At 41.6% G+C, this 288,358-nt stretch overlaps 2 protein-coding genes and 2 pseudogenes across 3 annotated transcripts; 3 read left to right on the top strand and 1 right to left on the bottom strand.

Annotated features, from left to right (window-relative positions):
* The first annotated feature begins 2,252 nt into the window (after positions 1–2,252).
* Positions 2,253–2,719, top strand: LOC123456651 (annotated as a pseudogene).
* A 47,319-nt stretch (positions 2,720–50,038) lies between these two features.
* Positions 50,039–171,470, top strand: Wwc3 (WWC family member 3). Its single transcript, XM_004663693.3, has 23 exons — positions 50,039–50,322; positions 91,384–91,493; positions 95,373–95,576; positions 106,615–106,691; positions 108,323–108,402; positions 120,412–120,541; positions 123,219–123,368; positions 126,461–126,534; positions 137,106–137,348; positions 144,735–144,824; positions 145,826–146,388; positions 152,155–152,275; positions 153,588–153,659; positions 154,493–154,579; positions 156,386–156,578; positions 157,426–157,593; positions 157,925–158,076; positions 159,450–159,615; positions 161,298–161,462; positions 163,100–163,192; positions 165,475–165,702; positions 165,951–166,078; positions 168,972–171,470. Exons 1-23 carry the CDS (start codon positions 50,039–50,041, stop codon positions 169,036–169,038), a joined length of 3,645 nt encoding a protein of 1,214 aa, XP_004663750.2. The 3' UTR covers positions 169,039–171,470.
* A 5,585-nt stretch (positions 171,471–177,055) lies between these two features.
* LOC101604489 lies at positions 177,056–178,517 on the bottom strand (annotated as a pseudogene).
* Positions 178,518–203,995: 25,478 nt separating this feature from the next.
* Clcn4 (chloride voltage-gated channel 4) lies at positions 203,996–286,849 on the top strand. Of its 2 annotated transcripts, XM_045140029.1 has the most exons (14): positions 203,996–204,137; positions 205,356–205,539; positions 240,051–240,205; positions 242,985–243,084; positions 247,528–247,715; positions 249,136–249,258; positions 258,808–259,014; positions 259,120–259,200; positions 260,507–261,052; positions 264,251–264,437; positions 265,332–265,730; positions 273,276–273,492; positions 282,360–282,487; positions 283,749–286,849. In XM_045140029.1, the coding sequence occupies exons 3-14, from the start codon at positions 240,062–240,064 to the stop codon at positions 283,784–283,786; spliced, it is 2,358 nt and encodes a 785-aa protein (XP_044995964.1). In that variant the 5' UTR covers positions 203,996–204,137; positions 205,356–205,539; positions 240,051–240,061; the 3' UTR covers positions 283,787–286,849. The 2 variants fall into 2 exon arrangements, with proteins under 2 accessions (XP_044995964.1, XP_004663751.1); XM_004663694.3 differs by lacking the exon at positions 282,360–282,487.
* The last annotated feature ends 1,509 nt before the right edge of the window (positions 286,850–288,358 follow it).

Genomic DNA, 288,358 nt, shown 5'->3' with positions numbered 1-288,358 from the left:
TATAAAAATATTGATGCTTTAATGTGACCTCAATAATGAAATTATAACTCAATAATTTTATATTATTGTACAATACTGTTTGTTTTCCCTTTCAGTTGCTCACTCATATAATTCTCCGGCTTTTATTTTTTATTTTTTAACAACTTGCTTGTTAAGTTACTAAATTCAATTCTGTGAGCCAGCAAATTTCAAGGTAATCCTATCAACAATTGTAGCATTTATTTTTAGGTTTTAAGATTTTCAGAACCACTGGTTGAGATCTTTGTACTTATATACAATTTCTGAACTACAGTGACCTAATTTATAAGTCAAGAGGTTAGATGGATTTAAATGTTTTGCTCCATATGCTTTTCCTGGAACATAGTCTTTTAATAATACTCTATTGAGTAAACTTTACGCTACTGGAAAATTCTTCCTTTAAGTTTAGTTGCTGTGGGTATACTTTTTTTTGTTTTTATTTATTTTTTATTTGAGAGAAGGAAAGAGGCAGAGAGAGAGAGAGAGAGAGAGAGAGAGAGAGAGAGAGAGAGAGGGAGAATGGGTGTGCCAGGGCTTCCAGCCACTGTTAATGAACTCCAGATGCATGCGTCACATTGTGCATCTGGCTTATGTCGGTCCTGGGGAATCACACCCAGGTCCTTTGGCTTTACAGGCAAGTGCCTTAGCTGATAAGCCATCTCTCCAGCCCGAATTTTGTTGTTTTAAAGCTCAGGGTATAAAATACAATTTGCAAAATGAAAAGTACTGTGTGGGAGGTTTTCAATATAGTGATCAGGGAAGGGCTAGTCTCCATAGACTGCAATGTGCCAGAATATTGAGTGCAATTTGCATTTTTATCAGGGGCTTGAAAATATTCAAGTTTAATACTATTCCTCATAAAATAGGAGGTGAAATTCAATGCTAATTTTAAATACACTTGCTTTTCCATCTCATATTTGCCTTTCATTTCTAAAGGAATGGTGGTCTTCCTCCTAAATCACCTAAGTAACTGGTCCCTACACTGAAGTCTGTCCAACCCCAAAACTGTGTAACTGTGCTTCACTCTTCTACTTCAGGTATTCACTCACTACTTACCTCGTCCTTCCTTATGATCATTTCTCTCTATGCTTTCAGGTATGCACAAGTTTTCTCATATTTTTGAAAATGAGAGCTAAAATTTTATCTGGATCTGTTCCTACTTTTAGAACTCTCCTGTATGATCAAAAATTACAGATGAAAGTAAATGAAATGCTTCATTTCTTTTGTAACAACCAAAATATTCTCTGTTTTCTCTCAGTATAAACAACGAACAAAGTATAATTCTCTTTTCATATAAAATATATTATATATGTATTTATATATATGTACATATATGCATGTGCATTCATATGTATATAGGCAGAGATTCATAAATTTATCTTACTATCCAAAATTAATGTCCTTTTCTTATTCTTCACTTTGTACTTTTCTTAAATGTGTCATCCAGTCACCTATTCTAAGCAGAGATAATTATTTAGGGTATGTAATAAAAACAAGTTAAATAATATTGCAGTTGGCACAAACTACAAAGTATTAATGTCTTGAATTAATATGTATGTTTCCCTCTTATGAAATAAAGCCATTGAAAGATAATTAGAGGTCTGGGAAGGAAGATATAACTAACCATCAAAACTCAGAATACCAAAATGGACAAACAGCAACTATTATCTGTAGGACCACTTAACAAAGCTGATGAAAGGACTATGAATTGTTTCATACTAGCTTTTAATTATGCCACTATATAAGTGGCCAATGTCAAGTCTATTTGTACATTATAGGTCAAAATTATATGAGCAGGGCTGGTCGTGGTGGCGCACGCCTTTAATCCCAGCACTTGGGAGGCAGAGGTAGGAGGATTGCCATGAGTTTGAGGCCACCCTGAGAATACATAGTGAATTCCAGGTCAGCCTGGGCTAGAGTGAGACCCTACCTCAAAAAAACTATATATATGTGTGTGTGTGTGTGTGTGTGTGTGTGTGTGTGTGTGTGTATATATATACATATATATATATATATATATATATATATATATATACATATATACATATATATGTATGTATGTATATATATATAGGCAAACATTCCCTACATAATCTGAGAAACAAAATCTTCCATGTGTTTAGAAAGTAAATAGCCATGGTTTGGAGAGATGTCTCAGCAGTTAAGGCACTTGCAAGCAAAGCCTGATGACCCAGGCTCAGTTCTCCAGTACCTATAAAAAAAGTAGCCATGAAATGCGACGGCCCGATGAGCACCGGCCATGGAGCGGCAGGAAGAAGGTGCCGACGCTCCGGGATGCCGTCGCTCGGTCGCCGGGGGCCTCGATGCCTCCGCGGCTCGATGAAGAAGAGCGGCCGGAGGGCGGCGCGTCGCTAGAAGCCGACGGCGCGGGAGCGGACGGGCTGTGGGAGCTGCCCGTGGAGCACGCCGAGCGCAGGCCCGAATGCAGCCGCTGCAGACTTTGCTTCATCCTCTTCAAGCTCTGTGCTCTTTCCAGCTTCAGCACGGTGCTCAGATTCGCCTCAGCAAGGAGTATCTCCTGAAGAATGGGTTGTATCCGAAGCCAATGCCCAAAAACAAGCGCAAACTCAGGAAGATGGAACTGCTAATGAACAGCGTTAAAATTTAGTACAGTGCTTCTCCCGGTGCTAGTTTACCCGTTACCTTTTCAGCCAGCTTAGGCCTGAGGAGCTTGGACTCCAAAGGATGGCTGCCAGCAATCTTGCGCTGAAGGGGGAAGGAAACCAAACAGCCATAAAACTACAAGAAACAATTTCAGTGATTATGAAAAGTGAAATTTCATACTGTGTTGGTTTTGAAAATGTGCCTCTAATACATATTTTCATGTTTATTATTTACAAATATGATTAGGTATTGGGCTACACTTACTTACAAAACGAAGAAAATCGTGCCTGGTTGGACCAGTGTTGCTTCAGTGAATATTTATAGATGACTACACATGGGTCAGTGAATGATAAAATGAATCCTGCACCAGTTTGCAGCCTTGTGTGTGAACTTTAGAATTTGAAATAAGTTGTAACACAAAATAATGATAGTCACATGTTGAGATTGAATTATTTATTTCACAAGATAATATAAAGGAATGAAGAACTATTGTTTACGGGCTAAACTTAATGTCAGCAAATGTAATACATGGTTTCTGTTAATTGCCCAAATTCTTAACGAGTGCATTTAATTTTGAAATGGCATACATTTTCATTTGGGATTGCTTTGGACAAGTTTTTTTATTGTTTATTGAACAGGTTTATTGGTTGTGGTAAACTGATTTTTAATGAAGTTTCCATATGGAAATAACTGAAGTAGAATATAACACAACTATTATTTTGAGAACATATTTCTCTAAGTTGCTCTATTTAAATATTTTTATAGAGGACAAAAACTTTCACTATAAAAAAGTAAATTCCTCAACCCTGTTAAGAAAATATTTAGTGAGGATTTTCATGTAGAATAATAGAAATTTAAGTGAAGTGTGTTTGCATCCAAATTTACTCCAGTGAGGTTCATGTTTTGACAAGAAGCAGGGGCTTTGTTTTGACCTTCATTCATGATGGCTAGAGTTACCTGTATCAAATGTTAAAGTGGAAGAAAAAAAGTACTATGCAGCTTAAAGGTGAGCTTGATAAGTAAGTGTGTAGATGTACATGAACATATACTAATGGCAGTTTCTAACAGTTTTTCATGCTCATTTATTTGATTAATTTTTCACTTTTACTAAGAGCTGTAATGCTGGTCACACTTATAGTGCTAACAAAAATGTAGGGAAATTATGCAGAAACTATTTAACAATACTAAAATTTAGCTGGGTGTGGTGGTGCACGTCTTTAATCCCAGCACTCAGGATCACTGTGAGTTCGAGGCCACCCTGAGAACACAGAGTGAATTTCAGGTCAGCCTGGACTAGGGTGAGACCCTACCTTGAAAAATCAAAAATAAAAAAACCTAAAATTTAGATTTCTGTCTTGTTGACCATTTGCATTTAAAAACAAGTTAGCTCTTTATACTCTGAATGCCTAATACCAAATAATTGTATTATAATAAAGAAGTAGTATTGTGTATAATGGTTTTTTTTTAAAAAAAAAAAAAGTAGCCATGCATCTAGAGTTCATTTAGAGTGGCTAAAGGCCCTAGCTCAACCAGTTTTCTCTCTCTCCTCTATCTGATTGTAAATATCAAATTAATTTTTTTTTAAAGTAACTAGCTGGGCATGGTGGGGCACACCTTTAATCCCAGAACTTGGGAATCAGAGGTAGGAGGATAGCTGTGAATTCAAAGCTACTCTGAGACTACATAATGAATTCCAGGTCAGCCTGGGCTAGAGTGAGACCCTATTTTGAGAAACAATAAATAAATAAATAAAAAGTAAATAGCCAAAAATATTTGTGAAGTACCATAATTAATCCTATCCTTTTTTTTAACGTATTTTCTTTCTTTGGTTCATGTAATATTTAATTCATATGGTATCCCCTTTCTATTTTCTTGGAAATTTCTTCCTGCTTACACAGCTGCCTAATTCTTTTATTTTATTCTTTCTGTGCAACCACTCATATTGTGCTCACCAGCGTTCATCTACTTACTTATCTCTTCTATTTGGATGACTACTTAATTCATATTTTCAGATCTCCCTTCTACTACTTCTATTCTGCAATAGACAGAAAGAACATGTGAAGTAGTGGTAGGAACTTGTTGTGCTTTATCATGGACTCAAAAGAAGCTGCTTATGACAGGGTCATAAGTTCAATAAGCAGATCTGAGAACAAGAGCTCCTCAGTGAGAACATAATGTAAATATACTTGCAAGAGATCATACTCTAGAACTTTTCAAATATACTGTACTGTGAGCCAGGAAGATTTTATTCAAATACAGAAAATACACTTTAACCTAACTTGTGTGCCAGACTTTGTGTAAGGAATGTTGTACATGTTGTTTCATTATCATGGCAACAAAATAATCTAGCTGTGCATGATGACCCCTCCTTACCATCCCACAACTCACAAGTCTGAGGCAAGAGGATTACTATCAGTTTGAGGCCAGCCTAGACTACCTGGTAAGGATTCAGTCAGCCATGACTACATAAAAAGACACTATCTCAAAATACCAAGAAGAAATCTAGTGATTTAAGAGTATAGGGATTGGATATTAAAGTAATAAAAAAATCTTAGAAAAATATTTCAAAACTCTCAATCTCATTTATACTGATGCATGTGAAAATTATTATGGTTGTAGACATTCCATAGCTGATTGATGTCTTTGATCTTATTCAACAATACTAATAATATAGCAAAAGAATTTTGGAAATTGCTATTTAAGGTTTTAAACACAAATATATACTTCATGAAATATTTAGGGATTTTTCTCTTTCTTTCTTTTATTACTTTTGTTTGGATACAGGATCTCACAATATAACCAGAGTTTGCCTGCAACTCACTGTGTAGCATATACTGGCCTTAATCTCACTATATAGCTTAAGCAGGCCTGAAACTTTTCTGCCTCAGTTTCCTAAGTTGTATGATTATAGGCATGGACCATCACATAGGCCTTTAAGCATTTCTAGTTTTTCCTTATGATTTTCTTTTTTAAAAAATATTATTTATTTATTTGACAGAGAAAGAGGGAGAGAGAGAGAGAGAAAGAGAATGGGCACGCCAGGGCCTCCAGTCACTGCAAACAAACTCAAGACGTATGTCCTCCTTGGGCATCTGGCTAATATGGATCCTGGGGAATTGAACCTGTGTCATTTGGCTTTGCAGGCAAATGCCTTAACCGCTAAGCCATCCTTCCAGGCCCCTTATGATTTTCTTCATCCCACATCTTTTCAAGTTACATGGAAATTCATTGCATATGTATGTTATACTTCCAATAACTTGGAGAAGGGTCTTCACTTCAACACAGTAACACTTATTTATATACTATTCCATACTTCCACACAAAATAATGTCACTTGTTACATAACAGCATAGCTTCAGTATAATTAAAACCTCCATTATTTTAATATTTTTCTTTACCCACATGGCTTAAATAGTAATCTTGTAAATCACAGAAGTTTTTAGAAAGAGACAAAGTGACAGCTAATAAACCAAAAATCAATGGAAATCTATCTGTACCAAGGGCCAAATAAAACTTTATGTCTGTCACCTACCCATTACTTTACTTTCCTGCAAATTCAGAGATGAATATAGGATTCAATCTAAGAAATGAGCATCCTATACCCAGATGTTGTGGCCCTCCTATTGTGCCTTTAATCTATTTCATCACCATTTTCATAATTAATTTATCCAAGCATTATTCTGCTATCTGTACTCTCAGATCTTCTTGCAACAGCTCCAAGAAGCAGCCTAGAGTTGATTTAAGGAATCATGAAGATTATGATTCTTTTGGTTTGTTTAAATTTCACATTCTCCTTATTATATTTCTTTGATTTTTTTCCAATTAGCATGCATTAATTAATCTCTGTGCCACGTACAGTGAGAGAACTGAAGCAAAATACGTGCTTACATTCTAAGTTGTCCTTTGAACATATGACTATATTTTTCCAGGAAAACTTCACAAAATTCTAGATTTTTGACTTTAGACTGTACATTGTATCAGTTCCTTTCTTGTTGCTAGGTGAAAACACCTGGCCAGTTCATGCAAATAAAAAGGTTTAATTTGCCTTATAGTTTCAGAAAGTAGAGCCCATTATGGTGGGAAAAGCATGAAAGCTAGTGTCACATAGTCATATCAGCAGGGAGCCCATCGAGCACCAAGCAGGATAGAAGGCCCATTCCTAATGATACATATCTGCTACCAAGTATCTACTTCCTAAAGATAAACTTCCAGGAGAATAACAGCATCAGGAGATTGTGTATTCAAGCACATGAGCCTTTGATGGATAGTTTACATTTAAACCATGAAGCACCAATGCAATTATTGGTGCAATATTCATAAGGACAAAACTAAAGAATGTGGGGGTTTTTGCATGTTGAGGTCTACAGACAGGGATTTTTCAACCAGAATGCATGATGGATTTTCTTACTTCCTCCTTTGTTCCATGATAGATTATGCATACTTCGTATGCCAAGGATCCTCTTTTCTAACAACTAATTTTTATTATGTAACTTTCCTCCACCATGACAGTACTTTTATATCTTCAAGCTTTTGACTTTTGGCTATTTCCCCAAACATCTGTTATTTTCTCTCTTATATGTTGTATAATTACCATGGTTGAGTGTATCATTAGTATTAAACTTGTTTAAAATGTCTGAAACAGGGGCTGGAGAGATGACTTGGCAGTTAGGGTATTTGTCTATGAAGCCAAAGAACCCAGATTCTATTCCCTAAGACCCACATAAGCCAGATGCACAAGGTTGCGCATGTGTCTGGAGTTCGTTTACAATGGCTGAAGGCTCTGGCATGCCCATTCTTTCTCCCCCATTCTCTCTTTCTCTATCTGCCACTTTTTCTCTCTCAAATATATGAAGTAAATAAATATATTTTTATTTTTAATTTATTTTTTATTAGTTTTCTATTCAGCAAATACAGGTAGTTTGTTACCACTATTAGGCTCATCCATGACCTACCCCTGCCCCATTGGCTCATCCCTGTTGAAGCATATGGGTCATGCCTTGTGGAGTTAGCCCCAGTTATTGGTATGATACTTTTAAATGTCTGAAACATAGTGGCTTATATGGAGTTCAAAGAGAGTTCCATTTAACAAATTCAATTTTGTGTGTGAAAAGTCATATTAGACTTCCTTCAATGTTTTCTCTTCCTAATGCTGATATGCTTGAATATGTCTATAAACATGATATAATACTGTTCTCTCTCATTAGTGGTTCCTAACTGAGAACAGCTTGAGTTGCAGGCATACCTGACAAGCAACTTGAGGACCAGATAATAAGGATGGAAGGGTGTGAGGCAAGGGTATGAGAGGGAGGAAATATACACAAAACTAAATCCAAAATGAATTGGTCCCATAGAAACCTTCCTCTTGGGTAGCAGACTAAAATATATAACCCTCAACAGGAGTATGGAGAAACCATCTGGTAAAAAGGGCCCTGGAGATGCTGAGATGAAGCCTAACCTTAAAACATTTGGATCTGGCTTGTAACTCCCAATACCAGAAATTGGCTACAATCCACATTGAGCTATCAATCAGAGAGACCTGCAAGAGCCCCAAAACAACACAGGCTTCTGTCAAAGCACTTGGTAACCAGCTGAGGTAAAAGAAAAGTCTGTATTGCTGAATAAACCACATGCTGCTGATACAGAACATTTAGAGATCTGGCCAGAATTCAGAAGGGAGCCAGTGCCCACATAGTTAGTGCATATAGTGCTGGAAAGAGAAGTGGCCAACAACACTGTGATCAAGCAGGGAACACTGTTATATAAAAACAACCAGCCCGAAAAGATGTACACACCTGCACAATAGTGGCACATGGCCTAGGTAGGAAACTCATGGCTCTTTGATTGGCTAAGAGATCTGCTCAGTGGAAAGAAACCCATAGCTGGAACTGAAAACTGAGTCAGAATCCTATTCGCACCAAGATTACAGATCCCAATGTGAAGCTCCCACTAGTTTTTGGCCAAAAGAGGGGCTACACCCATCAAAATCTGTCTTAGTTAACCAATGCCTATCTGCTTTATTCTATGCTGATCTCATTCTCCATTGAAGAATCTGTTTTTTTCTTTTTCAGAAGGCTGTGAGAACCAAGGGCAACCAAATTCTACCAACAAGACAAGAATAGATAGCTGACCCCTGGCAGGAGATGAACCCGCCCTAGCAGAGCAGCTAGAGTGCAAGTGAAACCACACAGGAACTGGCAAAATGAGCAAGAGGGCTGCATCTATGGTGAACCTGACAAGTTGTGTCAGTGTGATGGAGACGGATGCTGAGAATACTCAAAAGTACCAAAGCAGAAACCCAGAAGCTGCTAAAGAGCTCAACACTAATGTGGACTTACTACACACCCACTGTGGCTCAAGGAATTTTGTGGAAAAGTGAGCAGAAAGATTGTAAGAGCCACAGAGTTGGAGGGAATATCCAGAGGCATTGCTCACCTTCACAATGACTTACTGATGCTCTCATAACTCATAACCCACAACCCATGGTAAATACCAGCAATCCCACTGAGTAGAGCCCTCAGTGGAGTCGAGGCAGGGAGGAGGGAAATGATGGTACCAACACATGTTGTGCCCATAAAAAGATTCTACTTAGTAAACATAAAAAATAAAAATAAATTAGAAAAATAAAAAAGAAATATTTTACCTGCCTCCAGCAAGTGTAAATTCAGAATGGAAATTTATCATTCTATATGATTGGTGGTTTTAGGATGAATTTTATTTTCTATAATCTCCATTAATCCTACTCTGAGAAATCCACATGTGAAATGAACCTATTGACTCATACACACTCCAGGTGTACAAGATCACTTTACTCATAATTCACTCAATCTAAAAACAATTTTTGATGCAAAAATTTATCTCAGACCAGTTTTACAACCTTCCTGAGAACTGAGGTTTCTTTTTTTTTACTCTTAAGCCTTGAGAGTTACTTTTACTTCTTGAATCCTAGCCAGCCTTATTTCAGTGAGGAATGTTTCAATACAGAGGAAATAGCTACACTACAGAAAGTGATAAGATACTACATTAGTTTGGTTCATTTCTCTTTACTGTGAACAAATACCTGATCAAAAGCAATTAATGGAAGGAGTTTATTTCAGTTTACCTTTTGTTACCATAAGGTTTGCATTCCTGGGAGAAAACACCCAAACAAGAGCAGCTTGTGGGGAAAAGGGGTTTATTTTTATTTCGGCTTATAGACTCAAGGGGAAGCTCCATGGTGGCAGGGGAAAATGATGGCATGAGTAGAGGATGGGCATCAACTGCTGGACAACACAAATGAACAACAGCATCAGGAGAGTGTGCCAAACACTGCCAGGAGGATGCTGGCTACAATACCCGTAACCCAGCCTCCAACAATACACTGCCTCCAAGAGGCTTTAATTTCCACATTACTATCAGCTGGGGATCTAGCATTCAGAACACCTAAGTTAATGGGGGACACCTGAATCAAAACACACATTTGACCCTTGGCCTCCATAAACTGATAACCAAACATGATATAAAATGCAATGCATTCATCCAACTTTAAAAATCCCCAGAGTTTTTATCAATCCCAATGATGTTCAAACATCTCCATGGTCCAATGTCTTTTAAGTGAGCAGCAATACAAATAATGATAATGATAATAATAATAACACATTCATACTGCAAAAGATGGCATTGGACATAGCAAAGAAAAATTCAACCAATAGAAGATTTAAACAGGCAAAACATTAAACTCTATAGCTCCAAGTTCAACAACTCTAGTCAGTGACAAGTCACCAGGTCAGGATAAATCTAACCAATGACAAGTCTCTGGAGTTCCAATTCCACCACTCCAGCTAGGCTGCTCACAGTCCCAGAAAATTTCATCTGGTGCAAGCAGCTCTCCTTGGAAGCCATCCTATAGTCCTGGCATCTCCATTTGGCCTCCACTGCAACCCACAGTTCATCTTCATGGCTCCACCGTGTCTTCATGCAGATAAACCAACAAGCCTGCTTCATACTGCCACCCTCGGCCATGTCCAAAATACAAAACTCTGTTACAAATTAAATGACAATCTTTTCCCTGAATTTGTTATATTCCATAATACCAGGTGGGTTACCAACCTGTTAAGCCAGGGGAGAATAAAACAGACTTTGAAGAACCAGGCACTCTTTTAGCATTCAGACCCCTTCAAAAGAATCTGCATTTTTCCTATTGTCCCATTGCAGGTCAGCTGGCCCAATATCAATGGTTGTAATCTCTCATGCAATTGAAGATGAACAGGCAGCAGTTTGGGCCCAAAGATTTCACTTTTTCTGTGCTATATTCTTCTGCTCACACCAGTCCATTTCTATGCAATGCAACCCTACACAAGTACTCAGGACATAAGCATAACAGCAAGCCTCTCATACAAACTGCTTGTAGCCCAGTCCAGGCAAAGCTCTTTCTTATCCTCATAATTCAAACCTCACAGTACATCATTCCAACTGAATTCAGGCCTTTCAACTCTGACCAGAAGAGCCCATCAAGCTGTACTTACAGCACTGAAAAGCATTTCTTAGTCCAAAGTTTTGAATCCTTCTACATTCATATCACAAATCAGTTCCAAATGACCAAAGCAATAGAATCAGACTTCTAGCATCAATGACCCCACTGCTCTGGGTACCAATTTTAAATATTGCAGTAAGGTTCTCATTGCTGGCAGAAAACACTCGACCAAGAACAGCTTTGGGGATGAAAGGATTTATTTTAGTTTACAGACTCTAGGGGTAACTCCATGATGGCAGGGGAAAACAACAGCATGAGAAGAGACATCACCTCCTGGACAGCATAAGGTGGACAACAGCAATAGGAGAGTGTGCCAAACACTGGCAAGTGGAAGCTAGCTTGCTATAGCATTCATAAGCCCACCCCCAACATTGCACTGCCTCCAGAAGGATCCAATACCCAAATGGCAACCAGCTGGGGACCTAGCATTCAGAACATATAAGTTTATGGGGGACACTTCATTCAAATCACCACAATATGTAAGGCCAGATGCACAAAGTAGAGCATGTGTATGGACATCTAGAATTTGTTTGCAGTGGCAAGAGGCCCTGGAGCCTATTCTCATTCTCTCTCTCTCTCTCCCTCTCACTCTCATTCTCATTCTGTCTCTTTCTCTCTCCCCCTTGAAAATAAATACAAATATTTTAAAATACATAAAAGGAAAATAAAGAGAACTCAATGGAGAAAAGAACCCAATAGAATAAAAGTAAAGTGTCCAGCAGGGTCCAATGCATCATAAATTAACAAGCTCCCTCCCTCATAATAAAATGAATGCATGCCCAAACAGTGACAGGATATATTTTTCTACCAAGAAAATAGGCCAAAGTTAGATGAAAACTTTGTAAGATCCTTGGAGTTGTTCACAGTAGGAATTTAGGAAATAAGTACTCATGTATTGTGGGAAAAGTATAAAGTAATGTGAATTTCTAAAGGGTGATGTGAGGGCTGGAAGAATGGCTTAGCGGGTAAGGGGCTTGATTTGGAAGCCTAAAGACCTATGTTTGATTCCCAGGGACCCACTTAAGCGAGATGCACAAAGTGGCACATGTGTCTTGAGTTCTTTTATAAGGGATAGAGGCCCTGACCCATCCATTCTCTCTCTCTCTCTCTCCCTCCATCTGTCATAAATAAATAAAAATTAAAAAATAACTTAAAAAGAATTAAAGGTGATGTGAAAGTATCTATTAAATTTTAAAATGCATGCTATTGATGAAGGCTTTGTCTGAAATTTACACTATATAAATATTTATAGAATTTCATAAGGCTTATTATTGTGATTTTTTTTATAATAGTAAAAGTTGACAGGTGTTGTGGTACATCACTTTAGTCCCAGCACTCCAGAAACTGAGGTAAGAAGGTTGCAATGAGTTTAAGACCAGCCTGGGGCTACAGAGTGAGTTCTAGATACCCCTGTGCTAGAGTGAGACCCTGACTCAGAAAAAAAAAAAAAAAAAAAATATATATATATATATATATATATATATATATATATATATATATTCTATAAATATTAGAAAAATGTAGGAATAAACAAGGCTTGTTGATGCGATGCATGCCTTTAATTCCAGCACTTGGGAGGCTGAGGTAAGAGGATCAATGTGAGTGTGAATCCAGCCTGTGTCTGATTCCAGGTCAGCCTGGGCTAGAGTGAGACCCTACCTTGAAATACAACTAAAAGTGAAAGAATATGTAACAAAACCATTTTCTACTGCCTTGAGCTGTTATGATGTTTTTGTTGCTTTCAAATGTTTTCTTAAGGACAAGATATGGATGCTGATGAAATATTGAACAGCTTCACAAGTTTCTCTTTTGAATTTCAAGATAGCAACCTTCTGGAAGAGGCTCTAACTGTTACATCTGAAACCCACCCAATTCAGCTTGAAGGAGTTACAAAGCAGTCAATACCCCAGTTTTTCTAACAGTAGTAGAGTTTCTTCTCAATAGGATGGAATGAAGGAGACAGAAGGAACATAGCTTTTTATATATACAGTTTAGATAGGAACAGAGGCCCTAAGAGAGAACCTATCATGACAGATCTAGAACTCATGTCTGATCCCATTTCATCCACAATGGCTGGAGTGCTACCTGCTGCTTTCACAATCTAGAACACTACCTAAGAGGGTTAGCCTTTAGGTCAGCCCCCTGAATCCACCAATCAGCCAAGTATTTCCCCTGCATACCTGTGTCTGACAACAAAAATCCACCCTAATTTGACTATAAAGGCTTGTCCATGCTTACTTCCTCCTCTTATCCCTATGATCTTGTTTGTCTGAATACCCAGACAAAGCCTGAAATAGGCTGCCTCTTCCAGCCTATTTCTCTCCCCCTTGTGTTCCATCCGTGTCATGCTATGGTATAATTTCTCATTTTGAATATATATATATAATATTATACATATATTCAAATATACATATATATATATATATATATATATATATATATATATAGGTTTGCCTTTATAGGTGATTAGGTGCTTTTCTCTTACTGCTTTCAATATCTGTTTGTTTAGTAGTTTAATTATAATATGGCAATGAGAGGTTCTTTTACAGTCTTGTCTGTTTGGTATTCTAAATGCCTCCTGTGTCTATATTGGCATTTTTTCCCTATTTGCCACATCTGGTACCTTAAGCTTCGTCCTGAATATATAACTTCTGATTTACATGTCTAAGAATATGCAGATAGCTAGAAAACCCAAGCTTGGAAATAGCTCAAGATGCAAAAATTTCTATGCAATAATACACGAAACAAAAAAATCAAGACAAAATAATTCCTTCAAAAATTATAAATCTGAGGGAGGGAATTACCATGGGATATATTTTATAATCATGGAAAATGTTAATAAAAATTAAAAAAATTATAAATCCAGGGCTGGAGAGATGGCTTAGCAGTTAAGCGCTTTCCTGTGAATCCTAAGGACCCTGGTTCAAGGCTTGATTCCTCAGGACCCAAGTTAGCCAGATGCACAAGGGGGTGCACACATCTGGAGTTCCTTTACAGTGGCTGCAGGCCCTGGCACACCCATTTTCCCTCTCTCTCTTCCTCTCTCTCTCTCTCTCTCTCTCTCTCTTTCTCTCTATATATGTCACTCTCTAAATAAATAAAAAATAAACAAAATTTAAGTTGTTTTTTAAAAAAATCATGTAAATCCACATTGTGCTATTGATTAGAGAGACCTGTAAAGTCCCCAAAATAAGACAGGCTTCTGTCAAAGCACTTGATTACTTGCCTGAGGTAAAAGATAGGAAAGACCTTTATTCTAAATTCTGCTTATACAGAACATCAAGACATCCACTGGAATCTGGAAGGAAGCTAGTTCCCAGATGTCTGCCTATTTCGCACTGTAAAGCACTGGATGAGCTGCTGGGGCAAAATGGCCAACAACCTTGTGTGCTAGAAGGGGACAGTGCTATATAAAAGCAATCGGCCAGACAAGGGATATACACCTTTACAATAGTAGCACACAGTCTAGGTGGGCAACCAATGTCTTTTGATTAGCTAAGAGAGCCACTCAGTGGAAAGGAACCCTTAGGTGGAACTGGGAACTGAGTCAGATTCCTATGGAGACCAAGATCATGGACTCCAACAAGAAGCTCCCACTAGTCCTTAGATAAAAGAGTGGCTACACGACCTAAATCTCTCTTAATTAATACTGCTTATCCCACTGAACTTATGCTGGCCTCATTGTCCCTTGGAGAATCTGTTTGTTTGTTTTTTTTTTTTCTTTCTCAGAAGGCACCCCTCACACATCAGCCAGGGTACAGGTGAAACCACAAAGGGATTGGAGAAATGAGCAAGGAGAGAATAATGTTTAAATAATAGCTAATTCAATATAGTAACAGAAAAACAGCAAGCACTGCAAAATCAAGAAGAACATCAGTAATAAATATTCATCTTTCAACTCCTGGGCCCAAGGGGCTGTCCATAGACAGACTGCCTCTAGCTAAGGAAAAATGGGGGTTAAATGATCACATGAATGTGGTGGCCTAAGCCCAGCCAGAGCTCATGGCCTCACAAATGGTCCTTTCTGTGTTGCCCAAGTCTGTCTACCTTTCCATGTGACGGCTCTTTCTGGAAGTGTCCTTTCCCATGGCCACAGGCTGCAGCACAGGTACTTCTCGTGGCTCTCTGTGCAGTATGCTATGGACACCCAAGACAGCAGCTGAGCTGTGTGGCTCTGGGCAGGTTACTGTCAGCACCGAAACCGTTTGTTGAGTTCAAGCCCCTTGGAGGGAGAATCAATAAATAGCACCAAAAAATGAAAAAAAAAATATTCATCTTTCAATAATAATGCTTATCATCAATGGTCTCAGTTCTTCAACCAAAACTCACAAATTTGCATACTGGCTTGAAAGACAGGATCCTTCTGTTTGTTGCCTCCAAGAAACTCACCTGTCCATAAGACAGACAATGGGATGAAAGTATGGAAAATGATATTTCAAGCAAATGGGCCTAAGAAAGAAGCAGGTGTTTTATTCCAATATCTGACAAGATAGACTTCAAAACAACATGAAGTAGAAGAGATAAAGAAAGTCACTTTATACTGATTGAGGGAATGTTCCAAGAGGACATTACAATTCTAAACATATATGCACTAAACATGTGTGAAGTGAATTTCATTAAACAAACAGTACTAGATATATGGTCATAGATATTCCCAAACACAATATTAGTAGGCAGCTTCAACACCCCAATCTCACCAACTGACATGTCATCCAAGCAAAAACTAAACAGAGCAGCATCTAGATTATACAAACATCATAGAACAAATGTACCTAACAGTCATCTATAGAATATTCTATCCAAATGCTGCAGAATACTCATTCTTGTAGCAACACCTGGAACACTCTCTAAAATAGACCATATGTTAGGACCCAAAGAAAATCTTACCAAGTATAGAAAAATCAAAATAAGTCTTTATACTCTGCCTGATCACTATGGTATTAAACCAGAAATCAATAGCAAGAAAAACTATAGAACATACACAAATGCAAGGAAATTGAATAATACACTATTGAATGATAAATGGGTCATTTTAGAAATCAAGAAGGTAAGAAAAATTTTCTAGAACCACATGCTAATGAAAACACAACATATCAAAACATATGGGGTGCAATGAAGGCAATCCTAAGAGGGAAGTAACTTTGTATGCTTAAGTGCCTATATGAAAAGATTAGAAGGCCAGGCAAGATGAGCACATCTTTAGTCTCAGCACACAGAAGGCAGAGGTAGGAGGATAGCTGTGAGTTTGAGACCACCCTGAAACTACATAGTAAATTACAGGTCATCCTGGGCTAAAACAAAACCCTACCTCAAAATAAAAAAAAAAAAAAGAAGAAATTAGAGAAGCCAGGTGTGGTGGCCTATGTCTTTAATCCCAACACTTGGAACACTGAAGTAGGAGGATGGCTGTGAGTGGGAGTCCACACTGGAGCTGCATGTTGAGTTCCAGATCATCTGGACTAGACCTTACCTTGAAAACAACAACAACAAATTAGACAGGTCTCAAATAAATAACTTAATGCTATACCATAAGGCCTTAGAAGCCAGGCGTGGTGGTGTGTTCCTTGAATCTCAGCACTCAGGAGACAGAGGTAGGTGGATCACTGTGAGTTCAAAGCTACCCTGAGACCAAAATAAGTAGACAGAAATAAATAATAAAGATTTGGGCAAAACTTCTTGAAACAGACACCAAAACAAACAATACAAAACAGCAATGAAAGAAAGAGTTGGTTCTTTGAAAGGATAAACAACATTGATAAATCCTTAGTGAAACATAACAAAAGAAAGAGAAGAGAACCAAATCAATGAAATTAGAGATGAAAAGGACAACATTATAACAAAAACCAAGGAAATTCAGAAAATCAAAAGGACATACGTTAAGAACATATACTCTACTGAACTGGAAAATCTAAAAGAAATGAATATATGTATATAAATACATTATACACAAGTTAAAGCAAGGTGTGATAAACTGTTTAAATAGACCTATAACAAGTATTAATATCAAAATATTTATTATAAAAACATCTCTCAACTAAAAGTGTCCAAGCCCAGATGGATTCACTAGAGAATTTTATCGGACCTTCACAGAAGAATTAACAACAATGATTCTCAAAGTATTTCATAAAATAGAAAAGGAACAAACCATACCAAAATCCTTTACAAAGCCAGCATTACCTTTATAACAAAACCAGATAAAGATAAAACAAAACAAAACATAAATACAATAAATCTCTATTATGAACACAGATGCAAAAATCCTCAACAAAACACTAGAAAACTGAGTATAGGAGCACATAAAAAAAAATCATTCTTCCTTATCAAGTGGGTTTTATTCCTGAGATACAAAGATGATTCAACATATGCAAAGCAATAAATGGAATATACCATATAAATGGACTCAAGGAAAAAAATCACATGGTCATCTCAATGCAGAAAAGGCATTTCACAAAATCCAACACCCTTTCATGATAAAAGTCCTAAAGAAACTGGGACTATAAGGAATATATCTCAACATAATAAAAGTTATTTATGATAAACCTACAGCCAACATTATACTAAGTGGGGGACCACTCAAAGCACTTACACTAAAATCAGGAACAAGACAAGGGTGACCACTTTCTCCACTCTTATTTAATATAGGACTAGAAGTCTTAGCTATAGCAATAAGACAAAAGGCATAAATAAAAGGAATACAAGTATGAAAGGAAGAAGTCAAATTATCTTTATTTTCAGATGATATAATTCTATATAGAAGTGATCCTAAAGACTACCTTTAACTGTTAGGGCTGATAAATGCTTTCAGCAAAGTAGCATGACACAAAATCAATACACAAAAGGCAACAACCTTCCTATATACCATTAACAAATGTGGTGAGGATGAAATGTTCCCATTTACAATTGCCTCAATAAATAAATAAAGTACCTTGAAATAAGCCTGTGGTGGTTTGATTCAGGTGTCCCCCATAAACTTAGGTGTTCTGAGCGCTAGGTTCCCAGCTGATGGAGATTTGGGAATTAACACCTCCAGAAGGTGGCTGTTGGTGGCAGGATTATGGGTGTTATAGGCAGCTCCCCTTTAATAGTGTTTTGCACACTCCCCTGTTGCTATTTTCCACCTTATGTTGTACAGGGGGGGATGTTCACCCTCTGCTCATGCCATCATTTCCCCTGCCATTATGGAGTTTCTCCTTGAGTCTGTAAGCCAAAATAAACCTTTTTTTTTTTTTTTTCCGCACAAGCTGCTCTTGGTTGGGTGATTTCTACCAGCAATGTGAACCTGACTGTAACACTAGCCAAGGAAGTAAAGGATCTCTACAGTTAAAACTTTAAAATACTCAAGACAGAAATTGAAGACACCAGGAAATGGAAGTGCATCCCATGTTCATGAATTGGAAGTATTAATATTGTGATAATGTCTATCTTTATAAAAGCAATCTACAGATTTAATGCAATCCCCATCAAAATCCCAATGGCTTTCTTCTCTACTGAAGTACAAAAAAAAAAAGTCCTAAAGTTCTTTTGGAAGCACAAAAATATCAAATAGCCAAAGTAATTCTGAGCAAGAAAAATAAGGCTGGCAGTATCACCATACCTGTTTATAAGATATATTTTAGAGCCAGGGTAACAAAAATAGCACAGTACTGGTGCAAAAACAGTCATGTAGACCAATGGAACAGAATAGAAGACCAAGATGTAAATCCATGCGGCTACAGCTGTCTGACTTTTTACAAAAATATGCACTGGTAAAAGGAAAAAAAAAAAAGACAGCCTCTTTAACAACTGGTGCTGGGAAGGCTCATTTTTCTCCATGCATAAGAATCGACTCCAAATAGATCAAAGACCTCAATATCAGACCTGAAACTCCGAAACTGCTAGAGAAAAAGTAGGGCACACACATCAACATAGAGGAATAGGCATGGAGTTTCTGAATAGAATCCCAGTTGCTCAGGGAGTAAAATAACCACTGGAATTGCATGAAAGTAAAAAGCATTTGCACAACAAAGGACACTGAATATAACAAAGTAGTTACCTACAGTATGGGAGAAAATCTTTGCAAGCTGTACATCTGAAAGAGGATTAATTTTGAGGATTTAAAAGGAATTCAAAAAACTAAATAATAAGAAATCAACCAACCCAATCACAAAATGGACCATAGTGCTGGAGAGACAGATCAGCAATTAAAGGTGCTTGCTTGCAAAGACTGATGATTTGTGTTCAATTGCCCAGTACCCACATAAAGCCAAATGCACAAAGTGGTGTATATGTTTGGAGTACAATTCCAGGGGCAAGAGGACTGGTGCCCACATTCTCATTCTCTCCCTTAAATAAATATTTGAAAAATACGGGCTATAGAACTGAATAGAGAATGCTTAAAAGAAGAAATACAAATGGCCAGTAAACATTCAAAAATATGTTCTAGGGCTGGAGAGATGGCTTAGCGTTAAGGCATTTGCCTGAGAAGCATAAGGACCCAGGTTCAATTCTCCATGTCCCACATTAGCCAGATGTACATCTTGGTGCATATATCTGGAGTGCATTTGCAGCAGCTGGAGACCCTGGTATGCCCATCCTCTCTCTCTCTCTCTCTCTCTCTCTCTCTCTCTCTCTCTCTCTCTCTCTCTCCCTCCCTCCCTCCCTCTTTCTCTCTCTCCCTCTGTATCTAATAAATAAATAAATAAATAAAATGATTAAAAGTTGTAAAAAATATGTTCTACACCCTTAGCCTTCAGGGAAATGCAAATTTAAACTACTTTGAGATTCCATCACACTCCTGTCAGAAAGGGTATCACCAAGAAATCACATGACAATAAATGAAGGCAAGAGTGTGGTGAAAGAGGAACCCCTTTCCATTGGTGGTGGGGATGTAAACTGGTATATCCAATATGGAAATCAGTGTGGAGGTTCCTGAGACAGCTAACAATAGATTTAAGATAGGATTCAGCTATACTACTCCTTGGCATATACCCTAAGGTTTCTACTCATTACTACAAAGATACTTGCTCACATCCTTATGGCTGCTCTAGTCACAATAGCTATGAAATGGAACCAGTCTAGATGCTCTTCAATTGATGGATGGATAATGAAGATATGGTATATTTACACAATAGGGTTCTATTTTGCTGTTCCGGAACCTGAAATGATGAAATTTTCAGGGAAATGGATAGGTCTTGAAAAGACTATACTAAGTGAGGTAACCCAGGCCCAGAAATTCAAATACTGCATATTCTCTAACATATGTGAATCCTAGCTTCAAATGTTTAGATCTCCATGTGAATTGAAGTGAATGCTAGTGGTAGAGGCTAGAAAGTTATCACAGGACCATGAGGGATGGAGGAGAGGGGAGGATGTAATAGATATGTAAGTAGTGGGACAGAATACTTGAGATGGAGTAGTCTAAGTAAGGTCAAGGTAGAAGATAGAGGAGAGGAGGGGGTGAGAGGATGGTTAATCAAAATTTATTATGTGTTTACTAAGCCATATGAAAACCTACTTCTTCACTATCTAATACTATGTATGTTTTAAAAGGCAGTTTGTGCTGAAGTATCCTTTAGAGGTGGACAAGGTTATGCTCAGAAGCCACAGATTGTTACTTCACTGCCAGAGATGGGATATCTTCCAATGATATGTTGGCCAGAGAGGGCCCTCATGCTGCCATAATGTTACAGACTATTGCCATGGCTCTGGGTTGTCCACCAGAACTAGCAGGTAAGACCCTACTGCTGAAGACTCTACATGCTTGGCTGCAGGTCACTGAGAAATCAGGTTGGAACTTAGCGGAAAGCCTCCTCCGGGTTCACTAGGTGTCGGGACACTGAAAAGAGCTATGTAGCACAGAGCACAGCTGCATAGCTATGGAGGAGAAAAGTCATCAAGGGTCTGAACCAGTAGTAGACCCTGCAAGCTTTACAGCCAGCCAGCCAGTCTAAATGTGCCCACTGGTGCAATGATGACATGTCTGTTTTGGGAGAAACCAGCTCTGATTGGATTTGAGGCCCACTCCATGGGAGGGAACCACTGCCCGGTACTTAAAACCTGGTCAATAACCTATGGCTGGGGAAGTAGTAAGTCCTTATGGGGGAAACTATTACTGTTTTCTGGCCACATGTATATATTATGTCCACAAAATTCCCCCATAAACACTTATGTTTAGACCCATATATTTATGTCATTCTGACTTTTGGTTAGCAAAGCTTTTCTTTTCAGATGGCAGTGACCACTGAGGTGACTCAAAACTAACAAAATGTTAAGAAGCAGTGGCAACAGAGTGGTCAGCATCAAATTGGACATTTATATTACACCCTCTAAGGCTCAGAAACCATTGCAAAAGATGTGGCAGAGGAATGTAAAAGCCAAAGGAAGGGGAAGACTGCTTACAATGTTGTCACTCAGGCAACAAGTATCCTTGATATTCATAATGTCACAGTGACAGATGCTGCCTAGGCAATACCTGCATAATAGGAGGGGAAAATGATGATATCAAAACAGAAGACAGATTAGTTGAAAAGACGTTGGGATTCAGTGGAGGGGGGACTGGGGAGGGAAAAGGGTGAGTGGGGGAGGGAATTATGATCATGGTATATTGTCTGTATTTATAGAAGTTGTTAATGAAAAGCTTTAAAAGAAAGAATTAAAGGAAATAGATGAAAAGAAAGAAAGTGAGATGGAGGGAGGAAGAAAAGAAAAAATTTTAGGGAAACAAAGAATCAAGTATCATAGCCAATTCCAAAATTAGTGTTCAAATAACAGAAAAACTAACCGTTTATGGAGAAAACTACTATTTCCTTATCTTTATAGTTTCCTGGTCCAGAAGCTCAGAATCTTGAGTTAATGGTCTGGTCAAGTGGAGTTATGTCTGTCTGTCTAGCCTCGACCTTCCCTTCCCTTCTCACTCCCTCCTCTCTCTCTTTCTCGCTTCCCCACCCCTTGCGGCCTTTCTTCCTCTGAGATAGGTTCTTTGCTGTAGCCCAAGCTGATCTCACTCTCCTGTTGCCTTGGGCTAAGATTACAGACACATACCACCAAATCTACTTTTATGAGTGCTATACATTTTATATAATGAGCCTGTATTACTTTTAATAATAAGTTACAGAAAATAACTTCATCAAATAAAAACTTAATTTTTTATCACTTACATTCACAAAGCAGTCTCTCGCTAGTCCACATGATGGCAGTATAAACCCAGGAAATAAGGAGAAGAAAAAATAACTCAGAAATGATGCTGAAAAGTGACAGAGGAGTGCTCCACACTGAAATATCCCTATCACACCTTCCAAGCCTCAGGCTCCATTGCGGAAGAGGTGGTGGAAAGAGCCAAAGGCAAAAAAAAAAAAAAAAAGAAAGCCAAAGGAAGGGTAGGACTCCATACAACATGCTCCCTCCAGACACCAAAGGGCCTGGATATCCATGACCTCACAGTGCCTGACACTACCTACACAAGACCATCATAATAGGAGGAAAAGATGATGACATCACAATAAGAGAGACTGATTGAGAGGGGGAAGGGATATGGTGGAGAATGGAATTTCAAAGGGGAAAATGGGGGAGGGAGGGAATTACCATAGAATATTTTTTACAATCATGGAAGTTGTCAATAAAAAAAGAAAAAATCAGTTATTTTCTGTTTATAATCCTTTCTTTATTTACCCAACATGATGGCAGCATTAGCACACCAAACAGCAGTGCAAAATAATAACTTTAGCGAACCACACTCCACAGGACAATGGCACAAATTCCAAATGCAGTTAGAGCAAAAACAATCTGAGAGTATTTACAGTGACATTGTTAATTGTTCAATTTATTTTGCCATATTACTTTCAAAAGTCATTCATTCAATTTTTCCTCAAAAAAATGACTATATACACATTGTAAACCTGGTGCATAGAATTGAACACAAGTCATCTATCTTGGCAGTACTTGGGTGTAGCCAGTGTTTACAACTTTACATCTATCTTCCTGCTTGTAGACACGTGACGCAATGAAGCTATATATTTCCTTAAAAAATGTGCGCCACGCCACTATTTACTTATGTGTCCTTCCATATCAAATGTATCTTGCCTCTTCTCCCTCAATTTTCTGATATTGTTTACTGTAAAGGGAACAAAGTGTTTATCCTGTAAACTTATGCAACTTGTTTAACTGACTTACCTTGGTCATTTAGGCTTTTTAACTAACATTAAATTACAAACAAAAATTCTCATACAGAAACTATATCGAGAAAAATACTCAATCACTATACAAATTTGATACATGTAAAATTTTGCCATTTCTGCTTCATATGTTTTTAAGAAATAATACATTTCAGGGAGAGCTGAAGGATCTTTGTCCCCAGTTATACATTCATCCCTAAAGGGATTTTCTTTTTAAATCAGTGTTCATCCTTTCTATCCTTGATCTCAATCTTTAACCGCGAAAGTACGTTATTTGCATTTTAAATACATAAATGTTCTTTAGTGCCTTAATATCATGACTGGAGATTTTACCCATGTTGGCATGAGCCAACTACTGTTAAGTGCGCTAAGATGTAATTTATCAGTGTGCATTATTAACACGTTCCCCAGCTGACTACATAGGAATCAGAGCTGTTCTGACGGGCAGGTGTGGGCAAATGGCGCTAGGTGGCGCGCTTAGACAAGAAGGTCAGGAAGGCTGGAATTTGGAGAAGAGGCGAGGCTGATTGATCATTGAAGCCTCTTCATCTTTCCTGGATTCCTTTGACTTGCAACCGAGCTTGCAGTTCCTTCCATCCAGCCACTGTGCTACGAGGCGTGGCTTTTAATGTCTTTGAGCTTCGACGTCTTAGGCTACTTGGCTAGCTAAGTTTTGCCTAGTGAATTTCCTCTCAGCAGCTTTTTCTTTTAACCTTCTCCATGCTACGGTGGGACTGGGCCCAAGCACTCATGTGGAGCTGTACCCCAGCCGCTTTTGTCTTTTTTGTTTTAATTTGGAATTTTTCTGCATTCTTCCTGGAAGCACGTGAACTGCGCAAACTAGATCATTTAAAGAGAATGTATTAAACCATGCCTGTAATCCTAGCACTGGGGACAGGAGGGTTGCTGTGAGTTCGAGTCCAGCCTGGCACAGATAATGAGGCCAAGACCATGTCAAAAAGCCAAACAAAAAGCCAGGTGTGGTGGCGCATGCCTTTAATCCCAGCACTGGGGAGGTAGAGGTAGGAGGATCACTGTGAGTTCCAAGACCACCCTGAGACTAGGTCAGCCTTGGCCAGACTGAAACCCTACCTTGAAAGCCAAAACAAAACAAACAAATAAACAAAAAGCCAAACAAAGCCGGGCGTGGAGGTGCACGCCTTTGATCCCAGCATTTGGGAGGCAGAGGTAGGAGGATCACCACGAGTTCCAGGCCACCCTGAGACTACATCGTGAATTCCAGGTCAGGCTGGGCTAGATCAAGACCCAACCTGAAAAAAAAAAGCCAACAAAAATCGACAGAAGACACGGGGATGGCAATGTGGCATGTGGCTGTGGGAACATAAGCATTACTAAAACTGTGAGAGGATTGGATGCAGCAGGGGAGGAACAGCAGAGGAGAAAATTCTTCCTATAGTTCCCAGCACTCTGCACCACCTAAGTTTTTAGAGCAAAGGGCGCCCAGAAGCATTGTCCCAGGATTATTAGCTGCCTGCATAAGTAACCAACCTAGGGAGTAAGTGATAGCAGCCTCATAAAGATAATGAGCATGTCCCTGGGGGAAGGAGGCATCACCTTGTAGGGTTACTAATCCAGGGAGCCTTTCCCCTCTGGCCTGGAGGCAGGGAATGACATTCCAAGCAGTGAGTTGATTCCCTGTGGGGGTAAAAGGCAGGGTCGCTAGTGGACCTGATAATGTTCAGTGTCCTAATTGAGGGTTCCTGTTCTGTGGTGCAACCTGGGCAGCTGCAGGGAAGCACCTGGCCTTTCCATTGTGGCCTGTGGGAATTGAGATATCAGGCATCATCAGCTTGTGAGATTGCTTGGTATGCTTTTTAAAAAAAAAGCTTTATTTTATTTATATATTTGAGAGAGCAAAAGAGATGATGAGAGACACCCACAGAAGGAGAATGGGAACACCAGGACCTCCAGCCACTGCAAACGACCCCCCATGCATCTGGTTTTATATGGACACTGGGGAATCGACCCCGGGTCCTTAGTATTCGCAGGCAAGCGCATTGACCACTGAGCCGTCTCTCCAGCCCTTGGCATACTTTTGCTTTGAATAGTAAAGCTCTTGTAGCAGATCTCTGACCAGAGCTCTTAGGTTTTCAATCAGGACACAGGAAACTGAGGCATACCATTTCATTAATGGCACCAGGATCAAACCTCATATCCTCCACAATGTATGATTTCCCAAGATGAGCAGAGACATATTTTGGTAGAAGGGCACAGGCAACTCCACACCTATTGTATGAGGACTGCACTTAATACCTTGATACAAAAGACAATGGTAGTGGCTGCATGTGCAGAGGTGTGGGGAGATGTTGGAGGGGTCCAAAGTTTCAGTTAGGCCAGACAAAAGCTTTCTGGAATGCTGGGCATCTAGCTAATTTAAGTGTTCTCACCACAAAGAAAACCAAAGTGGATCAAGTAAGGCGATTAGCCTGATTGTAGTGATTTCACAATGTGTATGAATATCAAAACGTTAACTTCTGCACCATAAATACAATATTGTTTCCTAATTAAAAAAAAAAAAAAACAACAACAATGTTTGGTGGTAGTGATGGTGCATGCCAATAAGCTCAGCATTTGGGAGACTGAAGCAGGAGGATTACTGCAAATTCAAAGCCAGCCAGGCAACAAATACTCTCTAAAATTATATCAAATACTTTTCAAAGAAATTCCACAAATTTTTTCTGGCATTGCCATTAGGGACCTCCATAAGAAAAAATGAAGGCTAGCCTATTGTAAAAAGAAGATTAAAAAAAAAAAAAACATCAAATCCATGGTTTAAAGTACAAAACTCATAAAGCAACTGAAGTGAGATTACTGGGTCCCTTTGCTTGGAAAGGCTGAAATGTTAGGTGTCCCTCATAAACTCGTGTGTTCTGAATGCTTGATCCCCTGCTGATGGCAATTTGGAAGTGGCACCTTGATGGAAAGAGGTGTGTTACCAGAGGTGGACCTTGATAATTTATTAGCCTTAGCTTGCCAGTGTTTTGGCACACTCTCCTTGTACTGTTGTCTACCTGATATTGGCCAGAAGGCGATGTAGAACCTCTATTCATGCCACATTTTTTCCTGCCCTCATGGAGTTTCCCCCTGAGTCTGTAAGCTAAAATAGACCCTTTCTTCCCCCAAGCTGCTTTTGGTCAGGTGCTTTGTAGCACCAACCAGAAGGCAACTTCCACAAAGGCTATTTTGGGATTTGGGTTTTGGGGGAGTTTCATCTTGTTTCTCCTTCCTCCCTTCGAATATGGTCCTTGTCTCTAGATCAATGTAGAGCATCAGTGCATAGGGAACAGCAAGTAAGAAGAGAGAAAAAGGAACAGCCTTGGTGAAGAGACAGTCCCTACCATGAAATTTATCTGTGCTCTGAGTTCTGACAACTAGCAGTGACTTCCTAAGTATCCAGCACAATATTTTCTTAGGTGGCTACAGAGTTTCTCAAACTATTGGCTTTACAACTATTGAATAGTTACATTTTCCTCAGACTGCCACACTATCACTTTATTCTAATTTCAATCTTTCTTGCTTTCTCTCTCTTTCTTTTTTTGATTTTTTGAGGTAGGTTCTCACTCTAGCCCAGGCTAACCTGGAATTCACCTTATGATATAGTCTCAGGGTGGCCTCAAACTCACAGCAATCCTCCTATCTCTGCCTCGCTAGTGCTGGGATTAAAGGTGTGTACCACCACATCCGGAATTTTATTCTAATTTCTTATGCCATGTGCTATTTCAAAATATCTTTTCCACTCATTCAATTTCTACTCATCTATCTGCTTGTTAATTCTTCAGTAATGCACTTTTATGCAAGTATGCTTTCATACTCCATTTTTCTTCTTTGAACTGTTTTCTGACTTTTTGCTTCCTTCTTTTTACATTTACATATTAACTTTGAGACAGTTCACTGGGGTTGGAGAGATGTCTTAGCAGTTAAGGCATTTGCCTGTGAAGCCAAAGGACGTAGAATTGGTTCCCCAGGACCCACATAAGCCAGATGCACAAGGTGGCACATGCATCTGGAGTTTATTTACAATGACTGAAGGCCCTGGTGTGCCCATTCTCTCTTTCTCTCTCTCCTTCATTCTCTCTCTCTCTTTTTCTCTCTATCTCTGCTTCATTCTCTCTCTCTCACTTTCTCTGTCTCTCTCTCAAGTAAATGAAATAAAATAAAAAGTAAAAAAGACAGCTTACCCACTGACAGTCTACCACTTTAGCTGAGCTTTTGTAAATTTTTAAAGGTTAATTTGAAGATTTCTTACTCAAACTCTTTTTTTCTAAGAGTTCTTTGCATCCTGTAGTAATATTTTAAATATTTGAAAAATATGTAATCTATTTAGGGGGAAGGGAATCTCAAGTTTTAATTTTTCAAACTGATTTTTTCTTATAAAGTAATTATTGAATTATTTTGGTTAGCATACAAATAAATGGATTTCATTACAATATTTTCACATCACTCACATGTGTTTCACCATATTTTGTTCTTATTCAGCTCCGTCAATTATACTTGTTTATTAGAAACAGTGAGGAAGGGAGGTAGAAAGACAGAGATAGAGAACGGGTGCATCAGGACTTCTAGCCACCACTACAAACAAACTCCAGACACATGCACCACTTTGTGCATCTGGCTTTATGTGGGTACTGAGGGATGGAACCCAGGCCATCAGGCATTGCAGGCAAGCACCTTACCAGCTGAGCCATCCCTGCAATACCCCCATTTTTTTTTAATTTTTGAATTTATTTTGGTCTTTTGAGATAGGGTCTTGATCTAGCCCGGGCTGACCTAGAATTCATTAAGTAGTCTCAGACTGCCCTTAAAGTCACAGTGATCCTCCTACCTTTGCTTCTTGAGTGCTGGGATTAAAGGCAGGGCATGTTCCACCACATCCAGGTATTTTTAATTTTTTCTCTTTTTTAAAAATTTTTTATTTATTTATTTGAGAGAGACAGACAGAGAGAAAGACAGGTAGAGGGAGAGAAAGAGATGGGCGCACCAGGGCTTCCAGCCTCTGCAAATGAACTCCAGACGCGTGCGCCCCCTTGTGCATCTGGCTAACGTGGGACCTGGGGAACCAAGCCTCAAACCGGGGTCCTTAGGCTTCACAGGCAAGCACTTAACCACTAAGCCATCTCTCCAGCCCTGTTTTGTTTTTTAAAGGCAGGGTTTCACTTCTAGCCCAGGCTGATCTGGAATTCAGTCTGTAGTCTCAGGTTGACATCTAACTCACAGTGATCCTCCAACCTCATCTTCCCAAGTGGTGGAAATTTTTTAAACTTTTTATTGACAACCTCCATATATGTACACAATGTGCCCTGGTCATAATCCCCTCCCACAACTCTCCTTTATCTCCCTCCCTTACTCCCCCTCCACTGTATCCCTGCTTCTTTTCCAACTGGTCAGTCTTCTGTTCTGGTGTCATTTTGGGGGCCTTCATATTATGCAGGTCTTGTGCAAGCAGACAGCAACTGTGAGATCATGAATGCAACCACCATTTACAAATTTGTTTTTCATGTGTGTGTGCATGTAGAGTATGTTTGTCACGTGGTGTGTGTGGCATGTGTATGCAGATGTGTATAAACCCCATGCACTTGTATGTGGGGGCTAGCAGAGAACATTGGGTGCTCTCTTATTGTCCATTCATGTATTTCCTAGAGACCAGGTCTCTCCATTAACTGGGAGCTGCTTTCTATTTGGGGGACTTAGTGAATTTCCTTTCTCCACCTCCCATGGACTAGAGTTATCGATGTGCTCGGCAAGTTCAGCTTTATTTTCCTGTGGCTTCTGGGAGTTTACCTTGGTGATCTCTGTCCAAAGAGGCTCTCATGATTAAGGGGCAAGTGTTCATAACTACTAAGCCACATCTCCAGTCTCCCAAATTGATTTTTATTTATTTACTTTATTTGTATTTGTATGCATTTATTAGATATAGAAAAGAGGGAGGGAGGAGAGAGAGAGGGAGGGAGGAAGACAATGGGAGCCCCAGGGCCTCCAACCACTGCAAATCAAATTGAAATGCTTGTGCCACCTTGTGCAACTCTCTTAGGTAGATCCTAGGAAACTGAACCTGGGTCCTTTGGCTTTACAGGCGAGTGCCTTACAAACTAAGCCATCTATCCCGCCCCCAAATTATTATTATTTTTTCCAAGGTAGTGTCTCCCTCCAGCCCAGTCTGACCTGGAATTCACTCTGCAGTCTCAGGGTGGCCTCAAACTTGTGGCAATCCTCATACCTCTACCTCCCTAGTGCTGGGATTAAAGGCGTGTGCCACCACACCTGGCTCCCAGACTGATTTTTAAATACAGATTTTTTTCCTATTTCTTCTGAGGTTGTTACATAGCCATTTCTCCAAGTACAGAATTTTAAATGATTTTTTTTAAAGATCTTTGAGTGATTCATTTTTCTGCTGCTGGGAGATACTTGTTTATGGTTTGCCTGCTCTTTTTGTGGCTGATGTGATTCCTCTTGCCCAACTAACTGCATAATTTCCTTTTCCAGTGACTTTTCCTTCTGCTGCTCTTCCACGTTTCTCTGGACTTTTGTATTCTGAAGTTTTCATATGATACAAAGAAATGTGGATTTATTTCTTATTTTTTGTTTTTGTTTGTTTTTATTTATTTATTTGAGAGCAACAGACAGAGAGAGAGGGGGAGAGGGAGAGGGAGAGAGAGAGAAAATGGGCATGCCAAGGCCTCCAGCCACTGCAAGTGAACGTGGGTCCTGGGGAATCGAGCCTCGAACCGGAGTCCTTAGGCTTCACAGGCAAGCACCTAACCGCTAAGCCATCTCTCCAGCCCAAGAAATGTGGATTTTTTTTCATCCACTCTGACAATGTGTGTTCTTAATACCCCAAACGTTTTGGTTGCTTTCTCTTCTAATATTGCCACTTCCACACTGTCTCTCTTCTCTGCTCTGGAATGCATTGGCTGTGTGCTGGAACTTCCCATTTTCTCCATCTTAGGCTTTCATTTTGTTCCTGCTTTCAGTCCTTCGTGTGGGACATTCATGGTAACTTTCTCCAATCTATTTTTCTGGCTTACAAGTTTCCTCTTTTGTTCTATAACTCATTTATTACACTTATCTCAAAGACAACTCATGATCCACCTGCCTCTGCTTTTCTAGTACTGGGATTACAGGCAAGTGCTCTGATGTTTGGCTGTAGTCCTAGTTTCTCAGGCTTCAGATCCTCCAAGTTGTGGTGTCTATTGACTCTTCTTGCCTAGTATGTTTCTCTGCTTAGACAAGCTGATTCTTCTTGGGACAGTCCTCCTTTCTTGGTCATGGATGAGCCCTGTCCAGTAGATAGGCTGTTATTTTCTTGTTGTTGTTGTTGTTGTTTGCCAAACCTACCAGGGCTACAGTTACTTTTTCTATGCCACCAGGATAGCTCAGCAATTATCACTCACTAATTGGGTCCAGTAGTCTTGAAGTCTTTCTTTTTTCATGGTATTATTTGCGAGTTCTCTTCTGGAGTGACCGATCACAGAAGATTTCCCACAAAGAGAAAACACATTCATCTTATCCTCCATTTCAAGAAAGAGGTAATGCTGCCTACAGTGTCCCAGGGTGGGTGGTCAGCATCCTATCTTTTATTATTATGCTTGTATTAAAACTCAGCACCTAACAGGGAGTATTATGATGGAGGAAAGTAATCTGGCTTTCTACTACTCTGGGTATTTAATATTTGTATTACATTTTCTGTAGCATGTCTATGTGTTTGAAGAAATATGGGAGACTTGGGATACATTATGTCTATCTGCCCAAGTTGGAGTCTGTTTTCAATTTTTCAATACTATAAATAATTCTATGGTGTATAGCCTTGCCCATTAATCTTTATGCACATCTCTGATTATTTTCTTTGGAAAAATGCCTAGAAATGGTCAAAAGGTATGAGAAATTGAAAGGTGTTTTGCATGTATTTTTCCCATTGCCAGCTTAAAAAATTCATCACTTCACATTCCTTGAGGATTCCTGTTATCCTATGACTTTGCCAACATTTCAAAGGACTAAAACATATTTACCATTTGGTTAGGTAACATAATAGAGTGAAAAATCAATATGTTTTGAACATTTTAACTGGTTAGAAAAAAATCAGAAGAAGAACAAAATTTTGTGACCTGAAAATTCTATGAAATGTATATCTCAGCACCAACACAGTTTTATTGGAACCCAACCATACCCATTTGTTTACATATTATCTATGGCTGCATTCCAACTCCAATGGCAGAGAGGGGTCCTTTAAAGAGATTATGGCCTACCACGTAAAATATTTACTAGCTAACCATTTACTGAAGAAGTGCACTAACTCCACTTTTAGATAAAATAAGCCTAGACACAAATAACTTGGGATATACTATCAATGGAATCCTTACCATCATGGATACCAAGTGTAAAGTGACATAAAGGAATCTCATAAACATAAAGTTGGTTTAAAAAAAAATGCAGGGCTGTAGAGATGGCTTAGTGGTTAAGCGCTTGCCCATGAAGCTTAAGGACCCCAGTCCAAGGTTTGATTCCCCAGGACCTACGTTATCCAGATGCATAAGGGGGCTCACGAGTCTGGAGTTCTTTTCCAGTGGCGGGAAGCCCTGGTGACCTCCTCTCTCTGTGTGTCTCTCTGTCGCTCCCAAATATATAAATAATTTTTAAAAGACATGCAAAGAATAACAGCAAGTGTAGTAGGCATCCTATGGATTTAAGAATAGGGACAGACTGGCTGTGTTGTCACATACCTTTAACCCCGAAACTTATGAGGATAAGGCAGGAGGATGAAGGAGTTTGAGGCTAGCCTAGGCTAAAGAGTGAGATACTGTCTCAGCAAACACCCATTCCCACACCCACATAACAACACACAAGTGCCCTGTGCTGACTCAAGTCGAGAGTTTGGTAATCCTTGGAAGAACAGAGTAATGAGTGGAAGGGGCTCTGGGTATGTCCAAGGCATGCCAATTCAAGAAGAGAGGAAATAGGCTCTTCTCAATAAGATGAACCAAAAACCATCTTTTAAAAAATATTTTATTTTTATTTATTTATTTGACAGAGAAAGAGGGAGAGAGAGGGAAAGAGAATTGGTGCACCAGGGCTTCCAGCCACTGTAAACGAACTTCAGATGCATGCATCCTCTTGGGAATCTGGCTAACGTGGGTCCTGGGGAATTGAACCAGGGCTTTGCAGGGAAAGGCCGTAACCGCTAAGCGATCCCTCCAGCCCCTGAAACCATCTTTCAAAAGCCTTCTTTCATCTACACAGGACTTTCTCTACAAAGACAACTAAGTTGCCTACAATGCCTAGGGTATAGTGGTCCTAGCAAACAACAGCATGGGAGATTTCAGTTGGACCACTAATGGAACATTTGCATTCGCTCACTAACACACACATAATCTAATAATATCTGGGGATAATTTACCAAAGTAATTGAAGTGGAGATTATCAGCTTTTCACTTAAAACAAATACATGCTGCTATTTCTTTTGTTGAGCCTGAAACTTCAAACAGCATCTACTTTTGCCTGAACTCTTACCTAGTTTCTTAAACTTTAATGTGCATGGGACTCACTTGAGGGTCTTAGTGAAAAGTAGAAACTCCTTATTTCTTATGAAGATGCTGGTGGTGTCACTTTTTGGACCACAGTGGTCCATAGGATGGGGTATCCCACATTATTGTTGGGTACCATCAGCACACAGTGAGATTCAACCAATCAGGGCTCACTAATTTCCAAAGCCCATTCTGGATACAGAAGGGGAGATTTGGACCTTCTATGAACACTTTCTTGCTAAATTGGCATAGAGCTAAGCTAGTCCTTTATTAGAAGCATAAATTAATTGGTTAACAGTGAATTGATTTCTTCATTTGACAGTCTCTCTCCCCGCCAAATACATACCTGCACACTCTCAAAGGTTTGTTAATGGAAGTACACGTGACAAGGACAGAAAATTAGATCCATGGTGTGCAAAGACAGAAACACAAGCACCTGAGCAAGACGGCAACTTGTTTTATGCCAGATCTTATCTGCTTTAAGCAGGCTATGGAAAGCTGAACAACATTCTAGGTTTGGGTGGAATTTATCTGGTAAACAATGTGATTATTTGATTGTATTATTGACATAGGGTGGCAAAGATGGATTTTTGAATTAGCTGGAACATCACATAGTACTTCAAAAGCATTGTCCAAACTAGTGTGTGTGTGTGTGTGTGTGTGTGTGTGTGTGTGCACAAAAAAGACTCATTCAGCTTGAACACAGGCCTTGATGAGTTCTTCACCTCAGTTTGTGACTATTAGATCACATACTTTTTATGCAATCCTATTTCTGAGTGGCTGTGCAAGCTTCCTCAAAGATAAGCATGAAATAGTTTGCCTTAGATCTTTGTGTCTTCAATCTGAAAGCTCTTTTGTTGCATGAAGCTATAATCAAATAAATACATTTCTTATGATTTTCTCATAAAAAGTTTTGTTCAACATTATGAATTTAAAAATGCATTTGTTGCCATTTCAAATGCCAAATCTAATATTCTTTCTTTCTCCATGAACCTCCTTCCATCTTCTTCCCTTCTTTCTTTCTTCCTTCCTTTCTTTCTCATTCCCTCTTTCCCCTTACTTTTTCTTTTATTGTTCTATTTTTTCTCTCTCCCTTCTCTTCTCTCTTCCCTTACCTCTCCCTGTCTTCCTTCCCTTCCTGGCTTCCTCCTCCTCCTTCCCTTCCTTTCCCTTCTCCCTCTCTTCTTCCTTCTCTCTCTCTTTCTTTTTCCTTCTCACATTCATGCAGCCCAGATTGGTCTCAAACACCTGATCTCCTTGGCTCCATTTCCAGAGATTGCTAGCATCTTAGCCATTTGATACTACACCTTGTTTGTTTGAGGCAGGGTCTCACTTTAGCCCAGCTGGCCTGAAACGCATTATGTAACATTGGCTGGCCTCAAACTCCCTGGGATCCTCCTGCTTTAACCTCCAAATGCTGTGATGACAGTCATGAGCCACTATGCCCATATATTTTTTCTTCTTTCCATGCAGGATCACATATAATCCAGGCTTGCCTGGAACTCACTATGTAACCCTCGATGACCTCAAATTCAAAGTAACCCCCTATTAGCCACCAGGTGCTGGATTAGACTTGAATCACCCCACTTGGCTCTATAATAACATTTAGATTATTCAGTTATTAATTTCATAGTGGTTCCAAATGCTCAAAAGTTCTTTTTTTTTAATTTTTTTTCTTTAGTTTTCCTTATTTGAGAGTGACAGAGAGAGAGAGAGAGAAAGAGGCAGATAGAGAGAGAGAGAGAGAGAATGGGTGCTCCAGGCCCTCCAGCCACTGCAAACCAAACTCCAGACACATGCTCCCCCTTGTGCATCTGGTTAATGTGGGTACTGGAGAATCGAGCCTCAAACCAGGGTCCTCAGGCCTCACAGGCAAGCACTTAACCACTAAGCTATCTCTCCAGCCCCAAAAGTTCTTTTTAAACTTTAAAAATAATTGGGTATCAGGGCTGGTAAAGTCTCTTACCTGTGGATCCTAAGGACCCAAGTTTGATTCTCCAGGGCCCATGTAAGCCAGATGCACATGGTGGCACATTCTCACTCTCTCTAATAAATAAATAAAAATAAAATCTTTAAAAAGTTAAAAAAAATTGAGTATCAAATGTAGCTAGCATCTGTACTTAATATACATTAACCTTTTTTCTTCATTACTGCTCCCTAAACAATAGTCTTAACAACACTCCACTTACCATTAGTGTATTACTAGATATTATGTCATCTAGAGATAATACAAAGTATATGGAAGCTTATGTGTAGTATATTTGTAAATTCTACTTTATTTTATATGAGTAAATGAGGCATTCTCAGATTTTGATATCACTGAAGGGGTGGTCCTGTGGAGGACAACTGTATGCATATGCTCCTTCTGTATGCCAAAAGGGTGGATCCTATAGCTTTTGATTCTTAAAAGATTTCTGTATTTTTCCTAAATCTTCCTGGAGCTCATAGTATTTACTTTCCTGATATCTCAGCTTGCACCCTCCACCCACGATTTAGACCTAACTCTGAGTAGATTCTTGTTAGTGCCCCTAATGGGATACTTAACTCATTAATAATTGCTGTGTCCATGACACCATAACTCATGAGAGGTCATCCCAAGGCCCCTGACCTTTAGCTTTGAATTATACACATTATCGATTCATCCATGAACACGTGGACATTTGTACGGCCCCCACCATTGATGACCTGATTGGATTTTGCATTCTTTTGGTTCTCAAGATAAGTATTTTTTTCCCCTCTAGCTGTAAAGACCTTTGCACTTAAAGGAATCCTATGATAGATAAGTGTCCTTTCTATCTGCTTCTAAAGACCTTTGGAATCCATGGAATCTTTCTACAAGCTTTGATCAGATTTGGGTTGGGGGTGGGCAGGATTGCCTCATAAGTGATGGTGTTTATTTTCTTCCCTGGAGGGACAGCATGCCTGCTGCCCCTTTCTTTGTGCCATTAGCAGGAACATATATTCTCCTGGATAGTTCAAGTAATTTTCAGTTTTGGATATCTCACATGGCCTTATTTCTGAGCTGTGGTAATTGATTTTCAGGTCATTTTGACCAGAAGGTATGATATAAATGATTAACAAGATCACACTTTATAAGTTTAACAAATATATCTCAATTGCCTTCTCATTGCAGATAGACAGTAAGGAGAGAATATGACATCTGGTCATTGGTTTATGTTGTTACTTACCCAGAACCTCTCAACCTTAGCGTTGCTGACATTTGGGGATGGCTAAATCTTTGTTTTCCAGGGTTGATATGAGGGCTAGCAGTTTCCAACTGGTGGCCTCTACCCACCAGGACCCCGTAACACTGCTTTCTTGATATTTCCAGATAACACTCAATGATGTCCCTGGGAGGCAAAGACACTCTTTAAAAAAAAAAAAAAAAAACTTTATTATTTAATTATTTATTTATTTGACAGAGAAAGAAGGGGGAAGAGAGACAGCAAGAGAACAAATGGGTGTGCCAGGGCCTCCAACCACTGCAAACGAATTCCAGATGCATTCACCACCTTGTGCATCTGGCTAACATGGGTCCTGGGGATCGAACTTGGGTCCTTTGGCTTTGCAGACAAACACCTTAGCCACTAAGCCATCACTCCAGCCTTTTTTATTAAAATACTCTATTTTTATTTGTTTACTTGAAGCAAAGACACTCTTATAATCTAGCTGAGGAAAACAAATATCAACAAATAAGCACAAATACAAATTTCATAAGGGTTATGGAAGGAGGTAATGTGGATGAGATATATTTAAAAGATAAGTTATAGTGTCTTAGTTGATCTGGGCTACTATAATAAAATGTGATACACTTGGAAGCTTAAGATATAGACCTGAATTTTTCACAAATTTGCAGGCTGAATCTGAGATCATGGGCCAAGGTCATGGTTGGGATCTGGTAAGGGCCCTCTCCAATTGCTTACCTCTGGTTGTATCATCATGACATAAAGCTAGTTCTTTGGACCCTTCTTTTTCTTTTTAAGTCAGTGCATTTATTTTTCTCTTTTCTTTCTTTCTTTTTTTTTTGATTTATTCATTTGCAAGCAGAGAGAGAGAGTGTATAAACATATCAGGGCCTCTTGCCACTGCCATTAAAGTCCAGACGCATGTACCACTTTACATATCTGGCTTTGCATGGGTATTGGGAAATCAAGTTGGCAGGCCTTGCAAACAAGCATTTTTAACTACTGAGCTATCTACCCGGCCCTGGAACTTATCACATTCATGAGGGCTCTTCCCCTATGTGATCTATTTACTCCCAAAGGCCTCAGCTCCAAGAAACATCAGATTGTGGATTAGGATTTCTTTTGTGATTTCTGGATGCCATAAATATTTCATCTATAGCACCAGCTGAAGAACAGTGTTTCCACAAAAGCAATTTTCATATTTTGATTTTGAAAAATTTATATAATGTAGTAGTTGGTACATATTTTTCATAAATGGTCAATTGCTCACTATTTTCAGCTTTGAGTTCCATGACTTGTCTATTAAAACTTCTTAACTCCTCCACTATAGTCTGGAATCAGCCATAAACAATATACAAAAGAATGGGCATGAATGTGTTCTAATAAAGCTTTATTTACAAATGCAAGTGACATGTAAAATTTGGTTTCAGGGCCATCTTGAACTAATAGTTCAATGGAAGTCAACCAGACCAAGGGAAATGTGCCATAACTGAGCTTCCTGACTTTGGAAGGATTTCATGGTTGTGCTTCTGCTTATTTGGATTCCCTGGTACTGATTTAGGCAGAATTCTATAGCCTCTCAATCCCTACAAAGAAGTAGCAGGAACCTGAACCTGGGGAAAATTTTCCAGGTGCATTCATTTCCTAGGGCAATTGTAACATACTATTATATACTGGGCAGTTTCAAACAGCATGAATTACTTCTTGCCCAGATCTGGAGGCTAGAATCCAGCTGTCATGGTATGAGCAGGGCCAGGTGCACTCTGAAGGCTCAAGAGAAAGTCTGCTCCATGCCATTTTCTTAGCTTTTTGTGGCTTTCAGCAATCCTTGGCACCCTTTGCCTTGTGGCTGCATCACTCTATTCTCTGCCTCCACTTTCACATTGTTTTCTCCTTGAGTGCCTGTCTTTTCCCTTTTCTTGTCTTTAGCTTTACAAATCCTTTTTATCTGGATGAAACTTTAATTTTACATAATTAAATTAACTTCACAATTTAGTGTGCTATAATATGTAATTAAACAGCATATCAAGATTAAATGCCTACTGCTGTTGTCTCCTTTTGAAATCATGTTGCTGAGTTCCTAAACAAGAAGGAACACACCTGCCTGTCCACTATTATTCCAGAACCAGGGACTGCAGAGCCTCCAGACCTGCTTCTTTCCATTATTTTCATCCCTTTTCTTATATCTAATATCACAGCAGTGATATTAAGATAAGGTCCCATCCTACTGTGCTGTGTCTTCATTTGAATTATCGCTCATAGAAGACCTGGTTTCCGAATAAAGCCACTCCCACAGACATCGGAGTTGAGAATCTCAATATATATATATTTTGAGGTTAGAGGGACAGAACTCAATCATCAGTACCAAATAACTCAGAGAATCAAGACAATGGAGATTCTCTCTGCTAGCAAGGTCATGCTGACCTTAAGGAGGTAACTGGGCTGGTTGAGAAGGTTTGTATAACAAGAGGTTTTGTTTTCAGGGACAGGGATGCTTTTTTCAAAACAATCTCCTCTAGCATCACTGAAAATTGTACCCTTGGAATTTTCAAAGGACACATTGGTCAAATCTCAAAAGGCTGGCTTCATGGGCTGCTACCTGAGTTGTTTTCCAGGGTCTTGTGTTTTGAAGTAATTATGCTTATTTTATTTATTTTTGAGACAGTGTCTTGCTATGTAACTGAGACTGGACTTAAACTCCTGAGACGTCCTCGTTCGAACTCCTGAAGGCTGGGATTATAGGTACACTATTGCCCCAGCTGATACTTATTTTAATGTTATGCTGTTGTCATCTTGAATATTTTCAGATTTCTCTGAACAAGGGCTTAAATGCATTTTCATTTTACATTGCAAAATTTAGACCACAAATTATATAGCAAGTCCTTGGTAAGGAGGGACACCAGGTAAAGCTGATACATTGGGAGAGAAAGGGCAAAAATCAAGCTTTGCTCATAGTCTGGTGGTCAGCAGTTGGCTTTTTATCCAGTTCTACTTCCTGTCTGAGAAGCCAGACTGAATTTCACAGCAACACAGAGTAAAGCTGAGTCACAAACAGATCCAGGCTCTTAAACCTGCTCATCAAGCAGGGCAAGTGTGAAAGTGGCTTTTGATTACACTTCACTTAATGACTGGTGTAGGGCCTGGCATGTCTTAAATGATAAACAAACTCATTGATTATGGGGTGAAGTGAGGAAAACACTACCCAGATGGCTCTTTGAGTCAATATTGTAGTATAATAATGTTATCAAGAATTGCATGCATTTGTAAGGTCTCTCAGCCTTTGGGGAGCAATCGTCATGGGGGCTCTTGCTGCAGTAACTGTAAAATGTGTGGCAGTATCCCTGGCCTTTACCCACTAGTAACAGTAGTACCCCTGTCCCAGCGTGACAAGTAAATGTGTCTTCAGACATCACCAAGTGCCATTACTAAATAACGGCTGCCTTGGGCTGTTGCTTCAGGATCCCACAACATTACTTGTGTTCACAGACTGTTCCAAACAGGCTACAGAAGAGACTAATTTGTAACACTAGTGTCATCGAGTGAAACACACACACACAAGTTACTCCTTTTTGTGTAGGATAAATCCCCCTTCTTGTTTCTGCAGGCAGAGACCTTGAAGCTGTGCAACTTGGCTCACAACCCAGAGGTCGGAAGTTTTTCCAGATACCCAAGGGGCTAACACCATAATCCTAAACAGGAGGGAATCCAGCTAGGAGAAAACATCTTGCACTAGGCTGGCTCGTGGCAGCTGCATTTTCCCAAAATTATGGTTTGCCTTGAAATAAATTTTAAATTGGTCTACTAACATTCTGTTGACCAGAAATCGTGGGAACGAAAGGAAAATAAGTAAAAAATATAGTATGAAGGGGGTGAGAAGAGCTAGAGAGAAAGGAAGTAGAGAATTCCCAGTTTCCCCTCTCCTCTCCTCTTTTCTCTCCTCTTTGCTTTCTCTTTCTCTCTTTCTTTTTCTCTCCAGGGTGTCTTTCTGTAGGTCAGGTTGGCCTCAGACTTTGAATCCTCTTGCATCACCTCCCCAGGGCTGGAATTACAGGCATACACCACCATATTGGGCCTCAATTTTTCTTTCTTTTTTTTGGAATGCATTTTTAAATTTTAGTGTTATCACTGTTTTAATTTTTTTCAAGTTAGGGTCTCACTCTAGCTCGGGCTGACCTGGAATTCACTATGTAGTCTCAGGGTGGCCTTGAACTCATGGAGATCCTCCTACCTCTGTCTCCCAAGTGCTGGGATTAAAGGCATGCGCCACCACCCCTGGCTATTTTACTTTTTTGGAGTGGAAACATTTTATGGACACATCATATGTTGGTACCATCATTTCCCTCCTCCCTGACCCCACTCCAGTGCCAGCCCTCCTTAGTGGAATTGCTGGCATTCAACATAGAGCTGTACATTATTAGTTGTGAGAGCAGCCATCAATCATCGTGGAAGGGGGATAATTCCTCTGGATATCCCCTCCCACCCTGTGGCTGTTACATTCTTTTTGCTCCCTCTTCTGCAAAATTCACTCAGCCTTGGTGGGTGTGACTTAAGTCTGCTTTAGTATTGAGCTCTCAGCAGTTCTGGGTTTCTGCTTACGTGTGTTGTGAGTATCCTCATTGTCTCCATCACCCTGGTGCAGGTTGTCAGGCTCACCATGGAAGTAGCATTCTTGCTCTTCTCACCAATTCCTCTGTGGTTTCACCTAGGCCCTAGCTGCCCTGCTATGGATAGTTCACCTGCTGACATGGAGTCAGTTTTCTGTTCTTGTCTTGTTGGTAGATTTTGGTTGTCCTTGGTTCTGCCTATTTTCTGAAAAAGAAAAGCAGATTTTCCAATTGAGAGTGAGATCAGTATAGGTTAAGAGACAGACATTGTTAATTTAGAGATTTTGATGGGTGAGGCCTGTCTATTGGCCAAAGATTAGTGAGAGTTTCTCACTGGAGTCCATAACCTTGGCCTCCATAAGATTCTGACTTTGCCCCCACTTCCAGCTATGGGTTCCTTTCCACTGAGCAGACCTCTTAGCCAAACAGAGAGCCACTGCTTACTCACCTAGGCTGTGTGCCACTACTGCACAAGTGTGTACATCTTGTCAGGTTGGTTACTTTCCTATAGCAGTGTCCCCTGTTGGCTCACATGTTGTTGGCTGTTTTCCACCAGAAGCTCATGTAGTGCTTTTCAGCACTTATATGGGCTAACCATCTGGGAACTGGCTTCCTTCCAGATTCAGCTGGATCTCTGCACGTTCTGCTTCAGCAGTATGTGGTGTCTTTAGCAATAGGGTCTTGCTTTTTACCTCAAGGGTGTAATCAAGTGCTTTAACAGAAGCCTGTCTTGTTTTGGGGACCTTGTAGGTCTCGATTTAGTCCCTGCCTTGTTGGAGGCTTTATGGAGTTTGGTGCTTTCTTGGACTTTGAAAAGTTTTTGTGCCTGCTCTAGTTTTGGTTCTTCTTCTTCTCCTTTGTTTATTTATTTATTTATTTTAGTTTTGGTTCTTAATGAAAAGGATGTAGTCATCTCCTCTCCCCACCCCAATACTTCTGAGAGTCTTCCTCACTAGGTTTATTGATATCTATCTGTCAGTCTCTGCAGAGGAGTGGGAGGACACAGTGCCTAAGGCTATTCTTTCTACCCCTTCTTCTACTATGTTCCCTGTGCCTTGGTGGTCATGATAGGGATCTGATTTAGTGCTGAGTTCTCTATAGTCCCTGCATCTCTGTTTGATGAGGTTTGAGTAGATATAATGTCTGTTGTCATCTCCCTGGGACTGACTTGTTTTCAGCCTGGCCTTGAGAGCAGTATTTGTATCACCACTTCTTCCTCCATGGCTTCTGGGTCTGGGCCAGTGAACTGGAGGTGCCCTATCTCAGGCAAGCGCCTTAACCACTGAACCATCTCTCCAGCCCTGAGGTGCCCCATCTCATCCTAGTTAGCTAATTTTGATGTATTGATATATCCTGGTTTTCCCCAGTGTTCTCTGGCATCTATACAATAGAACAGATTCTCCAACAAAAAGTGAGAGAAGTTTGAATTAAAGGAGATAAGATAGTTATTAGGAAGAATTATTGGTATGTATGTCCACTCTTCTTAGTTAAAGAACTTTGGGACAGAAGTTGGTCTAAGGTTTTGGTTGTTATTGTTTAATATTTTATTTTTATGTACTTATTTATTTGACAGAGAGAGAGAGAGAGGGAGGGAGAGAATTGGGCGTGCCAGGGCCTCCAGCCACTGCAAACGAACTCCAGATGTGTGTGCCACCTTGTACATCTGGCTAATGTGGGTCCTAGGAAATTGAACCTGGTTCCTTTGGCTTTGCAAGCAAATGCCTTAACTGCTAGGCCACCCTCCAGCCCTGTTTTTTGTTTTTTTAATCTGATTTTTTGTTGCTGTTTTTTTTTTTTTTTCAAGGTAATGTCTCATTCTAGCCCAGGCTGACCTGGACCTCACTCTGTACTCCCAGCCTGGCCTTGAACTCACAGCGATCCTCTTACCTCTGCATCCTAAGTGCTGGGATTAATGGTATGCACCACATGCTCAGTTTAATCAGAATTTTAATAACCTAGGCACATACCTATACTATCTAAAGAAGTCCAGCCTAAGAAAAGTGCTCCCAGCTCCCCACGCACCACACACTAAATCTGTATGACCTTTAAAAATATTTTTTTTTGCCCCCACCACAACTTTCCAGTTTACTGAAAAGCAGTCAGGAGTTTCTTCATCTTTCTAACAACTCCTTCCCTTCCCAATTCCATTCACAGGATTTTAAGGATAACCAGGAGACGGCTCACACAAACATTGTAAATCAGAAAGACTAACAGGGTAGTAAAGGGGTCTTAGTCACCCCATACTGACCTCTTTCTCGCTCAGATCCTTTTAGGAAATGCAATAATCCCACTCCATTTATCTCAGGCAGAGTATTCCATAGTTGTTGGTGAGCAGGCTTGCTGATAAAACTTTCTCAGTGAGGGTCTTTAATCTACCCTCCTTTGCATGATACACCATCCTCCTTTTACCTCTATTAATTGCGGATGAAATGAATGTAGTGTGTGTGTGTGTGTGTGTGTGTATGTGTGTGTGTGTGTGTGTGTGTGTTCACTAAGTGCTTAGACAAGAGCAAGCACTCAGGATACTGTCCATTAGGCTCCCTTGAAACAGCAGCTGGGATGGGCTCTTCTTTGAGTGACTGATTAGGGGCAGGTTTACACAAATGCAGAACACAGGACAATGAAGGAGCTCACACAACTGTGGTTTTGAAGCTAGCCTCAGCCCATTTCCCTGGGCAACTTTGAGTATAGAGGGCCCTTAAGTTTGTCATACTAAGGCAATGTTGGCGGGCAGATGGGCTGCCCAATCCTGAGTCCCATAGGAGAGGGCACACAACCTCTCTGATACCTTTTGTCAATGAATATCCATCCCCATTGTCTTCTCAGCTCATGTCTTAAACTGCATGTGAGAGGTCATGGAAACTTTGGCAACAGTAAATGGTTTCTGAATGTATGCACAGTGACTAAAAATTCAGAAAAAGTCAGATAGGTATCAGCTGGACATGGTGGTGCGTGTTCTGTAATCTCGATACTTGGGAGGTGGAGGCAAGAAGATCAGGAGTTCAATGTCATCCTCTACTACATAGCAAGTTCAAAGCCAGCCTGGGCTACTTGAGACCCTGTCTCAAAACAGCAGCTATGGGCTGGAGAGATGATTTGGTGGTTAAGGCACTTGCTTCAAAGCCAAAGGACCTAGGTTTGATTCCCCAGTACCCATGTAATGCCACATGCACAAGGTGGCTCATGCATTTGGAGTTTGTTTGCAGTGGCTAGAGCCCCTGGCATGCCCATTATCTTTCTTTCTCTCTCTCTCTCTCTCTCTCTCTTTCAAGTAAATAAAATAAAATGAAAGTTCCAGGTTACTTCTTAAAAAAAAAAAAAAAAGCAACAGCTACAACAACAATAACAACCCAACATCAACTGATTAATACATGTACGGTGTTTCTATCAGCATTGAACTGTGTTATATAATATTATGTAACTTCACTGAAATCTCCGTTGTGAATACACAAAACACACTTTGCACATGATGAACATGGCCTTAAACATCTTGGCTTGGATTTGAGACTATTATATGTTATGAGTTGCCATGTTTTTACTGTACATACAAGTTTTCCTGCCCTTGTAGAAATAATGGTTTAATTATAGGAAACAAAGACTTAGTATTTTCCTACCACCATTCCTGAGCATGTAAATATTCAGTTGGTAATATCTTTGGTTTGTATTGTGCTGGAATATTTGATTTTAAAATTGCTGTTTGAGTTGCCAACTTGGATTTCATTTTAAAAAGTCATTTAATGAACTTTTACTTGGGATTAGGACAGAACTTCAAACAATTTCTTAAATGGTCTTGGGCTGGAGAGATGGCTTAGTGGTTAAGTGCTTGCCTGTGAAGCCTAAGGACCCCGGTTCGAGGCTCAGTTCCCCAGGTCCCACGTTAGCCAGATGCACAAGGGGGAGCATGTGTCTGGAGTTCGTTTGCAGTGGCTGGAAGCCCTGGCGCGCCCATTCTCTCTTTCCCTCGACCTGTCTTTCTCTCTGTGTCTGTCACTCTCAAATAAATAAATAAAAAATAGACAAAAAAATTTTAAATGGTCTTAAAGCATACTTCTGTCATTATACCTATGTATGTGCAACAGCATTGTAGCACTGATGATTATTAAATCAAAATACTGATCTGTATCAAATTTTCAGCCAAGATCTAATTCTTTTTTATGTATGCATGCATCTTTGCTTGTGTTTATGAAATGGTGTCTGTGTGTATGTGTGTGTGTGTGTGTGTGTGTGTGTGTGTTTTATAAGCACATGTATGTGTATGTGTCCTTGTGGTATTCCATGATCTGGCTTGTGGCAAGAGGTGCTTGCCTGTGGTGGTCAGATCTGAATGTCTGGTGTCTTGTTCCATCATTCTTCTACCCATTCTGATTTGAGGTGGAGTATCTTACTGATACTAGAATTGCTATTTATTTTCACAAGCCCAGGGGGTTCCCTGGTCTTTGTTCCATTTGGTAGGACTGGGATTACAGGTGAGCATGGCCACTCCCAGATGTTTATGTAGGATCTGGAGATTTGAACTCAGGTGGTTTCAGGGCTCTCAGACTATCATGCTTACACAGGAAGTGCACTTAACTATTAAGCCATTTCTTCAGCCCATGATCTAATGCTTTATATAAAATGAAACAACATATTAGCTTCATTTCTATACAAATTTATACATATTTTATTTATTTGAGAGAGAGAGAGAGAGAGAGGTGTGTGTGTGAGTATGTGTGCATTCGTGCGTGCTTGTGTGTGTTTGTGTGTGTGTGTGTGTGTGTGTGTGTGTGTATACACTCCAGGGCCTCCTGCCACTTCAAATGAGCTCCAGATGGATGTGCTACTTTGTGTATCCAGCTTTATGTGAGTACTGGGAAATGAAACCTGAGCTGGCTGGTTTTGCAAGCAAGTACCTTTAACGGCTGAGCCATCTTCCCAGGCCTAATATGCAAATCTGCTTTTATCTTTCACAATGGTAAAATTGTATGTAAACCAAAGAATTGCTTTAAAATAAATCTGATTTATCATCAGTAAATGTTTGATTTGTATACGTATTTCATATACTTAGACTTGAGATACATGAAATTTTCTTCTATGAAAAGGAGTCTGCACTACAGAAAGGAGCCTGTTTCAGCCATGGTATTCTGGATGGGCCCCTATAACAAATGCTGCACAAATCGACAAGCGTTTGATGACAGAAGTTCATGGATAGAATGGTAAGGGCTCAAATTCCAGGGAACAGCAGGCATGAACTTCCTTTTCCCTACTCATGCCATCTTTCCTCCGGTCTCACCAAAGCTCTCCGGAGCCCTCAAGTTGAGGCTGGTACCCTGACTTCATTTGTGGATAAGTCAACCCTTTTATTATAACTGCCTATTTCTTTGGTCCTTAATAGGTAGAACTGGGGCAACCCCACCCCCAATAGTGTCTGCCATATGTCCTTCTGGTACAGCAAGCAGAGAGTGCCTTTGCCTCAGGGAAGACCAGGAAATACTGAACTCTGAGTTCCTGATTGGATATAGCTCCTTCTGTCCCTTACTCTCTGTGTCTACGTGTGTGTGTGTGTGTGTGTGTGTGTGTGTGTGTGTGTGTGTGTGTAGGTTAGAGGATAACTTCTAATGTCATGCTTCAGGCACCTTCTACCTTCATTGATCCAAGGTCAAGCATTGTCCTAGAGTTTGCCAAGTAGGCTAGATTGGCTAGCTAGTGAGCCCCCGAGATCCACTTTGCTCCACCTTCCCAGCACTGGTATTACAAGCACAGGCCACCATCATGATTTTCTAATTATTATTATTATTATTTATTTGCTTTTTGAGGTATTGTCTCACTCTAGCCCAGGCTGCCTGGCATTCACTGTGCAGTCTCAGGGCTAGAGCTCACGGCACACCACCCTCACTTAAAAAAAATAAAAAAAATATTTTTATATTTATACTTTAAATAACTTTAAATGTTTATTTTTATATTTATATATTTTATATATACATTTTTTATATTTATTTATTTTAGTTGGTACACAGAGGTCTAGGTGTCATTCATTCTGGCACTTTCAAGTAGTTTGTTGGGTTTCCCTCCTCTTCCTGTCCCCCCATCTCTCTGGCTCCTTTTTCTTTTACCACATATATCATTTTGCCCTTCCCTCTCTCCTCTTCTAACTTCATCTATTAATATTCATATTTAGTTACTGTTCTATCTTTACAGGTTTAATTCCTATTGGCTCCCCTATATATACATAATTATGGTAAGACCCGCATATCAGACAGAACATGTGTTTTTTTTGTTTTTTTATAGTTAAACAACTTTATTAACATAGTCAAGCAGTGATTAACATTCACATCTATTATGTCACATCATACAAATGTAAATACAAAATTACTACAGTACAATATATATTCTCAGAACATGTGGTTTTGATCTGAGTTTGAATCACTTCACTTAATGAGTCTTTCCATCTCTATCCATTTCTTGCAAATTTCATAATTTCACTTTCCTGTACTGTTGCATAGAATTCCATTGTGTATGTACAACACATTTTCATTATCTATTCATCTGTCAACGGGCATATTGGCTGATTTGGATTCTGAGGATTGAGCTCAGGTCCTCATGCTTGAAAGGGAAATACATTACCAACAGAGCTGTCCTGCCAGCCCTTCCACACTTAACCTCTTCATCAGATTCTTTCTTTTTCTAGTCTGGCCTTCATATCCCTTCTTGTGTGTGGAGTAGCTGTGCTCCTCCTTTCCACATCTCTCCAGAGACTGGTTTGATACTACTGTGCTGGGGCTTCAAGTGGAGTAGTTTTGAGTGACATCTGTATTCCGATTTGTTGAGATTCTGAAATGACAGTGTACCTGAGAGGACGGAAATGTAGTAGGAACAGCTATGTTGGGAGGGAAAATGACTGCAGGGTGACAGGAAGACAGTAGCAGCTCCAGTGATGATAAATCAGAAGTAATGTAGCCAAGTGGGGATATGTGGACATTCTGCAGAATATGGGACATCACAAAGTACAACTGTCCTTCCATGTCTGCGAAAGATTTGTTCCAGGATCCCTTTTCCTAACCAAATCTTTGGAAGTTTAATTCCCCACATAAAATTTGGTAACTATTGCCTATACCCTACACAATTCCCATGTATATTTTAAATCATCTCTAGGTTACTTATTAGTTGTTTTTTTTTACATAGCTTAGGGAAGCAGTTTGTATGTGTTCAGTACAGAAGCATATGTTGTAGACGTAACCACATGGTACATGCTAGCAGCAATAGGGCATTGTATCTTCCTGGTTATTCAAATCCATTATTGGTGGATCAGGCTGAGTGCATTTTCTTTTATGATCCTTCTCACCTTTTCCTTGGTCACCTAATAGGTTATGGTTCACTGAAAGGATATGCGGGGCGGGGTTTCTTACTTTTTTTTTCTTTCTTGGATTTTCAAGGTAGAGTCTCACTCTAGCTCAGGCTGATCTGGAATTCACTCTGTAGACTCAGGCTGGCCTCGAGCTTACAGCGATCTTCCTAGCTCTGCCTTCTAAGTACTGGGATTAAAGACATGCGCCACCACGCCTGGCTGCAGGGGTTGGATTTCTTTCTTTCTTTTATTTTTATTTATTTGAGAGCGACAGACAGACAGAGAGAGAGAGAGGGAGGGAGGGAGGGAGGGAGAAAGGGAGGGAGGAAGAGTGAAAATGTCAGGGCCTCCAACCGCTGCAAATGATCTCCAGATATATGTGCCACCTTGTGTATCTGGTTTATGTTATGTGGGTCCTGGAGAATCATGCCTCGAACCGGGGTCTTTAGGTTTCACAGGCAAGCGCTTAACCACTAAGCCATCTCTCCAGCCCCGGGGTGGGATTTCTAACAAAACATTTTGGTTGAGGCAGATAGGTACTTAGGGAGGAAGTTGAAATGTTGTGGGAGGAGGTGGGGAAGAGAGACTTTTCATGGTGAGACTCTTGACAATCTATCTTCACATTGTTCTTTTTAGAAACAAATCTTCCCCTTATAAAATAGTCTCAATTCACCAGAAACCTGCAAGGTAGCTTAAGGAAAAGACAAAATAATCGTACGCAAGCAAAACCCCTGTAAATATTAGGGAGTATTTTCTTTGTCTTTTATGCGTATGTGGATTTCAGTTGCCTTTAAGACTTTTTCATAGATGCTTTTGTGTCACTGTTTAAAAACCTCTCTATATGTTCTCACATTTCCCAGTCTAAGGTCTTATGGCTCTGGATCTACAGCATTAAGCACACTGGGGGATTTAGAGTCCGACCCAACTCTCTGGGACCTGGTTTTCCTCACCGGACTAAGTTACTGACTAGGTTTCAAGGTGATCCAGCTATTTTCCTAGCACCGACCTACAAGCTTCTCGGCTCAAACTGCAGGATCCCACACAATGAACGAAGAGCGCAGGGAGAGTGATGATGGGGCTTAGACAGGCAACTCCGTGGGGATCTCCTAGCGGAGTCTCGAGCTGGCTACCAGCCTAGTTGCCCGCTTCTAGTTGGATCTCCCCTGCCCCACCCGAGAGGGCCTTGAGTGTTCCCTCGCCAGCTCCCAAGGCCTTGCCCACTTTTGCGGGCCGTGAGTGGGTAGCCTAGAGACCGGAGGCGCAGCCTCCACCCCCAGGTGCGCAGAGGGGAGGACCCCAGACGTCCTAGGACTTGGGGGCGGGTGAAGTGAGGTGACAGCCCTCTCCAGGAGTCAGTCCTAAATAGGCGGTGGACGTGCAGGAGCATCGTCCTTTCCCTTCTGCGGTGGCCTGGGGGCGGACTGACGTGGCGGAGCCCATCCTGGCCTCGGTGCGGTTTTCCGAGGCCCGGAGAAGGTGGTGGAACGGGAGGGAAGAGGGAGGAGCCTGCGGGACTTGAGAACGCAGGCGGAGGAGGAGCGGTCGGCGGGGGATGATGGTAGGCAGCTGAGAGCTCAGGCGGAGTCCCCGCGGGATATGGAGGAGGAGCCTGAAGGGAAACCCGGAGAAGGGCTAGGCGGAGTCAGGGGCGGGCGAGGTGGAAGCCCAGACCGAGGGCGGAGGAGGAGCCTGGGAGGGAGACTGAAAGAAGAGCAGCGAGGAGGGGCGGAGCATCCGCGAAGTGGGCGGAGCTTGAGCACGCCCCGCCCTCCGGCCCGGGCTGCGAAAAGCGAAGATGGCCGGACGGGCCGCTGGAGTGGAAGAGCCGCAGACAGCGGCGGCTGCTGCTCAGATTCTGGAGCTGTGACTTCGCGCTCAGAAGCGACCTGGGTCACCCCGGCAGAGCGGGCGGCTCAGGTAGCGGCTGCTAAGGCTGGTCGGGCGCCGGAGCTCGGGCGCCCGGTGGAGGATGCGCCGGGTGCGGCGGGCGGCTCCCCGCGGCCGCCCCCGCGCCCCGGGTGCCGGGCCTTAGTGCTGGCGGAGGAGGCGGCGCGCGCGGGGCGGCCGGGCGGCGGCGGCGCCCGAGCCGTCATGCCCTGGTTGAGCGGTGGCCGCCGGAGGCGACGGGGACAGTCGCGGGAGGCCCAGCGGGAGCCGCCGCCTCCCGCTCAGCCCCAGCGGGAGCCGCCGCCGCAGACGTCCCCTGCCGCGGTCCCCGCACCGTCGGTGTCTTCGGTGCCGCAGCAGCCCCGGGCCCGGGAGAGCGCCGAGCTGCCCTTGCCGGCCGGCTGGGAGGAGGCGCGCGACTACGACGGACGCGTCTTCTACATTGATCATAACACACGCCAGACGTCGTGGATTGATCCCCGCGACCGGTAAGGGGGGCTGTGCAGGGGGCGTTCTGCAGGACCGGGTGAGGGTGCCACTACAGGGGATGCACTGGCCACACGCCCAGCCTAGCGCGAGGCCGCCAAGAACTCTCCGGGTGACCCTGTCCGCGGCCCCAGGGTAACCATAGGTGGTACGATTGGGGCGTCCACTGCCAGGGCTAGGACTTCCCTGGAGTCCCCCCCTCCCCAGTTCGGGCGATGATTGTGGCGGCTCCAGCCTTTGGGCCCAGGGAGAGGACGGAGTAGTCCAGAGGCCCTTGGGTAAGGATGAAGTTCTTGCATACCCGAACTGGATGAAGTTCGTGCATCCTGACTCCTCCACCCCTACATCATAAGCTTACTTCTGAAATATTGGCCAAGGATGAAGGCGACAGTGCTTTGGGCCTCAAGGCCCCGGAGCATTGAGCTCCGGCCTCCTCCCGGGCCCCCTGTCGTGGGGCGGACATTGATTCGGTTCCCTCACGTCACCCACTGTCCAAGGCCTGGGAGCCGGGCCCCTGGAATTTCCTCTCCCAAGGCTGACGGATGGACCTCTTTTCCTTTTTCTGTGATGGCCTCGCCCATCCTTACTCCTGGTTTTTATGGCCCGCTGTCCCAGCTCTGGCTGAATAGGCATTCCAGGGTTGGGGAGCAGGAGTGAGATGCACTGTCACCTTCGATCATAAACGTGTGCCCAAGATTCGGGGAGTGGGCTCCTTGCGTGGAAGGCTCAGGCTGGTTTTCATGCAAATCGTAGTGCCAGACGGGCTCTAAAAGGTTTCCCAAGCCATTTAGAGTGACTTGGGGGAGACTGTTCTCAAACTCGTTTGGTGCTCTAGTGCCTTTAAAATCAAGGGAGTTAAAACTGTTTGAAATAGCCTTGTGTACTGTGGCCAGAATGGGATATGATTAGTCCCATATGCTTTTGGAAGAAGTGAAAAACAGGAATTGGAGTTTGAATTTCCTTTTTGTATAAGATGTATATACAGGGCACAAAGTTGTAAAATTCATGCAAACAAATGTGATTAAGTAAAAGTAAACCCTCGGTGTCTTCTACAAGTCCTAATTTAGTTAATTTCATACAATAAAGTTTTCCCTCAACTTTTGTTTGATTGTCTCCTGGTTCCATTAGATCAAGTAGTTTGGGAAAGATGTATTTTTTGTGGAATTGGAAATTCTGTTGACACCAAGTGTTTCCACTGGTGACCTGATATCTTGTCCTCTCTGGAGTAAGTTCTCTCCCCACCCTGACCGGAGTGCCAAAAAGGAAATACTGCAGGCTTCCTAGTGATTTCAAGACTTGAAAAGGCCAGTGTGGTGACATTGTGCCTGCTTCCTCCCACCTACACAGGAAAGGCAGCCTGCATGGCACTGGTGTTTGAAAATAAACTTTTCAGGAGGGAAGCTGCTAACTTTTTTGAAGATTTCTATGGGTTTAAACAGGGAAAAACAAATCTAAACATTCTTGGTTCCTGAACATTCCCTGTAAACTTTGCAGAGCTCTATCCTCAGAAGTGTATGTGAATCTTAACATAATTTTATGGGTTAAAAAGGTGCTTATTTTGAAAAATCAGGTGGCATCGTATAATTTTAATTAAATGTGAGAAGAGCATCATCTGTTTGATTGAACCGTGGATGGTTCTGGAAATGATAGAACTACCTTCTTTTGTACCTTATGTCTGTTAAAAGCCCCAAACAACTGGAAAATGAACCAACTAAATTGTGTTTTGTGCAGGGCATGGTAGCACATGCCTCTAGTCCCTGAGGGGAGTGAAACAGGAGGAACAAGCATTTGAGGCTAGCCTGGGCTACAAAGTGAGAGCCTGTCTCAAAAAAAAGTGTTTTTCTTATAAAATGCTAACCCTTATTTTATGAGAATCATATAAAACAGTTGTAGCCATATTGGAATAGGGATTTATAATGAAAGGTATAAATGTAGGAAGTTTTATTTTAATGGCATAACCGGCGACACAGGTACATGGTCAGACCCTCTGGGAATCAGCTTGTAGGCTCTGTGTTTCTGTGTATTTCATACACGTTTCCTTTATTTCTCTTCCCAGAAATCTGTTTTGTTACCCAATAACATTTTCACTCTTTTTAGACATTACTTAGGTTGCAGGGTTTTTTTTTTTTTTTTGAAGTCTTGTTTCAAGTGCTGAATGTTGATTGAGTGAACAAAAGTGGGCATTTTACATTTTTTTGTAAAGTAAAAACATGTGTGTACTTTTCTGAGACATTGTTTTTATAGTGAGTGAAAATTTAGTTGGGGACAGCTTGAACTTCAGCTCCCATAATACCTTGCCTGAAATATGTATGGAATGTTCAGCAAGCCACAAACATTTCAGTGGAGTCATTCTTCCTCTTTCAAAACACAGGTTTGCCAATTTTTATAGGTGACTGGGAATCCTTTAAGGTTGTAATTAACTTTTATTTTATGGACAGGACTGTATGTCTGAGTGCCTCGTGTTCTCCATGTGCATCTGACAGTCCAAACCTTTTTTGAATCGTGCTTCATTCACAGAACTGGAAAATGGTGTTCACAAAATGAGAACTTTCGGCCAACAGCTTCCAAATAGAGAACTAACAGAAGAAGTGAGAAAAAAGGGGGGATTTAAAGAAAATAAAGCTCTGGAGTGATAAATTTATATAGTAGATTAGGTAAAAGTTGTTGGCTTTAAATATTATTTCATATGTAATTTATTAAAAATGGCAATAACATGAAATATGCTGCTGTAAGCAAAAATAACTGAGGGCCAAGAGATGTAAGCAGTTCTCTTCTAAAAGGTTATAGTAATTCTGTTCAGTGTTATGTTTTATAATATTCGATATGGTCAATTTGCATATTGATAAATTACTGGGGCTCTAGTTTTTAAAATTACAATAATGAGCGTGGAAGCCTAAGGAAACACCTTTACAGATATCACTACAGGTTTTAATTCATTATTTTATAAATTAACACTCCATATATGATTTCCATAGTTACTTTACTGGGAATTGTATCCAAAAAGGTTGTTGCTAAATTATTTTGCCATTTTTATGTCTAGAAACTTCCTTACATAAATCTTGTGTGATTTACATATATTCTGCATTTATTCATTCAGAGTATAATGACTACTTGATAAACAGTTATTTATCATTTGGCAGGAAATATAAGAAGAAAAATTTTGCCTGCTTTGTAAAAATTCCATGTCTTTAGTAGTTATGTGTATATATGCATCCTGAAGGGTTTTCTTGAATTGCCCTGTACAAGGATCCAGTCACAGAAATTGAACATTTAGTTTCCTATAGTTCAGTTAGAGTTAGTTGTATGGTACAGGAAATGCTAGCTCCAGACATCTAAATAATGATGGGGAGGAATCACATTTGATATCAGAGTGTAAATAATCACCATAAGGTTAATAACTACAATTATATAAACAAAAGTATGTACTTTTGACATCCCTTTGTACTGTAGATGAGATTCAACCCTGCACCACTTGGAGGAGTCTGAGGTATATTAAATATCCAATGAAAAGGCCTTTTTTTCTAAAAAAAATTAAACAGGAAAAAGGACACAGAAAATTTATTATATTCCCTAAACATGGGAGTATTTGACTCCAGGCTTTTGCCTTTAGGAGAAAACAGTCCCTGGCTCTGGAATTTGCCATGTTGGAGCCCTGTACAACAACCAGATGACATTGCTACCTTCTTGAAACAATTATTTAGTATTAATTAATAGAAGCTTGACTATATTTACTTCACAGTCAGTTTTCAGGTTAAATGAACTATCTAGATTGAGCTTTGTGACAAACAGCTTAATGAATTTTCCATTTTTTTTTAAAATTTTTATTTATTTATTTGAGAGCGACAGACACAGAGAGAAAGACAGATAGAGGAAGAGAGAGAGAATGGGCGCGCCAGGGCTTCCAGCCTCTGCAAACGAACTCCAGACGCGTGCGCCCCCTTGTGCATCTGGCTAACATGGGACCTGGGGAACCGAGCCTCGAACCGGGGTCCTTAGGCTTCACAAGCAAGCGCTTAACCACTAAGCCATCTCTCCAGCCCATCCATTTTTAATTATTTAACAGTATAGGTATTATTTGTGTGAACATGAGAGAGTTTCTGGCCTTTTGGACAATCAGGGATCAGCCCTGGAAAGAATTTTCTCTTGTTCCCATTTAGATGTCAACTGCTACTTCTTGGTCAAATATTTTTCTTTCTTTTTTTTTTTTCTCCAAGAAAAGTAAATGGAAAAGTCATTGATTTCCAAAAATAGCTTTCGTATGTTTAGAAGTCTCCACATTTCCCTCTCCTTTCACTCTGATGTAGGAAGTGGAAATAATGTGCACCACTGTCTCTGGGAGGTTCGCTTCAGGAAACCATGGGCCTGTTGACTTTTATCCCAGATCTTTCTGCCTTTCCAATAAATTCAATAAAATTAATCTGTTGGAATAAAAGTAAAGTTAAAATCTACAATGCTTAATTATCTCTATTTAACTCACATGAAACAAAGAAATATTTATGAGAGTTTTGGCCTCCTGTGTGCTGGAATGGTATGTAGAGACCAGGTTTGTTCAGCAGATGGGAGGCAAAAATGGTCACAAGGCATGTCAGGATTAATTCAGTTTCTCAGGTGGCAATCAATTCCAAGTAAAGGAGGGAGAGCTCTCGTGATTTTATCTTTGCCCATCAATCTGTTGGGGTGAAGGTATGCTAGTGCTTTTATAGCACTTGAGTGAGATAAAGAAGAGCATGAGAAAAATGCTGGTGATGAAGTGCTGGGTGTGTTCAGAACAAGTGAGGGAATCATTTGATTTCACTGGTTTGTATGTGAGGGACTGAAGACTCCAGCTAGACCATGTCTGACTTAACACTCCCACAACTGTGGGGGCAGAAGAACGAGGAATATCTCATTTGTACTCTTCATACTTGAATGCCCAGCCAAGTGGTGTGTTTTGCTAGTAGTTAGAAGGGCATGGATCAGAGCTGGGTCTTCTGAACTGTGATCCATTACTGATTACAGCATGTACCCTAAGTGTCCAATCCCCACCTGTTTTAAGCATTTTGCCTTGCTGTTCACTTATTCATTTGATAGGGCTTTGTTACATAGCCTCTCAAGTCTTATGATTTCTTCCAGGTTTGGGGACTCTGCTGAAGGACACCAGACATGTTTCTTTCTCTGGCCAGCTTATACTTTCCTTGCTGCACTCACGTCTTTCTCTGTGCAGCCTCACCATACTGTCAAGGTTTTCCCCTGCGGGGATCCTGTGGCTGCCTGTTTTTTTTTTTTTTTGTTTTTCTTTTTGGTGTTGGGGACAGATCCCAGGGCCTTGTACAGACATGCATACTAGGCATGCCCACTACCACTGAGCCCTGGCTCTGTGGATATGGTGGACGTATGCTAAGTGCTTATATGCCAAGCACTAGGGTATATGCTTTCATCAGGAGCCCATCATGGTTGTAGATGGACATGAGGTAAAACTGAGCGTAGAGGAGGTTGACTCAGTGATCTCATTCTCACAAACAGTGAGGAACAGCATCTGTTTGACCATAGAGACAAGTCCTGGTCCACTGCTGGCATGTATGTATGGCTAGTCAGTTATGCCTTTTGTACTGTGCTATACCACCTGGTTATTGTAATCTTACATTCACTGTTGTTATTTATTTTCCCCTGAGATATCGTGGCCCCTTAAAGATATATATCAATATCTTACTCCCTAAAGCCTGTTGATAAGTCACCTTCCATGGCAGAGGAGACTTTGCAGATGTGACTAAGTTAAGGACCCTGTGATAGAGGGATGATCCTGGCTTCTCTGGGTGCGACTGTTTCATCATGAAAGATGGGTGATGAAACTGGAGTGTGAGGGTCAGAGTCAGAGGTGGGGATATGACAATGGAAGTTGGAACCAATTGGCCATAAGCCAAGGAATGCAGGCAATCTTTTAGAAGGTGGAAAAGGCAAGGACAGGGAATTCTCCAGAGCCAGCAGAAAGGGCTTCAGCCCAAAAGACGCATTGACTTTAGCCCAGAGGGACACACACAGATTTATGACTGCCAGACTGCAGGAATACATTCATGTTGTTTGATACCCCTTAGACTGTGGCAGTTTGTCCCAGTGTTAAAATCCGTAGGACAAACTATCACCCTCCTACGCATTGTGTCCTTGGGGAGAATGGAAGCACCTTGCCAGCTTTCTGTCTTTGATGACAATGCCAACAAACTGATTTTGTCACATAAGTCTGTGTTAAGCATTTTACCCTCATTTTCTCCCTGGCTTCTCATAGTCTCACTAGTGGATCTGCATTACTCATGGGTCGGCTATGGAGACTCATGTTGGATCTCACATCAGATGCAGTGCACCAAGTCCTATGTGCTGAGCTAGTTAAGCAGGGGCAGGTTGGATTTCTGATGACAGGAGTAAGCTGGAGATTGGTGGAGGTTTCCTTAAACTGTGATGATTCTGCACTAGAGAAGTCAGGAGCACTGGGGCTAGAAAAGGCAGAGAATGTGTCAGCGAACTTGGGAGGAAAACAAAAAGTACAGGGGGTTTTAGGTAATGTTTATGCTAAGGCCAGTGAAATGAGCAGGGACCAAAAGTTTCTTGTCACCATCTTTGTAGGAACTGAGACACTCCTGACCAATGTGAAGGCTGTTATTGTTGGCATTTGTGTGCTCAATAATGTACTTACATCAGACGCAGGTTGACTCGTTCAGGTTACGATATTGCTGATAATAGTGTCCTTACAGGTATAGAAAATGAGAAAATGTTACTAGACCAGACTTCCTCTACTCAGACAGTCTTGATATTTGGGGCTGAGTGATTCTTTGTTTTGAATCTGTTCTGTTTAGCATAGGATGTTTACCATTGTTCTAGACCTGTATTCAGTAGATATAGATGCCAGCAGCAAACTTTGCCCATATCCAAGTTCTGACAATCAAATGTCTCCAGACATTGCAAAATGCCCTTTAGTGGGCAATAGCCCCTAGATACAATGGTTTACCTTTGGCAGCTGAATTTGATTCAAACAAATGGAAATATTATATGGAATAGCAGATAAGACCACCAAGGCCAGTTTACTGTGTTTCTGTGAAAAACAAAAGTTACCCATATGTATCTGAAAAATCCTGAACCAGCATATGAAACTTTGGGAACATATATTATAGTGTGTTTATTGCTCAGTTCTGAGAATACTCTCAATCGATGACTATGTACATGTACATGTACAGTGGAAGAGAAAGTGAATGTGTTTGCACTATTTGTAGCAACCTCGGAGCTGACATGGTTCCCTGTGTTGAGAGTGTGCATATGTGTGCCTGCACAACTGTGTATGGTATCAGCTGTCTAAGATACCCTCAGTCCTGGAGTCCTCTTTTGGTGTGTGAAGAAGCAGTGAAAGGAATTGCTTTTGCCTTTGTTCTGCAAGTCTAGAAATACAGAGAAAATGGCTTGAGGATATTACTGTGTGGATAGAGCACTTGCCATATACAAGCTTGAATACTTGAGTTCTGATCTCCAAAACCCATGTAAAGGCAAGATATGGTAGGCTTCTGTAATCACAGCACCTGGAGACAAGAGATTTCCCAGAAGCACTTGGATCAGCTAGCCTGGTGAATTACAATGAAAATGAAAGAACCCTACCTCAAACTAGGTGGAAAGCAAGGACCAACCTCTGAATATTGTCCTTTGACCTCCCACATATCTTCTGTGACATAGGCGCACCCACACTCACATGCATGAACACACACATAATACACAACATACACATACATACAGCAAAATTAAAAAAAAAAGTGCAGAACAAGCACATCTCAACAGGTCGCTATAAGCCTGTGTGATCTCCAGTGCTTTCTGTTTGAAAAGTCCCCTTTTTTATTTCTTTGCAGGGAAGGAGGTCAGGGTGAAACTGGGAAGGAGGCAAAAGGAATGTTGATGCTAAGAACAAGGAGTGTAGTGGGGCTGGCCTGCCTACCCCCAGGTGATCAGCACTGCAGTGGTGGTGGGTGTGCCACTGAGGCAGATGCAAGGACACCCCGAGAGGCACCGAAGAACCAGCCTTACTCCTACTGGGAGACAGAACCCCTACCTGTGTTGGGGTATGGTTGATGTTGGGCCACCTAGTGCTCACCCAGGAACCCGGTGGCTATTGCTGCCACTTGGAAGTCTGTGTCTGAGTGTGGGAGGTTCTGGAATGTAAAAACCAAAACTGGTTTTGCTCATTTAAATAATTAGTATGTATATTGGCCAGTTTGTAACATTTGAGGTATATTTCACATACTATAAGATAACCCACTGTGAAAGGTACAACTTGGTATATTTGTAACGTCGTGTAGCCAGTAGTGCTAATTCTCATACTGCACCCCCCCCAAAGAAACTCCATGTTTAGGACTGAAGAGAGGGCTGAGTGGAAAAAGTGCTAGCTGTGCAAATGTGTGGTCCTAGTGCATGTTGGGTGAGAAGGAAGGTAGAAGCAGGAGACTCTCAAAAGCATACCTGGTGAATGCAGTGGTGAATAACGAAACAAGAGACCTTGCTTTAAACAAGATGGAAGGCAAGGACCCACAAACATGTCTTCTCACTTCCACATGTGTGCTATGGCAAACACAGCCTTGCAGTCACACACATGAACACGCATACACAGTACACACAAGTACAAAAAGAAGCCCCATGTTTATTAGCAGGCACTTTCCAGCCACACTTGCTTTTTGTGCCTATTAGCTTACCTCTGGGAAGATTTCGCAGGGACATTCCTGGATAATTTGTAATTCCCTCATGGATTTGTAGTAATCTGAAAAATGAAAAGCTAAAATAAAGAGGAAGTTGGGGGAATGAAGGAACCATGAAGAACTATACCTATTGGTGGTTTTTGTTTATTTGTTTGAAATTATCTCCTTTAACTCATTCAGATTTTATTCTACTTTGTCTACACAGTGCCTGACATATAGGTAGGAGCTCAAAAAGTGTTGGATGCAATTATGCATATGGAAACAGGTTTATACAGTGAGCCTTCTTGTTGCTGGGGCAAAACATACGACCAAAAGCATAAAAGAGAAAAGGATTTAGGCTATTTCAGGCCTACAATTTCAAGCAGAAGCTTTCTCATGGCACATGGTATAAGAAGCTGGTTCACTTCACCATCTGCAGCAGAGAGAAAGAGAAAGAAAAGGGAGAGGAAAGGGAGAGGGGAAGGAGAGAGAGAACACGGAACAGAGGCCAAAGTGAGCTGTCTCCAGTGTACAGTGGGGCTGGACTGATAATCCTCAAGGTCCTTCCTCAGTGACACACCTCCTCTAGCAAGACTCCATCTTCCAAACGCTCCACCTGGCTCCCCACTTCGTCCAACTGGGGGCCAAGTAGGAAAGTTAATCAGAACACTTGAGGCTACAGGAAACATTTTACATTTAACCCACTACAAGGTATAACTGATTTACAGTGAACATTTTATATTTCTGTGTTTCACTGTGTTTTTCTCATTATGTCCTGAGTTTTCAAGAACAGTTCTTCCTTGCAAAGCTGTCAGTGTCCCTATTTGGTTGAGGTGGTCTCCTTTCATGTTGACTCAGGACAGGACCCTTTTTAGCAGCTCTTTGTGAAATCTCAATGTACTAAAAATCACCAAATTGTACATGTAAAACAAGAGGAGTTTGTTATATAGAGTCTATACTTTATTAAAGTTATTTAAAAATATTTTCCTTTTATAGGAATTTATTATACCATTTATTAAAAAACTGCAATAAAAAGTCTAATACATGCTTTAAGACATGCAATAAATTTCTGTGTTATTTTTCCTGAAAAATAAAAGGTCTAGAAGAGAGAAGTTTGAAGTTTCCCAACAATAATAAAATGATTATTTTTGAGGGGATAGAAGTGCTATTTACCCAATTATTTTAATTTATTGACTTTTTAATTAAAAGGTTACATATATAGACACCATCTCTCCTGTCTAAATTCTGCTGAGGGTCTTAAGTAGGGTTATTGGTATTCATTGTGGGGACCAAGAGGCCTCAGTCATTCTTTGCAGGGATGGCAGAAACATGGTGTCTTAGAGGCTATTCCCACCTACCCTGATGCTCTTACAATATTTCTGCCCCATCTTCCACCATGCTCCCTAAGCCTTAATGGGCAAAATAGGGATCTGATATAGTGTTGCTTTCTCTGTAGACTCTGGATCTCTGTTTTTATGAGGTTTGAATGGTCACAGTATCTGTCACATTTTTCCTGGAATTGGTTTTCAGGTTGGCTATGAGAACAGTGTTCTTGTCACAGCTTCCCCTGTAATGACTTCTAGGCCCAGGCAGATGAGGTGGCAGACAGTCAGTGCTCTGTTCATTATGTATTGATATATCCTGCTTCTCCCCAGTATTTTTCTTTCATCTTTAAACTAGAATATATGCTCCAACCAAAAGTGAGAACCGTTTGAATAAAGGGGGATAAAGCTAGTCATTAGGAAGATAAATTGATGTGTATATCCATTGTTCTTAGAGAGTATTGAAGGTTTTGTCTGGATCCTTTTGATTGCAAGAGCCAGCTATGAGTTCACCTTCACTGACCCAGTCTCATGGCCAACGAGCAGTTGGTTACCTATATCTCTGTGTGCCACTATTGCACAAGTGTATACTTCTTGCTCAGCTGGTTGATTTTGTAACTGGAAGGAACTCCTTATTCAATTCGTTGGCAACTGTTGTTCTCTAGAGACTCTCATAGCATTTTCCAGCACTGTGAGAGCTAGCAGGGAGGGAACTGGATTCCCTCTTAGTTCCAGCCTGATCTCACTTGATGTCCTGAGGCTGTAGTTTGTGGTGTCTTCAGCAAAAGCATTCACCCCAATTTTATAATCACACATTATATGCATGAATTGAAATATTACACTACACCCCATAAATATGTACAATTATTATGTAACATTTTTCAGGGTAAGTCATTTTTAAATTCATATAGTTACTTTGACCTTATACTTGGAGAGATCAGACTATATGGATTAGCCTTGGCAGCATCTAACCATGCCAAAGGAGTCTTGGGCTTCTCAAAATGTCCATACAATTGTCAGGGAAATGTGCCAAGAAGCCACATTTTAACATTGCTCAGGAGTTCTGCCAACTGTAAGGGAAGAACAATACCCTGTAATAACCTCACGATCATTAATGCAACTAACTTTTTCACTTTGAGTCATTGATCTTACATGATGACTCATTCATACTTCTGTTTGTTTTAGGAGATTTAAAATGAAACCTGTTTACCTGACAAGATTTGGAGTAGGAGAATTTTATAAACAGAGGACCAATTAATACATGGGCCTTTGAATATTAATATTCCTCCTTTTATATATTCCTAAGAAGAGTCACTGAACATTATATAACACAGCTTTTGCAATGTTGTATTACACAGCTTTTGAAATTTTTTTTTGGTAGGTGGGGTTCATATTGATGACCATAAGGAAGGCTGACATGTCCTAGGTGCTATGGACAGATTTTAGACATAGACAATCTTGAAACACACTCCTGGCTCTGTCACTTGCTATGCACTGCAAGGCTGATTATCTGGGCTCTCTGACCCTCGGATTTCTTGGATGTACACACAGTTTACTTCTAAAAAAAGTATTATTTATTTATTTATTTATTTGAGATATACACAGAGTGAGGTAGAGAGAATGAGCATACCATGGCCTCCAGCCACTGCAAGGGAACTCCAGATACATGTGCCACCACCTTATGCATCTGGCTTACATGGGTTCTGAGGAATTGAACCTGGGTCCTTGGCCTTTGAATGCAAATGCCTTAACCACTAAGCCACTAAGTTCAGCCATGAACTCATTTTTGTCATGAAATGAAGTTTGCTTAACAGTCTGTGTTGGAGGATCTTAGAAAGAAACTGAGTGTGTTCATAGTAGGTGGAGGCAGCTTGTTCATATAGACATCTCTAAAGTCCTTATTCTCATGGTATTTCCATGCTGGTTGTGGGAGGTGGGGAAGTGGGTGAAGCAGGGTTAGAGAGAGGCCGTGGCAGGCAGTGGAGAGTTGAGTTAACTGTAAGCTTGGGAATTTGCCTAGTAACAGTGCCCAAATTGTAAAAGAGCTTCACCTGTAGGTTCACAAATTCCACTAAAATTGTTGGTTCTTAGCCAGAGATAACTGCTCTCTCTAGGGGACATTTGGCAATGGTTGGAAACATTTTTGGCTGTTATAACTTAGTGGGTGGGGAAGAGGTGTGCTAAGGGCATGTAATGTGTTGGAGCCAGCAGTGCTGCTAAGCATCCCATTGTGCTCAGTATGGCTTCTCATGACAAAGAATGAGCCAGCCTCAGTCTCTGCAGGCTTGGGACCAGGACTTGTTCCAGTGGCCCGACAGATAGCCATTCTTGGACAGTCCTTGTCCACATGGGGCTTCCAGTAGAGTAGTGACAAATAGCAAGACTGAAGGGTCAAGTGCAGGTGTCCATTTTTTTTTTTATTTGAGGGTGACAGACACAGAGAGAAAGACAGATAGAGGGAGAGAGAGAATGGGCGCGCCAGGGCTTCCAGCCTCTGCAAACGAACTCCAGACGCGTGCGCCCCCTTGTGCATCTGGCTAACGTGGGACCTGGGGAACCAAGCCTCTAACTGGGGTCCTTAGGCTTCACAGGCAAGCGCTTAACCGCTAAGCCATCTCTCGAGCCCAGGTATCCATTTTTTTTAATCTTTCCTTTTTTTAAAAAAAATATTTATTTATTTATTTGAGAAAGAGCGAGGGAGGGAAGGGAGGTAGGGAGAGAGAGAGAGAGTGAGAATGGGCACACCAGGTCCTCCAGCCACTGCAAACAAACTCCAGATGCATGCGCCCCCCCCCTTGTGTATCTGGCTTACTGGGGTGCTGGGGCCTGTGGCTTTTCAGACATAGGGTCTCACTCTAGCCCAGGCTGACCTGGAATTCACTATGGAGTCTCAGGGTGGCCTCGAACTCATGGCGATCCTCCTACCTCTGCCTCCTGAGTGCTGGGATTAAAGGCGTGCGCCACCACGCCCGGCTCTATCTTTCCTTTTTTATGTTTATTGTTGTTATTATTATTAACAAGATGTTTCATATGGATACATCATGTGTTGGTACACTCTTTTCCCTGATCGCTGCCACCAGTCTGTTGCAGAGGACCATTCATTTATTTATTTATTTATTTATTTATTTATTTATTGGTTTTTGATGTAGGGTCTTGCTCTGACTCAGGCTGACCTGAAATTCACTGTGTAGTCTTAGGGTGGCCTCGAACTCACAGTGATCCTCCTACCTGTGTTTCCCAAGTGCTGGGATTAAAGGTACGTGACAGAACACACAGCAAAGAGTTCCTTTTGATGGCAGCCTTTGAGCTGATTCCTGTAGGACATGGAAGGGAGCCCGAGGCAACTGGTGCAGAGGCTTTCAGGAGAAAGAACCACAGAGACAGAGGTGGAGACCATAGGGGGTGATGTTAGAGGTCATTGGGCAGTTATTGTACTGAAAAGGTAAATAAATTATATATACATATATTTTGAAAGCAGAGAGCATGGGAGTGGGGAATGGGTGCACCAAGGCCTTCTGTCGATGCAGACGAATGTGAGATGCATGCAACACTTTATGCTTCTGGCTTTACGTGGGCACTGAGGAGTCAAACCTGGGCCAACAAGTCTCTGGCATTCCAATTCCACCCCTCCAGCTGGGCTACTCACACCCCTCCAGCTGGGCTACTCACAGTCCTGGAAAACTTCATTGTGGTTGGCAGCTCTCCTTGTCAGCCATCTCATGGTCCTGACATCTCCATTGGGTCTCCACTGCAATCCACAGTTCATCCTCATGGCCCCATGGGGTCTCCATGCAGGCATCCAGCAAACCTGCTTCACACTATCCATGGCTGTTTCCAAAACACATGACCGTGTTGCAAACTCAATGACTCTCTCTTTCATGCATTTTTGTACTCCATAATACCAGGTAGAGTGCCAATTTGTTAATCCGGGGGGGAATAAAGCAGAATTTGAAGAACAAGATGCTCCTTGAGCACTCAGGCCCCTTCAAAAGAGTCTACATTCTTTCTGTTGCCCCAGTGCAGGTCAACTAGCCCAGTCTCAAAGGTTCTAATCTCTCAACTGCAGCTGAATGGGCAACAGTTCCACCAAAGATTTTTATTTCTGTGCCATGTCCCTCTGTTCTCTCCAGTTTGTTTCTATGCAAAGCAACCCTGTACAACATCTCAGGACACAGGAAAAAGAGTAAGATTTTCATACAAATTGCTAGTCCAATCCAAGCAAAGCTCTTTCTCACTCTCATAAGGCAAACCTCACAGTCCATAGTTCTTACTGCATTCAGGACTTTCAATTCTGACCAGAATAGTCCATCAAGCTATACTCTTAGGCCAAGGTTTCAAATCCTTTCACATTCCTCTTGAAAATCAGCTCCAAAAGGCCAAAGCCACACAGTCAGGTGTCTAGCAGCAATCCCACTCCTTGGTACCACTTTACTGTTGCACTCCGGTTCGCATTGCTGTTAGAAATCACCCAACCAAGAGCAGCTTCTGGGAAAAAAGAGATTTATTTTGGCTTACAGGCTCGAGGGGAAGCCCCACGATGGCAGGGGAAAACGATGGCATGAGCAGAGGGTGGACATCACCCCCTGGCCAACATAAGGTAGACTACAGCAACAGGAGGGTGTGCCAAACACTGGCATGGGGAAACTGGCTATAAAGCCCATAAGCCCGCCCCCAACAATACTCTGCCTGCAGGAGGTGCTAATTCCCAGATCTCCGTCAGCTGGGAAGCTAGCATTCAGAACACCTAAGTTTATGGGGGACACCTGACTCAAACCACCACATGGGTGGAGGGTTCTGAGTCCATAGTGGCCACCTCTATTGGCAGCCTTTGAGCTGATTTATTATTATAGTTTATTATATTTCTTTCTTCTGTGAGGACACTGACTTTTCTTCAGAAGTACTATGGTGTTTCATTTGCTATACATATACTGATTCAAAAGGCATTATGGATAAATCATTCTGTGACTGACCTGATCCAGGTTAACACATGATTGTCATCTTGTTAATCTCAGTATTAAAAGCCAAGACACCAGAAGTCAACCTTTCCTTCCTAACCCATATCATAAAACTCCAAAATGTCACCATGTACATGGCATATTGACAAAAATGTCGAGGATTACCAAGAATAGCTTCTTGTATTCATCTGCAGTTACAAGAGAAGGACAGAGTAGCTTTTGCATTTCAAGTACCAGCAATTCTTCCTTGAACAAATCCCAATGCCCAGCTCTACCTTGGGAGGGGGAAGCATTAGAAATATGTACTTTGAAAATTTAAATATGAACACATGTACTTCTTATGCTTCTAAAACTAATGCAAGTCGTTTTGTTATTCCATTTGTCATCCAGCTTCCCTTTCCTATTTTATTATTTGTGTTTGTATGTGTATGTGTAAATGCATGTCACTATGTGTGTCAGAGGACAATCTCAGGGTGTTCTCCTCTCTGTTTTTTGGAGATAGGCTCTCTTTTGCAACACCTTGGGTAGATTCTCCTGACTCTGCCTCCTGTTGCCATAATGTGTGCTGGGATTACAGACACATGTGCCACTTTGGGTCTGCCTTTATATGGCACTGAGTAGGACTGAACTGAGGTTGGTAGTCTTGAAAGTGTCTTTAATCACTGAGCAATCTCCTCCACTTCTCCTTTGAAAAATACAGATGGTGTAAAGTTGTACATAACCTGTGACTGATTTGTCCTGAGTCATTGTCATTGTCTCAGCTCTCAAACTAATGGCAGCTTAGTCAATACTTGATGGACTCCAGAGTCTGTGTTTCTTTCAGATGTGCTCATTTTCTCTTGTATCAAGTGCAGAAACAGCACTTTGTTCCCATCTGTTTAGGAGTGGCTAATGGCAGCACTCTCACTTATTTCAGGGAACCTGATCCCTCTTGGGCACCAGAGAAAGTAACATTTTATTATCTCACCTCGGGGAAAAATGTCACTTGTATCTCATTTTGGAATTCTAAAACCATGTGGATTAATACTGTACAGGTGATGTGGAACAAGACCTAAGCCATGCCTGTGGGTAGCTCCTGGACAACTTAGGTTCCTCAGTTCTGTAGTTAATGGTGAGATTTTCACTGATCACAGAAGAAACACATGTCTCTGTGCCCTCCCTCCCTTCCTTCTTTCCTTCCTTCCTTTCTTTTCACCCTGAAGTCTTTTTATGTCTTACTGGTGTTGGATTGCTTTCCATTTCCACCCTGAGTTAAAGAAGGGGCCTCAGCGTATTCTAAACTACTGAAAGAAATGAAAATTTCCATGAAGCAAACCAATGACATAATGAGTTACTGGAATTGGCTTTGTGAAGCACTTGAGCAGCAATGTTTGCGAAGCTGGGAGGTGTAAGACGCGTACGTGTTTCCTCTGTGTGTTTTCTTACCAAAATTAAGTGCCACGTTAAAGTTCTTCTATTAATTAATGGTTTTCAAAGAAAGTGATGTCGATAAGTTTTTTTTTTCTTCCCTACATCATTTTTCTTAAAAGGTTAAGATGAAACAGAAGTACAACTTTCTAGGCATGTCCAACCTTTTAACAAGTGGCATGATGTTGTTTAAGTTCACATTAGAAAACTGCAAAGGGGAAAGTGGGGGGGGGAGAGGGAATTACTATGGGATATTGTTTACAATCATGGTCATTGTTAATAAAAATAAATAATCATAAAATAAATAAAAGAGAAAATTGCACAATTGTTTTTATTTTTTTTTTAATCTTGTAAGGTTTTAAGTAATTTATTCATCACTATGCTCAGCTGCACGTAGGGCTGGTTATGCCATGAAGTAGGCTATGAGTCATTTTTAATTTTTTTAACAATTAGGTCTTATACACACAGAAATGATGGGGCCAAAGGGCCCACTCTCCAAATGCAAGAAGAAAGGTGCTGGAGAAAACTGTCAATTATAGCCGAGTTTTTAAAGGTGCAAATACTATGCAGAACACTCCCTCATAGTCATCACCCTAGTGAATTTTTTTTTTAATAAAACAGTGTCTCAGATGTTGTTGATCACTATCATTACCACCTGATTTCTGAAATACCTGCAAGAACTACCCACAGTGAAGACAATTGAGACAACATAGGCTTGAAGCCTATTTTGTACTGTGGCTTAAACCTTATAGGAATTTCCTACAGGAATTACAGATTCTCAGAGTATTGGCCCACCATAGCTGGGTCATTCCTATCCAGTGACATCTCTTAACTACTCGAGGTGAGGCTGTGCCAAGTTAGGTTTTCTGTTTTAAATTCCAGTTAGGCTGGCCATGGCTGCAGCTAAAGTTTCACCTACGTACTTCCCTCTGGTTAGTTTTGAGTCCCTTAACCATTTGCCCTTATAATAGTGCTTGTAACAGAGTATACTGAAAATTAATACTGGCTCTCCAGTTTATCTGAACTGTTGATGGGTACAGACTCAACTTTCTCCAGGTCTTTGCATCACCTTGGGGGTATGATTTGCAATATATTCACTGTACTCTGCTGCTCATGAGTGCCCTATGGCTGAGAGTTTGCTATTCCATTTAGTTTATGAATGTTACACATCTATTAAAATGCATAGTTCTTTCTAGAGGAAGGGTAGCTGTATCAAGCTCTGTATCCACGATGAGTACAGCATTAAGTAATACCTTGAGGTGTCTGTTAGTGACAGAAACATTCCATTTATTATCAGTTGGAGGTTGTGTGCACTTCTGGCATTTCAACCTGGTGCTTTTCAATTCTAGCTGCAAGTAAGAGTAACTTTAGTGCTGTATAGTCGTGGATTTTTGCATATAGTTACACACACACACACACACACACACACACTGCCGCATCTCAAAAGATGTCAATCAGTAGGGCCTGGGAAAAACCTGATAACAATATTTTCTCCATCTAAAAATATTAAGGTTAATCTAGCAGGGTGGTGCAGCAGAAACATGCTGGACCCATAAAATATTAAGGTTAAAACATTATGATGACAGTCCTATGAAATTAATCACTAACATTTTAAACTGTATTATTGAGTAACATGTAGGACATGCTCAGTGTTGTGCAATGATCACCTTGATCTTGTTTCAAGGTATTTTCATCAGTACCAAAGGAAGCCCTGTACCTTTGAAGTAGTTACTTTTCATTTCTCTTTACCTCCCACCCTAAGCAGCTAATAATGTACTTAGTGTCTCTGTGGATTGGCTTGTTCTTCATTGCTCATGTGACTAGAATCATAGAATGTGTCCTTTTGCATTGCTTCTTTTGTTGAACAGTCTAATAATCCACTATATGGATAAGTCATGTATTGTCTAGCCATTCATACTGGGATTGTTTCCAAATTTTCACTATTTTGAATAGTGCTACTATGAAAATGCATGTGCAAGTGTTTGGACAGGAAAGCCTTGACCTTGGAAAATGAAAGTGTTGACATTTATAAAAGAGGAAGAAAGTGGAATGGTTATAAAATAGCAGTAGAGGTGGGCAGTGGGGATGGGGATAAGGGTTTGATGTGCTGCTGGCCATAATAACACTTACATTTGTAGTGAACAGCTTGATTCCTGCCGTCAGTGTTCATCATGCTCTGTCTATGCCCTTCCCTAAGGTGAATGTTTAGGCAGTGGGGGTGTGTTATTTATTTGCTCCCTGGTACAGCTGAATTCCTTGAAGTTAAATCTGGGAGCTGGGCATCTCAAATAGCTTTCCTATAGTGAATATTTAAGCAAATGAATAGCACTTTACAGTTTTCGTGGACTTTTTCTGAGGGTGAGGTTTTCTAGAGCTTTCATCCTTGGTCAATGTGACTTGCCTTAGGCTTCTGAGCATCATTCATCTCAGGCATCCTGCATGCCTCACCTGGCAGGAGTTCTTGATATGTGCCATCTGGCTTCCCTGGCTGCTCTCCAGGAAGCCTTCCCACTTCTGCACTCACCTTGCTGGGGTCATTGCACAGTAAGGTGTCCACCAGGGTCAGTCCACAACCAAGTGGCCATATGTCAGGTAACAGAGAGTGGTGGGGTTTTGGCAAGTGAATGAGAGGATGGCCCTTTTCTGCTTGAGCCATTGTCTGTCTTTGGGGGGCTGTCATCTCTGTTCACCACATCTTGTAACTCTTAGGAGTGTTAGCCATTCCAGATTGTGGCAGGAAATCTTCTGAGTTTAAGTGCTAGCAGCCCACCGTGGTCTTGGTAGATCATCCCAAGGACCAATCCAACAAGCCAGACAGAACAAGTCTGTAGGGAGAAATGGCTCCTGGCACTTCTGGAATCATGTGGTTCTAACCAGCTCAGAGGCAGAGAGAAGCAGAACTCAGAAAGAATTCAGTGATAGCCTGCTTGCCCTCAGGGAGCATGAAAAGAAGAGACCAGTTGGATTCTGCATGAACTCTCAACAAATGGCTTCTCTTATTGCCCCATGCATTCCGCTCGCAACAGTTACAGATGCATTTGGGTGTCCTCCCTCAATCTTTTCTTCTTGAAAACAAAACAACCAAAATGTGATCCTATATTAAGTAATTTCTTAGCGAACCTCCCTTCCTGACCATGTGATGAAAACACTCCTACATTATTGCAGTGTCTTAAAAACTATTGGACTGGAGATGTAGCTCAGTTAGTAGTGTGCTTACCTATTGTACACAAAACTCTGGAGTCCATCCCTACCACTGCAAGAAACTAGGCATGATGGCACATGCCTATAATCTCAGCACTCACAAACTAGAGGCAGGGAGATCAGAAGTTCTAGGTTATCCTCATCTACATAGTGAATTTAAGGCCCATCTGGGCTACTTGAGACCCTGTTGAAACAAACAAAAAGTTACAAGACAAAGATAACTGACTCCATGGCAGGAAATGAACCACCCCTTGCACAGCAGCTAGGGCCCAGGTGAAACCACAGAGGAACTGGTGAGATGAGCAAGAGTGCTGCTTCCATGGTGAGCCTGACCACCTGTGCCAGGGTGACAGACACAGACACTGAGGATACTGAAGATACACCAAAGCAGAAATTGAGAAGCTGCTGAGAGCTCAACACCAAGGTAGACTTAAAGCACACCCACCAAGGGTCAGGGAAGTTTGCAGAAGACAGGATGAAAGGGAATATCCAGAGGCATTGGCTCCCTTCCACAATGACTGGCTGCTGCTGTCACAACTCCTAACCCACAACCCTATGGTGAATACCAGCAATCCCACTAAGGAGAGCCCTCAGTGGAGTGGGGGCAGGGAAGAGAGAATTGATGGTACCAACACATGATGTGTCCATAAAAAGTTTCTACTTAATAAAATTTTTAAAAAATCTGAAAATTCAAAAAAAAGAAAGAAAGAAAGAAAGAAAGAAAGAAAGAAAGAAGGGAAGAAAAGAAAAGCTAAGGTGGGAGGATTGAGAGTTCAAGGCCAGTCTGGGCTTCATAGCAAGACCTAATTTGAAAGCAAAACCTCCAGCACCACATAAGCATGGTTTGGCATGTAATAAACTTGTGGATTATTGTAGTGAATAATTTCTCAGGGTATCCGTTTTTCCCCCTCTGTCCATAACATCCCAGCACAAGCTCACATGGAGCTAATATTCAGTGAATAACTTATATTTTTATGACGATTTCTATTTTTTTATGTTTTTGAGACATGGTCTCAAGATTCTCCTGCTTCAGGGTGCTGGCATTAGATGTGTACTACAAAGCTCAGCTACTGATTAGCTATTGAATGATTATTTCCTATCTAATAACTTGTTGAATTATAGCCTTAACATTGAATATTTGGCTTGTTAGCCTTTTCCCGCTGTTGTAAACAGAATTTTGGTACCCTGCTTTTATCTTTTAATGTCATATCTTATGGACATTTTCATAGATGTTACTGTAGGAATTTGGGGTACCAGCATTCTCTGTGGTAGGATCTATCCTATGCATTGGAGATAATTAGCCTTTCTATTCTCTACCCACTAGGTGCCAGGAGCACTGCTTGTCTATTGTGATGGTAACCAAAAATGTCTTTAGAACACGTTCAGTGTCCTTTGAGAAGCACAGTAGACCCTGTGCTAGTCAGATTAATGAATTTAGAGTGTCAGTGTCTTAAGATTTTGGACATTAAAATATATTCTGCTTATGGACAGTATTTCAGTAGCGTGTTGTTCACTGCCTCTGTCTAGCCCCTGTTTTACCTCTCATAACCCTTAGAACTCACAGTTCTCTTCTGTGCCCTGGGTTGCTGCATCAGAGTGCCATTGGCCTGGGGCTTTCCATAGCAGGAGTTTATTTTCTCATAATCCTGGAGGCTAGAAGTCACAGGTGATGTTCAAGCATGATTGGTTTATGGAATGAACTCTTCCTGTTTTGCAAATGGCTACCCTCTTACTGTATCCTTTGCAAAGTGGAGAAAGCAAGCTTGCATCTGATTTCTTGTCCTCTTTTTGTTGTTGTTGTTCAATTGAGACATCTCACTGTGTAGCCTAGGCTGCCCTCCAACTTGTGATCTTATTTCTATAGCCTCTCGTCTCTTTATCATCATGTAGGGACACCAGCCTTATAGGATTAGGTCCCCTACCTCTTGACATCACTTAAATTTATCACACCTTCACAGGCCCTATCATCTCCAAATATTGTTGATATTGGAGGTTAGGTTTTTTGATGTGAGAGTTTTTTTTTTTTTTTTTTTTTTTGGGGGGGAAAGAACAACTTAGTCCATAGCATTCTACAGTTGGCCCTTTAAAATTCATGTCTCACATAAAATAATTTATTATATTTCTACAGCTTCCAAAAATCTTAGCTCATTCCAACATCAACTCTAAACCTGGAATCCAAAGCGGCTTAAAATATTACTTAAATCAGATATGGTTAAGAGTCCTGTGGTTTATTCTGAGGCAAAGTTCCTTTCTAACTGTGAACCTTGTAAAACCAGACAAGTTATGTGCTTCCTAAATACAATGGTGGGACAGGTATACACTACATGGTCCTATTCTAAAAGGAAGACACAAGAAATGAAGGAGATAGCAGGTCCCAAGCAACTCTAATAGCTAGCAAGGCAACTTCTATGAAATCTTAAGGCTGGGGCATAATCTTTGGCTTGATGCCCCACTTTGCAACATCACCCTCATGACTCTGCAAAGGCTCCAACCTTTAGAACCTAGGAAGAAATAACCTCATCCTTGGGCCTGTGGTGAGAGTTGCTGGCAGCTTTGATGGCCTCTGAGTTGCATTCAAGGTAATTCTTAGATTTTCATGAAGACTAGTTCTTGTTCATATCAAAACATCTTTATGGTTATATCCTTTAGGGTCCAAGAAATCTGAGGCCCTTGTTTCACTTCATTCTGATTTCAGTTGTCCCCTGGAATTTAAACTGTCAGTATCTCTGTTAGTCTAATACCATACCTATTCATGGCTGCTTTTGAGGGGGTTGATTTGACATCTCGGGGCAAGTCTTATGCAGTTATTGTCTAACCACACCATTGGCATTCTCTTCACAGAAAGTGCCAGTATTGCCACACCCTTCCATCTGCCCTTTTGTCCATATGGGCCCTCTAGCTAGTGGCCCACCCACTTGTCCTTCCTTTCCCTTCCCTTCCCTACCCTGCCTTATCCTTCCCTTCCTCCATCTCTCCCTCCTTCCCCTCCCTTCCCCTCCCCTCATCTGTTGGGGAATAGTACAGTCTAGGGTCTTTGCTAGGTTCTGGGTTCTTTATGGTGTGCAGTGGGAACATTTGAAGACACTTGTGTTTCAGTAAAGACTCAGAATAGAACAGTGAACCTTGGGATCCAGAACTCCCTTGGTCAGTCGGTGCTAGAGCACTTTCTTAGAAGGGGGGTATGAAGCTGGGGAGATTGCTCAGTGGTTAAGGCACTTGCTTGCAACGCCTGACAACACAGCTTCAATTCTCCAGTACCCATGTAAAGCCAGATGCACAAAGTGGTATATGCATTTGGAGTTCATTTGCAGGGGCAAGAGGCCCTGGCCCTCTCCCCATCCCTGTCTTTTTCTCTGTGTTTGCAAATAAATAAATATTTAAAAAAAGAAAAAGAGGATGTGGATGTCTGCAAGGAGAGGATATTTTGAGATCAAGTCATTTCTGGGATTAGAGCACTGGGCTGGTACTTTGCACGATGCATAGAGAACAGCTCAGGGTCCTTGCAGTCTTATTGTCAAAGTCCAAAGGTAGGCAGGCATGGCTCTTTTGTCTTCCCTGATTCCTGGATCTCAGCATAACTGCTTAGTCTTTTCATGTCCCCTTGGCCATCCTGAGGCAGACCTTGGGCAGTGCCAGCAAAGGAACTCAGTTCTGATAAGCGTTGTTGCAGTGATACACGGAACCAGCCAGTTGGGCACAAGAGCAGATTTGGTTCACCTGACAGTTTCCTTTCGTGATAATGTTGAATTCCTTTTGGAAAGAGCCCAGAATTTTGTCCCCAAGGAAACTAGCTTGAAACCAGTGCATAAAGCCAGACTTGGTTGGTTGGCTGTGGTCTGGTACTTGTGGGCCAGGTTGGGGCCTTGCTGCTACCCCCTGCCCTCACCACGCCTTTGTGCACACTTCACTGCTACTGCTGAAGAGGCTGAGTGTGGATGCTTAATGGCCAGAGTACCAGGGGTATATGGTAATGTGCACTGTTTGGTTCCACCATGTGTAGCTGGGAGTATGGAGTATTTACTTCTTCTTGGTGTGATATTTGCAATTCTAAAGAAGAGTTGCTATCAGGCCACATCATGGAGCTGTTGTGTTCTAGCCTCCAGTGGTATTACCCATGGTCATATTCTGAGGTTTTAAAACAGACCAAACAAACAGAACACAATTCTTGTGGCTTGATACTAAGGAAGCTGACAGTCCCTTTACCAGTGCCCATTATTTTGGGAATGGCTTCTATAGTAAAGAATGCCTAAGTCCAGCCCAGTAACACATGAACTGCTTTACTCATTTGTTTGCATACCTGTGCATTGGGCCCCTGTTTGGGGTACTATGAAACAGGCACCAACCACCTCATTCCTATCTCCTGGGAAAACAGAGCAAGAGAAATCTTCACCTAGATCGTTCTGGCCAGCCAGTATGAGTACAGGTGCAGTGTAGAAGTCACCCTCCATGTCTTTCTGGGACACGTAATAGGAAAGCCAGCAGGGTCAGGCATGAGCATTAAGTAAGCCTAAGTGTCCCAAACTCTTGTCCTGGAGTACAATGGAGGTGATGATGTTCAGCCCATCCTCAGCTAGAGACTTGGTGATTGGCTTCCCAGTGCAGTTTAAAGACCGTGGTCCCACTATTTACTAGATTCCTGTGCTGGCCTTAGCTCAGGCCTTGTTTCCTACCCTGTTGGACTGTCAGCTGGCTGCTGCCTACACCTTCCCTGTCTGCTGTCCACTTTCTCTACAAACCAAGGGTTCCTTTGCAAAGCCCATCTGATGAGGACACACCCTGCTTCTGTGACACCAGTGGCTTCATGCCACCTGTAGAGCATGGCTGGTATTCTGTACCAAGACAGCCCAGGCTTTCTTCAGCAGTCTCCTTTCTAGGGCGGCTCTATCTATGGTGGACTAGCTTGTCAAGGCTCACATGTCAGCCCCTTCTCCCCTGTGCTCCCAGGTGGCTTGGAGGTGGAGCCTTGATCAAGCCTCTGTTAAATTGAGCCCTTCTACCTACTGCTTGGCTTGTTTACCCCCACAGCCTTGCCCCAGGGCAGTGAGCTTTGGAAAGTTGCTTCATGAATCTGGAGTTCTCAGACTAGCAGCATTGTGGGAGCAGGCGCATTTGTCTAGGAAGGAGATCAAAGTTTACCTTCAAGTCCCAAGGAGATCCAGGCCCTAGAAAGAGCCACTGTCCCCGAGAGTAAACTGTTCTGTGTATCCTTTCCTTCCACACAGTTCACATGTCATAGAAGTTTGACATTTCCCTCATCTGGCTTCATTCATAGATTCAGTTGGTAATATATACAAGTATTGATTTAAGTATCTGCTGGGAAGGAGCTTTTGTAGAGAATGATGATTAATGCAGAGAAAGGTGGGTGATAAAATCCTTTTACTTTTCCTCCTAGAAGCCTTTGCCACTGGACTGCACTATGAAGGGGAGAACTTGATCAGCAATCCCTGCAATCCTTCAAGAGTCACCACTGGGATTGTAGAGCCCACGGGACTGTGACTCTGCTACTGCTAGTTGTCTAGGGATGGCTAGGGATGGCTGAGGAGGACCCGCCTGAGTCGCCGCCCTTGTGATGCCATTTCTAAAGAATGTTATTGTTCAGCTTCTTCCCTCTCCTTTGGCCACAGTGGTTTTCCTCTCCCATTTCGATGAATTCACTTCTTCCGCTGATTGTTACTAGTTGTTTCTTTTTTCCCTAAATCCTTCCTTAAAACCTCCCCTTTTAATTTATAATATCTTTTCCTGCCTCTCAAATTCAGGAGGAGTTTAAGAGCCAAATTATTAGTGTTGTAAAGGACTGGGTTAAAACTCTCTCTAGTATTTTGGCAATGTTAAAAGTGCAAGAAAGTGGCCAATAACTTGCTTAATACTCTCACCAAAGTAATCATCCTTAGAAATGCATCCCATTTTATATAAGATACCTGTCAAGAGGGTAAGGGAGATAAGCCAGGATGTGTGGGGCACACCCCGCTTATTCTAAATCACTCTAGTTTGCTTAAAATATATCAGTTTAGCTTGTAGTCTTTGTCCTCATTTGCATTTCCCTCTCACTATGTCTTAGAGATGTATCCCTGATCTCAGTTTCTCCCTGGGTGAGATGGCACTGGAGCCCAGGGCTTTTATGGGTTAGGGATGGCTCTACCACCTCTTAGTGATGTGATGATGAAAGGAGATTCCTCCACTTTGGCTGAGCACAGTGCTGGTCTCCACTGTAGGGGCTGGTGAGTGTGACTTCAGTGTGAAATGAGACTACAAAACGGCAAGGTCTTAATCAGAGAGTGGAAGTGGCTCTGGCCATTGAATGTTTCAGTACTTATATGACTGGATAGATCTATGTACAACCAGCCAGGTATGTGGGTTCTGCATCTGCAGAAACAGTCAACTTTGTGTTACTTTTTTTTTAAAATGCATATGGAATGAACATGTACAGGTTTCTGCGTCTTATTTCTGTTCTCTAAACTAACAAGTATTTGCATAGCATTTGCATTGTTTTGGTACTATAAGTCATCTATATATACTTTAATATGGGAAGATGTGAGTAGGTTCTGTAAGACACTTGAGCTCATGTGTACTTTGGTATCTACAGGGGTCTTAGAGCCAACCTCCTGTGGATGCCAACAATGATTATATCCATATATTCTGCAGTATTACCTTCCAGTTCTGCTGTTACAAAAGTAAGGAGGCTATTTTAAATTACATCATGTGCACAACTGAAAAGGAAGCTCACTACATAGGATGTACTGTACTGCCCATATGAAATGTGATGTTTTCCAGTAGTTTCTTTTGAAAATAAAACAGTACTGGGGGTCTAACTCACTGGAGCCCATTGTTCATTAGTGGGTTAAGAATGCTGATACCTAGTAATGTGATGAATGAATACAAAGGATTACCAGTCAGGGGGTTAGAAGATATTTACAGATAATTAGAACTCATTCTGGATGATCTATCTGCCAAACTCACCAGATGCATCTGACTGTTAAAGCAAATGAAATGACAGTGAAGCTAGATGTAGTATTTCTGCTCTTTTATGTTTTTATTTTCTTCTTTCAAGTGTTTCATAGGACTGGGAATCCTGAAATTATTTCTTTCCACTGCACACGAAATAGTGGGAACCTCCATTTGTGTGTTTATTTTTAAAACAGCTTCAGTGATGGGCTCATTTCCATAAAATTCACACATTTTTGTACATAGCTTGGTTGATTCTAGTCAATTTATGTGTAACCTTAGCCACAACTGCATTTTAGAATACACCCGTGATTCCCACTATCCTATCCGCGCTTCTGTCAGTGACTGCCAGCCTGCTTTTTGAGTTCTTCTCAGAAAAAAAAAAAAAAAAGTGCATTTGAGAAACCAGATTTCCCATGAGTCATCATTTCTCCACCTTCTCTGATGAATGAAGTGCAATGGTTGGATATCTTCCTGATGATCAGCCTGTCTACTTTGAGACCTAGGAAAGAGGACCCACAGAGGGACTCCAGGGGTACCATGGGCTGTTCTTCATATCCATTGGTGGGCTTGGGGCTTGAGAGGCAGATGCTGAATGTAGGTGCAGAGCTGACTGGAGGACTTGTCAGGCCCTCCGGCCTGCTCTGGCTCCTCTCCCTTAGCTCTGTGCATGTAGAATGCCGTTCCTAACTCGACAAGCCTGCATTTCCGATGGTGCTGGTAAGCAGATCCTGAGCACCTGTTGTGCCCAGTCCCCAAAGAGGAAGCCATGCATCTGTCACGTTGTAGCCCATTCTCCCCCTGGTTCAGTCTCTCCAGCCTCAGATCTCTTGAGACCAGCAACATATAAACACAGTGCCAAACCTGCCACAGACAACATCTATCTGGGTGCAGACTGTATTCAGTATTGATCAAGTCAAGTCTGAATCACTGTGTATATGCAATGGCACACCTGTTGGGCAGGCCCAGGAGTTCCAGTGAGTTGAGTCAGCATTAGAGGAGATTCCAGTTTTGCCCTAAAGGCATCAATACCAGGGAAGATGTGACATAAACAAATATCCAGTTTTGCCAACATCACTGAAGAGAGCAAGTGTCCAGGCTAGCCAAAGAAACATACCTTGCTTGGAGGCTGAGTCTGGACAGGAGCGATCTGGACTAAATATTAGGATGCAAACAAGAAGTGTGTACGTGGGACCAAGGCAAAGGAAAAGAACAAGTTTGGGACTAAGGTTTCTAGGGAAACAAATAGACAACAGACCAGGAGAAAGCCAAGCGATTCCTACTTGAGGCTTTTAAAAACTGAATTATTTCTTGGGCGGCAGTGATGGTTCAACAGTTAAAGGTGCTTACTTGCAAAGCCTGACAGCTTGGGTTTGATTCCCCAGTACCCATATAAAGCCATATGCACAAAATGGCACATGTATCTGGAGTTCTTTTGCAGTGGTAGGAAGTCCTGGCATGCTAAGTCAATAAAAACATTTAAAATATTTAATTATTTCTTGACAATTTTACATATATCTATATCTATATCTATATCTATATCTATATCTATATCTGTATCTGTATCTATATCTATATCTATCTGTCTGTCTATCTATCTATCTATCTATCATCTATCTATCTATATATCTATGTAAAATGTGTCACATTCACCCTGTTATCCTGTCATTCTCCTCGCACTCTTGCTGAACCTCTTCTTCCCACTGAATGTAGTTAGGGTTGCTTGAACGAACATGTGTGGGGCAGTTATTTGCTGGAGCATGGGCAACATATCAGTGGCTGCACCACTGAAACAAATGACTTTCCTACTCTGAGCAACCATTAACTTGATGTCTCATGGTTTCCAAAGCCTGGTTCTTTCAAAATTCCCATCAGGGGCTTGCAGAGGCAGCTTCTCTGTCAGGCACTTCTTCAGGCATCCCAGCTATAGCCGCTGGGTATTTGCTGTGATCAGTTGTAGCATCCAACAATTGTGGACCTTGGTGACACTCTACAGCTAAGGTCTTTAGCACAGTAGCCACAGTAATGGACTCCTGAGTGAATGACTTTTGGCAAGTCTAAAAGGAGAAGGGCTCAATGTGTAAATCACATGCTTGATTTCAAAGACTTTACACAAAAACAGAACATAAACAGTCCCAGTTAAAAATTTTATAGTCAGTACATTTGAAATAATAGTATCTTTCAGTATATTGAAATATGCTGCATATTCAATAAGTTTCAATACAGTGAGTTAAGTAAACTATGTTCCTGAAAGTAATTCTACCTATTTTTTACTACTGAGAATAAGACTTTTTTTTTTTTAAATTAAGTGTGTAGCTTTGTCTGTGTCTGCAATGATCAGGACTACCCTAGAGAAGTCATTTAGCCAACTGAGCTGGGTTTTGTCTTTATTTTACTTCAGCTGATGTGTCTCTAGAGCTTAAAGTTGGAGGGGAACACAATGTTTTCATGTCATCTGTGAAGTATGCACTTGATGGGCTTGCTGAGAAATTCTTTTTCTTAGCCCTGCTGGGTGGCTGTGATTGGATTGGTTGGTCCTCATCTGGGTGTGGTTTCCTTTGGGTGGTACACTGGTAGGTTGGTCTGAGGTCAGCGTGCTTTTTAACTGTTTCACTCATATAGTATTATGCTGCTGCTAAATCAGAATAATATTTCTCATTTTTTAAATTTTTTGTTTATTTTTATTTATTTGAAAGTGACAGACAGAGAGAGAGAGAGATAGAGGCAGATAGAGAGAGAGACAGAATGGGCACGCCAGGGCCTCTGGCCACTGCAAACGAACTCCAGATGCGTGTGCCCCCTTGTGCATCTGGCTAACGTGGGTCCTGGAGAATCGAGTCTTGAACCGGGGTCCTTAGGCTTCACAGGCAAGCGCTTAACCACTAAGCCAGGTCTCCAGCCCTATTTCTCAGTTTTTACAGGTGAAAAATAACATGGAACAAAAATAAGCTTTCATGGAATAGGTTCTGAATTCCAGAAACCTAGATAGGGGTTTCTGCCTTTCCATCCTACCACCCCTATAGGAAAGAGGATGAAACTAAGGTGTAGCAAGAGCAATTCATTTGTCTGGGCTCAACAGCATTGGCACATGCTTATGGAGTATAGATCTCTTAACGGTTCAGAAAGTTCCTGTCGCCTATGTCTATTATTCAATAAAATATATGCTGAACAACATTACACTCTTTCAGTTACTAGTTGTTGGTGTTTCCCACATCTCTTGACTTCCATCACACTGGTGCCTGAACATGTTTGAGAACCGGTTGGATCAGATGGCTGTGGGAGTTGAGCCTGGGAAGTTTGGACCTCTTCCCAAATGCTTCCTCTACTGATTTGTCTTGGGACAGTTTATTCTTTGCTGGAGGATAGAACATCTTGCCAAGATCTCACCTCTAGATTGTCTTCCCTGGGCACTTCCTTTCTGGTGGACAGGCCTGTATTCAGGAAACCATGTAATATATCTGAAGTTGGCTTAGTCAGTAGAGTATCAGAATGAAAAAAAAAAAAAGATAGAGGAGGTCTTCACTGACATTTTACCTGGCTCATAGACTGATGAATTGCCTATCTTCTTCCTAAGGACCAATCATTTGAAAAGAAAAAGACAATCATGTGAGACTGACCCTGGCTTTCTGAGTTCTACGTTTCTTATCATTTGAGTCTTGTAACTTCAAATTGCAAATGCCATTTTCATTCTCCATGCGCTCCTCTTTTTTGTATTTTTCTTGACTGTAGGCTGCTTTTGGTCTCCTCCCCCCACCCCCGCCCTGGTTTTTATTTCTGAAATTGATCCAACACTTCAATACAAGCTTGCTATGCTGGGGGCTGTGGCTTAGAAAGGTTGAGTCAGAGGAACAGCACCTTTTTAAAAAATTTTTTTGAGGTAGGGTCTCACTCTAGCCCAGGCTGATATAGAATTCACTATATAGTCTCAGGGTGGCCTTGAACTCATGGTTATCCTCCTATCTCTGCCTCCCAAGTGCTGGGATTAAAGGCATGTGCCACCACACCTGGCTAGCACTCTTTCTTTCAAGGAACTCAAGGACTAATTTAGGAGGTGGTTTCACTTATAACTAAGAAGCTCTAGTGCCTAATAGAAATCTAGACCCTCGTCCTTCTTACTTCTCCATAGAACTCCAAAGGGAGTCTAAAAGAAGTCCAATCCTCTCCACAAGGATATGCTTGGCTGCCTGTTTTGCGAATCACTAAAGACCCTCACAATACCAACTGTGATGAAATTTTTAGACTTGTCATAGATTGCAGTTATTTCCCTCCTTTTTCTGCATCTCCAAGTGAGTAAGGCAGTGAATTGTTCTAGCAAACTGTTCCAGGGTTTGGATTGCTTAGCAGAGTACAAGTTTCTTCCTCACAACAGTTCAGTATGGGTAGTAGAAGGCCTTCTAAGGCCCACTGACCTGCACAGTCTTTCAGGGACTCATGCTTCTTCCATGATGTAAGTTGCTCATCTTTTGAGGTATCATTCCTTTTTACTTCGTCCTTTGCTCTTGGCCAACAGGCAGGGGAAGAGAGAAACATGAACAAAATGCCAGAAGCTTATGGGATAGGCCCAAAAGCAGTATACATTACTCCACATGCCCTTAGTTAAAGCCCAGTCACATGGCTCTACCCAAGCAAGGGAGGCTGGGAAATGTGACTTTTCTGTGGGCCCGAGAAGCATGTAGCACACTTGCTGTTCTATTACGTTGAGTAACAACTATTGACTTACCAGTGGCAGCCTTTAAATACTGACTCAACTGATGGAGCTATGTCATGTTATTGGCTATTGTAAAAAAGGACTTGGCAGACTTCTCACTGGGATTTTGTGATCTGAGTGATACTACTGCTGGGATATTAGTAACATGCATCTTCAAACTCAGGCAAGTGGACTGTGAACAAGTTCCCATGGCTCACGGAGGCTGGCCAGCCTGTTACTATACCAGGAAAGACTGTGCCTTGAAGAACATGCCAGCATGTACCCTTACAGGTAGGGGGTGCAGCAAACCTGCACACCTGATAGGAAGTTGTATTCCTGGAAGGAACACAGTCATTCACAAAAAACTCAGAAAGCTTCACCTGCAGAATAGTTCCATGGCTTGTTGCCACTGAAGCAGTAAGACAGATCTGATGTCTTTGATTTGTGAGACAGAAGACTTTGAGACTGGAGTTGTCTTGCAGATGCGTTGCTGAGCTGCTTGGACAGAGGAGATTACTGCGTCGGTTCTCTCTGGTTATTTGTCTTGGGTTACTACCATTTATGAAACCTGCAAATAGCCTTTTATCCTGAGGTAAGATTCAGGAGCCATTTGCTCTTCAGAGTAGTCTGGGAATTTATCCATGTACTATGATAGTTTTATGATACACACTATGAATAGACTAGCCAGTGCTTTCTTTTGAAAATATTTTTAATATTTTATTTTTTAAGACAGAGACAGAATGAGAGAGGGAGGGAAGGAGGGAGGGACACAGAGAGAGAGAGAGTGTATGGGTACACCAGGGCCTCCTGCCATTGTAATCAAACTCCAGATTCATGTGTCACTTTGTGCATCTGTCTTCATGTGGGTACTGGGGAATTGAACTTGGGCCATCAGGCATTGCAAACCAATACCTTTAATGGCTGAGCCATCTCTCCAGACCCTTATTTTTATAATTTTTGTTCTCAAGAGGGTTAAGTATTTTCATATGAATTTTATAAATCTTATTTAAGAATGATCAGTTCTAATGTTCTGTCACTAACAGGGGCCTTCACAGTTCATTAAAGCATTGAAGGTCAGACTGAGGTCTAGGTTTTAGTACTCCTCATCCTAAATTCTATCAGTAAATGACGAGTGCCAACTCAATTTCTCCACATATTTTAAATAAATACTCAAGGAAAACAGAGATTTAGATGACTATTCTAAAGGCCTTTTCAGAAGTAACGGGGCAGCTTTATGGCACATTCTCTAGTGTTCAGAACTTTGACATTAATCAGGGGGAATTTTTCTAAAGGAGCCTTAAAGCTTCATTCTGGGAGCAGTCAGTGTCCAGGGAATCTGCTGACCTCTGCTCACTGCTAAGTGAGAAGCTTGGCTCGGGGGTGTAAATGTTATGCCACCAAAAGCTTGGAAAAGCAACTAGCACATCACAGAGTTGAATTCACCATCTAAATAACCACAGGCAGATGGTATCCAAGTTCAATGGGCTTTGAACTATACTAGGAGCCAGGTATCTTAGGAAAGGTGAAATAAGTCATTATAATTTCTTCAGGATTGGTTTGGAACAGAAATTGAGATAAATAGTTTCGTCTCTGAATAGAGTATTAAAACATGCATGGATTGCTGGGCATGGTGGTGCATGCCTTTAATCCTAGTACTTGGTAGGCAGAGGTGGGAGGATCACTGTGAGTTCGTGGCCACCCTGAAAGTACATAGTTAATTCCAGGTCAGCATCAGATCCTACCTCAAAAAACAAATAGCAAACAAAAAAATGCATTAATTGAAAATATAAAAACAATTTTGTTTCAGGAACGTGGGAGGTGTAGGTCATGCGCCATGGGATTCCTCCAGCCTCCTGATAACAGACCTGTATACAGAACCAGTGCTTATGCTTTGTTCTGTGCACCTACACCTGCTAATGGTCTCTACTTTTCTACAGTTTGCTATGGTTGCTGTGGAATGGTCCAGTCCCCTGATCCCAGCTTGTCCTGGGCCTCTCGGCCATGCTCTCAGGCCCTGCTATCCCTCCAGTTGCTACCATGTGGTTGGCAGAGCAGTGGCCCACAGGCAGCCATGTCCTAGTTATTGAAACCTATGAGGTTATATGACCTAAGGAGCTTTGTAGATGTCACCCACTTAGGTTATCTTGAGACCTCTGAGAATGGTCAGAAAACAATGAACCAACCAGCTGATGTTAAGCCCCTTGAACTGTAAGAGAGGCCATGTGACTGCTTTAAAGCCACCAATTTTAGTAATGACTTGTTACACTAGTAAAAGTAACCTAATCTAGTCAGAAGCGAGTGTTAGTGCGGTGAGAGGACAGGAACGGGCAGGAAAATGAGTAAGTAGGAATTGGTCTCCACACTGCTGGATCACTGAAGATGCCAAAGCCTGTGGACATGAGGCTTGTCTGGTTACCCCCAGTGTAAAAGGTAGAAAACATGGGCTGGGGATATGGTTCAGTGGTAGAGTGCTTGTTTTGCAAGTGCAAAGCCCTAGTACCAGGGGAAAAATTAAGAAATGAGGCCCAGGGCAAAACTGAGTGGTGTGTCTAAGGTTTCATTCAAGGCAATGCACAACCAGCTTTGAACTGCCACTGAAACAGCCCAAGAGGATGTGACAAATGAAAGGGCATGAAAAGAAGTCTCAGCCTCCATTACTCTCTGCTCTTTAAGAATGATCAGCATACTGCTCTCTTGCTCTGCTCAGGCCAAGAAATGTGATTTTCTCAGGGGAGAGTCTACAATGGCATGATCCCTGGGTTGTGACTGAGGGCAAAGAAGGTGTTTTCTCTATTCTTAGTTCCTCCTGTGTTCTCCCTCCCCTTCATGTTCTGAGAATTCTATTCAGCTCACACCACTGTAGGCCTGTTCCCAGAGGGTAAAGCATGCTCAGGCCAGATGGACTTATTCTGAGCTCTGGAGTATATGTCTTAAAAATATCTCCAGAGAGTGGTGAAAGATCTTGCTCCCTTTGCTTGTGGGTGTGCAAGGTGATGGGAAAGTACTTTGGCAGTGCATTATCAATTGTTTAATAAAGTTCATATCCATTATTGAGCATAAAGAACAGATAATTGGGCATGATTGAGTAAATGACCAGAGGAATCTAGGAAATAAATTGTGGTGGAAGATTGTGGGTCTCAGAAAGTACTGTGAGAGAGCTAAAAAGACAAAGTAGCCAACTGAAAAAAATCAGCATATGATACTATATCTAGTGTGATATCAGCTGTGGGAAAATGTAGGAAAAAAAAAAATAAGAGAGGTCATCAAGCTAAAATGTGAATCCAGGGCTTCTGGATCATGAGTCATACTTTTCTCTTTCTGTAGATTTTACTGCCTGGATTTTTACATTTAAGATATAGGTGATAAAAATAAAAACTTTGTGAGGCCCAGTGTTATGCCACTGTATGAATAAACCATGTTTTATTTATTAGTTGTGGGATACTAATTCAGTTTTTGTGCTGTTGGGAATGATTTTCTTTGTTGAGCATTCAAGTACAAGCTTTTGTGGGAATACATTTTTTTTCATTATTCATGTGTATGCAACTAGGAGAGGAATTTCTGAGCCAGTTGGTAATAAGTTTCACTGAAAAAGTTGCTGAATTGTTTTCTAAAATCTGGACCTATAGGGATGTAACTAGTAGGACAGGACTTAAGTAAATGACATTAATCCTTCAGTGAACAGTTTGTACAAATTTGCAAACGTTATTAAACACCTATTTCATACCCTGTCCAGCATTAGGTCAAAGGTAGTGTAAAATAGAGTAATTGTTTTCAAGGAACTTGAGCTATTCACCTATTCCAGGTGCGAGTTATAAATCACATATGATCAGGGGAACTGAATTCTTATGCTGTGGTGTTGGACTAGCACTGATCATTTTTAGAGATACTCAGTGTATAAGTTAACATGTTACAAAATTAAAAAAATAGATCTATTTCTAAACTTTATGTAATGGAAAGAAAAATGTCCCTTCATTGTGCATAAGGACTGTGGGGTAGCATGTGGGTGGGAATAATTTAGCATCATTGAGTTTTTGGAGAGATGAAAATTCAGGAACCTGAACAGAAATCCCTGTGGGTGAAGATTGAACCTTGGTAAATAGTAGTTTGTGGCCTGCTAGTCTGGATCTCTTCCACCTCCCCTTCTGAGCCACCTGACTCTGATTTCATACCCTCTGCCCAGGCATAGGCCTCCCTGGGCACAAGCAATACCCCACTGTGTAGTTAAGAAGGAGGCTTTTAATATATTTTCAGGAGGAAAAAAAAATGTCTTCCGAGTTTTAAAAGCAATGCTTTTGTAAGAAGACAAAATTGAATTGCTCATTTATTTGCTCACAGAGTGTTATCTAATCTTTTTTCCATAGATTAGAAAGAATTCCAAGATCAGAGCTGAGAAACTGCCCAAACCAGCTAATCTGCTAGCCCTGCTGATTCCAGAATGTTCTACTTTGGGACGCCTTAGACCTTCCCCTGCAAGCCCACTTATCTCCATTTTAAATATGCCTGACCTAGGGAGGTGGGTGGAAATGGTAGAAAGCATGGAGCCAGCATAATTCACCTCTGTGCAAAGGGCAGCAGGAAGAGTCAGTGTGGGGACTCTTGCCATGGCTGAGTGAAACACAACAGAGAAACAAACCTTAGAACACAGTGTCTTTTCTTGTTTAGTTTTTGTTTTATCTTTTGTTTATTTTTAAACTATATGTGTGTGTGTGTGTGTGTGTATGTATGTATGTATATAGAATGAATATTGGCACACCAGGGCCTCTAGCCATTGCAAATCAACTCCAGATGCATGTACCACCATGTGCATCTGGCTTACATGGGTATTGGGGAATTGAACCTGGGTCCTTAGGCTTCACAGGCAAGAGCCTTAACTCCTAAGCCAACTCTCCAACGTAATTTTTAATTTTTTTTTCTTTTCTGGTTTTTGAGACCAAGTACCACTATATAGCGTATCCTGATATCTGCCTCATGATTTTCTTGCTTCCAACTCTCCAGTGCTGTAATTATAAGCATATGCCATCACATTTCCCTCCTTTCCTTCCTTCCTTCCTTTCTTCCTTCCATCCTTCTTCCCTCCTTCCCTCCCTTCCTTCCTTTCTTCATTCCTTCCTCCCTCTTTTTGTTCTCTTCTCTCTTTCTCCAAATCTACTATTATCTGATTCATAGAAAAAGACAGGTAGGGAATGGGTCAGGATAGGTTTGTATACATAGCTCTGTTTACATGTTTTTAACTGTGTGCTCAGCATTTGGACGAGTAAAAGCAAATATAATGAAAATGAATTAAATTTACAAATAAGAGAAAATGATCTACTGCCACACTACCCGGAATCCACCCAATTTCATCTAACCTCAGAAATAAAGCAGGGTTGGGCCTTGGAAGGGAGAAAATGTTTCTCCTAGTAACAATTTAATTATAGGAGTAGAAGTTGCATATCATTTGTAGTACAAAAATGGCTTTAGGAGTTAAAATTAGTCATAAATAAACAAAACAAAAATAAATAAATGAGGTATAAATAAATTCATGATGACCTTTATGAATATGCATTATTGGATAGTGCTATAATACAGGAGGGTCTGAGAGAATCTGAGGTATCTGGATCTTCTTGACATTCTACTAAATGTCTTCAGATTTGGAGGCTCACACTGTTAATCCCAGTACTCGGGAGGCTGAGGTAGAAGGATTGCCATGCGTTCGAGGCCAGCCTTAGGCTACAGAGTGAGTTCCAGGATAGCCTGTGCTAGAGAGTGAGATCCTGCCTCAAAAAACCAAAACCAGGGCTGGAGAGATGGCTTAGCACTTAAGGCGCTTACCTGTGAAGCCTGGGGACACAGATTCATTCCCCAGTACCACAGCAGCCAGATTCACATGGTGGCACATGCATCTGGAATTTGTTTGCAGTGGCTAGAGACCCTGGTGAGCCATTCTCTCAAATAAATGAATACATAAATAAATAAAATACTAAAAAGAAAACCAAGCCAAAACAATACAAAACAAACAAACAACAACAACAAAAACAGATTTGGTGTTTTGAGTTTTGTGTTTTGTTATTTGTAGTTTTCATGTATCTTTCCACTTATTAATAAGCCACTATTTATTCTCTATTATTGATTGTAACAGAACATCCCTTTCTGCTTCTGGTTTTTCCATTCCCTTATATTGTAAAGGAAATTACAGCATTATTATTCCCATTCTTCTGCATGATATATAACTAAGCATGGGAAAGGTGAATGGCTTTAGTGCATTGGGAGAGGTTGGGAAGAGGAACGATCAGTCTGGGAAAACTGAAAAAGATATAAATATGTCCGTTTTTACCTTATCTTTTACAAATAGTCATTGACATATTTCTAACTTTTTGTTGTATTCCACTAAATCTCCCTTTTAGGATTCTGCTGAGTCCGGATGTTATCTAAGGGTTACGCTTTCCACATACTGAGCAGTTTCCGCTTTCCTTTTCACTGCATAAAGTTCATAAACCCCCTCTGCTAGCATTAGCAGTTTTCCCCCCATCTTTTTATTTTGATGGACTAACACAAACATAATGTTTTAAACCACACGCAATCCAAGCTTCTAACCCTCTTTGCTCTTCCTCCTCCTCCTGGTCTATGTTTCTCCTCTGCGGAGGAAGTTCTGCATTTCTTCTACCCATGACAATTTCAAAAGCATGCAGTAAAATATAAAATTTGCCCACTTGGTGCCAGACGGATCTGAAGGTGCCCAAGTCCTTCAAAACAGGATTTCCTGTGGCAAGGAATGCATCATGGTTGACCCATTGGGAAACCCAGAGAATGATTGTGGTTTGAAGGTGGTTAAGGGGTCTGAGCAGTTTAGATCAAAAGGCCTAATATCTAAGTTGTAGTCATGGATGTATATGCTGTAGCGTCACAGAGGCTGTAGCTTTTCAGTGAGAACACAAGGGGCTTCCAGGGAGAAGGTGAATGCAGTTTGTGTTGACTCTATTTCAAAGGCCTCTTTGCCCATCTGAGATTTCTGCCATGTCTGCATAAGGTGATTAAACAGTTAACCCAGTGCACATGGTGGATGGGGGACACATACAAATATAGTAAATGTGATCAAGAAGGGTGTTTTGTGCCCACTGGGCTTGAGATGCAAATGGGAGTGGTTCCCAAGCAGAGGAGATGGAAGGGCATGGGGGAAGTTGACTTTTGCCTGGGGCTGGGGGCTGGGCAAGAGAGGGGAGTAGCCAGGGATAAGACATTGGACTGCAGTGAACATCTTGATTTTTTTTTAGGGGGGGAGCACAAGTGGACATCCTCCTGGAACAGAAGCTATAGGGGTGGGAGTGTATTGAAGCAGAAATAGGTAGAAGCTTTGCATATGCTTGACTTGGGAGAAGCTTATAGTGCCTAATGTGTGTGTCGCATTTGCCACCTTGTGCATCTGCTTATGTGGGTACTGGGGAATTGAACCTGGGTCCAGCAAGCACTTTAACCAGTAAGCCATCTCTCCATCCTTGGGCATTCTTCTCTAGGCTTATATGTATATACTATGTTAGGATGGTTCAGATCTCTTTTTTTTTTTTTTTTTTTTGAGGTTTGGTCTCACTCTGGTCCAGGCTGACCTGGAATTAACTCTGTCATCTCAGGGTGGCCTTGAACTCATGGCAGTCCTCCTACCTCTGCCTCCCGAGTGCTGGGATTAAAGGTGTGCGCCACCACGCCCAGCTAGAACTAATTTTTGTTAAAGTAGTGTTATTTTTGCTATGATTTAGCCTCAAAATGTACAACACCCTGCCACTGTCTGCTTAACGTGGAGCCATAACACCACTACACTAGATAGTAAGCAAATGCTGCTATTGCAGGATAGGACAGGAAGTGTGTAGTAGGTTCATCTTGTGGTTTCCTTTGAATGTACTGTGCTTAGGAGGATATCTGTAGCCTACTTTCACCTTCTCTATATTTCTGTTTTTATACTGACTATAACCTTGAAACCATATCTTTAAAATGATGATTAAAGCTGGAAAGATTGTTCAGTTGATAGAGGCCCTTGCTGTGCAAGCCTGAGGATCTAAGTCCAGATCCTCAGTGCCCTCATACATGCTGGGCATGGTGGTGTGTGCTTGCAATCCCCGTGCTTGGGAGGCACTGACTGGGAATGTTTAGAGCTCACTGGTTAGCTAGCCTAGCCAAATAGGTGAGCTGTAGGTTAAGATTGAGATTCTGCCTCACCGAATAAAGTGGAAGCAGGATATGGTGGCTGACACCTCTGATCCCAGGGTTGGGAGGCTAAGGTATGAGGATCACCTTGAGTTTGAAGCCATCTTGAGCTATAAAGTGAGATCCAGATTAGCTATGGCTACAGTGAAGCCCTACTTAAAAAAAAAAAAAAAAAAAAACACTACAAAAACAAATAAAGTGGAGAGGAAGTTAAGTCAACCTCTAGCCTCCTCCCATGCACCTATACACAGGTGGTCCCACATACATACAAACAAGCATACACACACATCACACCCAACAAAGAAATATAAAAGAAAATAAAATGAATATTGAAGTCAGTGTGTTCTGACAGTGTTGATCAATTTCTCAACCCTACTGGGAGAGATAGCCTTGTTGTCTGACCAGTTTGGGGAAATTACACATTCAAAATTCATACCAGTCTTGTGGGGCTTGGCTAAGGTTGTGATGTCTCACTTTCCTGGGGCCAGGAACTTGAAGAGAAGTGGGAGGGTTGAGCTTGTGAAATTTAGGTTGTCGGATTCCCATGCATGCCAGTCAGTGTGCATTTATAGAGACAACCCAAGAGATAGCTGCCCAGACTCAGACAATTATAGGTGTGTCCCGTTTTATACCACAGCTGCTGTCCTCTAACCAGCTTGTCAATCAACATGATCATGGGGGTGGGGGAGGGGAGAGGTTCAGATTCAAAAGATCCTTGAAAACCCTTTTACTTTGTCTGTCTCTTATTAAGCCTATGGTTTTTTTTCTTTAAAAATATTTTTAATGTTTAATTTTTGTTTACTAGAGAAAGAGTGAGAGAAAGGGACAGAGAGAGAAAGAGAGAGAGAGAGAGAAGAGGGGAGGGGAGGAGAGGAGCGGAGAGAATGAGCATGTCAGGCCCTCCAGTCACTGCAAACAAACTCCAGACATGTGCCACTTTATGCACCTGGCTTAAATGGGTCCTGGAGAATAGAACCTGGGTCCTTTGACTTTATAGGCAAGCACCTTAACCATGACACCATCTCTCCAGCTCAAGCCCAGGGCTCTTTAATCACATTTCTTTCAAGGAAAGCTGTTTGTAGGCATTGTGCTCTGGCTGTTTTTCTCTTAAAAAAAGGATGGGGGCTTTGAAATCTCTGATCCCTACTGTATAAAGAATGCAGGAAGTATTCAGAAGGTATCTCATTGTATTGTTAGGTTTCCTGGCTTTTTGCATTTACTCATTGGTTGATATTTGATGCATTAGCTGGTAGATAACAATATTACAGGTGCCTTGTGCATAGATTTAAGCTGGTGTTCATGCATACTGTATGGAAATGAGAGCAGGTAATGAGAGCAGAGCCAGTTCTCTCCTTTTCTAGAAGAGTTACATTCCATTGTTGTGGCCTCATTAATCCTGCTGTGTGGAAGAAGACACTTGCCTTACTTGTTTTGTGGGTAATTGTCCATATCTGTTTTCACTAGTGTATAAGGTGTGCTTTGAGATAATAATGCTTTTCATTGTACATGCTGTATCTAGTTATGGATTCTTAGGCCAACCTGGTGAATTAGTTTTCTGAACTAGTAGTTGGGGCAAAAGCCATCAATTAAATAACTTGAATGTACAGTTTTGCACTAAAAATCAAACTCTAGATGCAGGAAAGTTATATAAAGCTGACCTGCCTTTGAAATGCATTTTCATTATTTTGTTTTGCAGGATAACAAAGCCATTGACTTTTGCTGATTGTGTTGGGGATGAACTTCCTTTAGGATGGGAAACTGTATATGATAAACAAATTGGAATTTATTATATGGACCACATAAATAGTAAGTAGAATGCCACCATTGTATCCTTATCTGGAAGTGATTTTTTTTAAGATTGAATCTCAAAAATATGGTAAACTCTGTGTGTGTGAGTGTGTGTGTGTGTGTATGTGTGTGTGCACGTGTGTGTGTAAGTACAGGTATGTGTGTGCCATAACACAGGGGTGGAAGTCAGAGTATAGCTTTGGGTGTTGGTCCTTGCTTTCCACCTTCAGGAAGCATCTCTAGTTCACCACTGCATTTGTCAGGCTAGCTGGCTTGAAAGCTTCTGGGAAATTCTGTTTTCTCCTCCCTTCATACTGTAGGTGACCAGGAATTACAGATGCTTGTGCTACAGCATCCAGTTATACACAGGTACTGGGGATCTCAACTCAGGTACCCACACTTATGTAGCAAATTCTTTATCCACTGAGCCATCTCCCTGGCCCATAATCCCTTATTTTGTAAGGCAAAATGAACATGGTTGCCCAATACAACATTGAACGAGGTTTTATGTATGTAATATGAGTTCTCAATGCATGAAGCAGGCATATGGTCATATCTCACTTCTGTGTCCTGCTGAGGACTGTGGTCATATGTTCAATGCAGGGTTTTACTATTTGCTGTAAGGAATAAATTTCACAGACAGTCTGGAAACACAAGTACGTTGCATGTTTATTAGAATTTTTCTCTTGTCTATTTCAGTTAACACCATAACCCCTTTTGCTCAGTGTGTGTGTGTGTGTGTGTGTGTGTGTGTGTGTGTGTGTGTGTGTGTGTTAGCGAAAGAGAGAGGCAAAAGACAAGAGGTCTTTGACCTTGCCAGTGTCCTTTGTTGAACTGCCTGGATCCGTGTTTCTCAAGATGGGTTGATTGTTCTCCAGTGCTCAGTCTTGCTGTTCTGCTTCTTCATCAGCCTTCTTTGATTAGATCTCAACTAGGGCTCCATTTCTCTCTCTCATTTTCATTATGGCTTTTGTCATTTGGCTACCGGGGACATGAAACATGGCTTTTCCTTTTCTTGCTTCCTTGTCTTTAAGTTTCTTTAGGGTGAGTCTATAGATGCATGATGTTCCCTTCCTGAATAGCTGAGGTTCTTTCCTATCTTGGACCTGTGGGTCCAGTTCCTAAGTTTTCAGTTGCCCACATCCTTTCCTGCATGGGAATCTTTGCGTCTCAGATCTTGGGCATTGGAATTTCCCCTGTGTGGCACTGGTCCTTGAGTAGTTGCAGCTGTTTCAAAGACTGGTCCATGGTGATTGGAGATGGGGATAAGGACTATTCTGGCCCTGCTGACCTCCCATGTAGGTATCCAGGCGGCCAGGAGCATCAAGCTAGATTTACCACCTACTAGAAAGGGTGAGGGACCTGCAGAAGAGAGGCTGGGGCCCAGCACATCAGGACTGCTGTGTGCTTAGGTAAATGGGACCACCTAGTCTTACTTTCCCAGCTAATGGCTGAAGGGCCAACTTCTGATGCACAGTTCTATCTTGCTCTTTGCGTCCCCTTGCCCATGGCTCTTGGCACTATGATTTTATCGCTAAGCTTTATTCTTCCCAGGACTAGGTGGTATGGATGCTTGCCACATGGCATAGAAATTGGCCCTACATAGATTTTGGGGGAAGTCTGCCTGTTGCTGTGCCCCAGGACCCACTCTGGTCAGTTTTTTCTCACAAACCCAGTTGACTCATTCTCTAGCATCCCCTTGTTTACCATTGATGTTTCTTGCCTGCTTGCTCACTAAATCCCAGCAAGCATTTCTGGAATTTTTCTATATTGCCCTGATAGTCCAGCCCTGGGAACACAGGAAAGTGAGAGTAGATCTCCATTCCTATGGATTTTATACTCTAGAAGTGGCCATGCACCCAAAGAACAAATAGTCACCAAAGACTTTCTTTTTTAAATTCTTATTTATATATTTGGGAGAAAGAGAGAGAGAGAGGGAGAGAGGTACAGAGTGAGAAAGAATGAGAATTGGCGTGACAGGGTTTCCATCCACTGCAAACGAACTCCAGGTGCATGTACTACCTTGTGCATTTGACTTACATGGGTTCTGGGGAATGGAACTTGGGTTCTTTGACTTTACAGGCAAGCTCCTTAGCCACTAAGCCATCTCTTCAGCCCATTATTTTATTTTATTTTATTTATTCATTTGAGAGAGAGAAAGAGAGAGAGAGAATGGCAAAGACTTTCTTCTAGCCACTAGTGTCATGAAGGATGGGCTATCCTATGGGGCTGGTGGGTGAGGATAGCAGTTTGGGGCAGTGCCACCTCTTCCCTGCAGAGCTTCAGAGAATTCAAACACTTTAAACTCTTTATAGGATAGAATCTGAGAAGTTGACTATTGAAAATGGAACTCTGTGGAACCATGGTGCAGTAAGGGACCAGAGAGGCCTGGGTTTGGGAAACTTCAAGGTTCTCAAAACCCTTGGGGGCACTAGAACAGTGTGAACAATGCTATCACCTGGCCTGGTACAGTGGATCTCACAGCTGAATAAACATCAGGAACATTCGGGCAGTTACAAAAGCCTTGTACCTACCCCACCTCAGGCTGGCTGGTTCTGAACTCCTTTACTAGATTAGGACTCTAATTTCTGGTGTTCTGCTTTGTTATTTCTCTACATAAAAGAGAAAAGGCCTAGGGCTCAGTAGCACTACCAGCAGGAAAGTAGTCAGGGAGAGTGTTTCCAAGGAGGATTTACCTTGGAACATTTTGTAAGTATGTATGTGTAAGTAAAACAAAAACCATATAATATACCTTCCTAACCTCTCCAGGTGAAAGTCACAGGTCATGCAGTTCAGGAGTACGTGGTGCATTTGTGCAACCACCTCTATCTTGTTGCAAAACACTTTTATGATCCCCAAAGGGGAAATCCGCCCCATTAAGCAGTCACTCCACGGGTCCCTTTCCTCCATTTGCACATAGACACAAGGCTGCTTTTGGTCTCTATGGATTTGTCTGATCTGGACATCTCATATCCATAGATTTATACACTGTGTGGCCTTTTGTGCCTGGCTTTCTTCCCTTAGAATCCTGTTTATGAGGCTCCTTCATTTCAGAGTCTGTCCATGTGATACCACCAGTTCTTCATGACCTTCAGGTTGTTAAGGGAGGGAGACTTCAGAGTGGGAATTCTTTGAGGATGGGAATTAGGTTGGATTTATAGCTTGGCTAAGCCAGTGGGTCCAGATGATGTTTCTCAGTGTGTGAGAAAAGGCAGAGGGCAAAGCAGCGTGTGATGCATGTCATTTGGCTTCGTTTTGCTCTTGGTAGTGAAAGAATGATGTGTGAGAATTAGTTATGCTTCAAAAGGACTGGTTCATAATTTTTCTGGGTCTTTCCAGAAGGAGAGGTGACAGGCAGGTAGCTGGGACTCACAGACTGTAAGTAATACCCAAGAAAGGTTATAGTTAGAGATAAGCATGGGCTCTTCCACAGGCTTGCACAGTGGGAAGGCAGAAGTGGGCAATGGCCATGTTGTAGGTGGGAGGCAATCAGGAAGTCAACAGAGAATGAAAAGAGGAGAACAAGACAATTTCAGAGACAGTCGTGTTTCCATCATCCCACAGTGGCAATGAAAAGAACATTATTTTCAATATCCACCACGTTGGCAGTTCTAAGCTCACTTCAGTTTATCTCCTCCAACACTTACTGTCTTATATTGCTTTCCCTTCTTCTATGGAGTCCTTTATCTCTTTAGAGTTTTCTTCTCATCTGAACTGTGGAGACATAAGTAGAAAGTGGTCCATACTTCAGACAGATTTATGATGTAGAATCTTCTGTAGTGTGCATCCTGATAATTGATTTATTCTCATGTAAACTAGCCACAGAACTGCGTGACTATTGGCCAGCCTGCAAAATTGATCCTCCATTCACTCGTGTTCTTGCCCTTTTCATTTCAGAGCTTACCCAGATTGAGGATCCACGAGAGCAGTGGAGGCGAGAGCAGGAACGGATGCTGAAGGAATATTTAATTGTAGCACAGGAGGCTCTCAATGCCAAGAAAGAAATCTATCAAATCAAGCAGCAGCGGTTTGAGCTGGCTCAGGAGGAATACCAGCAGCTCCACAAATTGTGTGAGGACGATGGGCGCTCATATACTAGCTGTGAGTTGACATCTTTCCTTCAATGAACATGTGTTTCTTTAAAAGCCACTCCCCTCTTAGGTTCTCTGAATATGTTGTGCCTTACTCAGGCAATGTAGCTTGGTAAAGACCCCCTTCACATGCTTGTAGGTAATCCATATTTATCAAGTGTCTATGTTGTGCCCAAACACTGGGGTATGGTAGTAAGCAATAAAGAAAGGTTATGTGGGGATCCTCAAAAACAAACATACACACCATTACAATTTTAGGCTGTGACATGAAACAGTCCCTTGTCTCAGGGATTGCCAGATTTAAAGAGGGCCCCACTCAGGGGTTGCTGCAGTTGACACTACCTGTCTGGAATGATCTATTGGGAAACACAGTGGCTTCATTAGTGCTGAGAGAGACATCCAAGAGTCTGCAGGCATGCCAAGCTCCTGTCTTTATGTAGAGGTCTTTCCCGAGTACTAGGCTTCATTGGATAGAACACTGAAAGAAGAGGAATCCAGTGTAACTCAAGGCACTGAGGCTGTATCTCTCTGTTTCTCATATAAAGGCTGTCCCTTGCTGTTCTTAAAGGGTACAATGTTTAAATGCAGAGGCTTCCAGACGTGAACTCTCATTTCATTAGCACTTAGGTGGTATTCAGGTGTGGAAGAAGCTCGGTTCAGTTCTGAATACAGAGCCTTTTATGACATGATTAGTCACTGCTTGAGTCCATTCATTTTGAACCAACAGAGTTATCACATTTAACAGCCCTACATGGGTACTCTTGACCATCACTATTCTGGGTGCCAGTGAGTTCCAAGAGAATATATAAAATTGGTACTTCTAGGTTTTATTTTATTAATACCTAAGCCTAACTGAAACATGTCATGCCTACCTGCTTTATTGCTAGATATTTGGCTCTGGTGACAAAGTTTTGATCGCTAAAGATGTGATTATTGTGTGTGTGTGTGTGTGTGTGTGTGTGTGTGTGTGTGTTTCTGTGTCTGTGTTATGAGTCAGAATGGAATTAAGGATAAAGGACCTTATGTTTTGTGCTCCTTTTTTATTGCAGCTCCTGGTAGAAGTGAAAAAGCATAGAAGCTATGGGAAATGGGGAGGGTTTGGCTCGATAATAGGAATTTAAGATATTTCTATTACCAGTGCCTTGAGGGAATGGAGGAGACTCAGGTATAATGATATGCTTCTTCCAAGTCATCTTATCTCTTGGTCTTCAAATACTGGCTCATGCTAGTTTATTTTTTTAACTTTCCATCAGAAGGTGAGAGGTCAGCTCTGTGCTAAACTTTAGAGTCTGATGTCTTCTTTCCACAATTCTCTTGTCAAGTCTTGCTCTGGTTTTGGAAACAGGGCATTAGTGGCTATATAAGACACACTGGGAAGTGTTCCCTTTTTAATCTGAAAGGGTTTATGTAGGATTGGTATTAATGCTTCCTTAACTGTTTGAGAGCACTCACCAGAAAAGCCACTTGGCCTGGAGTTCTTTGTGGAAACATTCTCGACTGCAGATTCAATATCTTTAATAGATACAGGGCTATTCAGGTTTTGTTTTTCTTGAGTCAGTTTTTATTTTTGTATGTTTCAAAGCATTTACTACATCTAATCCAAAAGTCTTTTTTTTTCTATAAGGGATCAGTTTTAAATATTTTAGACTTTGTAGACTCTACAAGTTATCCTTTCATTGTCTGTAGGCTCTGAGGTGGTGAGTTTTCCTTCATGCCTGATACTCAGAGTATGTGTCTTCTTTGTCAATTTTGTTTTCTTTTGAGACAATATCTCATGTAACTCAGGCTGCTCTTGAACTGAGCTATGTAGCTGAAGATGACCTTGAACTCCTGATCCTCCTGCCTCCACCTCCAAACTGCTGGGATTATAATCATGGGTCACCACTTCTGGTTTCTCTTTTATTCTTTTTTTTTTAAATCATATTTTTATTATTATTTTTATTTGTAAGAACAGAGAGAAAGAAGAGAGAAAATGATGTGTCAGGGCCTCCTGTCATTGCAAATGAACTCCAGATGCATGTACTACTTTCTGCATCTGGTTTACATGAGTACTGGGCAATCGAACCCAGGTTGTTAGGTATTACAGGCAAGTACCTTAACTAGTGAGCCATCTCCCTAGCCCCTTCTCTTTATTCATTTTTTTCTTTCTTTTTTTCTTTTTTGGTTTTCTGAGGTAGGTCTCACTGTAGCACAGGCTGACCTGGAATTCACTATGTAGTCTCTCAGGATGGCCTTGAACTTGCTGGGATTAAAGGCATGTGCCACCACGCTCAGCTTCTCCTTATTCTTAATCAGAATAGCTAAACTTTTGTCAATTGTATTTATCCTTAAAATAAACTGGCTTTTGTGCCCTCCATTCTTTTTATTACCTGTTTTCTAGTTTTGATTTTTCTTCTTTTTAATTCCTTCTTTCTTGAATATTCTAATGTTTACATTTCTCAAAGAATCTGTATATTTCCTCAAGTCTAATTGTTAGCATGCTATAAAGGGTCATAGTACATTTGTCCTTAATTTGTTCTTCCTTTTTTTTACATTTAATAAATTTGTATTTTTATTTATTATCAATTGTTTAACCTTTTATCCCAGAGCTTCCATCCAGCTGCCTCACCAAGGGTATGTTGCCATGCATGCTGCCCTAGGAACCCTTCAAGCTGTCAGGAGAGCGTGCCCACCTGCCAACCTTTGCAGGGAGCCTGCATCGTGCATCAGGGTAGCTGACTAGAACACCTTCACTTAACAGGCCTTGGTGTTCTGGACCCAAGCCAGCCAACCAGATTAAAGCATGTAACCAGCAGCAAATAACCAAAGCTGGTCCCAACAATTCAAACTGCACCATGTTAGCTTCTGCCTTGCTGTCCTCTCACCTACAGTGAATTTCAGACAAAAGACATCTGAAAACAAAGGCAATGATATGCTATATGAAGTTGTTATCATGAAGGCCCCAGAGACATCAGACTCTTCTTCCTTTCTAGCCTCTTAAAGTACAAATGTAGGTCACTGACTTTAGGCTTTTCTTATTTTTTATATTCCCCTTAAGCTCCATTTAGCTTCATCCTTCAGATTTTGGTATGCTGTATATTCATTTTCATGAAGTACAAAATAATTTCTCATTTCTTTTGTGACTTAATTTTGACCCATAGGTTCTTATTTTATTCTATATTTTTCATTGGGATACAGACATTTACATATTATTCATTTTGGTATTTTCATAGGTTCTTAAGAAATTTCTGATACATGAAAAAGACGTTTATCATAGGGCTGCGGAGATAACTCAGTTGGTAAAATGTTTGCCTTGTAAGCATGAGGACTGGAGTTTGATCCTGGTATTTCTTAAAAAAAAAAAAAAAAAAAAAGCCAAGCATGGTGGTCCACTTGCAATCCCAGCACTGGGGAGATAGAGACCAATATTGACACCTGAGGCTCACTGGCCAGCCAATCTAGTCTACTAGGAGAGTTTCAAGGTATTGGAGGCCCTGCCTCAAAAAAGGTGGATGGTTTAGTGGGAAGGAAGTGGGATAAGCACAGATAATTTGAGGGAGAGGATGACATCAGAATATATATATATGTAGGAAAATATAAAAATAAATAGATAAGTGGATGATGCTTGAGAAATGATACTACAGGTTTTCCTCTGGTTCCCACATGCACATGCATGCATATGTACCTGAACATACTTTGCACAGACACAAAATAAATACACAAAAAAGAAAATAAGTAAAAAGATGTCATGTTGCTGCTGATTTCTAATTTAATTCTGTTGCTATCAGCAACTGTAGTAGGTAGGATTTCAATCTTTGCAGATGATTTTTTTTATAGCCCAGTATATGAATCACATAGGATACCAAAACCACAGGATTTAGAACATCAGTGTTACACCTGACTGAGGCATGGGCTGTGTCTAAGGTCATAGAGTTAGTAATTCTTAAGCTTTCAGAAGGCTACTTGGCAGAATCAAAGTTAAAATTTTCATTTTTGTAGCTAAAGAAGGGAGAAGACATTGGTATTACAAAAAAGAAAGAAAGAAAATCAACCTAATAGTATGTTTCTTTCCAGTAGCCGTTAGGTGCCTTAGCCCTTACATGGCTGGGTTTGGTTAGGTTTCCAAAATAAGCTTACAAATCAGCCTTTCAAATACTGGAACAGAAGAAGTGCAAATCAGAAAAACCTTGGAAGTTTTTTTTTTATTTTTTGCCAGTAATTAAAAAGAAAAACCGAGTCAAAAGAATGTGTGCATTATGTTCCAGAGACTACCAGAGAAATTAGGTGAGGTTGCAGTGAACATGGGCACTCTGGAGTACATGCCCTTGAAACTGCAGCTATCCTGAACAGTATCGACTTTGAAGGGGAGCAAGGGAGCACAAGTGCCGAGACTGGGTCAAGGTGATTTAATGGAGCTAGGACACTCACAAGATCAGTTTCTGTATTTCCATGGGCTCTTGAGACCCCTCTGCTGATATTGGGGCAAAGAAGGAATCACATTCAATTACATTTCTTCCTGTGCCCCATGGAATTTTCTTAGCGTCCAGTAAAAATAAATACTTAAGATGTTTGCTTTAAAGAGGCCTCTGTATCTTCAGTAGAGGTGGCTGATAATTCTGTGGGGTGGAGAGTCTAACATGCTCATTGGATTCCATCACCTGACTTTCTAGATGTGTCTATGTAGACACAGTCCCTTCTTCCCCAAAAGTAACCTGTCTTAAAGGCCCGAGTGGGGCCTGCCTGTTTTCAGGAAAGGGCTGGTGGTGCCAGTGGAGTTTCCTGGGGCTCACCAGGGAAAAAGTCAGCTATGAATGGAATCTAGGAGTTAATCCAAGTGGTTTATCAAGTGGCCGTGTCCCTAGGGTTTCCACCAGGCCCTTTCAATCTGCTGTTTAACCTGAGCTACTGATTACAATGAGGAAAGCCCTACTAGTCATGACTCAACTGAATGCTTTCTGGCCACAGGGTAAAGTTCAGTACTGTGATCCTGTTGCTTTGAATGGCTTGTAGCAGAGGTACTGGGTACTGGGCCCATGTTGGGAGTTGCTTGTGGCCAGGTCTGTAGTACACCTGTTCCAGTCAACCAAATGGGATATTTCACTATACCAGTTAGTTATCTCGGGCAAGGGGGTACTTCCTTGTCCTAGCACTGGGAACTGAATGTCACTTGGATTTGGTTCCCATTACTTCCTTTGTTGGTAATAACTCGGAGCAAAAGGAAACAGCATTCAGTAAGCTAATGTTTCATATTCTTGTCATGGCTGCCCACATAATGAAGCACATCTTCATGATTCTCTCAAGAAACTGAACAGTAGAGAGAGTAAGTTACATCTTTAAAGGTGTATACTCAAGGGAAGATACAACTTGGGATAGAACCCAGATCTGTCTGTCTGTGGCCTTCAGTTCTCTGCAGAAGCAGCTCAAAAGCACTGATTGAGTTCTTCGAACACTTGCCCCAGCCTCGCTCCTGTTTCAGATGATCTGCGAAATAACAACTGGCTCTGAAATTGGCAAGTTGTGGAGCAGTTATGCAACAATAGGTGGGCAAATGAAAGGAAGAACACTTTCTACTTCTTGACCTTCTCATGGAACTCCTAAGATCATTCAGCCATTTATTTTTTTTGATAGATATTTCGCACCTGCTGTTGGTATAAACCTAATGATAGCGACACGATTTATCCTTAATGGCTAGTTGTCAGGAAAATGAGGTAACAATGATAAACATAGAAATGAACTACAACAGCCATTTCTCATGTTGGAGAAGAAGGGAGGGGAAGTGCAGTTCATCCACACCCTAAACATATTTGCCCCTGGGCTATGGAATAGCCAGCATAAAGCTCCATTCATTGGAGAGGAAAGATTTGGTCTCACTGTTGTCCATGTGGAATCTAAGAATATCCAAGTCTTGACATTTTTTTGTTCATGATCCAAACAAATTCTGATGCTTTGTTGAGTTAAAGAAAAACATGTCTGTGGGAATGACAGCCTAGCTCTCCTTTATTTATATGAGCTGCCGAGCTCACTGCCTGGTACCTGTTCCTGTTTGACACTTTGCAGGACATGTAATACAGCAGCTGGGCAGTAGGCTCCTTCAGCCCTCCACCTGCTACTTTTCCTCCAGCTCTGTTTTTGCAGCGTTTTCTCATACTTTTTGAGGCAAACATGTTCTGTCTTCCTTTTACTACCGAGTGCATTCTTTATCTCACCAACTTTTTTTTTTTTTCTGGAATTACTTCTTCATTCTTGTCAAACTAGCCTCCGCATGCATTCTGACAAACTATGTGACCATTTACGGAATCTTTTGGAAGAAATTTTTGCCTAAGGTAGTTGCATTATAGTCTGAGCTACAGGTCTGGAAGCTGTGTTAGGAGTGCAGGCTATCAATCAATGCAGGTGTTTTCAAAAACATTTTCAGGAGCACAGCCTTGGTCATTCCCTCACTTATTGACTATAGCATTTGCAACAACAGAATTAAGTATTTGAGACAGATTGTATGGCTTAGAGAGCCAAACACATTTACTGCTAGTGCCTTTACAGAAAACGTTTTCCTCCTGTGGTCTATACCAGCAGTTGGTGTAGGGACAAATTCAAATCTCCCAGAGGAACTTCATGAACTACTACTGCCTGTGGATTGGCTGTGGTGGTGGGGGGGGGCTGAACATTTTTTTAAATTTATTTTTTATTTATTTATTTGAGAGAGAGAGAGAAAGAGAGGAAGATAGAGAATGGGTGTGGCAGGGCCTCTAGCCACTGCAAATGAACTCCGGATGCATGCACCACCTTGTGCATCTAGTATTATGTAGGTCCTGGGGAATTGAACTTGGGTCCGTTGGCTCTGCAGGCTAGTGCCTTAAATGATGAACCATCACTCTAGCCCTGAACATTTTTATTACTTATTTCTATAAAGCTCCCCAGGTGATTTCTGAGTTGAGGTCCACTGGCCTAGATTGGCTGTGACTGTCCTTGCTGTAGCCGGAATGTTACTTTGTTATCATGACTCCAGGAGGGAACTGCCTAGCCAAACAAGTGTCTTTCTGGGTGCCTGAGAAAGAGGCGGCCTTATCTCCGGTGAGAACACTCTGACTCACCCTGCATTCTTTGGTCAGGTGGTGGAGAAGCTTGACTTTATCAGCCATCAGTGCTGCCAACATTCTTTCTGAGGCTCCAAGCCCATCCCACTCAGACTATCTTGTATTAGCGCTCTGCTAAAGGGTTTCTCATCTGCTGTCTGGTTTAAGGTGAGGGTTACAGACAATGCTGTCAACCTTTTGTTTCCCTTCCCACAGGCATGTTGCAGCAGGCGTGAGGAAAATGGATCACATAGCATTTTTCTCACAAATTAGTGAGCAAGCCTCAATCCTAAAGGTTGTAGAAGAAAATCCATGTTTACCAAGGCCTGATCTTCCAGGAGCCCATGTCCTGACCATGACTCCTTCTGGAAATGATGGTGTAGTGTAGGTCAGGTCATTCCTAATGAAGTCTTTTAATCTGTCCAATGTATAATGTGGGAAAACATCATCATCACCAACATCTCCCTTTTACTAAGATTTTAAGAGAATAGGTAAAATGCATGTGAAATATACCCTATGTTATCAAGGCATACTGTTTCCTTTTTATCATCCAGCTAAACTATAAAGTTATTTTTTATATATCCAAAGCAATATTATATGCCTGAGCAGACTTTTGGTCCTAATTGATATTTTATTTATTTATTTATTTATGAGAGAAATAAAGAGGGAGGGAGAGAGGAAGAGAAAGAGAGAGAGAATGGGCACGGCAGGGATTCTAGCCACTGCAAACGAACTCTAGATGCATGTGTCACCACTTGCATCTGGCTTATGTGGGTTCTGGAGAATCAAACCTGAGTCCTTAGGCTTTGCAGGCAAGCACCTTAACTGCTAAGCCATCTCTCCAGCCCTCTAGTGTTATTTAATATCTTCACACACTCAACTTTCAGTAGAGAAGAGCCCCTAGTCTGAAGTCTGGTCTTTATTGTAAACTTGAGATTGGACACATATTTAATATATGAAGAGAGCTCTTTTTATAAGTGTTGTGACATGTATGCTTTAAAAGGGGTATCTTCAAGATATTCTTTGGACTCTATGAATGGTTCTGATGGACTTATTGCCACTGAGGGGTTTATTTATAAGTTGAATTATACTAATCAAGAGTTTTGTCAGTGTCACAACTATTCTTAGCATTTAGAGGTTAATTATATTCTTGGGTGCTTGGATTAACTTTTCTTTCATCCCAAGCTTGGAATCTCCCAAGTTTAGAGACCCATGAAAAGGTAACAGGAATAGTTTCTCTAGTAAAAAAGCTATTATTCCACATGGTTTCAGCTATAAATAATAGATGATTACGGTCATGGGCCTGGATATTTAGGAAATGCATGGACAGCAGAGTTCCCCTAAGGTGGGGTTCCTGTTGGTGGGTGTGGGGGCTCTGTTGTGGTATTCTTGGTCCATTGGGCTCTCCATTTAGGACCAGGTATGTACCAGGACTCTTGGGTAAGATGTGGTTCCTGGTGAATGATATGCTTCTGTTAGGAAGGGGGAACTTGCTGTGTAATATGCTATAGTGGCCTTCACAGATCCTATGTGTTTTTCACATCTTTGCTAATTCTGCACAGGCAAAAAATGTTCAGTGTCCATGATTCCCAGTTACTGTCACCACATTTTAGCATTATTGAACTTAGTTCATGGGTTCAATTTCTAGTGCATGTGGGAAGGATCCCAGGTGCTAACCATTGGCATTATCTGCCTGACTGTTAAGTTAGCAAGTTTAATGAGTGTAAGGGAGGAGACAGCTAGCCTTAGCCTTATTACATGTATTAGGAGGCCTTTAAGCTCAGGTCTGGGAGACTTAAGTCCCAGGAGTTTGATGTGGAGATTTTCTGTTAATGATTTATATCCTTTAAGAACGTTGCTTGAGATGCTGCTTTCATTACTCATCTTAAATAAAACCTGTGAGATGGGAAAGATTTAGAGTTGTACGATTTGGAAATGGGCACTCATCTAAGAAAGAATTTTTACATGTGTGTTGTTTTTACTGTTGTTGGGCTTTGAACATGCTTGGCTAGTTTTCCAGCAATGTGCTATACTCCCAGCCCAAGAATTGTGAATTGTTTTATTTTATTTTATTATTATTATTATTTTTTGAGACAAGGCTTCAATCTGTACCCTGGGCCGTTCTAATATTTATAGGTCTGGGATTAAAGTTACGAGCTGCCATGTTCAGTTAAGAATTGTGTTTTAAGAAATATTTTACTATGTGTCCTTGAACAATCAGAATTCTAAGAAAATTTGAAATGCAACCTGCAAATGATTGTGCTCTTCTAGATGTTTATTTCAATTGTTTGAAATTCTTACTAAATGTAGTAGATTTTCTGTAGTGCTGTTTTTAAAATAGGAGATCTGAACTGCTCAAATTAACTTTGGATGTGGTTCTAATTGAAGTTTTAAATAATCTTACTGTGTAAGGTACTTGATGGTTCTGAGCCATCCTTTCAAATAAAAAGCCAGGAAAGGATATGAATTAAATTCTACCTGTAGGTACTTAAGTTAACTGGGGGATGGCCAGTGTTAGATACTCAAATTAAAGGAGGAAAAGAAAATGCACTGGACAGTCTTCAGGAAGCTGATGATACTGGAAGGAGTTGGCTAGCAGATGAAGACCATGGAGCTAAGAAAAAGGATAAAAGTCAGTTGCCACAGAGCAAACACCAAGAAATGTCAAGGGAAAAGTAGGGTAGAAAGCAGAGTAGCAAGAGAGATGAAAAATAGCCTCTAGCTGCTCCAGTCACTGGAACACCAAAAACAACTGGCAGCTATCTGTACAGATGGCAATCAGTGTGTGTAACTCAGGAGTAGCTCTGTGGGGCCCACTCACCTCAGGTATTGGCCTGTTATATTAATGACATCACTGTCTATAAAAAGTATAAAATTGTTTTCAAGTCACTGTTAAATGAAGCTCTGAGCTTTGTGGTATATTTTAGCCAAACACCAAAGCAACACGTTGTGAGAATAAAATAAGTATGCACACCTCACTTCAGTTTCCAGGGAACAAACAACTTGAAAGCCTGGTTGTCTTTAAGGTAGCCAGAGTTACTCAGTAACTAGATTTTGACACAATTAGAAAGCTACCTCCCTTATTTTATTTATTTATTTTGTGTGTGTGCGTGTGTGTATGTTTTATAAGGTACATGTTATGTGCCCTTGTGCTGCCCTGGTATGCTCTCTTGCTGTGGAGGCTGCTTACCTGGAGTGTTAAGAGTGGAACGTCGGGTGAACCACTCTATTACTCTTCCCCTGGTCTTGGTTTGAGCTGGAGTCTCCTTTTACTAATTCTCGAGCTTGTGGCGTTCCAAAGATCCTTGGGCCTCTGCTCCTATGTGGAACTGGGGTTACAGGTGCACATGGCCACACTCAGAAATTTCACATAGGATCTGGAGATTTGAACTTGGGCAATTTCAGGCCCTTATCCTTGTGTGGGATGTACACTTAACTTCTGAACTCTCTCCAGCAAGCCCATAATTTATTTTTTATTTTTATAAATTCTTATTTTTTTCTCATGACAAAATATCCATCTGGAGACTATAGATGAAAAAACAATAAAGATAAAATTCCTTGACATGAAACCATGCTCCATAACTGCAGATAACTTTTGGGGTCGGTATTTCAGTGTCTTCTGTGTGTTTATATCACAAAAGCAAGTAAAAGTAGGTGCTCATACCACACACATAGTAAGAACCTCTTTCATACCATAATGTTTTCCCTTTTGTGAATGCATAGGTTTTAACCATACTAGATGGGCAGTGTGAATAAAGAGAGTTTGGATTTACCTGCTGTCATATACTTTCTTGTGTGGGATCTTTTAGTAAATCCTGATGTAATAATCAAATGTGAAGAATATGTGAGGTTGTAAAATGGCAATTATTCAAGAACCAGTGCCTATTTATAAATCTAAGACTTCAAAGAAATTATTTAACATAGTCAACAAGGTTTTCATTTTGAGCATTTATTCATTTAATGATTCATTATCAAATAAAACATTTTTCTTCTGTTTAGCTTTCTCTGGATATTCAACAAATACAAAGTATGATCCACATCAAATTAAGGCAGAAATAGCAAGTCGTCGTGATAGGGTGAGTAAAACCAGGGTTTTCACAACTAGAAGCACTGCATGTATTTTAATGTACCATTACTTACCATAGTTCATTTTGTGGTTGTCAGTGTATGCAACATGTAAGTTTTAGTAAGACTTTGATATCATGGATTATTATTACCTTTTCTTTTTCTTTCTACTTGTTTTGCAACAAGAGGTTAAATGTTTCATTTTGACAAAAAACAGTTCAGTATTCCATGTGTGTTTGGCAGGGTGAACACTCACCAATCACTTGGAAAGACGTGGAATGCCAGGGTCCAGCTTCACAGCACTGCTTCCCTATTGTAGCAGAATGCCACTGTTGACCTTGGGCAGCTTCTTTCCTTCCTGGGTGACTACCACAAAGAGCTGGCTCCTATAGCTGGGTTTCACCAGAAACATTCTGATTCTCCTTCCCTTTTTATATTTGCATTGTTCAAGTGATGTCTTGTCTCATTCCATCAGACCTTTATGTACCTGGTCCTTTGAAAAGGGGCACACATGTTGTGTTGGTTTGTGAAAAGGCCAGGAGAAATTTTGGCAATGAGGCCACCTCTTTTCCTGGTGTGTCATTCTCGAAACCAGGTTGTGTGTTTTATTCTCAAATTTGAGCACAGCTAAGAAAACCACCTGGGCACTTGCCTGAAAGTGCTTGCTCTCAGGCCCAAGCCCCCTGGTATTTGGTGAACAGAGTCCTGGAGGGGCCACAATCATTTGAAAGAATCACACCGGGCAACTGAGGTTTAGGTAATTGGAGAACTCAAGTATATTAGGTAGGATCTAAGAGTAGTAAGTACCAGGAAAGATGGCAAAGTATTACACATTTCCTATGTGTGCAGTAGATACATTGTTATCTCAAAAAGCTAATAGCTCACATTGCTACCTTGAATAGGTCCTGTCAGCATTGGAGGTTTTTGAATCTAAGCAAAGCAGTTCTAGAGTGGCTTTTTTTTTTTTTTTTTTGGTTTTTCGAGGTAGGGTCTCACTCTGGTCCAGGCTGACCTGGAATTAACTCTGTCATCTCAGGCTGGCCTTGAACTCATGGCAATCCTCCTACCTCTGCCTCCCGAGTGCTGGGATTAAAGGTGTGCGCCACCACGTCCAGCTTGGAGTGGCTTTTTTTTTAAATATTTTTTTGTTCGTTTTTATTTATTTGAGAGCAACAGACAGAGAGAGAAAGAGGCAGGTAGACAGAGAGAGAGAGAATGGGTGCACCAGGGCTTCCAGCCACTGCAAACGAACTCCAGATGCAAGCGCTCCCTTGTGCATCTGGCTAACATGGGTCCTGCAGAACTGAGCCTTGAACCTGGGTTCTTAGGCTTCACAGGCAAGTGCTTAACCACTAAGCCATCTCTCCAGCCCCCCCCTTTTTTTGTTTTGTTTTTTGAGGTAGAGTCTCACATTAGCTCAGGCTGAGCTGGAATTTACTATGTAGTTTCAGGGTGGCCTTGAATTCATGGAGATCCTCCTACCTCTGCCTCTCGAGTGCTGGGACATGCCCAGCTAAGAGTGGCATTTTTACATATGTGAATGGAATTTCATTGAGTGAGATGATCCATGGAATTGAAAGCAAACAGTTATTGTATAAGTAAGTTTTTTACTACTTGGAAAACAAATAGAATTTGTGTTTAGCTTTCCAGATTAAAACGAGAGCTGACCCAGATGAAGCAGGAGCTACAGTATAAAGAGAAGGGCGTGGAGACCCTGCAAGAGTGAGTTGCCTGCATGTATATACTTTGGAGCATTTTCCTGTGACTTCCTCATGCCCTGACATGTTTAGTACCTGGACATGTGTCAAAAGCCTCATGACCTTGCTTTTATGTTTCATTTTTTAAAAATGCTTACTCCATCTGTGACCTAAACATGTCTTTCTTTACCTTGAAGATATTCCTTGCAATGGAAATACTTGAGAAACACACTTGTTTTTATAGTTTTGTATATTTTATGGCTTTACTGTCCATGACACACATGACCATTTCCATTGAGGTCTTATCAGTTTTTCTGAAATTTATCTGTTCTACAACTTACATTGAAATTAAAAGGCAAAATGGAAAATCATTTCTTTAGGTTCAGTAACCAGATCCGAAGTGTTCAGTTGTCACATGTAGCTAGGGCACATTTTCCCTACCATGCAATAGTGACATTTTGGACCATGTCACTCTTTGTGTGGCTTGTCCTATGTACTGTGGGAAGTTGGCCTGCATCCCTGGCCTCTCCTCACTACCTGCCAATTGCATGGAGTCCTCATCATGTCTCTAGACATTGTCAGGTGTCCCTAATTGAGAAGCATACAGCTAGTAGTTACTCATAGACTGTCATCATTACAGAAGGTGCTGTTGGACAGTGTCATCTGTAGGACTCCTTCTTTTCCACAGCCTCACATTTAGATCTTTATCCATATAAAGGGTTTAAGGAGGAATTTCTTATCATTAGTAAGGTGTATTAAATCAGCATAGTAAGGGAATATAGTTTGGAGTTTACCAACAGTGATCGTATTGGTTTGAAAGAATTAGTTTTCTTAAGAAAGAGTAGTGTCAACTTGATGTCCAAAAATCTTCTCATGACTTAGCTGAATTTGGACTTGTACTTCACGCTTTCTGTGCCTGCATTTTCTCTCCATAGAATAATTGACTTAGTCCATTCTGGCTGCCTTGTGGGTCGAAGAACAGACTGTTGTTCAAAGTGCTAAATGAAAGCTGAAATTCCAATAGTCTGTTTCTAGCAAGGACCCAATTCCTGACTTATGTTCTCACTACATTGGAAGGAGAGAGAGATCATATCTCTCTCTTCTATGATATTGATCTCATCATAGAAGTGTGGAATACCCACCCTCATGACCTCATCTAAGGCTGATAATTCCCAAAGGCCCTGCTTTTAAGTACCATCATACTAGGGTATAGGGAAGGCTTCAATCAAAGAATTAAAGGCCATAAAGTATACAGTGTATTAGCTGTGATGCTTGGGTTCCATTGTTCTGAGGGCAGCACCAGTGCCTGGTACCTAATCAGCTTTCAACAAAGGTGAGGATCCATGACATGGTCAATGTAATTGGTCAAGGTGGGTGGCACCACATACTTTGTATTCTAGATAAACATGCAGTAACACTGTGTCAAGTATGAGTGCAGTGCTGGTCTTCTTGGAGAGATAACAGACAAACGTGTTTGACACATAAAGTTATCTGAGCCTTGTATCAAGGGTAAGATCTGGACATGCCAAACCCTGTTGTTGACTAACTAGGTTGAGACTGACTCCTTAGCCAGAATTGGGTTGGTTCAGTGTTCCTTTGTGTGTCCCTTTCATATTAAGGTCATCTGGGTAACAGGGATGACACAAAAAGAAGGTGAGCTGGGTTTTGCATTGAGAAGCTTGAATTTCTCTGGCCCTCATTCTCAAGGCTACTAAAAAATGATGGTATTGAGAAACACAGGCATGCTCCTAGCAGGTAGACTTGGATAAGCCATTTAACAAAGTGTGATCTGATTCTTTTTTTCTTTTTTTTTTTTTTTTTTTTGGTTTTTTGAGGCAGGGTCTCACTCTGGCTCAGGCTGACCTGTAATTCACTATGTAGTCTCAGGGTGGCCTCGAACTCATGGCGATCCTCCTACCTCTGCCTCCCGAGTGCTGGGATTAAATGATCTGATTCTTTAAAAGCCACTGTTCCTCTTTGCTCTCTGAGACTATCACTCAGCCACATGTCTGCATGCTTCTCCTGTGTTTGGGATCTGCCATCTGAGTTTCCTTTAATGAGCCCTAGGCAGCAGGTGTAGCTGCTTTTGTTTTTGACTTTTTGTCTTAAACACATCAAGCCTCTTCTCCAGTGCTGGCACTGCTACTGATTTTGGTGCTCGGCTGGTCCACTTGTTGCAGCTTCCAGGTATTTGCCCCTCCAATTTAGCCAGCTTCCAGATGCCTCACTGCAGCACTTCTCAGGATGTTTCTGTATGCACTGTGGCTGTGTCTTTCCATGTCCCTCCTGCCAAAGACTTGGAATATGGGTAAGAGTAAGCAAATGATTTGATTTGATAGTTCCCCAAAAGTTGCCCACACTGTCTAGTCCAACGGGCTGATTCCCTGTTTTCCTTGCCCCTTTCTATTACATTGTGTGAGCTGAAGGCTATGGTCCATTGCGTTTTCAGTGGTAAAGGTTCTGAGAAAATGGACTAGGGCTTCGGAAGACTCTGAGCTTGCAAAGCAGCCCTGAGCCTTGCGGGGGGGGGGGCATGCTCTACACTCTTTCCTGCAGGTTGTGGCTTTTGCAGGGGATTGACGGGCTTGGTGTCTGCTCCTTCACCTGACCTGTCATTCATCTCTGCTTCTCTGTTTAAAGACAAAGTTTATATTGCAATATCAGGTGAAGGCTGACTAATTTAGAATATAAAATGTGTTGGGGACTGGGAAACATCCTTCTCCTTGGCCTTGGCAGTAAGTCCATCTGGTGTTATAGTCCTTTGAAGAAAAGGCGATGGACCCTCTTTGTCCCACTGTGTCAATGGGGAAGCAGAAGCCAGCACAGGGAGAGGCTTCACATGATGTGTAAAGCTGACACGAAATATGATTTGGGCTCCTAGAAGACAGAAAGATGGTGTTCATCATTTTTTTTCTATTTCCCTTAGCAAGGCCCCATACTTGGGACCAAGAATTGTAAACTTGCTTCTTGCCATTGGGATGGCTCCTTGTGCTTGCCAGAGCTCATGGGGATACTGGTCTACCCCGAAAGGCCAAGGAGTGTCTAAGACTCCCCAGTTCTGCTCTCCACCAAGGGGAAAGGAGGCCTTTCCACCTACAGTGTGAGAGCCCTGCTTAATCAGCACATTGCTGTTCAACTGGAACCTACATTGTCATTGTGTTAACTGTATTCAGGTGTGACACAGCCTCAAGAAGAGAATACACAGGCACTTCCATCACACTTAAATTCTTTGCAAGTGAAAGACAAACTAATAGCTTTCTGTGAGTTCCATAGGCTTCTCTATGAATTTGTATAGCCTTATTAAGGTTTTTGTTTGTTGGTTGGTTTGTTTAGTTTTTATTTTTTGTTTCTTTTTTCTTAAAGCAGGGTCTCACTATAGTCCTGTCTGACACAGAATTCACTCTAGCCCAGGTAGACCTTGAACTTATGGTGGTCCTTTTTCCTTATCCTCCCAAGTGCTGGAATTAAACATGTGACCTATCACACTAAGCTCCTCATTAAGTTTTCTGATAACTAAAGACTGGAAATTTATTTTGGGACCACATCCTGCAAAGATATATTATTCATTGAGAAAATTTGAAAAAAATTCTAAGGACTCACAATACAATCAGGTCTGTTCCACTGTGAGATCCTCACTGTAGGAACAGAGAGCATTTTGAGTTGTACTGCAATGTGAAGCTGATCTGATTTTCTTACCAGTACTGACTTAAGATAGTAGCCCTGGGTTTCCCTTAAGAAACCATCTGCTCTTCTAGCTTCCCAGAAACTCCAGAGCACTTCAACAGGAGTTTGGCTGCTTATAATGTTTCAAACTCGACTTGTTTATCTTGGGGAATTTCCTGGCTAGCAAGGAAATTCATCATTATGCTAGAGTCCAAGGGAGGAAAAAAGGACCTTTTGTATTACACACACACATCTGTATATATATATACACACACACATACATATGCATACACACACACATACATACATACACACACACACACACACATGTATGTGTATATATATATATATATTTGTGGAGAGGAGCTGGCCTTAGATACATGCTCTAGATTAATGATAGAATTTATCTGTAATATATGGAGGGATATAATCTTTCAATGCTGGAAAAATGTCAAGCATAAAAACGAAGAGAACAGTATGATAAAAGCCTCCTGCAGCCTTCTCCCTGTTTTAAACCCACATTAGCCAGTCTGGGCTCATATGGGGCCCCTGTCTCATCCCTCTTAGTCTCTTATTGAAGCAAATCCCAGCATCATATTTAATTGATAAATCTCTCTCTTAAAGGTGTGAACTCCATTTGGAATGTAATTAAAGTCTAGTACTCTACTTACTAGATATCTCTGGGCAGTGAGCTTTCCTGTTTTCCAGCTGTTAGTGTCAAAATTCCTTTGAAGCCTCTGTGCATTTAGTTAACGTTTCTCTTAAGTGTTTTCATTTCTACTGCCCCTCTTTTTTTTTTTCCTGATAATTTATTTGTTCAAGAAAATAATTTGAAGCTGGGCGTGGTGGTGCACGCCCTTAATCCCAGCACTTGGGGGGCAGAGGTAGTAGGATCACTGTGAGTTTGAGGCCACCCTGAGGCTGCATAGTGAATTCCACATCAGCCTGGGCTAGAGGGAAACCCTACCTCCTCGGGAAAGAAAGAAAAAAAAAAAGAAAATAATTTCCTTATTCTGTAGAATTTCCCTGATGCTGTATTTTAATGCTCACATTCTCAGAATATTACTGAATGTGTTCCTCCATCCTCTTTATTTATTCACACAGGTTAGTTGAAGAGGTTGTTTCTAATTTAAGTTTGATTTCTTTTTTCTTGTCTTTTTTCATTTGTGAGGTTATTTCATAGGTTCATCGGGGGCACATACTCTCTGGTAGCATGTCTGTGCTGTGAAGGTTTGCAGGAGTTTGTTGCAGCTATGCATAATCTCTACCATCAACTTTTCACCTAAAGGATGCCTGTTGTATATCTATCTTTCAGGTTAAGTGTCTGTAAGTGAGGGTGCTGAGTCACAGAGTGAATGTATTTGTCATATACTGGACATTGCCAAATTTTCCTCTCTAGAGGTTGCCTGATTTTGCCTTCTTCCTACTTGGCATGAGTGTTTTTGTTTTCCATGGCTGTGCCAGCAGAATGTTGACAAACTTTGGCATTTTTGCCCATCTTATTGATGAATGATAGCATCTTATCTAGAGTATTCATTCACGTTTCTCTTCCGACCCTCTATAGTCTTCATTACTTTTGAGGCCCTCTCAAAGCATTCATTAATAATGAAGAAAGTCAGCTGGGGTGGTGGTGCACGCCTTTAATCCCAGCACTTGGGAGGCAGAGGTAGGAGTATCACTGAGAGTTCAAGGCCATCCTGAGACTACATAGTTAATTCCAGGTCAGCGTGGAGAAGACTGAGACACTACCATGAACCCTCCCCCCGCTCAAAATAATAATAATAATAATGAAGAAAGTCTTTAGAACTAGTGAGTTTTTTTTTTTCAGTGAAAGATCTAACTAATCTTACCCTCAAATTTCTGAAGCTTAACTTGACACATTACCTTACTGTGACTCATTAGTAGCATCCAGAAGCAGATGTAAGGACTCAGAAACTAGGATGTATACAGTGTTTCCCAAACTGATGATCCACAAGAATGGGCAGGGCATGCCCATAGATGTGGGGCAAGTTCCTTTCTTAGTTTCCTACTAAACATCAGAATCTTGTGCTAGATTGTAAGCTATACTGCAGCCTAGAATCTCATATAATGGGGATTTACCCTAGGTTTCCCGTGTTTATGTGACATGGAAGACTTTTTCTGCCATGTCCTTGAGAGCTAGTGCAATGGCCGGAATGCTTCCCTGACTGCCTGGTTTCCACATCCGTTGTTCATGGTGTAATATTTCCATACCTGGCACCCAGTGCTTCACACAGATTTCACTGTGGCTGGTCTGAGCTGAACAGCTTTATGACTCACCATTCTCATGAGGTAACCACAGATATTCTTTTAAATGTCTCCTCTGCTTGTGACTCTTGTGGGCCTTCTGTCCTGGAATATAAGCCAGTCTCTGGTTGAATTAGCTTCCTGGCCCAGCTTTATTTCCTGCTAGTTTCATCCTCACTTAGGTTTGCCAGCCACCCTGGCCACCCACCCCACTGACTATCCAGCATATAAGGGCATCCTGCCTTCAGTGCAAGCATCTACTATCCTCAGATCCATCTCTCCTTTCCGGGTCTCTAGGTAAATGATCTCTTGTTGAGGTCCCTTATAAGCCATCCTATTTAAAGAGGTTTGCTCCCCATCACACACGGTCTCCAAATCTGCTTTATTTGGTTCAAAACACTGGTCACTGCCTGACCTAATGATTTTTTTTTTAATTGTTCCCTTCAAGTGACATTGCTTGAAGACAAGAGCTTTGCCTTGGTTCCTGCCCCATCTGGAGGACACCGACAGTTCCCAGAACAGGGTGGGGATTAGTATGATGAGTGACCTATAGTACGGGTGCTGCAGAAGGGGCCAATGTCACAGTCTGCTGATAGCTGTCATGTAGTTCATTTCATTCTTGGATGCTAGGACTCTCTGAGCAGTGGTAAGTGATTTTTAGTTAGAAAGTTTTCCTAGGTTGCTAGAATCTGGGGGGTGGTCTTTACAGATTGGCTCAATTACCATCTTACTAACTGCCCAAGCATTTCATTCTCTACTATAATTTGGGCCCTGTGCTTAAGAATTATTGTTACCTTCTACTATTTAAATCACAGAAAGGAGTGTCTACTAAGTGTTCCAAGAACTATTTTCTACCAGCTCCATGCCCATACCCTGGTGAGCCTTTAGCTTCAGCCATTCTCACTGCTGGAGGAACTTCCCTGTCTGCAGGGGCATGTGGATGGAGTTACACCTATTTTTCTCCTTAAAAACGAATGACTGCACACTTGTGAGTATTTGATACCACACAAAGGCACTACTAGATAAGAGAGTTAGCATTTTCTGTCTGAGGGGATTTAGAGATCCAGATAGAGCAGGCTTACATTAATGGTATCCCACTAACATAGCCTGTGTGAAAACCCCAGCAATACTCAGATAACAGTAAGACATACAGAAACAGGGGCAGACACAAAAAGAGCATTGTTCCAAGTTGTGGGATGGGGCCAGAATTCCACACAGGACCTGGTGTTGATAGCACGCTGCCGGAAGCTTCCCGAGGTGCACTCAAGGTCCTTGCCAGAGCCGCTGATGTAAAAGGTAGACATTGTAACAAAACTACCCATTCTTTTGGGTTGTAATCTGTGGTATGAACACAGAATTAGCTCTAGAGGCCTGGCAGCTCCTTTCTCCAAGAAGGTGTTTGCCTTTTCCCTTGTTTTTCACTAGCGCAGTACTCCCAGCATCTTCAATTGATCAACAAAACATAGAAACCTTAGGGCAATAGGAGGTAGAGGTTGTTGATAATCATCTCTGAAATGCTTTTTTTTTTTTTTGCCTGTACACAGGTTCCTTATCTGAACCTGTGTCTCTTCCTCCTTTTCTTTCCCACCCAATATTCTTGTAAGACCCTTAAAGAGTTTGCTTTGAAACAACATTTTGGTTCTGTGAATGGTCTTCAAGTTTGGCACAGAGGGTGTTGGGACTGTCAGTGTATTGCTATCCCAGTGATGAAGAGGATGAGTGCTGACAGGAAGGTCCTTAGCTGAGCTTCTCACTCTACATCTTACTGTCTCTGTGTCCTTTAAGCAAATTACTCAACCCCCCTGCAGCTATGTGCAAAATGTAGAGTGTAGAAAACTAAAGACTTGAATCTAGGCACTGAAGTTTGTCCACACTGTACAATATCTCATGTTCTCGTTAGTACTGTCTTTTATTTCTCCTAAGAAGTGATTACTTTTCTATGATTTCATCTTCAGTATAGCATATAAACATTTATTTGTACTTTTAATTAATTAAAATAAAAATATAATGTAACTATTCTTTGGCAGTCACAGGTATGATTTTCTTTATAAAGTGAAGCATAATTGTATTATATAAAGTACCAAATGATTGGACATATCATCTGAATTTAACTAGAGTTCTATCGATTTTTAATTTGACATGAGATATTACTTGGTAGCACGGACTGGCCTGGAATTCACTATGTAGTCCAGCTTCACTGTGAGCTCAATGCAATCCTTCTGACTCAGCCTCCCCCTCCCCAGGGCTGAGATTAGTGGCATGAGTCACCATTCCCAGCAAGGAATTTCTTTTTAAAGGAGAGGGAACTCTCAATTAAGTAGATTTTGTATGGGGGGGAAGAGTTTTCCTGCCCTTTGAAGTTTTTGTTAGATAATACTAGATTGTGGTTTAAAAATGAAAGCAGCTTGAATCTATGAAACATAACTTGCCTGTTCCCAGTTGTTCCAAAAACAATCCTCAGTGGGGTGATGGATGGATGTCACATTCAGCAGGGAGGAGTGTCATGTCGTCCTGTGATCTTGTACAGGCTTCAGAGGCGGGGAGTGGGAGTTTAAATACCTACCCTGCCATAGCTCCAACTTCTTCATTATAAAGTAGAAGACCATTCTTATCTCATAAGGCTGTTGAGGGCTAAAATGAAGTGCCCAGTGTGAGGCATGCACCAAGATCCTGACATTTACCAGGTGTTTGATATGCTGAACTATTTTTAGACAATATATCATATAACAGTTATACTATATGGTCAAATAACATTTATAGAGTTATTATTCTGTAATATGTAACTATTTCTTGGGTTTTCAAAGACTCTGAGCTTTGTAATTATATCATTGAATGGTTTTCACACCTTTTAACAAGGTTCTATTTTTCCCTTTCCTTCCTGACACATGACTCTTTGTAAAAAATGGGAAAGCTGTTGAGGCAGGGTATAGCCCTGAGCCCCTACCTGGGCTCCTCTCTCTTGCCATGGGACCTGCTACTTCAGAGTGTCGCAAAACTGCCCTAGCTAAATCTTCTTCATTCTTCTCCAGTGCTTCCCAGCCACTTGAGTGAACTTGAGGCCAGACTGACGTCCTTGCCTCAAAGTCCCATACTGATTCTCAAAGGACTTTGTAATGCCTACTGGTGACCTGAATTATATATAGGCCTTTTTTCCCTTCACACTTGGAGCTATTCCAATCCTGCAACCTGGTGTCACAAAAGGCTGCAGGTTTCACTCTTGGGTTTACCAGTGGCCCAACCAGGCAGCCACTGTCTCAAGGTCTGAAATAGGAGTGGATATGGGATTGAAGTCCTCAGTATAATGCATATGGCTATGGATCAACTATTGGCACCTTTCCCAAGTGCTTGGAAAACTGCATTCAGTGTAGTCAAGTTTCTCTTCTCTCTCTGGGGATCTGTGGCAGGGCTTGCTCTGTGTTTCATTCTGGAAGAACCAGAAGACCTGATAGCAGAGGCACTAACTGCTGACAGTTGGAGAGCAGTTAGAGTTTTCTGGTCTCAGGGTCTTGTCTGGAGATGGCAGACTCTTTCCACAGACTTTATCTGCCTTCCGCAGTTGTGGTTTATGGCATTAACACGCACATATGCAAAGCCTTTCATCAGAAGGCTATTTAAATAAGCCTAGATAATCTCCACAAGAGTTGTTTGGTAATTTCTTTAGAAGTTAGTGGTTTCAAATGTATGGCCTTTGATTTATGCTTTGTGTTAGGACTATTGGTTCTCCCCAGAGTATGTCAGGTAGACACACCCTATTTTTACATCATGGGTCTTGGTGTTAAGATGAGCAACTCTCAAGAGACTTTTTTTTGTTGGTGCTGAGGATTAAACCCAGGTCCTCATGTCTGTTAAGCACATACTATATATCTTGGATCCCCAGCACAAGGTGACCATCTTTCCACAGGGGACCTTACTGCTGGCCCCAGTTGTGGAACTGGACACAGGCCAAATGAATCTCATTGCTACTTGGAATAATTTCATGCCAAAAGGCTTCATTGTCACAGAACTCTTTTCTTTTCTTTTCTTTTCTTTTCTTTTCTTTTCTTTTCTTTTCTTTTCTTTTCTTTTCTTTTCTTTTCTTTTCTTTTCTTTTCTCTCCTCCTCCTCCTCCTCCTCTTCCTCCTTCTTCTTCTTCTTCTTTTTTTTTTTTGGTTATTTGAGGTAAGGTCTTGCTGTAGCTCAGGGTGACCTGTAATTCACTATGTAGTCTCAGGGTGGCCTCAAACTCATGGCAATCCTTCTACTTCTGCCTCCCAAGTGCTGGGATTAAAGGTGTGCACCACCACGCCCTGCAACAGAATTGTCAAGTTCTTGGGTTTTATCCTTTTAATGATAACTACTATGTCATGTTTGTGAGTGAATAATGATTAGTGTTAGAAGACATTCCTCTGACCTTGTAGTTCTGGAGGCTGGTTGTTGGATTAACAGACTTCTTAGTCCTACCTGTAGGGGTACACAGATGTCAGGGACCCAAGAATCTGTATTTTGTCTTATGTGGTTTCCATTTCTAGGCTTCTGGTCCCACTCCCCATCACACTGTCAGCTTAACAGCACCCACTGTGAAAACTTTCAATACATTACCTTGTTTGTTATGAAGTTGTGATAGGTAACAATATGGAAGGGGAAACTTTAGTGATGATCCCGTTCAATTTACAAGTCTGGGTAAGAGCAGTGAGTGAGAAAGCTAGCCATTGTGAGAGAAGTAGGGCTGTTTTTTTTTTTTTGTTTGTTTGTTTGTTTTGTTTTGTTTTGAGAAACAACCAAGAGTTTCAAAAATGTACAAGGGACTTCTGTGCCATCATGCCATCTGTTGCCATTTTTGCTCTTGAGTCCTACCTTTTCATAGCCACCAAATGACCAGCTAATACTATGCTAGAAATAATATATATATAAACACATAGTTTTGTTTTAAGACAGGGTCCTGGTATGTACCTGCAGCTGGCCCTGGACTTGTGATCCTCTTGCATTGTTTTTTTCAAAGTAGGGTCTCACTCTTCTTGCAGTTTTTTCTTTAAATCTCATACCTATCCTCTAGAAGAACTATTAGTATTTTCCTCTCCTGAGACACAAGGCAACAGGCCATAAGAAATGAAGTGACTGGCTTAGGGTCCCACAGCTAGTGAGTGACAGAGCTATATTGATTCTTGCAGTATGCCAGGAGGTTTGTGTAGTGGAAAATGAGTCAGGTTCTACTAGCAGTTAATATTCCAGATATCAGGATAACCTGTGGGAAAAATATTACCACCAGAACCTGTGAAATGGTGGGCCTGAAACCTGAAAAGCAAGCTAGCTGCTTTCCAGGGAAGGAATTCATTCCATGCTTGGACCAGTTTCCCAAGCTCCTTGCCCCTGAGGGCTTCTCAGGCTTGAGACTTAGTTATGGGAGACGTGACAGAGGACATGCTCCCAAGGATGTTTTCTCTTGGAAGATAGAGCCAAGTCTGGTCCTGTTTTGTGTTTTACATTCACCAGCTTACCAGGCTGGTATGCATGTGGGTTGGCTGAATGGATGAACCAAGAGAGAGGAGGAGAAAGGGAGGAGGGAAGAAGGAAGGAAATGGAAGAAGTTGGGATGGATGGAGTTTAGATTGAAGGCAGTTATTGAGGAGGTAGGTGGAGGAAAAACGTGGCACAACTTTTGTATAAGGTGCCATTATTGACGCACACTACCTCTTGCTGTTCCTCCTGTACTCTGCTTGCATACAAATCTCATCTAGAGGTTTAGTTAATAAACACATTTGACCACTGACCTGGATAATGCTGGGAATAAATGAAAAGCCCTTGGTTCTACATCCATAGAGGGAAGTGCATGGTCTCATCTATTCCTCAAGCCTAGGATCTCATAGTATATTGCTTTGTTGAGGACAGGAACCTTCTCATCTGCACAGGATACTCCTGGAGTATGTGCAGCCATTTGTGAGCTGGGACTTAGACTTCTGTATTTGACACAAAGAAGAAAGGTTTCATAGGATCTTGACTGGTCTCTGCAAAAACTCTGTTTGTCACTCTTTCCTACCTTTTTAATGAAGATTTTGAGTTTTCATTATTGTTATTTAAAGGAATACTATGACCTTGTGTGGAAGGTCTCTCAATTTTCTTTTTTTAACAGGATTGATAGGAAGATGTCAAGTGCTCACACCAATTACAAACTGGATGAGGCCCAGGCAATAATGAGCGAGCTCCGGACCATCAAGAAAGCCATTTGTACTGGGGAGAAGGAACGGCGAGATCTGATGCAGGTAAGGCCTTAGCTGCCCCCTGCAGAGGCTGCCTGACCAGCTATCTAGCATGTATTTATTACAAATGTTAAATATTTACTGTATATAAATCATATGTAATGTATGTATATTTTAAGCACACATTGTCTGAATAAATGCATTAATTTCCAAGGCTACTATAACACTGTGTCACAATCAAGTGGCTTATAAACAACAGAGATTACTATCTTGTTCAGGAGGCCACAAATCTAAAATCTAGATGGTAGCAAGAGTTATGCTCACCTAAGGCTGTACAGTGGGGCTGGGGTTCTTACTTGCTTTATCTTAGCATCTGTGACCCCAGGTGCTCCTGATCTTCCTAGCTTATACATGCATCACTCCAATCTCTGTCTTCATTGTCACATGGTCCTCTCCCTGTCTCTGTGCCCTAGTTCCCTGTTTTGATCAGGACTCCTGTCATAGGATTAGGGTCCACCTATTCCATATGAGCACGTCCTAGGTTATGTATACACACACACACACACACACACGTGTGTGTGTGTGTGTGTGTGTGTGTGTATATATATATATATCTCAGTGAAGACACTGTTTCCAAATAAGGCCACATTCCTAGGTCCTGGGGATGAAGACTTGAACATGTGTTTTGAGGACACAATTTTACTCACAATAATAAGTGATAACATAATATTGTTAATGCTAAAAGTACTTCAAAAGGTCCACCATATGAATTCTTGCCATTGCTTTCTCATTCCACTTCACATAAGTACTTTTATTCTCTTCTTGCATAACCTTCCTTCATTCATGGAATACAACAGATGTGAAAGCAAATTAAAAGGCTTGCATGCAATGTTATGACCAGGCTGCAGTCTTGTCTGCTGTAGCTTCCACATGTGTAATGCTATACTATACTGTACTGTACTGTACTGTACCATACCGTACCGTACTGTACTAAACTGTACTGTACTATACTAATACCATGCTAATACTATATTAACACTAATAATATTCCCCTGTCTGTTCCCAAGGAGCTTCTTTATTTCTGTTATGGCTACATAGTAGTGTACCACATGCATATATTGAATTATACACCTAGGATCACTGTAGTTTTATACTGTTTTATGTTTTCCCCCATAAATCCCTATAGCTTTCATTACTTTTAGAAAACAAAAATTGAAGCTTTGCAAATGGGCACATGATTTATTGATTTATTTTGCTTGCTGCTGGAATGTATTTCTTGCTTTGTACTAGGGCTTGTATCTTTGGCCTGACACCCTAAGGGAGCAGCTAATGCCCTACAGGCGTTACTTTAGATTCAGTAGCACGTAAGAAGACTCAGAGGACATACTAAGCAAAGTTCAGGCTTACAGGAAATATCTGTAAATGCACAAAACCTACCTTGCTTGGAAGTGTTTCCTCAGGTCAGGGCTATCAGGAACTCATGGAGAGGTCCCGTGGCACTTTGTAAAATGCAGTTTCCCAGACTCCACCAAAGTCCCACTTAGTTAGAATCTCTGGAGATGAGGCCCAGAAATCTGTATTTTCTGTCCAGGTCATGGTGGACAAATGGTTCCTTATTAGAATTTCTTGTTGACATAATGGTAGCATTGAGGACAACTGCTATTTACTGAGGTCTTTGTGTGAAGCATTGAAATTAGATATCCAATGCCCCTTGTCCAGATTGTCCTAGTGACACCCAAGTGTGTTTCATGGCAGGGACCTAGAGAACTTCTCCCTTGAGATCAGGAAGGCTCCCCCCTTACCCTTGTTTCTCTGAAACCACAATGTTCAGCCCTGAGAAAGTCCCCAAGTTGTCTCACTTAGAATCCCCATCAGAGAGTCAAAAGATGGGATTTTTAGAGAAGCTGTAGGCTCCATTCCCTTCTTTGAAATCCCCACCAACTCGCCAACCCAGAGAAGCTTCAGGGAGCGTCATGGGCAAAGTTCTCTTCCATCTTACATCAATTTAAAATGACTGGCCCCTTCCAGGAAGCCTTTGTTTCAGTTTGACCCAGATACATGAATTCTATTGCACTTGAATAGTCTGGTACCCACAGTAATGTCAAAGGTGAATAGGTTCCAAAACCCTAAAAGAAATGGTAAACAATCAGTCGTCGTATTTCTCTAGAACTTCCACACATATGGGTTCCATGTGCCACAATGCATCATTACTGTAACTTTTGGCAAACTAACATGCGCATGAGATTACTTTTGACAATGTAGAATTATGAGTGAAAACTAAGGTTATAAAACTATGTAAGTATGATCTGGGAGCTGTTTTCACCTCCTCTGAATTGTGTATAGAGAATCTCAAGGTGGCATGCATTACTGCCAGACCTATTTACTGGACATTGGGGATAGTAATGCTTTTTTATTCCCTTCCTTCTCCCTCCCTCCTTCCCTTTTCTTTCTTTCAGAAGCAGGAAGGCTTAAAAAATAGTAAGCATGGTACCATAACTGTTCTCTATTTTATTTGTATGCTGATACCAGGAAGACTCATTTTCTCTCTGATTCAAATGATTAAGAGTTCATTTAAATGTGTGTACAGTGAATAGCATGTATTTTAATCAAATGAGAATGGGGAGTCTGGTGGGCTAACACTCAAGTCATGTGCCACAGACAGGAAATGGAGGAAACAGTTGTTTCTAAAAGGAAGGGAAACCTTGTCATTCCACTCAGAACTTGTCTCATTCTCTTCCAGAGCCTGGCCAAGCTTACTGACAGCTTCAAGAATAGCTGTGTCATTACAGACCCTCTGCAAGATTTCTCTCACAGTGCAGGGGCAGTTGGAGACTCTGGCGTTCCTCAGCAGTTTTGTGATGCTGGCTCTCAGACCGACACCATAGGGGAGGTATGCTCACCCAGGGAAGACAAGATGTATGTCCACAGCGGACTCTTGGTTTTGGTGATGCTGCCATACAGTTGGTTTTATTTTCCACTTACTTCAGAAATGTTTTGAGTTTTGTTCCATTATATTTAAAGGAGAAATAGTTTTCCCCACTGTTCAACAGTGATGGTTCAATGGTACATAGGATGCATATTGCCTTATAATTAAGATCCTAAAAAATGACAGAGTTCTTGAGCAGGGGAGATTGCTCACTAGATAAAGGCACTTGCTTGCAAAGTCTGCCATCCAGATGCACAAAGTGGTACATGCATCTGGAGTTTAGTTGCAGTGGCAAGAGATCCTGGCATGCCCATGTTCATTCTCTTAAATAAATAACAAATACATGAATGTTTGTTTTAAATGGCATAATTCTTGTAAACATCGATTTAAAATGTTTTCTAAACAGATATATGACTAAAGAGCATGGATTAGAAAATGTTTTCTGCAAAGGACCAGATAATAAATATTTCAGGCAAGTCATGCAGTCTCTGCCTTTATTGCTGCACTGTCACTGTAGAGCAAAAATAGTTCTAGGTGATATGTGACAGAATGGGCTTGACTGTGTGCCAATAAAACTTTATTTAGCAAAGCAAGCAGTAGGCTAGAATTGGCTGGCTGTGGCACCATAGATGCTAAGCTCTGGTTTAGACCAGTGGTTTCCAAAGGCCCTGTGATTTGCCACCTTGGGTCATACTTTGCTGCCATTTCTTGTTGTTCTAGAAGAATGTCAGCAAACTGAATTGAATTAAAATCATTTTGTTTGAGACTTAAAGTAATTTCAGCATGCTGCTTTTGATAATTAGTAAAGCCTTCACTAGCCACAAAAACAAAGTTGGGGGAAAATCATTTGAAACTGGGTAGCGAATAATCAAAGACATGCTATCATAATGCCATTGAATGAACTTTGAAATTAATTTGCTGCCAAATGGAGAGTGGTTTTTCGAGGGCTTCTTTTTCTAGGGGCTAGTAAGTAAAGATAAAATATTAATGGAATATACAGTGTTGCTCTCATTTGGCTTGCCTTTTATTTAGGCCAGCAAAAAAACATGGATAAAATCTAATTTGTGCAAAATTCAGCTAATTAGCTAAAATTTTAGAATTTTGGCAAATAGTGTCTTTTGTGGGAAATATAGTATAAATTATGATTAATTATTTTTTTTTGTGGTAGGGTCTCACTTTGGTCCAGGCTGACTTGGAATCCACTGTTTAGTCTTAGGGTGGCCTTGAACTCATGGTGATCCTCCTACCTCTGCCTCCTGAGTGTTGGGATTAAAGGTGTGCACCACCACACCTGGCTCTGATTTGTTATGTTTTAAATGTCCTAAAATATCATATTTTCAAGTTTATCTTTACTATTGACAAAATTATATTTGCACATTTCCAACCAATCATCATTGGTTTAAAGAATATGGTCACCATCTGTAATGCACAGAGGAGAGTCCATACGTCAAACACATTGGACATTTTTGCCCAGTGATTTTAGAATGAAGGAAGGAAGCAAATAGAAGACTCATTGCGTTCTGGAAATGACTCCTTGCTGTTTATCATAAAGTTAGATTTAGAATTTACAGCTCTTAATTAGTTAGAGAGGAAAAGATAAGATCAAAGCTCTATAATGATTTCGGTAAGTCATTCTAAAAATGCCAGCTTGGGAGTGGTGGCTGGTTCTGTTGCTCTAGCTGTAAATTGTCATGGTTTATGAGCCCCTGACATTTACTGGGGCCAGCCTTAGGTTGGCAGCTTTATAACTGTTATCTCTGTTTAAATAGTTTCTTGTTTTGTGTAGGATTTTGTTACTCAGCATATCTAATTGGTATGAAAATATTTAAGAATAATTACTGATAGTATCCTGAACATGTAAAGTGTAATTCTAAGGAGATCTTCCCTAATCGCTGGCTCTTTCAGTTGTTGCTTTCTTTCTTTTTACCTGTTCTTTTTATGTCTTGTAACCTTGGTAGGCATCCTTTAACTTCTTCCTCAGGAAACTGCTCTGTCTTACTCAGATCTTGGGCCTTCTGAGTGGGACATCATTGCAGTCATCCCTTGGTATATATGGTACATTTGTTTCAAAACCCTCAAGCTGGGCATGAAGGCACACCCCTTTAATCCCAGCTCTTGGAAGTCAGAGATAAAAGGATCAATGTGAGTTTGAGTCTAGCCTGGGACTACAGAGTGAGTTACAGGTCAGCTCTGTGAGACTACCTTCAAAAAGACAAAACAAAAAAAGGGGACTCTCCTAAAATTATTTCCCTTATGTTAACTGATTTAGTATTTACACATACCCTGCATATTTCCTCCTGTACAATTAAAATCATGCCTAGATGACTTACAATGCCTGGTGCAGTGTAAGTAGCTGTTTTTCTCTGTTTAGGGAACAATAACAGGCAGAAATGTTTGCCCATGTTCAGTACAGCTGTAGCCATTGTGGACCTGACTACATTTTGGGGCCACAGTTGGTTGGATCTACAGATGAGGCATACATATATCTATATTTATCTATGTATCTATGTATCTATCTATCTACATATACATATATACATACACACACACACACACACACACACACACACATATATATATAGAGAGAGAGAGAGAGGGAGAGGGAGAGGGAGGGAGGGGGGGGGAGGGAGGGAGCGCGTGCGCTAGCTAGCTATAGAGCTGACTTCATTTTGTATTTACTGAGGAATTAGCATCTGACACAAAGTGCAGTGACTCTTTTTTCTTTTGTGCCAACTTATTATTCCCCATTTCTTTGAAAAGCTGATTCTCTGTTATTTGGAATGATACAATAAATGAATATATTTCCCATTTAAAAAACAAAAGCAGTTATCAGTTTCAGGAAAGCAAAGGACTTCCCAGCTTGCCTACCAACCTCACAAGCCAGAAGTAGCACAGTATTATTCAGGGATTCCTTCTAGGCCCTTGAAAAATAAATTGAAACATAAATAAATAGTTTTATTGTTACTGGAAGTATAAATTAGTTTTTTTATTTTTAAAACATGCTTTTAATAATGTCTTTCCCTTCTTTTTCTTTTTTGCTTTTATATTCCATAAAGTTCCTCTTTGATGATAAAACAAGACTTGTAGACCGAGTGAGACTTAACTGGCAGTATGAGGAAGCCCGAAAGAGGTAAAAAACAGTTTTACAATATGACCTTCTGCTCACTTCTCCAAAACAATGTCTGACTGTCTGCATTTTACCATAAAGTTGTCTCTGATGGAATGGAACAGAAAGGGTCTTGATTTGTTTGTAGCTTCATAATATACATGTTGAAATTTCAAATGTTCTTAAAATATGAAATTCTCAATATTGAAAGTTATACAGAAGCAAATCAATTAGAGACATTTGCAGCTTTTCCTGTCATGTCAAATGGTTTAGAACTCCCTCGCCACCTCCTCCCTTCCTTTCTACAGACAGCATTCATCCCGTCTTTCTCAAATATGGCTTTACTGCCACAGGATGATGTGGAAAGGCATACACCTCACCACAAAGACCAGTAAGTGATAGGTCAGCAAGTGTTGGTAGTATCTACTCAAGTTCATTTGTTAGAGACAAGTGATGTAATTTTGTTGACTTGCATTGAATCTAATCTGCTTCTTGCAAATAGACATTTATGGGAGTTTGTCCCTTGGAGTTTGCTCTCCTTGCCCCATCCCACCCTTTAGTCTTTCACAATGGGACAATTCTTGCACAGTGTAATGTTTTGGCACCATAATTTTAGTGTGTAAAATTTTTCCTCAAATGATCCAGGTCCCCATTTCTTATATGTGCACCTTTCTCTGGCTTGCCATGACTTCTTTTCAGAGACCTTCCTCTCTATTGTGCCTTCTAGAAGGAGTCTGAAAACCAAATTATTTCAAAATATGTGCTTGATAAAACTATGAAGCATAGATGTTATCTGCTTTACTTTTTTGTATAATGCTGGTCATGGCACTGAGGACCTCATGCATGTTAAGCATGTGCTGTGCCATTGGTCTATATTTCTAGGCTTCTTTTTAGTTTTTATTTTGAGACAAGGTCTCACTAAATTGTTCTTGATGCCCTTAAATTCACTCTATAACCCAGGCAAGCCTTGAACTTGAGATCCTGCTGTATCATCAGCCTGTTGAGTAGTTGGCCCAGCTTGAAGCATAGCTTTAAAAACCCACTCCTTATCTCATTATATTAGGAAAAGGGAGCAGAGCTCTAGGTGGGATGATGGGCTTCTTTCTAGAAGCTTGTCATTTGGGCCACTCAATATTGTATGGAACTCATGAAAATCTGGAAATCTGCTTGTCGGCCTTTTGGAAACTAGGAGTTCAGCAGGAACAAAACATCTAACAGCCTACATTGACACAGCCTGCTTTTTGCTGAGAACTGTTATACCAGTTCTTCCCAGTCTTTTTTTTTTAATTTTCTTTCTTTATTTCTGTTTTTCTCTTCATTTTCATTTATTTTTTTGAGAGCGACAGGCAGAGAGAGAAAGAGGCAGAGAGAGAAAGAGGGAGGGAGGGAGGGAGGGAGGGAGGGAGGGAGGGAGGGAGAGAGAGAGAGAGAGAGAGAGAGAGAGAGAGAGAGAAGGAGGGAGAGAGAGATAGAGAGAGAGGGAGAGAATGGGCGTGCCAGGGCCTCCAGCCACTGCAAATGAACTCCAGACACGTGTGCCCCCTTGTGCATCTGGCTAACGTGGGTCTTGGGGAATCAAGCCTCGAACTGGGGTCCTTAGGCATCATAGGCAAGCGCTTAACTGCTAAGCCATCTCTCTAGCTGCTCCCCAGGCTTTTTAGGTTAGACATGTGATGGGCATTCGCATTTCTAAGTTCATTAGCCAGCGCTGGTTACCCCCTTGGACACATGCTTCATTTCACATGCATTTTTTCTGTAGCTTTGGGTGCTGGTGAGAGCCGTTGTTGCTTCTGAGTGCTCTTCTCTTCTTTTATGCCTGTTTTGAAGTGGGACTGTGGAGTGTGGGTGCTGGAATTTGCTTTGCTGTATTAAACACAGAAAATGGATCATTGCTCTGCTTAGGGCTATCATTGTTATATGTTGCTGTGACCTTTTCCAAACATTGCAAGCAACTTTGTTTTCTAGAAATGGTGTCACTATTTACTAAGTTGTCTTTTAAATGTTACAGCAATTCATTTGGGAGAAAGGATGAGTATTTATGAAATTTTTTCTGAGATAGATACAACATTTTATTATTCTTTTGAGTGAAATTATTATTTCAAGCTTGTTAGAACCTTGTTAGAAAATGTACTGCAACTATAGAATCAGCCCCAGGCACTAGCATGACTACCTTAGATGAGCTTCTCAGAAATGAACTACAAATGGGACTCTGTAGATATAATGAGGTTAAAGATCTTGATATTGGCAGAAGTGATCCTAAATGAGCTGAAGAGGGTCAGTATCAACCCAAGGTCATTGTAAGAGGAAGACAGGAGGGTCAGAATGAGAGAAGGAAATATGATTGTAGAAACAGAAGTCAGAATGCATGACCATGAGCCAAACTGGAAGAGGCAATGAGATGCACAACACATCTGACTGTGGAACCATAGTTGAATGATGATGTTGCTGCAAGCTTGTGTTTTGTTTTTATGGTCATTTGTTATAGTACAAAGAGAAAACCCATACAGTGTCATAGGCCCTGGCTATTCCCAATGCCCAGGAGGGAATGCTCATCCCTAAATGGTCATGTGGATTCTCCCAGTTTGAATCTGAAATGTTCCTTGAATGACCATGTGGTAAACACTTGGTTGGCAGCTTATGAGAGATGGAGAGTAGTTGTCCTGGTCTGTGGGAAATGTGATAGTGCTGTCCCTGGAATTAAAGGAGTTTCCAGAGGCTGATGTTCCAGGTGAGGATTGTGTAGATGGCAGATCATTTTTGTTTGTTTGTTTGTTTGGTGTGTGTGTATGTGTGTGTGTGTTTAGTCTGTGATGTGGTGTGTGTATGTATAACATATTTATGTGTGTGTGCAGATGTACACATGCCCCATGCATACATGTTTGAAGGCCAGAGGAGAATGTCAAGTGTCTTTCTCGATTAATGTTCCCACATTGTTTCCTTGAGACAAAGTCTCTGATTCTGGCTGCTATGTTTGGTTTGTTAACAAGCAAGCCCAGTGATTCTCCTGTTTCTGCCTCCCATAGGATTTGGATTACAGGCATGTATTGCCAAGTCCAGCTTTTTATATGGGTGTCAGAGGTTGTACTCAGGCCCTTTCCAGCCCTCATACTTATATCACAAGCACTTTTTTTTTTTTTTTTTGGTTTTTCGAGGTAGGGTCTCAACTCTAGCCAAGGCTGACCTGGAACTCACTATGTAGTCTCAGGGCAGGCTTGAACTCACGGTGATTCTCCCACCTCTGCCTCCCGAGTACTGGGATTAAAGGCATGAGCCACCATGCCCGGCACAAGCACTCTTAATTCCTGAAGCATTTTTCCAATCTCTAGATGGCAGGTTTTGATAGTTGACAATGAATTTAATGGTTTCTGAAAACTTAGTTGCTTAGACCTATCCTTGTAGTGTTCCTGTCAATGGAGGACTCAGCCAGTCGATCTTACTTCAGAGTCAGTGATTATAATTCCTCCAGGTTCTGGCCCCTGGTCTGAATTGTAAACTATATAGCCATCAGTTATGTACTCCCCAGTGGTGACATAGAGTTCTCTGACAAGGGCTTAAATTGAGAAAAGACTTCAACACATATCCAGTACCCAGGTAGTGAGCACCATCATCAAGGCATGATGACTTTGAGGTACTGTCCATATACCCTTCCTGTTGGTCCCCTTGATTTTACTATAACACATCCCTAATATCCCCATGAACATCACTGGAAAAGGAGTGCTAACATACAGGAAAGCACCAGGTACCTCTGCTTACCTACAAAAGTGTAAGAAAGAATACATGACTTATTGGTTGTGTTAGCAAAGAGCAGTGTGTCCTTCTCTGATTGTTCACTGTGAGGCTAGTGAGCATTTCTTGGCCCTTTCCTCTTGTCCAGCTGAACACCCACCATGTTAGTACTACAGTTTAGCAGTTGACCTTTCCTTTCTGCCAGCTTGCCCTTGGAATCAGTCTTTCAGCTCTTGTTTCTAAACCTCAGGGTCATCTAGAGAAACTGAAGCAGTAGGAGGTTGGGGAAGGGTGATGAGAGGAATTGATTCATGTGATTCCTAGAGGTTGACAAGTCCCACCAGTTGCCATCAACAAGCTAGAAAGCAGTGTGATTAAGTCCATTAGATGATGCTCATTCCCAGTAAGAAAGGCGGGTCTCCTTTAATCTATCAATTCAAATGTTAGTGTCTTCCAGAAATATTCTCAAAGACACTCCCAGAAATCATATTTTACCAGCAACCTGGGCATCACTTAGCCCAGTCAAGTTGACTCATAAAATTCCCCATCATACCCACCCTCTGCAGAACCCCTTTATGTTTCCTCAATTCTGAAAGAGGGAGAATGTTATGCCTCTAGGCATTTTGGAGAAATCTTTACTTGAAGATACAGAGTTGAGAGTTTTAAAATAATTTATTAATTTATTTTTTTGGGGGGGGTAGGGTCTTACTCTACCCAGGCCGACCTGGAGTTCACTATGTACCATCAAGTTAGCCTTGAACTCGTGATGATCCTCCCACCTCTGCCTCAGTGCTCAGATTAAAGGCACATGCCACCATGCCTGGCTATTATTTATTTATTACAGAGAAAGTGAAGCTGGTAGAGAATGGGCATGCCAGGGCCTCCAGCTACTGCAAACAAACTCCAGATGCATGCATCACTTTGTGCATCTAGCTTACTGGATATTGGGAAATCTAACCTGGGTTCTTAGGCTTTGCAGGCGAGCACCTTAAGTACTAAGCCATCTCTCCAGGCCATAAGGTTTTTTTTTTTTAATTTTTTAATTAATTTATTTGAGAGCGACAGAAAGAGAGAAAGACAGATAGAGGGATAGAGAGAGAATGGGCGCGCCAGGGCTTCCAGCCTCTGCAAACAAACTCCAGACGCGTGCGCCCCCTTGTGCATCTGGCTAACGTGGGACCTGGGGAACCGAGCCTCGAACCGGGGTCCTTAGGCTTCACAGGCAAGTGCTTAACCGCTAAGCCATCTCTCCAGCCCCAGGCCATAAGTTTTTAAGAAGGACAAAATTATCAAAATGTAGAGTTCTGGACAATAAAGTATTTCATGTGTGCTCAAATGTAAAGGTAGTATATAGAAGTAGTACTTATAATTTCAACTGCTAGTGTGATTTCTAGAAAATTCTCTAGCCAAACTATTACTGTCATGGTGATCAGTTTTGTGTTTCAACTCTGGATCATGTGAAATATATGAAAAGCACTGCTTGTACTTTTCCTTCCAATAATGTTGTTTTGGGTTCCAAATGCAAACCTTGTGATAGGAATACCTGGTTTAAAATTTTTAGAATTTTTTAAAGACAGAAGAATATATCTTCTTGAATCAATGGTGCAAATGGCTCCTTATTTTTAAACCAAGAGCACTTGTTCCAGAATTTTGCACAGTTTGTAGCTGTTTCCATAGAAACACTTAGCTCAGATAGGAGCAAAACATTTGATACATCCAGTTCTTCTGTCTTCATGTTCATTAGTTGTCAGGAATTAGTGATACTGTGATTTCAGTTACATTTTGTTAGTCACCTGGATTTCCCCTTTATTTCTCAAGTGGCTTTATATACAGGCTTTGAGAAATAAAAAAAAAATCTCTTTAGCCTTGTAGCTTCATCTTCCCCATTGGGGTGAAGATAAGGAGCCAAAAGAGTTTTTAATGATGCTTTTGGTTTTAGGAAGTTGCTCTCTAAAAATCTGGTAATTTGGGGCTGGGGAGATGGCTCAATGGTTAAATTCACTTGCTTGCAAAGCCTGCTGATCCTGGTTTTATTCCCCAGAACCCACCTAAAGCCAAATAAGTAAAGTGGCGCATGCATCTGGAGTTGATTTGCAACAGCAAGAGGCCTTGCCACACCAATACTCCCCCTCCTCTCCAATAAATAAGTACAAATATTTAAATAATAAAAGACCTGTAGTTTCCAAGGGGAGAAAATGTCAGAGGAAATTTGAGGACCAGGTGAGATGCTGTTGTATTGGCCGACGCTTCCTTCACTACATGTTCTAGACACAGGTGTCTTGACTTTCCCATACAGAGGTCAAATGCACAATGACTTACCATTAGGTGCTTCAGTCTGCTGAAATGATGTCATTCATACAACTTAGACCTCAACTGAGATTTTATTTAACCTTGGCTTTCATAAAAGTAGGTATTTATAGGGGCAGGGTAGATGACTGTAGGAAAAGTGCTTGCTCTGCAAGCAAAGCAAGGATACCTGAGTTCAGGTTCTCAGAACCCAGGCAAAGCCAGGTGTGATTATGTAAGTTTCTGTTAACTCAGCATAGGTATGGTGAGATGGGAGGCCGAGATAGGAGAGTGAAATAGCTAGCCTGATGAAAGCAGAAATGAATAAGAGTGCCTTAAACGAAGTGTAAGGTGAGGGCCAACACCTGAAGTTGTCTTTTGGCCTCCACCCATGTACAGTGGCACATGTGTGCCTGTACTCATGAATGAACATGAGCGTGCGCACGCATACACACACACACACACACACACACACTAGATATTTATAAAAAGGAAACTAAGTAGAAGTGTAAAAAGTATCAAATCTGTGTCTAGATTTGAAATCCCTCTAAATTTACACAAGTCCCTAAATTGACACGGCATCTTGGGATGTGCCACTGAGATCTGTCATGACTTGTCACCATCAGATGGGATGATAGGTTGCCTGGAGTTCTGCTTTCTATTCCAAAAGCAGAAGGATTTTAGGAATATGGAGCTCTTAGGTATTGATTCAGATAGTTGCAGATTACTCTGGATGTAACTCAGAAGTTTTTAATATTAAGTGTACTATTCCTAGAAAAGTGCAAAACATTTGGGACTTCCATATGAATTGAGTAGTTTTGCAACATAAATACAGGTTTAGAGGTTTTAATGTGCATGGGTTTTTAGCAGAAAAGTCATTTGGGCAGATATTATAAATAAAAACAAATTATTCATATTTTATATCTGTCTGTATTAGACCTGCTCAGGGAATGGAATTCAGAAATTGCAAAATAAATATGAAACCCTAAGGCTTAATTAAGGGTTTGCTTTAATTTCTTAACTATCAGGGCATGGGGACATATGTTATAAAGGTCTTTAAAGAATTTGTGAAAGAGTATCTATGAAACTATGAAATATTTTACCTGTCAAAATTAGATAGGTGGCTTGTCCAAAAAAAATAATAAATAAATAAATAAAAAGAACTACCTTTACCGATTTTAAGTAGTTTTCATTTCTCTTTGAAAATGAACTAGGAAAAGATTTTTCTTTGCAAACTTTCATCATGACCTTGCTTTGTTTCCAAGCATTTAATTTCATTGAAATGATGTTTCAAAGAAAAACCTTTCTGGAAATGGCTTTTCCTTTAATTCTCAGAATTTGAACGATAGCCCTCATGGTAATGGGGCTCCAGGCAGCGGATCAGCTGTTTGGCATGAATCTACAAGAAGGTGCAGGGAGCCCTGGCACATCTGTGTCCTGCGTTAGGCAGGAAGTCTTAATTCCTCACGAAAAGCTCTTGACTAAGGATGCTCCCTGCAAATGGCTCGGTTCCAGGCCCGTAGCCAGACAGACAAGACATGCTGTTGGAAAGGCCAGGGGAGTGTGTGAGTAGTCAGCTGTGGGAGGAATTCTCTTATCTGGTGCTTTTGGCATTCAGAACACATAGACACAAGGACAAATGAGCCTATCTTGACCTGGCTGAAGGGGGCTCAAATGTCCACATCCATAGTATGGACACAAAGAAGACGATTGCCCATTCCAGTATATGCTAGTGCTCTTCTAGATTCAGAGATAGCTTGAAAATGAGCTTGTAGTCATTGGCATTGTTATGTGATTTTCCTTAACAAAGCTCTGGGCTTAAGTACAGAAATGCTTGCCCGGAGTTCAGCACAAGCCCATACAACTTTTCCAGATGGGTTGCAAGAAATCATCCTCATCCGGATCTTGTTTCTGCTGGGAGGCCACCCCTCCCCATATGTCCTTGCATATGTTTCCGGCAAGCTATGGAAAGCTGCAGTACATGCTTTGACTATAGCTCCTGTACTTTGTCATTGAGCCTGGGGCGGACAGGCTTTTTGAAACTTTCCCAATGCTCCCCTTCTCTCCTAAAATTCCATTTTAACTATTTATTCTTTTTTTTTTTTTCTTGATAATGCACACCACTCAAAAATTTCCTGGAAGGGGTAGAATTATCTGGACCTGGATCTTCTGCCACCCTCAGCAAGTTGAATCCTTGCAGATAGCTGCTAACCTAGAGCTGACCGGCTCAAATGGAATCTTGCTATCTTCTCATTTAAATCCCAGGAAATTTGGACTGGAGATATAGCTTAGTGGTAGAGTACTTGTCTAAGCATGTATAAAGCCCTGGAATCTTTCCCTGGTATCACAAACCATACAGAACAAGAAAACCCCCAGAAAATTGAAAAGGAGTGCTTTTAAGAATATGTTTGTTTGTGCTGGTCATGGTGGCATATGCCTTTAGTTCCAGCACTCTGGAGGCTGAGGTAGGAGAATCAGTGTGAGTTTGAGGGGCTGAAGAAGTGAGTTTCAGGTCAACCTGGGCTAGTGGGAGACCCTACCTTGAGTAAAACAGTAAAGCAAAACATATATAAAAAATGTTTGTTTGTATTCTATGTGTGACAGGCATTGATATCTTTATGGATCAAATAAACTGAAATTTTAAAAAAAGTATGAGGGCATAGTAGATTTTCCCATTGTTGTTCAAGTATTTTATATTTTCCTTTGTCTTATCTTACAATAGAATGCTCTAGAAATTTCACTGGGTATAATGTTTGAGCTTTGACACTGAGTTTTTTATGGCCTGCCCAGAGTGCTTCCTTGGGCTTCAGTTATATGATTGCCATGAATTTTAATTACATTAATTAGACATAGGTGGATGCCTAAGCCTACTTGGATTCCTACTCCTGTTCAGCTACCTCTGTGATTAATTAACTATTTTCAGTGACATTCTTCAACATCATTTTTTGAACACATTTTCAGGAAATTAGTTTGAAGATAGAAAGCAACTTATGGAATTAAGCTAGTGATGTTTAACTGGTTTGTTAACACTCTTGGAGAACTAGGCTTGAGTAAAATGCACATATTTGATCTATAGCCTCTAGGCCCTTTTATTCTGTGACTGTGGGTTTCAGATTGATTCTTGGAGAAGGTATCCTGTCTGATCCTTCAATCTCGTTGACAAGTCCCTGTGCATTTGTCTAGATTAGAGGGAGCCTCACTTGGCACAGGGTTAAGCCACAGGTTTTAACATGTTTGACAACTCCAGTCAATTGGTGGTGTCTGTGTGAAGTTAAGGGTTGAGAAGGATTCTGAAGGCTAGACCCTGCAGGCAGAAAGCCAGACACAGGTGATATCTTCTGTCCTCGGCACAGAATATAAGGAGTCTTATGGCTACTCGCGGCCTGAATTTTAGTGAGACACAGCATCTTGCCTGTTCCTAATAAAAACTCCTAAAACTCTGAGGTCTGTTAGCACCCTCCAGACCAGGTAGGGCTGTAGTGGAGGAAAGTCTGGGAACCCTAGTTATTCAACTTTGCGTGGGTATCTAGAAGCATCCAGAGGGCTTTCCAAGACCCCAGAGCTGCAGGGTCAGAGTCAGCAGATCTGGGCTATGGCCTGGCAGGTTGTCTTTGTAACAATTCCCAGGTGATTGTGAAGCCCCGCTTGTACAAGCTGCTTGCATGCCCTCACAGCTCTCTGCCATCTCAAAGAAGTCTTTGGATTTGAATTTTGGGCATGTGTGCTGAACTTTGTGCTCCACAGCACTGGGGTCAAGTTGGATCTGGCATTTCGAGTTTTATTTATTTATTTTTTTAAGAGTCATTATTGACAACATACTCCCACCTTAAAGGATTCTTTCAAAGCCCAAGCCATTTCTATTTCACTTCATATCAAGTTGACATCACTTCAGGACACAAAAAGAGATGAAGCTTATTTGTCAGGCAAGCATTTAGAAATCCAGGGGCATGGACGTGTTGATGTGCTTGGCTTATGTTGAGTACCTGCCCTCTGTAAGGCACTTTGCAGTAACATCGGGCTGAGGGCTCTGCCATAGGAAGGAGACATGGAGCCTGGAGCTCAAGAGCTATTATCTTTAGAAGCCTGTGTGTGGTGGGTGCATTTCTGTCCTCTTTTCTTCCAAGGATCCTGTTAGTACTAAGGCCCAGCCCAGCAGGCAGAAAGCCTGAGCATCTCTTGGGTGTCCTGAACAGTGTTTACCTACTGATGGTAGAGGTAGGAGAACAGAAATGAGCAGCTTTGTTCCTCTCTGGGATAGCATCAAATAGGAAAGCAGGAATCTGCAACAACACCGAATCTGGGTGTGTTGAGGATGACTAGCCTGTTTGTTAATTCTTTGAAACAAGGACCATGTAATTATTGTCATCTCACATCTCAGATGAGAACAGATTAGGCAAAGAATCTTTGTAGTTTTCATGACCCATCATTTCTAAATGTTATTAAATTTCAGGTTGGTATAATTAACACGCTGTTTATTTAACCAAGGGAGTTTATGGAATCAGTGATAGCACAGAGAATGTGTGAAGAGGAGGTATTCAGTTCATTCCTATCTTCTCCTGCCCCTTTCTCTATCTTTCTCACAGAGTCTCCAACATTCAGCAGCAGTTGGCCCAGTTGTCTAACGAGTCATGGCCGGGCATGGCTGAGGCTGACAGGGACCGGCTGCAGCTCATCAAGGAGAAGGAGGCCCTGCTGCAAGAGCTGCAGCTCATCATTCAGCAGCGGAGGTCGGCAGAAGACGTAGCCCGGCTGGAGGAGGAGAGAAGGCGCCTGGAGGAGGAGATCCAGCGTGCTCGGGCCACGTCTGTACAGGGTGCCACAGAAAGGTGGGTGATTCTCTAGGGCTTCGGGGGCAGGAGAGATGGTGCTTCTGGTGAAGAACCAACTCGACCAGCCAACTGGATGACTTGTATATGCTGTGGGGAAGATGTTCTTAATTGGTGCAGGTTAAGTATTCTTTGTGTGAATTGCATGAGCCCAAGGGTATTTCCAATTTTGAAATTTATAATAAATGAATAATTTATCATAAATTAATAATAAATAAAATTTGTGATAAATTGTTATTATTTTTTTTCTTTCTTTTACATGCTAGGGTGAACCCGCTATCACTAAGCTACAGTCTTAGAACATTTCTTTCTTATACATTTATTGATTTTTCAGATGGGTCTCATGTACCAAGGTTGGCTACCAAATTGCTACATAGCTGAAGCTGGCCTCAGTTTTCTGATCATCCTGCCTCTGCCTCCCAATTGCTAAGATTATAGACATGCTACCACTTGGGGCTGGGGTTACTCAATTTTGAAACATTTACCTAATTTTTATCCATTAAGCATTCCAAATTGGAAAATCTAAAACCTAGAAATACTTCAAAATTCCAAACTTGATTCATCACTTAGGTGATCATGTAGTTTGGGATTCTGCAGCTGTTCAGATTTGGGACTATCAGATCAGGGCCTTCCACCTCTATGGAGAGCATCCACTGCCTGGCATGTTTCCCTGCTATGTACTAGGAAGGCAGGAGCCTTGGTCTTTCATGCCATGGGAGGTTCCAGCTGCTTCTCAGGGCTCTCAAAGTTCCTAGTGCCTGCTCAGAAGTGGGACCTGAAAGCTTGGTGTAGTAGCTAATGTCCATATTCCCAGCACTTGGGAGGCTGAAACAGGAGGATTGCTCCCAACTTGAGGGCAGCCTAGGGTACATAGTGAGTTTCAAGCTAGCCTGAGCTACAGAGTGGGACTGTGCATCCAAAACGAGAAACAAGGAACTGGAGTGCTATCACAGTGATTAAAGGTGCTTGTATGCAAAGCCTAATATTCTGCCTTCCCCGGTACCCATGCAAAGCCAGGTGCACAAAGTGACACATGAGCCTGGAGTTCATTTACAGTGGCAGGAGGTCCTGGCACACACATTCTCATTCATTCTCTCTCTCTCCAAAAAATAATGATATAATAAAATTGGTATTTAAAAAAAAGAGAGGAAAGATGGAAGATGATAGAGATAGATGGGGATAGGGAGCTAGAGAGGACAGGTGACATGCCATCTGTATTGTATCCTTTCTGTCACAGGTGTAGGGACTATTATCTGGCAGTGCCTATGAAGGCCTGGGGGTGCCAGCAAGAAGATGGGGGAGGGCAGGTAGTGCTCTGGCTCCAGAACAGGGAGCCTCTGTTGCTGTGGAGAATTTCTCCTTGTAGCATTCTGGGTGTCTCCCTATTGCTTTTATCTCTGACTTTGATTTCTAGCCAGGGAAGCCTGCTCTTTCTTTTGTAGTAGGAAGTCACAGCTTTTTGTGGGTCCATTTCTGAATGTGTCTCTCTTCAGTTACTCTTGAGACTCTTTCAAACATAGGACACGTGAAGCCAGTGTCTTTTGTCTTCTTCAGTGCCAAGTTGTTGGGCCTTTCATTGCGTGCCATGTCTTCTGGTTTTCATTTGCTGTCTAAGATTGTGGAGTGTGTCAGAGGCTGTGTCTGCTTTCCACATTTAGCAGCTGTCAGTGGTTTATCTGTGGCTATTTACTGTGCTTTGGAGAGTCCACCCCATTTGTTAACACACTGGCTCCCGACAATTCGGCGTATAAACAAGACCCTAAGCTGTACCTCTCTGAGCGTTCTCTACCTGAAGTCTAAGCCACCAGAGTTATGTGATGTGTACAGATGCAAGTGTGACTGATTCAGCATATCTTCTGACTGTTCTCAGTATTGGTTAGGCAATCTTGTTGCTAATGCTTAGGTAGCCAAGTCTGTGCCCTAGCATTCAGGACTCATGACAGCATTGGAAGGAAGTGGAAGGATTTGGAAAATCCAGCTCCTAGGTAAAGGCAGAAGGACATTTTAATTTGCATGAGATGATGGGCATGCCTTTCCATCTCCTTCAAACATAGAGCTGAGTCTGAATCTTAAAAGCAGTCATGCCAATGAAGTTTTCTTTCATGCTTCAGGGCTTGTGGGCTTTTTAAGTTAAACATTCCCTTCTCTTCTGCCTTGGTATTTGATTCTGTATGTTCTGGGGAGGAGGCCCTGGAGTTCCCATTGATCTCATTTCAGTGGGGTAGGTCTGTTCCCACAAAATGCCACCTGGCTTCCCAAGGTTCCCCTACCCATATCCCCTTGACTGTAGTTGTCCTATCCACGTGGAAGTTCAACATGTTTCAGTGCTATGGTCCTAGGGAACACCTACATAGTATTCCGATTAAAAATTCCAAGCTTGAATCGTCACTTAGGTGATCATGTAGTTTGGGATTCTGCAGCTGTTCAGATTTGGGACTATCAGATCAGTGCCTTCCACCTCTATAGAGAGCATCCACTGCCTGGCATGTTTCCCTGCTATGTACTAGGAAGGCAGGAGCCTGAGTATTGATGCCTGAGTTCCAGGCATGAGGCAACAAAGCTAGACTATTACCCAGAAAGGAGCGTCTCTTGTGGGACCAGCCTAGGCAATCAGTTCTGACACAGGGCCCTCAACCAGGGCTCAGTTGAACCAAGTGAATTTTAGAATCTGCTATAAAATGACCTTGGCCATGGGGAGGGGGCTGTGTACATGTGATAAGTACCTTTCTCTCCTGTACTTTGTAACCTCAATCGATTTATGAGATGAGGCTAAAGTCCTCACATCTCTCAACATTTTGTCCACATTTCTCCATGCTGCTTTCCACCAGTGAGGTGGGCCTCTCGGGAGGAGGTTCCCTTCAGCACAGGCTGTGAAGGATTAGGCTCCGGGTAAAGCTGGCACAAAGGGACAGAACCTGGCATCTTTGGGCTGAGTTAAGGTAGCTATATGACCGCAACCCAGTCTTTGCCTGTCTTAGCTCCAGGGCCATTCATCCAGAGAGTTACAGGTCAAAAGCCCACTGAGGGACAAAATTTGAGCTCCCTTTCTTTTAGCATTTTCTATCTTCTAGAAAAAAAAATGAATTAGAGACTGGAACTTGAAGCTGTTCCTGTTGATAGCCTTAGGTAGGAATTTAAGCGTAACAATCTGGGATGAAAGAACGGCCCCTTTCTTGCCAAGCATTAACAACAGCAGCAAGTGGGACAGCAGAGTCTGGGTAAAGTGCCTTTGAACTTGCATAGCCTAGGCCTTGTACTTTCATTCTCTGAATGTCAGTTTCTTCACCTGTAAAATGGGGATAGAATTAGGTGAACAGAAAGACATGAGGTATGGCAAGCAAAGGGACTGACATTCTTTCAAATGTTAATGGAGCATTGAACTTCTTTCTTTACTGCACTCATATGTGTCTTCTGGTATTACATTAAAATCCATCCAAGAGTTTTCTTTTCACAAGCAATAAAATATCTTTCTTAAAATAACAAGTAAGTAGAATCTCATATATTACACTCAGAACAGTTTATTATAGAACTCCTCCAACTTTAGGTCCCAATACCTCCTTCCAGTGTTAAAATTACTAAGAACCCCAAAGAGTTTTTATATGAATATTTATCTGTCATTATTTACTGATTTAGAATTAGAATTGACAAAATTTTATATTATTCTACTTTATAGTAAAGAGAACATCATTATAAATGATTTTTATTATTGATAAAGTTTTTTTTTTTTGTATTTTTGAGATAGAGTCTCACTCTAGCACAGGCTAATCTGGAACTTGCTCTGTAGCACCTGGCTGGCCTTGAACTCATGGTGATCCTTCTTCCTCAGGAAGGGTTCCAGGTGCTGGAAAGAAAGTCATGTGCCACCATGACCATCTCTGATAATGTTTTTGGAGCAAAAACACTATACTGAGAGGGCTGGAGAGATTGCTTAGTGGTTAAGGCATTTGCCTGCAAAGCCAAAGGACCCAGGTTCAGTTCCCCAGGACCCACGTTAGCCAGAAGCACGAGGGGGCGCATGCATCTGGAGTTCTTTTGCAGTGGTTCTAGGCCCTGGGATACCCATTCTCTTTCTCTTTCTCTCTCTCCCTCTTTCTCTATCAAATAAATAAATAATTAATTGATTAATCAGTAAATAAATAAATCATGCTTAGAAAGAGTAGCAATATTTAAATTTTTATTGACTTCCATTATTATAGACAATAAACCACGGTAACCCCCTCACACACATGCTCCCCTCCACAACTCCACTTTCTTTTTTTTTTAATATTTTTTGTTCATTTTTTATTTATTTATTTGAGAGTGACAGACACAGGGAGAAAGACAGATAGACGGAGAGAGAGAGAATGGGCACGCCAGGGCTTCCAGCCACTGCAGACGAACTCCAGACGCGTGCGCCCCCTTGTGCATCTGGCTAACGTGGGACCTGGGGAACCGAGCCTCAAACCGGGGTCCTTAGGCTTCATAGGCAAGCGCTTAACCGCTAGGCCATCTCTCCAGCCCACACAACTCCACTTTCATCATATCCGTTTCCCCTCTCCATCATTCTCTTTTATTTTGATGTCATCATCTTTTCCTCCTATTATGATGGTCTTGTGTAGATAGTGTCAGGCACTGTGAGGTCATGGATATCCAGGCCATTTTGTGTCTGGAGGAGCACATTGAAAGGAGTCCTACCCTTCCTTTGACTGTTACATTCTTTCTGCCACCTCTTCTGCAATGGACCCTGAGCCTTGGAAGATGTGATAGAGATGCCTCAGTGCTGAGCACTCCTCTGTCACTTCTCAACACTATGGTGCCCTCTGAGTCACCCCAAGGTCCCTGCCATCTTAAAAGTGAATATATATATTGCCAGACACCAGTGGGTGTTAAACCCATAGGGCTCATTACTTCACCCATCATAGGTTTTCAGTATCAGGCATGTGCTCCCACCCATGGAGTGGGCCTCCAGTCCAATTAGAGAATGGTTGTTTTCCCCATAACAGACATGCCAATATTGCACCTATTGGCTCATTTTCCCTGGCTGGCAAAATATAAGGTTTGCAGTGTCCACTCTTGGGTATCTTCACTGGTAATTTCTCTCTCTCCCATTGACTGCATGCAGCGTGGCTTTTACCAGCTTTCTGTCAGCTGGTCGACATGGAGGAGGTTTTCAGTTCAGCTGCAGCAGGATTTCTCAGTGACATTACAGCCCAAGTATGTGGAGTCTTCAGTAATACGGTCTTGCCATCTATTCCTGATGGGAAACCAAGAGATTTGGAAAAGGCCTATAATATTTTGGGGGCATTAGGGACCTCCTTGGCCAATAACTCACTGGAAGGTATCCCATTCCTGGCACTGAAAATTTTCTAGTAATAATCTATGGCTTCTGGGTGTGCCATTGTCCAAAAAAGAAGGTTTCCATATGGATTATTCATACCCTCTTAGATTTTGATTAGCCTTTCCCCACCTTTCCTTTATTCATCTCTTCCTAACATTTTTATATAAGCCTTTTTTAGTGTCTGGCTTCTTAGGAGTCAGCTGCTAGAGCATTTGAGTTGTTGTTATGTCATTTGTGGTGAACATATGAAGATCTCACTTATACATACATAGTTGGAAAGAGGAGACATTATAGGACCCCAGACAAGGTCTTGGGGATCCCCCTAGAGTCTGTAGACAATACTTTGAAAGCTATTGGTTTTAATATCTTTTCTTTAGCTTTAAAATTGGTTGTTTGGCAGCACTAGTTATGATGTTTCAGTAAAAAAAAATCTTATGAGGCCTTCTTTATTATAACATCAGTTAAACTTTACATTCTCTTTGCATAGAAGGGAGTTTAGGATGAAGGAATTCAATTTGTTCTATGGAACCCCAGCAGATTAATACATGCTCTATACTGGAACCCAGCATTTAGTGTACTCTCACATTATTCTGCTCTTCTGTCCACCCCCTCTGTCCATGTATACTCACTCGATTCATCCATTCTCATGCCATACACTCACCTACCTACCTACCTGCCCTCCCACTCCATCAACTACTTACCCATCCAGGCATCCACCTGATCACACATCCATGGATGACTTATCTTCCCATTCATGCACTGCCCCATCCACCCACATATCAAGTGTCTGCAATGTGCCATGCTCTTCTCAGAGTGCTAGGGATGTATTTTCCATATAAAACATACAAACACTCTGTTATCATGTCACTTACAATCTAGATGTTTTCAGAATTTAAAATTATTTTAACCTAAATCACGTAAGGGAATTGATAGTTGAATCCCCCCCTTTTTCCCTCCCCTCGCTCCCTCTGTCATTTTTTGGGTGCTAGAGATAGAACCCAGGTTTTATTTATTTATTTGTTTGTTTATTAATGACATATTTTGTACATCACGTGTCGGTACCCTCTTTTTCCTCGTCCCTGCCCCCATTCTGCTGGTGACCCTTCTCAGTGGGGTTGTAGGTATTCTGTATAGGATTGTGGGTTATGCATTGTGGGAGCAGTAATCAGTCAGATTTGGGGGCAGGGAATGCCTCTGGACATGATGTCTCAACCTGTGGCTCTTACAATCTTTCCGCCCCCTTTTCTGCAAAATTTCCTGAGCCATGGTGGGTGAGTTTTAAGTCTACTTCCGGGACAAGTACTTAGGAGCCTCTGGATCTCTGCTTTGGTAGGTATTGAGTATCCTCAGGGTCTGTCTCCTATATCCTGGCACCAATTATTAGGAATAGCATGGAAGCAGCACTCTTGCTCGTCCCTCCAATTCCTCTGTGTTTTCAGCTGGGGCTTGGCTGAAGTGGGAAGGATGGTTTATCTACTCAGGCCTCACTAGCTTGTCAAAAAGAACAGATTATCCATTACAGAGTGAAGTTAGCATAGTTTAAATGGGATATGCATTGTTAATTTAGGGAGAATTTTATGTATGTTGCTCCTCTTTTAGCCAAATACTAGTGAGAGCTTGACACTGGAGAGCATAATCGTTTGTCTCCATAGGATTCTGACCTGGTTCCCAGTTCCAGATAGAGGTTCCTTTACATGGATCAGGTCTCTTAGCCAATCAGAAAGCTATTAGTTACCCACCAAGGCTGTGTGCCACTATTACACTGGCCTGTACATCCTGTCAGGGTGTTTGCTTCTGAGTAGCTTAGACCTTTGGTTGCTTGGACCATTCTTGAGCACTTTCCCTCAGTAGTTCATGTAGTGCTATCCAGTACTAGGCAGGCTAATTGTCTGGGGACTGGCTGTCTTCCAGATTCCAGACAGGTCTCTCCAGGAACCCAGGTTCTTACACAAGCTGAGCAAACATTATACCAGTGAGCTACATTCCCATCCCATATAGCAGACTTTCTTGTTATGAAAGTATTCTCTCTGTCTTTAAAACCTGCCAATTGATTATTTTTGTATAAACAGGATTCTACTTCAGGAAAAAAGAAATTGTCTACTTATGCAGCTGGAAGAAGCTACCCGCCTAACATCCTATCTCCAGTCTCAGTTAAAAAGGTAGGCTACTTTCAAAGGAAAAACTATAGTCAATTATTGTATCGCGGTGACATGTACTATGGTATAGGGTCATGTGGATAAACTGTATAATTTCTTTTTTTGGCATGTGTGTTTGTAGAATGTGTAGTATGATATATGTGCAGATGTGTACACACAATGTGTTTATGCAGAGGCCAAAGAAGAACATTAGGTATTCTCTTTTCTGCCATCCACATATTTCCTTGAGACAAGTACGTCTCTTAATGCAGCAGTTCTCTACTACCCATAGTACTGTTGTTACAGGTGAGTGTGCCCACACCCAGATGTTTATGTGGCTGCTGGTGAATTGAACTCAGGGCAACTCGAGCCTGGAAGGCATGCTTCTGCACTGAGCCATTTCCCCAGCCTTCATATAGGTATATTTTTGGCTTGGATTTCTCTTACTGGAGCTTGGAACCTGAAGTGGGCTTAACCACAGAGTGGAAAAGTGAATATGTCACATTGAAGAGAACCAGATTTGGCTTTACAATAAATAAGTCTGAGCCTCGTGCAGAGGTTGCATGCCTGTTATTTTAGCACTAGGGTGGTTGAGGCAGGAGAATCTTGAGTTTAAGGGTATCAAAGAATGTGTAATTTAACTTATAGCTTCAGAAAGGTTTAGCTATGCGCATTTTAATTCTGGAGTTTTAAAGAAAGTGCATGTGGACATTTTCCAGCAAAATTTGAATGAACAATCATGGCTGTCTTTGTCAAGTCCTTACTGTTTTGTGAAACAGGATGTTAACCGCTTTGTATGAATGACTCTCTCTGTTGCCCCTCCAACTCAAGCAGCAGTCTGCTGATGCTCACTGCCCTCTAGTGTCACTCCAAAGAGATGCCAGGCAAACTCTGCTCAGATGCTCTCCGGCTTAGAGCTGTACTCCTGTTGGCTTTGCTGTTTCCTGGGGTCACAGCCCAGGCTCTGGGTGGTGGGTAGAGGGAACAGCATGCATGTTTCTGAGACCATGACTCTCTTGTTTCAGCCTGTCTGCCAGCACCTTGACCGTGTCCTCTGGAAGCAGCCGTGGGTCCCTGGCCTCCAGTAGGGGCTCATTGGCCTCCAGCCGTGGCTCCCTCAGCTCCATCAGCTTTACAGACATTTATGGCCTTCCACAGTATGAGAAGGCTGATGCTGAGTGCGGCCAGCTTCTGCGCTTCGATCTGATCCCCTTCGACTCCCTGGGGCGTGACGTCTCCTTTGCAGACCCACAGGGCCACTCAGGCTTCCACAAGCAGAGGAGGTCCCTGGATACACCCCAGTCTCTGGCCTCCCTGTCCTCCCGCTCCTCCCTGTCCTCTCTTTCACCCCCCAGCTCACCCTTGGACACGCCCTTCCTCCCAGCTTCCAGGGACTCACCCTTGGCACAGTTGGCAGATGGCTTTGAGGTGCCAGGACTGGGTGCCCTGGACAGACTGCGGGCACAGGCTTCTGCTTTGGGAGATGAAGATTTGCAGGGCACGGCAACATTTCAGCCTCAAGGAATTCCTGGGGATGGGGAGGGACCCCGTGAGCGGGGACCCCAACTAGCTGCAGCCACCAGTGGAAGTAAGTAGTGATGGGAAGCAGGGTCTGAGTTGCCGTGAAGAAATTGTGGGCTGTGACATTGAGGCTGGTGACATTTCAAGTGCTTGGTGAACTGATAGTTCAAGAACATTCGTAGGCCTAGGAAGGGGCCATGTCTGTAATACTCTTTCCTGTCTGTGCTGGGAAAGATTGACACGGACAAAGTAGTCTTTTTCTAGGATTTCACTTGTTTTTAGAATGGGCTTACTTGTTGAAAAATGGTGGTAAGAAGTATATAGTCTTTCACATTCCAAGGCTCGTAAGGACGTAGTAGGGCCTCAGTTTATCTGCCCACCTCAGACCAACATGTGATGGTGTCAGGTATTAGCCCAATGGCTATGTCTTCTTCTTTCACTTTGACTTTATCTTTTTATTTGTATGCCTTTCTTTCCGTAAGGTTGTAACCCTGTCAAACATGGAATGAAAAGTAGTTGTGTGATTTCAAAAGATGTGCCAGTAAGTGTCAGCCATGTTGACAAATTCATCTCTCTGGTGGTCTCCAAAATGGCAGATTCATCCACCCAGTTTTGTTAGTTCAGCTCTTCCTTGGTACCAGGGTGCTGCTTAAGAGACCTTGTGCCTTTTCAGGCCAGCCCCCAACAAATATAACTTTCTTAGTTTTTTTTTGTTTTTTTGTTTTTCCCTCAAGGTCGGGTCTCAATGTAGTCAGGACTAACATGGAAGTCACTGTGTAGTCTCATGGTGGCCGGTGGCCGTGAACTCATGGCGCTCCTCCTACCTCTGCCTCCAGAGGGCTGGGATTATTAAAGGCATTGGCCACCACACCCGACTGTTTCTTAGGTTTTTTTAAAAAATACCAAGAACAGGGTTTCCAGAATATACCAGTGCTCAGCCTATTTAATTAATGTCTCTGTGCACTACAAAAATGCGCTAATACTTTGTTTAGTAAGCCTGAGGTAATTTGCATAGCCCAATGGATCCCTGCCCTTAAGGGAAGTATAGCAATGGCTGAAGACACGTTTGGCTGTCATTCAGAGAGGATACTCCTGGCATCAGTAGGTTGAGGCCAGGGAAGCTGCTAAACAGCTTACAAGAAAGAATGGTCCAGCCCAGAATGTCAGCAGTGCAGTGGCTCAGAAACCCTAGAAGCATACAGAGGGTGAGAAGTACAGTTGAAAAACGGAGTCAGTGTGGTGTGGTAGAAACAGCTTCTGATCAGCAGCCTGAAGGCCAGATTTCTGCTCCCTATCCTGATGAGTGCTAGCTCTGTTACCTTAGGCTCTCCCTTTCCCTGCTTTCCATCAAGGTGATATATATGGTTTTTTTCCATTAGGCACCATTCTCTTACCGAGGGCATAGATTGATGGACAGATAGAAAGATCAGCTGATCTTTACATTGATCTATCTATAAAACAGGAGTCTACTAGCTTTTACATGTGTTTAACTGGAGACTGTGCTGAGTTTCCCCTCGGCTTTTTGACATCTCTGTTATTTTCTTATCTATCCCTGTATTTGTAAACACACTGTCATATTCCCAGATATATTGTTTTTGGAACTAACACATGCAACCTTCATTCCTCCTCCTTCCTCTTCTTCCTCTTCCTTTCACTCCAGCTCAGTGTCAGGGTGTCCTCAAACTCGTGTGATCCTCCTACCCCTGCCTCCTGAGTGCTGGGGTTAAAGGTGTGTGCCACCATGCCTGGCTCCTGTTCTTCTTTAGACTCACAAGTTTGTTGGTCCACACCTGTTTCCTTCAATAAGAAATGAACTAATGGGGATGGGGAAATGCCTTAATGGTTAAAGTGTTTGCCTGAGAAGCCTAAGGACCCCGGTTCGATTCCCCAGGACTCACGTAAGCCAGCTGCACAAGGGGGTGCATGCGTCTGGAGTTTGTTTGCAGTGGCTCGAGGCCCTGGTGTGCCCATTCTCTTTCTTTCTCTCTCTCTCTCAAATAAATAAATAAATAAATAAAATATTTTTTAAAAAAGAAATGAACTAATGGCAGATTGCACTTTCCTTCCTTCTAGACTGTTTCTCCTCTCCTGCCTACTTTGATTGCCTCTTTGATTGGTTGAGATTCAAGGATATTCCTCTAAGTCATGGTGAAAATCCATACAGGGGTCCCTTGTGACAAGGGGAAAGACATAGTAGAAGAGAGCAGAGCTGACCTCATTTCTGATTCCAATCTCCTTACTTTTCCTCCTCAGGCAGACATTGTCATGTTCTAGCAGTTCAGGTTTGGCTTCGGCTACCTTCAGAGACTGCCACTGCCACCTTGTGGTTGATTCCGACATGACACTGTCAGTTGACTTGTGTCCTTAGAGATTTGAAAGAGTTGACCCTAGGTCATACTAGGTGTTTTCAAGTTGCTTGGGGTAACCAGCTTCAGGCCTGGACACAGGGGACACCCTTTACCTTGGGAATGTCTGAGCCAGGGTGGTCATAGCATGTAAACATTCTCATAGGATAATCCTACCCCATCATCCCATTGCTACCCAAGGAGCATGTAGTTCCCTCTATCTTTCAGTATTGCTAGAAACAGTACAGTAAGGTTGGCTACAGGCAACTTTTAGGAAGGTAACATTTTTGTAAGTAAAAATATAAATTGCCCAGCCCATACGGCAGTGATATTTCCATTGTGCTTTCAGTTAATCAGGTGGGTAGATGGCAGGATAGACGAGTGAAAACATAGACTATAATCTTGAACTTTTTTTTTTTACATGTTTACTACAGTTTTGTCTTTCCCGGGTTTTGAAAGATGTATGTGTCATATACATCCACTCATTAGTATTTGTTAATCAGAGTGCAAAAAGATCTTGACTTTGCCTATTTATTGTGCATATTCTGTTTAAAATTGTTGGCTGTAAATCCTGCAGTATTTTACACCATGTGATCTGTTTTCTCTCTCTTTTCTCATGCGGCGTCTCAGAAACGTTCACTGTAAGTGGCCTTGGTATGCTCCTCGCTCTCCTTTGTCGTGCAGGCTGCGGGCACATCTTGTGCAATGACTCCATGTTTTAGGACAGCTGTGGGAGGGGATAGCTTATTGTCATTGTCATTTAAATGTCAATAGTCATATAAGAATTTTTTTAAGCTTCCAGTATTTCTTTCCCATGTGTATTTTTTTTCTTCAGAATTTAATGGCATTCATTATTTTATTATGTTGGCTGGCAGCTTTGACCACAAAATGATCTTCTATTTTATTTACTTCCTTTTTATCAAGCAGTCTTCATATGCAGTTTTTAGTGTCTCTCTGTGTCTTTACTGATGAAAAGGTCAGTTATATCTTTAAAAATGAATGCATAAAAGACTTTCCTATGATCAGCCTTGAAACCCAAGAGTGGACATCTTGGGTATGCAGTATGTACTGTCTCGTCCATGGCAACTGCTTGCAGGCACTTCCTGGTGACTCCTGCTTCTAGTTACTCTGGGAATGCAGTGACTCAGCCCAGCCTCATTGCCCTGTCTCCTCTTTGCATGGACTGCCATTGTAATGATGAGAGACAAATTTGTTTAGTCTTGTACCACAAGATGGGACTATTTCGAAGGAGGATTGTTAACCTGGTGCAGTTTCCTTGAAGGGATCTCAAGTTGTGTGGAGGAGGCATTCCTGTTTGTTGTCAGAGCATGGAATGGAAATAGAGACAGGTTTTATTTGTCAAGGTTCTGTAGTGTGGGGACTCTCACATTAGCGGAGGGTTCCATGCACAGTCAGGTCTGGGGTAATTTTATGTAACAAGGATAGAAACAAAAGCTGGATATTGGAGTCCTGGTTATGATTTGGAAGTTGATATCTCAGGCCATTTAAAGATTGAACGAGCTTCTCTCCTTGGCTGACCAGAGTAGGAGAAGATAGCCCACCAAGGTATTGCATTGCAAATCTTTGGGAGGACAACTTTTGTCTCCAATTAACATAAGAAACTCTCCCATCTGTTTGTTTTGTGTGCCGTTTAATGTTCTCATATCTACTTGACATGAATACTAATTTGGTTGAAAAGAGTGATGATTGTTGTCGAACTAATCATTTCCCTCAATTTAGAAATGTATAGATGTGAAAATTTTTAATGTTTTTCAAATTTTCAAATTTTACAGAGCTTGGGCAGCAAAGAGAAATATAGACTCAACAGTGATACCTGGTTTACTAGCAAGTGGAACTGCTCAATTTGGGGCTTCATCTTTAATTCTGTTTTCTAACCATGTATGCCCTCCAGTAAAACATTAGGTTTCTGCCCATGTAACCACATTCAACATAGACATATTTATGTGTGTATTTCTATTGGGTTTGTGTAAAGGAACTTTTAACAGTGAAGAAAGGGCTAAAAACAGTGAAGAAAATGTCAGAAGGCGAATATTCCAGGATTATTTTTGGTTCTTGATTAAAGTAAGCATAAAAGATTTTTAAAAAATGCCAGGGATGGTAATGTTCTCACCCAGAAAAGCACTTCTGGAAACCAGTTTGGCCCAGGGTGCCTGGGGACAGAACTACAATAAGAATGGCAACTAAGTGTCAGTCCCAGAAGTTACCCGTCTCCCAGGCTGTCTTTTTGTTTTCTTTATTCGTTATGTGTACAGTATGTATACAGCTGTGTTGATACCATCGTTAGCCTCCTCCCTGTCCTCCCTCCTCTGCAAGGACCCTCCTCAGTGGGGATTGTGGGTCATGCATTGTGGGGTTAGCCATCAGTTATGGGGGAGAGGCAATGTCTCTATGCATAATGTTCCAACTTGTGGCTCTAGCAATCCCTCCACCCCCTTTTCCGTGAAGTTCCCTGAGCCATGTTGGGTTCGTTTTAGGTCTACTTCAGTGATAAGGTCTTGGGAGCCTCTGTGTCTCTGGATTGATAGGAATTGAGTGTTCTCTGTGTTTATTTCCTTTACTCTTGTGCTGGCTCCAGGTTCACCAAGGAAGCAGTACTCTTGCTTATTTCCCCAATTACTCTATGGCTTCAGTTAGGGCCCTGGTGAGGTACAATGGGCTGGTTCTCTCCTCAGGATCTGCATCCATCTGAAAAAGAGAAGCAGATTCTCCAATGGAGAGTGAAGTCAGCACCGGATAAATGGGATAACCATTATTAATTTAGAGAGAAGTTAATTGGTGTAGGTCCTCTTGTAGCCCAAGATTGGTGGGAGCTTGATATTGGGGAGCAGACTAGATATTTGGCTGTGGTTCTGACTTGTTTCCCAGTTCAAGCTGTGGGTTCCAGGCTGTGTTTTTAAAGGATGGATCAGTGTTCTTTGATTTGAAGATAATTAAAGTTTATTACTGTTTATTGGGTAATTGAAATTTTTGATTATGAAAGCAATAAGATGCAGACTTTTTTGGTATAAAACATAGGAAATATCAAACAACATAAAGAAGGGAAATGAAAATAGCACCTCCCAGAGTGCATAGCTGCTGTTTTCCGTGAATTGTGAAGTGGCTACCCATCATTATCTTAAGTTTGGTGTGCTCATTTGAGGTAGAAAATGAGAATTATGCATTCAAATGTGTTCCTAGACAGTTGAAGGGTTTTCAAAGAAGTAGCCAAAGTGCATCTCAAGTTTAAGGGGAACCAGAACTACATATTGAGCCCTTGTCAAGAAAAAAAAAAAAAAGAAAGTGCAAGAAGTAACCAGAAGTCTACTGCTTTAATTTTTCAGTATTAAAGACAATTGTGTGCAGTGTCTTTTCTGCATGTACATGCCATGGCTGGTCGCTGGAGCACTTAGGAACTTAGTTGTATTCTGTCCTAGAGGTCTTGGTTTTTCATTCTGTCATTTTCTGACCCCTGTCTCCCCTGTTTGCAGCAGTGACTCTCCGGGAAGACAGCGCAAAGAGGTTGGAGAGAAGAGCACGCCGAGTCTCTGCCTGCTTGTCAGATTACTCGCTTGCCAGTGACAGTGGGGTGTTCGAACCTCTAACCAAAAGGTAGGAGCTGGCCACCTTGTTTCTTCCTTCAAAAGCACACTTGCCACAGTTACTGGAATGCGCACACAAAGGATCTGTATGTAAGCAGTCCTATTTTGAAATTTGTTTTTTTTTTCTTTCTTTTTATTGTTTTCTTATCAAGGTAGGGTCTCACTTTAGCCCAGGCCAACCTGGAACTCACTACATAGTCTCAGGGTGACCTCAAATTCACAGCAATCCTCCTACCTTTGCCACCCGAGTGCTGAGATGAAAGTTATATACCACCATGCCCTGCTTTGAAAGCTGTTTGTATATCCATAGGCAGACTAATTTTCTAGCTTCTTTAAACTTCAGGAGATTGGACCTTAGAACTCTGTGGGTCTCTATGTGCCACTTGGAGGCTGGCTCTCATTACATCGTTACAGGGTGAATTCTTTTTCCCTTGTCTTGGTGAATATAAGGCCTAAAACCAATAAAGCTGAAAATGTAAAATGAGTATGTGCCCAATGCACATGAGAGACTTGTATTTCTAGAGAAGACATTCATTCCCTGGAAATATATTTCCTCCTTCCCTTCTTCCTTTAGCTACTTGAATCCCTTGTGTTGCAAAACCACTTTGGGGATTCTCTGTTTTCTTTTTATATTTTATTGTATTGGATTTTCAAGGGAGGGCCTTGCTGTAGCCCAGGCTGACCTGGATTTCACTATGTAGTCTCATGGTGGCCTTGAACTCACAGCAGTCCTCCTACCTCTGCCTTCCTAGTGCTGGGATTAAAGGTGTGAACCACCATGCCTAGCTTTTATGTTTTACTTTGATTGATGTTATTGTTTCTTTGAAAAGTTATAACTATCAGGTAGGATATTTAAGTCATTGAAAACTTCTTTTAAAGTTTTTTTTTTAGGTGGGATTTTTAAAGTTATATAGTAATTTTTAAAACAATCCCCCTCAAAAAAAAAACAACAACATAAGAATCAGGATGTTAGATATGGTGGCTCACACTTAAATCTCAATAGTCAAGAGGTAGGAGTATTACCATAAGTTCAAGGCCAGCCTGAGTTATATAGTAAGTTCTTCGCCACTCCAGGCTAAGATGGAGGCCCATGTCAAAGAAGAGGGGAAGGGAGAAAAAGAGACATTTGTGGGTAGGTACCCAGTAAATCCTGGCAATCTGTCATTGCTTCTGAGTCCCTCAATGAGGTTATTGACTTGGGTCACAATCTGATAGAACTCTTTTTCAGTATAAGACATCCTAAGTATTATAGAGCTTAGGCATAGCGGCAGTGGCCATTTCCTTCTGGAATAAACCTGGGGTGAATTTCCCATTGTATTCAGGAATGAAGATACTGAAGAATCAGCTTTTGGAGACACATGTTGTAATGACCCCCAGATCTACGTGGGATTTCTGTGAGTACACAAGCCACATTCCCTGTTGCTCCTAAAAATGTCCCTGTGGAATGGGGCCCACCTGGGTGATGCTCCCTACCCTTAATACCTCCAGTCTTCCTTCAGCCTTAAAGTTTCCCTGTAGCTGCAAGTCTGCCTTCTGGTTCCCAGTTGCACACAGCTGAGGAAGGCTGGAGGGAACCATATGACATGGGTTCTTCTTCTCCATTGTTGATATCCACAGTCACACTTTGACTGATCTCCCCTGAGTTGACAAGGGTAGAGGGAAGAGTGGCTGCATGGCTGTCTCTGAGCATTGCTATCCCAGCTGAGGACTGTCACTTTAGTGAGTCGCGAGTCAGAAAGAAGGGGGATTCAAAGTCCCAGCAAAATCCAGCTCTCAAAGACATTGCCCATATATCTGTTCACTGTCACACAGAGTGGGTTATCCAGTGGTCCTGCAGTATGACACTTGTGGATTTCTAATTTGTTTCTATACAGGTAGTAGACACAGTGTTTACACTGGCAGGCCAGGTTGTTCAGGTCTCGGTAGATTCTTTTATTTACTCTTATCATTCTGGTCCAGGATTCTCAGTGTTGGTTCCGTTGACATTTAAAACTAGATTGTTCTTTGCACTAGAGAGCTAATTGTATACCACAGAGGTCCAGCAGCATCCCTGGAATCCACCCACTGGGCACTCCTTTTCATTCCAGCTGTGACAATAAAATGTCTCATGGGGTTAGGATGGGGCAAAATGCCACTCAGGTGACAGCTACTGGTGCAGTTGAATCAAATGATCTTTTCCTTTGCGGGAAGGAATTTGCACTCCACAAGTCTGGGCTTTATTTTCTAGGCATGACAGTACCAATGAATGTCTCCTTGTGCACGTATTCCAACTGAGGAACTTTGCTGGTCTGGTGATGAAGGAAGACTGTAAAATGTAAGCTTCTGGCCTTGGAAACCTTGAGGCTGTGTGCAGTTAGTGATGGTCTCCTTTGGGTACACTTCCACATGACATGGTTCACTGGCCTGTTCTGCCTGGAAGCTGAGGGAGAAAGGAAACCACTTTGGGGGCTGGAGAGATGGCTTAGTGATTAAGGCACTTGTCTGCAAAGCCGAAGGACCTTGGTTCAATTCACCAGGACACACATAAGCCAGATGCACAAGGTGACACATGTGTCTGGAATTCTTTTGCAGAGGCTGTAGGACCTGACATGCTCATTCTCCCTTCCCCCCCCTCCTCTCTCCCCCTCACTCTCTTTCTCTCTCTGTGTCTCTCAAATAAATAAATAAAAATAAAATATAAAAATGCCCAACCTGAGTCTTGAGATGGGCTTCTCTTTTCCTCTTAAAAAAAAAAAAAAGAAAAGAAAAACTATTTTGGCACCTGAATTTACAGTAAAATACCAGAAATTAAAATATAAGCCTGGTGTGGTGGTGCACGCCTTTAATCCCAGCACTTGGGAGGCAGAGGTAGGAGGATCTCTGTGAGTTCAAGGCCACCCTGAGACTCTATAGTGAATTCCAGGTCAGCCTGGGCTAGAGTGAAACCCTATCTCGAAAAAAAAAAAAAGAAAAGAAATTAAAATATAAAAGGGAATAGTAGGAAAGAAGAGAGAGTTTATTGCTGGGGAACAGAGGAGGAGGCTGGTGGGAAGGAATTATCTAATTATTTTAAATAAAGTTTTTAATTATAATTTTATAAAAGAAAGAAAATTAAAAATGTAACCTGTTTACAACCTTTAACCTGTATATTCTAGTTCAGGCAACACATTTAAGACAAATGAAATGTACTCACAAGGAGCTAGTAAGTAAATATGCTGATTGAAAATGCACTTTAAAAAAGAGCCTAGTTTAATTAGTTGAGATACGTGATGTCAATGACCCCAGGTATACATTGTATTAATGCCAAGGAAGAACCTGTCATTGGCTATATTGGGGCTTACCCTCTCCTCCCAGGGATGGTTGGTGATGATGTGGGCCCATTTGGCTCTGTGATCTCATGATTTGTGCCAAGAGGCCTAAGGCTGGGTTCAGGGAGTCCTTGACTGAGCAGAGGAGCAGGAAATGGGTGTTGCTGCCGTTTGGAAGCCATCTAGTGACCTTGGCCCTGATTGCTACCTCTCTGTTCTCCAAGGCGTGTGCACATGCCAAGCTTAGGACTATACCAGTAATGGTCCATTCAGATCCAAAGTGGATCTTCCATCCTTAACTGTTCTTTTTGAACTAGCCTTCTAAGCACATTAGGAGCAATTTGGTATATGTGTCCAAGGATCCACCTGGGAGTGTGACCCATCTTAGTGATACATGTCATGGTGGTCATAAATGTTTGCGGCTTTCCCGCTATATGCCAAGTTCTGGGCTGGGCATGGAAAGCATAGTAATTATGGTGGTATTGCCATGACATGACATGGTATTGGCTGACAAGTGTGCAGGTAGAGTTCTAAGGAGAGTGCCAAAGAGCTCTTGCCAAAACAGGCAATCGAGCAGAGCCTTGGAACCCCCAGTCTTCAGGACCGCTGTCCAGGTCTACCAGCAAGTCACCCCTCCCTCCAAGCTCCAGTGTCACAGCAGTCTTTGTCCCTACTCTTAGTTGAGCAAAGGAACGCTCCCCCTTTCTCCAAAGGACTCTGAAGTTCACTCTGTGAGCATCTTTAGAAGGCAACACACGGAGGGTGGGGAATGCACTAGCAAGCGTCTCAGTCCTTGCTTGTCTGCCAACATGTTTCTTCCCTTGTGCTCCTAGCCACATCCGCGTCTACTTGCCCCCGCTCGACTCTGGCACTCCTAACACCTACTGCTCAAAGTCTTTGGAATTCCAAGCCCCACTGGTGTTTAATGAAGTGTTCAGAATCCCTGTGCATTCCAGCATGGTGACATTGAAGTCACTTCAGTTATACGTGTGTTCAGTGAACCCGCAGCTTCAAGAAGAACTCTTGGTATGGAGCTAGGGCCCCTCCTCCCTCACATGATGTTCTCCATCCCCTCCCCCCCCCCCCCTCCTACCTTCTTTCCCCTCTTCTCTCTGCTTTGTGTTTAAGTCTTCCTTCTATTTTCCTTCCCCCTTCTCTTCTTTCTGACTGCCTTTCATTTCTTTGTTATTCTTTTTCTAGTTTTGGTCTACATTTATCTGTTTACCTTCCTCCCTTCCTTTCTGTTCATTTGTCCCTCTCTCTGCTTTGAAACTCTGATAATAATCTTAAGTGGAATCTGTAGCTGAGAGGAGCAGAAAGGAAAGAGCAAACCAATGATCTTCTCATGCTTGTTATTTCAAGGTATTGTCTCAGGCAACATTTGCAAATCCCCCCAATGAAATAGCTTCTATATTATTCCCATTGTCTGTCAAAAGACACAATATGCTTGATGGATTTAGCAAATAAAAACATAGGATGATCACTTAAAATTTAATTTTAAGTAAATGATAGGAATTATTTAGTATATATAAATCTCAAATACTGCATGGGATGTACTTTTACTAACACCCGCATTCATTTGACATTCAAATTCAAATTATCTGGCTATCCCAAAACTAGGCCTCAAAAGAGATTGGGTTAGTCTTTAGTACTCAGCCAGCCAGTTCCCAAAGTATAGTATAGATGCAGCCAGTCCTCTATCATCTCAGAAATTCCTCTGTGATTCCTTTGGTGACACATGAATTCTTCCAATAGGAATGAACCACTTTTCTATCCTAACACTGAAGAGTGACCTTGATAGTTTTAGGGACTGCAGTTATTAAGTGAAATCATTCAGTGCTGGTTTTAATGTTTCTTGTTAATCCCCATACAGGGCATTTCTCAGATAAACTTGGCTGACTGTGACAGTTCAAGCGACATGCAGCTGCGCTGGTACCCTGTGCAGGTCTTCACTAGCTCTGAGCCGCAAAGGTCGAGAGAGCCCATGCTGGTGGTGGAGAGTGCCACGCGGGATACCATGCATGCTGGCTCGGGGAAGACGGTACTTGGTCCTGGCTCAAAGAGCCAGTCTTTTCACAGCTGCTTTCTTCACGTTCAGACTGACTTTGCTGTGTGTACACTGCAGTGAAGAAGTAGAGGTTCAAGGGAAGGAATTTGAAGTAGATATGTCCACACATATAGCCATATCACGAAAATGTGTCTTTAGTGCAAACATGTTCATGATCAAGAGTGGCATTTTAGTTTGGTTCAGATTTGCTCCCTCAGAGGTGAAGAGTGTGTGGTTGTGAATGGTGGGGTTGGTTCTATTGCATGGCTGAGATCAGGGTCTGCTCACAGTTCCCAGAAGCATCCTTCCTTTTTTCTTCCCGCAGGATGCAGTGACAGTGCTGCTGGCCAGAACCACAGCGCAGCTGCGAGCTGTAGAGAGGGAGCTGGCTGAGGAGCGAGTGAAGCTGGAGTATACTGAAGAGGAGATCCTGGAGATGGAGCGCAAGGAGGAACAGGCCGAGGCTGTGTCTGAGAGGTGAGAACCGGACTTCTCTGCCCCTTTCCGGCTTCAGGAGGGGACAGAAGTCTGTTCAAATCCTTAGGCAAGGTGGACTTCCTGCAGGCAGGCTAGGTAGGCTTTTCAGTGCCTGTCAGCCCCAGCTCTCAGAAGAGACGTTTCTGGGTGCAAGCTGCATTCTTCATCTTTGCCTTTGTGGAATATGTCAGCTGATGCTTCTGCACCATTACTTAGCCCAGAGTCTGGTGGGGGGAATTGATGCTGATGTGGACAAGGGTAATACTCCAAACTCCATATGCCAGCCTTCTTCATTCCAGAATTTCTCTTCAGGAACGGTACTATTGAGTGGCTCTCCTTTGTCAGGAATGAAGAAGACACCCCCTCCTCTTGCATTTTTCATATTTGCTTTTGAAGTAGTGTTCCACTGTGTACCCAGCCACAGATTCTTCTTGAACATTGGGATTAAAGTCATGTGTCACCATGACCAACTCAAAATCCCTTATTATTTTTTTTTTGTGTGTGTGGGGGCAGAGCTGGGACTTGAACCTAAGCAAGTACTTTCTACCATTGCTGCAAATCCCCACTTTGAAAACCCTCCGTATCTCAGTAGTCCACCTGCCATACCGTTCACTCATTTAAAGTGTATGGTTTACTGGTTTCTAGGACCATCACTGTCTGTTGTAAAGAATTTTCATCATGATGAAAAGACCCCTGTCCTATTAGCAGTCACCCCCCATTCCTTGTTCTCTCTTGCCCTATGCAACCCCAAATCTACACTGTCCCTATATACTTGGCCTCTTATGGGCATGTTTCTCAGTGGAGTCATGTAATGGCGTAGTGTTCTTTTACATGGTGCCTTAAGTGGCGCATTGGTGAATCCTTGAATTGACTCTAGAAGCCTACAGGAAGTGGACAAGTAGTTCAAGTAACTCTGGTGAAGTGGTTTGTCTCTCTGTCTTTGGAAGCACACACGTGTTTCATTCTTTTTGTAGTTTTAAATGAAGGGTGTCATGTTTCAAAGCGCCCTGTTTCTTCATACAGCTTTTTCTGAATTTGGTTTGGAGAAGAATTTGCTTTTGGAGTGATAGTATCTAGTCAAGGGAGGGGCATCATTGTCCACACAAGCAGATAGCCAGCCAGGCAGGGTTCTGTGGTGGAGTCTCTGGCACCTTCAGTCGATGTATTTGGGTGTTAAATAAAGATAGACTGTATTAATAAAAGGCATTGAAGTGTTGTGTTCCCCAGAAAGCTTTATAAGAACAGAAGCTCTTTTAGTTATTGGAAAGAAATGGGGTTTTCTAGCTACTTTTGCTAGTCTGCCCCTAAAGGCAGGCGTGAAAGAAGTTGCATCTGATGAGCACACTGTGGGCTTTTGCCATGTCTACCTTTAGGAGTTGGCAGGCCGACTCAGTTGATAGTGGCTGTAGCAACTGCACCCAGACCAGCCCTCCTTACCCAGAGCCCTGTTGCATTGGTATGGACTCCATCCATGGGCACACGCTTGCTGGCCAGGCAGATTCTTACATCCCTGAGGAACTTCGGTCCCTGCCTCTTAAGGTAAGCAGAAAACATCAAAGGGACCTATAAGCATGCAGTGTCAGGACAAACGTGGAAAGAGAGAGAAAGAGTATGAGGTGTGAGGACAGGGGTAGAGGAGAGATACTGTGGAAAGTCAGAGCTTCTAGGCTCACATGCAGGAGTAGAACGTGTATTCAACAGCCATATAGCCTGATGGGTGTTGAGAAAAATGAAGAGGTGTGGTATAGAAGAACAGTGCTCCTGGATTTGGGAGTGATAGCTAAGCAAAGGCTAAGGACTTAGGGCAATAAATTATTGCCTAAGATTTGTAAAGGCTTCACATAGATATAGAAGGTCATAGAGAAAGGTTCAGCACTTATAGATTAAAAGGAGAGGACAGTTGCAACGAAAAACAGGAGCTGTTTTTAAAACCCTTTTTAAATGCCTTTTTTTTTGTGTGGTGACCCATTCCTATCTTCAGAAACAAGTAAGTATGAGGTAGTTTCCTGGGTCCCAAAGGCTTTGAAGGAAGCCATGCTTCTCATTATTCTCTCCCCTTTGTCACAGGAAGAAAATAAAAGTATACTTTTGCCCTTCTGATCATTTCATCCATCACATGTGGTTGACACTGCATCCATACCTTGCTGAAACTTTCTTTCCCTAACGGCTCAGTGCACAAAAACATATTACTGCTATGCTCCTGAAACACAGGGATGAATCCACCTTCTGGAAAACTTCCCACGCTCCAGCCTGGGCAGCAGATTGGCATAGCCATTTGAGATTAGGCCACCAGAAATACATGATGTTCTCCTAGTTATAACCTTGACAGACAGCAGCCTTCAAATGAGTAGCTATTTCAGTGTCTTTTCCCTTCCCTAAGTTTTTACTTCGAAAGCCTTCAGATCTATTGAAAATTTGCTCAGTGTAAACCTGTGAACCACCTGAGGGTTTCCAAAAGTTCTGACTCCCAGTCCCCACCTGTTAAGAGTGATGGAGATCTTGAGGGTGAGACTTGAGTATCATTGTTTAAATCCTCTCAATGTGATTTGCCCTTGAAATGTGTAGAAAAATGCAATGAGTACCCATATTCCTGTCATCTGAGGTCCCCTTCCCTAAATTTACATTCTGTTTTTCTATCTGTATATATAGGATACAGCCAGGAAAAAAAATATTAACAGAAAGTTGCACCCTGGCTGTTGGAACAGCCAATAGAAAGGATAAGCCAGCGTTTTAGATTGTTAAATGGGTCACCAAAGAAGAGGAGAGTCAGGAAGTAGTATTTATATTTGTTGAAATGTTTGCAATTTTAGAAAGGGTTTCCATTTTTGAATATAAATTTGCATTTCCAGTTTCGAAAGGTCAGGATTGTGAGATGATGTGACTGCTGGGGAAAACTGCATGTAGCTCCCTAGAGAGAACGAGAAGTACTGCTGGGCATGATAGTTCAAGCCTGCCATCCCAGTACCCAGTGGCAAGATCACCATGAGTTCATGGCCAGCTTGGACTACAGTGTGAGTTCTAGTACAGCCAAAGCTATATAGCAAGACCTATAGAGAGAGGCAGACATTTCCTGAAACTTTACGGTCCTACAGCGCTGCTTCCATCTGGTGGTAGATATGAAAGGCCAATTACTCTGGCGCTGGGGAACAACCAGAAAGGCAATTGTTCACATAGCAGTTGTTTTGTGGAACAGTCGTAGTAGTAAATGAAATACCACCTAGGTTGACAAGGAGACCACCACAGAAGACCTCTTCCCAGAAGAAGCAGTGAGCATGCGCAAGGAGCGGCCCGGCCGCCGGGCCCGTGGGTCGCCCTTCGTTCGCAGCAGCACCATTGTGCGCTCACAGACCTTCTCACCTGGAGCACGGAGCCAGTATGTCTGCAGAGTGAGTTGGAATTTCTTTGCTTCCAGTCTGTAATGTTTCCTTTTTGGTTCTTTTGATCATGTTAAAAACACTTGTGCATTGTCCTGACTCCTACCAAGGAATGTAGAAACACCATATGTAAGTGAAACTAAAACCAGTGCTGGACATTCGACACCCTGCCTGACCCTGAGCCTGTTGAACTGTAGCTTTCCTCTAAGTTTTACCTCATTTCTTCCTGAATTGTCAGTGCTGTGTGTGCCCTACCTCATGTGCAGGAGGCAGGTTGAACCATTTCCACGTCAGCCCCAGGAAGACCAAATCAAAGCAGGGACTGTCAGGAGTTAGGTTAAGATCTAGGAGGCAAGTTGTAGTAATATGTCCTCCACATGGTTAGAAGCCATGAAACTTGACCATATGGCTGGGAAGCAGGCTACCAACCAGCTGCAAGTTTGTGGTTGCTAGGGATTGGGTTGTAGTTCGCTCACATGGAAATTGATACCATTTGAAGAAAGGTAGAGATGTTTAGTCAGATCACATTGGGAGGCATCACCAAATACTAACACCCAGGTCACACATGGGGCCTGAGAAGAAGCACTTTTGAAAGCTCCAAGGTGCTTCTCATGTGCACACAGGTCTAAAAACCCTCAGGTATGTGGGTGGGACACCCATGCCAGTATAGTTACTGAAGGTATGACAGTAAGTTCAAGGCAAAACATGGGCAGTGCCAGTGTAACAATGGCACCACTGACCTGGACAGAGATGGGGTTTGTAAGGTGATTAATTGTGTTTGTAATGATGATTAATTGTGTTACTGTATATACTCGCTAGAAGGCTGTCCTTACAGTCTTACCTTAGACTCCAAGCAAACCACCAGGGAGCAGACTTGGCTGCTCCTTGAGGAGAATAGGGTGGTAGTAGGGCAAATTTCTTTCACTCACTGGAAGACTGGAAAATACTGTGCTGGGCTCTGTGCCCTGCATAAAAGCCTGTTTTTATTGAGGATAATGTTAGAGGCCTCATTGTTTATATACATGTTGGGTATGATCACAGGGCAGGTAAGCTGCCATGCCACTGGGTTTCTTGAATATCTTTTGTGAATTGGCACATGAAATAAGGCTGGGCAATCAAGTACTTAGCCTTGACAGATACACATTGACCCTGTGGTGAGACCCTGCTACCACACGAGATCCACAATACAGGGACTCCCATAAAGAAGTATTGTTTATTTTCTGCTTTAAAGCTACACCTTTTCTTTTGATTGGCATAGTGGGAGATGGTGACATTGGCTTCTCTGATTACCAGGAAAGTCTGTCTTTTTTATTTTCCAACAAGCCATTATGCCAACCCCAGAAAGGAAAAGCAACTATAAATGATTGCTAATCAGTGAAGCATGCTAAGAACAGTGCCTGCTTTCATAGACATCGTACTTAATAACACGTTGTAGTTACTGTGAGATTAGATTGATAGACATAAAAAGGACCGGAATGACAGCTTGGTTTGGTTTGGGTTTTGTCTTTTGTTTCTGCTTAAAAATACACTAAAAAAAAGCCTGAAGTGTACTTGAGTACCTTGGAAAGTGAAGAGTCTCATCCACTGTAAACATAGAAAAGAGTGAATTTCTAATAAGTTGTTTCTCACCATCATTCTTTTCGATGCAGCTTTATCGTAGTGACAGCGACAGTTCAACACTTCCCCGGAAGTCGCCCTTTGTCCGAAACACTTTGGAAAGACGAACCCTTCGCTATAAGCAGGTGTGTGCCACACAACCTAATATGGAATCTATACTTGACCTATGAGTTATTTTTATAACCTTAAAAAGTAGTATTTTAGGGAAGACTTAATCATATTAATTAAAAGGTAATATTTTTATTTTTATTTCTCATAACATTTTTTGAAAAGGTTATCAATATTTCTTAAAGATATGATTCTATGTAATTCATGTCTTTATATTCTAAGATCAAATTAGTAATAATTTCTATATAATGTATTTTTTTTCTTTTTGACAGGAGAGTATGCATAGTTTAGAAAATTTGAGTTTCTTGACATATGATGCTTCTATCTAGGACTGTTTGAGGGTTTTCATTTCCTTACTCACCAAGTTATATCTTCAAATTACATATTATACCAGCTTATAAAGTTGTGCTTTATAAGATAGTGGGTCACTGTCTTTTCTGGGCAAGAATACTTTAGAAATATATATTTTAAAAATCCAAGATTTTTGTGGTTGGGGAGATTACCCAGTGAGTAAGAGTACTTACTATGCAAACATCAGGGTTTGAGTGAACCTGACTTGCTCTGAGTGTGATGTCCCCAGAATCCATGTAAACAACTGGGTATGGCTATGCATGCCTCTAACCCCAGTGCTGTGAGGGGTTGGAGACCAGCGAGTTGCTCGGGCTTGCTAATCAATCACAGGGATAAAGTGGAAGCACTAGGTTCAGTGAGAGACTGTCTCAAGGAAACACATGGAAGGATGATAGAGGAGGATGCCTAATGTTCTTTCTTTTCTGGCTTCCACATATCTGTGCATGAGCGGTCTGCATCTACACACCTATGCACACACACTACACCACACACATTCAAAGATTTCCATGTGATGTTTATACTCAGAATAGCTTCATACTAAAAATGATAACCTAATTCAGCTATAAAAGTGTATCTCTATAGCATCAGTGTAGACATTGTGAAGCGTCAGTGTAGATATTGTGAACTGGGCCATTCTTTGCTCTGGGGATTGTCCTCTGCTCATTAGGATGTTGAGCACCATCCCTGGCCTTGACCCACTGGATTCTCAGAGCATTTACCCATGTAATTCATTGAATCAGTTTTCTGTTGTGTATTTAACTTTATTTTTCTCCTTGTCATAAGCCTTAATTGGGCCACTTTTGTGTGCTTGCAGTTGCACCTTTCAGATGCAAGTCAAAAATGAAATCTAGCCAGGCGTGATGGTTCACGCCTTATTCCCAGCACTTGGGAAACAGAGGTAGGAGGATCACCATGAGGCCATCCTAAGACTACATAGTGAATTTCAGGTCATCATATGGTAGAGTGGGATCCTAGGTAAAAAAAAAAAAAAAAAAAAAAAAAAAAAACCAGAAAAAAAGAAAGAAATCTCAAAACCAAAGAAAAATGTATTTCCAGCTATAGATATGGTTTGTCAGATGGCATTTCTGTAAGATTTTGTTCATATTTGATCCTGCCACCTGCATTTAAGAGTGTGTATTGTTCCATGCTTTTGCAAACACAATTATATATTTTCATTAAAGAAAACAGTTTATTACTGACCATGATATTGAAGTATGCATTTAAGATTGCCCAAGGGCTGGAGGGATTGTAGAGTGCTTAAGGCATTTGCCTGCAAATCCAGATGACCCAGATTCGATTCCCCAGGACCCATGTTAGCCAGATGTACAAGGGGACACACATGTCTGGAGTTCATTTGAAATGGCTGGAAGCCCTGGTCTGCCCATTCTCGCTTCCTCTTTCTCTGTCAAACAAATAAAATATTTTTAAAAAGATTGCCCAAGTTTTTTTTTTTTGAAGTTTTGAATGCATAGTATGTATGGAGAGCAGTGTGGTGTGTGTATTTGCTGATGGGTGCCCCATGCACTTGTCTGTAGCAGCTGGAAAAGAATGTCTGGTTTTTCCTTCCTTCACTCATCCACCTGTTTTCCTTGCAATGATGTATGGAGTCTGTTACTGATTCTGGAGCTTCATGTTTGTGATCCCCAGTGACACCCCCATCTCTGCTCCCCACAGAACTAGGGTTTCAGACATGCATGGCCGCTCCCACCTGCTTCTGTAGGTTCTGGAGATTTGAACAGTCTCAAGCTCCTTCAAGCCCTTCTGCTTGTGCAGAATGTGTTCTTAACTAGTGTACCATATCTCCAGGCCAGCCTGTATTTTATTAAATGTGGGTCATACTTAGAGAAGTACCTATGATTGTGGAAGAACTTTGAAGAAGGTGGAGCTTGTACCAGCCCAAGGCAAGGTATTGGTTTGCGTGCTCACTGGTGCCCCCTGCCGTCCACAGTCCTGCAGGTCTTCTTTGGCTGAGCTCATGGCCCGCACCTCCCTGGACCTGGAGCTGGATCTTCAGGCATCAAAGACTCGACAGCGACAGCTAAACGAGGAGATTGGCACTCTCCGGGAGCTGAGGCAGCGTCTGGAAGATGCCCAGCTGCGAGGCCAGACTGATTTGCCACACTGGGTGCTCCGAGATGAGCGATTCCGCAGCCTACTGAAGGAAGCGGAGCGGCAGGTAAGAACAGGCTTAGAGTGTGCTCCAGGCTCCATTTAAGAGTTCTCCAGCTTCTGCCTTCATGTCACTACTCTGTGCTCCAGTTGTGGGCATCCCCATAATTGAGTGGTCCTTGAAAGGAAACTTGTCCGTACTGTGGGGTGATTGGTTGGGTGGTTGGTTCTTCCAGGGCTGGCAGTGCACTCATGCTTCTCCTTTTGAAAAAGTAGCTGTAAAAAAGACTTGCTCAGAAAATATTTCTGTTGCAGACCAGACAGACTAAACTTGACTACCATCAGGAACAAGTAGCTGAGAAGATGTTGAAGAAGGCTTCCAAAGAGATCTACCAGCTGCGTGGGCAGAGTCACAAAGAGCCCATCCAAGTGCAGACCTTTAGGTAAGGGAGAGATGGCCCCCATGCCCAACCCTACTGTTCACTGCTGTTTTATCAGCACGGTGCCTGTGATACCAGAAACAGCACAGTAACCACTGTGAGAGGGAAATCCCAGGCATCCACTACAAGCAGCATTTCTAACCATTACTAACCTTTTGATGTTTTCTTCTTCTTTTTAATGGTGAACTTTACTGTTTAACCACATTACAAATTGGTCACATTCCTCACATACTCTTATGTTCTTCTACCTGCATTCTCATTCCACAGAGTGCCCTCCTCCATGGAGTTTTCAGTATTCAATATGGGTCATGAATACACCAGTCAATTTTTGCTGGGAGCAGTGCCTCAGGATACTCATTCTCACTCTGTGGCTCTAGAATTCTTTCTTCCCCCTCTTCTGTAATGTTCTCTGAGCCTTGTATTACAAGTCACCTTGAATGTTGAGCTCTCTGCATCTTCTGATTTTCTTCTTTGATGAGATTTGAGTCTCATTAGTATCTACTGCTATCTCCCTGGAGGAGGTTCTTAGGCTACCAGTGTGAGTAACAGCACTCATATTTAATCCACCACTTCCTCTGTAATGTCTCCTAGGCCCTGGGACATGTGATAGTGATGACTTATCTAAAAGACTTTTTGATAGGCATACCCTCTCTTCTTAGCTGAAGAACAGTGGGAGCTTCCCTCTTGACTCTATGACCTTCCCATCCATGGGATTCTGACTTGGTTCTCAGCCCAGGTATGAATTTCCTCCCACTGAGCAGGCCTTGTATCCAGAAAGCCATTAGTTACCCCTATAGCTGCTGTGCCACTATTGTGCAGGCGTGTACATCTCACCTTGCTGCTTGATTTTGTTGTTTGCAGGATCCCCTGCTTGCTCACTCTGTTGGTGACCATTATCCCCCGGCAGCTCACATAGTGCTTTTCCACACTATGATGGCTAGCCAGCAGGGAGCTGGCTTCTTTCTCAGTTCCAGTATGATCTCTTTATGATCTGTGATTGCAGCCTACAGTGTTTGAGCAGTAGAGTCTTGGTGTTTAGCTCTGGAGGGTAATCAAGTGCTTTGACAATGGCCTGCATTGTTTGGAGGACCAAGTTCTGACACTGTGGTGTTAGGATTGAGCTTTCTCCATCCCCTACAGGGTACTTCTGCCTGGAGTATACCTCCTTCTTAAGAGTTATATTTTTTAATAAACCAGAGAAAGTTTTCTATGGTAATGATTCATGCCTTTATTAGTCTTATGTATTTCCTTTCTTCCCCCAAAACTCTTCCATCTCCTGTATTTCCTTCCTCCAATTGCATGTTAAATAATCGCTCCTCTCATCCTTTTCCAATTTCCCACTCTCCTAGCCTCATTGTAGTTCCTTGCCAATAGTGCTGATGCTTTCTAAAACTTACAATCAACTTAAGCTGTCTCAGGTTAGGAACCTAACATGCAGAGTTTGTCTTTCGGACCCTGTGTAATCTCACTTAGTACAATATTTTCCCCTTGTATTCTCCTAATATTTATATAGTTTTTTTTAATGCTACCTGTCACCATAATATAGAAATCAGTCATTTAAAAATTGAAATATCCCATGATGCTACATGCTTATTTAAGTGTAATGTTTTATCTATAATTTGCCCAGCCACTCGATGTTACAACTTGCTGTTGCTTTCCAAACAAACACTACAATAAATAACTGATTTATACACATATTTGTTATCACCTTTGCTTTTTAATTAACTTGATTGGGACAAAAATCTACTTATAGGAAAGAATACAGATTATAGAGTTGAGTGAATTATTGCTTAATCAAGCATCGTCAGTAGCTTCAGCTTCCCCTCACTTAAAGAAGCCACTGTCTTGAATTCTAATAGCATGGATTCATTTTTTTAATATTTATTTTATTCCTTATTCTAATAACATGGATTCACGTTTTTATTTTGTAGTTGAGGGGAATTGCTCAGCTATATCTGTATTTGTTTATGCCTATGAAAAATCAAAGCGAAATTCATGGAACATACAATTAGCTGTTTTAAAATGAGCAGGTCAGGAGCGTTTGGTGCATTCAAGGTGTTTTGTGCCATCACCCACCACCATCTAGTTTTCAAACACTTTCATCAGGCTCAAAGAAAAGCGTCTCATATCCATTTGGCAGTCCTACCCACTCCCATCCCTGAGCCCTGCTGACCATTCATCTACCCTACCTTTGAAATCGCCCCTTCCAGCTACTTCACATAGATTAGACTACATGACATGCAGGGTGTAGTTGTTAGGGTCTTGCTCCATTCAATCACCATCCTACTCCTGAGGTCATGCACATTGCAACAAGTGGTAGTGTTTCTTTCCCTGTCATTGCCTAATACCACGTCTCTGACTTTTAGGCTTAGTACTTTTTTCTTCATTTTTTTTGTTTTTTGCCAGGTAGGGTCTTACTGTATCCCAAGCAGACCTGGAATTTACTCCATAGTCTCAAGGTGGCCTCAAACTCTCAGCAATCCTCCTGTCTCTGCTTCCAAGTGCTGGGCTTAAGGGCTTGCACCACCACACCTGGCTCTAGCCTTTTTTGATATTCTAGATGTTCATATCCTTGACATGAACTAGCACGAAATGCTATGTCTTTCTATCCTCGGTTATGATTTAGAACTCATGCATCCATATTTTAGTTTTTTCATTCACTTATTAACAAACAAATATTTTCTATATACTGTATATTATATGCCAGTTAGTAGTTTAGGCTGTAGGGATAAATATACCACTGTGTTATTAGGGATTGAAATTTATTTGTGCTATATTTTTCTTCAGTACTTGGGATTGAACCCAGGGCCTCATATGTTAGATATGAGCTCTACCTCTGAACCACATCCCCAGGAGCTTATACATGCTTATAACCTATAATTCTTTCCAATCCTAGGGAGAAGATAGCATTTTTTACAAGACCAAGGATTAACATACCTCCTCTCCCAGCCGACGACGTTTGATGTAGTGCATTGTGCACATGAAGTATTTATCTGCCTGTTTTATTTTCATGAAGTTCTTAGATTAGCTAAATTTGTCTTTAAAATATTTGTGCAAAGCTATTAATATACACATTTTGTAAAAAAAAACATATATCTATACATATATATTTTATAATAGTGACGGCAACAGGGCTTGGTTTTTCCTTGTTGTGAATCAACATCTCTAAAGACAGGTTATTTTATAAAAGATCAACTATCATGTTAAGAGTGTACAGTTTTTATGCTGTTTTACTTGACTTAAAGGCTGAAAGACAGAAACGAAGTGAGTTCAGGCAAATTCACTGTATTGTAATTTATTTATAGTACTTTTTTTTTCCTTGAAGGAAAATACTGACTTTAAGTTGTATTTTAAGACTGAATTTTTGTTCTTCAGTATTTGTCATACAGTAGAATGGAACTTGGGGCCGGTTTTGTTTCTGACACCTGACACGCAAACACTATGTGCTGAATTCGTCACTTGTATCAGTTTTTCATAGGTGCATTTACCATGTATATTGTACACTTTCACTCTCTGTGTGTTTTGTTAAAATATCAACTACAGTGGCTCAGTCATATTTTGCTAGCTGTGTATGCGTTGCAGGGCTCAGTGTCCTGTGTGGCCTGGGCACTGATAGCCCTTTATTGCTGTGTTGTCTATTGCATATCTCTGTGCTTACCACAAGTCTGAAGCCAGCAATGGAGCCTCCGGCATCCCAGGTTTCAGCCTGCCTGTCCACCGGTGGCTGTTGGCCGTCCACACTGCCTGCATTGGTCAGAGCACATGCAGCTACCTTGGCCACCTTGGGCTGATGTGACAGACAGAAGGGTGGGCGTGTCCTCCTGCTGTCCCACTGGGTTGTGAAGGAAAGTGAAAAGGGTGTATAAAGCAGATAACAATGGCAGAGACATCAACTTTGAAGGTGCTGTGTGTGTGTGTGTGTGTGTGTGTGTGTGTGTGTGAAGAAGGACATGTGGGTAACTTGAATTACCCAGCAAGTCACTTACAGGAGAGTATTTGAACTAAATCAGAATGCCTCCCTCACATGGGAGTCTACCCAGTATTGTTCATGAGGGAACAAAAATTAATGGAATAAAAATATGCCACAAGTTTTTAAATGCCAAAAAGTCTAGTTTGCCTACACACATTTATCATAAATGAATTGTGCTCTCCTTTCTGAGGCCTTGAATGAGTAAATGAAGTAGTCACAGGAAATGTCAAAGAAAACAGAACTCTTCCTAGAGCTTTCTCCTTTTCCCTTGGAAATGTCCCCTTTAATCAGGTCTATTCTTATCAGCCTGTAACTTCCTTCCTAATGTAACCCACTTTCCTTTTTAGAATTGTTAAAAATGAATTTTATAAAGGCATTTCATTGACATGCGACCAATCACAGACAATGGAATTTGTCAGTGGTGGTAAGACTGAAAATTTTATGCTTTTCATGGATGTCATCTCTTGCTATGCATTCCTGCTTCTAGCTTTGCTTTTTTGCTCCTCCCCCACTTTTTTCCAATTCCTTTTTATATGAACCTACAATAGAAGTAGAGGCCCAAGGCACCAATCCTTAGAGCAATGCCAGTGGCAGGCAGCATTGCCAGGCAGTCCCTCTCCCTATGCTCACAGGCTGCTGGGACCTTAGCCTCCAGCCAGAGCTAGCTGCGGTAAGCACCAGTTATACGTAGAGCCAACCTTCAAAGTCACACCTCACTCCAAGCTACTCTCTGTGGGTTAGTGAATGAAGGCAGCTTTTCCGCCAACTCCTATTCATAGTTGAGAGGAAAATCTACTATCCTGATACCAAAAGTCCCCAGACCCATGTTTTCTGAAGTGTCCCAGCCTCCCTTACACCAATGTCCCTGTGGAGTGTTGCCCGGTTACTCTTGCCCCACAGGGGGTCTGTGCTTTGGGGTCAGTCTGAGGAGGATTATGTGGCCTTGCCACCTTCCCATCTCACCTCTTCCTTCCATCTGGCCTGGCTGTGCATTTGGAGCACATGGAAGATGATCTGTTTTGTGCTTCCCATCTACTTAAGATATCTCCCACTTCAGACAAATGAAGTCCTGTGGGTTTAGGGAGGAAAAGTTACACCTACTGTGTAAGTTTAGGCATATGTTTGGCCTTGTAAGGAAGAAATCTGCTGATCTCTGAGCTGTCCTGCGCCTGAAGTGATCTGAATTCTGCCGTCGGGGTTTCTGAAACCACCACATGTAGAAGGGAATTTGGGGTTTCGCTTTATCTAATCACTGCATTGTCAGGCTTTGGTGATTATTGCTAAAATAAGTAACCTTCTGTTGTGGAATAAGTTATAATCAGTATTCATCTCTTTGTTTTTGTCACTGTGCTCTATGATTGTGTCATTTGTATCGTTTGAAAGTATTTCTTCTATAAAATTAAACTAACCTGCCTTAAGAACAAATAGAAATGTGTGATGTGGGTTTTTTTAATTTACAATTTTATGGAGACTTAAATATATTTGAAAAAGAAGGCAGGGAAGGTAGCCCTGTGGTAAAATACATGTTTACTATGTACAATGCCATGAGTTCAATCTCAGTGCCAAAAAATAAACACATGCTTATTTTACATATAAGATAGAGATACAAAATCAAGCTGGGAATGGTGGCACATGCTTTTAATCTCAGCACTCAGGAGGCTGAGGTAGGAAGACTGTCATGAGTTTGAGACCAGCCAAGAGCTACAGAGTGAGTTTCAGGTCAGCTTGGGCTGGAGTGAGACCCTGTCTTGAAAACAATAACAAAAACGGCAAGAAAAAATTAGATAATAGTACAACAAATGCACATGTAATGTTTATCTGGCTTCCACACAGGCCAATCATGTTTCTTTTTCCACACCTCTACTCACTTCTCTGTCTTGTGACATGAAGCACAGCTCATATAGCTTATTTCATTTGTGAATGTTTTAGCACATATTGCTAATAGAGAAAAATGCCTGCATAGTGCCCATATTATACTTTACTGTATAGTAACTCTAAATATCCAAGGTTCATGTACCACTTGTCTTTTCTCATTCTTTTAACTCAAATAGAATACACTTATGATAGTATTTATAGGTATGAGTTTTGGGGTAATAACTTTAATTTTTCACATGTATGTTTATAGTTTATGTGTGTGGAACATGTGTATATAGGTACATGTGGAGGCCAGAGGCCAACCTCAGGTGGTGGTCTTCAGGTTCTGTTCATAACTTTTGGAAACAGGATCTTCCTTTCTTAGTGTCCACCTAATTAATACAGGATGATCTCAGCCCAAGATTTTAATTACCTCTGCAAAAAGCTCTTTCGAATTAAGGTCACATTCTCAGGTCCCATGGTTACATTATCTTTTATACTACCAAAAGGTTACCATTCTACCAAGTATAGAGCTAGATGTGGTGGCACAGGCCTGTGATATCAGCCTTTGGAGGATGAGGTGGGAGAATCTAGAAAGTTTGAAGCTCACCTGGCCTACATAACAAGTGTGAGGCCAGCCTGAATTGTGTAAATCATATCTCAAGTCAATTGACTACAATTTGTCTTTTGGCTCCCCCAAATTTACATCCATCCTACATACAAAATACATTTTTTTTTTCTAAGCTGGTGAGATTGCTTCAAGGTACGAGCACTTCCTGTCTGAGCATGAAGGCCTGAGGAGACCTGAGATTCCACTAGAGTTCAAGCCCCAGGACCCACATAAGCAGCTGAGCATAGACATACACATCTGTACTTTTACAACAGAGCAAAGATCAGGGAATCACACACTCGTGCACAAGGCAAGCACTGGAATCAGTAAGAGACTCCAGCTCAAATAAGAAATGGAGGAAGAGTGGATGGAGCAGAACACACATCCCTCTCTGGCCACTGCAAGTGAGTGCAGCCCACTACAGGCAAGCACATGTAAGGAGATTGAGGCAAAGGATTGGAAGTTCAAAGCCAGGCTTGGCGACACTTGCATACACTACACATACCTACACACATACCACACCATGTACCTACCTAATTACACACACAAACAGAAAAGAAATACATTCTTTTCATCCTCACGTTTTTCAAAGTGGTATATACAATCTTTTTATTCCTTTTTACCTATGTACATTGAATTTGTGCATTATAACTTTATTCAACCATCTTCTGATTATTTCTTACCTTCTGCTATAAAAAATCATTAATTATGTTTGTTTGACAATACCTCACATTTTTGCCAGGAATGATTCCTGGAAGTGGATTGATCCCTAGAAGAGAAATCTCTAGGCAAAAGTGTAGCTACATATGGAATTTTGTGACATATCACTGTATTTCTCTTCTAGTAAGTGTCCCATTTTGATTCCCATCTGTAATGTATGATGCAATTTGGCCATGTCCTTGCCAATAGCATGCCATATTTGTGAGTCCTTGCTACTTGTAGAGGGGAGAAAACATAACAGTCTAAGTCAGTACTATTATGAGTGGGCCTACTTCCTCTCCCTCTCCCTCCCTCCCTCTCTCTCTCTCTCTCTCTCTCTCTCTCTCTCTCTCTCTTTGAGGTAGTATTTCACTCTAGCTCAGGCTGGCTGACTGGAAATTCACTATATAGTCTCAGGCTGGCCTTGAACTCACAGTGATCCTCGTATCTCTGCCTCTCAAGTGCTGGGATTAAAGGTGTGTGCCACCACACCCAGTAGGTCTACTTTCTTGTAGAGGCCTGTTGATAGTTGTTTTTTTTTTTTTTCTGTCAGCTCTTCTTTTTTTCTTCTTTCTCTGTACTTCCCTAGCTATTCTTTTTTTTTAAAGTATTTATTTATTTATTTGAGAGCGACAGACACAGAGAGAAAGACAGATAGAGGGAGAGAGAGAGAATGGGTGCGCCAGGGCTTCCAGCCTCTGCAAACGAACTCCAGACGCGTGCGCCCCCTTGTGCATCTGGCTAACGTGGAACCTGGGGAATTGAGCCTCGAACCGGGGTCCTTAGGCTTCACAGGCAAGCGCTTAACCGCTAAGCCATCTCTCCAGCCCCCCTAGCTATTCTTGTTTGTTTGTTCTTCCAAATAAATTTTGAGTTAATTTGTCTAGCTCTAAGAAAAAAATGAGCATTTTGTAGGAATTGCCTTGAACTTACCAATTTTGGAGGGCTGATATCTTTATGATAGTCAATACTCTTACCTAAAAATTATGCATTTCCACTTGCTCAAGACTCACTATGTGCATTTCTGGGATGCTTTTGTTTTGCTTATGTAAATTTGAATGTTGCTTCTCTTGCTTATTTTGTTTTCTGTCTTTAAGTCAGAAAATAGGGCTGGGAAAAGGGTTCAATGGGTAAAGTGCTTGTTGCCCAAGCACGCAGACCTAAGTTTGATCCTCAGCCCCAACATAAAAGCTGATTGCGGCAGCACGCGTCTCTGGCCTTTGATCCCAGCACTGGGAAACAGAGACAAGAGGGTCTCTGGAGCTTGCTGAGCAGCTACTCAAGTCTAATTGATGAAATCTTGGTTCAGCTAAAAAATAAGATGGAATCTCGGCAGCTTGGAGGAAATTGAGACAGAGGATTGGAAGTTCAAAAGCCAGTCTTAGCTATACAACAAATTTGAAGCCAGCCTTGGCTACATAAGAACTTGTCTCAAAAAATAGGAATGTTGAATCTGAGTGTGGTGGCGCACGCCTTTAATCCCAGCACTTGGGATGCAGAGGTAGGAGGATCATGGTGAGTTTGAGGCCACCCTGAGACTACATAGTTAATTCCGGGTCAGCCTGAGCCAGAGTGAGACCTTACCTCAAAAACTCAAAAAAAAAAAAAAAAATAGAAGAAAAGGAATGTTGGACTGGAGAGATATGGCTTAGTGGTTAAAGCATGTGCTGCAAAGCCAAAGGACCCAGGTTCAATTCCCCGTGACCCATCCATCCCATGTAAGCTAGATGCACAATGTGGTACATGTGTCTGGAGTTTGTTTGCAGTGGCTGATTATCCTGGTATGCCCACATGCCCATTCTCTCTCCCTCTCTCCGTCTCTCTCTCTCTCTCTCTCTCTCTCTCTCTCTCTCTCTCTCTCTCTCTCCACACACACACACACACACACACACACACACACAGGCTGAAGATACTGTTCAGTGGGTGTTGTAGTCACTGTCTCATTGCTGGGACAAAGCACCTGACCAAAAGCAGCTGATGGGACGAAAGTTGTTATTTGGCTCACTGCCTCAAAGGGAAGTTTCATGATGGCAGGAGAAAGCATGGCATGAGCAGAGGCTGGGCATCACTTTTGCCATAGCAGGTGGAAAACAGAAAGAGGATAGCAACTCAAACTCTGGGAAGGGGAGCTGGTTAAATCACCCTAAAGCCCACACCAGCAACATGCCTTCTCCAGGAAGTCTCCACCTATCCAATTGCCATCAGCCAGAGAGCAAGCATTCAAAACACAAGAGTTCATAGGAGGCATCTGAATAAAACCACCGCAGTGGGAAAGAGTGCTTTCTGTAAAAGGATGAGGACATGAATTTGATCCATAGTACCATGTAAAAAGACAGCATGGTCATGTATGCCCACATCCACAGCCCCAAGATGGGTGTAGACAGAAGAATCATGAGGTCTTGCTGGCCAAAGTTCTCTGGCCACCACACAGGTGTGCATAGGGTGTGCACATACCATTCACACACATCTATATGCATATATACAGGCTTGTACACTACACATACATGCACACATAACAAGAAAAAAAAAAACGAAAGATGGAAAATAACTGGGTGTAGTGGTGTACACCTTTAATCCCAGCACTCAGGAGGCAGAGATAGGAGGATCACGATGAGTTCAAGGCCACCCTGAGACTACAGAACAAATTTCAGGTCAGCCTGGGCTAGAGCAAGACCTTACCTCAAAAAATAAAAAAATATAAGATAGACAACTACACTAATGGTTATTTATGTGGTGTGTGTGTGTGTGTGTGTGTGTGTGTGTGTGAGAGAGAGAGAGAGAGAGAGAGAGAGAGAGAGAGAGAGAGAGCACGAGTGAGAGAGAGAGAGCAGATATTCAGATGCCACAATGTGCCTGTGGAGGTCAGAGGACAACTTTCAGGTTGTACATTCCACCTCTTTTGAGGCAGAGTCTCTTGTTGTTTGCCACTCTACTCTGCTCATAAGCTTCTGAGAAATTCTCCTGTCTTCCTTCTCACCATAGGCACACTGGGATTATGTAAACCCTTCATAGCTTCCAGCTTTTACATGGTGTTATAGCCAGCTTCATGTTCCTGGAACAAATACCCAGCCAAAGGCAGCTTAGAAGGGGAAAGGGGCTTATTTCAGGCTTTCAAATCCTAGCTGAACACCACCAGTGGTGGATGATGCTGGATCATTTCCACAGATCCAAGCAGTGAGATACCACCAGAGCTCAAACTACTCTCCACACACCTTAGAGCTGGGCTCAAAATCTACTCCTAAACACACCTTAGGGCTGGCCTCCAGGATCTATCCCAAGTGACACGACCCCTGTAGCAGTGACCTGCCTGCTCAGGTTGCAAGCTCAACTTTAATAAAACACCCAAGTCTATCCAACTCACGTCCTCAGAGTTGCACAACCTGCACTCTATCCTCTGAGCCATTTTCCCAGTCCCAACTGAAGTCTATTCTGGGTGGCAAGTGTGTGGCACAGACCTGTACTTGGAAGGCTGAGGCAGTAGTGTAAGTTCAAGGCCTCTGAACAATTTAGTGAGACCCTTTCTCAATGTTTTTTTTTTTTTTTCGTACCAGAAAGGCCACATAATTCTTTAATAGGTCAGGTTTATTTTTTTACATAATAGCACATCAATTTTAAATATTATCACATAAAGTATGGTAGACAAAAGGAATTTTGCTTCATATTTAGAAAATGATTTACAATCAAACTTGCCAATAAAAACCCAAACATAAAAAGCCCATTTTGACAATAAATATAGCCCATGCCAAAGTAGTATAAATTAAGCCAGAAGTGTTCAAACAGAAAACACCTTTCATCCTAGTATTTTGTCACTTTTAAAACGGTTTCCTAAAATAATGGAAACTCACATTCAAGGATTGCTGAATTGTTCTGATTTGGCTCCTTTGGTGTCTGTTTTTGTACCACTATTGTTCTTGGGTTTATCTTCTTCCTTAACATCTGCTTTTTTTGTCCTCTGTTTCGTTCCTGTCTTCTTCAGTCCTAGCTTTCTTTGCTCTTTTCTTATAGTAAGCCACATTTCTATGACTTCTTTCCCCTTCACCCTCAGAATCTGAGAATTCTTCATCACATGCTATCAGCCCGTCTGATGCTTGAATAGCAATGCTCTTGTCCGGATCTTCTCCATCCTCATCACCACCATGTCTATGAACAGCGTCTTCTGGAGTAATTTGCATCTGGTCACCAGCTGCATTGGTAACGTACAGTGCAGATTTTCAAATAAATGTTGTGTTATCTTTTCCATGTATTCTGGCATGTTCTGGATTGTCATGTTTGATGGACTAATGTGCAGTTTTCAATTTGTTCCAAAATACTCAAAAGTATTCATTATGAGGCAAGTCATTGGGGATCTTAATAATAATCCTATAATAATAATATAATAATAATAATAATAATCAAGGGCCACAGCTGTCTCGTAGGTCCCACATCAAGCCATGGTACGGATTATGTAGCATCAGCAAAGGCAAGAAGAAAGATTTTACAACTTCTACACAATTGGCATGACCTTTGACAGGGAGACTGCAGTACCCATGCTTATTAGCAGATAAGGAGTCGGCAGGACACTGCAACAGCGCCAGGCAGACGCTTCCATCACTTTGGGGATGATAGGCTTAAATATCTGCCCAGATGACTCATCAATACCATCTTGCATTGGAAAATTGACGGCACAGTATTTTCCTTTCCCAGCATCACTGTCCCTCAAGTCTCAGATGTCAGGAAGGTATTTCCCAAGTCTATGGATTGAACCAGTCATCCCACACTCTGTTACATAAAAAGCTTCTTCAACACCATCACCATGATAGATACCTATATCAATATATAAGACTCTCTGATGACACTTGAGTAACTTGAGCATGGCCAACACAATATCATTAACATAAAAGAAGCCCAATGCTTCTGACTTCTGGGGATGATGTAATTCTCTAGGCCATTTAGCAGCCATATGGGTTTGCTGGAGGTTTAACTTTATGACCCCAGCAACTGAGCCACCAGTGGAAATCTGACAAAACTCAAAGAGCCCATCAAACGCTGGATATTAAGTATATTTCCATATTTCTATGTAACTCAAAATTTACCAGCAAGTTGTGAATCATGCAAAGTCTGTGAGGCTTCATGGGGTGACTCTGTCCATAGTAATAGCTTTTAATGTCACTGTCTTCATAGTAGGAGACTTTCTTCTTGTATCCTCCTTGCAGCTGCTGGCCTCCACACAGGGCCACTCCTTTTCTGGAAGCCACCACTGGGACAGCCTTGAGGGACAGGTTGGGGGTACCAACAGCACTTGTAGCCACCCAGCCAAAGCCCAAGAACATGGGGCACCAAGTCCTAGACACCAGCAAGGACAAGAAGCAGGGTCAATACACACACACACAAACACACATATATATATACAGAGAGAGAGAGAGAGAGAGAGAGAGAGAGAGAGAGAGAGAGAGAGGGAGGGAGAGAGAGAGGGTCTCGCTGTAGTCCACGCTGACCTGGAATTCACTATGTGGTCTCAGGGTGGTCGCTAACTCACAGTGATCATTCTAACTCTGCCTGTGCTGGAATTAAAGGCTTGGACCAGCACTCTGGCTTAAAATATTTTTTAAAGGACTAAGGGTTGGAGAGATTGCTCACTGATTAAAGGTGCTTGCTTGCAAAGGTTGTTGGCCTGGGTTCTCTAGAACCCACGTAAAGCCAGGTGCACAAATTGGCACAGCACATGTGTCTGGCATTCATTTGGAGAGGCAAAAGAGATCCTGAAAGCCCATCTCTTTCTCTTTCTGTCTCTCTCTGTCTCTCTCTGTCTCTGTCTCTCTCTCTCTAACACACACACACACACACACACACACACACACGTGCATGCACCAGGCCCTAAGTTATACTATTTTCTTCTTCCAGATTTTAGTGGGAAAGCTAGTGTTCTTTAACAGGGTCTTACTCTAGCTCAAGCTAGCCTAAAATTCACCATGTAGAGCAGTCTGGCCTCAAACACTCAGCAATCCTCCTGCCTTGGCCTCCTGATTGCAGTAATTACAGCCGTGAGCCACCATGTCTAGCTTAAAGCTAGTGTTTTAGCCTGCTTTCTGTTATAACAAAATATGAGATATTGAGCAATTTATAAAAATTAAAGTTTCATTTCATTCTGGAGACTGGGAGGTCCAAAAGCCTGTTGACAGTGTAATCAAATGCAATGGGTTTATATCTTGGTGAGTGCAGAGCCTGAATTAGCCTTTCTAGGAAAAAAGGATGGAGAAAGCTTTACATGCGACAGGCAAGCAAAGCATGGGAGTCATTTCTGGAGCAATGCCCTCCTTGAACAAACGAAACTTGAGGCAAAGTGCATGAATTTAAGAGTTTGCCCTTGACAAGAGCAACCTCACTTATGGCTAACAACAGCATAGCTCCTGGTCAGGGCCTGGTGCTGCTGCAACAGAACACAGTAAAAAGTCAGAAGGGGGCTGGAGAGATGGCTTAGCGGTTAGGAGTTTGCCTGTGAAGCCTAAGGACCCTGGTTCGAGGCTTGATTCCCCAGGACCCATGTTAGCCACATGCACAAGGGGGCGCAGGCATCTGGAGTTTGTTTGCAGTGGCTGGAAGCCCTGGCACGCCCATCCTCTCTCTCTCTCTCTCTCTCTCTCTCTCTCTCTCTCTCTGCCTCCTTTTCTCTGTTTGTCACTCTCAAATAAATAAATAAAAATAAACAAACAATTTTTTAAAAGTCAGAAGGCAAGCAGACATGGGGGAAGAGATGAAACATGAAGGGCTGCCTCACTTTATGGTCCACTGCCCTCACTGTCACTGACCTGCTCCCTTGAGAATGGTCTACTTTGTTTTCGTTGATTTTTATCCTCCCTTCTTTCTCTGCCCCCATTTTCTTCTTTCCCTCAATATCCTCCCTCCTGTTTACACGCCACATGTGTCCTTTCACCCTTTCCTCATCCCTGTTTTCATTCTATTTAAGGATTTAGTCACCTTGCCAAGGCCCATTGTCTCATGTACCAACATTTCAAAACCAATTTTGGAGGAGGCAGACCATATTTAAACCATAGAACCTAGGGGTTCCCTGTTAAATAAAATGTTGGTTTAGGGGATAAATCTCTCTCTCTCTCTCTCTCTCTCTCTCTCTCTCTATCTATCTATCTCTATCTCTCTCTCCATCACCACCACCACACACAGAGACAATGTTAAGGAAACATCCATTATTTTCTACTCTCTTGAGAGCAGGTATAGATAGCTTTCTTTACTCCTTGGAATTGAACCCTGGGCCTCACACAGCCTGGGCACCACATGGGATGGGCACATGCTCTGTTACTGAACTATATCTCTAGCCACTTCTTCAGTATTTTAAAAATATTTTTGCTGGGCGTGGTGGCACACGCCTTTAATCCCAGCACTCGGGAGGCAGAGGTAGGAGGATCGCCGTGAGTTCAAGGCCACCCTGAGACTCCTTAGTGAATTCCAGGTCAGCTTGGGCTAGAGTGAGACCTTACCTCAAGAGTCTCAGAGGCCCCCAACACCTCAGCACTGAAGCAGACGAAAAATGAACCCAACATGGCTCAGGGAAATTTTGCGGAAGAGGGGGTGGAAAGAATGTCAGAGTCACATGTTGGGTCATGATACGCAGAGACACTTATTGTACCAATAACTGTGGGCTAACCCCACAATGCACGACCCATTTACATAAACAAGGAGGGTCCAGTGGGAGGGGGTAGATCATGGATGAGCCTAAACAATGGTACCAAACTGCCTGTATTTGCTGAAAAGAAAACTAATAAATTAAATTTTAAAAAAAAAAACAAAAAAATATTTTTATTTATTTGTGTGTGTGTGTGTGAGAGAGAGAGAGAGAGAATGTCAAGGCCTCCTGCTCCTAGTGAACTTCAGATGCATGTGCTACTTTGTGCATCTAGCTTTACATGGGTACTGGGGAATTGAACTCAGGCATGCAGGCTTTACAAGCAAGCGCCTTTAACCGCTGAACAACCTTCCCAACCTGTCTTCATTGATTTTAACATTGTAAGTTGGATTTTTTTTCAAACTGTTCTTTTCTATATGCTGAGATAATAACATAATTATCCTTCTCAGTTCTACAAACATGTTTGAGTATATTAATGGATTTCCTAGTGGTGAATTACTGTTGGTTTGTAAAAATAAGCTCCAGTGATTACAGTGATTGTATTTTAATGTGCTTTTAATCTGATTTGCTAGTATTGATGTTTTATGCATTGATACATGAATCTCCCCCTTTTTTGAGGCAGGATCTGACTTAAGCAGCCCTGCATGGCCTCAAACTCACTATGTATACCAGATTGGCTTCAAACTTGCAATGATCCTTTTACCTCTGCCTCCCAGGTCCTTGGATTGCTAAAGATGGGCAATACCATATGTGGCAATGATGGATACTGTGAGGTCATCAATTCAATTGTCACTTCACGTCCAGAAGACAGCACTCTTCCCTATTCTCTGGCTCTTTCATTCTTTCTGTTCCCTCTTCCAGAATGTCTCCTGAGCCTTGGAAATAGATATATAGATGTCTCATTTAGCATTGAACTTTCAACAGTCACTTACTCTCACATTTTGAGAAATTTTAGGTCTTATTGGAGAAAATAACGGTTAAAAAAAATGCAAGGGGCTGGAGTGACGGCTTAGCAGTTAAGGTGCTTGCCTGTGAGGCCAAAGCACCTAGGTTCGATTCTCCAGGTGACAGGTAAGCCAGATACACAGGGTGGCACATGGGTCTGAAGTAAGTTTGCAGTAGCTAGAGGCTCGAGCACACTGTTTCCCCCCCCTTTCCTTTTCTCTGTCTATAATAAATAAATTAAAAATTTAACAATTAAAAACAATGCAAGTTCTAACAGTTCAATGTCATATCCCATGAAAACAAATATTAATGATGTTTTTCATTCTTTTTCTTACATTGGGAGAATTGTTATGAAGTTATCTATACCTGCTCTATGCTTTAATTTTTACAGGGGAGCTTATTAAAACATTTTATCTATTTCCCCCATGGAAGTTTGTCTTTTTAAAGAAAAAAAAAGATTTTATTTGTATTTATTTATTTGAGAGAGAAAGGCAGAGAGAAAATGTACACACCAGGGTCTCTAGCCACTGCAAACAAATTCCAGATGCATGTGTCACCATGTGTATCTGGCTTACACGGGTCCTGGGGAATGGAACCTTGGTCCTTTGGTTTTTCAGGCAAGTAACTTAATTGCTAAGCTATCTTCCCAGCCCAAAGTTTACCTCTTAAAACTTGTCTCTTGAGACCACTTTTGGTAAGCTGTAATTTTTTTGAGAATTATTCTGTTTTCCGATTTATTTGTAAAAAGCTGTCCAGGTGCAACTTCTTCTCTGATTTTCCTCCTTTCACTGATTCTTTTCTTCTTGACATTTCCTACTTTCTGGAATTGTGGGATGTTTTTTCCATATTTTTCCTTGATTAAGTTAGCTACTGGATTAAAAAAATAAACACTTGTTCCTTAGTTTTAAAAGAAAAACAGCTTTTTGTTTTGTTATTTCTGTGGTTTTGCTATTTTACGACTCCCAAAATACTGCTTTTATATTTTAGCCCTTATTTTTTGTACCTTATATAGTTATTTTTAAAATTATTTATTTATTTATATGTGGTTTGGTAGATGGGTGGGTGTGTTCCAGGGTCTCTTGCCACTGCAAATGAATGTCCATCCAACTTTACTTAGGCACCTTGAGAATGGAAGCATGGCCAGCAGGCTTTGTAAACAAACACCTTTATCTTCTGGGCCCCAAGCCCCTTAGTTACTATGTGTTTAACTCTAAAATTCACATCGCTAAATTAATTTAGCGTTATATTTTTTCTTTCAACAAATATGCTGAGTTTTCATTATTGTGATTCTTAATATTTATTTACTTATTTATTTGACAGCGAGAGAAAAAAAAGAGGGAGAGAGAGAATGAGAGAGAGGGGGAGAGAGAAAGAATGGGTGTGCCAGGGCCTCTAGCCACTGCAAGTGAATGGCAGATGCATGTACCACCTGGTGCATATAGCTTACATGATCAAACCTGGGTCCTTATGCTTCACAGACAAGCATCTTAAGTGCTAAGCCATCTCTCCAGCCCCATTATTGTGATTCTTAAAAAATTCTGCTACTTCACTTTGTATTTCTCTTTCAACTCATCAAATGTTTTTTTTTTCAATGTCTTTAATTTTTTTCCACATGTAAATTTCTCCACAAATTTTGGTTGCTAATTTCTAGTTTTACTGCTTCATCTTCAGAAAATCCTGTGTACTATTTACATTCTTCGACATTTTTCCAGGGTTTTTTTTTTTTATAACCTACAATATTAGTAGTTTTGTGACTATTCTGTGAACAGCACAAAATTTTAACTCATTCATGTTCAGAAATGGATCGATAAATACATTTATACACATAATATTTCTTTCTGAGCCTGTCTTAACAAATTACCACGATGTTGGTGACTTACAACAACAGAAATACATCCTTTCAGTTCTGGAGGCCAGAAATATGACGTGTGTCAGGGTAATGTACCCTCCACAGGCTCCAGGGAAAGGTCCTTTCTGCCTCTCAACTCCTGGGGACTCCAAGAGTTCCTGTGCTTGTGACCCCATCCCTCCTGTCTCTGTCTCTTTCTCCACATAAGTCCCTCTGGGTCTATAGTTCCTCCTCTGTCTCTCATGAGGATATTTTAATTGTATTTAGCACCATCCTCACCTATGATCATCACATGCAAAGATCCTTAATTGCATTTGCAGAGACCCTATTTACAAATGAGGTTCTATTCACAGGTTCCAAGAGTCAAGGCATGGATAAAATCATTGTCTCTTATAATTGTGTCCATCTCTCCTCTCCACATACACACACACACACACACACACACACACACACACACACACACACACACACACACAAGCTCCAGGGGAGAATTTTTGCTGCCTCTTCCAGCTCCTAAGGGCTCCTAGCATGTATTGCTTTATGGCCCCACTTCTCATGGCCCCATTTACCAAATCCATTTTTCACATGACCTTCTCCTCTTTGTCTCTTTCAATCCTCAAATCTTCTGCCTCTTATGATATATGACCTACTGTAAGCTTCCTCTTGAAGATCCTTAATTGGCATCTGTACAGATGTTATTTCAACATAGTCCTATTCTGAGGTTTTCAGTGGATCTGAATTTGAGGAGCAGAACACACATACATTTCAACACTGTACCTGCATCCAGATGTGTGTCTAAGCACTACTTAGCTGATGTCTCAGTTATTTCCTCATTGCTGGAACAAAAAACTCAACTGATTGCAGTGGGGAAAACAGGGAAGGAGCAGGATCAGGAAGCTGGCATCACATCATCATGTCAGCAAAGGAAATAGATAGTGATGAATGCTGAATATCTGGCTAGCCTTCCTTCTCCTCTTTATACAATCCAGGACCTTAACCAATGGAAAGGTGCCACCCACAGGATGGGTCCTCCCACCTCAACTAAGAAAATTTCAGACATGGCCATAGATTTGATTGCATAGTGACATCAGAGAGCTAGGGGTATGGAGATTCAGTGTTCTGACAAAAGCCATCGCTGTGGGCTGGAAAGATGGTTTAGCAGTTAAGCGCTTGCCTGTGAAGCCTAAGGACCCCAGTTCGAGGCTTGATTCCCCAGGACCCATGTTAGCCAGATGCACAAGGGGGCGCACACATCTGGAGTTCATTAGCAGTGGCTGGAAGAGCTGGCGCACCCATTCTCTCTTTCTCTGTCTTTCTCTGTGTCACACGTAAATAAATAAATAAAAATGAACAAGAAAATTTAAAAAAAAGCCATCACTCTAATGGCATGCAGCATGTATGCCAGAGCCATGGCAGGGAGGTAGAAAAGATAATTACCACTCTTCTACCCTTTCCTTCATGTATCCATCTCTCTTTTCCCAGGCTCTTCTTGGCCAGAATTAGCAAGTCCCCTGGAAACTAAAACATGGAGGCCTCTCTGGGAGGGAAGACTGTCCAAAGAAGTGTGCAGAATAGAACAGACCTAAAGACTATCAAAATTTCTTTATTCAGCACATATTTTAAATGGAACTCATGTCAAGCCATTCTCTATACTAAACAAAAAGGATGCATGTGCTCTGGCTTGCCTTGTCAAACTTAAAGAATGCCAAAGAAAACCAGGCAAGTAAACTGACAATGACACGATGCTACAACCAGAATACAGGTTTATAAATCAACATGCTTAAAGGAGCAAGCCCATACTTCAGATATTGTTTAAGGCTTCAAAAAGGGTTGAATCTAAGCAGAAACATGAATTCCTTGACCATCATTACCTTTTATTGGGCATGGTTTGAAGATCCTTACATATTGTAATGCAGGAAATTTTTGCAAGGTCACTAAGAACTAAGACTCATTACTAATCCATGATTTAAATATGGGAATTTAACAATACAGACAGATTCCTGTCAAACTGATAACCAGAGATTATACATCACAGCTGATTATTGGTTATGTTGTTAGGGACCTCCACAGGTTTGCTCAGGTCTTGTCCACTTGAGCTGGTCTGGGTGCATTAACAGTTGTATGGTTGTATTTCTCATTGTATTACTGGTAGTTCTAACTTTTGAAAGCTGATACCTGATGAATATTTAAAATTCATTACATTTTATAGCTGAGGGCATTGAGCAGTGAATCTCTGCACAACTCTGTATGCTGCTGAGTTTCAACTACATCATAAGAGATACCATGGCTATAACAGCTGTCTTCATTTTCTGTTTCTTTTCCCCTGTGCATCTTTATACATGTTCTGCTTTTGGTCTTTTTTGTGTTTTTCTGAAGATTAACATTAAAAGTAGCTTTAGTCAACATTTGATATTCTAAAAATAGTTTTCTTCTTAAAGATAGTTTGCCTGTACATTTACTTTTGGTATTTCCATATAAAAAGTCCTTTGGGCTCTGGTCTGGGAGACACACACTTTCTCTTGCCCACCCCTCCTCTGATGACAGTTGTTGGAACTTGATCCATGTTTTGGGTTCCTTCCATGATGCTCAGTAAAGCCTTTGAATTGAGTGTAATGCTTCTTAGAAATAACTACAACCTTAGTGGCTTCAAGCAACACATATTTATTCTTTCGAAGTTCTAGAGGTCAGACATTTCCAGTGGGTCACATTGGGCTCAATGTAAGGGTGATGTTCCTACTATACGTGCCCAAGGACAGTGTTTCATTCCCTTTTCCAATTTTAGGGGCTGCTTATAATGTTTTCTTATGGTCCTATCATCCAACTTCAAGAAAAGCAATGGAGGAAGCATCTCCAACTCTCCCTTTCTGAATGCTTCTTTCATTGGCAGGTCTCCTTCTATAACTGATCCTTCCTGCTTCCTGTTTCCCTCTTATAAAGACCCTTATGATAACACTGCAACAATCCAGATAATCCAAACCAATCTCCCCATCATCTCAAGATCTATTGTTGATTACATCTGTACACACCATTTTCTCATGTAAGCCAACATCTTCAGAGGTCCTACAGGTGAAGAACTGAACATATTTAGGAGAGGGCACTGTTCAACCTAGCACAGAAGCACACTCTTTGATGAGCATGTCCCTGCAGGCATCTCCATCTTAGCTTTGGAACCAGTGATCAGCTGCTCTTGTCTGCTCTAAAACAAGTTCTAAGGCTCCTGGCAAAACATAAAACCTGTCGGTGTCATTTGAAAACACCTTGCCTGAGTTTTGTGGCAGAGGAAAGCATCCCTGTGGAATCTATGCCTTTTTATCATTCCCAACAACAGATGCTTTGGCCAAATTGTGTTTCCTGCCCTGAAATTATAAGTACATGCCAAGGATAATGAATGCAAATTGTTTTACTGCAGCAGAATTCATTTAACAGAAATGCTTAATGGCTCTAATAGAATTATCTGTGATGATAGAATTGTTCTCAATCTGTTCCAAAATATCATAGCCACTGGGTGCATGTGGCTCTTGGGCATTTAACATGTACCTAGTATGACTGGAAAAATGAATTTTAACCAATTTTTTTTTTAATTTAGGGTTTCTCTCTAGCCCAGGCTGACCTGGAATTCACTATTTAAGTCACAGAGTGACCTCATTCTCACAGAGATCCTCCTGCCTTCCTAGTGCTGGGATTTAAGGCATGTACCACTATGCCAGATGAATTTCAACTTTTAATTTAAAACAACTCCTATTTAACTATGTAGATAGCAACTGCAGCTGGTTTAAGTTCAGAAACAAATGCATTTATTTCCTATCCAAAGCACTGAGACAAGTATAGCAGTTACCTTCTCATTCTTGGGACAAAACACTTGAAGAGAGAAGCAGCTTACTGGAGGAAAAGGTTTGCTTCAGGCTTACAGGTATATATATATTATTGTGGTTTTCGAAGTGTGGGTCTCATTCTAGCTCAGGCTGACCTGGAATTCACTATGAAGTCTCAGGGTAGCCTGGAACTCACAGTGAGCCTCTTACCTCTGCCTCCCAAAAGGGCTGAGATTAAAGGTGTGCACCACCACACCTGGCTTTCAGGCTTACAGTTTTGAGGGGAAGCCCCATCGTGGCAGGGAAAGCGTGGCAGAGAAGGTAGCCAGGATGTCACATCTTGTTCCCATGGCAGTGAGCAACCTCTAAACACCCAGTGGGTTGAATTAATCAACCTCAATGTCAAATTCCAGTAACATGCCTCCTCCGTCTAGTATCCATCCCCCCCCCCCATGTTCCACCAGGTGGGGACCAAGTAGAAGAGGCTTAGTCATAAGCACTTGAAGTTATGGGTGACATTTTACATTCAAACCAAGTTGTACTTGTTACTATAAGTGACAGCTTTTATTAAAGGCTAGGTTCAGAGTAAGAAGAACTATTTCATACCAGAGTGGAATAAAATAAAGCTACTTTTATGGTCCATGTGCAGTGAAGATGCTATATAATGATGGTCACTGTCTATCCTCTTGTAACTCCCCATTCTGTGGCTTGTACTCAGCCACTATGGGACAGCCTACACCATGGGAATCATGACATGTTCCAGCTCCAGTCTGTTCCTGTCTCCTCATGGAGTGCTGGATTGTTTGACACTGTCTTACACACCTTAGTGCATATGCCAGTTTGAGGTGATGGTCTACTGATCCACATTTGGTAACATAGACTTTTCATCCTAGGTGCTCAGGAGGGTGAGGAAAGAGGATCACAAGCTTAAGACCTGTTTGGGCTACAGAGTGAGTCTAGGCTAATGGGGCAACTTAGCGAGACTCTGTATCAAAATAAAAAGTCAAGAAAAGTCTGGGGGTATAGCTTGATGGTAGAGTATTACCTAGGATGTGCTAGACCCTGGATTCAATCCCCACTATTGAAAAAACAATAAGATGGCTTAGTAAATTGCCTTAGTGCAATCTGAGTTTCCTGGACCCCAAAGAGAAAAGGGAGACACTATCACCCACACAGTGCTAGGTGTTGAAGAAAAACACTTCTATGGATTCTTAAAGAACTCAACCTTGATCTTAGTCCTTAGAGTTACATCCATTAAGGGAACCCCTTCGGCTAGATGGCAGTGCAATGCAGTCCAAATTTCTGGCTTTCAAGATGTCCATTATCATCTACAGATACAGCTCAGAATGCCTAAAAAAGTCTAAGCTTCATATTCCTACATTGCACATAGAGGTTATTTAGTCCCCAAATCTTTAAACATATTGATCATGTGGATAGCACCAAGGCAGATGTGGGAGGAACTCATTAGTTTATTCCAATTTATTCATACATTCACTCATTCATTTGTTCATTCAAAATAATATAAGTTCAGGTCATAAATTCAGAAGCTTTCACCTCAATATTTTATAAAATCCACACTATATAGAATAAATAACCATATACTCAAGGCTGAACTTTGGAAGTGGTAAGAGCAGCAGTTGCTTTGGGTGCAAAACTTAACAGGGCATCAATAAACCAGTAATAAAGATAATATATTATTTGTCAATATCAAAATGAATACAAAAATTACAATGTGAAAAAATTCAAATTTAAAAAATAGACTACTGGGGCTGGAGGGATGGCTTATTGGTTAAGGCATTTGCCTGCAAAGTCAAAGGACCCAGGTTTGATTACCCAGGACCTAAGTAAGCCAGATGCACAAGGTGGCACATGCTTCTGGAGTTTGTTTGCAGTGGCTGGAGGCCCTGGCATGCCCATTCTTTCTTTCTGTCTGTCTGTCTCTCTCTCTTTCTCTTACTCTCTCAAAAAAATAAATAAAACTTTTTAAAAATTTTAAAAAATTAAAAAATATACCACTGGACTGGAGAAATGGCTTAGCTGTTAATGAGCTTGCCTACAAACCCAAAGAACCCAGGTTCGATTCCCCAGTACCCAGATAAAGCTCAATGCAGGGCTGGAGAGATGGCTTAGTGGTTAAGCGCTTGTCTGTGAAGCCTAAGGACCCCAGTTCGAGGCTTGGTTCCCCAGGTCCCACGTTAGCCAGATGCAAAGGGGGCGCATGCGTCTGGAGTTCGTTTGCATAGGCTGGAAGCCCTGGCGTGCCCATTCTCTCTCTCTCCCTCTATGTGTCTTTCTCTCTGTGTCTGTCACTCTCAAATAAATAAATAATTTTTTTTTTAAAAAAAAAAGCCCAATGCACAAGATTGCACATGTGTCTGTAGTTTGTTTGCAGTGACTGGAGGCCCTGCTGCACCTATTCTTTCTCTATCTAACTCTTTCTCTCTCTCATAAATAAAATTTTAAAAATAGAGTACTATTGTTTATTTGAGGAGCCTGCATTATCATGTAAAGGTAATAATCATTTCTAGTCAGCCAGGCATAAAATGTCTTGTGTGTACCCTAAACTTGGATTTATGTGGCTTGACAATGGCATGCAAATAAATTGAGCAATGTGTGTGTGTGTATGCATGCATTTTGGTTGTATTAAGTTTTCCTTTTTGGTTTAAAATATCATTTTGATAATTATATGTGGGGGTTTACAATATTCTTTATGTCTCTGGTTTCAAATAAGTACTGCTTCCTCTTACATAGGACTCACTTAAGCAATACAACAGCCCCAAATTGTGGATTCAATTTGCAGAAGTGTTTATAAAACCTTGAAAAAATGCACAGATAGTTATATTGTAATATAATCATGGTATAGCTTAAAGATGCTAATTTGAGGTTGAGAGCATTTGTCTTAGAGGTAATGATAAATGTTGGGTTTTAAAATGTTTGTGTGTGTGTATGTATAAATGTGTATGTGGCGTGTGTATATTTGTGGGCATGTGTATGTGAGTATGGGTGCGTGTGTGTGCATGTGTATGTGCAGGCCAGAGGTTGATGCAGGGTGTCTTTCTTAACTACTCTTTACCTTTATTTACTGATGCAGGGTCTTTTACTTGAGCCTATTCAGCTAGTCTTGCTAGCCAACTTGCCCCAGGAATCTCCTGTCTCTGCCTCCAAAGTGCTGGAATTACAGATGGGATGCCATGCCTGACTGGCATTTATGCAGGTGCTGGGGAGCTTATGTAGTGAGTGTCTTATCCACTGAATCATCTTCCCAACTCCGGTGATGGGCTTTCAACATGGGTAGACCCAGCTCTTTTCTCCTTCCAAGAGCTCTGGGAATGATGTCAGGAAGTGACATGAATCTAATTTGCTGAGTTCCATGCTATGAAGCTATGGGATCAGGAGTGGTGACTGGAGGAGAAGCCAGGGAATGGCGGGGATTGGGGGTTGCATGAGACCCAGAGTGACCACATGGTGCTCTAGCTAAGGGAGCAGGAGGCTAATGTCAAGGCTATCTTTGAGCCTGGACAGGTAAGAACATAGCATTATCCTTTTTAATAGTATGCTGGAGTTGGAGAAATAGCTTAGTGGTTAAGGCACTTGCCTGCAAAGCCTAAGGATTGGTTCCCAAGTACCCATGTAAGCCAGATGTACACGGTGGCATATTCATCTGGAGTTAATTTGCAGCCACTAGAGGCCCTGGCATGCCCATTCTCTCTGTCTCTCTATCTACCCATCTCTCTCTAATAAATAAAATATTTTTTATAAAATAGTATAGTTACTGTAACTTTCAGTGAGTTGTTGGCAAGGGAGGGCCCTGATGCCCCCAAAACATTATAGATCACTGCAGATGCCTTTGGTTTTCCACCGAGAATAGATGATAAGACCGTATTGCTAAAGACTCCACATATTTGAGCTGCAAGGCCACTGAGAAATCTTGCTGGAACTTAGCTGATAACCTCCTCCATGTAGACCAGCTGACAGAAAGCTGAAAGAAGCCATTCTGCATGCAGTTCAATGGAAGAAAGAGAAATCACCAGTAAAGATACTCAATAGTTGGACACTGCAAGCCTTATATTAGGCCAGCCAGACCAAATGAGCCAACAGGTGCAACAGTGGCATGTCTGTCATGATGGAAACCAACTGCCCTCTAATTGGACTATAGGCCTGCTCCATGAGAGGGAATCCATCACTGATAGTGAAAACTTAAAACAGGGGTAGTTATGAGCCCTAGAGGTGCAATGTCTGCTGCTGTCTGGCTAAATGTATATACTATGCTTATCAAACTGCCCAGTAAGTGCTTCTCTTAATGTTCATACCCTTACAATAACGTTACTCTCACTTTTGGTAGAGAATCTTCTCTTTTCAGATGGCAGTGACCTTTGGATAACTCAGAAGGCTTCATGGTGCTGGAAAGAAGTGACAGGAGTGCTCAGTACTGCAATAATTCTATCACACCTTCCAAGGCTCAGGGTCGATTGTGGAAGACGTGACAGAAAGAATTTAAGAGCCAAAGGAAGGGTAGGACTCCTTACAACGTGCTCCCCCCAGACACAAAATGGCCTGGATATCCATGACCTCACAGTGCCTGACACTACCTTCTCAAGACCATCATAAGAGGAGGAAAAGATCATGACATCAATATAAAAGAGAGACTGATTGAGAGGGGGAGGGGATATGATGGAGAATGGAGTTTCAAAGGGGAAAGTAGGGGGAGGGAGGGCATTACCATGAGATATGTTTTATAATCATGGAAGCTGTCAATAAAAAAAAATATATTAGTAAAGAAAAAAATAAAATGTGACTGGAGAGATGGCTTAACATTTAAGGCATTTGACTGCAAGCCAAAGGATCCAGGTCAATTCTCAAGAAATGAAATAAGCCAGAGCAGAAGGGGGCACATTCCTCTCACGTTCATTTGCAATGGCTGGAGACCCTGGCAAGCCCATTTTTGCTCTCACTCTCCATTTCTCTCTCTCTCTCCCTCCCATCTATTCTGAGTGTTCCTCTTCCTCTCCCTAGTTCTCTCTCTAGAATAAATAAATAAAACATATATTTAAAATTAAAAAAATAGTATCTTGTGGTTAATATGCTTCTGTAAGAAACAAATGACATCCTGGAGATAAATGTGCCTGGTGCACACAGTGTTTGTTCCATGTATGTAAGGCAACATGGAAAATGTCTGTTTTTAAAATATGTAGTGCAGTTTATGAGAGTGTAAACTGTTAACAGCCACTATGGATACCAGCATGGAGATTTTTCAACACTCTAAAAGTCTATCTACTATATGACCTAAAAATATGACTACTAAAGATTCTGATTACTTGCACAGCCATGTTTATTGGTGCTCTGTACACAATAGCTAGGAAATAGAATCAGACCAGGTACCAATCAACTGATTAATGATTAATGAAAATGTAGTGCATATACACAATGGAGTTCTAGTTGGAGATAAAAAAATGCAAATATGAAATTTACAGGGAAATAGATGGATCTGGAAAAAAGTTAAACTGAGTTAATCCACGCTCAGAAAGATAAATGACACATGTCCTCTCCTCTCCCTCCCTCTCTCTTTCTCTCTCTCTCTCAATCTCTCTCCCTCTCTCTCTCTCTCTCTCTCATGTGGCTTCTAGCTTGGAATAGTTAGATTTGTTTGTAATTTGTAGTTAGTGTCAGTGAAGTGAAGAGGAAACTAGAATGAGGCTTGGAGAGAGGAGACACAGGAAGGGATTGAGGGAAGGGATAGTAGACAGGAAAGTGGAGGAACAGAATGCACGAGATAGAAAAGTCTAAGAGAGGACAAGAGAAAGGGAGGGGAAGGAATACACAAAACTAAAGTTGTTATGACTAAGTACTATAGCCTTACAACTTTGTGTATATATATAGTTAGAGTACCCTGCTGTCTTGCTGTGGTGGACAAAGGTTTTTCCTGAAGCCATGGGTTGTTGAAAGTTAAATCACAGTGCTAGAAATGGGACACCTTCCCACAGTGAGCTATTGCTCAGGGAGGCCTGTGAGACCCTCTAGACAATGCTGGTCATTAACAGAGCATTTGGTTGTCCACCAGAACCTGATGATATAACTCTACTGCCGAAGACACCACAGGCTTCCACTGTAGGACATTGAGAAATCAAGCAGAAACTAATATGGAAGCCAGCTCCCTGCCTGATAGATAGTTTCTATAGTGCTACGAAGTGCTACGTGAACTATTGGCCCTGGTGTGCCCATTCTCTCTCTGTCTCCCTCTTTCTCTGTCAAACAAATATATAACATTAAAAAATTATTAAACAGTATGTTCATATGTTCTCCAATTTAAAAAAGAAATGTAGTGCACTCTAAACTCCAAAATCTTTACACCAGTATCTCTGGCCCAATCCCTAGGCTCTCCCACAGAGGGAACCATTAGTTTTTTATGGGACTGTAACAGTTACCTTCTCATTGTTTGGATCAAACACCTGACCAAAGGCAGCATATGAAAGGAAAAGGATTATTTCAGCTTAGAGATTTGAGTGGAAGCTTCACCATGGCAGGGAAAGTATAGCAAGGGCAAGATAGAAGGAGAAAGAAGTTGTCTGAGTAAGCTAACTAGCCTACACCTAGTAGGGTTAGACTACTGAACCTCAGGGTCTGGCCCCAGTAACACACCTCCTCCATCAAGGCTCCAGCTATCAAATTGTTACCATTTGGGGTACAAGCATTAAAAATACAGCTGATGGGGAAATATTCATTCACCTACCACAGGGGACTTCAGATCTGGTGTATATACAAGAAGCTGGTTATACCTGCCTTGTGCCCTAGTGCTCCATAAGCAATTTATGATGAGGCAGAGCTTCCAGCATATTGTCATCTTCAGGACCTCATGGGAATAGAATTACACTGGGTAAGTCATTGTAAACTCTAGGTTCTCAACCTCAGCCCTATTGATATTTGGGGCTAGATCATTCACTATCCTGGGTGGCAGTCTTGTGCACCCTAGTCTGTTCAACAGTATCTCTGGGTTTTACCATTGGAAGCTAGCTACTGCCATCCTACAGTCCCTGGGTGAGGCAGCCAAGAAAGTCACCTCATGGGGAAAAGGAAGCAATATCACCCTCATTAAGAAGTACTGCCAACTTCCGGTTAAGATGGTGGTGTAGGTACCACGCAAAAGAAGCCTAGGGGGAAAAAGTCCAAAATACTCAGCAAAATACACACTTTTACTAAAAAGTGAGGTGTATAGGAAATTGAAGCAGCAGTGGAGAAGTAGAAGAGATCCAGAGCATCCAGAGCCCGCACAGGCCGGCAAAAGTGGCCTCGGCAGGTCCACCGACTGCGGTGGTGGCAGCACACCAGAAAGCCGCCAGGCTTGGCTCAAACCACAGGAAAAGCTAGGTGAGGGGAGCTTCCACTCACACTGGAGCACTCCACAACTCAAGAAACGTAAAGGGAGAGCAGCAGTGAACAACGGAGGAGCAGATCACAAGGTAGAAAAACACATGGAACAGCGAGAGAGCTAGAGCAGCATCAGCTCCTTCCCCTCCCCCATTGCCTGTGCCCAGCTCTAGCGAACAGAGCAGTGGTCTGAGGACCCAGCCACGCCAACTTGACCCAACAGTGGGACCCAAGCAGGAGCAGAGTCTGGCAGCAACATCAGCAGCTCTGGCACCGGCAACAACAGCCCCAGCAGCGGCGGATCCAGTAGTGGCAGCTTCAGCAGCAGCAGCAGCAGATCCAGTAGCAGCAGCTTAAGTGGCAGCAGTGGCTGAACCAGCAGCGACAGCTTCAGAGGCAGCAGTGGCTGCAGCAGCAGCATTGGATCCAGCAGCAGCAGCTTCAGCAGCAGAGGTGACAGACCCAGCAGCATCAGCTTCAGCAGCAGCAGTAGCAGTTCCAGCAGTGGGGGTGCCGATCTGCAGGGCTACAGTTGCCAGCCTTGGCTTCCCTGCAGGAAAAGCCAGTGCCCAGCTCCAGAAATCCGAACAGCAGCCCAAGGACCCAGCCAGCAATTCGACTGAGACCAAAATCATCCAAAAAGTTAACTGGGATTGCACCAGGGTAGGGTCTCACTTGGTCACAAGCTGACTTGGATCCCTCAACAGACCAGAAATCTTAACTTCTTTGTTGATAGAGGATCTGGTTGTTACAATAACTACTCTTGCATAATTACTTGGTCCTGTTTTTGATTGAATGTGTACAGTGTTTAGTTAAATTTTAGAATCTACCTGTATTTTATTCCATACAGCAAACTTGAATACTCCCGTAGCAGGGAAACTGAACCACTAGGAACACCTTTGTAGATAATCTGAGAGCCTTCAGAGCCACACCTAACACATAAGCTCCTACCCTGATGATATATAACATCGAATCAATTGATACAGCTAAGAATACTCAGCTAGCTAGAAAATCCAAGCATTAACTTAATCCAAGATGCAAAAATATATACAATTATAACACAAAAAACACTAAAAAGTACCGGGCATGGTGGCGCACGCCTTTAATCCCAGCACTTGGGAGGCAGAAGTAGGAGGATTGCCATGAGTTCAAGGCCAACCTGAGACTCCATAGTGAATTCCAGGTCAGCCTGGGCTAGAGTGAGACCCTACTTGAAAAACCAAACAAAAAAAGAAAAAGAAAAGGAAACACTAAAAATCAAGACAATATAAATCCAACTAAAAGTATTAATGCATCAGAAATGACCTCCAGTGAGAACGAGTTAGAGGAAATGCCTGAGGAAGACTTCAAAAGAATGATTGTAAATATGTTCAAAGAGGTCAAAGAACAAATCAAAGGAATCAAAGAAGAAAATCAAAGAGGAAATCAAAGGAATCAAAGAGGAAATCAGAGAAGATGCAGGACAAGAATTTAATGAAATAAATTTAATGAAAAAAAATTAATGAAATAAAGAAGGCAGTACAAGACATAAATAAGGCAATAGAAATAATAAGGAAAAACCAGGCAGAATTACTAGAAATGAAGAACACAGTTAATGAAATAAAAAACTCTGTAGAAAATTTCACCAGTAGAATGGATGAAGGAGAGGACAGAATATCTAAGCTAGAAGACCAGGAGGCAAATCTAATACAGTCCAACAAAGAGAAAGACAAACTTATAGAAAACTAAGAGTGGGAATTTCAAGATATTCAGGACACTATGACAAGATCAAATATAAAAATTCAGGGCATAGTAGAAGGAGAAGAATTCCACTCCAAAGGCATACTAGGCATCTTGAACAAAATCAGAGATGAAAACTTCCCCCAAATTGGGAAAGAGGTGCCAATGCAGATACAGGAAGCCTTTAGAACCCCAGGCAGACAAAACCTTGAAAGAACCTCTCCTCGCCATATTATAATCAAACTTCCAAACACACAAACCAAAGGAAAAATATTGAAAGCAGTTAGAGAGAAAAATCAAGTTACCTACAAAGGCAAGCCCATCAGGATTACATCAGATTATTCAACACAAACTTTAAAAGCCAGAAGGGCTGGGAGTGATGTATTCCAAGTTCTGAAAGATAACAACTGTCAACCAAGGTTACTTTATCCTGCAAAGCTATGCATTCAATTAGACGGAGAAATAAGGACATTCCATGACAAAAGCAGGTTAAAGTAGTATTTAAAGACAAAACCAGCTCTACAGAAAATACTTGATAGAATCCTCCATGCAGAAGAAAAGGAAAAGCACACATACAAGTAACCTGGAAAAAACAAGCAATACCCAAATACTAGTTACCACAAGAGAACAAAGGTAGAACTGGAACCACACACAAAAAAAAAAGGCAAACATAAATACACACATTTTAATAATATCTCCTAACATCAACGGCCTCAATGCCCCAACCAAAGACATAGGTTTGCAGATTGGGTTAAAAAGCAGGATCCTACAATTTGTTGTCTCCAAGAAACTCACGTTTCTACAAAAGATAGATGATATCTTAGGGTGAAAGGTTGGAAAATGGTGTTTCAAGCAAATGGGCCTAGAAAAAAAGCAGGGGTTGCTATCCTAATATCAGACAGGGTAGACTTTAGTCCAACATTAGTCAAGAAAGATAAGGAAGGTCACTTTATATTGATTAAGACACACTCCAACAGGAGGACATTACAATCCTAAACATATATGCACCTAACATGGGAGCTCCCAAACTCATCAAACAAACACTATTAGAACTAAGATTACAGATAACACCAAACACAGTAGTGGTGGGTGACTCTCATAAATTGACAGGTCATCCCAGGAAAAAATAAACAGAGAGGCATCTGGACTAAATGAGGTCAAAGAAGGATTGGACCTAACAGATATATACAGGACATTTCATCCAAATGCCACAGAATATACATTCTTTTCAGCAGCACATGGATCATTCTCTAAAATAGACCATATATTAGGACACAAAGCAAATCTTAACACATTCAGGAAAATTGAAATAATTCCTTGCATTCTATCAGACCACACTGGAATTAAACTACAAATCAGTAGCAAGAAAGGCTATAGAGCATACACAAAATCATGGAAACTAAACAATACACTGCTAAATGATGAATGGGTACATGAAGAAATCAAGAAGGAAATCAAAAAATTTATAGTGTCAAACAATAATGAGAACACAACATATCAAAATCTCTGGGACACAATGAAGGCAGTTCTAAGAGGTAAATTTATAGCCTTAAGTGCCTATATTAAGAAATTAGAAAGGTTGCAAGTAAAAGACCTAATGCTTCACTTTAAAGGCTTGGAAAAAGAAGAACAAGGCAAACCAAAAATCAGTAGACGGGAAGAAAAAATAAAGATTAGGGCAGAAATTAATGAAATAGAAACAAACAAACAAAAAAACAATCCAAAGAATTAATGAAACAAAGAGTTGGTTCTTTGAAAGGATAAACAAGATTGATAAACCCTTAGCAAATCTGACCAAAAGAGAGAAGAGACACAAATTAGTAAAATCAGAGATGAAAAAGGTAACATCACAACAGATTCCAGAGAAATTCAAAAAATCATAGGTACATACTATAAAAGCATATACTCCACAAAGTATGAAAATATGAAAGAAATGGATGATTTCCTTGATCTATATGACCTACCTAAATTAAATCATGATGAGATTAATCACTTAAATAGACCTATAACAAGCATGGAGATCCGAACAGTTATCAATAATCTCCCAACTAAAAAAAGCCCAGGCCCGGATGGATTCACTGCTAAATTTTACCAGACCTTCAAGGAAAAGCTAAAACCATTGCTTCTTAAGCTTTTCCATGAAATATAAAAAGAAGGAATTCTACCAAACTCCTTCTATGAAGCCAGCATCACCCTGATACCAAAACCAGGCAAAGATAGAACAAAAATGAAAATTACAGACCAATCTCCCTCATGAGCATAGATGCAAAAATTCTCAAGAAAATATTGGCAAACAGAATACAAGAATATATTAAAGAGATCATTCACCCTGACCAAGAAGGCTTTATCCCAGAGATACAGGGATGGTTCTATGTACGCAAATCTATAAATGTAATCCATTATATAAATGGGTTGAAGGACAAAAATCACATGATCATCTTATTAGACGCAGAGAAAGCATTTGACAAAATCCAACATCCCTTCATGATAAAAGTCCTACAGAGACTGGGAATAGAAGGAACATATCTCAATATAATAAAGGCTATTTATGACAAGCCTACAGCCAACATATTACTAAATGGGGGAAAACTGGAAGCGTTCCCTCTAAAATCAGGAACAAGACAAGGGTGTCCACTGTCCCCACTTTTATTTAATATAGTTTTGGAAATCTTAGCCAGAGCAATAAGGCAAGAGACACACATAAAATGGATATAAATTGGAAAGGAAGAGATCAATTTATCCTTATTTGCAGATGACATGATTCTATACATAAAGGACCCTAAAGACTCTACTAGCAAGCTTTTAGAGCTGATCAAAACCTACAGCAATGTAGCAGGGTACAAAATAAATACACAGAAATCAGTAGTCTTCATATATGCTAAAAACAAACACAGAGAGGATGAAATCAGAGAATCACTCCCATTCACAATTGCATAAAAAAAATAATAGTAAAGTACCTTGGAATAAACCTCACCAAGGAAGTAAAGAATCTTTACAATGAGAACTTTAAAACATTCAAGGGAGAAATTGCAGAAGACACTAAAAAGTGGAGAAACATCCCTTGTTCCTGGATTGGAAAAATCAATATTGTGAAAATGGCAATCTTACCAAAAGCAATCTACACATTTAATGCAATCTCTATCAAAATTCCAAAGGCATTCTTCATGGAAATAGAAAAAACAATCCAAAAAAATCATTTGGAATCACAAAAACCTCAAATATCTAAAATAATACTGAGCAACAAAAATAAGGCTGGTGGTATCACCATACCTGATTTTAACCTATACTACAAAGCCATAGTAACAAACACAGCATGGTACTGACACAAAAACAGACATGTAGGTCAGTGGAACAGAATAGAGCACCCAGATGTAAGTCCATGTAGCTATAGCCACCTGATATTCGATAAAAATGCCAAAAATACTCATTGGAGAAATGACAGCTTCTTCAGGAAATGGTGTTGGGAAAACTGGATATATATCTGTAGAAGGATGAAAATAGATTCTTCTCTGTCTCCATGCACAAGAATTAAGTCCAAATGGTTTAAAGACCTTAACATCAGCCCTGAAACTCTGAAACTGCTAGAGGAAAAAGTAGGGGAAAGCCTTCAACATATTGGTCTTGGCAAAGACGTTCTGAATACAACCCCGATTTCTCAAGCAATAAAACCACAGATTAATCACTGGGACCTCATGAAATTACAAAGATTTTGCACTGCAAAGGATACGTGAAAAAAGCAAAGAGGCAACCTACAGAATGGGGAAATATCTTCACCAGCTATATATCTGATAGAGGATTAATTTCTAGGATATACAAGGAACTCAAAAAGTTAAATAATAAGGAAGCAAACAAGCCAATCAAAAAAATGGGCTATGGAGCTAAATAGAGCATTCACAAAGGAAGAAATACGAGTGGCATATAAGCATCTAAAAAAAATGTTCTATGTCACTAGTCATGAGGGAAATGCAGATTAAAACTACATTGAGATTCCATCTCACTCCTGTCAGATTGGCCACCATCATGAAAACAAATGATCATAAATGCTGGCGGGGATGTGGAAAAAGAGGAACCCTTCTACACGGCTGATGGGAATGCAATCTGGTCCAGCCATTGTGGAAATCAGTGTGGAGGTTCCTAAAACAGCTAAAGATTGACCTACCATATGACCCAGCTATAGCACTCCTAGGCATATATCCTAAGGACTCATCTCATTTCCTTAGAAGTACATGCTCAACCATGTTTATTGCTGCTCAATTTATAATAGCTGGGAAATGGAACCAGCCTAGATGTCCCTCAACTGATGAGTGGATAATGAAGATGTGGCACATTTATACAATGGAGTTCTACTCAGCAGTAAAGAAAAAAGAAATTATGAAATTTGCAGAAAAATGGATGGTTCTGGAAAGGATTATACTAAGTGAGGTAACCCAGGCCCAGAAAGCCAAGCGCCACATGTTCTCCCTCATATGTGGATCCTAGCTACAGATGATTGGGCTTCTGCATGAGAAGGAAAATACTTAGTAGCAGAGGCCAGAAAGGTAAAAGGATATATAAAGGGAAGAGAAAGGAAGGGAAGAGGGTACTTAATAGGTTGGTATTGTATATATGTAAGTACAACGATTGAGATGGGGTGGTAATTTGATGGAGAATGGAATTTCAAATGGGAAAGTGTGGGAGTGGAGGGTGGGTATTACTATGGGATATTTTTTATGATCATGGAAAATATTAATAAAAATTGTGAAAAGAAAAAAAAAAGAAGTAGTGCCTTGGGGGCTGGAGAAATGGCTTAGTGGGTAAGGCGTTTGCCTGCAAAGCCAAAGGACCCTGGTTCGATTCCCCAGGGCCCACATAAACAGATGCACAAGGAGGCACATATTTCTGGACTTCATTTGCAGTGGCTGGAGGCCCTGGCATGCCCATTCTCTCTTTCTCTTTATCTGCCTCTTCCTCTTTCTCTCTGTCTCTCTCTAATAAATAAATAAATAAAATATTTTAAAAATATTTTTCAAAAAGTAGTGTCTGGGGCTGAAGAGATGGTTCAGAGGATAAGAGTGCTTGCCACGTAAACATGAGATCCTGTGGGTTTGATTTGTGCTCAGCTTGATCCTAAACCCCCACATAAACATCTGGGCAGGCAATACACACCTACAACCCCAGTCCTGTGGGGAGCAGAGACAGGAGATTTGCTAGGGCTTATTGCTTAGCCACTGTGATAGAAAATGGCAGCTCCAGACTCAGTAAGAGATACTGTCTTAAGGAAACACATGGAAGAGCAATAATACATCTGATATTCACCTCTTCCACATGCAAGTGCATGGGGTGCATACATTTGCATACACAAGACACATCACATATACTACAAACCTAGTGTTCTAGCTGGACATGGTGGCTCATGTGTGTAATCCCAGCACTCAGGAGGTTGAGAGAGGAGGATTGCCATGAATTTGAGGTCATCCTGGGCCACAGAGTCAGACCTTATCTCAAAATAGAAATCAGTGCTCTAAATATTGTGTGGCATTTATGTAAAACTGGAAACTAATGAAGAGGAAATGCTGTAGAAGATTTCAAGGTATAAAATTAGAAATCTGTGAAGAAAAAAAGGAGCTAGGATAGAGAAGTTAATGCTCAGTAGTTCTTCCCTAGCTACTGAACTTTTCATGAAAGATAGTGATGACCAACATTCTCTCTCCCTACAGGGTAGAAGAGTAAAAAATGGACTTACAGGAAAAAGCAAATGACACAATGTTCCCTCTGTCCCCATTCCTGTCATGCAGCTCCTCCTCTAAAGATTGTTATGAGCAGACCATATGGGAAGGCTGGAATTTTTTCTTCCAAATTTTGTGCTCAAGGCTTGAGACTCTGCAAAATAACTCTGCATTAAAGATTAGCCAAAAATGTATGTTCTAAGATCATATCTGCTATTGGGCTTTGAGAAAACCTTCCTATTGTTATAAAAGTAAGATATGTTATTTGAAGAGAAACTAGATTACATAGTAAAACTAAAATAAACAAAAATTTAAAAACATCCTTAAAACTACTAAACAGTGAAATATCACATTTGATATACTGGTAAATTCATCTCCTGATTATTTTCCATGTTCATATACAGAGGTAGAGTCCTTGATATATTATTATATATGTATATTGTTATAATATTGATTTATTTCCACACTGGGCAGAAGGATAAGAAGTAGAGTTATGGGAAAGAGAAAATGACACAAGTGTTTATATTTATATACATATGTATTTTACCACATTAATATTTAAAGGTATATGTACATATGTAACTGCAAGTATATTACATTCAGGCACAAAAGATGGATGTTTTGGAACTTGATTGTTTTCCTTTCAGATCAGTGCAAATGCCTTTTATAATTATTATAATAATTATTATTATTTTTGGTTTTTCGAGGTAGGGTCTCACTCTAGCCCAGGTTGACCTGGAATTCACTATGGAGTCTCACGGTGGCCTCGAACTCACGGCACTCCTCCTACTTCTGCCTCCTGAGTGCTGGGATTAAAGGCGTGCACCACCACGCCTGGAGCCTTTTGTTATTCTTAAGTATCTACAGCCATAGAAGTTTTAATTCTTGACTTGTGAGGAATTGTAAATTATAATTCCAAACTATAATTTCACAATTCTCTGGAGATTGAGCTTGCTTCTAGTCCTTTGAAATCATAAATAATATCACAGCAAACTTTGCCTAGTTGATTCTTTGCACACTCTTTTTGTGTCCAGGGCAAATTCGTGGACATAAATTGCTCGAGCGAGTGGTGCTGACAGTTTTTGGGAGCTCAGAGTAATTGGTCAAATTATGCATACTTATAAAGTAAGAACTGTTGTTCATTTTACATTTTCTTGGGTGATTCAAAGTTGTTTTTTTTTTTTTTTTTTAATTTTCCCAGTCTTTGCCAAATTGACAATTTACTACTCATGGGTACTGGAATAGGTATTTTATTCTATTGAAAATCACATGGCCCAGTTTTAGATGGTAATGTGTGCGTGCGTGCGTGCGTGAGTGCGTGTGTGTGTGTGTGTGTGTGTGTGTGTGTGTGTGTTTTCAACTGAGCAGTCACCTGGAAAAAGACTTGAAACTAACCTTTTGGTTAACAAAAAAAGTAAAACAAAAACCAAAGTAAAACAAAACAAAAAAATCCCCACAACACCTCCTTCCCAAGAAAACAAAATGAAACAAATGAAAACCTGTCCCTGGACTCGGAAGATGATACCTTCCCGTTGGGAGTTATACTTCGTTCACCCTCTCCAACTCCCATTGATTTGAGGAAAGTGCGTGGAGTAGTAGCCCAGCCTCTGAGAGTCCACGTCCAAGAGGAATGGTGCTCTCCACACACTTGCAGGGAGAGTAGGTGGCAAACCACATTGAGAAGGCGGTACTTTGGAGGCAAGAGGTGACCTGGAGGGCAGGGCTCAGCTCAATGACTGGGCTGAGCACGTGACCTCCCAGACTGCCTCCGGGGGCCCACTGTGCAGCTCGGGGTGAAATCGACTCTTGGCAGGAAAACAGAATTTGTCAGTTTCCGTCTGCTTCAGACCCTCAACCCAAAAGAGCTGGAGATCACGGTAGCAATTGAACATTGTATCTCAGGAATACAACAGCAAAAGGTAAGTTGTTTACTACTCAGAGAAACAAGTGACCTAGAACACTACCACTGTCGATTGAAAAAAAGATAGTTTTGAAAATAACATTGCTGTGAGAGGCAATGACCCCAAATAGGACTTTGACATTCTCAACAGAAATTTGGTTAATGTGGAAGGAATGGTGTTAAAAGGGTCAGTGTTAAATATAGAAGGACATGAAAGGTGCTTGGAGTGACAAGAAAATTTCACTCTAGCCTTCTTGCAAAACAATCTATTTCACCTGTCTTTGGGGGTGGAGTGAGCAAAGTGAATGTTAAAATTGTGATTTAAACTTAAGTGAAAGTTAATCGATCCAGATAAAACCAGGAAACAAAAGCACATTCTGCTTTTGTCTGTTTACATTTCAGAACTGTTTATGTGATTTGGCAAAATAAAAAAGTTTATACTCAAATTGCTTTAAGTTCCCAATATTCTATTTCTAATTTATGAAATAATCTTGAAATTTTCTAAGGCTGTCTAGGGAGGTCTGGTTTAGTTGTGAATGACAAACGTTGATAGTGTATATACTTTCGGTAGTAGTAGAATGACTTACTTTTACAGAATGTCATGCATATTAGACAATGTGAAATGCATTATTTTGAATTAACTCATCCTTGAGAGATTAACTGCCTTACTAAAAGCTTTCAGAAAATAAAAACAGGTGCAGAGACAGTCTCATGCAATAGACCTTCATTTTAAATAAACACATATTAAAGTAAGTAATATAACTGTGCTGTGTCCATTTTTTCCCCTTTGGCAAATAAGACTTCTATTGTAATGAAGCTATTGAAAATACTCAAAGCATTTTCATCTGCACAATCAGTACAATATTCCCTAACGAATTGCCTCGATATGATATTTGACAAACGGCTTGAAACACTGAACCTCTACAAAAAGTATGTTCGTGTACACTGTATTTTAGGTGTCATTTGCATTTTTGCAAAATATATTTCTCTATTGCATTTGATAAAGCAAAATAGCAGCTTGTATTTCTTTTCATTATAATCTCCTTATTGCTACCTCGTTTGAAATCCTATTACACGCTTGGAGCGTGTAATAATTTTGATTGCTCCTTCTGTGTGCCTTGCATCCCATAATTCTTCGTGCAAGGCCAAGCAAGCTGCACCCATCTACGGAATCACTGTGAAGGGAGATCAGCGCGAGGGTTGCTGTCCCTGGCGCCTCACCTTCTGGTATGTCTAGGGTCTTTTCAGGCGCCGCCTCCCACCTTCCCACCTCGCTCCCAGCCAGGCTCCCAGCGCGTCACGTGGCAGCGTAGAGCCCGCCTTCAGGTGACGTCACGGCGCTCGCGGGCAACGCGCTGAAGAAAGGATGCTCTAGGATGCTGTCCAGGTGGGCGGCCGCGCTGGACGATGCAGTACTGCAGGTAAGGGGCGAGGAGACCATTTGCCCTTTCAAGCGGCCCGGGCTGCTTAGACGCTGCAGGTCAAGTGCCTGCCCCATGGCCTGCAGCCCGAGGCGGGTAGGGTCCCCCACTCGAAAACCGAAAGTGGGGCCTTTGGATGCTGTGACGCTTGCTGCCTACAGCTGCCTCCTCTTCTTGCCTGCTCCAGCCGCTGTCGGCGTTGCTGCTGCTGCATGCACCAGGCGGGGAGTGGCTACCTTGAGAAGGCGATCAGGGGCCAACCCCCCCCCCCAAAAAAAATTACAGAAGTCTTTTGCTCAGGACCGGGGTTGCCAGGGGCGGGATTGGGATGGAAAAAATCTGAACTGATCTTTGCACATGCATTCTAAGGTGAAAGCTAGAACAAGTAGCTTTTAAAAGATAGCCAGAAACCTTTTCCCCACCCTCTTGTACTGGTTAAATAATTACATCTTTGTTAATTCTTCTTACAGGGGCTGGCTCTCAAAGTGAGCCTAATTTCATTCCAAGCCAGCTTGCTGGGGAATGACAACTTCTTGGTTAGTGGTATCAGAGCAAAATGAGCAATCCTAAGTTATTTGCATTATTTTGTCAGGTTCCAACATTTGATCTGGTCCCTTAGACCACTGGCCCATCCTGACATGCTCAGGTTCCAACATTTGAGTGTATTTTTTTCATCCATTTGTTTTCAGAAGATTAAAAAAAAAAACACAGTATCCAATAATAAAATAAAATAAGATGCAGCTTGCAAAGATGAAAGTCCAGCGTAAGAAATGGCTGACTACATATCTAAGAATAAAATGGTCTTTAGTAGGAGTTGGGGTGGAGATAACTAACTCCAAACCCTCGGAAGTCTCAATGTTCTTTGTAATTCCTTTGCTGAATGATTCGTTTGATGAAGGAAGGGACTTGATGACTCAGCAGCAGATGGAGGGGTCAGGTGACACCTCAGTTCTGGATAGTGGGGGGTGTGGGGTGTTAGTGGCCTCTTTTGGCATTGTGTACATTCCTTTCTCCTGTTTTGTGGCCAGGACATGTGTGTGGGCACCCTTAGGGGGAGAATAGAGGCACTTTTTTTTTCTGAAAATCTAGACCCTCTGGAAGCGGAGGCGTGGGGAAACTGTACTAGAACTCACACCATGAACAATTCCACCCACCAGCCACTTTGGGGAAACAGCTATATTTGAATTGACAATTAAAGAAAGCATTTCTTTCAGACTTTGAGATATCCTGATTTCTTGGTGCTGTAGTTCAGAGATTTATTCATTGAAGTTTCCTTCCCTTGGTTCAGGTTGTCTGCAAGCATCAAGATTGGCTGATGGTAGAGCTAAGCGGGTAGATCATGTGTTTAACATGTGTGAAGCTCTGGACTCAATCTTCAATAACAGGAAAACACACAAAAAAGGCTCCTCATGTCCCACTGTCTTTTCTCTCCCAGCCTGCCCTACACTGAGAAAGGCAGGTGATAGAGGAAGGGCCAATAGAGACCTGGATGCCCTTCTGGCTTTCTTGTTGTGTAACCTTGGAGAAGTCACTTTATGTCTTAAAGCCTTAGTTTGCTCAGTTGGAAAGTACCAATGGCATTTAGGGTTTTTCTACTTTGGTATGCTCATTTGGGCTGTTCTATGCATTGTAGGAGGTTTAACAGTGTCTTGAACCTCCACATATAAGCCCCTCCTTTCAGTTCTGCCCTGTGAGGACTCCACTGTTTCTGGTTTCAAATCACTGAATTAGATTATAGTCTGTCTGTCTCCCTCCCTCCCTCCTCCCTCCCTCTCTCCCTCCCTCCCTCCCTCCCTTTCAGCTAGGGATAGAGTCCAGAGCCTTTTATGTACTAGGTAAGCACTCTACCACTGACAGATACTCCCAACTCTTGGAGAGTTTTTAAGTGATTTTACAGTTGTAACATTTCTAGAATTTATTTTCCTATAATTTGTACAGCATAGAGCCCTTGGTCAGAAATTTGATTTCCTTTCATCAACATGAAGGCCTTTTTATGATGAGATTTCCCACACATATTTTATGTCAGAAGTGGAATGGGATGTTTGTATGCCTTTTGTCATGGGGGGATAGCCTGGCCAAAATGTGAGTGTTGGGGAAAGAGAAACAAGTGCTAGCTGAGAGTGGTCCAAAACTCACTGGGATGCTTGTTCCCAGCTAGAGCTGGAGTGCACACTGTACACAGTAAATCTCAACCTGAAGTAGAGCCTGCAGTGAAGAGGCCATTTGCTCTTTTACAAGGGTGGGAACCACAGCCCTCATTGGAAATGTCTGAAGGACAGAGTGAGATGCTGTCTTATGCTATCCTAAATGTGGTGGGGTTAGGATGATGACAATGTCTGCACAGCTCATAGAAGACCAGTGTGCCTGCTTGCTGAACCTGCAATCTGACTGGTCCCTCAGGGTAGTGATGCATGTAAGCTTTTAAGGTTTTGTTGTTGTTGTTTCGTTTTTTTTTTTGGGGGGGGTTGTTGTTAGGAAAGTTTATTGAATGTGCAGTTAGATACCATGTATGTGAAAATTTTTTTGGTTGAATAAAAGTAGTTGAACTAACAAAACATTACATATATATATATAATTTCTCCATCTACCCATCTATCCACCCTTCCCCTATAGCTATCTACCCGTCCACTTATATGTTTGTTTAGAATTGTATTATAAGAAGTTGGCTCACATGATTATGGGAGCTTAGAATTTCTGCCATCTATGGTCTGTATAATCTTGGAAAGCTGTGTTGTAACTCAGTGTGTGACATACTTGGAAAATGCTATCAATCAGAGTCCAAGTCCAAAAGCCTGATAACCAGGAATGCTGGCAGAAAAAGATGATCCATGGTTCAGCTCAGAGTGGAAGAGTTATGAATTCACCCTCTTCTATTTTGATGACTGAATACTCACTCTCCTTTGATATTGTCCTTGACTATGCCTCTGTTCTTTTATGAAAATAATCGTCTACAGCTTCCAATATATAGAAGCTGAAGAAATTTTTCCAAATTATTAAATTATGTTTCCACATTGATTAAAACTTCTGTCTTAATGTTTTTTTTTCTCAAACATACCAAAAACATTTAAAAGAAGATATATTGTGCTTCAACACTTTGCTCACAAATTGATCCCATCAGCCACTCTAATTCATACCCTGCTTACAAGTTCTGACTTTCAAAAACGTTAGGGCATGAATACAATTCAGGCAAAATTTGTGCCATTAATTAGCATGGATCATTTTTATTTCAGTTTCCAGTAGTCTTCATTTAAGTCTAGAAATTTTCGAGAACAGACTACCATCCATATTTCTACCATTGTTTTGTTCATAGCCATGTGAATATTCTCTAAGAGGATTAAAGATTTTTATACAGCTCTTGTCCCTCACAAGAATCATATTCAATGGGACATTCGTGGCAATTTGCAGTTTCCTAACAATTTTTCAATCTCTCTGCATTATCCTATTCAAAAGTGGCATTCTAGCTGCCAGTTTCATGTTTATTATCTATACTATTTATATTATATGTTTGGCTTTCATAATAAAAATATTATCATAACCCCTCAATGGCTTATGTAGAATAAAAAGCCAAATTTAAAGATAAAAGTCTATACACTTTAGCAATCAGACCTTGACTGCATGAAGTCTAACCCACTGACTTGTGATGTCTCCTACAAACATTTAGAGCCTAACTCCCAATCACCCATGACACCATTGCCCCAAATGGCCAGTCAATAAAGACAACTATTGCTGTAAAATGTAATACATCACAAGGTATAGAGAAGTCCACTTGCTTCCTCAGATATGCTCACCACATAAGTGGTCCATGAGTTAAGCTAAATTACAAGCCATCAGCTGTTATAGTGATGCCTACCCCTTTCAGCTATTATTGTGATCCCTCCTCTAGGAGCTTGCCTGATGGAGCTGTGTCACAGTATATTTAATGAACGATCTATGTTTGTCTTTGTATGTGAGTTTGGAAAGAGTTTTTAAAAATTCATATATATCCCTGCCCCCCCGAAGGGACCCCTCCTTGTTGGGGATGCTGGTTATCCCCATGGGGATTGTAGGTTGTGCATTATGTAGGTAGACATTAGTTATGGGAAAGAGGCAATGTCTCTGTGAGTAATGTCTCAACTTGTGGCTGTAGCAATCTTTCTACCCCCTGAGCCTTGTTGGGTTCGTTTTAGGTCTACTTCAGTGATGGGCTCTTGGGAAATTCTATGTCTCTGGATCTCTGGTTTGGTAGTTGTTGAGTGTCTTCAGTCTCTATCTCCTTCACCCTAGTGCTGATATCAGGTTCACCAGGAAAGCAGCTGTCTTGCTCATTTCCCCAATTACTCTATGGTTTCAGCTGGGGCCCTGGTGAAGTGTGGTGGGCTTATTCTCTCCTCATGTTCTGCATCCATCTGAAAAAGAGAAGCAGATTCTCCAACAGAGAGTGACTGGTTAAATGGGATAACCTTTGTTGGTTTAGAGAGAATTTAATAGGTGTAGGTCCTCTTGCAGCCCAACATTGATGGGAGCTTCATATTGGAGAGTGAACTCATTATTTGGATATGATTCTGACTTGTTTCCCAGTACCAGCTATGAGTTCCTTTTCACGGAGCAAATTTGTTAGCCAATACAAAAGCAGTTGGTTACTCACCATGGCTTTATGCCACTATTGCACTTGGGTGAGCATCACATCAGATTGCTTGGTTCTCAGTAGCTTAGACTTTGAGTTGCTTGGACAGTTGTTGGCCATTTTCCCCCAGTAGCTCATGTAGCCCCTTCTGGCACTAGGCAAGTTAACTCTCTGGGGTCTGGCTCTCTCCCAGACTCCAGCCAGGTCTCTCCATGTTCTGTACCAACAGCATATGGTGTCTTCGGCAGTAGGGTCTTAGCATTAATCTTTGGTGGGTAATGAAGTGCTATGTCAGAAGTCTATCTTCTTTTGGGAAACCTTGTCGGTGTCTCTGATCAACAGCTCATTGTGGAGGTCAATTGCATCCTGGTAGTTGGAGTTAAAGAGCAGTGCCAAGGGAAAAGAAGGAAGAAAAAGAAAGGTAATATCAAAGAGAAAGAAGAAAGAAAAAGAGAAACAGGAGAAAGTTAAGGTTAGGCTTCATCTTACCCACTCCAGGGCCCTTTGAGTCAGGTGTTCCCTCTAAGGCCTTGATGAGAGTTCAATCTTTTAGTCTGTCTTCCAGGATATAGACTTTTATGGTACCATTTCCATTTGGGTCCAGTTTTATGTCCCCCCCTTACCTCCTCTCCAGCCCCACCCTCCCTATTGTCCAGTCCTTGAGATGCCTACCAAGTATGTCAGCATCCTGGGCTGATCCAAGTTAGAAGTCACAGGTGAGAGAGTCCATGCAATGATTGTCTTTCTGCGATTGGGTGAGTACACTGTCAATGATCTGTTCCAGGTTCAACCATTTTTCTTCAAATTTCATTGTGTCATTTTTCCTTACTGCTGTGTAGAATTTCATCGTGTAGATATGCCATGTCTTGGTTATCCATTCATCTAATGACGGACATCTGGGTTGATTCCATCTCTTAGCTATCATGAATTGAGCAGTTATAAACATGGTTGAACAAATATCTTTGAACTGAGGCATGGAGCTTTTAGGGTACATGCCCAGTAAGGGAATAACTGGGTCTGTTGGTAACTCTATAGTCAACCTTTTTAGGAGCCTTCATATTGCTTTCTATAATGGTTGTCCATCTTACATTCCCACAAACAGTGAATGAGGGTTCCTATTTCTTCACATCTTCTCCAGCATTTGTTGTCATTAGATTTTTTAGTGTCTGATATCCTTACTGGGGTTAGGTGGAATCTCATAGTTGTTTTAATTTGCATTTTCCTAATGGTTAGAGATGTTGAACATTTTCTTATGTGTGTTTGCCACTTTGTATTTCTTCCTCTGAGAATTCCCTGTTCAGTTTTCTGCCACACTTTGTGGATGGGTTGTTTGATATTTTATTGTTTAGGTTTTTGAGTTCTTTGTAGGTTCTAGAAATTGGGCCTCTGTCAGTTGCTGGCAAAACTTTTCTCCCATTCTGTGGGTAGTCTATTGGCTCTGTAAGCTTTAAGTTGTAAGACAGGACTCATATTTGAAGGTCTGGTCTTGATACTTAGGATGGAAGGTGATTGACCACATCATTCCATGCTTCAGAGCAGTTGCTGGTCCTGCTTCCTCAGCTTTGGGGAGGACCAGATAGATGGAGAAGGATGTGCATGTTGGGATTCTCCTGAGAGACGTGAAGTGGTGGCAGTAGTGTTGCTGCAAGTTCAGGGAGTGGTTTTCTGGGAACTAGAAGGACTTGAAAATACTTTTGTCCCCTGGCCTGAGACTATGAGGTGCTCCTATCCCCATTATCTTAATATCATTTCATGCTCTATAAGTCTCTCCTTCACCACCTGACCTCCTGGAAAGGCTAGGAAGGTCCTCCAGGGAAAGGTTGTCCTTTAGTGAGACACACTATGGCCCAAGGCTAGGGTGACAGTAGCTGTCCACTTCACAGGCCAATTTCTTCTCAGCCTTGTTTCTTGAATCCAGAGCAGGCCTACATGACTCTTGTCACCTCAATAGACTTGCCTCCCCCCTGGAAAAATCTGGCTTTGCCTCTTCATTAGTCAGTATCATGAAAGCACATTAGAACAAAGTGGTGAAGGCATTCTTCATCACGTGACAAGAGACCGAAAGACCCAGTTTAACTTATGGCCCTTGATTAGATCCTGGCTATAACAAAACATAGAGTAGGCATTTTGGGGACATTTAGAGCTTGCTATGTGCCTGGCTATCAGATGATGGAAAGAGACTATTGTTGATATGGTGAGATGAATCTGAGACATCCACTCCTGGACATCACACTCCTGCTGGCCCTTGGAGTTGGGCCCACACCTAGCAACTAGCATGAATACAGTATGGTTGCAGTGAAGGAGGGCACACTTCTACATTGGAGTTTAAAGAGCTGAGCCTTTGGCCTTGAGTGTTCTCTCTTTCTCATCCTCCCCCACACTACGAGCCAGAACCTGCTGTGGCCTGAGTGTGCTTGGCAACAGGTCCCTCTGCCCCAGCTGAGGTTTGAGAAGGTACAAGTCTTCTGGAAGACTTGTATACCCAGCACTCAGCTCCTCAGAACCAGAATTCCTGCTCCAGACTTGGTAGGATAAGACATGCTTTTATCCTGTTGCAGTATTTAATGGCAACCCATTTCCAGCATTACATCATTTATGTTTATGGAACGAGGGTCTTTCTTTTTGGAAATTCTTCTTGAAGTATTTTAAGATGTCATGATAGCATGAATTGAATGGTTTTCTATTCTCCTCCTTTTCTGTGGTGCATGTGTACAGTAGGCAAGTGTTCTACCATGAGCTACATCTTCTGCCCTGTTTCCTTTCTGTAAAAATGTATTTTTGGTAGCAGTTTGACATATGACTGAATAGAAGACAGATGTTTTATTCTCCTAACTGTATCCTAACTCAGTCTGTAATACTTCACTCCTGCCCCTTCCCTCCACTGCCCATGGGTGTGTTGGATGTAGGAAAGCCTTGTATTGAGTCTTGCTTTACCATGTTTTCAGCCTCAGTCAGAGGGATTCTTTGTCCTGTGCAGGGGTTCTTTTATAGATCATGATATATATTTTAATGACTTTTTTCTTGAAACATTAATATCTGCACATGGTAAATGTTTCAGGGTAATACAAAGACCATTTTGTTTCCTTCTATTCTTGGTTCCCTGAATCCATTTCCCAAGGTAAATATCCATAAAGAACTTAGCTAAACAGTAGTCCACAAAGTGTTTGTGTATATCACTTACCTCTTTTTCCTTTATTTTTGTGTGTGTCCATATGTGTAAGTGTGCTGTGTACATGTCACAGCACATATGAGGAGGTCAGTGCACAACTATGGGTGTCAGTATACATCTTTCACCTTGTTTAAGTCAGGCTTTCTCGATTTCACAGTTGCAAATGCCAGGTTAGCTGCCCCATGAGCTTCTGTATATTCTCCTTTTTTTCACCTCCCTTCTTGTCCTAGGTGTGCTGGGTTAACAGATGCTAGCAACATAACCTCCATCTTTATGTGGGTTCTGGGGATTTGCACTTAGATACTCATGCTTGCATGCAAGCGCTTCATTCATTGAGTCAGTTCCCCAGATGCCTTTTTTTTTATTGGCAGGTAATATGCACAGAGTAAAATGCAAGGTGTTTCCTTCCATTGGTTTTGACAAACCTACACGGCAAACACTACTTGTGGTGGTTTGAATGTAAAATTTCCCTCATAGACTCAAGTGTTTGAATACTTAATTCCCAGCTAATGGGGTGGAGCCTTGCTGGTGGAAGTATGTCATTGGTGGTGGGTCTTGAGGTGTTACAGTCTGGCCTTGCTTTCTATTCTTTCTCTCTACTTCCTCCCTGATGATGTGATGACTTGACACTGGCTTTCTGCTCCTGACATGCTTTCTCAGCCTTGATGAACTTACCTGATACTGTAAGCTGAAATGAACCTACTCCTTCCATAAGCTGCTTCTGGTCTGGTATTTTATCCCAGCAATGAGAGAGAATTTCTAATATACTACCAGACCCTATGAGAATTCCATATTGTCCCACTTGCTAGAGAGAGCCAACAAGGATTCTGGTTCTTGTCAGCACAGGTTTTTGCATTCTTGAACTTCACATGGTTGGAATCATCTAATATTTGTACATCTAGCTGCTTTCATTCTGTGTGATTTTATATTCCATCATAGCTGATGGAAAGAAATGGTTTATTTCCAGCTTGAAGCAATAACTCATTCCATTTTTTTTTTGTTTCTTTTGAGGTAAGGTTTCACTCTAGCCCAGGCTGACCTGGAATTCACTATGTAATCTCAGGGTGGCCTCGAACTCACAGCAGTCATCCTACCTCTGCCTCCTGAGTGCTGGGATTAAAGGCGTGCACCACCATGCCCGGCTCATTCCATTTTTTTTTTGTAAATAATACTTTAAGAAATAAAATTGGGTAGCTGGATATGGTGACTCACACCTGTCATGCAAACACTCAGAAAACTTGCCATGAGTTTGAGGCCAGCTTGGACTGTAAGGGTTCGTCTAGGCTATAAAAGTAAATTTAGAACATTTGATACCTCACATTTCTCTATCTAGTGTTAGGAGATTAGGATGCATCATTATTCTTATGCTGTGTCCCATCTGGTGGGTCTTATGGAAATTTAATAAGTATTGATTAATGGACATGTTAATTAGCTAGTATTTTTTGTAATATATGGTCATAGTATTATATGAATGGAAATGCTCTAGAGAGGAAACAATTATCTGGCATTAATTAAATGAGTAGAATTTAGGTGAGCTTCAAAAACAAATTTTATATTTTACATCTGAGAAATAGCTGTCTGATGAAGTCAAGTGACTTATCTAAGGCCACACGGATAGTTGTGACAGAGATGTAGAACAACTAGGATGCCTTGGTTATTTTTCCAGTCTGAACTGTGTGAGGGCAGACACCATGTGTACATTTTCAGTGCTGTGACTATAGTATGTAGCGCATAGCTCCTTAAGCAGTACTTGTAGCAGTTACCTCTCTTTGCTGGGACAAAACACCTGACCAGAAGCAGCTGCTAGAAGGAAATGGTTTATTTACAGCTTAAAGTTTAGAGAAGTTTCATCATGGTGGGAAAAGCATGGCAAGAAATGATAGCAGGGAGTTACCTCTTGTCACATCAGCTGGGAGGGAGCAGCAAGACTGAGCGAGTGTGGCTGTAGTATAAAATCCCAAGCTCAGCCCTAGTGACATACCTTCTCCAATAAGGGTCCATCTTCCAAAGGGATATAGTAGGAAGCTAAATCAGAAATACTGGAAGATATGGGAACATTTCACACATTCAAACCACCAGAAGTTAAATTAGAAAATAAGTGGTATGCCTGTTATTGTGGTACATACTTATAATCCCAGTACTTAGGAAACTGAGGCAGGAGGGTTGAGTGTTTGAGACTAGTGTAGGCTACATGGTGAGTGCCAGGGCATCCAAGGATCTATAATGAGATGTTGTCTCAAACCAAGTGTTGCATTACTGTCCTATGAAAAGCCTTAAAAGCATTTTCATAATACAGTATTAATTCCAATTTCCTATTTGATACCTCAGTGTGGTTTTAACTTAGCAATTATTCCTTAGATTTCTGGTGTCTAGAACAAAGTCTCAGAAATTGATAATGGTTTATATTTGGGTTTGGATGATTCTTTTGTTTTATTTATTTATTTTTTTTGAGACAGGATCTCACACTATAGTCCAGGCTGGCCTGGTACTCCCTAAATAGCTCAGAATAGTCTCAAATTGCATTGATTCTCCTGTCTCAGACTTTTTAAAAAGGTTTTATTGACACTTTCCATACATATAGACAAAATACCATGATCATACTTCTCTCATACCACCCTCTCTTTCCCCCTCCTGAATCTCCCCTCCACAGAATCCCTCTTCTTTCCAACTAGCCTCTCTTCTATTTCGATGTCATTATTTTTTCTCCTGTTTTGCAGATCAGCCACTGTGAGGTCATTAAGACCACTTTATGTTTGGAAGACAGTATTGTAAGAACTCCTCCCTTTCCTTTGGCTCTTACTTTATTTATGCCACCTCTTCTGAAATGGTCCCTGAGATATGGAAGGTGTGATAGAAATGATTCAGTTCTGAACAGTCCACTGTCATGCATTCTCAGAACTTTGGTGAGTTTTGAGTCTTCCCAGTGGTCAGTACCATCTGAAAAGAGAAGCTTCTCTAACCATACATGAGAGCAGCATTAATATGGGCATATTAATAGGCACAAACATAAGTATTTAGAAGGCAGTTTGGTGTGTATAGTATATCCATTTCGCCAGATAACTATAGTTGTAGTGCCCCCCCACCAAGCAGTCTCAGATGTCTGAGTGCTGAGATTACAGGCATGTGCCACTATCCTCTGCTGGGGCTGGGCGATTCATTATGGTGGTGCCATGTTGTGCCCAGTAGGCTATTTAGCAGCTTTCCTCCCTCTGTCCACAGTCTGGTGACAGCAACAGGAGTTCCTTGGTGACCACCCGCCGAGGAGCTGAGAGCCACAGGACCAAAATAAGGGAAGGCCTTAGAGCTCAGAGAACGAGAGCAAAAGAAAAATCAAAGAATCATGAGAGAACTAAATCTGGCTTGTCTCAAAATGTTACATCTAGCACACCGGAGCCCAGGCATGGTCACTTCCTTTTTCCTCCTCGGCCCTCCCCCGCCCACCTGCACTTTCTTTCCTTTTCTACCGCAGTGTGCCTTACACAGGACTGGGTAGGCTGGGGAGTATGCAGCATGGCACACTTCCCACAGCCCCAGGCCCACGTGTCTGCCTGTCCCATTTTAAACCCCAGCCTGTGTGCTGGAAAGGAGATCAGGACAACTTCATGTGGCCTCTGGTGATACAATTGCCTCAGTGTTCTCTACCCTCACCCAAGTGGGGGATGGGGGAATGAGAACTCTGTGTAACTGGTGCCAAGAGGCAACAGTTCAGAGTTTTCTCACAGACACCTTTCAATGACAACAACATATGTAAAAACAAAAATTAAAAGCTGGGGCTGAATAGTTCAGAGGCTACAAATGCTTTGTGCACACCCATGTACATACACTGTGTATACCTACACCATATGCCGCATATTATACACATACCCCCAAAGGGGAAAAAAAAAAAAGCTACTGACAGACTTGATGATAAGCTGAGTGTAGTGGAAGACATCTTTAATTACAGCACTTTGGAGGCTGAGGTAGGATGACCACTGTGAGCTCAAGGCCAACCAGGGCTATAGAGTGAGTTCCAAGTGAGACCCTGTCTCAAAAAAAAAAAATAATATACTGAGAAAATACTGCTGATAACAACTGCAGTTGACATTGTGCTCACGGTGTTCCAGACACTCTTCTAAACACATCACACATAGTGAATTGTAAGACTTTTGATGCTTTATGAATTAAGAATTGTTTCCCTGTTCTTTTACAGATAAGTAAGCTAAGGCAAAAGAGAGGTTACCTCATTGATTGTGAGCAGGGAGCAACACTAAGGTCAGTCCCCAAGGTCTTCTACCAAAGCAGCCTGGTAGGACACAGTCACCTTAGGACCCGGATGCTCTCTGCTTACACTGAATGGGCATTGGAAGCCATGTTTCTCCTAAATTTTAGGAGCTTATCAAAGACACTTGAGTTAACCTGCCACTACTCCCGTGAGCAAAGCCACACAAAACCCAGCTGTATCCATTTTCCTGGGCTGCTGTATCAACATATCACATACTGAGTAGCTCAGGTAACAACTTCCCTCACAGTGCTAGAGGCTGGAAATCTGACATCAAGTTGTGGGCAGGGTTGTTTCCTCCTGAGGGCTATAAGGAAGAGTCCCTTCTCGTCCTCTCTCCTTGACTTGGCCTCCTGTAGTTGTCTGTGTCCAAATTTCCTCTTACAGGGACACTGATCATGTTTGATTAGAGGCCTACCCTAGTGACCTTACTTCAAATTGATTACTTCTGTAAGGAGCCCGTTTTCAAATAAGGTCACTGTCTTAAGTACTGAGGGTTGGTATTTCAACATAGAAACTTGGAGGTGGACACAATTCAATCATAAGAGTACCAAAGACAGTGCTGGAGAGCAATCACACTTTATGTTACTCCTCTTGGGACTCTCATCTTGGCCTTCTGCCCAACATTTTCTGGCAATTTCCTACCCACAGAAATTCACTTTATGCTTCCCTGTGACGCCCCTACTCACAGATTGAAATATATTAAGCAGACACTGATGACTAGCAATTTTGTCAGTTACATGCAGAGAGGCATCAAACACAGCTTTGATGTGTCCCTCCCATGTCCTCATCTAGCCACAGGAAAGAGAATGAGGCTGCTGTGGCTGAGGTGGTGGCTGAAGTTTCAGTCACTTTGCATGCTTTGGGAGGAAGCAGGGTTGGTGAAAGGTATGACTAAGCTGGGAAGAAAAATAGCTCACTGTGGTCAGACCTCCTATATACTAACCACAAAGTCCTTTGACACCAACCAACACCTCCCAGGCTTACCCTGGAGAAGGTAAAGTATGTTTTGCATTTAAGCAAATAAACTCAAAGTGGGTTTAAAGACCTAAGAAATGAGTAAACAGGTCCAGGCCATAAAGCCCTGGGAGAACTGCTGGGCCAGCACAAGTACAGACTCTTGATGGCCACCAGGAGAGATGAGTCAGCAGCCCCCAGGCCAGGCCTGGATCAGGCCCCTGGGAATCAGCAAAACAAGCTTCTGTATGCCCTTGTCACATTAGCCAACCCGTGACCAACCCCAGCTGGAGGTGTCCACCGCATGGGTTTCAGTCTGTTACACTTGCAACGGTTGTTGCTGCATCATTCCTCAGTACGGCTCAAAGGGCTTGACCATAGCCCTTCATGACACCCCTCTTGGAGCTTCAGAGTTTGTTTTTTTTTTTTTTTTTTTTTTTTTTGAGAGCGACAGACACAGAGAGAAAGATAAATAAAGGGAGAGAGAGAGAATGGGCGCGCCAGGGCTTCCAGCCACTGCAAACGAACTCCAGACGCGTGCGCCCCCTTGTGCATCTGGTAACGCGGGACCTGGGGAACCGAGCCTCGAACCGGGGTCCTTAGGCTTCACAGGCAAGCGCTTAACCGTTAAGCCATCTCTCCAGCCCAGCTTCAGAGGTTTTAAAGGCACTTTCCCCTCGTTGAACACTTTGATGTCAAACTTAGATGCGGTCCAACCAATGGTTAGGCACCCTGCTTTTGTGAATTGCTGGCTTTACTTCCCACTCTTCCACTCAACAGTCATTTCCTCTTTTTCTCAACACCAGTGACTGCACCTCAAGTTTGACCAGGTACCCCAGAGCTCTGATACATCACCTTCTCAACTGGGGCAGTTTTTCCCATTCTTCCACCTTTTGAGGACTTTAAAAAAGTTTTTTTTTGTGTGTGTGTGTGTGTGTGTTTCTGGTATGTGATCATATATATTCCCTTGCTGCACCCCACACACTCATCTGTGACAGGCATCATTCACTTGCAGTGGCTAGAGGGGAACACTGGGTGTTCCGCTCCTTTGCTCTTTTGCGTACTCTTGTTTTTGATCCAGAGACTATTTGTACTGCTTCTGCAGCTCGCAGAGCTTCCTCAAGTCTAGGGTCTCTACTCTATGGGACTGGGGTTACAGGCATGCATGGCCATGCCCATCTATTTTGTGTGGGGTCTGCAGATTTGAACTTGGGTAGTCTCAGGCCTGCTGAGGCCTTCATGCTTATACAGGAAGTGTACTTAACCACTGAGAGCAGTCTCTCTAACCTGACAGTGACTTAAAATTATTTATTTATTTGCAAGGAGAGAGAGAGAGAGAGAGAAGTATATTGGCATACCAAGGCATCTTGCCACTGAAAACAAACCTCAGATGCACTTGTCACTTTGTGTATCTGGTTTTATGTGAGTATTGGGGAACTGGAGAATTGAACATGGCCAACAGGCTTTGCAAGAAGACACCTTTAACCATTGAGACATCTCCTCAGCCCAACTGTGCCTTTTTTTTAAAGAAAATATTTATTTATTTATTTATTTATTTATTTGAGAGGGACAGACAGAGAGAAAGACGCAGAGAGAAAGAGAATGGACATGCCAGGGCTTCCATCCAGGGTCAGGGCTTCCAGTCACTGCAAACGAACTCCAGATGTGTGCGCCCCCTTGTGCATCTGGCTAACGTGGGTCCTGGGGAATCGAGCCTCGAACCGGGGTCCTTAGGCTTTACAGGCAGGTGCTTAACTGCTAAGCCATCTCTCCAGCTCCAACTGCGCCTTTTTAAAGTAAGATTCTACTAGCTCAAATGAATTTGAGATGGCAGGGCATTCATGCAAGGCAGCAAAATGAAGTGAACAGCTTGCACTGATATGGGTGCCACCATTCAAGATGGCATTAAGGATCCTCCCTGGATAAACATAGACCCCAGTGCTATGTCTCTTCTGTGTATCTTTTTTCCTCTCACTGCTTTTAAGGAGCCTTCTTTTTTCACTAGTGTGTGCAGTTTGTGATAGGATTGGGTTGAGCTTGGTTTCTTTTTCTTTTTGAGTTTCATGTGTGTGTGTGCTTGGAGTTCATTGAGCTTCTTTTGTCTCTGAGGCTACAGTCTGATAGTTTAAGTCCTTCTGCATAACATGATTTCCTATAATGGACATTCTGATTCGCCTAGCAAAATTTATCTCAGAGAGCCGGGCACATGCCTTTAATCCCAGCACTTTGGAGGCAGAGGTAGGAGGATCGCTGTGAGTTCAAGGCCACCCTGAGACTACACAGTGAATTCCAGGTCAGCCTGGGCCAGAGTGAGACCCTACCTTGATAAACCAAAAAAATGTATATATTTCAGAGAAATGTCCTAATACACTTTAAGGTGGAAGATATATATGTATATATAAGTATTTATTATATAGACATATATATTTCTCCCAACTCAGTTCTGGGAATGGAACCCAGGACCCAGGGGACTGAAGGGACTTTAAAACCAGCTTCTCTGTTGAGCTCTCCCTCCCATACTTACATGAGAATGGCAAAAAAAAATGTTGGAGGGATGGCTTAGTGGTTAAGGTGTTTGACTGCAGGACCCAGGTTTGATTTCCCAGGACCCATGTTAGCCAGATGCGCAAGGGGGCGCACGCGTCTGGAGTTCGTTTGCAGAGGCTGGAAGCCCTGGCACACCCATTCTCTCTCTCCCTCTATCTGTCTTTCTCTCTGTATCTGTCACTCTCAAATAAATAAACTAAAAAAATTATAAAAAAAAGAAACTGGGTGGGGGCAGCAGATCCATGTGGGCAGTGTCATTCACATGTGTGCAATCATGCAGTAGTATTATGACTGTTAGCAAGAAGGTCAAGGTCAAAATTTCTCTATGACTTCCTTCTATAGGACTTGGCAGGCTCTGGAGGTACAGGGAGAGCCTCCAGGATATAGCTCTGTGGGGATCTACTCATTGAGCGTGTGTGCATGTGTGTGTGTGTGTCTGTAATATGCATTTATGTAAGAGTATGAGCATTATGGAGACAGAAAATCTTGATCTCTTTGTTGTGTTTATTATTATTATTATTATTTTATTTTTTAATATATTTTTTATTTTTATTCATTTGTTTATTTATTTGAAAGCAACAGACACAAAGAGAAAGACAGATAGAGGAGAGAGAATGGGCGCGCCAGGGCTTCCAGCCTCTGCAAACGAACTCCAGACGCGTGCGGCCCCTTGTGCATCTGGCTAACGTGTGACCAGGGGAACTGAGCCTCTAACCAGGGTCCTTAGGCTTCACAGGCAAGCGCTTAAATGCTAAGCCATCTCTCCAGCCCATTATTATTTTATTTTTCAAGGTAGGGTCTCCATCTAGCTCAGGCTGACCTGGAATTTATTGTGTAGTCTCAGGCTGGCCTCAAACTCACAGTGATCCTCCTACTCACTGCCTCCCCAGTGCTGGGAATAAAGATATGCACTACCATGCCTGAAAATTATCTTTTTGTTTTTTTGAAACACAATCTCATATGGCCTGGACTGTCCTCAAATTCACAGTATTGCCAAAGATATCCTTCAATTCCTCACCCTCCTGCCTCCACCTCCCCAGTGCCAAGATTACAGATATTTATCACTACATCCAGTGCTTTGTTATGTTTTTTTTTTAATTTTTTTTTTTAAATTTTTATTTATTTATTTGAGAGCGACAGACACAGAGAGAAGGACAGAGAGAGGGAGAGAGAGAGAATGGCCGCGCCAGGGCTTCCAGCCTCTGCAAACGAACTCCAGACGCGTGCGCCCCCTTGTGCATCTGGCTAACGTGGGACCTGGGGAACCGAGCCTCGAACCGGGGTCCTTAGGCTTCACAGGCAAGTGCTTAACCGCTAAGCCATCTCTCCAGCCCTTGTGTTATGTTTTAAGCTTCCTCTTCAATCTTTCAGTTTGGAGCCTTGTAAGTAGGTGGCTAGAGTAGTAGTTGCTACTGCTTCGACCATTTGTAGCAAAACCTTCGTGTCTTTGGGGCTGAGGAGATGGCTCCACAGGTGAAGGTGCTTGTTTGTAAAACCAGTTGGCCTGGATTCAATTCCCCAGACGTCCACATGAACCTGGACAGGCATTCTCTTGCAGCAGCAAGTAAGACCTTGGTGCTATCACACACACGCACACACACACACAATTCAATTATTTTATTTTATGCAGATGAAGAGTATGACAACAGACAGAGGGGTGCATGACGGTAATCTCTGTACTCAGGAGGCTGAGGCGGGAGGATTGTGGTGTTGAAGGTTAGCCTGGGCGACAGAATCAGAATCTGTACCCCCTCCCCCCGCCAAATAAAGAACAACTACAACAAAAAAGATCACAGTGCTCCGTTGGGTCGTGTGAAGCTAGCAATTACTTTGTACTAGATGGCATTATTTCAACATCATGTCGTGTTTGTTGGCTTAGGCAGAATCTGAGTCAAGACAGAGCAATGTATCCTCATGCCGCGTGAACTCTGGTTACTCTGTTTACTGGAGGACGAAGCTAGGAACAAGGAGCTGGGGATCAGCTGGTGGATGACACACCGGTGTCTCACTGCAGAATGTCTTGTGACCCTGACTCCCCAGCTACCTACCTATGTCAGGACAGCGCCAGCATCTTCTGTTTCCCAGCTATCATCCACTGCACCTCCCCCAACCTAGCCCGCTGACTTCTTGTTTGTGGTTTTGCTTGGCTTTGCAGATTGACCATCCAATTGTGTGTTTTGGTGAGCTATAACTTTCTTCTGCCCGTTTTTGACTATTCCATAAATGGAATCATGTAGTGTGTTTCCTGATGTGACTGGGTTGTTTTGCTCAACATTCCGTGCTTAAAAGTAAGCATGTTCTAAGACCTACTTGAGAAGCTAATGACAGCACAGAGAAACTGCTCAGTTACAAATGTGGGCTCTGCAGGCCAGAGGATGTGGTGATCTGCAGCCTTAGAGGAGGAGTTCGCAGGAGGCAAGACAGAGTACGGAGAAGGAGTTACAAGTTGGAGTAACATGGGGAAAGGTGGAAGGATTCATTGCGTGGCACATTTGCTGGGCCAGCTGGTTAAATGCTGGGGCGCTCCCTCTGGTGGCCACATACTGCAATCATACTTCAGTTGAAACCGGAAGTACCCAGCCTGGTGCCCGAAGCTGGTAACCAGCATGCACTATTTCCTGAGTGCTGCACCATGTATAGCCCACGTAGGTTTGAAGAGACTTCTGAAAGATGCTTGTGATCAGGTATTGAAGTGAACGTTGCTTGCCTGCTTATTTTAAGGTGCCACCTGACCTAGTCCTGTCCCAGAGCTTAATGTTTGCAGGTCCTCCAGCTGTGTGCTTCTAGAACTCCTCTTGCGTCCTATGCTTTTCATGGGATCTTGTAAACACTGCAGGGGACTGCTCATTATGATGACCTTGATTGCTCTCTTAGAACTACACTGTCTGGGCTGGGGAGATGGCTTAGCGGTTAAGCACTTGCCTGTGAAGCGTAAGGACCCCGTTCGAGGCTCGATTCCCGAGGACCCACGTTAGCCAGATGCACAAGGGGGCGGACGCCTCTGGAGTTCGTTTGCAGAGGCTGGAAGCCCTGGCGCGCCCATTCTCTCTTTCTCTCTGCCTCTTTCTCTGTCGCTCTCAAATAAATAAGTAAGAATAAACAAAAAAAATTTAAAAACTACACTGTCATGATGTATTTTTAAATTTTTGTATTTATTTGCGTACATGTGTGTACATGTGTGTGTATCTATGGGTGCATCAAGGTGTCTTGCCATTGCAGAAGAATGCCTGACTTTATGTGGGTGACTGGGGAATGGAACTCTACCTGGCAGGCTTTGCAAGCAAGCTTCTTTAGTCACAGAGCCATTTCCCAGCCCCATGTCATAAATGTTTTTATTCATAAACCAAGTTTCCTGCAATCTAGAAGAATTAGTTGGGGAAATCTTTTTGATTGGAGGATTTCAAAGAATCTTTCTCTCTCTTTCTCCCTCACTAGCTCTCTCTTTCTGCTAGCAACTACTTGTTGTTTCCTCAAATCATCAAGGTTCAAACTCTTTTAAAAAATATGTTTAGTACCATGCATCACTGGTATTTCTGGGAGCGGTCATGGCTAATTATCTTTGAAGTCATTCCAATGGATGGCAGTGATTTTCTTGCTCTGTACTGCAAGTATGCTGATAGCTCTGGTGCCTCAAACAGGGCCTGGCATGTGTCAGATGCCCCCAAATGCTAGTAGCATAAAGCAAGAGCCAACAACCCATGGCCTGCATACAGACTGATCCATTCCTTGTTTTGGTAATTTTTTTTTTATTTTTGCATACAGTCAGACCCCTTCATTTGCATGTTATCTGTAACTGCTCTGTACTATATTGGCAGAAATTGGAAAACATTTCTCACCCAGCTTTCTGTGGGAATTATTTGCTGAGCCTGATGACCAGATTAGTTCCTAGGAGCAGGCAGGAAAGAGAAAGCTAACCAGACAGCTTGCGGCAAGGCTTATGTAACCTGGGAGAGATTTTAATAGCAGTACCTCCTGTGTCCAGCCATGCTGGAACAGAACTCTCTTGGTACTTACCCAGGATGGCTAGCCTTCCTTGCAGATTGGAGACTTAAAAAATATTTTATTTTTATTTATGTATTTAATTGAGAGGGCAGAGGAAGGGAGAGAATGAGTATATGCCAGGGCCTCCAGCCACTTCAAAGGAACTCCAGATACATGCACCAACATGTGCATCTGGCTTACATGTGTTCTGAGGAATTGAACCTGGGTCCTTAGGCTTTGCAGGCAAGCACCTTAACCACTAAGCCTTTTCTCCAGCCCCAAATTGGAGATTTTAAACATCTTTTAAATCTTTTAAGATATATTTTCGTTTTGTTATGTTTTTATTACTGACGACTTCCATATCATTCATATATATATATATTTAAATTTTATGTTGTGTGTATGTGTTTGCGCATATGGTGTGTGCATATGGGTGTGTTTGTGCCACAGAGTGCATGTAGACTCAGAGGACAAGTTTTGGGGTCAGTCTTCACCTTTCTTTTTAAAAAAATATAATTTATTTATTTATTTGAGAGGGAGAAAAGGATAGAGGAGGGAGGGGGGAAAGAAAATGGGCACGCCAGGTCCTCTAGCCACAGCAAATGAACTGCAGATGCATACCCCCTCTTGTGCATCTGGCTTACATGGGTCTTGGGGAATCAAACCAGGGTCCTTTGGCTTCGCAGGGGTAAATACCTTAACTGCTAAGTCCTCTCTCTAGCCCCGAGTCTTCACCTTTCTACCTCATTTGAGGCCTGGGTTTTTTCTCTGGATTCTAAGTCTGCTGTTCTTTGGTGTGCCAGCCATGAGTTTTCTGGGAAATTCTCCTGTGTCGACCTCCCATCTCCACGTCAGCATCAGCGTACTGGGATTACAGAGGCCTGCTGGCATCTGCTGTTTTACACGAGGCCAGCGTATCCAACTCAGGAGCTCTGGCTTGAGTGGCAAGTGGTTTGTCCACTCTGCCATCTCCCCAGCCTGACTTTTCATCTTGACTGTGAGTCATGACTTTCCTGTCTATCTGCCCCAGTCATCATGGGGTTAGTTAAATGGTTCTGATCTGGGAGATAAACACACCTGCTTGGAAGGTAGAAGAGGGCCCGGGTGGAAGGTTTTATGAGTAAATATAAAAAGTGATGGCTGCACCTTAATGGCTGCAAGTGGGAAGTCATTTCATAGTAGAATGCTCGTTGGAGCTTAAGCTTATGTTTATAATCAAATAACAGACAGGAATTGGCAAAGGTACCTGGTCCTGTGGGCCATACTCAGTTCCTCACCACATGCTTTTGTGTGACTTATGAGCATGGTTTGTACATTTTTATATGGTTGAAAAGCCCTGAAAGAAAAATGTTTTGTGATGCGTAAAGATTATATGAATTTTGAATTTCAGTGCCTATAAATAGAGTTTTATTGAAGCACAGCGTCAGTCATAAATTTGTGTATGGTCTTTGGTTGCTTTTGAATGACAATGCAGTGTTAAGTAGGCCTGACAGAGATCAGAAGGCCCACACAGCTTCAAATATTTGCTCTCTGGCTCTCAACAAGGCAAAGAGAATGAACACACAGGATTTATGCCTAACAAACTGATAAACCTTATAACATAATGTCGAATGCAAGCAGCTGGAATCAAAAGACTTGGATATAAAGCTCTAAGACAAGCATCAGTGGCATAAGGTGTGATCGTCAGCACCGGTGTTTACCCTTGGTAGTGGGCTGAGGACTGATTGGCAGGGTGAAAGAGGCATGTGGAGGCTGGGCACATTCTGTTTCTTGACTTGGTACTTGGATATTTTTGGAAGGGTGGATGAGTTTGCAAAAATGTATGGAGCTGTGTCTTTGAGATTTCTGCATATTGAAAGATATTTATTTTAATAGAAAGCTAACTTGAGAAAAGTGATTTCAAAGGCCAACTGCCAGCACAGAAAACAAAAGAAGGACAAGAAAAGGAAAGGTAAAAAAGGAAAGAGGTGTTTCAGACGTGAAAGGACATGATCTGTAATAAATGTGTACACTTTGATGATGCTTGTACAAAAAGAGATTTAAAGTGTCTGGCATAGAGGACTGGGGAGATGGCTTAGCAGTTAAGCGCTTGCCTATGAAGCCTAAGGACTCCGGTTCGAGGCTCTATTCCCCAGGACCCACGTTAGCCAGATGCACAAGGGGGCGCATGTGTCTGGAGTTCGTTTCCAGTGGCTGAAAGGCCTTGGCACACCCATTCTCTATCTGCCTCTTTCTATCTCTGTCTGTCCCTGTCAAATAACTAAATAAAACAAAAAATAACTAAATAAAACCAAAATAAATAAATACATAAATAAATAAAGTGTCTGGCATAGATTCCTAGTTCAGTGTTCTGACTGATTCTTGTTAAAGAAACCCACAGAACCTCCTGCCTTAAAAAAGCTACTGGACTGTCTTAGTCTCCTCAAGCAGAACTGGAGTCTATGCAGGGTGGAGGGTCCCTGTTGGTCAGGGGACTGAGTAGTAAACTCATACAGTCTGAATAACAACACTCTGAGGCAGGTGCTGCTATGAGCCTGACTTTATAGACAGTGAGAGACTGAGGCGCAGTAGGGCTCAACAACTTGCCTAACGTCAGAGTACTAGGAAGTGGTGGCATCCTTCTAGAGTCTCTCTTGCAGTCAGGTTTGCATTGCTGATAGAAATCACCCAACCAAGGGGAAAAAGAGGTTTATTTTGGCTTACAGGCTGGCGGGGAAGCTCCACGATGGCAGGGAAAACAATGGCATGAGCAGAGAGGTTGGACATCACCCACTGGCCAACATAAGGTGTACTGTAGCAACAGAAGAGTTTGCCAAATACTGGCATGGGGAAACTGGCTATAACACTCATAAGCCCGCCCACAATAATACACTGCCTCCAGAAGGCTTTAATTTCCAATTGCCATCAGCTGGGGAACCTAGCATCCAGAACACCTAAGTTTTCGGGGGACACCTGAATCAAACCACCACAGTCTGTTTTTAGCTGCTATATAATGCTATATTTCATGAAGAGCATGCAGGATACCGAGGAGAAAACATGTTAAGAACCACCTTGGACTTGAGGTGTAGCTCACTTGGTAGAGTGCTTGCTTGGCATGCGTGAAACTCTAGGTTCAGTCTCCAAAATCCCCTGAAACCAGGTGTGGTGGTGAGGCACTACTGCAATCCCAGTACTTGGGAAGTGGAGGCAGGAGGATAAGAAGTTCAGAATTCTTGTTTCTGTTTGCTTGAGGAAATGTGTCACTCTAGTTCAGGCTGAGAAGTTCAGAATTTTAAGGTCATCCTCGGCTACATAGTGAGCAGGAGACCAGCCTGAGCTACATGAAACCTTGTCTCACGAAAGATAAATGAAAAAAAAAAAACTAGCTTTCTCATATTTTCTATTTGTCTAAAAATGTACTCATGAAAAATATAGCAACAGGACTGGAGGGATGACTTAGCAGTTAAGGCACTTGCCTGCAAAGCCAAAGGACCCAGGTTTGATTCCCCAGGACCCATGTTAGCCAGATGCACAAGGTGGCATATGTGTCTAGTTTGTTTGCAGTGGCTGGAGGCCCTACCCATTCTCTCTCTCTTTCCCTCCCTCCCTCTTTCTCTGTCAAATAAATAAATAATTTTAAAAAATAGCAACATGTTATAACAACTTGTTATCTAAGGCATGATTGTAAGTGATCATTATTTTTCTAAATACTTTTTTTCTTTTCTTGATGCAATCTCACTATAGCCCAAGCTGACCTGGAACTCACTTTCTAGCCCAGGCTGATCTCAAACTCAGAATGATCCCTCTACCTCATTCTCCTAGGTGCTGGGACTATAGGAGTGAGCCACCATGCCTATCATAGGTTTTTTTCTGTTTGTGAAGATTTCTTTTTGGTTAGTGAAATTATAGTTGTAATTCTCAGAAATATCTACAGCAGTAGCTCTGGATTCTAGGTGCTCTTCTGGAGTGTCATCATCCCCTCCAGGCATGGTTGTAGCTTATTTTCTCTCCAAATGTGGGGTTATCACACGGAATTCTGGAGTTTGGTGGCTTGAGTGTATGGCCCCATAGACTCAGGCATTTATTTTATTTTTTATTTATTTGAAAGCAACAGATAGACAGAGAAAGAGAAGGAGAGAGAGACAGAGAGGAGGAGAGAGAGAATGGGAACACCAGGGCCTCCAGCCAGTGCAAACAAACTGTAGACACATGCGCCCCCTTATACATCTGGCTAACATGGGTCCTGGGGAATCAAGCCTCGAACCAAGGTCTTAGGCTTCACAGGCAAGCGCTTAACTGCTGAGCCATCTCTCCAGCCCTCAGGCATTTTTTTTTAAATTAGTATTGAGCTTTCAACTTGAGTCTTCAGTAGGCAGAGGCCTTCTGGGGAAGAGTTGTATTACTGGGGGTGGATCTTATAGTCTATCCCTAAGGTATGTTCAGAGCAGTTTGAGCTCTGGCTGTTTGTGTTTGCTTGTGTTGGCCTCTCTCTCTCTCTGTTTCAATCTCTCTCTCTCTTGCATTCTGGAGTGATCCAGTTTCTTCCACCATTGATGGAACTTTCCCTAAACTCTGTAAGCCTGAAATAAACAAACCCTTTTCTCTAATAACGTGCTTATGGTCAGATGTTTGTCCAGCAATGTGAAGGTAACTGCAGCATAGAGTCCAAAGGATAGTCACATAAGGTCACATATTGTTTTATTCTCTTAACTGCATAATGGGAAGTCATGCAAGAAAACTGGCACAGAGTTCAAAGCCCAGGTGGAACCCCTGGGTGGTGGGCACATGGGGCCATCACCCCTGCATGTGGTCTGGTTCCAAAGGTTAGTCCCCCACACACACACCCAGGGAAACAGAATCAATCAGGCAGAAGGATAAGAATTGACTGAAAATGGCTAAGATGCTTTAGTGTATGCCCAGATGTTTCCTCATAAATTCAAAATAAGGCATGATTGGAATTCTATGGGAAGCTATCCTCCATCATTTCTATGGCTGGGAGTGACCTTGGCAGTCATGGGAACAGTCAGGGAGTTCTTGAGGGTGATATTGTGGCTCCTACCATTCTTTTCTGAAAGCCTGATACCCTCCAAATCATGCTAGGCGTGTCCCAGTGGCCACTGCCCTCCGCTGCCCTGGATTGTGGGAAGCTACTGGCAAACTCATTTGATTTAAATTTCTTTTGTCTACTTTTGTTTACACTTGTTTCTGTTCTCTATTTTTTCATAAAATTAAGACTTAGACATTATTGGTTTGTGAATAAAAAGGAAACCTTGTACCTATTTTCCCAGTGGGCCAGAGATATGAACACATGAATTAAAGTAAGACACATTATTGAGCAATAACTGTATGCCCAGCCCTGCTACAGAGAGGGTAACATGAGTAAGTGGTTGATACTGCAGAGGCTCATGATAGCACAGGAAGGTAGTTGTGAACATCAGTTTTAATAAAGACTGGTTTGAAGGGCTATGGGATGACCCTGTAGGTAAAGCATTTGTACCGCAAGCATGAACACCTGATTTTGGATCCCCAGCAGCCATGTAAACTGCTGGTTACAAGTGGTACATGCTGATAATCAATCCCAGCACTGGGGAGGCAGAGACAGGAGGATCCCTGGGGCCTAGTAGCTAGCTAGTCTAGCTGGATTGCTGAGCTAGACTGGGATCAGTGAGAGACCTTTTCTTCAACATAAGATGGAAAATGATTGAGGAAGATCTCCAGTGTTGACCTCTGGCCTCCACATGCACACACACATATGCATGTATGTGCTGCTGCACACACATGTGCACCTATACACACAAAAATGCAGACACAAATACATGCACATCACACACATATTCAAAAAGGAGAGAATGCTTTCAAGTGGGCAAGCAAGATGCCTCAGTTCTCTCTGGGGAAACTAATGCAATCTGCACAGGTTGGAAGGAGTAGGACAGGACTCTAGAGGGTGAACCTCTGCCCAGGCAGAGAAGGGGAAGCTGTTCAAGGAAGAGAAATAGCACTTACAAAGAGATGACATTTGGGGGTGCGGATATGTTGAGAACCATAGTGTGCTCTTCTTACAACTAGTCAAACCTTATGTTTGAATCTGTCCTTCTTTATCTTTATCCAAGTGTCTCCTTGCTTTCTTTTGTCTTCTCGAATTCATTACATTTTTACCAGCACCCAGCTATGCAAAGTCTAAGTTTCCATTAAATGATACAGATTCCTACTCAGACTTGCTTTCAATATCAAAGTCCCAAATTGCCTCACCGATATTATTGTTAACACACACACTTGTCTTTGTTGAGGTTTTGGTGAAGTGGACTTTACTGGACAGGATCTGTTATCATTTTCTGTTGACTTTGATCTAGGCTTTTGGGGGGGCTTCATGCTGAGACCAAGCCTGACAGATACATTCTTGCCTTAAGGGATTAGATAAAAGACCTAGGTGTCTCGCATGTGTCCCAAAGTCCCTTTGTAGGTAAATAATGGTTGTTTAGGGGTGATGATATCTTGTTAGGCAGGATACCACCAGCATGAGCTAGGCCAAATTCTGTTCCATCCTGTCTTTGATGATAGTTTTGTTATCCATTGCTGTTCCAATCCCCATTTCCAGCAGGGTTGGTGTACATTTCCACAAAACTCAGTTGTCTTCATTTTCCTCTCACCTGGAGCCCTAGGAAGTTCAGTTATCCATTGTTCTGCCATTATGTAGCAAGTCCTTCAAAGAACTTAATGTTTTCAAATGAGAACCTTTTAGTTCTTGGTGCTAGGGATTGAACCGAAGACATTTGCAAATGTTAAACACACTCTGTGGCCCTAAGCCACATCCACAGTACCTCAATAATTATGCATTATCGGCATAATAAGCCTGCAAGTTGACTGGGTGGTGTTATTGGTCAAGCTGGTTCTCTTGCTTGAGTTCATTCATATATATGGTTGGCTGGGCCTAGATATTCTGTGATGGATCTTTCATGGAGTCTATAATCTAATATATTCTAGCTGAGGCTGATTTTTATGGTGGAAGACAAGGTGTGTAAAACAAACAAATAAGCAAACAAAGGTGAATCTTTTGCTTCTTGAGTTTGAGCTCAGAGATGCCTGCTATCTCTTTCATGTGTCACTAACGTAGCCCACATTTAAGGAGTAGAGAAACAAATCCCCTGTGGTAATGAAGAGGAACTGCGATTTCACATTGAAAAAGTGGATTTGAAAAGATCTTGGCAAATATATAGAATATAGGCCATTTGTCAATCTTCTACCACATAGATTAACAAACGTTTTCTATAAAGGGCCAGAGAGTTAGCATTTTAGGCACTGAGGGCCATGTGGTCATTTCCTTAATTAGTTGTTATTCTGCTGTTGCAACATGTAATCAGCTTTAGACAAGGGCTCCCTTCTCAAGTACAAAAACAATGTGCATCTACTTGGGGTTACTGCTCCATGCTGAACTGACATAGGTGTTCTTCTTAAAGACACAGAGCGACTTTATTAGATTAAGACAAGGAAAGAGGAGAAAATACTGACAGCTTCTGCCATGTGGAAGTCAGCAGGAGGCAGAGTGCAGGAGGGAGTATGGGTTTCTCCCTCTATCTCAGCCTACTTGGGGCTTACCAGAGCAGGGCCCTCGAAGTTTAGGAGATATGAACAGCTACGAAGAGGCTATTCCCACCTGATAAGGATCTATCTATAATGTTCTTGTGGTGGGCTTTACTCTTAGGCTAAGGTGAGCCTGAGGGAAGGCTTATTGGTCTGGACTCAGCAGGCTGTATCAGAAAGAGGTCAGCACACTGGAGTAGGAGACATGAGAGCGCTGATTGGATAGGCTGGATCAGATGCTGAACTCTGGTTCTAATGGAGCAGGCAGGCATGGTGTTCCCACTTTGGGTCCTTGTGGTATTTTGAATGTATGTCTCCCATTGACGCAGGTGTTAAAATCTAACTTGTAACTTGGATCTCCAACTGCCTGGCTGGAGGAGGTGTCATTGCGGGTGGATCCTGGAATCCAGCCCTAAGGTGTCAGAGGGGCCAATGTGAATTCCAACCCAAAAGGTGAACGGAGAAATCTGAGCTCTGGCAGACTTTTGTGCTTGCTGCTCTTTGAAGTTTGCTTGCTGCCAATTGTTTTTCTCTCTCTCCTTGGATTTATAAAAGGGAACCAGCTTCTTTCACCATTAGTGGAACTTCCCCTGGATCTGTAAGCTTGAAATAAATCCCTTCCTCTCATAAAACTATGTTTGATTGGATGCTCATTCTGGCAACATAGAAGCAGTCTACAACAATCCTCTAACTGGATATGTGATTAATTCTTCCTCTTTCCTCCCTCTTGAAAAAAGAAAACTCCAACCATTGTTAAAGAAAAGGGGACAATGATCATTATTTAGCTACTTCCACCTGAGTGGGATTGTAGAGTATGGCAGTTAGACAGAGTCTGGGTGGGGGCGCTATGTAAAGACCCAAGAGAAACCTGTGAGTCAGGCAGACATTTTATTGCCATCTGTATCTAGGTTTTTCTTGACCTGGTGTAAAAGAGGATTACAGATATTAGTAACATAAAGGATTGGAGCCTATCTCAGGGTCCAGAAAGTTTTAACACTGCGAAGTAGGGCTATTCAGTGATCAGTTCCTAGATGGTTGACAAGGGACCCCACATAGATGGGGTTAGATTGTTTTGTTTCATCTGAGTATGAGCTGACTATAAATGAACAGCGATAAAGTTAAAACAATAATTGAGGTCCAGAAATTAACAGAATACCTATAAGGATTATGTAGGTATAATTGTTGTTCCACTATGAAAATCCTGATATCCACCCACAGAACTGTTGTTCACCAAACAGCACAGTGGTATCTGACATTGCCTGAATCTATTTCTGCAGATCTTGTAAAGCAGACAAGATGTTAATAATTATCAGGAATATATACAGCATTTAACCCTGATAATGGCACACATATCATCCAAAGCCCTGTGATTTTTTTTTATGATTGTCTTTCGATCACTTCAACCTCAGAATTAAGAAGGGATAGCCCCTCAGTTGTGTCATCTAAAGCCTTTTGAGTATATTTAGTGAGCTTTTTATGCTAAATTGTATCTTTTAAACCAATAGATCAAATAAATATGGCAACTAAATGATTGTGCCAGTGAAAAATACCTCGGGTCCATTGATGTCTGAATACAGATAAATTTGTCTGGCACTCTGAGGTTTTTACTTGTTACCCCTGTAGCCAATGAAGTCCCATTGTGTACCCTTCCAATCCATCCTGGGGCTATCCAGAGCCAAAGGTAGGTACCACAGAGCCACTGAGTGCTGTTAGGGGTTGCCCAACATACTTTTGCCCTTAGGATACATTTAGTAGCCAACCATTCTGATGGTTGGAGGACAATGACATTCTGGCATAAATCAGAAGAGACCCATCATTGTTCTCAGTATAAGGGAATTTTATGACGTAAACGACCTTTGGTCAGAGTTGTTTACATATATATATATCCCAGATTTACAAATAACCATCCTAATATCTATGGTTGGTTTTCTTTATCATGGAGTTAGAACTACTAGAGAAGGGGCCAACATATCTTAGTAGGACATTGTCAGTTTCCCCATTGGAAAAGCTCTTGTTGTGTTCCTGTTCATTTTTTTATAGAACTAAAATGCCATATATATTATATTTGAGGCACCCTTTTTCCTGGTTATAACTTTTTTCTGAGTGCTTAAGAGCAAGTAAGTAGCTGAAGTTTAATCAAACATGTACTTTTGAAGGTCTCTTCCGGAGACTTGGGGACCTGGAGGAGTCTGTGGCTCTCTCAGTATGGGTGTTTTGGTGATTTGACGAGTCAGAGGCATGCTGACCAAGTAAGTGGCTTTTCTGGGAAGCTTGGAGGTCTGGTTTCCTCAGTTTTGACTTTCCATTTATAGATGACACACCAATTTTTTGAGTCCAGTTTCTGGGGTGTCCCAGTCCTCCCTGATCAAGAAGACAGGTGACTTACCAGAAGGCCAGTGTAGAACACATTAGAAGTCCCACTCATAATCTCTTGTGGCCTTTTTGGCTGGGGAGCAGGCTCCAAAATAGTGGTTGCCCTTTTTAGTTCCTGTGTTTCCAACTGGCTTTGGATTCAACATATGGTTATTAAAACACTTAGAAAGAAAGAAAGTTACATCAATCTTCAAGGGTGTTGATATATAGCTGACATGATTAGTGAAACAGATCTAGTTAAAAAATGACACAAAAGACATTCTAAGTTTAGCGAGGTGGTTTCTTATGTAGCAAACCCAAGTCACAGACTTCCTTCCTGTTGCCCCTCATGTCTGGCTTGACTCCCGTTTCTCTTCTATCCATGTTATCCCACTGAGTCACAGTCCCTTCCATTTTTCTCACCCAGGTACCCTCTCCTTACATTTTTCTGGCCCTCCAAATGGGATCTCATCTGGTCTCTCATTCTCAAAGTCAGAAGTGTTGCTATTTTTTTTTTCTTTTTTGGCAGACCCAGGAGCCAGTCAAAACCCAGTTGATTAGATCATCTTTATTTTCTCTATCAGTTATGTGTCTAATGACCCTGCCTGTGACATGCTCCAGAGTGGTGTTTTGTGTCAAGCACTGTTGCTTGGAGTGGTTGCTATACTAGAGAGTTGATTAAAGTTCAGGTAGTATTGACTCTTTGTTGTTGTTTGACACAAGCTCTCACTCTATATGCAGTCCAGGCACAATTTTTAACTTACTGTGTAGGCCTATCTTGCCTTGAACTCAAAGGCCACTTCTCCATCAGCCTCCCAAGTGCTGGGATTTCAGTCATGAACCATCATGTCCAGAACCTGCTTCTTAATAGATTGTTCAAACTTTTTCAGTTCTACCAACTGTAATCTTCTGACAAAGCCTTTGCATTGTGGGCCAGCAACTTGTCCTCCTATTTATCCCATCAGGGATTTTCTTTACCACATATCATAAGAGATTATGACTCTTATTTTTGTGAAAGTTAGAATGATATTTCTGTTTTCTACTTTTATCCCCTCCCTTATATTATTGGTTATGTTATTGGCTGTTACTGAGTTATGCAATGTAATTCTTCCCTCAGTATGCCTCAGTGGATATAGTTTTCAACTTGGCATGACTTAAACCTCAAATTTTGAAGGTTTTAAAGCAGCCAAATTACACAGATGGTCAATAAATCAATCTCTGTGGTCATTTCATTGCTTGTAAGGTGATTACTTTCCTTTGCCCATAGTGACTTTTCAGTTTGATTCTAATGCAGCTTCATCAAGTTGTGGTTGAGTTCTTGAGATAAATAATGTATAAAGCAACAGGAGAAGTTTGCATTCAAATACTTTTATAGCCAGCCACCTTCAATGCTTTAACCATCAATTCTAGGACTTTTGTGGTTCTCATCCTATAATTCAAATTTCAAGCTTTTTGCCAAAATATTGTTTTATTTAGTGTGTTTCCCAACCTCTTGTCTCTGTGTGAGTGATTTTTTTTTTCTGCTAACCTTCAAGAGCATTGGTCCTGCTTCAGAAAATTTTCTACATTGGACCTGGAAATGAGGCTGGGAGAGTGGCAGAACATGGAGGGTTCATTTGTGATTGGCTGCCAGGCAATGGGCACCTGAATCGTGGGAATGGAATTGTTACCTTAGGCATATAACTCTTCTATCCATCTGGCAGCAGAATCCCTTTTGAGTATATTTTAAGAAAACTTACACATGTGAATCTGGAGCTGCTTGCCCAGAGCACTATGCTGCCAGCTTTGCATAGTTCCTGCTCATTGCAGGCTGTCCTGCCTCCCTTATACGTCTCTATGGTAGCTCCCTTGGTGCAGAGAGCTGTTTCCACCTGAAGACTGCCTGGACCCTCCCTGGTGAATTAAAATCTTGTCAGCAGTTTTTCCCTGCTGCTACTGTATATTGTAGATACCCACTATGACATTCTTACCAGCTGCTTTCCTCTGTGGTTCAGTTTGGAGAATCAATAACCAGTTTGGTTACATTTTATTACCCCTCAGGTTCTTTTCTTTTGATCCATTCCTTTTGCACAAACTGTGGTTCTTCAGAAAAGCATACAGTTGATCCCTTTTGTAGACTTTATTTGCCAAATTGCCTATTCATTCAAATTTATTTGTCATTTTGTATATTAGTTATCTTTGCCTCACCATAACAAACTACATTAAACAGGTTTAATATATAAAGAAGAAAGACTTATTCTGTCTTATGTTTTTGGAGGTTCCAGTTCATGATCAATTGTCCCCTTGCCTTGGATTTGTGGTCATAGAGTACACCATGGCAGGACTGCATGGAGTTACAGACACCCATTGTGGCCAGGATATAAAAGGGAGGGGGAGGAGCTGAGGCACCATAGTCCCTTTGTGGCACACTTCTTATCACATAAGGATTTCTTACTAGGCTTCATCTCCTTTTGAAAAATATTTTATTATTTCTTTATTTGAGAGAAATACATAGGGGAAAAAAGAGAGAGAGAGAGAACACGACAGAGCCCTCAGCCACTTCAAATGAACTCTGGATGCATGTGCCATCTTGTGCATCCGGCTTACGTGGGTCCTGGGGAATTGAACCGAGGTCCTTTGGCTTTTCAGGGAAACACCTTAACTGCTAAACCATCTCTCCAGTCCATATGCTTCATATGTTAAAGATGTTATCACCTTATGAGCATTGAGTACCAACTTGTAACCCATGGGCCTTCTAGGGCAAAATCCAAACTATGCTACCTCCAGATCAGTATTTATGCTACTTTAGAAGCTCCTCACCAACTTGTAAACTTTGCAGAAAGCAAAAAGGTCAAGTTTATGGAGCAAATCCACCAGCTGTGGCTGAAGAAGGTGATATTCTGTCTTTGTGTCTCAACTGTCATACTGTGAACAAGTGGCTTTTTTTCTATAATTTTTAGCTCCATGCTGGTTTACATTCTTTGTGTTCTTTTTGTTGGGAACTTTGCTGTTTAAAGTGGCCCTGATGGTCTTGTGTGTAGGAAGGTTGTTTGCAATGTGCCTTGTGGAGAAAATACATGCATTAGCAAAACTCCATTAAGGCCTCAGTGATGGTGCCATTGACTGAGTGATAATGAATGAACAGTGTATGCCAATTCAGATGTGGTTGTTTTTAAATATTATTGAGAACTTAAATATATGAACATAGGCATATTGGTCAAATTCTCATTGGGTTATACACTTATGTCCTCTCTTCTCCACTCCCATTCACTGAGGGCCCTCCTCAGTGAGGTTATTGGTAATCTCTGTGGGGTCATGAATGCATCAGTCAGTCCGTGTGTGTGTGTACGTGCATACACATGTGCAATACTCAGAGCACACCTTCCGACCCTGTGGTTTTTACATTCTTTCTGCCTCCTCTTCCATAATGTGTCCTGAGCCTTGGAGTGTGTGTTTAAGTCTATTTTAGTGTAGAGCTCTCTTCTAATTTTCTGCTTAGATGAGTTTTTAGTCTAGGTGTTTTTAGTTTTTCAACGTAACATCTCATGTGGTAGGGTCTTGCTCAAGCCCAGGCTGAACTGAAATTTACTATGTAGTCTCAGAGTGACCTCTAATTCTTGGCGATCCTCCTACCTTTGTCCCTGAGTGCTGCTATTAAAGGCATGAACCACCATGCCTGGCTTTGTAAATATTTTTATTTATTTATTTTTTTTATTTGCACCCAGAGATAAATAGAGAAGATAGACAGAGATAATGGGTGCACCAGGGCCTTCATCCATTGCAAACAAACTCCAGATGCATGCACCACTTCGTGTTTCTGGCTTTACATGGGTACTGGAGAATCAAACCTGGCTTGTTAGGTTTTGTAGGTAATCATCTTAACTGCTGAGCCACCTCTCCAGCCCTTTAGGTGTTTTAAATAGAAGCACACATAAGAAAGTAATATGTTGATAGGTCGACAAAATGTTGTGACCAGAGGTTTGTAGGAAACTAAGCTCCCTTCAAGCATTTGGTCAGTACTTTCTAATTCAGTGTTTAGATTGACTTTGTAGAACATAACTATGGTCAATAAGAAAAATTGACTATGCATATATTACATTATAGCAGAGATGCAGATACAGAAATACTGTTTTCTTTCTTTTTTTCTTTCATTTTTTTTAAAGGGAAGGTTTCACTCTAGCCCAGGCTGACCTGGAATTCACTATGTAGTCTCAGGATGGCCTCGAACTCATAGCGATCTTCCTACCTCTGCCTGCCAAGGATTGGGATTAAAAGCATGTGCCACCACACCCTGCTTAATACTGTTTCTTATGTATGACAGTGGCTGGGTATTGGGAACATCACTCAGAGGGTAAGAGTACTTGATGACCAAACTTGGGGGAATGAGAGGGCTTGATTTTGATTTTCCCTGAGCATGTTTCCCCAGTACCTACATAAATAGTTGGATGTAGTTACAAAGGCCTATAACCCCATTCCTGTAAGGGAGTGAAGACCAGAGAATCACTGGGGCTCACTGATCAGCCAGTCTGACTGAAAAACGGCAGCTCTGGATTCAGTGATAGACTCCATCTTAAGGAAACAGTATAGAAGAGTGATAGAGGAGGCACCCTATGTTTACCTGTGACCTCTATGTGTGAGCATGGGGTATGTGCATACATAACACACATACCACACACACACACACACACACACACACACACACACACACTGAATGTACCAAAATGGAAACTGGAAGCTGGGCACAGTGGTATAGGTCTGTTATTCCAGCACTTAGGAGACACAGGCAGAAGGATCAGAAGTTCAAGGCCTGTCTGGGATACACAAGACCCTGTCTCAAAAAAAGTACAAAAATGAAAGGAAATGGAGGCTGGAGATGTAGTTCAGTGGTAGTATGCTTGCCCTATGTCTGTCCTCAGTACCACGTAGAAAGGAAAGAAGAAAATGGAGCTTGTGGACTATTTAATCATGTCCATGTAGAAATTCTGCTTCCTCTTATTTCTTTGCAGCACTGAGGCTAGGACCCGGAGCTCCTGCAGGCTAGGCAAGCACTCTGCCCCTGAGCCACACGCAGCTTTGTTTACATTTTAACAGCCGGGCTTCTCTTCCAGGAGTAACTAGCATGGTCAGTGCAGGAGCCATGAGTGGCTCTGGGAACCTGATGGATTTCCTAGATGAGCCTTTCCCTGATGTGGGGACCTATGAAGACTTCCACACTATCGACTGGCTGAGGGAAAAGTCCCGGGACACTGACAGACACAGAAAGGTAGGTGGCACCACACTGAAGGCGTTGCTGCCAATGTCTCCACCGTTCTTTTTTTCCTAAGATTAGGAGCTGTACTTGAGGTTCCATGCCTCACGCTGGGTTAGGGTCCATGGAGGGAGAGGGTGAGTGGGGGAGGAAAACAGAGGGACCAAGGGTTCAAGTAGCAGGTGTTTTAAGTGGAAATGTGGCATATTGGTGAAGAGGAGACCCTGGAGCCAGACAAACGTGGGCTACATCCTGCCTCTGACACCTTCAGGCTGGGTGACTTTGGGGCTGCTCTTTCTGGGCCCTGTCTCTGTGTTCTTCATGATGGCTGTGATTGTACCTGAAGCCTAAGTGAGAGGGTGTGAGCATATAAGTGAATTACCACATTGCCTACCATCTACCTGGCTATCAGAGGATACTGGTATGGGTCACGGCACAGAGTTATATATCAAGTGCTGTAGGATTGTTTAGGAGAACGGGCTAAGGAAGGAGTTTGCAGAGAAGGTGTCATTTTGATTTGATCTTTAAGCACAACAGAGTTGGCTAGTCAGAGAGAGGGAAAGGATTAAAAACAGAGGCATGAAAAAAGATGGCACATTTGGGCAATGCAATGCAGGAAAGTTCTGGGGTTGGGTGGAAGATTCCTGAAATGGGAGGGACAGAAATGAGCCAGGAGACATGGGCCATGGGATGTGTTGGGAATGGCTGAGTGGGCTGTGAGGAGGGATTTGTGCTGAATGTCAAAGAGTTACAGTAAGGAAGCACTGCTCAGGGAGAAACAGGAAACTGCAGCAGGAGAAAGGAGGAGGTGTGCTTGAAGACTGTGAAGGAGGAATGCAGCAGACCCTGGTCCAGCAGTTGACAAGCTTTAGGGGAGGGGAGTGGCGGGAGGGGAGGGGAGCAGAGTTAAGGAATACCAGGATTTGGCCAGACCAGGTGATTCATTTGTTGATTAGTGGAATAAAGAGGAGAAGTGATTGCTGAGGGAGGCCCATGAGTCCTGCAGAGGGGCCAGGGGCCTAAAAACAGAGATACCTCTGTGCAGCCCAGGATGAGGTTAGGGTTGTAGTAGAGAGTGAGGGGTCTGTGACATGCTTGTGGCATGTGACTATGGAAACCTGAGACATGGACAAGGTGGCCCGAATGGGAGCAAACCAATCCTCAGGGAGCAGTGCTTCAGAGAAGGCTGAAGGGCCCTAGGGAGAATATATATGATTGTCATGTCATTGCACAGAGGTTGGCCTGAAAGGAAGAGCCTAGAGGGAGTAATGCCCAGTCAAGGCTATGGCAGAACCTCTTTGTTCTAATGTAGAAAGGGGGACATGACACATGGCGTTGGGGGTCACTATACAGCAAGTGTTAGTAAAAAAAAATGAAGGGAGGAGGATACTTAATAGGTTGATATTGTATATATGTAATTACAATGATTGTAATGGGGAGGTAATATGATGGAGAATGGAATTTCAAATGGGAAAGTGTGGGGGTGGGGAGGGAGGGAATTACCATGGGATATTTTTTATAATCATGGAAAATGTTAATAAAAATTTAATTAATAAAAAAAATGCTTGTCAGGGGCTGGAGATATTGCTTAGTGGTTAAGGCGCTAGCCTGTAAAATCTAAGGACTCATGTTCAACTCTCTAGGTCCATTGTAATCCAGATGCACAGTGATACAAACATGCAAGCTCACACGTATGCACAAAGTGGCACACGTGTCTGGAGTTTGACTGCAGTGGCTGATGGCCCTGGCGTGCCTATTCATATTCCCCCCCACCCCCCCTCTCTCTCTCTTTCTCACTCTCTCTCTCTCTCTCTCTCACACACACACACACACACACACACACACACACACACACACTTGCATAAAAATGGTAGTCTGTTGGGCTTGCCTCAAGGAAAAAAAAGCTTGTCAGGTAAAGCCATGAGATACCTCATTTTGTAATTAAAGTTTTATTGGCATTCAGCTGTGCACATTCATTTCCATATTCTTTGTGGCTCATTTTCTGTTGTTGGAAACAGGGCCACATGTAGTCCAGGCTGGCCACAAATTCTCTGTGTAGCTAAGGCAACCTTGCCCTCTGGATCCTCCTGTTTCCACCTCCCAAGTATTGGGATTACAGACATGCACCACTATACCTGGCTCTTTTATGACTCCTTTTGTGCTGCAGAGTTGGGTAGGTGCAGGTGACAACCTTTAGCCCACAAAGCTCAAACTAGTTCCTGGCTAGCCCTGTATAGAAATGTTTGCCCAGCGGCATCTGAAAAAGGATGGGAAGGGAATGATGATTCTAGATCAATGCAGGGCTCTGCCAGCAGGGGGAGTGTCCTCCCCATATGTATCTGCTGGGTGGGGGAAGAGCCATACTCAACATAGTAGGTTTGAAGCTGTTGATAAGAAATAGGGACCTTGAAGTAGGAAATGTAATCTATTTATTGACTGGGCTTTTCAGTGACCTGATCTTAGAGTGCAAGTTAAAATAGTCACTCATATTCAAACTGGCAACGTGGGGTCAATGTCTCCCTTCAGAATGGATTTTAAATAATCAAAGAACAAATCAGAACCAGTATATTTTTGTACTTAAGCACGTGTTGGTGTTCTCTAATTCTCTGAAGACTGTTATGGCCTTGTTAGAGCTTTGTGAGCTAGAAAGACATTGGATCATGTGGTGCATCAGTGGAAGAATAGTTAGCCTGAGAATTTAGTGGGTTAATTATATTCATCTTTTCAATCATTCAATTTCCCAAAGAAGCTGGTGAATGGGTCCCTATACATTCTGTGTGTGCTTCCTTTCTAGATAACCAGCAAAAGCAAGGAGTCCATCTGGGAATTCATCAAGAGCTTGCTGGACGCCTGGTCAGGATGGGTGGTGATGCTGCTCATCGGACTGCTAGCGGGTACAAACAGGGGCATGCCATTCTCTCCTGGAACTTCCAAATGCCAGCTGTTGGGGGGGGGGAGGAACATTGGGAATATGGAGTGTTCTTCAACTTCAGGCAAGGGTTTTATGGATTGATGTATCTAAGAGCAAAATATATGTCCATAACTTTTGCCTAGATTCTACCAAGTGTGAAATTCTGGAGCACTATAATTATACTACTGCTCTGCTCTTTTTACACACTGACCCAGGTTTATGACAACCCTGGATTCTACTGAAAACACACATTTTACATTTTCTTGTACTTTGTTATGTAGGGGGCAATGAAACAGGGAAACATTTTAATTGTAATCACCAAATATCACATGAGATTGGGATTTTCCTTGGCAAACCTTGAAATGAATTATAAGCATCAGGTTAGAGATGGCTCAGTGGTTAAGAGTACTTGCTCGCAAGGTCTGACAGCCTGGGTTTGATTCCTCAGTACCCACAAAAGCCAGGTGCATAGAGTGGCATATGCATCTGATGTTGATTGCAGTGGCTGAAGGCCCTAGCTTGTCGATTTACCTATCATTCATCCATCTACCCATTTCTCTATCTACTCTATCTCTATCTGCCAATCATCTATATCTTCTATGTATCATTTAACTCTACTTATCAATCTCTATGCTTGACAATAAAAATATTAAAATTAATTATAAACATCCTATGATGCTCAAAATACTGCTAAACACCTACAGGATCAGAGGTGAGCTCAGGGCACTTATTTCTAGCCCAAACATTGTTCTAACCCTTAGAGACCTTGCATCATTCATTTTAATAATCTTGGTGCCATGTGGTAGGCAAGAGATGCTTGTAGAATAAGTGGAGAACTATTGAGAGGGGAAAGTTATCTTTTTAAAACCAGTGGCAATTATTTCCTGATCATTATTTCCATTCAGGAGATTATGAAGGATAATTTCTACGCATTAAAAGAAAACTGAAAATCAAAAAGAATTCAACACAGAAAAGGGGACTATTTGGATTCAGGAAGGGGAAGTGCAAGATGGGGGCAGGGGTTGAGGTAGGGAAGAGGACAAATGAGAACAAAGTATATTGATACACATATATACACAAAAATACCATATTCCATTAGTTTGCATGTAGGGCTGGAGAGATGGCTTAGAGGTTCAGGTGCTTGTGTGCAAAGTCAAAGGACCCAGGTTCAATTCCCCAGGACCCATGTAAGCCAGATGCATAAGGGGGGCACATGCACCTGGAGTTTGTTTGCAGTGGCTGGAGGCCCTAGCACACCCATTCTGTCTCTCTCCCTGCCTATTTCTCTCTCTCAAATAAATAAATAAAGATAAGTATTTAAAATAATGTATAATAGGGACTTGAAGGGGTTTACTTGAAGGGATATAGTAGAAGAGGGTCAAAGGAATATGGTGGGAGGGGATCTATGATTATGGTTTATAGTGTATATGTATGGAAACTGTCAATAAAACTTAAGAAAACAAAGAAAAACAGTTCCTCTGGGCATGGTGGCTCTTGCCTGTAAGCTCAGCCTTCAGGTGTCTTAAGATAGTAAGATCTTGACTTCAGTTCCAGCCTTGGCTACACACTATCTCCAATAACATAATAATTGGGTTGGGGAGATTGCTCAGTGGTTAAAGGTGCTTGCTTGCAAAGCCTGATTATCTGGATTCAGTTCCCCAGCCACCCACATAAAGTCAGCCACAAAAATTGACACAAGTGTCTGATTATTTTGCAGTGGCAAGAGACCCTGTAATACCTCCCGTAAATAAATGAATGAATAAATAATGAATGAATGAATAAAACACAAGAAAGCAATCCTTTCCCCACAACTGATCATGTTGAAAAGACACCTTTACTAAAAAGTCCCTAGATATTGCAACATACAGTTACAGTTTATAGAATTGATTGGAGAATTATCTATAATACAGGTCAATTCAGTTCTCTAATGGTCTAATGTGAGGTGTAAATATGATCTTATGGTTACAAAGCATTTTGTTTGCTCAGTGATATTATACTTCTTCCAAAGGTAGGCAAGACTTTCTTTGCCAGGCAAGGAGTCAATCTGCCTCATATGCCTCTCGGTTCATAAATAACCAAGAGGAACAATGCCTGAGGAGACTGTGGTCCTTTCCTAGTAGTCATAGCACTCTTCTGTCCTATCTCCAGTTTTGTCCTTCTTCCCCTAGTGGTTTTCCAATATATGATCACATGGAAGGAACCAGTGTTTGCCACCAATTTTACCTAACCATATCTATATAGACCTTTGACAGAGATCAGGGTGGGAGTTGACTGTGAATTTTCATGCCTTTATATAGAAGGGATTTGTAAAACTTTCAATACATCTTTACTCATGGCTCCTAGGAGGGAGCAGTAAACAGGGGGGATGAATAAACTGGGTATAGATATTCTGGTGTTTAGCTAGAGCAAAGGACATAGTTAGCTTTGTTGACTAATCTGAGGGCCCCAGGATGCAATATTTAGAGCATCTTATTTTGATCAGCTGGCTTCTCTTGCAGCCTAATTCCTATCAGTCCTTTTTTATTTTTTTGAGGTAGGGTCTCACTCAAAACCAGGTTGACCTGGAATTTATAGTCTCAGGCTGGCCTTAAACTCACAGTGATTCTCCTACCTCTGCCTCCCAAGTGCTGGGATTAAAGACATATACCACCATCCTAGCTTTTTTTTTTTTTTTTTTTTGAGGTAGGGGCTTACTAATTCTTACTATATAGGGTCAGGCTTGCCTCGAACTCACAGCGATCCTCCTACTTCTACCTCCTAAGTGCTGGTATTAAAAGTGTGTGCCATCACACTCATCTTCCTTCAGTTTCTTTTTTTTTTTTTTTTAGGAGGAATTATCTGGAAACTGAAAAAATTTACTATTGTTCAGATTTGAACTAAGCAGCTTCTTTGGAGAAAACACCTTGGAACTCAGTAAAGACCCCCTGGATTTTTCTCCATGATCCTAATGTGCAGTCAGAGGCACATAGCGCTGAGAAAGCCAGTCGATGGACTCAGCAGCAGTGGGGGAAGGATGTTAGAGACAGGTCAAGTGTTCTTTACCTTGGATGCAAATCTAGTTTGCCAGAAGCCACCACGCGGTGGCAGTGTTGTACCACTGGACAAATTGTGGATGGCTCAAAGCGGAACTGGAATCACCAAGGAAGATGTATATTTGGGACAATGTGATTGTGAATGGTTGAAAAATAAATTAGGAGTCCTCATCAGGTCTTGTTCAAATGTCATTTTCTACTTGTGATTTTTTCCATGATCAAAGAGCTGAGCTGATGTTCTCTAAAAGCACAGTCTCCTTTGTGAGCCTCTCACCTGCTCTCTTTGTGTTTATGTGTGTACCACATTTACTGAGATATAATTCACACATTGTACAATGATCCCACTTAAAGTGTATAGTCCAGTAGTTTTTAGTATATACTAAACTATGTAGTCATCACCATGAACAATTTTAGAATAGTTCAATGATCTCCAAAAGACCATCTGTACCTTTAGCCTTCCCTTCTAGCCCTAGGCCACACTGATCTACTTTCTGTCTCTATAGATTAGTTCCTTATGGATATCCCATAGAAATGCAGTCACGTGTTTTTGGAGTGGACCATGCTCCAGATGCCTGTCTTTACCTACACTGTGGACGAAAATTAGATAACTAGCCTTTCCCTCTGTCATTTATAAACTAGTGGAAGTACCAACACACATTTGCAGATGTAAGTGCGTGTGCATGTGTGTGTGCGCGCACACATACACACCCCTGTCTAGCTAATCATGATAGTGTGATGTGAGATTTGTAAAAATCCAGAAACCTGCAAACATACCCTGTATGTTGGTAACAGTCTAGAATAGATAATTCTGGAAAGATAGCCAAGGCAGCCTTTTGTGTCACACTGAAGTGCTCACTCCACTTTATCTCCCTTTTATCAACCATAAAAATAATCTTTTGGAAAGATGATTAGTTTATAAAGACTATGCATAACTTGAAGCCTTCCCAAGTTGGTGGTACACTTTAGTGGGAAAACGTTCCTCATTTGGGAAGTGAGGCCATCATAGTTACTGCGTCTTTCTGGGAAATTCTGCCATGCACTAGTGAGCTCAGAATCTTACCCCAGCAGCCACTGAGGGAATTTTGTTTCCTTATGATGCCAAGAAAAAAAAAACTTGGAATGGATTGAATGAATTCTACAAGCTGTTCAGACCCCATGGCTTGAGATAAAAGTCAAGCCACGTCTCTCCTATAAGCATCTGAGCTCTTTGTGTCTTTTGTTGGGCTGGCCACTGCCTTATCCACACCATAAATGCTCTCAGGTGACTTCCAGATGAGTGAAGACCATTGCCCATGTCACTGGTAGTGCCACAGCCTGCCTGTACTCTGAGCTTTTTATAAGTCCTTTGTCCTCCCCACGGAGTGATTTCTTTCATTGACTTTTTCTCCTTTCAGGCACCTTGGCTGGGGTCATTGATCTCGCTGTGGATTGGATGACCGACCTGAAGGAAGGGGTCTGTCTGTCTGCCTTCTGGTATAGCCATGAGCAGTGTTGCTGGACATCCAATGAGACTACATTTGAAGACAGGGATAAGTGTCCTCTGTGGCAGAAGTGGTCTGAGCTGCTGGTGAACCAGTCAGAGGTGGGTGTCTGTACAAGGTCCTAGCTGAGAATCTCTGTCACTCCAAATTCAGGAATGCTTATTCTCTCATATTCTGATAGTCATCCCTGGCTTAATACTGGTGTCACTTGCTTCCACTTAGCTTGGGTACTGCCAGTTAGATGTCACTTGGAAACCCCTTATCCATTTTCATGAGCATAGGGCGTATATCTTGGGAAGTCTTTACCTTTCTTTCTCTGTCTCTTTTCTTTCTTTCTTTGAGTCAGGGAATCACTCTAGCCTAGAACTCACATCTGTTCTCCTGTCTCGGCCTCCCACATGCTATGATTACAGGTATGAACAACCATATCTGGTGTGCTTGCTGCTTCCCTTTTTCTTTGCAAAGATACTTTCTTGATCATGCAGCTCTGGGGTGAGGCTGACAGGTGTGTTTTTCTCAACCTCCTGGGCAATGCTGATGCTGCTGGTCCAAGAGAAGCCATCTTCCCCAACATGGTACTTATTCATGGGCATTGCTTGCTGTGGTTTGGGTGTGGCCATAATGAAAGTGAAGAGAAACCAGCACACTGCATACAAGACAAAACAAAACCAACCTTCCAGAGTCTTGCAGGCACACTTTTCTGTCTTACACCTTTTATTAACTCTAATGTAAATGACGATTAGAACCCAGTATCATTTTCTCTTTCTTTCTTTCTTTCTTTCTTTCTTTCTTTCTTTCTTTCTTTCTTTCTTTGTTTTTTTTCTTTGTTTTGTTTTGTTTTGTTTTGTTTTGTTTTGTTTTGTTTTGTTTTGTTTTGTTTTGTTTTTCAAGGTAGGGTCTTGCTGACCTGGAATTCACTATGTAGTCTCAGGGTGGCCTTGAACTCACAGCGGTCCTCCTACCTCTGAAAGACATGCGCCACCACACCCGTCTTCATTTTCACTTTATATCACTGCAGAGATTTCACCCGCTGGGAGGTTTGTGTAAATAGCTCCTGGAGAAACAGGTAGTGATGTTTGTGTGTAGTGACTGTAGCAATAGAAGCAGCTGATAAAACCCACACTGGCACTTTTTAAAAATACTTTTTGTTCATTATTTATTTATTTATTTATTTGAGAGTGATAGGGAGAGAAAGACAGATAGAGAGAGAGAATAGGCCATGCCACGGCCTCCAGCCTCTGCAAACAAACTCCGGACCCATGCGCCCCCTTGTGCATCTGGCTAGCGTGGGTCCTGGGGAATCGAGCCTTGAGCCGGGGTCCTTAGGCTTCACAGGCAATCGTTTAACTGCTAAGCCATCTCTCCAGCCCCACACTGGCATTTTTGTTTGTATAGGCCAAGTACAAACCTCTCTAATCCTATCACAGCTTCATTCTCCCATTCTCCCAAATGGAGTCGAGCATATTCTTCAGGTTTTCTGTTGCTCACGATTTCTTCTTGTTTACTTGTCCTGCTGTTTAGGGTGCCAGTGCTTACATTCTGAATTACCTAATGTACATCCTGTGGGCATTGCTGTTTGCATTCCTGGCCGTCTCCCTGGTGCGTGTATTTGCACCATATGCCTGCGGCTCTGGCATACCAGAGGTAAGTTATGACTGAAGAACCTTTCTACCAATACTGAAGATGGCAAACATGTCTGTGGTACTGGTGTGCCAAGCAGAGTCCCAAGCACTTGGCATGTGTTAGCACATTTAATCACCAAACTAAATCTATGAAGTGGGCAATACTTATTTTCATTGGTGAAACTAAAGTACAGGCAGGTTAAATAAGTTACACAAGGTCACTAATGGAGTAAGCTTCAAGTGGAAAACAGAAACATGGTTTCAAGATTAGTATTCAGGATTTTTGAGCTATTGCTTCCCCAGGATTAACTTTTAAAGCCTATGGTGTCCAGGTTCATGAAGCACTTGGAGTACTCCAAAGTGTGTCTATGGTGTAATATGTAAGACAACAATAGTTGAGGACTGTTGCTAAGAAAAGTTTATTGGTGATCGCATGCCTTGACCACATTTTGCTCTCCTGGTGACAAGATAATGGAACTCTTTAAAAATGTTAATTCCACTTTCAGTGCATGTGCTGGGAATGTGCCTCTGTGAATGTGAAATTCTTGCAAATAGTCTTCAGCACTTTCTTGTAACCCATGTATGAAGGAAGTGACTTCATCAGTCACTGAGACCAAATTTGAAGCCCAGGAGAGTCTGCTGGGCAATTGATGATAATTGAGCTGACTCCTGAAAAAGCGCAGGCTAAGTTTTATACAAAAATAATGATGAAAAGGCTTACATGTTTACTCTAACCAGTGCAGCTGTGGTAGTTTGAATGTAAAAATGTCCCCCATAGACTTGTGTGTTTGAATACTTAATCCAACTGGTAGTGCTATTCCAGAAAGTTGTGGAACCTTTGGCAGGTAGAACCTTGCTGGAAGAAGCATGCCATTGGGGATGGGCCTTGGAGTATTTCATCCCAGTCCCATTTGCTGCCTTGTTCTCTACATTCTCCATGCTGATGTAATGATGTAGGCCTATAATGATAGACTTCCCCTTGAAACTGTAAATGGAAAATAAACCTTTTCCTTCCTCTAGCTGCTTCTGGTCAAGTATTTTGTCCCAGCCAACAAGTAAGTAACTAGATACAGCAGTTCAATTCTCCTTTGAGTGGCAGCAGAGCAGAAAAATTGAAGATGGAGTTGTGGGCTGATGGAGGCACTAGGTCTATCTCCTCCCTTTTTATGAGACAGGGTCTCATTTAGCCATGGATCATTTTGAATTTGCTATGTAGCTGAGGATGACTTTGACTTTCTGATCCTCTTGCCTCCACATCCTGAGTGCTGAGAGTACAGGTGTGTGCCACTATGCCTGGTCTACGTGGTGCTGAAGTTCGAACCTAGATCTTCATGTATGTTAAGCAAGCACTCTATCAACTGTGCTACATCCCCAATGCGAGCAACCTCTTTTTTATGCTCCAACACTGACAGTGGCTCAGGCAGTTCATGGAAAGGGCTGGAGTAATAGAAGATGTCACAGAAAGATGCACTGGGGAAATGCAGCATGGTCTTGTTTCAGGAAGGATAGCCAAATAAAAGTCTATGTTATGCTGAATTTTTGGAAGTTTATTTTATTTTTTATTTTTTAATTTATTTATTTGAGAGCAACAGAGAGAGAGAAGGACAGGGGGAAAGAGAGAGAGAGAATAGGCGTGCCAGGGTTTCTAGCCACTGCAAATGAACTCCAGACGTGTGCGCCCCCTTGTGCCTCTGCCTAATGTGGGTCCTGGGGAACCAAGCCTCGAACCGGGGTCCTTAGGCTTCACAGGCAAGCGCTTAACCGCTAAGCCATCTCTCCAGCCCTGGAAGTATATTTTAATGTATTCCTCAAGGAATCCTCCTACCAAGCTTCCCTGCTGTCTTCTTTCCTCAGTAAAGAAAGTCCTACTATAATGCTGCACAAAATGGTGTGTTAAAAACCCCAGGGATTATGGGGAAAATTGGCCAGAGAGGGAGACACACTATATTCTAAAACTTCCTTGATGATACAATGAAAAATGTTAAGAACCAACTAAGAACAAAGTAACACAATTTGACCCACGTTAAATGGCCAAGGAATGTAAATAGTACAATAAAATATTTCACTTCTTGAAAAACATTGATGTTTGTTTATGGAAAGTGGGAGTCAGAAGGGCTCCAGCCTGAGAGGAGTTGTTAAGGGTGATGCAAAATCAGCAGATGGTGACAACAGACAAGGACAGCCAGGGCACTCCGGCATGCATTTGACAGTATACGTTAGAGGCATGAGAAAATGTTTGCTTTGTATTTTTTCTACATGGCTTGATGTAATTTGCAGTCTTCTGCATTCACCTTTTTGTTTTCTGGGAGGAAATTGTGCATAAGCAGACACAAAATTTGCATTATGCTTAAATTCGTCTCTATTCTATAAATAGCACTGAGACCAATTTGCATTTTTGAATCAAGTGTTACAGTAGAGCTGACATTATTTTATTTGATATTCAAAGCCGAAGGCACTCCAACAATAAAACTGGTAGATCTGACCTGGAGAGATGGCTTAGTGGTTAAGTTGCTTGTCTGTGAAGACTAAGGACCCAGGTTTGATTCCCCAGTACCTACCTAAGTACAAGGTGGCACATGCATCTGGAATTATTTGCAGTGGCTGGAAGCCCTGGCATGCCCATTCTCTCTCCCAGGTCTTTTCTCTGTCTCTCTCTCTCCCAAACAAACAAATGATTAAATAATAAAATACCACATACAAAAGTAAAAGAAAATGGATAGAGAGTGTTATCAGTATCCAAGTTCACAGTCTCATTGTCTACTTGTAGGTATTTTTACTCCATTATTCCACCAAATAGAAAGACAATCATTAGGGACTTAGTGGAAAATGTGAAGTGACAGTAAAAGGCATGTTGGTCCCTACATCTGGCTTATTCCAGCACTGGGGAGTCGGAGGTTGAAGATTGTCATGAGATCCAGGCTAGCCTGGTATACAGAGTAAGACTTTGACTCAAAAACCTGACAAAATAAAAAATAAGTGAATAAATAATTTTATAAAGGCATGTTGGGCCAATAATCCCTTCTACCCTTTCAAGACCTATGCATGAGTGGCTCAGCTGATGACTGTATAGACAGACCTGAGCTGTCTTTGAGGGGTTACTTGGACATCTCTTCTCTTAAGTGGGATTACACAGTTTCTTCATTGTTGAGACCTACAAGTTGACAAATACCGTTTTAAGGAAGGAAGGGATTATTTCATCTTACAGTTCCAGGTTAAAGTCTACCATGGCAGGGAAGGCCTGGTGGCAGGCACTGGTCACATTCACTCCCCAGTGAGGAACAGCAGAGATGAATGCTCTCTTTTATACACAGTCTAAGAACCCAGCCCATGGGATGGTGTCATCTATAGTTACAGTGGATCTTCCCATCTCAACCAATCTAATCTCGAAACTACTTCAAAGACAAGTTGACAGAGATCACAGGGGGTGGCATCTTTACTGTTTGTTATGTAAAAAAAAAATGACTAAGAACACATTGATGTGAATGAAACTCAACAATGTGATGCTAAGTGTGGAAAAATATAGAAAGTAGTCTGTTTATTAACTTTTATTTATTTGTGTGTGTGTGTGAGAGAGGGGGGGGGTGTACACCAGGGCCTCTTACTACTGCAAAGGAACTCTAGATCCATGTGTCACTTTGGGCATCTTGGTTTACATTGGTGATTGGGAATCAAACCTGAGCTGTCAGGCTTGCAAACAAGCACCATTAACTGCTGAGCCATCTCCCCAGCCCAAGAGTCTATTTATTTGATACCCATAAATGGATAAAACTAAACCACATATATGATAGCATGATTAAGAAAGGCAATAAACGATTGGAAGTGGCCAGAGAAAGTTCAAAAGATCTGTTGGGGAGGAAAACACAGGGCTTTCAAAGGTATCCATCTTTATTTTTCTGTTATTTTTATTTTTAAATGAGAGTGGAGAAAGTGGGCATCATTGTCTCATTCCAGATTTTAAACAAAATACTCCATTTTTCTTATTTAGTATAAAGTTGGCTAGAGTTTTGTCTTATTTAATTTTTATTATGTTGAGATATGTTCATTCTATTCCTGGTTTCTTCAGGGCTTTTATCATGAAAGTCACATGTTGAATTTGAATTTTTCCAAAGGCCTTTTCTGCACTGTTTGAGATAATTGTGTGATTTCTGATCTTGAGTCTATTTATGTGCTGAATTTTATCCTTATTGAGATGCATATGTTGAACTAACCATGAATATCCCTGTATTTCTTTTTTAAAAAAATATTTTTTTAAGGCTGGGAGATTGCCCAGTGGTTAAAAAGATGTGTTTGCAAAGGTTGATAGCCCGGGTTTGATGCTCCCATAGCCACATAAAGCCGAATGCATAAAGTGACACATGTTTGCGGAGTTTGTTTGCAGTGGCAGGAGGCTGTGGTATACTCAGTCTCTCTCCTCCCTCTCTCTCTCTCTCCTATCCCTCTGCCTCTTTTTATTTATTTGAGAGGGAAAGAGAGAGAGAGAGAGAGAGAGAGAGAAAGTGAGTGTGAGCACACCAAGGCTTCTTGCTACTGTAAAAACTCCAGATGTGTGCCCCACTTGTGTGTCTGGCTTGTCATTGGGAATTAAACCCATGCTGGTAGGTTTTGCAAGCATGTTCCTTTAACCACTGAGCAATCTCCCCTGCCCCAATCCTTGTATTTTTTTATTTTTAAATTTTTGTTTATTTTTATTTATTTATTTGAGAGTAACAGACAGAGAAAGAGGCAGAGAGAGAGAGAGAGAGAGAGAGAGAGAGAGAGAGAGAGAGAGAGAGAGAATGGGTGCACCAGGGCCTCCAGCCACTGCAAACGAACTCCAGACCCATACGACCCCTTGTGCAACGTGGGTCCTGGGGAATAGAGCCTCAAACCGGGATCCTTAGGCTTCACAGGCAAGTGCTTATCCGCTAAGCCATCTCTCCAGCTCAATCCTTGCATTTCTTAAGCATGCTAGTGGGTGCTTGCCTTATCAACACTCTTGAACTACACAGAAGTGTGTGGTGGAATCCTTTTATAGTGCATTCATGACAGTCTGAAAGTGTTAGTGACCAATGGCAGTTTCACAGTTGTTTTTGTTGTGGTGACTCAGCAGGAGCGATCCTCACTGTCAGAGTAGAGCTAAAGATCCTTCCTCTAGCAATGTAAAACCTAGCCCAGATCCTGCAGGAAATGGACAGAGTGAAAAGTCAATATTAATAAATTGTGTATATAAAGAGGCCCTTCAAGGGCTGGAGAGATGGCTTAGCGGTTAAGCGCTTGCCTGTGAAGCCTAAGGACCCAGGTTCGAGGCTCGGTTCCCCAGGTCCCACGTTAGCCAGATGCACAAGGGGGCGCACGCGTCTGGAGTTCGTTTGCAGTGGCTGGAAGCCCTGGTGCGCCCATTCTCTCCCTCTCCCTCTATCTGTCTTTCTCTCTGTGTCTGTCGCTCTCAAATAAATAAATAAATTAATTAATTAATTAAAAAAAAAGAGGCCCTTCAAAACCCAGCTCATAGTAGCAATCAACTTAATATGGGATGTGGAACTATGCTCCTTTTCTGTTAGCAAAGATAGTAGCTGAGCTCTTGAAAATTTCATTGTCATCACTGGAGGTGTCCTACTGTAATCTGTTATGTGGCAAATGGTATAAGAACAAAGTTTGAATAAAATACGCATGTCCAACGTATATTTTCAAACTTGATCATCGTTTCTAGTATTTCCTTCCACAATCCTTTGATTACTTAGGATGAAAATTCTTTTTTTTTGGTTTTTCGAGGTAGGGTCTCACTCTAGCCCAGGCTGACCTGGAATCCACTATGTAGTCTCAGGGTGGCCTCGAACTCACAATGATCCTCCTACCTCTGCCTCCCAAGTGCTGGCATTAAAGGCGTGTGCCACCACACCTGGCTTGAAAATTCTTTTAGATATTGGTTTGATTTGTTTTGTGTGAGGCAGGGTCTCACTATATAATCCAGGCCAGCATGAAATTCACTATGTGGCCTACACTAGCCTTGAACTTGCAACAATCCTCCTGCTATTGCCTCCAGAGTACTGGAATGACAGATGTGCATCACCATGCCTTATTGAAACATTTTTTAAATGCTAATTTGGAGAACCTTTTTCTCTGCAATATATCCGCTGTGTAAATCTGGTCATGCACATTTAAAAGTGAACGAATATTCATGGTTTCTTGGACTTGGGTGTTTGGAGAAGACGGTGGTTGTCTTTCTCTTTCTGTTTGCTTTACTGGTAAAACTAATACCAACTGGATCAGTAATCACACCCCCTCCTAACTAATTCTGCATTGATATCTGTTCCATACAAACACAAGCACTGGTATAAAAAATTATCAACCAGGAAATGTTCTGATTTTCAAGATTATCATTACCTAGTCACCCATCTACTGCACTACATCCCATTAAATTTCACTTGCTTCAGCCTCCATGAATTCAAATTAAAGTGATTAGATTTTGGCATCTACTGGGAATGAGTTTGCTTTCTTTAATTCCTAATTTGATCATGACAATTTTATAAAATCATTTTTAGAGAATTACAAAATGCCTATTACATTGTTCAATTCACCACATGTCATGACTGGCAAAGGCTCAGGTAATTTAGATGCTTGTGATTTTCTAAGTGGAATTATGCTTTTTAAACTGTACCCTGGGGTCCAAATCCACATTAACTAACTGGCAAAAAAATATATAGAAAATTTTATTCGTGGCAACACAAAAGGGCAGGATTGTGACAGGCATAATAAAATATCCCTTAAATGCATGCAACTGAGGTCCCCAGAGCACAGACCCAATTAGTGTAACTGTCATTTGTAAAAGACTAGTTTAACCACTGCTAGTTTGTCTGTCATTAGTTAAAAGCTAGTTTAGAAATACTGAGTACAGCTAAGAGACCTCACATATGTTCTATAGGAAGGCGCTCACAGAGATTTTTAGAAACACACACACACTCATGTTTGAGTGCTCTTTCCCTTCCCTTCACCCTCTTCCTCTCCTTCTGAACTTGAGAAACAAGAAACAGTTATATGACTAGGTCAAGTGGCAAATGCCCAGAATCCCAGCACTTGGAAGATGGCAACAGAAGAGTGACAAGTTCTAGGCCAACCTAGTCTATTATAGTACATGCTAGGCAAGCATGGGCTACAGAGCAAGTTCTAGTCTAGCCTGGCTATAAACTGAGACTCTGTCTTAAACTTCTCCCATCCCTTTAAAAGGCAACAGGACTTTCTCAATAATTCATGGGATGAAAAATGTACTGTCTACAGCCCATTAAAGTTTGATCTTCAAACTTTGTAACCCTAAAGCAACAAAATTGGCATGAAGGAGTTAGTGACAGAAGAAAAGGTGTTTTAGAAATGTTCCTTAAATATTGAAATATAAAATATTTAAAACATTAAAATATCTTTTCAAGAACATTTTAGACTCACCTGGGGAAGCTATAAAATTCCTGGCACCTTGAATGGATCACCTCTGACCAGTTACATTAGATCTCTGTGGGGAGAACTAGTTCTCAGTATTTTCTAACTTTCCAGGTGATTATGATGAAGTTGCAAAGCATTGTGATAGTTATTTAAGAACTTGCTTTATTTGGCATAGCAGTGTCCACCTAAGACATTTTGGTTCTTTCACCTTTTTTTTTCATTCAATGCAGGGTCTTACTCTAGCCCAGGCTGACCTGGAACTCGCTTTGTATTCCCCAAGCTGGCCTGAAGCTCACAGCCATCCTCCTACCTCAGTCTCCCAAGTGCTAGGACTAAAGGTGTATGCCACCATATTGGCTTCAAGAAGACATTTCGAAGTTATGTAAATGACCATATTAAGATAAGACATTATCACATAATACATTATGCAAATGGGAAAACAAATTGATTTGATTGACCGTCTTAGTGTCTAATGAATATGATCCGAAGCTTACATTTGCTAGCTCAGCAGTTAACATATACTTTTTTTTTTTTACTCCATTATGAGAAGGACTGGGGTGTAGAAAAATTATTTAACTATTTTGGGGAATGGCCTTCACTATTTAAGGTCATCACTAATACTGGCATCTAGTTGAATTCTAGGCAAAGGCTTAAATGCACCTGCAGGGAGAAAGTCATTGTTTGGCATTTAAAAAAATGAAGCAAATCTGGAAATGGATCATAGAGTTCTCCCTGTAGTCAAAATCCTTTGTAATGCAAGATGGTAAGACTTATTAGAAGAAAAGAGGTCCTCCTGGGTTCAAACTTATTTACATTCCTTAATGGTTTACTAGAATGTTGGGTATGTTCTTAATTTTCATCTTAAAATATTTAATTTAATTTTTATTTGAGACAGTGAGAGGGAGAGAGGCAGATGGAGATAGAATGGGTGATCCAAGGCCTCCAACCAGCACAAACAAACTCCAGGTGCATGTGCCACATTTTGCATCTGGCTTATGTGGGTACTGGGGAACTGAACCTGGGTCCTTAGGATTCACAGGCAAGCGCCTTAACTGAGAAGCCATCTCTCCAGCCTATCTTCTTCATTTTCTAAATTGTGCTAAGAATAGTTTCAAATGTGCAGAAAAGTTGAAAGATTTGGATAATGAATTTCATACCATCCTAAATAATGGAACAAAATTTTGTCATTTTGCTTCATCCTACCTGGGTTTGTGGGAATTATCAATTTATACAGGATATCTGTATTATGTATTCTACCAACATGTTACTTAGTTATCTTGATTATCAGACGTACTGTCATGGCACTGCAGCACCTGAGTTTAATCCTTATTTTAGTGAAATATTTCATGACTATGAAAAGAGAAAAAATAACCCAACAACTTTGTATCCTAAGATCTTAGGTAAGAATAAATTTTCTCTCCATGAGATTATGAAGAAGGAAGAAGCAATTTATAGAGGGTCATAAGAAGTGAACGAAAACATTACCTTTTCCTCACATATATGGAATCAAGATTAAGTGTGTGTGTGTGTACATATATATATGACATGAAAACAAAATGGGGGCTATTTTGAGGGGAGGAAGCAGCCCAATGAGAATGGGAGGAGCAGGGATAGGCAGAAAATATGAGCAAAGTACAAGGAATTTATATAGGAAAATGTTATAATGAAACCCATTATTTTATATGACATGCCAATTAAACAAAATTAAGAAAAAGCAGTTCATGGTAGTTTTGCAGTCACTTCTCAAGGTACAAAGTTTTGGTAAGCATCTAGGCAAAATGGGAAAGGTTTTAACATTGTGAGTGGGTAATATGAACAGAAAACCTGCTCTGATGTTATAACTGTTTGGTTTTATTAGTTATTGCTGCTCGTTTATTACTGAACATAATTTATGAGTAAAACTTTAACGTGGTATACAGAAAAGTTGGTAGGATCTAGGTTCCACCTGCTTACTGGGGGTCTTGGAATGTAATTTCTATCAGTAGGAGGGCTATAATACAAACATCTGTTGCTCGAAGATTCTAGCAAAAGCAGGAACTAAAATAGCGCCCCTTTTGTGTAACTTAGTGAATCAAACTCAGGGCTACTAGAGCTTGTATCTTGTTTTTCTAGCTGTGGACTGAAGCAGTCAACTCCTTTTGCTCTCCATCTTCCCTTACAGATAAAGACGATTTTGAGTGGCTTTATCATCAGGGGCTACTTGGGAAAGTGGACCCTGCTCATCAAAACGGTCACCCTGGTGCTGGTTGTATCTTCTGGTCTGAGCCTTGGGAAGGAAGGTCCTCTGGTACATGTGGCTTGTTGCTGTGGTAACTTCTTCAGCAGCCTTTTCTCCAAGTATAGCAAGAATGAGGGCAAGAGGAGGGAGGTGAGCCAGCTCCTCTTCTGGCAGGGGAGGTGTCTTCTTTGAGCCTAAACCTTGTTTTCCATTGCAGGAAGTCCCTAAACTTCCCTTATCCTGCTTTCCTTGTAGGTGCTTTCAGCGGCGGCAGCTGCTGGTGTTTCTGTGGCCTTCGGTGCTCCTATTGGGGGTGTGCTCTTCAGCCTAGAGGAGGTGAGAGGAGCAGCGTGGGCTGCCATGCTTTTCAGTGGTCACAAATCCGTGGATGATTGACAACCCAGAAGTATTGCCTTGTATTCCTGCAGTTCATTAAAGAGCCATCGTTTTCACTGTTACATGTACTCTCTGGCATTGTTTTAACAGTTTCCAGTATATCTTTTTCTTCTGAAAATATTTACACTATCTTTTGCTCATAACCAACTTAGCTTCCAATTTGGATTTGGAACGTATACAGATCATTGCAGGTGTTGGCAAGAATTTTCTTAAAAGACGGTAACTATGTTGGCTTCATGAGCTAGGCTCTCTGCCATGGCTACTTGACCCTGCCCTTGCAATGTGCCTGAAACTTTCCTTATGGACTTTGAAATGTAATGTGATTCTCATGAGTCACAAAATTGTACTACCTTTGAATGAATTTTCAGGTCATAAGTAGTCCCCCCCTTTTATAACAATTGTACAATGTGAAAATTAATTTTACTCATGTGATGAGAAAATTTACTTTCTGGGGCAGAGTTGACTTGTGGGCCAGGGTTTTCCAACCTTTCATCTATTTTGCTCTTCACAGAATCAAATCCAGTTAATTATTTTAGGAGGACATCTGTGTCATGAACAATATTATAAGTAAATATTGTTATCTCTGTCCTTGCTTTTTTTGTGCTAGGGTTGAATCCAGGGCCTAATCATATGCTCTTCCACCCAGGCACATCTCAAGCCTTTTCTTTTTCTTTCTTTTAAAAATATTTTGTTTTTATTTATTTATTTGAGAAAAGAAGAGAGAGAGAGAGAGAGAGAGAGAGAATGGGCATGCCAGACCCTGCAGCTGCTGCAAACGAACTCCAGACACATGTACCACCTTGTGCATCTGGCTTATGTGGTTCCTGGGGAATCGAACCTGGGTTATTTGGCTTTGCAGGCAAGTGCCTTAACTGCTAAGCCATCCACCAGCCCCTTTTCTTTTTCTTAAAAAAAAAATTTTTGATTATTCGCCATTAATTAACTAGTTAATTATCTAAGTATGGGAGACCAAATCCAGAGTCTTTCACATGTTAGACAGGCACTCTAGCACTGAGCAAAATTCCTAGCCCATCATTTCACTTTTAGGCAGTGGTTCTTTTAAATATGTCAGTTAGCACTTTTTGGTTACATTTAATCCTACACTGATGAAGTTATGGGTGTCCACTTTTAGTGTTAGATTGTGTCTTTTATGCCAAGTGTCAGCAGGTGAGTACCAATCCAAGAAGAAGGTTCTGAGCAGCCTTTCTCTGGCCAGGTTCTGATTTTCTATTTCTTTTAACCCTAGGTCAGTTACTACTTCCCCTTGAAGACCTTGTGGAGGTCATTTTTTGCAGCCCTGGTGGCAGCCTTCACACTGCGCTCCATCAACCCCTTTGGGAATAGCCGCCTGGTTCTCTTTTATGTGGAGTATCACACGCCCTGGTACATGGCTGAACTTTTCCCCTTCATCTTGCTTGGGGTCTTTGGGGGCTTGTGGGGAACTCTCTTCACCCGCTGCAACATTGCCTGGTGTAGGAGGCGCAAAACCACCAGGCTGGGGAAGTACCCAGTGTTGGAGGTCATCGTGGTGACAGCCATCACAGCCATCATCGCCTACCCCAACCCCTATACACGCCAGAGCACCAGCGAGCTCATTTCTGAGCTCTTCAATGACTGTGGGGCCCTTGAGTCCTCCCAGCTCTGTGACTACATCAACGACCCCAACATGACACGGCCTGTAGACGACATTCCGGACCGTCCAGCTGGGGTTGGGGTTTACACTGCCATGTGGCAGCTGGCCTTGGCACTGATCTTCAAAATCGTCATTACAATATTTACTTTTGGTATGAAGGTAGGTGAAGGGGAAGGCAGAGCGGGAGGGTTTGTCTTTCTGGGGACAACATCCTAGTCTCCAAATAAAATTGTGATTCTAAGAACAGGAACTGACCTGTTTTTTGAATGTGTTCTTGGACTTGACATTCCTTAAATCAATAGGACACTGTTCTCTAAATAAACAGCAAGCCTATGAAGTAGAGATTTTATTTCTATTTTCCATTTGAAGATGCTAAGTCTCTGAAACTACAGTGGCTTGATGAGACCTGTGGTTTGTGGGAGACAGAACTAGGTATCATTGCCTTTTCAAGCCAGTGGTAAGTATAGGCTTGCTTACCTCTTAACTGGGTGCTGGCAGGTTGTAGAGGAATAAAGCCCTAGTTGGGTTCCATTTGGATCAATAGGCACTCCTTGAGTATCAGCTATATCCTGGGCAATGTTCACATGTGAGAGGCACAGAGCCCAAAAAAGGGCTGCCACTGAAGAGCACATGGCTCTTGGAGAGACACATGCAAGGCCAGGATTCTGAGGGCCCATGAGGAGGAGCCTACACATTATGCCAGTATCCCGAAGGCACGGTGTGATTGCTCCTTGGCCTGGATGCAGCTGGGGCCATGGTACAGGTTCTTTGCACCAGTCTTCTCATGATGGCCGGTATCCTTGAAAGCAGTGGGTGATTACACATGCTTCCATTTTTGTACTAATGTCTAAGAAGACAACTTATTTCATTCTGTTTTGAAATATTCTGCTAAATGAACTCAGATATACCTCAATAGTCCTTCCTAAAGAGTTTGCCTTTTGTGTTAAGAATTTTAACTCATGAACATACTGGAATTTGATCACAATCCACTCCTATTGCCCTTTTTTGTCCCACCTCCTCCATTCCCATTCCTCTGAACCTCCTCTCTTTTCAAGTAGCCTCTGTTCTATTTTGGTGTCTCCTTTTTGCCTCCCTCTCCATTATCTATATCAAAATGCTGATGCCTTCAAATATTGTTCAGGTCTTGGGAGATAACAATATCTACTTTCAAATCATGAATGCTTTAGTCACTTCATGTCCAGAGAGTATCCCAAACTACTCCTCTCCACCCTGTTGTTCTTACATTCTTTCTTCCCCTTCCTCTGTGGTACTCCCTGAGCTGTGAATTGTGTGAATGACTCCTAGCGTGGAGTCATTATTGCTTTCTTTCTTTTTGTAAGACTATAGTATATTGTAGCTCAGGCTCTGCTAAATCCTCCTACCTTTGCCTTTGATCACTGAGATTACAGTTAAACACCACTGTTCCTGATCAAATTGATCATCTTCAAATTTACAGTTCATTATCATTAAGTACAACATCTACAGTGTACTGTGATCCACATCTCTATCTTGAGTCAGAACGTTTTTATTCTCCCAAAGAAGACTGCATTAGTTAATACTTCCTATTCCCTTCCCAACCCCCATATCCACTCATATATTCTCCATCTCTGTTCACTTACCTTTTTTGGACATTTCATATAAATGGAATAGCATATGTAGCCTGTTGTGTCTGGCATGTTTCTCTGGACCTTATGTTTTTCATGCTTCGGCTTCTTGGCCAACTAGTATTTCATTCTATGCATGTTTGGGTCACTTCCACCTCTTGGTTACTGTGAATAGTACTATTATTTCTTACTTTTTCAGAATCATTAGAATATTCATTCCTGCTAAGATGGGCATAGATTGATGAATTTTCACAACAAACACACATGTGTGATGATAACTACTGACGTTTGATATTTCTAGAAATGTTCTCTTTTTGTAAAGGTCTCGGAGATGGTAGCTTTTTAAGGCACAAGGTGGGTGGACTTTACTAAATAGATGACTGGCTGATTCTTCAGCTTTTCGCAAAGGGGTTTATTTTCATGTCTGAGGAAGATGATAGTACTATCTTTTGGAACTTGCTGAGAGTAGTGTACTTTGAAATTATAGGGTGTTGAATGACTGCAGATTAAGGAAGTGTAGACAGGAATGTTCCAAACTCTTGAAATTATACATGAAAATGGTGCCTTCACTATGGTGAGGTTAAAGGTTCTCTTCCATCCATGACCCCCTGAGTAGGCAGAAGCACAGATGCTGCTTGGGATCCACAAGCATTTGGAGTCTCGATGAGGTGTTACGTAGTGCATGTATGCTCACCAGATTATCAGTTACATTCTCATTGCTGTGAACAAACACTTGATCAGAGACAATTTAAGAAGGGATGGATTTATTTTCAGCCTACACTTTCAAGGGGAAGTTATATGGTGGGGAAGGCATGACAGAAGGAGCAGGATTGGTCACACTGGTCACAATTAGGAAGCAGAGGACAAACAGGAAGTAGACTGACCTATTGAACCTTAGGCCTACCACCAGTGACTCACTTCCTATTCCAACAAGGCTCTATCCCGTAAAGGTTTCACAATCTTCTCAAATGGCCCCACCTTCTGGGAACCAAGTGTTTAGGCATAAGCCTACAGGAAGCATTTCACATCCAAACCATAGTACCAAGTCAATTTGCGTTGAGCAAAGTAGAAAACTCACACTATCAACATCTTTGAATTGATACAGTCTGTTCTTTTGCTGCCCCTGGAAGTGTGGGTGCAAAATACTCTGAAATTTCAGCTTCTCAGAAAATGTGCTTCATCAGTCCCTTCTCTCTGCCTGACAGATATCTAGGCACCACCTTTCAAAGAAGGCAGTAATAACTTAAAAAGCTTTTGGGAAGCTCCGCCGTGATGTGTTTAGCTTCTTTATTTTTACCTGGAAGCAGGAGCACTGCAGGCTCTTCTTTTCCATTTTTCATGCTGTGGCTTGACATTTAATATTTGAAAGCCTGTGTGAATGGCGCAGCAAGGGGACTGAAGAGGCAGTGAGAGGCTCAGGTGACAGATGCTCACTTGGAATGTTATCTGTAGTGAGGCTTATCATTCTTTAATGCACAGCAGGCAAGGGGGCTGGCTTCTGCAAGAGAGGAAATGAAAGTGTCAAGTTGCATTCTCTCCAAGTCCACAGTGCAGACCACTAACTAAACAAATCCAATCACTTGTCCCACCTTTTCAAGCTGACCTGTTTTGGAAAGCTTTCTTCTCTGAGGTCTGAAGCTGAATGCAACATTGTGCTGGGGTGGGGGAGGGGGAGGGTTGTAACTTTCAGTGTCCTGGGACTGGGGGAGGGGGACAGGAACTCAGGTGGCTTTTCTCAATGTTCGCTTTTAAGATCCCTTCAGGCCTCTTCATCCCCAGCATGGCCGTAGGAGCCATGGCAGGCAGAATGGTGGGGATTGGCGTGGAGCAGCTGGCGTACCATCACCACGACTGGATCATCTTCAGGAACTGGTGTCGGCCAGGTGCAGACTGTGTCACCCCAGGGCTTTATGCGATGGTGGGAGCTGCAGCTTGCCTAGGTATTTCGGGTGTCCACAGGTGTGGATGGAGGGGGGGTGGGACAAGAATCTTCTCTTTTAGAGGATGGAAAAGAAAGAAGACATGGACTTGATCATTGGCTATGCCAGACTGTGCTATAGTAATAAGTAAACCTGATATCTCAATGGATTAGTGTGTAAATTTATGAGTTAGCAGAAGACTTTTCTGTTCAGTTGTTGCAGACGCAAGTGGCTGGAACCTCTGCCATGCTATATCTGTTCCTTCTGAAATACTGCTTCTCAGCCACGTGTGACTCTGCCTCCTTTGACCACTTGGGGTTAATGTCTGAAAGGACACCAAAATGTTCAGAGATATTTTTCCTTTTTACATCTAGAAGAACCACTTATAGTGGGTAGAATGCAGGGGTGCTGCTTCAATTGCCATAGTGCACAGGACAGCCCTAATAGCAAAAATGACCCAGCTCTAAATATCCTAAATATTGAAGTAAAGAAACTCTGGTTTAAGCTTATTGAATTAGGAGTTTTGAATAGTAAGGGCTGCAAAGCTGGGCTACTGTCCAATTTAACATTCTTAAGAATCTCTACAATTTTTTTAACTTATAGGATTGTTTCCTTAGTCAGAACCTGGATAACCCAGGCAGGATCCATTTGCCAAAAAAAGCACGCATGTGGCCTGGGTGAGCAGGTAACCCAGGGTTTCTCATTGGAGCAGAGCTCCCTGGTATTTGGCTGGATTGCACAGGACCTATGCCTGAGCAACATGTAGAGCTAACTCTTCAAACAAGTAAGAGGAGATCTAAGGTTCTTGTTAGAGGGCTCTGGTTGAGCTGTATTTGTGGCTGGTTAGCCTACTGGTTTAAATAAGTTGTGACTTCAGAACGGTTTGTGTTTGAGCTTTGGAATCTTCCATTGCAGGTGGAGTGACCAGAATGACAGTGTCACTAGTAGTCATCATGTTTGAGTTGACTGGAGGTCTGGAGTACATCGTACCCCTGATGGCAGCAGCCGTCACTAGCAAGTGGGTGGCTGATGCCTTCGGGAAAGAAGGTATCTATGAGGCCCACATCCACCTGAATGGCTACCCATTTCTTGATGTGAAGGATGAATTCACCCACCGTACCCTGGCCACTGATGTGATGAGGCCCCGGCGGGGAGAGCCACCATTGTCAGTGCTCACTCAGGACAGCATGACCGTGGAGGATGTGGAGACTCTCATCAAGGAGACAGATTACAATGGCTTCCCAGTGGTGGTCTCCAGGGACTCTGAGCGCCTCATTGGGTTTGCCCAGAGGCGTGAACTGATATTGGCTATAAGTGAGTAAAAACAAGGAGGCTTATTTTTCCTAAGAGACTAATGATAACTCTTGTTCCCCTAGGATCAACATAAAGGTAGCAGAAAATTTTCTTTTTCAAAACTTTTTATTGACATTTTGCACACATAAACATTATATGTTTTTTTAATTTTTATTTTATTTATTTGAGAGAGAGAGGGAGAGAGAGAGAGAGAGAGAGAATGTGCATGCCAGGGCCGCCAGCTGTTGCAAACGATTTCCAGAAGCATGTGCCACCTTGTCCATCTGATTTACGTGGGTCCTTTGACTTTGTAGGTGAGCACCTTAACTCATAAGCTAACCCTCCAGCCCACATTATGTATTTTCATCATAACCCCCCCATTCTTTTCTTTTGTCCCCCTTTCCACTCCCCTTTCTATTGAATCTCTTCTTCTCAACTAGTTCCTTTTCTATAATGATGCCATTTTTTTTGTCCTCCGCCATCATACATGACTACATGTTGATGGGCCCAATATTATGCAGCTCTCGTGTAGGCATTCATAATCACTGTGAAGTCATGGATGAAACAGCCATTTTGTATCTGGCGGAGAACATTCCAAAGCTCTCCTGTTGCACATTGTGGTGGTGTATGCTGGTATGAAATTGCCAGAGAGTTGAAGACAGGAAGATTAGAGAGTGTTCCTTAAGCCAAAGGCTTATCAAGCTTTAATGCAGCTCTGTCAGCTGGGGTCCATGTAAAATACTCCTGAGCTCCCTATTCATACTGCTGCTGCTGGTCCCGAAGTCACACTGTGAGGAACTAAGCTGGAAAGTGACTACCATGGGTGCAGGCAGCTACTAGAGCCCCACCGGTGCTAAGACGTATACTGCTGCTGCTGTTACTGATTTTTTTTTTTTTTATTTTGGTGGGGGAAGATGTTGGATGAACCTGAAAGGAAGGAATGCTGTAAGAACTGAGTTGACCTGGCAAAGCTTGTCTCAGAGACAGACTTGCAGGCAGGTTAATCAGCCCGTTTAAGTGGGGAATTCACTAAGCTCTGCACAAGTCTTTGCTTCACTATTTGATGTTTTGTCACGTTCTATTAGTTAGGGGGCCATATGGGTTACCAAGAAACCTCACTAGAAATTCATTCCTTGTGATTATGTTCTCCTACTGTTTGAACTAAAATCAGCCACCTTGAGGGGCAGGCTATTGAGTTGGAGTAGCAGAGAAAGGGAAGATGTTTAGGTAGGATGCCCCCAAGACAGGCTGTTTTGAGAAGCCATGGATGGCTATAATGGAAGGGAAGTGGGTAAGAGCTGTGGAGCAGGCATCAGAGGAGAAGCAATGAGTCTCATAGGAATAGAGTCCTGTGGACAACAGGAGTGGCAGTCTTGCTTCATAATCTGTACAACATCTCTACATTGCATGAGAGATGGTTCCATGGCACAAATCACACACAAGGGACAGTGATACTCTGTCTTATCTTACAGGGTATCCCTGCGGGTGATGCAGGGGCCTTCTTTTCCCTTTGTGACTGCATGATTTTCCCACTCTGAACTCTCAGTCACCAGACCACTGTTTCATCCTCTGGCCCTTAGTTTATATTTCTCAGGCATTTCTCTTCCATTTCTCAAACCTCTTCATCATGATAAATAGCTTTAAATATATTTCAAGTACCTTCTATCAAGGCTTTGCAGAAATTAGTTTAGAAAAGTGTTACTCTCTAATTTTCATGTTTAACTTCAAAGGAAAGATTGATCTTATATTTTAGGCATCAGGACACGTTGTTGTGTGGGTGCTCAGAGATGTCTCTTTATTACTGGTCCTGTTGGGGAAAAGGTACATGCCTTTAGGGGTACATGTTGCCTTATTAAAAATGAGATCTTTAGGGGTGAGAGAAATGGCTCAGTGATTAAAGGCACTTGCTTGCAAAACCTGATGGCCCAGGTTCACGTCCCCAGTACTGACATAAAGCCAGATGTGCCAAGTGGTGCTACATCTGGAGTTCATTTGCAGTGGCAGGAGGCCCTGGTGTGCCCATACTCACTCACTCTTTTTCTAATTGTTTCTTTCTCTCTGTCTCTCCAATAAGTAAATACATAAATAATATATAATATTATATATGTATAATGTTTAAAATTAAATCTTTTAAAAGTTGTTTAAATAGGGTTGGGATTGTTTTAAAATAATGTAATCAGTAACCTTTAAGATTTAGTCAGTCCCTAAAATCTTTTAAGCAAAGGTGGAAATTAGAAAGTAAAGTAACAAATGTCATAGAATCCATTTCCCATTGTGTCACTCCAGGCACACCTGCTAAGAGCCAGCTTACTAATTACCTGAAATCCATTACTATAATCAAGTGTAAAGCAGTAATTGGCATCAACCAGTTGGATAAGAAATTTCAGCTTTGCTTGCACGCTTACTCTCAGAAGCTCTGTTTGGAATGTCTGAAGAGGCACCATGCAGCGTAAATCATACTTCAGTGCTTTCAGTCAGGCCCATAACAGTGCAGAAGTTGCTACTTATGTGGGGGTGTTTTGCTGCGAGGAATCAGACAAGCTATTTTCCTGAGCCATGGAAATAGAATAGTCACTGTATTGTGGTGGAGAATTCATGATGTGTATTTGAGGAATTACAGGCCCATGTATGCATGCAGAATTAGGACATTAAGCATTTAGCTAAAAACTGTTCAATGCCAAGTTCACTTTTAAGAGAATTAGAAGCAGAGGTTCTTGCAGAATTGATCTAAAATAGTTATGATAAAAGAATGGTAAATGAGAGAAATAAGGACTTTTGTACATGTCATGTGCTAAGCTCACATGGAGCTTAAAATGTTTTGTATTCTTTTCCAGAAATTTGCTTTACTATTTTTTATGTTCCACATACAAAGTAATAAATTTCATCTTGACATATTCATATGTAGATGTCATTCTGTTTTGTTAGTTACAACCCATCTCTAGAATGTGAGAGCATAGCCATTGTCTTTGTTAGAGACTGCTAGTTAGTACCATCTGGGCAAGGCAGCCCTCTCAACCATCAAAGATTACTAGCCTCTTGGGCCTTAGGTGACTCTTGTTTAGATTATAGACATATGGACTTTTACCTGGTCTTACTCTTTGCAAACAGGAGGCTCCTTCTGTATTCAGCAGGCTTGGGCTCTTCTAGTCTAGGTTTCTGAAATTAAGTAACTAAGGGTTCCAAGTGGACTAAGTGGGAAACCACAAAGATGATTAAAGGGATGGAAAGTTAGAGCCATGAGGAAGAGTTAAAGGAGCTCTCAATTTCTTTCTTTCTTTCTTTTTTTTTTTTTTGGTCTGGTAGATGACTTACTAATGACTCTGTAGCATGTGGAAGATGCTTGCTTGCATAAAGGAATCTACATTGAGGACTGAACAGGAAGCTAGGTATCATATCTGCCAGATGAGCTCTGTAGGGATAAAGAGGTCTGGAGGGATTGTTAATTATTGGAATGGGGCTTGAGGAATAGTGATGCCAATTACATTCTGCTGAGAATATTTAAGTATATGGAGATCTAGATGTATGACATCTCTGTGCCTGAGGAGACAATATTTATTATTATTGTCACTATTTTTGAGGCAGAGTCTCACTCTAGCTCAGGCTGGCCTCAAACTCATAGCAATCCTACCTCAGTCTCCTGAGTGCTGGGATTAAAGTTGTGTGCCACCGTTCTTGGCAATAATAACTTATAAAATAGTGTTCTTTTTTCTTCTATGTAGTGTTTCCTTTCTAAGTCCTATCATGTTGGTTTTTACCACTGACTGAGTGATTGCTTCCAGTTTCCCACTTTAACATTTCTCCTTATTTATATCTGTCCTATGGAAGCAATTTCAATGAACAGGATGATAGAGTATTAGTTTCCTGAAAATAATTACTCTAATATTCTTAACCTTAATACTATTTGTGTTTGGAGATGGATCATTCTCTTCAGTGGGGACTGTGCTGTGCATTGTTTAACAGCATATTTGCTGCCTGTTAGAATCCTTCCCAGTTGTGTCTCCAGACCAAAAGTGTCTCCAGACATTACCAAATGCCTCATTTAAGAATCTTTGCTCTAAAACTACTTAGTAGCTGGATGTTTAGTTATTTTCAATCTCTTAAAGCCCTTAAACATACCATAGTATATGAAAATAATCTCATTAACATTGTATTAATTACTCTCTTTGCATCTGGCATGTGAAGTTGAATAACCTTCACAGGTACTCATAAAATGCTCACCATTTTTAAGGAGCTGTGTCCACTGAGACTACTTCTATCAAAATAGAACACTCTGCATTAAAAATATTTAACTGGGGCTGGAGAGATAGCTTAGAGGTTAAGTCTTTTTGACTGGAAAGCCAAAGGATCCCAGTTCGATTCTCCAGGCCCCACGTAAGCCAGATGCACAAGGGGGTGCATGCATCTGGAGTTCGTCTGCAGCGGCTGGAGGCCACTCGCTCACTTGTGCTCTCTCTGCCTCTTTCTCTCAAATAAACAAATAAAAAAAAATTTAACTGCTTATGCCTTCAAACATTCAAAAATGAAGTTTTAGTTACATATTTAAAGTAATACATATTTGTACAATATTGAAAAAAGTCAGAAGCCAATTGAAAAAAATCAAAAAGTCACTCTTACATTCTCACCACTACAGAAGGCCATCATGGTTAGTATTCAGTATTTTTTTTTTTTTTTTTTTGGTTTTTCGAGGTAGGGTCTCACTCTGGTCCAGGCTGACCTGGAATTAATTAATTAATTAGTCTCAGGGTGGCCTTGAACTCACGGCGATTCTCCTACCTCTGCCTCCCGAGTGCTGGGATTAAAGGCATGCACCACCACACCCGGCTCAGTATATTCTTTTCATGCCCTTTGAGTCTTTAAAACATTTTTGTAAGGCTATATTTTTTGAATAATTCAATTTAATTATTTGGGAGAAAGAAGCAGATATAGAGAGAGGATGGACACACCAAGATCTCTGGCCCTGCAAACGAACTCCAGATGCATGTTCCACCTTGTACATCTGGCTTCTGTGGATCCTGGGGAATCAATCCTGGCTCCTTTGGCTTTGCAGACAAGTACTTTAACCACTAAGCAGTCTCTCCAGTCCTGTATTATTTTGTTTTGTTTTGTTTTGTTTTGTTTTCTAGCATAAGCTCCTAAGAGTTCTTGAGGGCTTGTGAGTCAATTCTTTTGTAGCATGGGCTCACCCTGGTTGAGGAGTTGGCTTATCCCTTCACATTGGAAATGTTTTGTGCCATTATTCTCCTACGAGCTGGGGTCCAGAGATGTTAGTACACAGCCACTGTTCTCTAATCTCTGACATGTTATGGATTTGATGCAGGTCCTCTAGTGACCAATAGAAATTTCTGGTATAAACTGGGAATAGCAAAGAATTCTTTGGTTTTGCTTCAGTTCTCTAGATTTTGGCCTGTTCAAAATCTTTTTTTTTAACAATTGTTTTGTTTATTTTTATTTATGTATTTGAGAGGGACGGACAGACAAGGAGAGAAAGAAGGAGAGAGAGAGAAAGAGAGAGAGAGGGAGAGAGAATGGGCGCAGTTCCTCCAGCCACTGCAAATGAACTCCAGACACATGCGCCCCCTTGTGCATCTGGCTAACATGGGTCCTGGAGAATCGAGCCTTGAACCAGGGTCCTTAGGCTTCACAGGCAAGCGCTTAACTGCTAAGCTATCTCTCCAACCCCTGTTCAAAATCTTAACGTAAGTCTTTATAATCCAGTTTGAAAATTACCCAGTTTAACGGTCCTGAAGAGAACAGCAGAAGTTGTCATGGGGAGCACCAAGGGACACTACTCAGATCTCTAGCTGATGTCTGTGATCTGCCTAATGCCTCCTGCATGATGTAGGCAATGTTCTTTGTGACAAGCAGCAGTAGGGACACTGACATTTAGTAGACCTTCTCATCCATGCATGCATGCATGTTGCAAATATCTTTTGTGTCTCTTGTGGGTTAGGCCTGGTCGTGGCACTGGCAGTATACTGGTCAGCAAGAAATTCTTGAGTAGCTGTTAGAATCAGGACTTCTAACCCAGTCAAGTAGATCCAGAGGAAATATGAGCTTGCTGTTCATTTCAGCACCTGGAGTAGATGGTTTTTAAGAGGTTTGGCAAGCCCAAGCCATCAGTTCTTGATTGGGTTGTGGCTTGATCCAGTCCCGATGCTCAACCTGATTGTAGAAATGGATGGAAAACCTGCAATGTGGGACCTTAAGAGGATAAAGTTTGTAGAAATGAGCAAATAAGTATGTGCTGACTGTGGCCTCCATGCCCCAGTGTGTATGGACAGAACAATCTTGGATTAAAAGAGAAGCATCCAGTGTGTTGCTCACAGTTAAAAATTAAAAAAAAATATATGTATGTCTACAATTAAAAATATGTATATCTCTGTATGATATTTGTGATTGAAGCACATCCCATTTGATGTAACTAGATTTAACCTGACCCATATAATGTGCAGACATTTGCCCAACAGGCCCTCCATTTCTCTTTGCAACAGAGCCCCCCTTTCATACTCAGCCTGACCCCAAATGTTGCCAGTTTTCCATTAGAGAACTTGATTGCACTAAATGGCCTTAGAGGAGGCATTTAGAATTTTATTTTTTTCAAAGAACAATATAGGTGAATAGTAGTCTTTCAGAAGGCAAGAACTGTATTATAGAAACCAGGATTCATTTTAAGGCAGGTCCTGCTGTACATTTTTCCGAACCTTTTCCCATGAACCAAAAGAAAGATTAAAATTCCAACAGAAGGAAAATCGCCTTGGAGAAATATCTTGAGACTGATGGATTTATTTCATGTGTGACTTAAAATAGCCTGGGTTTCTAGCACCGCATTAAGCTGTATTTCTAATGAGTTCCTGTTACCCTACTTTTCTTCAGCTTCACATGGTTTTGCCTACAGACAGAAATAGACTAATTGCTGCCATAACAATTTTACTATCTTTCTTTGAGAAATCTATGAAATGGCCCATTTTTAAGAGAGGAGATCCAAAGAGTGGAGGGATGCAGCTTTTCTGGGGTTGTTTCTTTGGTCCCAAGGGTCATATTTGGGGCCTGAGCTGAGCTGCATTTCTGGGCTTCGAGCCTGAGTTGGTCTTATTGGTTTCTTATTCCTCTAGGATTTATAATGCCATTTAGACCAGTTGTAAGCTCGTTTGTAAAAAAACAATATATTAAGGTCACTGAGCAGCTAAATGAGGTTTCTTGTCACCACAAACTTCAGCCTGTTATGAGGTGAAGGAGTGAAATGCAAAGGATCCCGGACCCTGGGTGGTTTGGCATGCTCTGGAGTCCAGGGGAAGTAGTGAACACCTTCAAAGGAGTCGTGTTGGTTGGGCCCATATTTTAAGATGTTGGCAGTGAACATTCTGGTCACAGCAGGAGGGCATCACACACCATTTAAGAGAGATGCCAGTTTCACAGATGTTTGCCTGAAGCCCTTATTATAATGGTGTCATTTGCCCTCTGAACTTTTCTTCTGTGGGATTCTGGGATGGCATGTGAGGGCAAATGGGGGCTAACCAAGTGAAGGACTTTTGTGCAGTTAAATGATCCCATTCCCTCCCATTCTAGAAAATGCCAGACAGAGGCAGGAGGGCATTGTGAGCAATTCCATCATGTACTTCACGGAGGAGCCCCCTGAGCTACCAGCCAACAGCCCACACCCGCTGAAGCTCCGGCGCATCCTGAACCTGAGCCCTTTCACAGTCACGGATCACACCCCCATGGAGACGGTGGTAGACATCTTCCGGAAACTGGGTCTCCGACAGTGCTTAGTGACCCGGAGTGGGTGAGTAGCCAGGCAAGGGTGGAAAGAATGTGTGCTATGGCTAGACTTGAGAGAAAAAGATGACGGAACACATGGTGTCTTTCCTAAGTGTTCTAAATATAGGCCCAACAATATACATGGAGTGTACCATCTCTTGACTGAGGATGTTAATAAGTCACGGTGAATGTATCAAGAAGGAAGCTTTGGAACTTCCAGCAAAGGCAGCGATCAGTATAGCCTGGGAGGCTTCTAGGCTATCTTGAAGTCTGGGCTCAGGCTGAAGGTACAGTCAAAGGTGAGGAGCTAGAGAAGAGGGGCTTTTTGCTTTTTTCCCCACTAGGCTTAAGGAGAAAGTACAGCCAATTCTGCTATAACATGTCTTATGCGCTCCTCAAAATCACATTGTTACACAAAAAGCAGAAATAAAATAATAAGACTTATGGGAAATGGCCTTAAATGCACAATTCTCAAAAATTTCATCACTGATACATTTTAAAAAGAGATGGGAGAGTTGGATACAGTGACACACAACTTTAATCCCAATACTCAGGAGGCAGAGGTAGGAGAATCATGATGAGTTTGAGGCCAGCCTGGGACTACAGAGTAAGTTCAAGGTTAGACTGGGATAGTGTGAGTTGCTGCCTTGAAGTAAAAGCAAAAAGAAGGGAGAGAGAGACACACACAGATGGGAACCTAATAATCACAGTAGGTTTATACATTTTACATGAGTTCATGGTTAAGACATACATGAATATGATAGTAAAGGTCACTTTTCCTTGAAAAGTCCTGAAGTTGACTGTGGAGTAGGCATCTGAAGGGCTACAGTTTGTGAGTTACTTACTGTGAAGGGGTAGAAGGAGGTGAAGATAATTCCTCACAGGAGGCTGCTTGAATATGAGTCTTAACTCATGAGTGAGCTGAGACCACACATGGGTGGGTAAGGGATGTGTATGTGTGCACAAGTGTGTGTGTGTGCACTTTTCTGAGCTCACTTGTGTGCAACTTTCTGTGTTCCCTTCTTTCTCAGGAACGAAATCAATGCAAAGCAAATGCAATACTCATACTATCATCACACTGTTCTCTAATATGTCAACCTGTTTAAAACACACATTTGTCCCATGAACAGTACTGGGAAATTGGGGCATTTGATAGCCTCATGGTGTCATCTCTAAAATTTTGCTTTAGGATGTCATAGACCAAGAAAATAGCAACACAAAGATTAAAGGACCATGACTGTGCACAAGGTGTGTTTCTATTGAAAACCATTCTTTGGTCTCAGAGTTGTGCCCCAAGTTCAACAGCCTCAAAAGCTTGAATGGAGAGGGTTGGACTCAAGCAGGTTGCCAGAAACCTAGGTCATCCTTCTAGGCTGGAGGCTGGTGACAAGGGAGTGTTCTATAGCGTTGGCACTCAACATAGTTATTGCAATTACTTTCACATTGCTAAACAAACACCCAACCAGAAACAGCTTCTGGGAAAAAGGGGTTTATTTTAGGCTTACAGAATCCAGGGAAACACCATCAGTGGCATAAGAAGCTGGCTCACTTCCATAGATCCAAGCACAAAGACATCACTGAACAGCCAACAAAAACAACAGCCAGAACTCAAATTACTCTTTACACATCTTAGGACTAGACTTCTAGGTCTGTTCGCAGTGACATACCTCTTCTCCAGTAAGACCCCACTCAATTTGCCAGCTTAATCTTATTAAAGAAAATGCCCAAGCCAGGCGTGGTGGTGCACGCCTTTTATCCCAGCACTCGGGAGGCAGAGGTAGGAAGATCACCATGAGTTCAAGGCCATCCTGAGACTACATAGTGAATTCCAGGTCAGCCTGGGCTACAGTGAGACCGTACATCACAAAAGAAAAGAAAGAAAATGCCTGAGTGTATGGAGCTATGCTTTCAAACCATCACAGTAGGTTAGGCCTTTGTAGAACCCACAGGCTGAACTTTCCAACATACTTTACATTTCTAGAGCCAACACATTCTAATCTAACAGTTCTCAACAGGGGGTACTTTGTCCCCTGAGATCTAAGGGCAATTTGAGATGCTGCAACTGGAGGGAGAGGTGTTACTGTTGTATAGTGGATAGACACCAAGGATACTGCTAAAGACTATGATACACACTATTGCTCCTACAACAACAAAGCCTTGATAAAAATGTCACACTAGTGTCATAATTGAATGCCTCTGGTTTGGATGTCATGTCTAATTCAATAATCACTTCTATTCAGTTGATTTCATTCCAGCTGGACTGGTAACAAGGGTTCAACAAGTGCATTTACCTGCAGAATTTGTAATGGGTAGGACAAGGTCCTACTTGGTTCTGACTGCAAACCCTCAAACTCACTGTGATGACCTTGAACTCTTGATCCTCCTGCCTCCACTTCCTGAGTGCTGGAATCAAAAGCATGTTTACATGGGGCCTGAGATGGAGGGCCTGATGCCTGGTAGACAAGCACTTTATCAACTGAGTGACAACCCTAACCCATAACTATATTTTAAATGAGCTTTGTGGTTTCAGTGTATATATCAAAATGCCCCTCAGGATTCCCATGCAGGTGAAATTCACTTTTATGCCTCCCCCAACAGAGGTGCTGGATCCTGCTATTTGGGGTAAAACCTAAGAATGTACATTTTAACAACCCTCCCCCACCATAAGGCAGCTGGTCTGGGGTTCCCACTTGGAGAACCATATAAATGAATTTTTGCATTTGGGTTTAAAGTGTTCCACATAAATACCACTGTGATGACCCATGCTATCTCAAATGTATAGCAATTTCTCCTTTTCTCTAAAACAACAATTCAATGTCAGTTATCACTGGAATTTCCAGTTCAGGCAGGAAATTCTGCCCTTAATGCCCACTCACACCTCATGGAGCCCCATGAGGTTTTCCTGTGAAGATCTGGGTGCCGAAATTGGCTCCGAATGTTCTGTGAGAAAACAAACTCTCCCTCTCTCTGGCTCTACATATTTTAAACAAACACAGATGCTGATACGTTAGTGCTGGCAAGGGATCCTTATTTGTGGGGCCTTTCATCTTTCTTTCCTTGGGCTTTCAGCCAGGCAGGCCAAGCTTAAGCCAGCGTGTGGTTTCGATGCATTCTCTCCCATATGCCTTCTCTGCTCTGATGGCTGAGAGCCTGGGCCTATCTCTTAACCTGGTTCATCTGCAGAGTGTCTCAGAGCCTGGGGCCCAGGGTATTGGCAAAACCAGACTGGGAATCAGAGACTCTTCGTCCCCCAAATGCACATGTCCAAGAAGCCTCCATGGATTAGGTAATGCATTTGGATGATATTTTTATGTATAAAGGTTCTAGAAAGGAAAAAGCATAAAAACAGGGGAGATGGTTTTAGATTTCTTCTGTCCTTGTTATAGGTGGTCCACAGGGGCCTGGACAGTGTTGATTCTCAGGAGAGCTCAGCTGCTCAAGTCTTGGTCATAGATATAGCCAGTTGTAATTCAATAATTTGCTTGAACTGCTACCCAAAGAGACTGGAAGTTCAAATCCTTGATTTGTATCAAATAGGACATTTTACACCACTCACAAATCCTGCTGGATTTGATGTTGCCTCCTTTTGGGTTGGCATTGAGCTTTCTTCTTTTGTGAGGATTACTTCCCAGGCTAGGTCACCATTGAGGCTCAAACCCAAGACATCTCTTGAATTAATATTTCCTTAGTACTATTATAAACAAGCTAACATTTGGAATTTAAACTTGCATGACTTAAGAAGAGGTTTGCAGAACTGTAAATGACAGATTTGGGGTAGATGGTGGGCAAATGGAACTGGTCTCACTACATTGGCCCAGAACTGGTCTTTACTGATCATCCTGCTTCATCCTCCCTGCAGACTATCGGCCCATGTCATCATATTTGGCTATCCCAGATCTTTTGATTCTGTCTCTAGGATAAAGATAAGGAAGCAAAACCACGGTTGTATAGATACAGGAAGGTTGTGTGTGTGTGAGTGCATGCACATGCATGTTTTAGTAGAGTTTTCATTCCTTTGCAAACAGTAGTGGTCATATTTTCCCCCAAAGAGATGTTGACATAATCAACATTTTGCTGAGCAGCCATTTTGGCTGGGAACTAGAGAAGGTTAAAAGGGGTTTTTACAAAAGTGGCTTGGGATTGTAGCTCAATGATAGAGCACTGAGCTAATATGCACAGTCTTTGATTCCATCTCTAGCACCAGGAAAATAAAGTGTTTAAATAAAGGCTTATGGGGCTGAAGAAATGGCTCAGCAGTTAAGGCACCTACATGCAAAGCCTGACAGCCTAGGTTTGATTTCCCAGTAGTCGTGTAAAGCCAGATACACAAAGTGGTGCATGCATCTGGAGTTCTTTTGTAGTGGCTGGAGGCTTTGGTGTGGCCATTCTCCCCTCTCTCTTTTATCTCTCTCTCTCTCCTTGAAAATAAAATGTAAAAATACAACATGCTCCTCCAGACACAAAATGGCTTGCATATCCATGACCTCACCGTGCCTAACACTACCTACACAAGACCATCATAAGAGGAGGAAAAGATCATGACATTAAAATAAAGAAAGACTGATTGAGATGGGGAGGGGATATGATGGAGAATGGAATTTCAAAGAGGAAAGTGGGGGGAGGGAGGGTATTACCATGGGATTATTTTTTTTTACAATCGTGGAAAATGTTAATAAAAATTGAGAAAAAATACATAAATTTTAAAAAGTCTTTTGTACCCAATGGTTCAGGCCTGTCATCCCAGTTACTCAGAAGGCTAAGACAGGAGAATTTCAAGTTTAAGGCTTTCTGGGCTACAGAGTGCTTTGGCAGCCTGGGCAACTTAATAAGATCCTGTCACTAAAGCAAAAGTCAATCTAGAGGGTTTGGGATTGAGCTCAGTGGGAGAGCATTTGCTAGCACATATAAGGCCCCATGTTCAATAGTCCCTAGTGGTATAAACAAAGATGCCTGGAAGTTTATCATCTGCTAAAGAACATGGGCAGAATTCAGGTTAAGTGGCGTCACTCCAGACAGGTGTTCTGGAGGAGGTTATGCATGAGCTGCGTGTTCCAGTAAAAAACAGACAGCTGGCCGGGCGTGGTGGTGCACGCCTTTAATCCCAGCATTCGGGAGGCAGGGGTAGGAGGATTGCCGTGAGTTCAAGGCCACCCTGAGACTCCATAGTGAATTCCAGGTCAGCCTGGGATAGAGCGAGACACTACCTCAAAAAAAAAAAAAAAAAAATAGATGGCAGACTAAGCTGAAGGACTGTGCACTCATTGAACATTATTTGATGTGGAACCTTTGCCACCATCTAAGAACAGCAGTGAGTGCTATGCCCCTGTGGGCCTGCCCATTCATACCTGAGGTGATTTTGCTCCTGATCATGGCCTGCTTAGGGACATACTATAGGTATAAGCTGTGGCCTTATAACTTTTCCTTTTGAAAGAATATTTTAAAAAATCCAACATGTGCAAGTATGTATGTTTATTTTTTCACTTCCATCTCCTGTTCCATTGCCCTTCACTTTTCAATCAAATCTTCTGAGCGGAATCCGCAAGAGCATTGTTTTGTCCTTTCTTCCAGTCATTGTATTTTAGCGTCTGAATGTTGAGTGGACTTTGACAGTCCCTGAGCCCCTACCTTTATTTTTACTCATCCTTTTCTTTTGCAGCTTTATTGAGATAATTCACATACCCTCCAATTCACCTATTTAAAATGCATAATTCAGTGGCTCTAGTAGAAAATGGGTCATGTTTCTATCAGGACCACAAGTTCAGAACGTTTCCATTGCTTTATAAAGAAAGCTTGTATTCCTTAGCTGTCACCTCTTGTAATAGTCCTAGGTAACATCTAATAAGCTCTCCATCTGTGTGGACATGAGACATGAAGGTTGTCATATACTATGTGGTCTTCTGTGACTGCTCCTTCCACTCAGAGTAGTATGTTCAAGATTCATCTGTTTTGAGGTATATATATCAGTACCTCATTCTGTTTATGGCTGAATGGTATTTTATTGTATGAATAGACCAGTTTGTTCGTTGTTCTATTGATGGATATTTAGTTTGCTTCTGGTTTGGGGCTATTATGAGTAATGCTGTTATAAAAAAGATTCATGGACAAATTTTAGACAGGCATACACTATTTTTTAGGCAGATAACCAGAAGTGGCGTTTTCTCAGTCATGTGGTCACTTAATATTTAATTTAATCCTTCTTTCTGTCCTCCCAGTTTTCCATCCTCTACTCCCTCTCTCCTTTCATCCCTCTCACTCTCCTCCCTTCTTCTCTTCCTTCTTTCTTTTCCTCCTTTCCCCTTCCCTCCTCTTTCTTTCTTGCCTTTCTCTCTCTCTTTCTTTCTTTCCTTCCTTCCTTCCCTCCATCCTTCCCTCCTTTCTTTGTTTCTTTCTATGTATCATAGAATGGCTTTGAACTCACTATTACCCAGGGATGATCTTAAACTTCTAATTCTTCTGCCTCCACCTCCCAAGTGTTGGGATTACATGCCAGATTTATGCAGTGGTGAAGATCAAGCCAGGGATTCATGAATGCTAGGCGTTCACATTGCTTCTTCAGCCCAACTATGCTCCTTTCTATTTCCAGAACAGTTTTCATTACCCTTAAAAAATCATATTCCCATTAGTAGTCACCCCCAATTCCACCCTCCCTGTATCAACAGTCTAACAGTAATCTTTCTATATTCATAGATTTGTCTAATCTGAACACTTCATATAAATAGAATCATGGACTCTGGCCTTTTGTAATTGATTCCTTTCACTTAGGATTACATCGGTAAGAGTCATCTATATTGTAGCATTTATTACTACATTTCAATATCTAAACAATATTCCATAGTATGGAAGCTCCACATTTTCTTTTTGCAGTTCATTAAGTGATGAATATTTAGGTTCTTTTTGTTTTCCACATGAAGATATGAGACCCTCAGAGGTAAAACACATTGTTTAAGGCAGAAGGGAATTGTTACAGAGCCAGTACCATCTGGCAGCCTTTAAAGTGTCCCATTTATTTTGCCACAAATGGCTACCAGATCCTAGGAGCTATGCTAAGATGGGACCATTAAAGGCTGTTGGTGGAAGAACCTGCCAGTTGATCCATACTCCAGAGTAACTAAGTGTATTCCATATCATAGTCTCTCAATAAGATATAGGGGAGCTGATTTGTGGCAGTTGGAAGCTATGTGGAATCATGTCCAGGGATGTAGTCTTAGAGTATTAGACAGCTGTTCAATGAAGTATTGAGACTATAAGACCAAGTCATGGGATTTCCACAGTGTATTATATAGTCCTCACATATAGAGTCACTCTTCTTTGAAAGCTCCCAGTGTGGCTGATAATGCATAGTGACCCTTTGTTATTGTGATGGGCTCACTGAGATTGCAGAACTCATGTGGGAATGGCACATGATATTTCAGGGTATCCTCATCAATGCCTAGAATATAGGTTGGTACCTTTAAGTTTGGACCATGCTCTCAATAAGGGATGATTTTGATCCCTACCCACAGCAGAAACTTGGCGGTACCTGGAAAAATTTCAGTTGTTACAATCGAAGGGCAGCAGTGTGCAGGACAACTCAAACCCACAAAGAACGCTCTGGCCCCAGTCGTCACTCATGTCAAAGTCAAGAGCCCCAATGTGAAGCCTTGCTGGAGCAGTGTGGGGTGTCCCTTAGGGCCCAAATGGAGCGTCTTTGGCTACTTCAGTGTAGAGGGTCCTCACTGGACATTTCCACTTAGCTTTATATAGTGGCCCCTCATAGCACTAAACCTGCCTCTCCTTGTTTGCTTTGAAAATTAATTAATACCAGAGTGAAAACAAAATATACCTGACCCCAAGAGAAAAGCACTCTTCTTTTCTTGGGCCTACAAGCCTCGGACATGCATCTGGCCTTGGCTGTGGCTCTCAGCAGCACTAGTGACACAGAGGCTTTACTGATGTTCCCATCCAACATAGTGATTGCCCAAGTACCAGGTAATAGTGCCCTTGAGAAAACTGCTACCTCTGATTGAATAAATGCAATGGCCCTTGGCGTCCAAGCCACAGGCAAAATTAAAAACAAACAAACAAACAAAACAAAACAAACAAAAAACAACTTTCTGGCTAGAGAGATGGGATAGCAGTTAAGACATTTGCCTGCAAAGCCAAAGGATCCCAGTTCGACTCTCCAGGGCCCATGTAAGCCAGATGCATAAGGTGGCTCAGGCACCTGGCATTCATTTGCAGTGGCTGGAGGTCCTGGTGTGCCCATTTTCTCTCTCTCTCTCTCTCTCTCTCTCTCTCTCTCTCTCTCTCTCTCTCTCTGTTTGTCTGTCTCTTTCTCTCTCTCCCTCTGTGTCTCTTCCTCTCTCAAATTATATATATATATATATATATATATATATATATATATATATATATATATATATATATATAATTTTCATAAGTTAAAAAACTTTGTATTGACAACTTCCATAAATATAGACAATATACCATTAGCATAATCCCCTCCTACCACCCTCCCTTTCCCCTCCACAAGAGATCCCCTTCTTCTTTCTATCTAGCCTCTCTTCTATTTTGATACCAATTTTTTTTCCTCCTATTATTCTGGGCTTGTGTAGGTAGTATCACCCACTGTGAGGTTATGAATATCAAGGGCACTTCTTATCTGGAAGACAGCACTGCAAACACTCCTCCCCTTCCTTTGGCTCTTATATTCGTACAGCCATCTCTTCTGAAATGCTCCCTGAACCTTGAAGAGTGTGATAGCAATGTTTCATTTAGTACTGAACACTCCACTGTCACTTCCAAGCATTTTGGGGAGTTTTAAACACCAGTGGTCAGTGTCATCTGAAAAGAGAAGCTTCTTTAACCAAAGGTGAGAGGAGCATTAATATATGCCAGCCTCATTTTCTTCAGTGGGACAGAGATGGACTCAGCAGTCAGTGGCACACATATGTGGCAGTGGAACTTTTCTGCAAAGAAGTTGTGCATATCCTCTTCTGTGGAACTATTCCCTTCAGTTGGAGGCATGATTTGCTACTATGGTTTGTATTTAATTAAACTTTTCTTTATTTGAGAGGGACAGTGAAAGAGGCAGATAGAGAGAAAGTGAAAATGGGCAAGTCAGGGCCTCTAGCCATTGCAAACGAACTATACATGCATGTGCCACCAGATGCATGTGCATCTGACTTAGGTGGGTCCTGGGGAATTGAACCTGGGTCCTTAGGCTTCTCAGGCAAGCAGCTTAACTACTAAGCTATCTCTCCAGCCCATCCCATGGGTTTTTATTTAAGTAATTGATAAAATAATAAATCAAGGACTGACATGAATGCTTGAACAAATGGGCACTGTATCATTCAGGGAGCAGTGTTTACATTCCAGCGTTTGTGAGCAGTGCTCCCTGGAGGTGTACAATGTGAAGTTAGCACTATAAAAGAGACACCAGCAAGTGGCATTACTTTTATATCTGGAAAGCAATGGAATTTTGGAAACGTCAGTGATTTGTATGTATGAATAGACGTGAGTGTTATACTTTACCCACCCAGTAAGATAAAATTAAAAGTAGATATTTTTTTTATTTCTTTTGAGACAGGATCCTACACCATAGCCCAGGCTAGCTTAGAACTCACTATGGAACCCAGAATGTCCTTGAATACACACTCCTGCCTTAGCATCCTGAATGTTCAGATTATGAGCATGTACCAATGTGTCTGGCTTCATTTGTTAAAATACACTCCACTTGAAATTTCTTTTGGTGTGGTCAAGTTTTGAACAATTGTTTTCATAGCCCTTTTAAAAGTTGAAGACAGTGTGCCAATCATCTTAGGTTTATTATTTGTGTAATAAACAAGCCTATGATATTCATGGCTTGAAATAGTAAAGGTTTATTTTTGAAGAAATGCATTGTGGCACATAGCTATAGTCCAAGTACTGGGAAGGTACCGAGGCAGGAAGAACAAGAGTTTGAGGACAGCCTGGAATACATAGCATAAAAAGTTTTTTTAAGTTCTTTTTTTCTTTTTCTTGCGCATCACACTAGTCATTCAGAAAACCAGGCGAGAGTTCTTCTCCAGCTCCTCTGTCCCTGGCTGCAATGTGAGGAGAGAAGGATAACAGGATGTAAAGGAGATCTGGGAGTGGCTTCTGTCACCTTCACCTATCGACCTTCACCCCACACAACCAAAGGGAAGCTGGGAAATTTCACCTATCCTTAGCGTCAATGTGGAAAAGACACCAAAGCTTTGGGACAGGGACCAATCTGTATTTCTAGGCTGACATTTTTTCTGTCTTTTGTTTCCACTCCAGGAGACTTCTTGGGATCATCACAAAAAAAGATGTTCTGAGACACATGGCCCAGATGGCAAACCAAGACCCTGAATCCATCATGTTTAATTAGCAACAAGGTGGCAATTATTTCGAGAAGACCACTGACTATATCATTCTAAATGAAATAATTGTATAACACGATCCAAATGAAAGACCATGTTCTGGGGACAGCAGAAACAAAAGCTTTGTTTAAAAGGAGAGGAAGATAGACACAATTTTTTAAAAAGCAAAACCATAAATAAGTAGGCATTTTATAGCTATAACCCCTTATGAGTTCCAAGTGGTGTTTCTTAATGAGTTTACTAAGTGCTGCAGGGGCATGTGGGAAGGTGTAAACGATGTGGTTTACCCAAGGACACAGAGCTCCTTCACGATGTGGTTTACCCAAGGACATAGAGCTCCTTCACTCACATAAACTCCTTCACTCAAGGCTGATGTTTGTAACTTTGGAGCATATGTGAAGATTTGAGGGCCCCCCAAAAAACAACAACAACAACAAAAGGCATATCAGCATGCCAGTGTCCTGATTTCATGGTACCTGAAATTTTGCTGCTATGCTAGTGAGTCCTACAGAAGACACTGCACTTCCTTTGCTGGAGCAGAAAAGGAAAGGAAATGGAGTTGCCTATGGTGGAAGCTGCAAGCATATCCCAGTGGGTCAGCTTCTGACCATATCATTTTTTTGCTCTTGTTCTCAGCCTGCTGTTTTGCTGGTTTTGGAGCCAGCATCAGAGGAGCCTGCCATGATGAACATGAAGAAACCATTTCTTTGTGAAAGAAAGACCAGTCCCTTGGGATGAGAGGAAGAACTATAGGAGCATGTAGTATTATGTGGACTTTCATCTCATGCAAGGGGACAAAGATTTATTTTGAGGGAACACACACATTGATTGGTATCCCGATTGCATCATTTATTTATATTATTGCTTGTGCATTCTTAAATATTGATCAGTGTAGCACTTTCTGTGGATTGTGGCCTGTGTGTTTCCAGTTTGCTGTAGTGTGTTTGAATTTCCAAGCAGCATGTATAAGCGTCGATACCAGCAGCCCAATGTTTCTACTTATTTCTCCTCTCAGGTCTTTTCAGATATAGCCATGATGAGGGTGAGGCATAAGAGTTCTCAGTGGGAGCTCTTCCAAATGGATTACAAGAGAAATACTAAATTGATTCTAAATCTGTTTCATTCTCTTCTCTGTAGGATGCAAAATGTCCAGTTTTAAGGCCTAACTGTGTAGTTTCATACTAGCAATCACAGCATAGAAAGGACAGGGTTATATTTTATACAGCTAATTTAATCATTGGGCATCTTTGTATTTGAACTTAATGACACTTAATTCATTGAGCCAGCACTTCTGTCTTTTCTGCAGGAAGGAATTTAACCATTTAGGTCTATTTTGTGATGTATATAAGGTTTATGTCACTTTGTCTTTGTCTCTCCGTTTTCTGTGAATCATCCTCACCCTTTGTCATCTCATTGTCATTGGGTATTGATGTAGCCAGCACATGTGCATTTGAGTGTATATAACAGAAATCCCAACTGACAGACTGAATAGGAAACCTGGGAGATGGTCACCCTGGGACTCTCCAAACTCTAGGTATTCCTTCTCCATCATCCTTTATCCTCTGTTTTTTGGCTGTTGGCTTCTGATTGTAAGATGGTTGTGAACTGTTAGGTATTATGTCAGCTTGGTATGTGGGAAGAGGGAAGATAAGGTGAGTAACAAGATACAATCAATGTCTATGTCAGAAAAACAGAGCTTTCCCAGAGTTGCTCAGCATGTAAACATTAGTTTAATTCTGTCACATAGTCCCATTTGTTCTATGTGAATCTGGGAAGGAACACTATTAGCTAGGCACAGTACTCTCTGAATAAAATTTAGATTGTCTTAATATGGAAAGGGGTTGGTTCTTGGGAAGGGGATATATCTGCCATATTAAATTACATCATTGTATCTCTGTCACCGTCTTTTGTGTCATCCCGCCTCATTCTTGACAATTCTTCCAAACTTTCTTCCAATATTTTAGCTTCCTATTCCTTGTCTCAGATTTGACCTAGAATCCCAAACAGAATCCACCATTTATAAGTCCTAAGAAAAATCTTCTTTTTCAATAAAACCTAGTTGCATGTAAATTTCTATGAATTTTCTAGTTATAAGAAATACATATTATCCAGAACCAAAAATTCTAAGTTGGATTATGCTGACAACTGTGGAAAACTACAATTCCATTTATTTGTTTCTATAACTAATCAGTCCCCTCCAAGGTCATATCAAGTAGCCACTTCAATGTGAAAATATCTAGATAATGGTAGAGAACTTGAGTTTGGATCTAAGAGTGAAATTCACTATCTTATTCACAATCTTTAAGTAATACATCCTATTTCAAGTGAAGATGAATTGTCCTGGAGTATAAATTCTAAGTCTGAAAGATTGTTTCATATAGTTCCCCTCTTATTCCCAGGTGGCTTCTCTCTCAGCAGCCCTGTAATGGAAAGGCAGCATTAGTCATAGAAGGACATCTTATTATTCAGAAGACCCTTTTAGTGAAGCAGGTAGCTTCAAAAATAATGTAAGACAGTGAAAAGATAGCCAAATGTCAGTGAAACCACAAAACTGCTTTCTAATCCAGTGGAGGAAAATTAAAGGATAAAGTGACTCTGGGACAAAGTTACTTATGGAGGAACTGGAACACTGTACCTTTCTCCCCAGTGCTTACCGTAGACATGTCCAGGAACACAGAGAAATGGTTGAAAAAGTGGCATAACTGAACTAAGCCAGCCTTCTTTCCTACTACAAATTGATCTGCTCCTATTCAGATAGGCAGGCTAATGTCAAGGATAGGGAGCTATTGTGAGGATTGCCACAGTGAATGGCCGCCCTCCAGGAAGCCCATTGACTAAGGTCTCCTGCAAGCTCCCTGGGGAATATACTTGCCTGTTCTTTGTCATTCTTTCTTGTGAAAGTACACAGATAAAGGACTTTGATGGCATTTTCTGTATCCCAGTGTACAGCTTCCATCATTTAATGTAGTGATCTGATAGAACTGGAAAATGGAGGTGAAATAAACATCTTTCAGAATAGTGTTTGTTTTTCTCTTTTCCAAAACCAAAGAATTTAGGCATTTATAGAACTTTCTGGATTCTTTCTAAAAAAAATTCTTAAAAAGAATCTAGAAACACATAGTGGAAAAAGAGTTATCTAATGAGTCACATCACCTATTTGTTGAATTTCCTGCCAATTACTAAGGAAATAGGTGGTAGGAAACCAAAGAAAAGCTATCCCCAAAATGACATTTTTCCCCATGTAGCCCATGAGAATATAGATGTTCTTATTGCTTTTACGGACAGACAAATGCTCTAGAAGGAAATCTTGAGTTCTGCACTCACTGTTTCTTACAATCAGTCAGTCTGAATGTTCTCTGCTCAGCACTTCCCAAAGACCTTACCAAAAAGATGTGTAAACAGATACATGTTGAACCCTAATATGTCACAGAAACTGGAAATGTGAGAATAGTTTGAGAATGGATTACCTTAAATTATCAACATGTGCAAATTCTGCTTAGTACTCATTATTGGATCTTGAGCAGGGGAAGATGAGAGAGGCTTACAAAAGAAAGCTATAGACTTGCCATGTAACTGCTACATTGTACCTTCATTTAGATGTGGAACAGGAGGCATTTTTATCAGATTCAGCTTCTAACCTTTGACATGATTTACACGAAAGGCAGCCTATGAATCTGACTTGGGAAACATTAACCAGATCTTATTTTCACCAGCACTGTAATAACTGTTTATTTGCCATCCTAGGTGTGCTGGGAATGAGCCTATATGTGACTTTTATGAGATATATTCACATTTGGTATTGGAACAACCACATAGCAATGTGTGTTTTTTTTTTAATTGTAACACTGTGTAAACATTGGCACCTTATTAAAAATTAAATGTTTGAACTCTACTTTTTAAAATGAAAACAAGCACAAAGTCCTCCACAGGCCTGTTGTAATGGAAGATATGCTGATTTCATAGCATATTTCTACCCAGAAGGTCCTCCACACAGCTCCTGGTGATGGTTGCTGATTCATCCAGCCATATTCAAGATCCATGTTTAAGGTTATTATGCATATTATGATGTCAATTTGGTTGGCTTTAAAATCCCTTGTTCTTGGGCTGGAGAGATGGCTTAGCAGTTAAGGCATTTGCCTGTGAAGCCTAAGGACCCAGGTTCAATTCCCTAGTACTCATGTAAGCCAGAATGCCATGGTTGCACATGCATCTGGAGTTCGTTTGCAGTGGCTAGAGGTCATAGTGTGCCCATTCTCTCTCTCACCCTATCTGCCTCTTTCTTTCTCTGTCTTTCAAATAATAAATAAGTAAATAAAATCCTTTGTTCTTAGCTGAGTAGGCAATGGCCAAGTTAAATTCAGACTGAAGTTCTAAATTTCCAAGGATGGGGCATGATCACTGTGTTGGAAACTAGGGAGTATAGCTTGGCCTACCATTCATTCATTTCTTTTGTTTGTTTGGTATTTTTTGTTTTGTTTTGATGTCACTCTAGCTCAGGCTGACCTGGAATTTACTGTGTAGTCTCAT

This window comes from Jaculus jaculus, chromosome X, assembly GCF_020740685.1.
Source record: "Jaculus jaculus isolate mJacJac1 chromosome X, mJacJac1.mat.Y.cur, whole genome shotgun sequence".
NCBI lineage: Eukaryota > Metazoa > Chordata > Mammalia > Rodentia > Dipodidae > Jaculus > Jaculus jaculus.
The sequence above is the reverse complement of the archived record's forward strand: the minus strand, read 5'-3'. Positions and strand labels throughout refer to the sequence as shown.

Excerpts from the sequence above, each read along its gene's own strand:
- Wwc3 (XM_004663693.3), top strand. The coding sequence starts at position 50,039 with ATGCCCTGGTTGAGCGGTGGCCGCCGGAGGCGACGGGGACAGTCGCGG. Across the intron at positions 137,349-144,734 it reads GTACAGGGTGCCACAGAAAG|GATTCTACTTCAGGAAAAAA; the intron begins GTGGGTGATTCT and ends TTGTATAAACAG. Across the intron at positions 166,079-168,971 it reads ATCCAAGTGCAGACCTTTAG|GGAGAAGATAGCATTTTTTA; the intron begins GTAAGGGAGAGA and ends TTCCAATCCTAG.
- Clcn4 (XM_045140029.1), top strand. The coding sequence starts at position 240,062 with ATGGTCAGTGCAGGAGCCATGAGTGGCTCTGGGAACCTGATGGATTTC. Across the intron at positions 264,438-265,331 it reads GGGAGCTGCAGCTTGCCTAG|GTGGAGTGACCAGAATGACA; the intron begins GTATTTCGGGTG and ends CTTCCATTGCAG. Across the intron at positions 282,488-283,748 it reads AGGCATGATTTGCTACTATG|GAGACTTCTTGGGATCATCA; the intron begins GTTTGTATTTAA and ends TTTCCACTCCAG.